Source organism: Candoia aspera, chromosome 4, assembly GCF_035149785.1.
Source record: "Candoia aspera isolate rCanAsp1 chromosome 4, rCanAsp1.hap2, whole genome shotgun sequence".
In the NCBI taxonomy this organism is placed as follows: Eukaryota; Metazoa; Chordata; class Lepidosauria; order Squamata; family Boidae; genus Candoia; species Candoia aspera.
Window position 1 is genome coordinate 27,009,104 of NC_086156.1, and position 288,358 is coordinate 27,297,461.

Below are 288,358 nucleotides of genomic sequence, written 5' to 3' on the forward strand. Positions count from 1 at the left end.
ATAAGGAATACTGAGCAATTAACACAAAATCAGCCATAGCAAATGCATACAATTTTCATTGTATTTGTGTCAACCACATGAAGCAGCATCCTCAAAGCAACTCCTTCTCCTTCTCCTTCTCCTTCTCCTTCTCCTTCTCCTTCTCCTTCTCCTTCTCCTTCTCCTTCTCCTTCTCCTTCTCCTTCTCCTTCTCCTGAAGTGCACAGCAGATACAGAAAAGAAATATATGAGAAAAGTGTTCTGAAACATATAGCCATCAGTTCTGTTCAAGGCAGGCAGCAACCTGCACTGAACTGGCCAAGCAAATGTCAAATAAGGCTTCTCTAATTTGGGGGTGGGGTGTCACCACTAGGAAAGCTCTGTTTCTTATGCTATTGATCCAAGATTTTTTACTTGTGGATAGATTAGTATACAAGCAATTTGATAAGAGACTGTTAATTACTGAAAATGAAAAACCCTTGCTGATTTACTGCAAATCACCTAGAAATCTATCAATAGATCCTCACATAACTTCTGTCCAATACCTTTTTGGTGGCTGTTATGATAAAGTTTTGCCATTTTTTTAAACTGATAAGTTAGTACAACTTTATAAGCCTGGTTTGCTTTCATTATCGAATGCAAACATGAAAGAAGCAAGACTGGGATCTGGAATTCCAGAATCCCTTTTAAGTAATTTCATGGTGACACCAGAGGCTTGGTTTTCTTTCTCTTCTTTTTTTTTTGTAGAAATACACCCCAAACTTAAAGAAATGTTCATTGTGGTTTCTATCATGGTCACATCCAGACTCAAATGCAGTTTATATAAAGGCATTTAATCACCAATCAGCTTTTTATTACAATGTTCTACAGTGAAGCCTCTGAGTTGAAACAATATTTTAGAGATTAGTATCAAAATGTCAGGCAGCAATATTAATCACCCAGTTGTGTTCCAAGAGAGCAGGTACTTGGCAGGACAAATGAAATCCTTTTCTTTTCTGCTAGACTAGAGCATTCCTAGGGTGACTGTCTCTCTTTTCCCCCCTTTGGAAGGTAATAAATCACAGGCTTTGTTAACAAGTCGGGAGAGGGGCTGCTGAGTTCTGTTTGTTAGAATCTGCCCAAGCAAATATCAGGGTCCCACGGATTGGCGGTTGGAGCTCCAGAGGTCCTTTTGGGGGGGGAGAGTTAAAAAATTCTGAAGAGTTCCATTTTGTCAGCCCCTCCATATTCTGGAGCAGTTTGCCATGAAGTCACAGAACCAAAAACATGAGAGAGAGAAAAAATGAAATCTTGGGCAGTTCAGTGTGGAGCATTTTACACATGTGCACATGCACATGCATCCTAGCACAAGGGCTCAGTAATCTTTTTCAGGCCTGTGCAGGTATTTGGAACACTGAGAGTTTTGTGGATATTCTCCCCAAGTCACTGCCATGATGGGTGCCAGCAGTCACAAATGCTGCTCACCTTCTGGCTGAATCCCTCCTTTTGATAATCTCTGCTCCCTTTTTCTCAAGAGGCTGGCACATTTCCAAAACAGTCACTGGACTACAACCACTTACAATTTCCATTTTCTGAGAATGCCTGTGGAGCCTAAAGGTAATACTGGAGGTTACGTTTGAATCTTCACTCCTCCATGCACTGATGATGTTACCTAGCTAGGTAATAAAGCATCTTCAAGCAAGCTCAGAGGACACCAAGAATCCAATAAGAAAATGTTTTAAACAGTTAAGTGGGGTGGTGAACTGGCAAAAGGAGCCTGAAGGCACCTTGGTCTCTGTAAGCACCAAAGAGACTAAGGTAAACTGGCCTAAAGGCACACAGCTCTCAGATGATCGGTTATTGAGCATGATATCAACTCTGAGAGCATTTGCCTTGTTTTCAGGAGACACCCCAGGATTTAAGCTGGGATTTGTTTGTTTAAGTATGTGCTGGATCACTGTTATTCCAGGACATTCCCAAGGTACAAAGTGTACAATCTATAGTGGCTCCATCTGTCTGTGGATTGATGTGGATGAACACAAATTCATGTCTTCATCTCTTGCAAATTCACTTCTTTGTCTCCAGCAAATGCAGTCTAAATTAGGATTGCTTTTAAAACACTAGAAAACTGTTAGCTGAATATAAGAGAGCTGAAATGAAAGCTGTCGGAAAACACTCTAAAAATTAGGTGTCTCACAAGCTTGGTGTAGTGGTCTTCTTTCGGAATAGCATCTGCAAGATGCGTTCAGTATTATTAACTGCTTGGTTAATGTTCTATATGCAGCCTGTTCTAGCACATTTGCATTGCAGTGTCTGCCCAGAAATAAACCTCATTGAATTCAATGGTGTGCAATTCTAGGTAAGTCTGTAAAGGACGGGACTCTAAATTTTATTTCTGCGATGATAAACCAGGACAGCATAAAGGAAAAATTACCTTTTTGGAATGGATCTGTGAAATTCTTAGTCAAGATTATTTACAACAAATTAATGACCCTTTACCGAGTCTCCTCTCCTATAAGCTACTTTTACTTTAGGTCAATTAGCCTTAGAGCCTCAAATTCCCAGGTCACAATCACACATTTCTCAATGTTGCACACTCTAGGATACCAGAAGGGTGTGTCTACAGTTGCTCTTCATAAGCCAATATTGGGGACTGTGGTGAAGGGGTGTTGAAGAGGCAGCTGCCCTGAACACCTTTTTTGCACTGGCAGATGGAGAAGGGAAGGCCTGCATGCTGAGGGCCATGCAGAGAGTGGGCGGATGTTGATTCCAGTTTGCAGCGCCTCTGTTCACGTCCCAAACTAGGCGGCCCAAGGCGATGATTCCGAAGTAACTATTCCGAAGTTGCTGTTCCACCAGGAGTGGGGGAAATGGCCTCGGCTGTCGACCTCCAGCTTCACCCCGCCCCGGAAAGGAGGGCGGGTTTTGCATCCAAGGCGGCTGTCACCACGCCACCCAACTTTTCTCATCTCGGGTGCCAGACTTCACGGCTCATTGCTCGAGCCATCTCCTAGACCCCCGCAGTCAACTTCGGGGAAGCATCGGAAGCTTCCCTTTCTAAATGCTTTATTATTTGTTCGGGAGCCAAGGGCGACATCATTATTCATATTCATGGGATATTAATTGCTGCCGAGAAAGAAGAGGAAGCCAGAAAAGCAGCGAGGCAAGCGTGGCGGGGCGCGCGCGCGAGACAGGGAGAGAGCACGAGCCGAGGCGAAGCCAATCTTCCCTGTCTCCCGGCGCAAAAGGCGAGTTAACGCTTGGCCAGGGCATCCCTTTTCCACGCCCCGCGGTTCACGGCGAGGCGACCACCGTGAGCGCGGGCGGGTGCCCACGCGTGCGAGACAGCGTGAGCCAGCGCGCGAGAGGGAGCCCCCTGGCGGCAGGGCACCGACTGCAGAGCGCCTCGGGAGGGCTCTGATTCGCCGCCAGTTTCCGGCGAGAGAGGCTGGGACGCCGCTGAAGTCTCACAGCTTCTTCCCTTCCTTCTCCTTCCAGCTGGAATGATTCGGACAGCGCGCTGGGGCTCTGCCACCCAGCCACTTGCACTGCCGCGCTTGGCTTCCCCCCCTTCCCCCTTCCCCCTTCCACTCCTCCGCCCCCTTTCTTCCTTTTCTCTCCCTTCCCCCTAAAGAGATGGTCGGCTAAGGTCTTTGCAGATAGATTTTATCGAAACTTAAAGAGCAGCCATCGCCGGGCACTCGCTAGCCAATAAGTCATTTTTAATAGAGACAAATCGCTCGGAACGCCCGGGCGGCGGCGGCGGCGGCGGCGGCGGCTACTGCTAGTGCCTCTGGCTGCTGCAAAGAGACGCGGGCTGGCGAGCAGGCGGGCGGTCCGGACAGCCTCAGGTCTCCTTCCTCTTGCAAGTTTCCTGCCTTCGTGACCGTCCCCCGGGCGCCTCCCTTCCGCAAGCTGGCGGCACCCGTTTCCGCGGGACCCCTCTGTCCAGATCATGGAGCAGCCGCGCCGTGGGGAGCCTTCCCGAGCCCCCGAGCCTGCGTAGCTGGCTTTGATTGCTGCGCTGGTTTGCCTCCTATGGACTATTGCCGGAGATCGACGCCTGCTTTCGGACCCCACATGCAGTAGGTGACGCTCCTCTTTTCCCCCGCGAGCCTTCTCGGGGGCGGGGGGCAGACTAGAACGGCGTGGAGGTTTGGCGCTCGCCAGTGAGGCAAGAGGGCCAGGGCGAGCCGGGGACAGAAGCGCGGCTTCGGAGCGCCGAAGGGGGGACGGATCGGTGGGAGGGCGCGGGTGTGCGCGCGCGCGCACGAGGTTCTTTGGGCGCCCCTCAGGTGCACGCCGCTGTCTCGAAACCTTTGCCTGGAGCTTGAGCTTGGTCTCGGCCATGATCCGGGAGCCCAGGTTAATCGATTGGCTCCTCTCAGCCTCCCCCGCCGCTCTCCTCCTCCTCCTCCTCCACTTTCCGCGCCTGCCTGGCCGGGCGCGTAGCTTTCCTCCTGCCCTACGCGAAGAGTCGGGTGGCGGCGAAAGATCTGATGGATGCCCTCTGTTCCCACCCTCCTGGACAGCAATAGCGCTGGACATTAAAAAAAAAACCTATTAAGCCCCTCGCTCTGGAGTCAGCCCGCAACTGGTTAATTTGGCCCAAGGGAAAGCACTTCTTCTCCCGGCGCCCTCGCTAGACGGACTCATTCTCTTTGAGGCATCCCCTTCTTCCCCCTCGTCGGCCGGGTCTCTCTTCCCCCCTCCCCCCCTTCCCACTCAGCTCGACGGCTAACCTTGTCTCGTGGTCATGGAGTTTATCCTTTCATTTTTGCCTAGGCTGGAGCGAGCTGGCCTGGCTCTCTAAAGTAGATGCCGGGTGGATCTATGGTTCTGGCGGAACAGAGAGGGAGCCCCAGCAGCGCGGAGGAAGTTTGAGCCGCGAGGATGCAGCCCACATACTGGTACGCGGTGCTTCTGCTGCAACCTGCGCTGTACCTGGTAAGTTTCCGCGCCTCTCGTTCCCCCTCTCCCCCCCTCTCTCAGCTGGGGTTGCCAGCGGGATAGCAGCAGAGGAGGCCTCGATCCTGGGGGAGAAGTCTTACGCTCCAAACCAACTTCTTGCGTCCCGGGTGCCTCCGTCAGTCACCGACGTGCCTAGAGGCAGGGAGGAGAGTTCGGGTCCGACAACTTCAAGACGAAGCTCCGGCTTGAGAGGGGCGCGATCTCTCTTTGGGAGTGTTCGCTTGGGGCGGGGGTCACACAGCGGATCCTGGGCAGAGATATTGCAATCTTATTGATCAGGGCTTGTTTTTGTGTGGGAGACTCAGGGTGAGAAGGAAGGAGCCCTCCGCAGCGTCCCTTGGAAAGATTGTGCCGGTGTGTGGTGGTGCTTCGGACGCACGTTCTGTAAAACTTTTTCCTCCCCGCGTTCCTCCAGCTGGGCGTGGAAGGTTCTGTTCGTTCACACGGGGGTGGGGGGGACCACAGGACGGCTGAGGCGACGCATGGGATTGAGTCCCGAGGCCGTTCTGACGACTCCGCTGTCACCCTGATTCCCCGACCCCTCCCTCCGACGCACAGTCGGAAACTTCCCGCTCCGGTGCCTTCGGAATGGGCTATAACTTCCATCGCTCGCAAACAAGTGGCCATTCCCCTCATTAGCTGAGAATGATGGGAGCGGTAGGCTTGCCATCCAAGCTGGGGATGATGGGAGTTGTGGTTTGGCAATTCTGGGCGGGCGTGTTGGGAATTAGAACCCAGTACATGTGACAGGAGCTAGGAATGAGAAGCTGATATTTGGGAGAAAGTATTTCCGTGTGGTCAGCTTCTTTGTCTCCCTGCCCCACCCCTCGGGGTCTTTAATGGTCCTGGGGACCGAGGGGAAGTCTTCGTGGGTGCTCCAAGAAGTCCTGCCAATCGTTCTCCAGTAGCGGGAATTGTGGTCGTGGGAAAATAAAACCCTGTTGGTTATCCTTCCCCCGCCCACCACAGAATAAGATCTACTAATTTAAACCATTCCGCTGTAAACCATCGAGCATCCCCCGTCAGCCTACTCTGAAAGCGCTCGGGAGTAACTCCCCTTTAAGATTGCTACAGCAGCCGAATCCTTCCCTTTCCCGGGGATCCCATTCTCCACCCGGACCGAACGATCAAGCTGCATTACCAGAGCCCCGCCGTTCGGTTTCTTTCGGAAGCCATCGATTTCCAGATCGGATGAACGGCAGTACGAGGATTAGGCCGGACTGAAAAAACAAAACAAAACCTGAGCAACAGGGCCCGAAAGGACTTGAGTGGAATTTCAACCCAACAAGCAGAAACCTAACGAACCATTTTCCAGGGTAAGCCACTCTTCGGATGCCTTACCCCACCCCCCACTGCCTGTAATTGCAGGCTTTGGACGCTTGAGGGCGCTGTGCGCCAGTTTCAGCTTGGCTCGGGACATCTTGGGGGGTAAACAGGTGAACACAGGGGCAACCCCTCCCGATGGAAATCATCGCTCTTGGATGCTATCCACCTGCTCGTGCAACCTTCACTCCCCCTCCCTTCCAAAGAAGGACCGGGTGCCACAGTTTAGAAGTCAAAAAGTCTTGGAAAATGTTTTTCCTTTCCATTTAGTGAAAGACCAATACGCACGCATTCTGGCTACCCCTCTCTACTCGGCGTCAGGTGTGGATCCAAACAGAAGGGGAGAACTGGCCGGAGATTGGGCATTCCTCCAAGATTCCCAAAGTGGCGAGACTCGCGCTAGTGACGTCACTTGGGGCAATGACTCTGGAAGGCTTGACTGACTACGGACTCCTGAAAGGGTCATTTCCCTTTTGCATTTTTTTCTTTTAATTTTTTTCGGGGGAGGGGGGATTTTGTAGAGCCCTTGCTCTTCCTTGTGATTGTTGGAAAATGGGACAAGCAAAACTGCTGGACGTGTAACCAGACTCAAGATTCCTAAACTGCGCGAATCTTCTTCCTTTCGCCCGTTCTGTTTGCTGGAACTTAAAAGAAGTCCTTATTGCAACATCAAGGGCGCAGGATTTATTCTAAATGTGCGGCAGGTTGAAAGCAAGCGCATCAATTCTTTTAATTGTAAAGTGGGAGCATCTGAAAAGCATTCCGTACGCAAATTATGCTGATTCAATTACCGTTTAGTTACCGACTTCATTCCCTGAATGCCTTCACCCCCCTCCCCCAAGCTGTGGAGACGGGAGGGGAGGAAAAAATATCCTGAAAACAATGCAAAATTTAACTTTGAGTTTGAAAATAAGCCAACGCTTAAGCCCTTTCTCAGGGCTTCTTCCTTAGCCCAACTTTATCGTTCGTGTCCCAGTCGCCCGCTTTTCTAATCGCGCTCGAGTTCCTGGCTGGGTTTTCAGGAGGCCTCCTGTAATCAGGCCGGCTGACAGCACTGAGCCACGAAGGTCTGTCGGACATCCCGGCCGACGCGCCCCTGTCTCCGGCCGCGGCTGTTGAGGTCCGAGAGGCGCGGGGCTGTATTCACCCAACCAGTGCAACCGCTCCGCCGCCTTAGCTAGAAACCGGCCGAGCCCCTCACTGAAGTTACTGCGGCTCCCAAGGCCAGGAGCGGTCAGGACGGACGCGGGCACCTTTCTCGCCATCTATGGATTAAAGCCAGGAACGGCTTCCGGGAGTCTCTGTTGGGCTTTCGAAGGGAACTCGGGAAATGACCTTACAAGTTTTCTCTCCGCTTCCCTCGCCCCACTCCTTTCGGCCTAGTCCTCGGGAGTCTCTCAGCGTTGGCTTCTTCCAGATGATATCCTGAGACCTCAGGACCCCTCCTTTCTTTACACCGGGGAGCGATACATTAGGAGAACCCCTGGAGGTTTCAGAATGACTCAGCGGGAGGCTTTCGTTAGAACAAGAACAAAAATCTTCCTTTCGCGGGCAAATCGCCACCCATATTTAAAATGTGTCAAAGAAACAATACAGACAATTGCCGAGGCTCGCTGTAGATGAGCCGGTACACCCCGTTTCCCTTAACATTTCCCACGGGGGAAAACATGAATTATTAGAGGACTTGGAATCATTCCTAACCTGAAACTTGAATCTGATGTCATCTCTGGAGCTTTTCCAGCAGGCTTCCAAGAATGTAGATTACACTTGGTGGTTATATGTAACATTGGGACAAATAGATACAGGACACTGTGAACTAAGTCAATATAAAGTTCTGACAGGCAAAGAGTTTAATATATAAAATCACAGGTTACTTTTAGAGACAGGTGTACAGTGCAGACTCTGCGTTATATATACATTCGCCCATTTACACATGTAAAGACAAGAATATATATATATGTATGTATGTATGTATATATGTAAATATGTAAACATGTGCACGTATATTAACACTACACACACACACACACACACACACATATATAAAAATATAAAATCTCTATTAAACTTAGGCAACCAAAATGCCCGCCCCCCGACACGTATATTACTTAAAACTCAGTAAGGAAAGTTTGTTTAGGGTTGGAATGTGTGGCAACTAGTTACAGTCTATCGGAAGACTGGAACTGACGCAAGTTATCTCGGAGACGAATCTCATTGGTTTCAATAGGATTCATTGCGTTCAAACCCACGACTTTGCGCCTCCGAAGGGGTCAGGGTAGAGACAACGCAGAAGTAGAAATCGCATCTTGCAAACGGGTCTCTCCCCTCCAACATCGGTTTAAAGTTTTCTCCTGAAGGCATGGGGTACCTTCCACTTCGGCGCTGATCACAGTCAAATCTCCTTGCTTTTAAGCGCGGATTACGCCGGCGCGGGGAGTCTGCAGCTTCCGGCCTCGCTAGAGATTCCTTGCGCCCTGCTCCCTCGCAAAACGGGACGCGCGATCGAGGCAGGGGTCCCCTAAGACGCTAAAGTCGCTCAGCCATTCCCAACCTGGCGCCTGGGACCACACCCCCATCACCCAAGTGGGATAGTGATGGGAATTGTCGTCCAGCCAGGCTGGAGGGCGCCAGGGTGGAAAAGCCTCGTCGATATTTGTGCAAGGCTACGTCGAAATATTTTCCCCGGTGGTTGTGGCGACGTGTATTCCCCTGAAGACGTTGGAAGCGCGCGGGGGATCGAGGAGTAGCTTGGTGGATTTGTTTCGACCCGCGTGTCCTGTTTCATAGAGTGAGGCCCCGAGTCAGAAATTTTACTCTTAAGTCGTCAAAACTGCACAGGAATTGAAGAAGGCGACACTTGTCCTTCCTTTCCTCCCTAGATTTATTTTAGGCACTTTTTCTCCTTTTTCTGAACTCTGGATTTGAAACAAATTGCTCTATAGCAGTACACGGAGTTGGTGTGGGAGTGCACGGTCTAGTGTGTTTAGTCACAGCATTGCCCCCTGCACAATGTTCTGGGCTGAATTCCTCCACAGCGCGATGAAGCAGACGTTGACTTCGATGTTTAAATCCTAAGCGTTCGCCCCTGACCTGATTATGCAGTAGCGAGCTTCGCTGTCGTCAATGGGACTGGCATTTTGAGATTAAATCCCACGTTTACTTAGCAGCCAGCTTCTTGGTCTTCAGTAGAAGATGTGCAAAGGCGCTGAGGATCGAAGCTGTAATGTTAGATCGACTTATATTACCATTTGGCCTCCCTAAGTGGTTAACTTCGACGACTTCGGTGCAAGCCAGTTGGCCTTATAAAGCTGGCGACTGGTAATGGTGACGTATCTTAAAAAAAAAATTCGGAGCCGCAGCCAGGAATGGGTGTAAAACGGTGGCTGAATCCCAATCAGTTTTCCTGGAAAAGCTCAGCTAGGTAGGGAGGTTGCATATTCCTTATTTCAAGAGTGAGAGTGTTTTTCTACTTAAAATAGTGTCATGAAGGTGTCCCACTGATTCTGTATTACACAGAAATATGTAGAGGATGACCAGGCTTGCTCGCTCGGTTCCATTGCTTCTGTGGTCCTTCACTAGCGGTCGAAAACCCCACCAGTTCTTGCTATGTTGGTAAAAAAGAACGGCCCCATAAATAGGGATGTCCGGATTCTGGCCTCCATCCTGTGTTCGTAACACCTTGTTAGCTTCATCAGAGGGATGCCGGTCTTTCAAACTAAGGACCCGGCGTGTCCTGGGTGACAACAGGGCTGATATATCCCGAGGCCAATTACCTAAGGGAGGGGGCGTGACCACACCTTCCTACCTGCCCTCCTCAGATCATATCGCCTGACCTGGTGTCCTCTGAAAGGGTCGGCGAGATGTTCCGAGGTCCCCCGCCCCCTGCACACCTTGAGGGCTATCCATTCTAGGGATTTCTAGCATTCTCCCGCATCCGTAGAGCGATGTATCACTAATCCGGATGGGTGACAGCAGGACGTTGCTAGAAATCGCTAGTCTGGATAGCCTGCTAGTGTAACCAAAGAAGGCCGCTGGGACTTGGATGTCATTGCTCCCAGACCGGTGCCTGTTGCTTAACCCAAGGATGAGCTGTAGCGTAAAAGGCTGACCCACGGCTTCAGCTCCCTTTGGGAGATTGGGAAAGGGGGCGATTCGCTTGTTGTTGTTGTTGTTGTTGTTGCGGGGCTTCAGATTCTAAGTTATAGCAGCTTTATATTTTTTCAATCAATCCTCCCCCTCTCCCCCACTACGATTTCGGTGTCGTTGTTTTCTTCTCAGTTAAAGGGCAGAATTAGAGCCTCTAAGCATTTTCCTCAGGCTGCAGGGAAATTATTACCAACCGGGCCTTATTGTCCTCCACTAACCATTCCTTACAAGGCTTTTTCAAAGACTGTGGGTCGGTGGGTGGGTGGGTGGTGCGGGTGGGAGTGCTGAAAGCATTTGGCTATTATTTTACTGCTTTTCCTGTCCTCCTTTCTTTGAAGCGATTTGCTGTACTTTTGTAGATAGCCAGAGAAAGAGCAAAACAGCTGGCCGTGCACCCGCGGTCGTCACAATTGATTTTGTTTGTTTGTTTGTTTGGAAGAATAAATAAACAAAGGAACCCCCCCAGTTGAAATTTTCTGCCTGTAGAAAAATGGTAGCCAATGCAAAGGCTGCGTAGGATTTGAAGGGTGTTGCGAACAAGCGACCTATGGAGATAAATAAAAGCGTCTGCTGCTAGCTGTTGACTGTACGTATTGGGTACAGTCATACGCATCCACACACATATAGTGATGGTTTCTAAAACAGCAATTATTGAGAGGAAAAAGGCATGCTGTATGGAGTAAGCCTGGCGTTTCTGTGCAATCCACAGCGCAGGCTCCGCGTATTCCCAACGTCGTGTTTTTTACCCAAAATAACACAGGTAGATTATTATGGCATATCTGGAGACCTCGCTGACACTCCAGACACAACCCTGGATTAGAGACTGCCGCTCATTCCCCTGGTGAGTCCAGTCAGCTCAGCTAATGAATCGTCTTCCGTCATTCAATTGCTTTTATCCTTCTTCTAATTCCCATAGACATTTTCCTGGGAGCAAGCCCCCTTGAATAGAGTGCGGTTTCCTTTTGAGGAGATATGAATAAGATGACCCGGTTAGCCTAGCTCGATCTTCTCGTTCAATTCATTAGCGCCTTCTTTCTTAGCTCGCTACGGCCGTTTTGAAGCATCCAGTAAGGTCAATGGGGATACCCACCTTTCCTCTGGTGTAGTTCTGCAAGCATTGGAGTTTAAGGAACTGCACTGATCTCATCAAGAATCCAGGGAGCTCAAGGAAAGTTCGCCCTAAGGTAAAGCTCCTTAGGGACTGAACCCAAACTTATATAGGTCTACGCTAAAGGACAACTTGCGGTGTCCAGGTCAATTCAAATGGGATATATTGCAAATTCTGCTCCTTCTCTGCTCATTTGCTTATACTTCTCTATTTTTAAAATGAAAGGGTGTTTTTTTTTGGGGGGGGGGTTCTGTTTGCACTCTTGTTGATGCTCTTTCCCTTTCAAATCAGAAGAAACCCAGATACGCGCAAAGGCATTTAAGTGAAAAGGAAGTAGGCATTTTTTTTCTTGCCCTGTCCAGCTTGCTCGCTGAACTTCTGCTCCCTTCGGCCTTCGGTTGTCTTGAATTTTGGAGGCGCCGGTGGGTGGGGTGGGGTGGAGTGGGAGGGTGTCTCTCCATCCACACAGCGGCTAGATTCTCATCTGGCGATTCTGGCAAATATTTGTCGATCATCTTCATATTATTATAATACGAATTTTATTAGTATAAAATCGCCACTAGACCATAGATGACAAAGCAGGTTATCCTCCCCCCCACCCCCACCCCCACCCCCACCCCCACCCCCACCCCTCGCTCCCTTGCTAGGAAGAGCCCGTTTCTCGAGGGAATCAAGCCCTGTTCATTCCCAGTCCCATCCCTTTCCCCAGAATCGCTCTTCCTGTCCTCTCCGCGCTGCGACTGGGGCGAGCGGCGCCCGGTGATTTCCCTTCTGTAGTTTAACTCAGCCCGGGTTCGCGTAACTCAGCATTTAAAGCACCCCCTCGGGTGCTTGGTAAATAGGAACTTCTAGCTATATTTTATGCTGTAGACTGACATGTTGACGACTCTGCTTGGCGGGTTTCTACTTCTCTCTCTCCTCCCCCGTCTTCCCTCCCCTCCACCCTTTTTGCTAAATCTTGGCAAGCACTTTATCAAGGATAAAAAGGTTCTGCCGTAAGGATGTCACTCAATTGATTGTGAAAGTCGAATGAGTTACTTTTAATGAAAGTGCTCCCGTGATGAATATTGCCAGCCATTTCCTGAGCAGGCTGTGTCAGATGGAAGGGAAAGAAGAAATGCTGGTCCTTCTCCCCCGAAAGACATCCCCAAACTCATTTTCCAGCGGAGCCGACCCGACCTTTCCCAGAGCTGTTGGTGGGACGCGCAGAGCAGATTGGCGCAGGAGGACGCCTTATTACGTGCAAGTAGTGCAGGCGATTTCTGCTAGAGGTGCAGAAGGGGCTGAACCATCATTTGCTACACCTAATGTAGGTGTATGGCTGAGTGCACCCAGCCAACGGTGTCCCATTCAGCTGTGATTAAGCCAGCCATGGCTTGGTATGACGTATACTCCTTGTCTTTGGCTTTTTATGCTCTAATCCTGCCTGTCCATCTCAGGTGGTCGTTGCAACTCCTTTATGACCACTACTGGTAGCAGGACTCCAACATTCAGGGAAGTGAGAGACGCACACAGCAGAAGGTGATGTTTCCAGACATACAGCTGTGCTGGCCTCCAAGCACAGCAAAGCTTAGGAGGGGTTGGTGCATGGGATAGCTGATCTTTACATACAGGCATTCTAAGTAAGGGCGATGGGAATGCCTTTACTGGATAAGGAGGGATGTATTTTAAGTAAATGTAAAGATCTGCTTGCTGCAATTGACCCTTCACTTCAAAATGATGTAGGATCACACTACCCAGTACATGCCTGCACAGAAGCAAATCTTACTGAATTCAGTGGGATTTATTCCCAGGCCACTGAAATATATTATTGTAGCCTATAACATATATGGGTCTGGATTGTATCCACAGCATAAATCTCTTTAGGTTGAAGATAACCTTAGAAGGTTTGTCAACTTCTCTGGGGCCTATAATCTTTTTTTCTTACAATAAGTCTTCAGGGTTTTAGAAAACTACTACATACTTCAGCTTCTCTGAGTTGTGAATTAAACTAAGTAGTTACTCCAAAGCAGTCTTCTCCAACACGGGACCCTCCAAATATTGGCTGGGAGATTCACAAGAGCTGAAATCCAACACATCAGATTAGGATATTTAATAGGATGTAATGTAGATTGTAGGCTGGCATTCTATTGGGTAAAGCAAGCAATAAACTTTAAAGCAAGGGTGTTTAAGGTCACAGACTCTAATGGCATTAGAACTTCAGTTTTAAATAAAAGTAGCCAGAATTGCTGTTGGAACTTTTCCTGAAATCTATGAAACTTGTTTGCAAATATACTGGATCTGTTTCATGGCTTTACAGTGGGGCACTGTTACTTAGGCGGTTTATGGGTCTAGGTGAAAAAGAACCCTATTCAATATTAATACTGTTCACTACAACAATAGTGTGGGCAATGAAATGACCCAGTGATATGGTCCAATATAATAGTAATTTTGCCTTCTCTTATTTAGAGTTCTGAATGAATATCAATGGATTGACTTCCGAGAAGTGCCTGAGAAGCCCAATCATAAAGCAGTTTACTTGGAAGCAAGTGAATAAAAAACAAACAGATGTAGCTGAGTCTATTTCTGATACCCCAAAGCAAGTCCTATTGGCACTCATTAACTGAAGCTGCAAAGAAATGAATATTCCACACATCTCCCCCCACCCCCATCGACTATTGTACTGGTTCCCATCACCCATGAAATAAAAAAAGCGAACAACAATGCAAATGAATTTAATCTGCATTGTGCTGCCTTTTGTTAGTGCAAACCTTAGTGGAGAATGATAGAATGCTCTCTCTCTGATCAATTTTCTGGTTTTTCCAAATCTTCAGGGAGACAGGGATTCTTTTCTCCCTCCAAAGTGACACCTGATCAAACTTTTGGACTGGTTATATTGAGAGTCGTCAGTAGTAAGATTGCCTTCTTCCTGAAGTTTCTCTCTCCCAAAGAAGGTTGATCAATCTCTTATCCACTTAAAAGCAGTAACAATAAATTCAAATCCAAACCAACTAGTCTGTTGTTAGCCACAGGGTGGAGTTCAGAATGTGGGGGCAACCCTGGATGTTGTCTAAGTTGGAACCTGGCAGCCAGTGAATTATACCTACACAGAATAGCACATACTTCACTCTTGTTGTTAAGGAGATCACCTGCTTTTTGTTGGTTTTCTCTGCTTTTCTCTGCCTGTACATCACATAACTGGAAATGAGGAAGAGCCTTTACTATATTGTTTTTTCTATTTATTTTTTCTTTTTTGTTCAGGGGTACTTGAGGTAATTAGCCTAATAAAAGTGATTGCTCATGAAGATAAAACAAGACATAAAAAAGAGAGAGCCCTAATCTGATTTTTAAGAAATTAAAAAGCAAATGTCTAAAGCTGAGCTTGGAGTCCAGGACAAATACCTCTGCTCCCTTCCCAGTGGATTGTAGTTTTAAATAGCATCCAACAACTTTCTGCAGCCTTGAAGCTTCAGATGCATCTGAGTATAAATGTTTGGATCCCTAGTTAGTGTGATCCTCAGAGTTATGTCCATTTAATGTACAGACCCATCTCCATTTATTGTACTAGTGTCAAGGTTGTGGACACAAATTATATGAATTCAAATATAGGTTTATCTTCAACAATATATCTCTGGAAGACCTTTCAATAAAACTCTGAAGCTATTCGACTTACACAGTAAAACCGATATATGCACATTCTTGTTTTGTTTTGTTACCATATAGAGTAAATGCCTCACCCAGCATGTCTTTCTTCTATAGGTAGACTGGGTGAATAGATTTTCAAGGAAAGTTATTTATTTTACCTGGCACCACTTCAAAGATGTGCCAAATATCTCATTTATAGGTAGACAACTTTTCATGCTATCCCATTACAAGGCTTTGTCAGGTCTTATATGCACTTAGAATCATTGGAGAAATTGGCAAGCCTTAAAGTAGTGCCTGCACGCCTGCATGTGTGTTGATCACCAACACTGTTTCAAAGGCCAACTCTTTCTTGTGCATCTGTCTAGCCAGTCAGGAATATTTTAATCAGTCTGACAAGGTTTCAAAGAGAGATAGAGAACCCTCTTAGTCCTTGGGAAAGGAGGAAGAACCTATATTCTATATCAGATTGATTCCTTTGTTTTTATCTTTAGGGCTGCTCTAGTGGAATTTTACTTTTTTCATGCTTCTCTAAAGATAGAGTCTAAAGTAGTTTTTTTAAAAATAAAATCCAACCTGTTCATAGACTGCTTTCCTGTCATCCCAACATAACTGATCCAGTATACCTCGTATCCCATTTACTTTTCTGAAGGACTGAGTAGGAATGTCTTTCAAGTGGTTATTTCAGGACCGCGGACAGCTACAGGGTTAGCTTTCCTCTGAAATTCTGGTACAGTAGGAGCAAGGGCCCTCTTCAAGACCATGGACTGAGTTTTAAGTATGTACTATTCTTGAAGGATCACGAGCAGGTTGCATTCAGCCTCTCTACCTGTAGTACTGGCAACTTCTGTGATAAGGCGTTCTAGCCCCTTGCACAGGAGGCCAGTTAAAATGCGGTGCTCCAGCATGCAATCTCTTTCTTTGGAAACAAAGTCAGCAAATAACTGATATTGATGTCTCCTTCACGATTGGTGGAATTTTAAGTGAAACAGCTGGAATAAAATGTTTCTTTAAGGACAATTTCTTTCAGGCTCCCTCAGTCTCCTTTCCCACACTTTCATTTTAACCTAAACACATTCCTTTAGAATTTGTTTTTAAAGGTACTGGACAGGAGATAAGGGAGATAGCCAAGGTAGACCAAGCCCTTTTAAAAACAGCCTCCACCAAACTTTCTAATGTAAGCCACTTTATTTTCCAGGATCTCATCCTCTCCCTCCAAAGAAGAGAAGAATTTCTGAAATTAAAAAGATCAACCAGAATCCACTCATTTTCCACTTCTTTACCTGACTAACTAGCATGCGTTAAACATGAATAGATGGGATGTTGGATTGATTTTGGATGAAATGCCCAATTAAAAGGATAAAACATGGGAGAAAAGGCTGTGGGGATGCATAATTTTTGGCTTCTTTCTTTGAGTGGATTAAAACAAAGAAACAAACAAACAACAACAAAACTGTAATAGATTGGAAAGATTAACTTGGAAGGTTATTGACAATGAAGTAGCCACAGAAGGCTGAAGGCAGAGAACATTCAATGACCTTCTTCAAAACGAAGTTAATGAGGGAGCTTTCTACTGAGCCTCTCACTAAATCAGCAACTAATAACAATAATTAATTAATTAACCCTGGCCTTTACATAAATAATGGTGACAAATCTCATTTGACTCCAAGCCAAACCTCAGGAATTATGCCACAAAGAAGCTGTTATAATCGACCAGCCATAGTGATGGAAATCAACACCACATTTAAGATGAGTGTTTGTCCAATTAACCTAAACATAAATGACTGTTTATGGGTTGGGTTGGGGGGGGTGGCATTCCAACCAGCATCACCTTCCCCCGCTAAGTAAAACATAATCATTGACTTTGCCCCTCAATCACATAAATCCCCACTTAATATTGATAGAGCTGTTCCCCAAGGGTTTTGCTCACCAAGAAGTGGTTGTCAATAAAATACAAGGAAGTTGACAAGGGGGCGGGTAGCTGGAAGAATGATGGGGATCCATGCAATAAAGAATGCAGATGGCAAGACTGCTTTAACTCAGACTTATTCAAGCCCCCGTGAGGAATATATATGGGGGTTGGAGGCAGTAAAGAGTGGAAGCTAAATCACTTAGAATGTTGTAGGCTTTATATTCATATGACTTAGGGATTGTGAAATAAAGCTACTTGGGAAAGACAAAATTCAAGGCTTATGTTTGCCAGCCACCCTGTGCACTTTGCCATCTGTGAAATGGGTAGAAGAATGGCCTGCAGAGAAGAGGTGTCTGCTGTGCAGTTCAGTGCCTGGAAACTTACCAAACACTTCAAAGATTTAGAAAAATATTTAGTTTAGTTTTTTTTTAAGATAATCCCATCTTCCACCATATAGGTGGCCTATATCCTTGCAAAAACCCTCAGATATCTAGGATAAGATTTGTTCAAGGACACGCAGTGAATCTTAGCATCTCCCAAATACAAGGCTATGTTTTGTTAAGCTCATCTTTCCTAGTGATAAATCCTGTGTAACATTTTAGATATATAATCATTTTTATGATGATTCCAATTATTCATTTTCATACAGAATGAACCTACAGGTACAGTGAACCAAGTTGGACAGGATTTGACTGAGTCTTTCTGCATTCCAGCACTTTTTTCCAAATTTCTCTAATCTTGCATCTTCCACATTTGCTGAACTACTACTTCATCATTTCCCAAACAACATGCTCTTCATGCTGCTGGGGGTGATGTGTGGTGTAGTCCAATACATCTGGAGGCACCAGGTTGGAGAAGGTTGTACTGTTTAATAGACTTTTCTTTTTTATTTCTTTATAGGCTTATATCCTGCCTTCTCTCCAGGGGTCTGTCTTATTTTATCTTCACAAGAATACCCTTGTGATTAGACTGAAAGAGAATTACTGGCCTGAAGTCAACCTGCATGTTTCCATGGTTGAGAGGACAATCTTGAACCTGTGTCTCCCATCACAGTTGCTCTTCAAACTTAATTCCCTAAGTGGGATAGGATCAGAAGTGAGGCTCCTGTGGCATTCTAAACGTTGCCAAGCTATGACTCCTAACAACCTCAAACAGTTTGGCCAATGGCAAAGGATGCCTGGGGGTATAGCCCAGCAATATCGGAAAGGCTCCAGGTTCTTCAGACCTTCTTTACATGATTTCTGTTTCTTTGTTTGGGTAATCCATCCCTACTTTTGGCTCTTTCTAGATGGCACTTCGCATTGCTTTCTGTGGTATCTTGTGTTGGCAGGTTCCTTTTCACATGTAGAGTGTATTTCTCATTGAGCAGGTCTGTCATTTAGCAAGGGAAGCCTTTTCAGCCACTCCAGCTCCAGCTAGTTCCCCATTATGCTCCTTATTAGTGGCAGCAGCAACAGTGAAGAATGCAGCAGCTGCATTGCCTTGCTTTGAATCCACTGCCTTAGCTGGCAAATTGGACTGGCTTCCCCTTTCTAGGCCGAATAAGAGGGAAAGATGATTGAAGAAGGAAATCGTTGGTGACTTGTCTCCCCTTCTTTTTCCTGCTGGATTTTGAATGTCATTTATAATGCCTATACTTCTGCATTATTTTGAGCGGCTGTTTCCTAAAACTCTTCCCACTAGGGGAGGGAATATCTTGGACCTTGGGAATCTTTAGCAACACATCCATTGCGGAAAAAGGATATCCAGGCTACATTGTCAATCGCTGATTTCTGAAGGACAATGGAAATTGTGCAGAGGATCAGTAACTAAGATATGATCTGAAAGGAAGGCTTGTTTGGGGGAAAAAAGAACTTCTACAGCTCCATGGTAAGAGAAAATCTTTAGTTACTGAGTTAGTTTAAAGTGAAACAATTACGGGGTTTTTCAGGATTGAGTTTTGACAATGTGATAACTATATTGTCCTACTTATGAAGTGGTTGCTTTCAGGGTTTGATTTGACGCTTCAAGTCATTTTGTATTGATTTGATATTTCTTGTTGTATTGATATTTCATATAAGGACTTTTGAATACTTATTTAAAAGATAGCATCAAAGCAATGGCTTTGAAGGGAAGGGAAGGCTCCCTCTCAAGAAAATTGTAGGCCTCTTCTCTACATTTTCTCAACATAGACAAAAGAAGAGAAAAGATAAACCTCTTGCCTTTTTACAAGTGCTGTTATAAGCGGGAAGCATGGCGCCTTAGTAAGTAGGAAGCAAGAAAAAAATGGTATACATGTGGATTGTCCCTGATGAGAGGTGCAGTATAGATGCAAGATTTGTTTGCTGAATGGCCTTTGCTAAGTTGGTTCCTTATAGATATGTTGGGGCTGCAGTTCCCAGAATTCCTAGCCAATATGGCCAAGGACCATGTTATAGCTGCAGAACTAGGATCCCTCCCCAGAGGTGTGAAATGGAGTGGTGATGCTAGCACCTAAGTTGTTTAGTTAATGTTATTGTCTTAGAAAATCGTATCACTGAGGGTTAGTCCCAGTGCCTTTTCCCTGCTGCTGTGGAACCTACTGAGATGACAAGAATTACAGAGGTTTTCTCCATCCTCTATTGCCCTCCAAAGCATGTTGTCTCTCCACTCATGCAAATACGTTGGAGGTGATTTTCATGCTGGCTGAGAATTCTGGATATGAAGTTCAACAAATCCGAAGAGCACCAAGTTGAAGAAGTGGGGGTTAAAGCACCTTCACAGTCTCTCCCATCTCTATTTTATTTTAAATTCTTTGATACATTCAGATATCAGGCTGATCACTATTTGGATGATTACAGTGTACTGTGTATGGTCGCTCTTAATTATGAGCTATATATTTTGCTTACTGAAAAACAGAACCCAAAGAGTATGAGATTAGACTTTTCACTGATACTGTGCTGGCATTTATTAGGTACAGTGGCTCCTAGTTTGTTTCCAGATCTAATGAAAAATGCTGGTATAACCCATAAAGATTTCAAGTCTTTGGGATTAAGATGCTAGACAAATCACCTCCCTCAGTATATGCTTATATAAATTTTATGATGTGCTTTCGAAGACTGCTCTGTGTGCTTCTGCCAAGTGAAGTGAGCCAAGTGGTTATTAAGGATTCTTGGTAATGGCACCTTAGTTTTATTAGAAAACTCTCTGGAGAAGTTCACCTGATGCCTTCTTGTGCTTTACGCATTTGATAAAGACTTGGTTATTTCCCCAGACCTTTTAGATACTACCTGAGCTCTCACTGTTTTAGAATGACTTTTAATCAAAGCTGTTCATTGTTCTTGTAGCTTCTTTAGAAAGATATATTTTTAATCCTACATTTTTATTGTTTGTTGCCTGAGTATTAGTTTCTTGGCTTGTTTTTTACATTTTATTTGTTTGCCTTAATATTTAAACTACCCACATATTTATTGATGGGCAGTCAATAACAAATCAAGTCATATCACTTGGGGAAATAGAAGATTGGATTAGATGAACTTTTGGCCTAATCTAGCAGCACAATTTTGATAATGTTATGTTAAATCTAATTATTTCAGTGGTACACAAAAGCACTGGGGAAATAGACAAGCATTTGGAACAGGTTATCAAGTTTTGTGAAAATATTTTTCAAATTCAATGTATTAGTGATGGTATTTAGGCTCTTCTTGTTCTACTATATTGATGATTCCATTCAAAACATCTTAAATAAGCATGGTCCAACTTGGAAGGTCAAGTAACCAAAGTTCTAAAAAAGGATGATCACCTAACTATTTTGATTTTCAAAGTTTAATTGCAAGAATGCCTGCTCAATCTTCTTTGTATGGAACATCTGAATACAAATCAAGCTGCTTTGCATGGGTTTAAGATGGTTTCAAATAGATGTTAAAAGCAGCACAATATGATCAGTAAGCCTTACACAGAGAACTACAGGGCAATACTGTGGTGATGATGTCATTACATGGCATGACATTAAGCTTCTGGCCCAGGACTGGAATATACCAAAGGCTAACCAAAGTTGGAATATTATACTACTTACCTGAAAATAACTATCACTGGGATGGACAATAGGACAATCCCAATGGGACTGATTTCTGAGCAAATATATAGAATTGGGCTTAAATTTAATGCTAGTCCATAAACTTTTCTTTCCCAGCCCAAGGTCTCAAAGTTTGGTCCAAAATCTTGTTTGGAGCATTATTTCCACCTATTTCCCAGTTAACCAAGTGCCATTGAATTAGTTTTCCCCTAGCAAATGTTTGGCCAAATGCCCACCATCTTGACCAGTCCCTGACGATAATCCATAGATCTTCTAAGGACTTTCCAGTGATCTCCTTCATTCTGTCCATCTACTTTGTCTATTTCCCTTTTTCTACTATCTTCAACCTTGCCAAGCACAATGATTTTTCCTAGTTCATCATCTACTCATTCCACATACCCAAAGAAAGTGAATTTCTGCTTGCTAGAATCATCATTCATTGCCTCCAAGGAGCAGTGGTTTTTTGTTTTATTCTGAATCAATTGATTGGTTCTTTTTGCTGTCCTTGGTACTCAGTGTCAGTTTCCAGATTCATAATCTGAAGATGTCTATCCTTTTTCTCTTGCTGTTTCTCAGTGTCCAGTTTTCACAGCTGTGCATTACCATTGCATAGGTAAAAAGACTAAATGGCAAATTTCTCAATTCTGATATGTCAAATTATTGTGACCATTTGATTTTCTAACTAAGGTGAGCAATGAGTTTTTAGAGCTATACAGAAATTTGCAGCAATTTGGTGACATCAATAAACAAGATTCATTTAAAGGCATGCTTTGTTAAAGATGCAATTTAAAATCTTTATTTAATGAATGAATTATCTTGATTTATCTGTTTTTCCTCTTGTTCTAATTTGGACTGTGCTGTACTGTCATGTTTTCAATAGATGCTTAATTAGTAAACATGGGATCCAACCAACAAATCGCTGAAATCCATTTGAATTTTTCAGTGATTTCTGTGGTTCAGCTCATGTTTTATGTTCTATCAATTCAGTTCTGGAAATGGTGTGTACTGAACATGCATGTTGTCATGTGCAACAATGATGTATATGCTATATTTTATATTTAGAGATATTTATATTTTATATTTTAGAGAGCCAGTTTGATCTAGTGGTTAAGGCAGTGGGCTAGAAACCAGGAGTCTGTGAGTTCTAGTCCCGCCTTAGGCCTGAAAGCTGGTTGGCTGATCTTGGGCAAGTCACTCTTTCTCAGCCCAACTCACCTCACAGGGTGGTTGTTGTGGGGAAAATAGGAGGAGGAGGGAGTAGTAGGTATGTTTGCTGCCTTGAGTTATTTATAAAAAAAATAATAAAGGTGGGATAGAAAATAAATAAATAACATGTTTTACCATGTTTACAATAGTAAGAAATTTCCTGCAGTACATATCTATATATCTTGATGGAGAAAAGACAGAAAGCATATGCTTTCCTCCATAGAAATCATAATCCTATGAAACTTATTCCATGCAAAATCTCTTAAATGTGTAAACATATAGATCAGAAAGAAGGTCTATACCAGTGTTTCTCAACCTTGGTAACTTTAAGATATGTGGACCTCAACTCCCAGAATTCCCCAGCCAGCCATGCTGGGAATTGGAGTCCACACATCTTAAAGTTGCTAAGGGTGAGAAACACTGGTCTATATAGTATGCAGATATAGACTTTTTACATATATATATGTAAAATGAAACAAGCAAAGAGATAGCTTGCCAGAAAGATTTCCATTTATATCTGCAACTGGAGTTTTACAATTTTCCCTAAAACAAAATTGATTCTTTACTTTTTTTTATTCTAGTAATATATTCCAGTAAAATCAGCTACAGATCAATGTTCTCTTGCATGCAGCTAACGACTGTGAGAAGGAAGAGTGGGGGCCCAACTACTGGCCTGTTATATCTCCAATTTCTCTTTCCTCCAGCTATCCATGCATTGAAAAGATCTGTCTGTAGAGGGCAGCGTTCTCTATGCATGTGGGCTTCTTCCACTTCATGGAAGCTACATAGCATTCTGTTCTCCATATTTATCAATCCAGTCAGTGCATACATACTGGGAGGTAGGTGAAAGGGAAGTAGGCACATCAAGGTACGTAGGCACAGGGCTGTCAAGTGGGTTGAATTTAATACTATGCTGAAATCAGTATTTCTGAAAAGTTGTTTTCTGCTGTAAAAAAAACATCTGTTTTTCTACCTTAGTCTTAAGATGCTTGAGAATTCCTTGAAATCTCTCCTACAGTTGGTTTTGAACTTTTGGGAGGTGGTGGGAGGTGCTACTGCTGTTGTTTCCTGCTGCACTTCTTTCCTGACTGCCCACCCTAATTTGAGAAAACCCCAGCGAGATGCGTTTCTTCATGTTGCCTTCCCTTGAACTGTCAGAAGCCAGGAAGCCAGGACTACTGGAGATATAATTGCACAGTGAACAACAGGACATTTACACACACTCCACTCCGCCACTTCATAGCTAAATAAGGGGAAGCCCACCCCACCCATAAGGATTTTTTTTCTCAAAATAATCTTCACAGTTGAGAGTAACATTTTAAAAGAAATTTCTGTTTCATCAGATTAAATTAAAATATCTAGAAAATAATGCAGAAGAATTTTTCAATACAGTACAGCAAAGTATAAATTAATCTCTTTTAGCACTGATTTTAGTCAAATTCTTACTAGAAGAACAACACTTTAATGCATGTCTATCTGTGGTTTTAATTATTAAGTAGGAATTACTTTTGATGGAAACCTCTTTGCTCCTGTCACAGTGTTTATGATTACATGTATTTTTTAAAGTCACCGTTGATGGAACTGGTCATAAAACAAGCCTTCTCTTAAGCTATTTTGTGAACCAGGTTATATGCAGTTAATAGTCTACCTTATATATTTATAATCACATATTTACATACATATGTATGTATGTATGTGCCATATCTGTGCATGTATGTGCCATATGTGTGTGTATGTACCATACGTATGTATGTATGTATGTATGTATGTGCAAAGCAAAACCTGTCTATTCAATTTTACATTTAATCAATAGCCATAAACTAAGTTGTGATTAATGATCAGACTTCACAATCAGTCATTTATAGGATCACTAATAGTTGCTTTGGAACATGTTATATATACACACATACTCATACATATACAGTATACTGGCAAACTAGAGCATAATATATATTTTTACAGGCATAATGTTAGTATGTTTCATAGGTTAAAATGAGGAAGTACAAGGGTTGATTTCATAGATTTTACAGAAGTACTAGAAACAGAATAAAAAGAGAGAGTAGGGTTACGCATATGGCAACATTAGTATGCATGTTCTTAAAAGGCATACTCTTTTTAAAGCATGGTTTCAGTTCAGAGAGTCAGATGACTGTTCAATATGTTTCAGAATATTTTAGCAAAGGTTTTCACAGGTATAATGACCTGGGATTAACTGATTCCATAGGATATTTGCTGCAACCCCTAGGATTAAAAAGTCCTCCTGCAGATATTGGGGTGGATAGCAATGCTAACTTCTTCTAGCTACCAAAACACTTAATAAAAATCTCAACTTTATATGTTTGGTAGTGAATGTATATAAACCTTGGGCCAGTCATCTTCTATCCACCTCACAATGTCTCTGTATGGATATAAATTGAGGTGGAACCTCCATATATACTTCCACAAGTAAAGGCAGGTTAAAAATGGTATGTTACAAGAATAGCAATATTAAAAAGTCCTACTGAATCACGTCAGCATTCAGCATCACATAATGGCCAACCAGGGGCTTTGAGGAAGCTAGGAAACATAGTTCAGAGAAGATGACCCTCTTCCATGATTTCTCCCTAGCACTGCTCTGTTAGAGGTATGTTGCCTGTAATTCAGGAAGTAGCCTGCAGTCATTAAGATTACTAGCCATTTAAGGCACATAAATTGATGCCACAAAAGAAATAGATTCATTTCTGGTTGTTAGCTTCCAAGATTGTTATTACCAAGCACTAGAAGACTAATGTGCATCTTCCACTGGATCAGGGAGAGAAATTGTTTTGGCTTTGAAAAGAGCTTTGAAAAACCCTTCAATGAACAATACATTTATTCAAATCTGGCCACACGTTATTAAGTATATTACTGTAACAATGGTTCTCCTAATATATTACCTTTGTCTTTACAACTGTAATTTTGGGTTAGAAATAATGATCATGGGTGTTTAATATATTTCTCCTTAAGGGATTCATCTCTTTCCCCTTCTCTCATTCCATATGCATTTACATGTGTATGTGTATATACACATGCTATTTTTTTTCCTTTTATTTTTTTATTCTAGATTTATTGATCTTTCTACTCTGTTTTTTAAATCTTGGTTTTGGTGTTTGGTTTTTTTTCCCCCCAGTAAGAATTAAAACCAAATAAAAAACAAACTCAGATATAGCAACTGAGAGCTTGATCCTCCATGAATATGATAGCTAAAATATATGAAAACTAGTGGTCCTCACTAGGGGCGATGATTAGTCTAAAGTGGAAGAGATAGATCAGAGAAGTATCTTGAAGTTGTAGTAGGTAATTAAATTTTTCTGACTTGGCATTGGTATTTGCACTGTATCAGCCATGTGTCAATACACTGCATATATCTTACTTGGTGGAATGCAGGAAATATTACATTGGCTTGCAGGGTTGTCTTAGGATTAGAGATCCAGCTTGTATAGTATGGCATAAGCATGCTTGGAGTAAAATTAAGGACTTCCATAGTCCCTGTGGCATATTAGCTAAAATGTGATAAAACTGATATTGTCCTTATGGTTAGCAGGAAATATTGAATGCAGCAGATTATGAATAAGGTTGATAACCAAGTGTATACCTTCTCTATATTTCAGAAAGCATTACATGAAAGCTTTGATTGACCAAATATGATGGGTAATAGAAGTCAGTATCTGTGGCCCATTTGATGACAATGATGACATATAGTTCATTGTGACTTGCAATATAAGGGGAGCAAATGGAAGGAACATTGATTTATCATATTATTTATTTATGGATTTCTAAAGTGCTTTACTCCAAAAGCTTCTAATGAATGAAGTGAAATGAAAGAAAAATAGCTATGTTGTGTGTCCATGAAACTAAGAGAAAGGATGCTTGGTGAAACAAAGAACTGAAAGATGCTGTGGATGAAAAAAAATGCATTTCAGAGAACTTAAAAATAGATAAACATTTATGAATAATAAAAAGATGAACTGGTTGAGGATGACATTAAAGTGAGGGAATGTAGGAAAAAGTACTTTAGAGATGTGTATAGGAAATATGAGAGCCAGTGTGGTGTAGTGGTTGAGGCACAGGGCACTAGAAACCAAGAGACCATGAATTCTAGTCCTGCCTTAGGCATGAAGCCAGCTGGATGGCTTTCGGCTGGTTACTGTCTCTCAGCTCTAGGAAGCAGCCAATGGCAAACAACTTCTGAAAATCTTGGCAAGAAAACTTCAGGGACTAGTCCAGGCAGTCGTGAGGAGTCAAGAGTAACTTGAAAGCACAGACATACACACCCAAAGGGGAATTAGAGTGATATGTTGATGAGTAGAACTGTAATAATGCTTTAAATGTTAGTGTTCAAGAAAAAAATAAGTGAAAAGGAAGTCATAAATGCTGTGAGAATGTTGAAAAACAGTAGGGCTTCAGGAACAGGTAGTAAAACTGTGGAAGTGTTAAAATATGGACGTAGTTTGCTTACAGAGTGGCTGTGGCAGCATCTGAGCTTGATGACTGAAAGAATACAGTTGTTATTCCTCTATACTTGTATACTTTGGAAAGTGTGCCTGAGAAGAGGTCTGGCAGAATTCTGATCAAAAGGTTACAAGAGGGGAAAAGAAGCAAAATTTGGAAAGTGCAGGATAGCTTTTTGCTGGGCTGGTGGTATGAAACACAGATGTCTGTTATTCTGCTGTCACTGAAAATGATTGAATGTGAGAAAGAATGCTTCTTGTATGTGTGTTGATTTAGAAAAAGCATATAATAAAGTGTATAGCCTTGGACTATGGAATGTTTTGCATAAATCTGGAGTTGAAGGAGTGATATTGGATGGAAGTATGATTTATGAGAATAAATGGAATTTTAGCAAATAGTTCAACACTGAGTAGGGATTAAGACTAGAATATGTGATATCCTTGGTTGTTTGATATTTTTATGGATTAATGTACAAGAATACCTATGATGACACTAAAAGTTACAGATGTGAATGTACCATCAACTTCTGTATACAAATGATGCTGGGTTGTTGGTTCTGAACCTGAACACTTTGCAGCAAATGTTAAATCAATTGATGCAGCAAGAAATATGGACCTGAATAGTAATGTATCAAAAATAAAGGCAGTTGGGTTTGACAGGAAAAATGAAATGAATGACTGCAAGTTATACATGAATGACAAAAGACTATAGCAATTAGATGTATTCATATATGTTGGTAAAGTGTTTACGAAAGAAAGGGAAATGGTTGGGCAGATTTTAAGATATCAGATACTTGTAGGAAGTATATGGTGGTCTTTTGCTAGGATGTAATGTTTGACAGAAGAATTGAAAATGGTTATGTATAAGTTTTTTCTGCCCACTTTGCTATATGGAAATGAGAGTTGGGTATGTCAGGAGAGATATAAAAATAGGTGGAGTGCAGCAGGAATGGGAATGGGCGAAGATTTGTATCAAATAAAAAACAGTAATTCTTTACACAGCATCTAGTTAAAATGTGTTTCATTACTATAAGGCAGTGTTACTCTTTTTTTTAATATATAACTTTATTAAAGATTTTTAAAAAGGAAGATAAAAACTAATACAAACTAACACAAAGTAAGAAAAAGAAAAGAAAAATCAAAGGGAAAGCTAAAAGTGTACGAAAGAGAAAAAAAGTAAAAGCAAAACAGAAAAGAAAGAAAAAAGATACAAAGAAGTAGCTTCCGATCTTCTTCATAGCAGTTATAAGTACAGTTATAAATTTACCTCTTATTCTATGGTTACAGCATAACTCTCTTCTTTCTATAATCTGTCCTGTTTATTCATCAAAACCAAAAATCATTTTGGTTCATTTTTTCTGTTTTACACAAAAAGTCCATAAGGGGGTTCCAGTCAGCAATAAATGTAGATATTGTCTTTTATAAAGCAGTGTTCCTCAACCTTAGCAACTTTAAGATGTGTGGACTCAACTCCCAGAATTCCCCAGACAGCATGCTGGCTGGAGAATTCTGGGAATTGAAGTCCACACATCTTAACCTTGTCAAGGTTGAGAAACATTGCTATAAGGTAAAATGATAGCCACCAACTTGGATGACTTTTAGAGGTAATAAGAAAAACATCTTAGGATAAAGTCGTCAACGGCTCTTGGAAACTTCTAGTCCTGTCAATATATAATATCTTCACTGCAAGAGGCACTCTGGGAAACCAGAATAGGACAATGCTATTGCTGTAAGTGGTCCTCTTATGGCTTCTCATATACATTTGGCTGGCTACTACAGAAAGAGAAGGCTGGACTAAATGGAAGGGCTGTGTGAAGTCTCTGTGCATGCTTGGACAAAGCTGTTTCATACCATAAGATTATGTATTCTCATAATTAAGGTCCTTCAATTTTTTGAGGCTTTGTCTGATAGTTCCTGTAGCTGGAAGAGGCTTCTGGGTATGCACAATGTATGCACAGAAGCTTCTTCTATTGCTTCCAATAGCTGACTTCTGGCTAGGGGAGATGCTGCTAGTTGAGATGTTCAGAGCCATGTGTAACAAAGTAATGCAGTAGCTTTGCTGCACTTTTAGAAACAGGGAGTTGTATTGGTTCGTAAAGCAGTTTTAAAATATGTTTCACATAGATCTTTGCCAAGGTTTGAAACTTTCCACCGTCTACTAAATAAGACTATGATTTGATCTATTACATTATCTATTCTTAGGTATGCATGGTTTTACCGTGCAGCAACAAAGGTCAAGAAAGGCTGAGATTAGAAAAATTGCTTCTAAGATGAATTACCACATTTTAAGCTTGATTGGAATTTTTATGATGGAGCAGAGTTGCATAAGTGAGCCTTGTTGCAACATACTCATGCGCTGGTTCAGGTGGCTGGTTGCTCAAATGGAACAGTCTTTGGGAATAGATGCAATCTGCAATCAGCTAAAGTCCTAAATAGGATCACTGTATATAGTAGTTGTATGGAACTAAGTTTTGAGAACCTCCCCCTTCATTTGGCTAGATGGGGAAACTTGCCTGAATATAAAACTTGGGCCTCCTTGTTCACTAATTAGAACATTCTAAGAACATTAATAAGCCTTAATAGGAGCAGTTGGTAACTCGTATGGGTAAGTTTCATAAACTCATTCCGATTATTAATTATTAACAATCAATGGAGATGTGTAAGGTGTTTCCATTTGTTGTAGTCCCAATCAATGCCAGTAACATTTGTAAGAAAAACTTCATTGGATAAACAAAATGACTTCACCCCCTCACCATGCCAGTATTAGCAGAGAGACCCTGGCACACAATTTATCTTGATTGTTCTTTATAGAAACGGAAGTCTGGGCTGCATTGCATCATGATAACATATGATTTTGGTTCTGGAGGCTTGTCAGAGTCCAAGTGATAAATTTACAGATTTATGTATAAATGCCAAAAATGTTTTATTCCTATTCTCTATGTTGACTTTAAAAGAGTGATTTGTAAACTTAATTACTTTGCACGTTACATAATTTATTAGAATGTAATCTAGCAATGTGCACTGTGTAGTTCTCATTTTAAGAATGGCTTGAGGGACATTTAGTTAGTTATTTATAGCATCGTTGCCCAGAGGCCCCCAAAGTAAGTTGTGAATGCTCAGTAATAAGGCATTCTGTATGTTCATATTTATAATCTAAAAGATGTGACATACAAGGAAAAAAGGATGGAGACAGAGGAGGGAAAAGCAAACATTAGTTTTTAATATGGCACTATGTATATCACTGTACCTGTGATATGAAAGTGCAACTGTGATGGGCAAAGAGAATCATTATCCACCAAATAATTTCTTGGCTGGAATTCTGAGAGTTGTGGCCACATCATATATAAAAATACCAAGAGGGAAAAGCATGCACAGGCAATAATTGATTGGGCTTAAAATAGCTTCTATGTCTTATAGTATTTAGCTTGGTTGGTCATAAAAAACATAGCAAGGTAACCACGTCAGTTAAGGTCAAATCAGATAGAAATATGTATTATCCTAAGTGTCCTGTAGAGTAGGTTCAAAATCCTGCTTTATTATCAGAGATTCTGATCATCTGTCTGTTTTAGTTGTTAGAATGTTAGACTTAGCCTGGAAGACCTGGGGTTGAATTCCGGCCCTGCTGACAAAGCTCAGTGGGTGACTGAGACTGTCACTTTCTCTCAGCCCATTCTAACTTACGGGACAAGGCTGCTGTGGAAATAAAAGAGGAGTCACCACATTGGATTCCATGAAGAAAAAGTCTACTCACTGTGAGATCAAATGAACTTAGTCTGGTAAATGCTATCTCAGTAAGAATAATACTGTAAATATAATAAGTTCCAGAGGGCCTTAAAGACCTTGCTTTTCTCTCAAGCTTTGGGCTAGGGTGGTTGGTTGGTGTACAAGATGTTTGTTGTTGGCCAGAATTGCCATCTTGCTTACTGTTATGTGCTTCGTTTTTTGATTTTATATTTGTTTGATTTTATTATGCGGTGAGCCACTCAGAGTTGATTGGAATCAGGCGGCGTCTAAGCTGAATAAAGCAAACTATCAAATAAATAAAGAGAAATCAATAAATAAAACATGGGAGTTCTTCCAGGACCCTCATAACACATAGATCATTTCTTTTTCTTTTCATTCCTTTGACTTTTCCTAACCTGGTTTGAAACTCTTTAAGCTCATACGTTAAATTTTCTTTGTTGAGCAATTGGCAATAGCATGGGGACCATCTGGGCCATGCTAAGAACAGAATGAGCTATGGAACAATGGGGGTACCTGGCTGAATGTTTTTGGGGGGATGTAGATAAAAAATTCAACACCATTCTTGTTTTAAATGTGAACGAGGTAAATTTTGTTGTAAAGAACAAATGCAGCTGTCTAATCGTCTCTTATTATCAAGCTTTTCTAAATTATTCTTCGTAGATATATATCACACCCTATTTGCTTATTTAGCTCGCCTTAGTTTTCTCTGCTGGTGTTCATATCTAAATGGTGTAAGGGACGAGGCTGTGATCTGATCTGTGCAAGTGCTGTTCTGCAACATTTCTGTATGGGGGCATCACCAGAAGATATAAAAAAAGTCAGAATGCAAACATACAATCAAAGCCCATGTGTGACACATGTAAAAAAGAAGTGGGGCTTCAATAGCACAGGCACAGCTCCCAGCTTGACTTTTTTTTCATCCCTTCTGCAGATTTGTCTGTTTCTGGAAACACTGGGTTTAATAGAGGTTTCACAAGCTACCAGAGTTTACTGTAATGCAATGGATGGGATTAATTGCATGAATCTGCCTCACTTCATCAATAAAATATTTCAGTCTACAATAATTCTTATTCAAAATCCTTGTCAGAATTCAAGTAGCATAGCAGTCCTCCTCAACTTGGGTTGCTCTTGGGTTGATTTGATTCTAGTTCCAATTATCATTAGCCATATTAGCTTGGGCCAATGAGAATTTTACCACTAGGAGTTGGACGGCATCTAAATGTAATAAATGATGATGATGATGATGATGATGATGATGATAATTTTTAGTCAGAAACATCTGGAGAAACTTAGACTGGGGAAGGCTAGAAGCGGATTATAGAACAAGAGTGGGATTTGATTATGTCCTATTGCAGGATGGTGGTGGACTATCTACAGATAGCTACTAGAAGCCCAGCCAGGATAACCAATGGTGATAAATGATGGGAGATAGTTTGACAAAATCTTGAAGATCCAAAGTTCATACCCTTGGTATAGGACATAAGAGGATTCTTCTTCAGCTGGAGAATGAAAAGAGATCATTTGCATCACTGTTGAACTCAAGACCAGAGGATAGAAATGATTCTGCTTCATTTCAATTTTGTAACGCACATGACCTTGAAAAAGCCTTGCTATGCTTAGAGAGGGATGTGGGGTGTTTGAAACTTTAAGTATTCCTTTCAGAAGCAGTATAATCTCTCACCTTTATGTGGATGTAAAAACGTAAATAAAACTGCTGGAGGTAAACGATATATTTGAAGGTCACACTGGTATCCTCCATAAAAAGATCCAGATATACCATCTGATTCATCAGTGCCTGAACAGACAATAAGGCAGTCTATTGCTCTCTAGTAATCTTTTTCTAAGCACTTTATGGCCAATATTTATGTCCCTAGTTTCTAGTTTGGGAAATAAGAAATCTGAAATAAACCTTTAAGAACTCCATTGTAGGTATATTTATATCCTGACTTACCAGCATATCAAGCAATGAACTTTATAAAATGCCAAGCCTTCCTGGATTACATTTTCTTAGTTGCAAAATGGCAGTACAGAATATTTGTAGAGATAGGAAGAACAGCTTTTGAAAGCTCTGGAGCAATCTTTCCTAGACTTTAAAAGAAAGAAAAGCTTCAGTATCCTTATCCTTGATTCTCTCTTGCACCATCACCACAGCAAAATAGATCCTTTTACTCTGCTATTCTTTTCTATTACTGAACAAAAGCAGACATGTTTTTACAGGTAACATTTACATTTCTTTTAATTGCTAAGCAAATGCCTCCAGGCTATTTTGGATTAATAATTTATAAAACTTGCATGTTTAATTTTAAGGGAAACCATGTAGATCCATGATTTTGTGTTTCACCTCAGCTTTTAGGAGGCTCTAGGGACGAGTAAACCTGGACTCCACTCATTTCTTCCTTTTACGTTGGCACTAATAGACTAATGGATTCTGTAGACCTCAAATTCATGTCCTCCAGATATATTGGACTGTACTTCCCATCATCCCAAGATAGCACATAATCTATACTAGTTGAGGGTGGTAGGAGGTATAATCAAATATATTTTGAATGTGTCCATGAAGTCACCATGAGTTGAGTTTGTCTTGAAGGAGACTTTCCCTTAGTGAAAAAAAGTTGTCAAAAGCTCTTAATCTAAACAAATAAGTTGAAAACAAGTTTTCTACAAATCACAATAATTTCCAGTTTCATTAACAAGATAAAGTAATAACGCTCATTACTTTATCTCCATTAGCATTTAGGGTATAGCAAAATTCTTGCTCTGTTAATAACATTCTTTGCCATCCTTTATTTTTCCTGCAGATTAGCTGTTTTAGAGCAGAAAGGGCAATTGTTTATGGCTATGGACACTTTAAAGAATTTTTTTGAATGGCTAGGGACCATGGTGGGTGGAGTGCTGATGCAAAGTGAATGGGGCCAGAATTATCTGGATTTGTTTTCTTGGGCTTTGGGAGAAAATATTTTATTTTATTTTATTTTATTATCTATTCTATTCATGTTATTTCTTTTCAGGGCTTATAGGCCACTCCAATCTACTGACTCTGAGCAATATACAACTCTCCAAAGCCTTAATTTAGGATTAAAAATAAAAAATAATCACTTTTAATGCTAAAACCATATGTTATAAATAACCATATAAAACTGGGAACCAACATTCTGTACAATAAACAAGTCTCAACCCAGCACTTTCAATAGTCAGAAATTTGTTCTACAGGGTCAAGGCTGAGAAATGATGCAAATCCAAGCCGTTCTGCATTGGCCTAATTGGTTTGTGCCCCTGAACATCAGTATCAACAGGGAGGATTTAACTTTTGGGTAGAAAGTCAGTTTAACTACTATAGTAATAAGATGGTATGCTTCAGGGAGAATAAAGTGGAGATCAGTAAATGTGCAGCTAATACAGTACAGTAATAAATTTGTGCTTTACTAGCCTAAGCTGTAAAAAACAAGACACCATAATCCAAAACCTTTTAATTTCTTGGATGCACATTGTGGATCAGATTGTGTTCTGTATGCACATCTCACCATCCTCACAAGTTTTTCCGAATGGTCATCCAATCTTGAATCCGGTGCTCCAGAGCTTAGAGACGCATATGCTGTATTTAAGAATCACATGTTTGCATTTCAATGAATTTCACTTGAACTAAAAGCCCAATTTTGTCTAATGAAAGCAAATAGGGACTGTCTTTCATAGAAAAATTGTGTGCTTTCATTTTAAAAACAGAAATGTAGTATGATGGGTTAAGTCTAGGAGTAGGGAGACCCAGATTCAAATCTACTCAGCCATGGAAAATCACTACATGACTTGGGGCCAGTTTCTCTCAGGGATAAAATGAAGGGAGATCAACATGTAAGCTCCCTTGAGCTCTTGGAGGAAAGGCAAGATATCGATCAATTGATCGATCGATCAATCAATCAATCAATCAATCAAACAAATGAATAAATCAACCAATTATTTATCTTCTGTATAGTAAAACCTGTCTGTATTTTTGCCAGATATGTCTACGTAGTTACTCGGAGCTGGGGTTAACTTGAGCTTAACTTGAAAATTTGAATGTATACAAGTGAATATATAAAGACCATAACTTTTAGGCACAATCCAGTCATTATAAGCTGCACTGATTTCAAGCACATTCTTTTATTAAATAAATATGAGATAAAAGTGCTTCACTTTTGCTCACTCACACCTAACTGAGAAACAGATGTAATAAAAATCTTTATGATAGGCCCAGAGGCTGACTGGTGGACCAGTGTATGTACATGAGAACTTGTTTGTGTTGTCATGGAACTATATGTAACAGAAATACATTTTCCAGTTTAAACTATATTCGCTTATGTGCTATTTTTTGGCATGAAGTGATTCCCTTTTCAACATGCATACAGTTACCGGATCTGGCCTGCAAACAACTGGATGACCACAAGATGATGGAAATGAGTTAGAGTTTTTAATCTCTTTGCTGTCATGTAATCATTCTCCAGATTTTGCAGCCCAGATCTGATAGCCCTAAACAAGCATTTCCTCTTGTGTGAGATTATTTGAAGCAGGCTTAGGTTTAAAAGATCATTTTGATAAACAGGTAAACTATACATCACAATGAAGAATGGTGATACGAAATTTATGTTATAAGGACAGTAGAAAGGATGCGTTCATATACCGATAGGAATGTCTCACCCACTGAGAACAATTAACAGGAGGAAAGATCAAAAATGGAAACTTTACATTGGAATTGAAAGGGCCTGTCAGATTCTTGAACAGCATGGGGGTAGAAATAGTATGAAAAAGGTCATTGATTTTGTACTAATGATTTTTTGAAATATGGATTTTATTCTTTTCACTTTCTTTCATTTCACATTGATGCTTTTAAATTCTATTATATGATTTTGCAACTAACTCCTCCAGAATTAAGTAGCTCACAGCAGATAATGTTTTCATTCAGGGAAAGCAGGCTAGTGTTAAAAGGAGCAAGCACATGATGCTATAGGAAAAAGAAAAATATTACTAGGTTAGAGATATCAATATTGATTTTTAGACTTTAATGTTAGGCTGCCTCATTCCTTTTAGCCTAAATCAGTCAAGGCTATAGGCTGTCCCTGGACTATGCTTTATTTCACCTCCCTTGAGCAGCTGGCCCAGAACTGGTTTCAGGAATCTTTAGCCTTGACTCAGCCCCCTTTTGACTCTCCTTACAGTTCAAATACTGAAACACAGCAATTAGGATAGCCCTGTGTGCTGATGCAAAGAAATACAGTTTGGGAGCCACTCTTAATTAATGAACACTGCAAAGGGGTCAGAAAAAAGCCCTTCCTATTCAGCAAAGTTGTAACTGTAAGCCAATGAAGCAAAAATGTAAGAGCCTCAAGAAAATATGCCCCTCTGGGATATATTGCACACTTGTCTTCAATGTTTAGATAGCAACATAGTGGGAGGTCCTACTTGGGAGGCATCTGAGTCTTTTTTTCTTTTTTCCCCTAAATCAGTACTCTTCATTTAAGAGAGTTGATTCTCGATAATAGAGTTATTTTTTTTATATTTTTAGTGCTTATCATATTTATTCCTACCCTTTTTCCAAGGAGCTTGAGTGCAGTATTGATAGCATGTTTGCAGGGGTATACAAATAATAGAAGAAGGGGAGTCAGCTTTCTATTATAAAGCACATCTTTAACAAACTCAACTGCATGGCAAGGAAGGAGTGGCAAGGTGATCTTCCTTCTCCCTTTCTCCCCCAAATAGTCAGCCCCAGCAGGTAGATCAGACCAGAAAGGCTAAAACTACTTTTACTGAGTTTGGCTGTAACAGAATCTTGCAAGTCTGACTGTGCTATGCCTCCACCTCCTCCTCCTCCTCCTCCTCCTCATAGTTTAGTGAAGTAGTGGAGGCATCTGCCTCAGCCACTTCTGAATGTTATCTCATAGTTCTGACTTAAAAAATGCTTCAGTCCCTTTTTCCTAGATAGTGGTTCCTGCTTATCTCCATTAAGGTCATCTTCCATACTATCTACAGCAGTGTTTCTCAACCTTGGGAGCTTGAAGATGTGTGGACTTCAACTCCCAGAATTCCCCAGCCAGCAAGTTGCCAAGGTTGAGAAACACAGATCTACAGCTTTGACAAAGCTGTCATAACATTTTGGTGTTATTGACCATTCTTGTGCATGCCCTTTACCTTCATCACTGTCAGCACTCCCTACTGAAAACCTTCTTGGCACTTAAAAAGGTTTTCTGAGCAAACATTTATTTTTGGAGGTTTTAATTTTTAGGGTTTAATTTGAATATTTTATGATCTCTGGTGTTGTTTTATGAGTGATTGCCCAGAGATCAGGGTGCTCAGTGGTGTAAAAAAATAATAATATAAATTATATTCTTCAGTCCAAATGCAACACTATCACAGGGTCAAGGCATCACACTAAGCTATGTTTTGATTAATTATGGTTTGCTGAATAAGTCATAGCTCCCTGGGTTCAAACAACATATTAAGCTATGACTTATGCTGTAGAAACCACAACTGCCCAGAGTCCCTCTTTTGGGGGAGATGGGCGGTAGCAGAATTTGATAGATAGATAGATAGATAGATAGATAGATAGATAGATAGATAGATAGATAGATAGATAAATAGCTAGCTAGCTAGCTGAGTTCACATAAAATACTAAGTCAAAACCAAACAAATCACATCAAGGCTTAGTACAACATGTGAACTCAAGCCTATGGCTGAATTCACAAATCACACAAAACCAGAAATAAGCAAATAATAAATTATGGTAGTTTGCTTCCACTTTATATTGCTGTAGCATGCTGCTTTTTAAGTTTAGAAGTTTACCGCAGAATCCATGATAAAGCAATCTCTTTAATAAAGTAGAGTGATTGGTTAATTATGGTTTGTTGTCAGACATTACTCCAAGCCATAGTTTATAGTTAGCACATGCTACCATGGCATATAAAATCACTTCTTCAAATATGGTTTCTGATTCTGTTTCTACCAGTAAAAGTAAACCACCATTTTTAATTTAGATATACTGGTCTATGGTGACTAAGCTTCCTTATCCCATAGCTTGCTATGTTGAACAGACTTTCCTAGCCAGCATTATTCATGGAATGATGGGACCTGTAGTCCAACATATCTGAGAAACAAGCATGTTGGGAAATATGGTGCTAAACAGATTGATTCTGACTATACCTCCTTGTTTAAGAATTACAGGACAGAATGCTCTGTGGACTTTCAGGGACAGATCTTCCTGCTATGGTTTTCACAAATGCTTTCAAATTAACTAAATGGTAAAGCAACTCCATTTTTTAAAACCCAAGTCAGGGGTGGAACTTTGAGGTGGAGATTGAAGGATATTTGTCAGTGAATTTTCTCCCTTCTCTTCTCTTTTGAAAGTGCATATTCTGGCAGAGCTACAGAAAGAATGACAAAATTAACTGGCTCAAGGGCATGGTATATCTGATAACCAGGTGGCCTGTTAAAGCAGAGAGATGTGTTTCTTTTCTTTAATGCCAGACTTGTAACTATATTAAAAGTCTATCTGGCAGCAAGAAAGGGGTGTTGCAGTACAAGACCCTTGATGTGGCTTGCTTACAGAAAGTATCATTTGTTAGCATCTATGATGTCTGTCAATCTGAAATCTAGAGGAGTTTACATTTGACAAACTGGAAGATAAATGATTTGGTTTTGAATTTCAGTGCAAGGTGCAGAACACATTGTAACCCTCTCCTTTGCTAGTGCCCACCAGATGTTTAGTTTATAGGTCCCATATTGGTTGGAAATAACGGAGCCTGTAGTCTCAATTATGCTTATGACCATTTCCTCTTTTACAAGAATCAAGAAATAGCCAAGTTGAACAGCCTGAGGCACCCAAAGATCAAGTTCATATGACACGCTTATCCAGGACTACCTGCTCTGTGCTACAAACATCTGGAGAACCACCAGATGGCAGGAAAGAGGTACATAAAAGAACTCTTTTGCTGCCATCTACTGGTTGCCCATACATGATTAAGTTAGCTGTGGTTTACTGTACTTGATTAGCTCAGCTTTCTGAGGTTGTGTGGCATGTTGATGAATAAACTAACTGCATGGACTGAGACCACATAAGAATTAAACATGCTTGCTTAGCTTCCAGGTCTCCTTCCAGTTTAGCATGTCATGCAAACTTAACCAATGCCTTTACTTACCCTGTATAAAAGGGCTTTATCTAAAAGTCTTTTTCTTTTAATGTGTCATCAGCCATTTTAAAGACTATGAAGACATATGAAGACTATGCATTTTTTTATACACAATAGTTACATTGTATTATTTTTGATAGTGGACCTTTTGCTGTACATTGAACAATTTGAGTTATTGGACTCCAAGAAATGTGAATATTTATTGCTGCAAAGAACACTGAGCAGAAACTAAAAGTAAATTAAAAATGTGCTCTCAGCTTCAGTAATATTGTGGTCAATTAATTGTTCTTTTCAAAAAGCAATAACCTTTGTAGATGCTGAAATAAATATGAGTGTAAATTAGTCTTTGCATTTTATGCAGATGCTTTTAAAATCTAAATTTGATTTTAAATCAAATTAGAGTTGATAGAGCCAAACGAGTTCAGAACCTCAGCAGATAAGAAGAGGCATGAAATTTTTCCAGCCCTGCCTCAATCACGTGGAAAATGGTTTCTATGTAACAAGGTTATTTGAACAGGGATAAAATCTTTCTTTGACAAAACAGTGCTGGATCATGGCAAACAGAGGGTGAGTTGTGGGTAATTCTTCCTACTCCTTTCGTAAAAATGAAAAAAAATATATAATTTTGTGCTCTGAAAAAGCTGCCTTTGGCAGCATTGTTGGAACTGTTCCCTTGTTACAAATAACAATGTCAGAGAGAAAGTAATTTCCTAAGGATTGTGATAGGAAAGAAAGAACTAAACTTCTCCTCTTTATCTGCTATGGTCTTAATCCTGCTGGGCCCTTGTTATAAGCATTTGCTTTTTAAAATTAATGCATATTAGTTAATTCCTTTCTTCTTTGGTGATACCCCGGACAACAAAACTTACCTATGGTTAATTGGACCAGATTTTACCCAACCCTCTTTTCTGGGTTTGGGTGACACACTGAGCCATATATTAACCATATGGACTGGGTTTGCACAAGACCCTTGGCTAAAACATATTTGAATAGTTCATGGGTCATTTTGCCATTCAAAATAGGCTCTATGGCTCACAATGGGGCATAAAGCTGGCTAATATTTTCCATCCTTTCCTAGGCAGTTACTTGATTCCCCCAGAAAGCCTTTCTAGAAAATTGGATGGCCCTGAACAGTAGAGATGGGAATATTTACTTTCATCAATATCTTTATGTTAATTTGCCTTAGAATCCAAGCCTAATGTTAGTGATTATCTCTCCCCCAGCAATCCCCCCAGAGGGGCTTTTCAGGGGAAGAAGAGGTTGTAGGGAGAAGCAGCTGAAAGGAAACTTTCTTCCATGATTTTCTTTAAGCTACTTTGTCTTAGGAAACGCACATTTTCATTCAGCAAATTTATTTAATTTTCTGCTTCTGTTACTAGCCTTGCATACCAAATACATCTTGGCTATGCATTTACATTCACTGCCATTTTCTGAGAGAGTGATGGTGATTCTGGAAGCCATATAATTCCATTTTTTTTAAAAGCTCAAGGCTGAAAGTGTTTTGCTATGATTTACCTGGAAATAAATCCCACCGAAGACATTGGACCTACTTCTGAGTAGAAAACTGCACCTAGAAAACTGCACTGTTCATCTCAAATTCATTGAAGGTAATTACATTTTTTTTTTTGTTTAAAAGAAAATCAAGAATTACTTAAATTATATTTTTTTCTTTTTGATGCAATCTATTTATATGTTTTTTTTTAAATTAGCAAATGCAAATATCAACAAGAACAGAGAACTGGCTCAAGACATTTTGCTGTCTGAAGTAAAGACAAGATGGTACCTCCCTATGCATTTTGTGCAGAAGAAAACCAGATAGGTGGTTGAATTTTGCACTGACAATGGATTGTGTCTTTTACTACACCTAAATACAGCAGTTTAGAGAGTGCAGAACAGACCATGTGGCACATAGAGCTCTACTGTTCAAGAGAAGGGAGTGGCCTGGGGGTGGGTGGGTAAAAAAATGAAGTGAAGAGCTGTCACTAAAGCCTTCCAACATCTGCCAACTGAAGTAGTTACATCATTATGCCTAACAGTAGGGCTGGCCCTGCTAGTATATAAGAACCTTACTTCATACTCCATTAACTCATCTTGCATTCTGATAATGGAAAGCACCAAGAAACTTATAAACAAAGCATGGAGCTAACTGCTCTTTCTGTTGATTGTCCTCAGCAGCTTGTTAATCAGAGATAGGCTCTCCTAATCCCTAGGGCAGTGTTTCTCAACCTTAGCAACTTTAAGACGTGTGGACTTCAACTCCCAGAATCATAGCTGGCTGGGGAATTCTGGGACTTGAAGTCCTCACATCTTAAAGTTGCCAAGATTGAGGACAACTGCCCTAGAGGTTCCATAAGATACTATTTTCTTTATTTTCCAAGGGTAGGAATATGTGCTGTTCCTTATATAATAGATGGAGGTAATAGCAAAACATAACTATTTCTTTATTGTGGTAGCTAAGTAAAGTAGGTCTTGCAAAGAAGAGCAAGTGAATCCTAGCAAGCTAATAGGTGGGTTCTCAGTATCTGGAAAACTATTATCTAAATAGTTACATGAGGAGCTTCTTTGTTGGAGCTGCGATACATGCAATATAAATGCCTCTAAAACATTTTTGTCTTAATGAAAAGATGAAAGAAAGAGAATTAGAGATATTTATCTTGCGTACAATTTCAACAATTTTACAAGTGAAAACAAATATCATTTGTGGAAACCATTGAAGATGTTTATATTCCATTAATGTAACTTCCTGAGGGATGCATTGTAGTGACAAAACACAAATATAATTGGATTGTTCAGTAATGTAATTGCCATTTTATCAGGAGGGATGACAGATTATATGCCTTGCATTTATAGGTGGTTAGAAAAATGAGCCTGAACTTTAAGACCTAGGTTGATTAAGTTTCCTATATAGTAATAACCAGATTACTGGAATTGCAGCTTGTAATGCCAAGAGTTTTGGACTGGACTAGAAAAACTCAGCTTCAAATTCCTACTTTGCTCACTCCATAATCTTCAGGCAATCATTATTTGTACCCTAATTTACATCACAAGATCGTTAGGAAGATAAAATTGAGGACACATAGATGACACCTTGAGCTCTTTGGAAGAAAGCATGGAGATAAATATAAGAAATTAAATCAATATCAAGAGTAAATAAAGGCCTTCTACTATGTAGGTTATTGGGCTTTCATAATGGCAAGGACTGTCATCACCATCAGCAGCAGTTCAGTGAGGACAAAGTAGAGAGAAATGGGAGGCTTCAGCTTGGTAGGTCTTGACAGGCTGCTGGTTTCCAGTTTTGGTATGAACATAGAGGGCTCAGCCTTGGTAGTACTGGGCTCAAGATCAAAGATCACTGAACTGGGCTCGAGATCAAAGATCACTGAACAGAATTCTCTGTATCTCAGAGCATCAGGACTGTGCATATATCGACTGCCAAAATTATTTGTTCTAGTTCTATTAAGGGGACAGCATTTCCACTCCTAGGTTCCTTATGCTCCACTAAACTTGTTTGCCACTGCTAGCAGTAGAAGTATGCAGAGGAGATAGAATGCTGGGTAGGCCTGTCTTGGACTACATCTTAGCGGCCCTGGGCATCTAAAATTGTGTGCTTCTGGTTTACAGTATGAGAGATAGTGGTGGGCCATTCTATACAGGGTAAAGTACAGGAAGAAAATACAGTGATCATGAGCTTTCTTTTACAGAAGTCAGCCCTTCAAACTCAGGCATCAAGGGATGGGTGGGTAAGTGACCAAATGTGCATCATGATGCTATAATACAAACTTCCCTCCTCATGTATTTGTGAGCAATTTGCATATGAAAAGGCGGAATTTGCATTGCAATGTCACAGTGCACATTTTGTTGTTTTGGTGTCCTCATAGTTAGGAACAGATGCCTATGAGTCCTTTGTTCCTTTGAACACCCTAAGAATTGACAGGTGGGATGATGAAGTTGCTCATCAATATTCATCATTGGGACAGCCAACTGAATAGGCTAACAGGTCTCCACTATGATTAGATGCACAGTATTTCTATTCAAATCACAAGAATTGTTTCCAGTATTAAATCTATCTGTCTGTCTGTTTATCTATCTATCTAAATGGCCATATAGGAATTTTATGCAATTTTATATGTCCTCTTTTTGCTTTTGAAGATGAAATTCCTGTTTTGGTGATTCTTAAGTAGCATCAACAAGGGGAATCTTTAGCTGCTCCTATCATCCTGGGTATTTAAACCACTGCATACTGGAAAAAAAAACCTGCCTTGTGTAATTGAGCAGTGTCTTTTCTACTGGTGGAGGTCTGTTGGAGAGTGGCATGGCTCTCGGTACATGGGGCACACAGTAGTATCTCATTCTCCAGGTTGCTTGGAAATATGGCCTTTTTCACTAGCTATTGTAGTGATGGGGATCTTGCTAACTCAAAATGGTTACTGTATGTATGTATGTATGTATGTATTTAATCTGTTCAATTGTGTCCAATTCTCAGAGACTGCCTGGACAAGTCCTTGCAGGTTTTTTTGGCAAGGTGTTTTGGAAGTGGTTTTCATTGCCTCCTTCCTAGGGCTGAGAGAGAGTGGCTAGCCCAAGGTCACCTGGCTGTCTTGTGCCCAAGGCAGGACTAGAACTCACGGTCTCCTGGTTTCTAGCTCAGCGACTTAACCACTACACCATACTGGCTCTTGATGAAAATCATTTATTTGTGTGCTTGTTCGTTCATTTGTCATTTTTTTATTACCACCCATCTCCCCCAATCTTACTATTGATGTATTCATAAGAGCTTATTGTCTTCTAACAAGTTGCCTTCCAGGTGTATCACATTTCATACTCACACCTCCCAGCTATGGGGCCTGGGAATCATTGGATCTTTAGTCCAATTTAAGGAAACCTGATTGAATCAGATTTTAAAATGCTATTAAAGCAATTGGATTAATATAAGCTCCTGCTAGATTTCTATTCTAAATGTGGCCCTGTGCCCTAGAATGACAGTAGTTTAGAGTGTTGGTTCCAGAAATACTGTATTTAGCTGTAGCTGTATCAGAGGACATAATTGTTTTCTTTGTTTACTAGGGGAGATAATCTTACAAGCACTCTGTTGAGTTGCATAGTGTCTTATTAACTGAAGGTATTGGATTCTGCCCTGTAAGAAAACCATGTGTTAATCCTGACAAACAACACTCTCTCTGAACAAACTAAATGAGAAAGTCAACTTGGATTGCAACGTTCCAGTAAGAGTGAGATGCTCTCTCCGGTCATATTAATGTCATGCTGATTTTCATTTATTTTTAAAGCTGCGTGGCTCCCCTACCATGTCGAAAACCCTAATAAATAAATAATGAAGCATTAAATGGCTCAGTGTGTGCCGGCAACAGGAATTGCCAGTCTTTTAATTTTGGAACATTTAAAACCTGCCATAGGTGGTTCTGCCCTGAGTTGATGGATAGAGGTTGGCCCTTAACTGCAACCCTTCTGCACACATTTTCTTCCCTCCCCCATCTGGGACCAAGCTCTCCTGGAGAATTAATTACCATAAAGAAGGTCTCTTGCCCCTGAAGGCCTCCTCTCTGGTCACGGTTCAGCTTGTCAGCAAAGCAGGGTGGAAATGCTTGAACCTGGATAGCCTGCAGATCTGTTGACATCTAGATAGATGGAGTCTAATTTCCAGTTTCATAGTATAATATCCCTGAGCTTTGGAATTTTCCACTTTAGCCGAGGGCATAGGTAAATTTTGCTACAGCAGGATGCACTGCATGATCTCCATTGCAATGGCTTCGGTTTGTTCCTCAGTACAATGCATCTTCTTATGACAGACTTAACTAAATGGATACATCATAATAATTCTCTAACAAAATGTGGGCTTTAAAAAACAACCTGACCTTCCATTCTGATTGTTCAGTTATTAGATCTGCTTCCTTTTCAGCATTTGTTGTTGATCTAATGCTTTCAACATTTGATGGATGTCTTTGAGTGTGGAAAGTGATTTCCTTCCATAGGTTATTGCTAAACTGGTTCTCAGTGAGCTGAACTTTCTTCCCTTGAAGGGGAAAACTGCAATTCATTTATAAAGAAGGAAACAAAAGGTTGCTCTTTGGTAGAGATGCCATGTAGCCCCAACAACAAACTCAAGACGATTCCTTTGTAGGACTCCAACTTCACAGCTATCATTTTACAAATGGTACTATATACATTTATGTGGATACAAGGTTATCCACTGCTTCTAAGCTGGATAGTTATGTGCAGGGTCACAGGAATTGTGCTCATTGCTGGAGAATAGGCATGACAGGCATGGGAGCCTTGCAGAACTGCCTAACCAGCCACTCTAAGAAACAAGATGTTGGACTCAGGTGGGCCTCCCATGAGTCATAGTAAGGCTCTTCTTAGGTTCTCACCACCCGTTTCAAAAAAGTGGTCATTCATATGCACGTTCCCATTGCTTTGTGAGCTGCACTGATTGCCGGTTTGCTTCTGGGTGTGATTCAAGGTGTTGGTTGCTACCTATAAAGCCCTACCTGGCATAGAGCCTGGTCACTGTCTGTCATAGTATCTGCCTGGCCAGTTTGATCTGGCAGAGTTGGCTCACTCCGTGTTCCATTGATTAAACAATGTCATCTATTGGGACCCTGGAAGCATGCCTTCTCTGTAGCAGTGCCTGTCCCCTGAAATGAGGTTCCTGCCAAGATTCGAACAGCCCCTACCCTACTGGTGTTTCAAAGGGCCCTGAAGATGTGGCTCTTTGTCCAGGCCTTTGGTGAGGCTGATTGAAGCCCTTTTTCTTCTTTTTCTTTGTTCCCATCTGGGTTTGTTATCTCTGCCATCTTTGTTTCTTTTTCTTTGTATTGTTTTGTTTTTTAAAATGTTTTTAATAATTTGTAAACTGCCCAGAGGTGCTAGGGGTTGGATGGTACATGCATTTAATAAATTATTGTTATTATTATTTGTAATAGTTGCCTATTCTAAAACACCATCAGACTCATGAGCAGGAATTCAAACATATCTGATTTATTAAAGAATAGTGTGCAGGATCACAGAGAAAGCTGAGAATGATGAAAGCGCACCAAATTCAAACTAAAAACCCTCGGTGCAAATGAAGTCCTTCCCCCCCGCAGAGTCTTCTCAAGTTCACAATCCCAGGTGCTCCTAACGGCTTCTGATGGTCTGCGGGAAAAGTCCTTGAGCAGATAAAATAACCCAAACACATTCCATTGTACTGATTTCACAGACAGAGCTTGGTATCAGGTCTCACAGCAGCTTCTTCCCAAACAGAAACGTGCGTCAGCGCCATGGCATGTGAAACATTATGATGTATAAACTACATTGAATCAGTGAACATGACGTTATCATCATCATCATCATCATCATCATCAGCAGCAGCAGCAGCAGCAGCAGCAGCAGCAGCAGCAGCAGCAGCCAGATATTGGACTTCTGGGTGTAGTGATTAATTTTACAGAACTGAGTTTTATATAAGTCACTCTATTGAGTATAGTTCAGAATGAGGGTGTTTTACATTGTATAACATTGAATTAAGCCTTTCATTATACTTTTGGCATTGGCCAAGGGTTTAACAGAGGTATTTGCCGAACTCCTCATCTTGTTCTCTTTCCTAACCTTCATCTCTTTCTATGGTTCTTCTCTCTTTAGGGAGACCATTTAATAGTAAATCCACATCTTGGGGGGTGGGGTGGGGGGAGAAGGATGATTAGGTATTGCTTGAGATTTCATTTTGGTGGGTAGACATGAAGAACTCTGTGTAAAAAATTCACCCCTGAAAGGGATTTACAGTGACCAGCAAGCATATTTATGAGGATGAAAAGAAAAAAAATGATACCCCATATTATTGAAGTGCATTCCTTTGTGCCTTGTCTACTGTTTGAATAATTCTGAAGAAATTTCCTAGGGTAACACACCTCTTAAGATGATGTTGGTTATTAAGATGTCGTAGCTATATCATTAGAAAAAGTTTTTATTTATTTATTTGTTAAATTTATATGAGTGCCCATCTCACTGCCATGACTCTGGCAGCTTACAAAGTTAAAAATACAAAAACAATGCAAAAACAACCAAAAATAATCACAAAAACATTAAAAATAAAACTGTTTAAAACCATTAAAACACAATCTGCAGGAGAGTGCCATTCATTTTCCTTGACATATAGCCATTTAGCAGATTCTCAACCAACACCACCAGATCCCCAGGCCAGATGGCAAAGCCATGTCTTCAGGCTCTTCTGGAAGACCAGTAAGGTTGGAGCCAATCTGATCTCAGGGGGAATGATGTTCCAAAGGGCAGGCGCTGTGGTAGAAAAGGCTCTCCTTGTGGGTCCCACCAGATGACACTCCTTTGTAAACAGGACCTACAACATGCTCTTCCTGATGGATATGATGGGATGATTAGATGTGATTGGGGTGAGACAGTCCCTCAAATACCCTGGCCCCATGCCAGGATATGTTACAATAAGTGAGCTTTCCCCCCTGCACTGATTTTTTTTTTCCTTTTGAGTCCATGCTCTTCATGGAGAAGACACCTTGTTCTTTCAGAAGGGCATGGAAAACAAAACTGGGGAGACTCACCTCAGATAGTGGATAACTGCTATCAGTATAAGAAGTATCTCTGGCTGAATGGATTCTTTATAAAAATTAAAGAACATGTAGCATCAAACCTATGTATTATTCTTTTTAAAATGATGTTTTTAAGCTGGCTGCTTCTGTTTCAAGGGAAAAGCACTCAGGTCCATGCACTGCATTCCTGCTAAAAATTGCCACTCGTACTGCAAACAATAGTGCTAGATGAGCAAACAGCATTTGGGGGATTCTTTGTCAACTCTATCTCTGAAAAAGGATTTGGGGTGGGAAACTGATGCATGGTCATGATCTAGATTGGGTACACCATCTTGGATTGGTGGGCAAGGCCATCTGTTCTTTCCCTTTAACAAAACTATCCAGTTTAAGCATGCTTTTTAAAAATAAAAAATATTTAATGTAATGAGTAATCTGGCCCTACATTCGATTCCTTTGTTGTTTGAAATACAGGGGTAAACACTGCTGGAGGTATTAAAAAAATTAATCAAGTCTGAGTGGAAAGATATAAAGCCCTTTTATATACTTAAACCAAAGTCTCATTCCATATACATATAACCTTAAGAATGGTGAACAGAGGTTTTTCGTTTTAATTCTGAAATTACATTTTTTGTATTTTAGCAAATACATCATTACTTACTCCCTCCAAACAGCCTACATTTTGCATTACTCCCACAAGACAAGGGGAGGCTCCATCTTGTTCTTTGCCTAAAGTACATTTTTGAACTGGCTGCTTGTCTTCCATTTTGGGTTTTTTAAAACCAAACTCATTTTATGCTTTAATAAAGCCATTTTTAAAAACTGTTAACTACTGATAAAAACAGGCGTGTCCACAGGGAGGTAAAAAAGTAAGGATGGTGACTTCAATTGCAGTATTAGAGCCACCATCTTGAATTTTTTGACTGCCCCCTTGTGAACACTCCTGGAAAAAAACATTGAGGAAAAATAAATATTTTGATTATTTCATAAATGGACCTAAACACAGCAAATATTCTGATAAACTGACCTATACCATTGGATGTAGACTTCAACTCATACTAGACATTGTGTACAATCTCTAAACCAGGCTCCTGTATAACCTGATGGTTAGTGCTAAATTGTATTATTCTGTGAGAGATAAATAATTAGATTGAGGCAAAATTTATCCCCTCATTTGTGAATGAAAATTATTCATGATCTTTCCAGGGAGATGATATGTGAGACAACTTTCTGCTTTAATAGCCTTGAAGACTTTAAGAAGTTTGATCCCCATTTTTTTCTGATTGAGATTGGGGTATATTTTCCATACAAAGTGACACCAAGCAGCAACAGGAGGCTCAAGAAGCAGAAAATTAAAGCTAGAAACCAGGAGACCGAGAGTTCTAGTCCCACTTAGGCATGAAAGCCAGCTGGGTAACCTTGGGCCAGTCACTCTCTCTCAGCCCAACCCACCTCACAGGGTTGTTGTTGTGGGGAAAATAGGTGGAGGAAGGAGTATGTGGTATGTTCGCCACCTTGAGTTATTTATAAAAATAATAAAGGTGGGATAAAAAATATTTTAAAAATCAGTAATAGAAAAGAAACGAATGATTTGCTAACCTTTCGCGACATTTGGGGCATATCCACACTTACTATTCAAGCTGCTCCTGTCCTGTGCACTGCCCACTTGACTCTAAGCTGGTTTAAGAAAATTGTGCCTGGACTGAGACCCTTTAGGAACTGTTTTCAGTCCGTACAACATGTCTTCCCACTGGATAATTCTCCTGGTGCTGTGCTCTCCACCTTACTATTCCGGGAAACAATAGCCATGCATTTTGCTTCCTGTGGGTAGTTTCTAGTCCTCTAATTAACTTTTTGCCTTGCGGCCTATTCACTGGATAGCTATGCATGCCAGAGACAAAGCTTTTTATCCTACCCACCCCCCATCTCTAGATGATAGCCTTGCAAGGAAGTCCAGACAAGAAGCACAACCATGAGTACTCACTCTATCTTTATTGTAAGGTTACTTTAACAGAATCTTGCAAGTCTGAAAGTTTCCCTCCCGTCCTTCATTTTTACTCTCCTGAAAACTAGGGAGGGTCCCTTCTGAGATGCTTTTGTCACCCCTCCTTTTTTGGACTCAAATTTTATTGGACCATTGTCTAGGCTGCGGCTTTTCCACCTGTCTCCCAAGGTCATTCCCACATACCTTTATGCTAGCAAGTGCTCAGTTTATTGTATAAGTAATAGATACATAAATAAATACAAGTAAGTGCTCTTAGAAAATATGGAATTAATATGACATCTTAAAAAAGAATTGCCCTTTTTGCCTTAGATAATTCTTTCCATAAAGCTTTCTTTCAGTACTTCTGGATCTCTAGAAAGAGAAGAAGGATGGGACATCTATGTATATAGAGAGCAGAGTGACATATTTTCAGAGAGTAAAACTGTCATGACGATGAACATTTCTCTGATTTTTCCCTCCTCCTTCTGCCATTCTTCAATTCCCAGCTGAAATCAACCTGCCAGAAGCTATAACTATTCTACTAAAAGACAAAAACTGCAATAGCAGTAGCAAAAATTATACAGAACCTAATTTTCCACCTACCAATTTGACTTGTAGCAATTTTTCTGAAATAGGATAGGGTGGGTTGATTAGGGGAAAAAAGTACAAAGAAATGATATTAAAATATCCTTACTCTGTGCCAGTGGACTGATCAAAATCAAAAGTTTCCTTCTTTATAAGCAATCTCTCTTGGTAGATTAATGTAGTTCCTGACATGTCATCAGCAATTATTGAACTTCGAGGAACCTGTGTTTATCAGTTTGGAAGCAAAGTAAAGCTACTTCCCAAATAAGAAATAATTATTTCGGAATACTCAGATGATTTATTGAATACATAAATGTTCATAATCATATATGCTACATATATATGAGGCAGTTTGATGTAGTGGTTAAAGGTACCAGGCTTTATACCTGCTTTTAAGTTAAATAATAAAACCATACACTGTATCTGCTTGACCATCTACCTGGGAAAGAACCTTAGTTACAGCATGTGTGTATCTGGTAATGGACAGCAAAGCTAGTGGATAGTCTCATGGGCTGCTGCATGGTCGTAACTGAGATTTCTCCCATGGAAAGAATACTACAGTACAAATGCTAATGCTGATTTCTTTATTCATAAACAGTACCCGTTTTACAAAACAGTAGCTGATGAAATCTGGTTTCTTCTGAGGTATGGTGCCATCTGAATAATAATATATTCATTGTTAGCTCTCCTCAGTTTCCTCAGACTCTGACCTGCTCAGAGAAGCCTTGGAAGCAAAAAATGAAAAGGACTTAACAATAATCAATGAACTCATACAAGAAATAGGACATCAGTGAGATTATTACTATGTTTTCCCAGATATTTGATTTCTTAAGGGAAATCAAAAAAGCCAAGTTCCTGGAGGGACCTATTTTTTTCATTGACCTAGAACTCAGAGAACAGAAGGGAAAGTATCCTGGGATTAATCTTTGAAACTACTGAAGATGTGATGCAGTGAAGGTTCAGAAGAATTGGACTAGCAATGCATACTTTCTCAGAGGTAACTTCCACTGAGTCCATATTTAACCACAGATAAGTTTAAGCGGTTTATTGGGTTTGGGTGACAACACAAGCTCAGGTGAATCTCACCTGGAAGAGGAAAGTTCCAAATGCTGCTTTGAAGCTGTGTTCCAAGGAGGAAAATAAATCATAAACTGGCAGGGAAGTTAGATTTGTTGCCATCATGGTAAATAGGATTCATTGTAAAATCTTAATGTGGCCATTTTCTTAATGGAGTTCCTAGCATAGATCCTGTTTTGTGGTGATAACACTTCTACAGTATGCTGCCATTGCTTCCCCACATCCTAATGTTTGAATTCCATCAAACTATTTCATTTTTCAGAGGAAAGATATAATTACTGAGGAGAACATGACACATATCTTCTTAAGTACTCAAATACCATGCAATCAGTATTCATAAGCTAGAGCTTGTCTTCAAAACATGGTATTATAAAAGAGGGATATAACTGATACTGTTCTAGATATTGGGACTAGGTTTACAGTGAAACAGATAGTGCAGGTGTCATCTTCTTTTCCCTTAGATAATTTAACTTCTTATTTTGCTTTTCAATTAACATTATATCCCCAAACCTGAGTGGAACTAGATGCACATTTATCTCTCTGTATTTATCTTTCCTTTATTCATTTTGAATCTAAAGTATATTATCTGGATCCAATCTGATATCTGACACTGTAATTGTATATCTTTGTATGTACACGGCCACCCAACTTAATGTGACTCTGGGCAGTGTACAACAGTAAACAGTAAACCAAAAGAACCACATAACATTAAAACATAGACAATATATAACTATGAAATACAACATGGTGACCAAACACAATAATAAAGCAGCCACAGGGGGATTCCACTCAACTGGACCCAAGCAGCATCAGGGCCTGTCATGTATTTAGGGGGAGATTGTTTCAGGCAATGGGGCAGCCTCAGAAAACGCATGCTTCCTCAGTCCCATAAGGTGACAAGAGCAGGCCCTCCCTGTGGGAGTGTGTGGTGTGATCAGCAGCAGCAGCAGCAGCCGCCCCTCTGATTTTAAAGAGGAAAAAAGCCCATTTATTTTGCAGCATTCATCAAACACACAAAGATCTTCCAAAGGGCGATGGTGCTTTAATCAACATTTCTGAAACTTGGTGCAAAACAAACATCAGCAGTCTTTCTGGCAATGTGCTGCACTTTCCAAACTGTGATTATAAAAGTCACAACCAATTCTTGCTTGCCAGCTGATGAGAGAGACAATGAAAGCAGGATTTTGTGTGAACAAGGCCATTAGTCACAATAGAATTTTATTCACTGAAGGAAGACCTGGAATTAAAGAATGGTGCTGAATGAATTGGCCACCATCTGGAGCAAAATCTTGGCGACCTTGTGAGAAAAAGAAAGACGCACCATAATGTGAGCAAGAGAAATTGCTGCTCCCGAGGCACATAAACATTTATCTTGTTCAGTTCACATATTTTCCTCTATAGTTCTACAGTTTTTGGTGAGGGTAGATGGAGTAGTGTTTATACACTTGATGATCACCTACTCATGTAGGAAGCCTTAAGAGAGGGAGGCAGCAGCATGGGAGGGGCAGAAGCTGCTTCATGGGCACCAGGCATGGAGGGTTTCTCATCATAGAGGTGATGGGAAATGAGAATTTCAGAGTCCTAGAGTCCCTCCTTTGGGGGAGATGGGTGGTAATAAAATTTGAATAATAAATAAATAAGAAGGAGAACCTATTGGACCACTGAAAAAACACCATCAGGATAAGGTTCTGGAAGTGTGTGAGATGGAAAAGGTGCTTGGACAAGTTAATGTACAAAACTGCACTTGAAATGCAAGAGAAATTTCTTTTCATACAACCTGGTGCCACCTAGAAGGTTTGGGCCAAAATACTCATAAGTGGTAGCCTGCAGGACAATAAGTTAGCTGTAATCCTAAACAGCTGGAGGACACTAAGATGTCTACTTGTATGATGGCCAAGGGGTATTCATGAGCACCCTGTCTTCTTCTCTCCAGCCGTCTGCATCCTCCCTGGCCTTCCGTTCTTCAGTTAAATTCCAGTAGAAAACTTCATGTGGGAACTCCTCCCATCGGGCATGTCCAGTAGCTATTACTACTAAGGCAAACTTGTGTCTTTGAGAAATAGTTCGGCAGAATTTCTTCGGCTCCTGAAAAAAATTATAGAAAACATCTACCCAATTTCTTTCTCCATCCATTTGATGAAGAATTCCAAAAGACATTTGTGCTCAGCCCTAGTTGAAAAATCCCCAGGCTGTTCTCACATCCATTTTCAACTAAATTTTTTTTGGGTTCTTCTAGATACAATCACATCGCAGGGCAGTGACTTGGGTTTTAAATGTTTACATATGGTGTTCAGATGTTTGATTCAGTTCAAATGTGATCAGTAACAACCTCAGGGTAGAGGGGACAAGGGGCTTCAAAGTGGCATCTGATGTTGTGACACAAGTCCCACTCCTTTTCATGTGCATTGCATACACATCCCAAAGGAGCAGAGCTTATGCTGTGAACTTGCAGTGCTGTTTTCATCATTCTGATGAAGCAGTGAGATCCTGCAAATGCCACTGAATATAATTTTCAGTAATACCTTAATAAATGTGTCAATCAGTGTATACCTATGGGAAAAGTTATAGCCAAAGGGAAGGGCTGCTAAGGCTTCTAGTGAGGTTACTTCTGAGAAGTGTTACATGGTTACCCAATATTCCAACATACAGTATATTTTGCTCTAGGTGGCAGTGAATATGATTAATTTTGGAGAGACTACAGGGGATGCTTTAACTAGGTACCACAAGTATGCAGATTCATAGTGCTTGATCATGCTTGAGTAAATTGTTTGGTCTTGGGGGAGTTTTCTGATGGCATCATCAAAATAATGGGCTCATTTTGGAGCATCTGTCAAAATTTGGAAGCTGTAGCTGGCCCAGAATGTAGCTACACTACAGCTTCTCAGATGTATGCATCTCAGTGTGCTCATATGACACCTCTGCTGTGCAAGCTGCACTGATTACCAGTGGCTTACCAGTGGTTTGTACCAGAGCACGACTATCATCTTGTAATTCAAAGTGCTGGTTGTTATCTATTAGTCTATAAGTCCTGCATAATTTTGGGCCTAGTTATTTATGGGACCACCCCTTTTCAACTGTCTCTGCCCTTCCCAAAGATCAGACAGGATGGGTGTGCTTGAGTTCCTATCAGTTAAACAGGGTCATCTTGTGGAACCGTGGGATCCTGTACAGATAGTCCTTGCTTAATGATGGTAGTTGGGACCGGAATTTCCATTGCTAAGTGATGCAGTCACAAAGCATGACATCACATGACTGCATCGCTTAGCTACAGCAATCCTGGCAGTTCCCATTGCTGTTGTTAACCGATCCCACTGGTTGTTAGGTGAGGACCTACCCTGATCCAAACCATTCCTGGCTTGGTTCCCTCCCAGCCCTGAGCCTTGGTAAGGTAAAGGACTGCCTCCTCTGCCTCCTCTTGACCTCCACCCACCTTCCTATCTCCTCCCATCTGCCCTTTTGGCTGCCCATCCACCCATTGGCGCCATCTGCCCCCACCACCTAGCCCTGCCCACCGCCACTGCATGAGCCACGACTGTACCAGGCAGGACTTGTTTTCACACCACCTTCTTTTGCATCTTGCTCAGGGCCTTTGTTCATGCACCAGCCAGGGCCTCCGTTTGTGCCCTGCCCTTTCACAAAAGAAGCCCGGCGCATGAAAGAAGGCCCTGGTTGCACCAGCATGAAAGAATGACCCAGCTAGAATAATAAATAATAATAAATAATGAATTAAGAATTAAGAAAATATGTATTAAATGCATTGTTCTTTTCAGTCTTAGCCCTGCTATGTGCAAGTTACACATTAATAAATAAATAAATAAATAATATCTATGCATTGCTCACTTGGCAGCCATGTATATTATACAATTATAATTGTTTTAATTGTTTTATGGTTTTATTGTTGTAAGCCACCCAGAGTCGCTTGCTGAGATGGGTGGCTATAGAAATCAAATAAATAAATAAATAATATCTACGCATTGCTCACTTGGCAGCCATGTATATTTATTTTGTATTTATTTGATATTTTAACTGTTTTAATTATAATTGTTTTAATTGTTTTATGGTTTTATTGTTGTAAGCCACCCAGAGTCGCTTGCTGAGATGGGTGGCTATAGAAATCAAATAAATAAATAAATAATATCTACGCATTGCTCACTTGGCAGCCATGTATATTTATTTTGTATTTATTTGATATTTTAACTGTTTTAATTATAATTGTTTTAATTGTTTTATGGTTTTATTGTTGTAAGCCGCCCAGAGTCACTCGCTGAGATGGGCGGCTATAGAAATCAAATCAATCAATTAATGAATTAATTAAACCTGTGCAGGCCTTTGAAGGGTGCTTCACTTCAATTAAGGTTCAAACAATATGGCCTCCTTCTTCTAACAGTGAAGTGAAGTGGTTGTGTTGATTCAGCTGGCTTTCTCTGCAGGCTCTTTCTGTATGGAAGACGAGCCACTTAGGCTGCCGTGCAGAAATGCCCTAAGAGGAGGCCTGGTGGTGATGCAAAATATCTCACTGAGACTAACTGTGTTGCCTCTTCAGCTCAATGAAGCAAATCATATTGTCTTCGCAATGCAAACCACTTCACTGAGCAAAGCAAAGCCCCCTCACTCAGGCCTATTTATTATCTAGACCGCTTGTTTTGTCTTCATGTCAAGGTACTTACTGGGTAGGCTTTTGCTGTACTCAAGTGATTCCTGTGAGCCAGGTGAAGAACTGCAGCACTCCCTTCTTTATGGCTCCCGGGCCACCTCTATTTGCAACTGGTATTAACAGAATGTTAAGAAGGCGTTCCTAACAAGCAGAAAAGTGGGACATAGAAATTGACCAAACCAAACCAAACCAACCAGTGTTTTTTCCCTGATAAACAATAACTGGAATCTTGGGTATAGAAACATTATTTTTAAAATCTATATGCAACTCAATTCTTTGCCCCCACGTCTGTGCAAAGAATTCTGGCCAGGACAAATTACAGTGAGCATGGTCGTAAAAGGGGTTGGGGGAAAGTTGGTTTTGTTTTAGTACGTCCTGGATATAAGAAAGGTATTGTGTCTCTAATGGGTTTGTTCATACAATACCTTAACACTGGTTACATTTCAGTTATACTTGTGTGTTTCAGTTCATATGCTTGACTGTATGCTGTTTCCTAATGTTGTAAGTGAAAGATGTAAACACTTCACAATTATCTAACCAATTCCTGATAGTAAGATATTATTACTAGGGTGAATCAAGTTCTTGGAAAGCAGTTGAGGGTTAAAGAAGTTAACGTTTTGTTAAATTATATTTCTTGTATATAATTTTTATTAAGAATATTGATTACAATATTAAAAACGAATACAAACTAAACTTAAAGAAAAAAGAATAGTAAGAAATAATAGCAAGTGCAAGAAAAAAGAAAAAGAAAGAAAAAAGAAAAAAGAAAGAATATGATAAACAAAAAGAAAAGAAATATATAAAGAAGTGACTTCCAATAAGTATAGACAAATTTAGTAACTCTTCACCCCCCTATAAGGTTATAAGCAGATACTGTATCTTTTCATCCCATATCCCATCCCTTATCTAAAAGCAAATCCATAAAACATCAATTTTTCAATCCTGGTGTCAGCAAAAAGTCCATAAAGGGTTACTAGAATTTGCAAATAAATGTCTTATTTTAACCATGATCAAATAAACCAACTTTATATTCCTTCCTTTTATCTCTAACAGTCTTAATCTTTAGTTCATTCAAATATTGTGATAGGATTTGATTTCAATTCTTCTTTATTCCATTGCACAGACTTCTTCAAGGGTTTAACAAGCCTTACTTTTGTAGATCCAATAAGAAAACATTTTCCAGGTCATTCTCTTGGTTTGTCATTTATATTTCCCCTTTAATTTTTAACACTTCAGCCAGTTTCTTTTCCATATCCAATAATTCATCCTTTTTCAAATAATTTTTTTGGCCTGTCATCTGTCATTTCACTTTTGGTACTTGCTCTGTCTTGTCAGATGAAAATTTGGTCTACATCTGTCATTCCCTCATTGATATCTTTTGGACATGATCTATCCGTAGAATCAGACATCATTACTGACACTGTTGATATTGTAGCTACTAATTTCTGGCTCCATTCTTCAAAGATCTCCTTTAATATTTCAAATGTTATGATGTTTTGTGTCATTTAACCTAAGTCCCAGTTAACCTATACCAAAAGTTGGCTTATATTTTTCCCTTCTACTTAGAATCTTTAGTCCCCTCTAGTGTCCAGTTTCTAAAACCATAAAGGCGCTTATCTTTGTTATGAACCAAGATAGCCAAAATAACTCTGGTTTCCATGAGAAGCTATTTATTTTTTATAGTTAATTTTAGAATCTTATACTAAAAGTCAATATTCCAAATTTAACTGGACCCTTAATCCATTTGTGACTTTCTTAGATCAAAATTATTTATTTAGCTGTTTGATATTTATTTCAAATTCTTTAAATTCTTAAGTGTAAAAATAATTTTTGTTTTGTTCAGAGTTGAAGCTAAACTCACCCAGCAACTTTTCAAACTTGTCGTTTGGAAGGTCTTTAATAGCTTTAAGATGGTTAATAGGCAATTTCTGAAAGTGATTAGAAAGTGAGGCTTGAGAACTTAATGTCCTTTAAAAAGCTCCACCGTGGTTGTGAGCAAGGTAGCTAATCCCTTCATCTCCTGGCACTCAAATTCACGGACGTTTGCTGTCCTGTGGTCTTCTCGTGAGAAGCAGCCATCCAGAGTACATGTGGGTGATCTCCCGCCCTCTCCTTTTCTGGAGAGGTTCTAAAGAACTGGTCTAATCACCCGTTCTTTGGTTTTTGCCGCAATTGTCAGCTCCACTTTCACAAAGACGTTTTCAGTTTGCCATGCCTCCCCCAGAAGTCTCAATATTTTGTTAAACTATCTTTCAAAGATCTGGAATCTTCCAATTTATGAAGAACTTTGGATATTTGAGCTTGGACTGTTGCAAAATACGTACTTTTGATGGAAGAGTGCTTGTGTTCCAGATTCAAAAATTGGCTGAATTAAATCTGTCAACTCTCAGCCTTTGAATTAGCTCTGTTGTGCAAGAGGCAAGACAGGACAATATGATTATATACTGGCTCAGTTTAATTCATTGTTCAAAAATTGAAACATAATGATAAATTTTTTTAAAAGTCATCTGATTGCAATAGCCTCATTTTTTTCTTTCTTTTTTCTTCCTTTTTTTCTTAATTTTAAATGACCATTAGATATTATATTATATATATATATTGTTGTTTATTCGTTCAGCCACTTCCGACTCTTTGTGACTTCATGGACCAGCCCACGCCAGAGCTTCCTGTCAGTCGTCAACACCCCCAGCTCCCCCAGGATGAGTCCGTCACCTCTAGAATATCATCCATCCATCTTGCCCTTGGTCGGCCCCTCTTCCTTTTGCCTTCCACTCTCCCTAGCATCAGCATCTTCTCCAGGGTGTCCTGTCTTCTCATTATGTGGCCAAAGTATTTCAGTTTTGCCTTTAATATCATTCCCTCAAGTGAGCAGTCTGGCTTTATTTCCTGGAGGATGGACTGGTTTGATCTTCTTGCAGTCCAAGGCACTCTCAGAATTTTCCTCCAACACCACAGTTCAAAAGCATCGATCTTCCTTCTCTCAGCCTTCCTTATGGTCCAGCTCTCGCAGCCATATGTTACTACGGGGAACACCATTGCTTTAACTATGCAGACCTTTGTTGTCAGTGTGATGTCTCTGCTCTTAACTATTTTATCGAGATTGGTCAATGCTCTTCTCCCAAGGATTAAGCGTCTTCTGATTTCCTGACTGCAGTCAGCATCTGCAGTAATCTTCGCACCTAGAAATACAAGGTCTTTCACTGCATCTACATTTTCTCCCTCTATCTGCCAGTTATCAATCAAGCTGGTTGCCATAATCTTGGTTTTTTTGAGGTTTAGCTGCTAGCTAGCTTTTGCACTTTCTTCTTTCACCTTCATCATAAGGCTCCTCAGTTCCTCTTTGCTTTTAGCCATCAAAGTGGTATCATCTGCATATCTGAGATTGTTAATGTTTCTTCCAGCCTTGGATTCCTCAAGCCCAGCATGTCGCATGATGTGTTCTGCGTACAAGTTGAATAGATAGGGTGAGAGTATACAGGCCTGCTGTACTCCTTTCCCAATCTTAAACCAGTCTGTTGTTCCGTGGTCTGTTCTTACTGTTGCTACTTGGTCATTATACAGATTCTTCAGGAGGCAGACAAGATGACTTGGTATCCCCATACCACTAAGAACTTGCCACAATTTGTTATGGTCCACACAGTCAAAGGATTTAGAATAGTCAATAAAACAGAAATAGATGTTTTTCTGAAACTCCCTGGCTTTTTCCATTATCCAGCGGATATTGGCAATTTGGTCCCTAGTTCCTCTGCCTTTTCTAAATCCAGCTTGTGCATCTGGCAATTCTCGCTCCATGAATTGCTGAAGTCTACCTTGCAGGATCTTGAGCATTACCTTACTGGCATGTGAAATGAGTGCCACTGTTTGATAGTTTGAACATTCTTTAGTGTTTCCCTTTTTTGGTATGGGGATATAAGTTGATTTTTTCCAGTCTGATGGCCATTTCTGTGTTTTCCAAATTTGCTGGCATATAGCATGCATTACCTTGACAGCATCATCTCGCAAGATTTTGAACAGTTCAGCTGGGATGCCGTCATCTCCTGCTGCCTTATTAGCAATGCTTCTTAAGGCCCATTCAACCTCACTCTTCAGGATGTCTGGCTCTAGCTCACTGACCACACCGTCAAAGCTATCCCCGATATTGTTATCCTTCCTGTACAGGTCTTCCGTATATTCTTGCCACCTTTTCTTGATCTCTTCTTCTTCTGATAGGTCCTTGCCATCTTTGTTTTTGATCATACCCATTTTTGCCTGGAATTTACCTCCGATGTTTCTAATTCTCTGGAAGAGGTCTCTTGTCCTTCCTATTCTATTTTCTTCTTCCACTTCCATGCATTGCTTGTTTAAAAATAATTCCTTATCTCTTCTGACTAACCTCTGGAATTTTGCATTTAATTGGGCATATCTCCCCCTAATCACTGTTGCCTTTTGCTTTCCTTCTTTCTTGGGCTACTTCTAGTGTCTCAGCAGACAGCCCTTTTGCCTTCTTGGTTTTCTCTTTCTTTGGGATGTATTTTGTTGCCGCCTCTTGAACAATGTTGTGGACTTCTGTCCAGAGTTCTTCTGGGACCCTATCTACTAAGTCCAGTCCCTTAAATCTATTCTTCACCTCCACTGCATATTCCTCAGGGATATTAGTGAGCTCATATCTAGCTGATCTGTGGGTCTTCCCTAATCTCTTGAGTCTGATCCTAAATTGTGCAAGAAGTAGTTCGTGATCTGAACTACAGTCAGCTCCAGGTCTTGTTTTTACCGACTGTACAGATGTCTGCCACCTTTGGCTGCAAAGGATGTAGTCAATCTGATTTCGGTGTTGTCCATCTGGTGAAGTCCATGTATAAAGCCGTCTCTTAGGTTGTTGGAAGAGAATGTTTGTTATGCAGAGTGAGTTGTCTTGGCAAAATTCTATCAGCCTATGTCCTGCTTTGTTTTGTTCTCCCAGGCCATACTTACCTGTAATTCCAGGTGTCATTTGACTGCCCACCTTAGCATTCCAGTTTCCTGTGATGAAAATAACGTCTCTTTTAGGCGTGTTGTCCAGTAGGTGCTGCAGATCCTCATAGAACTGCTCTACTTCAGTTTCTTCAGCATCTGTGGTTGGGGCGTATATTTGGATCACTGTGATGTTAGATGGCTTGCCCTGAATTCGAATTGAGATCATTCTATCATTTTTTGGATTGTATCCAAGCACTGCTTTAGCGACTTTACTATTAATTATGAAGGTTACTCCATTTCTTCTGTGGTCCTCTTGTCCACAGTAGTAGATCTGGTGGTCATTTGATGTGAAGTGGCCCATTCCAGTCCATTTTAGTTCACTGATGCCCAGAATGTCTATCTTTAATCTTGACATCTCACCAATAACCACATCCAATTTGCCCTGGCTCATAGATCTTACATTCCAGGTTCCAATGGTGTGTTGATCCTTAGAACATCGGATTTGCCGTTCACCACCAGCACCGTCGGCCGCTAGCCGTCCTTTCGGCTTTGAGCTAGCTGCGTCATCACGTCTGGGGCTAGTTGAACTCATCCTCTGTTCCTCCCCAGTAGCATTTTGACCATCTTCCGACCTGGGGATCTCATCTTCCGATGGTATACCGACATATCTCTGGTTGTACTGATCCATTTAGTTTTCACGGCAAGAATACTGGGGTGGGTTGCCATTACCTTCCCCAGGGATCGCATTTAGTCTGACCTCTCTGTCATGACCTTCCCGTCTTGGGTGGCCGTTCACGGTTTAGCTCATGGCATCATTGAGGTGCTCAAGCTCCAGCACCATGGCAAGGTAACGATCCTTTGCTGAAGATATATATATATAATAATAATAATAAAAATAGGTTAAGTTTCTTCTTTGAAGTATACAGTCTTTTACACAATTATTATATAATTATATTTTTAACTGATTATGTTCCATCAGGTTGGGGCTGACTCTTAACAATCACATAGGTTTTCTCCATGATGATAGCTGGGTCTTTCAGGGCTTCCAAGACTGCACCCATAGCCACTGTAACTGAGTCCATCCACCTTGCTGCAGGTCATCCTCTTCTCTTCGTTCCATCTTTCCAAGCATTAGAGCCTTCTCCAGAGAGCTGGGTCTTTGCATCATGTGTCTAAAGTAGGATAATTTGAGCCTGGCCATTTGTGCCTCAAGTGAGAACTCTGGATTGATTTGTTCAATAATTTGTTTTCTTGGCTCTCCATGGTATTCTTAGGAGTTTTCTCCCACACCAAATTTCAAAAGCATCAATACTCTTTCTATCCTGCTTCTTCAAAGTCCAACTTTCACTTTCATAGAAAGTCACAGGGAATACTATTGCCTGCACTATTCTGATCTTTGTATAGTTATTATAATTTATATATAATGCTATAAACTAATAACCTATGTTTTTGAAGGAATGTTAATTATAATGTTTTTAAAGTTAAATATTTAAAAAAATATCAGAGGTGTTTTTTTTTCTTTCTTATTGGGCACTTCAAGAGGGAGGTGGAAAGTTTGGTAGCAGACTTGATGACAATAAATTATCTATGAGCTGAAAGAGATTCTACTTGGAAAACAGCATTATGACCACCCTCTATCCTGCACCTAGAACATTCATAGTGTTAACAGCATTTGTTTTGAATGCACATTTATTTCCCAGCATTCATTTTATCTCTAAATTAATAATTTACTTCAGGTTTCTAAATAATATTTTTGCTTATTGGTGTATTTATTTTTTATAGTAATTATTATAGTGCCCACTCAGAAGGTGATGATGGGTGATGTACAATATAACCTTGGCATGAAACCATATTGTGTACATAAAACTCTCAGTAAAACCTGACTAAAATAATGGTTACCCAGTCATCATCAGCTAAGTATTCAATGCCCATTTTAAAAGAAAGGTTTTCAGGGTCTTCTTGAACACCGGGAGAGCAGGACAAAACACACCTCACGGGGACAGTGTATTACCTGATATGGGGGCAACCACAGAGAACACCCTGCTTTTTCATCCATGCCCCTCTCATCTCCTGTGGCCTTAAAGAAGACCCTCTCTAGATGTCCTCATAGGAACAGCAGAATCATTGGAAAGGCAATCCCTAGTGTTTAAAAGGGTAAATCATGTTGCTTTCCATTGTTTACAAAATCTTTTGATTTTCTTTGTTTTATAGTTACAGTTTTATTTATAATCATAGCTGTATTGGTGGAAGCAATACAAAACTATAAGAAATGAATATTTGGTCTGCTAACAAGACATTGCTTTGAGTTTAATTGAGGACGGCATCAACGTGATTTCTGCATTTCATCTTCAGTGGAAACATCTGATCAAACCCGAGTTTACAGTTTTGGCAGACACAAGTCTCCATAACCTTAAAGAAGCCAGTAGTTATTGGACATCTCATTAAGCACTTCACCAAGACATGCTATGACTGCTTTGGATCACATATCCCTAGTTCCAAGTGACAGCTGAGTTCCAATTAAAAGTAAATATATTGTCATAAATAGTTGTTATCTGACTTGGGTGTTTTATTCCTTCCTATTGATTTATTTTCTTCTTATTTTAATTAAGCATTTATGAATACGTAAACTGCCTTCCCCACTTTCATTCATGTGTAAAATAAGTCCTTTTGATTTTAATGGAATCTTCTAAGTAAATTATTACAGACTAAAACTACTTTGGGGAACCACCTGGTTAGAATTCAGCCTCAGCTGAACAAGTAACTGATCTCTTGGTATGTTGACTACTTCAGAATGGCTCTTACTATAAAACTTAAATACTTAATTGGTCTTTTGGGAAAGAGCACTTCCATAAGGAAACTGCAGAGAAATTAATAACCTACTATATGCATTTATTATATCCTTGCAAAATGTGGTTACTGAATGAGGCTAACCACTGGCTAAGGAAGTTCTAAAGTCTGTATTTGTAAATTGTTTGCATAAACATTAGGCTATTAGCTATGAATCGTAGCTAATATTTGCTCATACCGCCATTGTATGTAATCAATATCCATGTAAGCTTGTTTTGGAAAATGTATTATGGCCTTAGACAAGGGTCCCCATTATTTTAGGCCTGTGTTCACCCCTGGAAGAGCATCATATAGGTTCTCTTGCAAAAGGGCTGCCATAGCGGGTGCAGCAGTCACGGAACACTGCTAGAAGTGTTACTGGAAGCTTGTATTTTATTTGTTCATTTAATTATAATTTATAATTGATATAAATTTCATTTATATATAATTCCTAGAGCTGCCCAACTTATCGACAACTCTGGACAGCATACAAAATTGAAACAATACATTAAAAAACCTCCTCAAAGTAAAAAAAATAATAAAAGTTGACCGTAACAGGGGAACAAACATACACTATAAATATACAAAGCCTATCCCAGAGTGGACACAACCTGCCCTAGCCCAAAACGTGGAGAAAAAGCCAGGTTGTCAAGGCTTGCTCGAGGGGAAGTAGGGTCAGGATCATTCAAATGTCCAGGGTGATGCTGTTCCAGGGGGCAGGTGCCATGACAGGGAAGGCATACTTCCTGGGTCACATAGCATGGCATTGCTTGATAGATGGGTCCCACAGCATGCCAACTCTGTCAGTTCTTAAAGGCTGAGCAGAATGGATAGAAATCTGCTTTATGGCCATACAACTTGTCCCACTTCCTTAAGACTTTCACAGCCTAGAAGGGATCAGCATTAGGTCTGTATGTAGCTGGTAACACATGGAGTTGACAAGATTTTCCTCTTTAAAGGGAAGGTGAAATTTGCTTTAACATGGCAAATTGTGTAGGCTTGAACCTCAACCAGCAATTGTGCCAGAAGAGGCTCAGAAATGAGGCTGAGCAAAGCAACACAGCCAGTATATTTCACTATTAGAAGTGGAATAGATAGCATTGCTTTAGGAATCACTTTCCAAGGGATGCTTCACTTGAAGGAACTCCCCCATCCCTTTGATGTTTTGCAGAGCTTCAATTGCTGTAGCTTCCTTTGGACTCATAAGCAGGTCATCTGAGGAACTGTGTGAAATGATAAGCTTTTAGCACTAAGTTTATCCTGGAATTGTCTAATGCTTCCATTTTTTGAGGCAAGAAGGTTCTTAACCAGCATCAACTGGATGATGGAGTCTACACATGGAAATATACCTGTGACCAGAGTTTTACAGTCTGTGGCATAGGACTGCATGTGGCTCCCAAAGGCTTAGGGGCAGTCCTGGAGACCTCCAAAAGTTGTTAACCAAATTATAACTTTAATGTGACAGAACAAGATATAAATGTAAAAGTAAATGTAATAAAATTCAGATAATCTATTCCTTTTTGAAATGCAGATCTGATTAAACTTGAAGTGGAACCCCCAGCCCACAAAAAATCGAATACAACTCATTTAGACTGTGTTCTGTGAATTTGGTTGGGATGATGTTTTTGAGGGAACTGTAATATTTGCATAAATGCAGGAAAGTGAAAACATTCCAGCATGGAACTGGTCCTCTGCAAGCACACTATCTGCTCTGCTCACTAGAGCCATAGGAGGAACGTCATTGGAAAAGAAAAGCTAAAAACTGAGCGGGAAATTGAGTGGCTTGCTAAAGCCACTAACAGTTTACAAGAGAGCAATGTATTTGCTTACAAGTGACAATATGCCCCAACTTTTTTGCTGCAGGTGTGACTGCGTACTGATACTATTGGGATAATCCTGCCTCTGAGAGGCAGCACATCTTTGTGGTACTTGATTCAAGGAGCTGGGCAATGAATCTGAGTAGAATAAATTGCAAATTGTAGTGGCTTTCTGTGCACTGCACACTTTGAGCTGCAAAAAGTAGAAGCAAACAATTGCTGCAAAGTGCAGATTCTCGGCAACTATTGCAGTGTTTAATCTACTTTACTTATCTATTGTGTGTCCTTGCAGCTCAACTATTGTAGCTAGCAAAATGATTCAATAGGTTGTATGTGCTTTAGAGAACAATTCTTCGTCAATCAGTACTGGGAAATTATGGTTATTTTTGTCTGAAAATTGCTGGATAGTCTCTTCCCCCCTCCTAGTCCAGATCATTCTGTCTTGATGCTACCAATGTGATGGTCCCCCCATTTTTCTTTTTTTTACACTCCATGGTCAGCTTCTTTTTTTCTGCTATGCCCTTCAATTACTGACAGAAACTTGCACATGAATGCTCTGAGCAGAAATGTACCATTTGTAAATCACCATACAATGATGAAGTGAACACGGATACTGTGACCAAAGCTTAATGAGATATGGAAAGGTAATCCATTGACACTGATGGAGATTTCTAAACCTCCCTCTTAAGTGGCTTTGCATTGTCAAAAAATGCTGCAGTATTATTGATGTATGTGTGCATGGAGATGTTAGAACAAATGTTTTTTTTAAAATATTTTCACTAGGCAGAGAATCTCTGTAGTGGTGAAAGATTTCAACCCATATTGTCATCCAATAATTAAAAAAAATAAATAAAACATTTGCTTTCCGTAAGATGAAGCAGATTCATTTATTCAGTCTGGGTAGCAAATTAATTATCAGGCAGAACCCATAAAATGAATGTAAAAATAGTTCCCTTCCGTTTGACACAGTTTTTGGTTTTAAAGTAGAAAAGAGAGAGGCAAAAAGATATAAAACAGGTCACTGGTAAATTAAGTGCATAAAGATCAGAGGTTAGATAATTAGTTCATTTACATGAGGTGCAGGATTTGTTTTAAACTTTACAACATTAACTAAGAACAAATATACCACATAAAGCAGCAATCTGAATTAATGAGCATAAATCAAAAGGGCACCCCCTCCTTTTCATCAACTAACAGTTAATCTCTAGATAGCAAAACAATCAGGTCAGCAGATGTTTTTATTGTTAGCTCTGGAATTAGTCAAGTAAATGGTGTTTGAAGGCAGCCTGTTAAAACTGGGAAGAGATTTTGGATCTAAAGCAGAACTATTGATGGTTAGCTTGCCAACCAGTTGAGTCTGTGTAAAAAGCATTTTCTTTTTATTGCGGCCCCATGAATCACAGCACAATCTGAGCAGAGTTTGTCTCCCGCAACAGAGGGATAGAATTACAGTGGTAGATTGAGATCTACTGCTCTAAGGTACATACTTTGTTATTTGTTTCCTGCTACATCACTAGTTGGTCCTTCTCGCACAGGATGGTGAGCTGCATTTTTAGTAGTACATAAGTTATGCTTTTGACTGCGACTGCATGTACATGCCACTGCCCAGGATGAAGGGAATGACCGGACTCAGGAGGTTAGACCAGTGTTTTTCAAACTTGGCAACTTTAAGATGTGTGGACTTCAACTCCCAGAATTCCCCAGCCAGCATGAAAAATGTTGAATTAGGCTGTGCTAATAGCTGTTGGTTGCTTCAGATTTAGGATGTTGTGTGAACTCAGCTCTTGTTTTAACAAGATGTACTAACTAGGCCATTACATTAAGTTGGATTTTTGGTTTGTTGGTTGGGCGTAGAGTGTTATGTGAACACAGGATCTGTGTTTTGGTAACCCAGGTTTATATTTTAGTACACTGTGTGAGCTCAACCACAGTGCATTAATTAGTCTCAGATGATGTGTCTCATGCATTTGTTTAGCCAGTTTTACAAGTCCAATGTTATGTTCGTTTGCTTGGTAAACTCATCCTTTCTACTCGGAAACCTTGCATCTGAACTATCTCTGCTTTGGAAAGGCATAGGTTACATCTGAATCATATTGAAGAGACAGGGCTCATTGGATCACTGTTTAAGGGAAGAAGGTAAATATCCTACGCCCTGAGTATCATTTTTAATGTTTGAGTATTCTGTATGTTCAGATGCAAGTGTCCATTTAGCTCTTTAGAAAGTAAAGTAAAGCTGTTGATCTTTAATACAGTGCATGCTTTCATTACACTGCTTAACAACATGAACATGGAAAAAAATCCCCCTTCAACATGTTTATTTCATAAATAGTTATGTCAACATGAAATAATGAGCATTGGAAGGCAAAACATGGAAAACATTATATGAGAAACGTGGGATTTTTACAAGGTTATGTCCCCAACCCTAGTACTTTTGACGACTATTCATTCACAAGAGCACCTTCCCCAACTTAGTGCCCACCAGAGGCCTTGGATTACGATCTTCATGACCACCATCAGCCGCAGGATGGTAACTAGCTGTGAATGAACTGTGGAATGTATTGAAGAACATTCCATGATCGCTTTGGTACTTTTTAGGCACAAATGCAAGGGCTAAAGACAAACATGATCCAATGCAAATCAGGAAAGACATGGGTTCGCCTTTGCAGCTAATCTAGAGGGATCCAAAGAAAGCTCCCCAGAGCCATTGTTTCCTTCCTCTGTCCCTTCCATTTTGCATTGCATTTAACCAGCCAAATAAACAAAGCGTAATCTCCTTTGGTGCATACCTCAGTGCTGGCACTTAAACAGCCTCTAATGTGCCAGCTGCTTCTTTGTTTCTTCTTGCTGTATTAATGGATTACACATCATTCTCCTTACTTAGTGAAAGGACAAAAAGAAAAAAAAGCCAACACTTGGGGTAGAAGAATAAGAAAATGGTGTTGCATGCTAGAGAGCATACTAGATAAGGGTGTTGGGTGGTGCATGTTCTGAGGAGATTGGTTTTCTTTTTTCTTTTAAAAGAAAGGGATATTTTCTTGTGGCTCTGTGTGCCTCTACTCAGGAATATCCACCACTGAGGTTTATATCTGTAGGGCGGTCTTTCCAAATTTTGCCTTCTTCTTGGATTAGTACACTCATCCCAAAGAATGCTAGCCATCCTGGCACTGAGTATCCATCTTCCCAGGTTGATTAATCACCAGCTTGATTGGCAATATTAAAGAACCTGGAAAGGAAAAAAATGTTCCTTTGAATACGGAAGTGTTTTGAACAATATTGTTTTCGATCTTTGCTTCCTTACAACCCGCTTTGATGGTAAGGTAAAACTAAGAAGCGTTTTATCTTTGTTATCAGCTGGCAGACCAGGAGGTTTTAGGATATCTCTGTGGGCCCTGCCCAGCACTCTGAGCTTCAACAGTTCTCATCAGTGCCAGCCCTGATGCTGGGTTTGCTCTTGTCGAAATCATCCACTCTACCAAAAGCCGAATGGTAACCGTCTGCCGGTTGGAAGAGCCTTGCCGGTTCCACGTTGGGATGTTCCACCAGTCTTACCTCTCAGAACTCCATAAAGGAAAGAAAATAACCACCTACCAATTTCTGCTCCTTGTTTCTCCACTGACTGCTGACGCTGCACTTAAGGTAATACGTTTGCCATGCTGGAGCAACAGCAGAGTTACACTTTTAGCTCCGTCTCCTCCATTGCCTGCACATCATCCACCCACGCAGAGGTTGGAGTGCATTGCTCAGCAAAACACCCCTAACTTTTAAGCAACCATTTCTTTAGGGGCTTTGCATGACATCATACAATCAGCTACTACGGACCAACGCAGTCTTGACGCTAATGTTGACGTAGCACAAACGTACGAAGGGGTGGACCTTTGATCATGCTGCCATAACTTGCTTTTTTAAATCTCCCCCTGGAGGCACCGCTATATACCGTTCAGTGAAGATGCATTTGCTCCCTTAGTGATTTTTTGAATGTATTTATTTATATGGCTGCCCATCTCACAACGGCGACTCTGGGCGGCATAGAAGCATTGCAACAACAGCTATCAGATATAAGCCATGACACCCCAGATTAAAAGAATAAACCCAATTACAAAAAGTCACATCAGTGCCAGCGTGAGCGATGCCTTACCGCACCTGACGCAAATGCCTGGAGAAACAGCCAGGTCTTCAGAGCCTTGTAAGAGGCTAACAGGGTGGGGGTCATCTGGACGGCCAAAGGGGTGTGCTCTACAGGACAGGTGCTGCCACAGAGAGGGCACCCCTCCCGGGCCCATCAAGATGCGGTGGTCGATGGGAGGGACTGGAGCAGGCTCTTCTGCTATATCTGCTGAGCTGAGCGGAAGCAACGGGAGAGGTCTGCAAATAGCCTGAAGGCCTTGAAGGGCTTTATAGGTGATAACCAGCACCTGGGACTGCACACTGGAAGCCAGTGCAGTTTGTGGAGCAGTGGTGCTATATCAGCATAAGGCAAAGCACCAAAAACTGCCTTTGGCGCTGCATCCTGGACCAGCTGCAGCTTCCAAATGTTCTTCCAGGCCAGTCCCATGTGGAGCACATTGCAGTAATCCAGACAGGAAATGACTAAGGCATGAGTCACTGTGAGCAAAGCCTCCTGGTCTGGGAATTGGTGCGCCAGATGAACCTGTACAAAGCCCCCCTAGCCACAGCTGCCACCTGCTCGTCAAGCATAAAAAAGAGGATAAAATAAAGTCAAGTTGGCCTCCAAGATTGTGCAACTGAAGCCCCCTCTTCTTTTTACCTGCAATGCCCATAACAAGGACCAGCTGCATCCTGGACCAGCTGCAGCTTCCAAATGTTCTTCCAGGCCAGTCCCATGTGGAGCACATTGCAGTAATCCAGACAGGAAATGACTAAGGCATGAGTCACTGTGAGCAAAGCCTCCTGGTCTGGGAATTGGTGCGCCAGATGAACCTGTACAAAGCCCCCCTAGCCACAGGGCTTCAGCTGCATGGTTGCAGATGCCATCTTGACTTCTGACGTTTAAGGAGTTGAGAAACACTGCCCTAAACGATGCCTTCCTCCTCCTCCTCCTCCTCCATTACTTGCATCAGACATTGTGATGCAATTAATTTAGTGTGTCATTTATGTGACAATATCATGACCTACATGTCATCATTTTGACATCATGTGTCTTGTTAGGGGCACTGCTGACCCTTACCCATACAACTCAATAGCCAAAATCCCCAAAGGGGAGGAAAAAAACCCTCTTAATTGCTAGGAGAGAGCAAAGCATGAGAAAGGGGCACTTTGCAAGTCACTGTGGCATCAGGAAAGCCTGTGTAAAGATGCTATGTTGTCTGGAATAACTACCATTCATTCAGCAACGTCATAATTTGGGCTTCAGTTACCTGGTTACAGATGCCATCTTGGCTTTTTTTTGACCCCTTTGTGGGACCCAGGTACAGCACAACCCTATTGCAATGTGGTCACAGGGTAAGAAATATAGGAGGTTGGTAGAGTCAATCAGGACATTTACTGAAGTGTGGGAGACACTGGGGCAGATAGATCTCCCTATTTATTTATTTATCAAATTTATATGACCGCTCATCCCCACAAGGTGACTCTGGCAGCATACAATAAAACAAACATTTAACACATATTATAAAATCACTTAAAAGACTTAAATAATTAAGCATAACATTAAGTGTTCTCTATGGGGAACATTTTAATATAGTAACGTCACTGACACTGGACATTGGAAATGAAATCTAGGAATTAGGGGTTCTTGTGAGTTGCTATTCACTGAGTTAATAACTTCATATATACCATCCTCCCCCAACCTGGTGCTCTCCAGACGTGTTGGATCATAAATTCCAATAATTATAACTTTTGTAGTAATGGTTTTAGCTAACTACTTCATTATTATTTCAATTGATTTGAAAACTGACAAGGAAGGTATGAATGTGTAAAGAAGACAAAATAAAATATTTCATTCCTTTTCCAGTACCATGTAATAGCACTTCTCATTATTCTTTCTGCTTAGCATTCTGGTGCAATCTCCACCTTCTCAAATTCCTTCCTTGCTGTGTTATTTCATGTTCTTATTTTTTCTCTAATTATATGTAATTTCTTCATGACTTCCATCTAATCATTTTGTTAGATTATATCCCATGTTGGTGAATCTGCATGGATAGCATTTGTTTTCTTTTTAACTCCAATGTTCAATTAAAAAATAAGAAGTTTTATAATTAGGAGGAAATGCTTCTCCAGACTTAACCCCATTTTCCAGTTTGTTGAGTCTCCCCTTCCATGACCCAGAAAGGTTTTCCCAGTGCTTTTGATACTAGTGTGTGCTTTTATTATCACTGCTACTTTTTCACCATTCTGTGAAGCTCTTTTAAAAAAAATGTGATACAAATTTAAAATATTTAGATTTCAGGGGAGCAACAGTATTTAGTGTGTACTTTCCAAAATGTTATTTTAAAATATTAGTGTAGCACAGATGCAGGATTGCAATTTCTTTAAAAAATGTCATTTTTTAAAAATAATAGCAATGAAAAATTACATTTAAAGCCTGGGAGCATTAAGTTTGTTCCTGTGCTTGACAACCAAAGCTATGTAATTTCATCACATGTGCTCTACCTTTGAGTTCTTTAATGTTTAAATGAATAGAACTCATGAATAAATATCAGTCAGTTGTTGATTAAACATTTATGAACTGATTATTTGAAAAAAAAATCTAAGAGGTAGCTGCTACAGTTTGTCCATATGTCATATCTACTCCTTGAAATGCATGAAAACATGTGAATAAATATGCATGGGTGCATGTAATATTTCAATGATACAAGCCCCCCCCCCTTCTTTTTCAAATAAACTATTATGATTTTTTTTATCTCTTGCTTCCTTTCCAATCTGCCTGGTTTACTGCTTATTATAATTTGAAAAGATTATTTTACTAGGGTAATGGACAATAACACATTTCTAATTCATCCTTATAAACATGAACGGTAGCCCACATGCCTTGGTTGTTTCCTGCCAGGCATAATTTATCCCTATCTTTGGCTGTGAAACAGTGTGGATCTCTTAACTGAGTCCCTGACAGATGGTTTAAGCTTTTTTTTTTTTTTTCAGGACTCCATTTCCAATCATTTTGCCCATATTGCAAAATTGGCCTTGAAAAAGGGTAAAGAGTTGTTATGCTGCATTAATATCCCTCCTGAATTGCTTGCTGTGAAGGGCGCGAGAAAAACCAAGGAAATCAAAAAAGGAATGCTTTTTAAAGTGTGCCTTTGAAAGTTACAAATGTTCAACACATTGATGATTGTGGATTATGTCACAAATCTCCATTTACATTTGAATGCAGACACATTAAGGATAATAATAAAAACACAAATACCCTTGGTACCTTAGTTCATAAGCTATTAGGATGACATTCGCAATACAAAAAAGTGTGAGGAAAAAGTGCTATAATTTGGGAAGGCTTCCTATAGTCTTAAAATCCTGCTGTTCAGCTCTACCACTGGTTCTTAGATGAACAGATATTTTCATACACGCTTTCAAGTTTTCTGCTACCAGTTCATCTAATGAAAGCGCTCTGATATCTGCGTTCCTTTTCGGGGGAACATGAATTGATCACATTCACTGTGCCATTTTTTTTCATTTGGTTTTGCAGCTTCAGCTGACTGACTTATTCATATCAAAGTGCTGTTCTTTTCTTCTTATTGCCTTTTAGTTTATGATCAAAATCAATGAGGACTGAAGCTTTCAACAACCATCTATAAAATGCAATTACTGTATACAACACACAGTAAAACTCCTGTGGTGTGTATGTTGGAACATAATTTATGCCACTTACCTCCAGAGTGGTATTGATCTTCTTGGCTGAATGTCTTACAAAAGGGCCCTTGAGTGTAAGCTCAAGGAAATATATGGTTATTTGGATTGATCTATAATTTGATTAATAATGAGCTATCACCTGAACTCTGTTCTTCTCCTTGGTGTGTGTGTGTGTGTGTGTGTAGGTGGGTGACCCTACCTTGTACTTTTGATTTTGTTTTTCAACATGGACATTAAATAGAGGGATGTCTGTCTTCACTGCTTTGTCACTATTGTGCTCCAGTTGGTGGATGTCAATGCACTGCTAATGGAGGATAGAGGTAAGGATGTAAGCAAACTGCAACAGTGATCTTAGATGTAATAGGACTGTGTGTGCTAACAAAAGCATGGACCTTTAATGTGCTCCTAGTGGGGGGAAAAACAGATTGGTGGTACAGTGGATGATAAACCCCACAAGCAACAAGATGAGCCTGTGCATTAAAAGAAAACAAAAACGAAAACAGTCCACTAACACACTCCTGTGCATGCAGTGGTGAAACCTCTGACACTGATTGGCTTATTGTTTAGAGTGTTCGGCTCAGAAAATAAAGCTGAATGCTGCTGAGTTTCTCTGAGGAAAGGAGATGTTGATCAGTCTGGGGTGAAAACCTCACAGAAGATGGTTCAGGGCTATAAAGAGGTCCTGGGATGCAGGGAAGGTAAATAATAGGCAGAGGGAAGGAGTGCTGAAAGGAGGGGGCACGCAAGGACATTTACTGAATGATGAGGTTTGAGAAAAAGAGTGAAAGCACTGGAAATGAAGATGTGGTTTAAATTGTCAATCTGATTTAATGAGATAAATCAATTCAATAACATGTGCGTAACTCCATCAAATCAGCAAACTGATTTGAAGGAACTCGATTCAATTTGACACACTGAATGGATCCACCAAATCAATCCAAAGATTCAATTTGAAGAGGTGAACCTATCGAATTGTCTTCAGACTGAAGCTTTGCAAAACCCTACTAGGAACCAAAGGAGAGCCATGCTACATGACATCGAAGCTCTATAGGTTCCCTTCCACATTGGCCATCCAGATCTCTGCTTGATCATATTGCAGGATTCCTTTGACTTTACGATACCTTTGTGCATGAGTGACGTTCAATATAAAGACAAACTATTTATTTATTACGGAACTGTAGTAGCCTTCCCAGCTAGCATGACCAATGCTTAGAAGTCCACACGTCTGGAGAGTGCTCAGGTTGGGGAAGTCTGACATATAGTAAGGCTGGCAGTATATGGCATTCCAGATGCTGAATTGTAGCTACACCGTTAGCTATTGTTTCCAGCAAAATATGGCAAGTTATATCCCCGGTATATCATTTCATAGAATGATTTTCAAAGTGCTGGGATCCAAATTAAAATACTCTTAACAGAAGGCAATCTAGCTTCCACCTGAATACAACTAGCAGTGTGAAGCCCACTGTCATGTTCTCATTCTAATGTCTGGTTAACATTGTAACGTTTCACATGTCATTCTCTGTTCCCTATCCCTTCACCCGGGGTTTTTCCATTCTGTTGCCCTCCCTTGTTTTGAGGGCTTGGAATGCATGTTTGGGTTTGCGCTCCTGTTCAAGGTTACTTTCCCAGGCGCGTCTAACGGCATTCAGCACCTGGGAGGGGGAGCGTCATGACGGGCGACGGGGCGGGACCTGCCCACAAGCAAGGCTTTTAAGTTTGTATTTGGCGCGCTTTTGCTCATTCTCAGCTTTCTTTGTATTTGCATACTATTCCTTTAATAAATCAGTTATCTTTAAGCCCGAGGTTGTGAGACTGAGTATTTGGGTTTAGGCAATCATTACATAAAGCTGAGAATCATTTTATCCATTTTCCGCTAGCCCCATCCAATCATTGGATAAGAGGGAACGCTAGCGATGACAGAACCTCAACTTCGCGCGAGTGAGGGAAGCGAAGAAGAGCGGGAGGCGGTCAAAAGCCGGCCAGTGCTAACTTCGAGAGCGCAAAGAGCAGCCCGTCGGCAGTTGCGAGATATCCAATTGGACGAGCTGCTGATATCCATGCAGGAGAGTCTCAGGAGTGAACATAGAACTGTCATGGAAAGAGCACAGGGGAGGGGGTCTCCACAATTGACCTGGGAGCACGAAGTCCCCTTGTCACCGAAGGTGGTGGTAACCAACCAACCCTCGGAGGAGCCGGTCACTCCGGCCCGTATGAGGGCATTGGAAGATAAAATGGATTTAATAGTGACGATCCTCAAGGATCTACCCAAAGAGGATCTACCCGAAGAGGCAGAGCCCACCCTGGAGGATTGGGAGGAAGAGCCGTCACGGTACCCCAGGCATAGTACCATGGTGACCCGGGGGAGAAGCAAGACTCGATCAGCCCGTCAAGGGGGGGAGCGAGAGGCAAGACCTCCTAGGGATCGACCACCCATGGGGGCTCGGCGCACGCTGACATTAGCGGCCCCGCCACAGCCAGCTGAGCCGGCAAGATCCTTCCCACCATTTGGAGTGAAGTTCGATGGGGATCCCACCACGCTCTCCTTCTTTATTACTAATGCCAAGCACTACATAGAAGATTGGGGTCGAAATTTTCGGTCTGAACATGGCAAGGTCAATTTCATTGCCAACAAGCTGAGAGGAAAGGCAGCGGATTGGTATGTGCAACTATGCCAAGCTGAGGCCACTGAGTTAGAGGACTTCGATGAATTCTTGTGGGCACTTAAAGAGCATTTCGAAGACCCCCTAGCTCAAGAAACGGCCAAAAATGACCTGCGGAAACTTTACCAAGGGTCCCTCTCAGTTGCCAAATATGCGTTGGAGTTTAAAGCTTTGGCAGGAAAAGTGGAAGACTGGTCTGAGCCAACAATCATCGAATTGTTCAAGCAGGGGCTTGAACCCGAAATCCTTCGATGGGCTCTGGGCAGAGATGATCCCAAAACGCTATATGGGTGGATTCAGTTGGCGGGAAGCGCAGAAAATGCCCTACGAACCTATGCCCATACCAAAGAGCTTAGACAAACCCGTCTCGCTAGAGGAGCGCGCACATCTGGACTTGCCAGCCGCCCCAAACCGAAACCCTGGGAAGAAGAGAGGGAGCAACGGTTCTCCAAGGGTCAGTGCCTCCGATGTGGGAAAGAAGGGCATCGAGCCACGTCGTGCCCGAGACGCCGTCCAGAGGAACGACAGACGAAACCCGCGATAAAGACGCCTGCTCCTGCTCCACCGCGAAAACTGAAGGCAGCCCTCGCGGAACTGGACCCCCCAGACCTACCCTTCGGAGAAGAGGAGGAAGAGTTGCAATTCGAGCAACCGGCGGGAAAAGCCTACCACCTGCCCTGAAGGGCGCCCTAGGGCAGGTGGAAGAAACCGGGCGTAACCATGATTCGGTGAGTGGAAACTTTCCCACACTGACTGTTAAAGTTAAACTGGGCTCGCAAACCAAAACGGTGGAAGTGTGGGCCATGCTAGACTCGGGTTGCTCCCGTTCCCTAATGCACCCTGATGTCGTAGCGGCTCTAGAACTGCCCACGTTCCCTTTGCCAAGACCCATGATTTTCACCCAGTTGGATGGAACTATGGCGGGAGGGAAAGCAGTCAATCTTTCCACGGGACTGGTCGCCTTGCAGATGGGCTCCCATCAGGAAAAGCTGCCATTTGTGGTAGCTCCAGTGGGGGGTCCTCTGGTAATCTTGGGGATGCCTTGGTTTGTGCAACAAAACCCTTTCATCAACTGGCTGCATAGAACTGTGACGTTTGCAGATGGATTTTACAAAGTACCCGAAAAGGACCTATTGGAGGACATGGAGGGTGGAGGGGTAGCGTATACCACTGTGCAAACGCTTCAACCTCTTGAGGGGCTCCCCAATCAGTACCAAGATTTTGCTGAAGTATTTGGGGAAAAGGAAGCAGATCGCTTGCCACCCCACCGAAAAACGGACTGTGCCATTGAGTTTTTACCAAATGTAAAATTGCCTCACCCAAAAATATACCCCATGTCTCCCAAAGAGCTTACCACGCTAAGGGAGTTCATTGACAAAAATCTGGCTAGGGGTTTCATTGAGCCGGCTAATTCCCCGGTAGGAGCCCCTGTCCTATTCAGGCCAAAAAAGGATGGGTCATTAAGGCTTTGTACCGATTTCCGCGGGCTCAATGCGGTCTCAATATTAAATAAATATCCTTTGCCCCTGATCAAAGATATGTTATCACATCTGGCCAGAGGCAAAATTTTCTCAAAACTGGATTTGAGAGAAGCTTACTTTCGCATTCGCATAAGAGAGGGGGATGAATGGAAAACGGCGTTCAACTGTCCTCTTGGGGCTTTCCAATATAAAGTTTTACCATTCGGTTTGTCTGGGGCACCCGGGGTTTTTATGCAGTTAATCAATGAGGTCTTGCATGACCACCTATTTAAGGGGGTACTGGTATATTTGGATGATGTATTGATTTATACTGAAACCATGTCAGAACATATCCACTTGGTGCGTCAGGTATTGGCTAAATTGAAAAAAGCAGAGTTGTACGCAAAACTGTCAAAATGTGCGTTTCATCAGTCGCAAATTGATTACCTAGGCTACCGAATTTCAGCTCAGGGCATTGAAATGGACCCTGCAAAAGTAGAAGCTATTGTGGCATGGGAGCCTCCCCGTACCAGGAGACAATTACAAAGTTTCCTTGGATTCTCTAATTTCTATCGGGCATTCGCCCAAAATTTTGCAGAAATCGCCCTCCCCCTTACTGAACTGTTAAAAACCAAAGGACAGGGGGATACGCGACGTTCTAAGAACCCAGGCGCACTCCTTAAATGGACTCCAGCCTGTCAGCAAGCATTCGAAACGCTCAAACAACTTTTTACCACAGAACCGATTTTACAGCATCCAAACCCCTCTAAACCCTTCGTTGTACAAGTCGATGCTTCTGATTTTTCCATAGGCGCAATTTTGTTACAATCTGACCAATCTGCCGCTTTAAAACCCTGTGCCTACCTCTCTCGCAAATTCACTGAAACAGAGAGACGATGGCACGTTTGGGAAAAGGAGGCTTTTGCTGTAAAAACGGCTTTAGAAACATGGCGACACCTATTGGAAGGTACTTCCAACCCTTTTGAGGTCTGGACTGATCATAAAAACCTGGAAGCTCTAAGCACCAGCCGAAAACTCAGTCCCAAACAGCTCCGCTGGGCTGAGTTCTTCAGCCGCTTTGACTTCACTCTTAAATTTATACCAGGAAAGAAAAACTTTTTGGCGGATGCACTCTCGCGCAGACCCCAAGATGCTGGCCCAGGGCCAACGGTCCAAGGCACCGTCTGGACCGACAAACAATTAAGTCTGGCAGCAGTGACTCGCAGCCAGACCCAAGCACAATCAGCTCCGCCTCCAGCTGCTCAGCCTGCCAGCAGCCCGCCTCCCTTGTCAATTCCCTCCGATTTGCAACAACAGTTGCTCTCCCACCTTAAAACATATACTTGGTTACAAGCCAACAGACACATGTTAACTTTCACTGGTGATCTTGCCTGGCGCAACGATCGTCTCTATGTACCCGAAGCAATGCGAAAAACCATCCTCCAGCGCTGCCACGATGACAAGCTAGCGGGGCATTTCGGCTACGTAAAAACTTTGCACCTCGTTCGCCGCCAATTCTGGTGGCCAACTTTACTCAAAGACTTAAAGGAATATGTCACTGCGTGCCCTGTATGTGCGGCGATAAAGCGCAAACCAGGCAAGCCCCAGGGTCTCCTTCAACCCGTGGCCACGCCGTCTGTCCCTTGGCAGGATATCTCCATGGATTTTATCGTTGATCTACCCCCTAGTCAACGCAAAACTGTCATTTGGGTCGTCAAAGACTTTTTCTCCAAACAAGCCCACTTTATCCCATGCGCATCTATCCCCACCGCACAACAGCTGGCACGCCTCTTCCTCATCCACGTGTACCGCCTCCACGGTATCCCCGCCCGTTTGGTGAGTGACAGAGGCACACAATTTACGTCACAATTTTGGCGGGCATTTTTGAAGCTTTTGGGTACGAAACAATCACTTTCTACTGCTTGGCATCCGGAGACGGACGGATCTACAGAGGCGGTTAATTCTACATTAGAACAATACCTCAGAGCTTTTGTTAACTACCAGCAAGACAACTGGGTCGACCTACTCCCATTTGCTGAGGTCGCTTACAACAATTCCATTCATCAAAGCACTGGTCAAGTTCCCTTTAAAACAGTTTTTGGACGTGAATTCGTTCCGATTCCTGAACTTCCTCATCCTCAACCACTCCCAGCCACCCTCGCTGGCTGGGCAGACTCTCTCAAAGACTCATGGTCTAATATTCTACTCGCTCTCCACCATGCCCAAGCTACCTATAAACGCCATGCTGATGCGAAGCGTTCCCCAGAACCATCTTTTGCAGTTGGGGATAAAGTCTACTTATCAACTAAGTTTATCAAGTCCCCCCAACCCTCTAAAAAACTTGGTCCTAAATTTGTCGGTCCTTTTTCGATTGTTGCTCAGCTCAACCCTGTTACGTTTAAACTTGATTTACCTCACAACCTTAAACGTTTACACCCTGTTTTCCATTGTAGCTTACTCAAACCCTGCCTATCATCGGACCGTTGGCATCCGCAACCCACCCCTCCACCTCCCCTCATGATTGACAACCAGCAGCACTTCGAGGTGGCATCTATTCTCGATTCCAGACGCCAGCGCTCTACTCTTCAATACCTCGTTCGCTGGAAACATTTCCCTCATCCTGAATGGGTTGCTGCTCCAGACGTGCATTCTCCTCGTCTCGTAGCCCGATTTCACTCTGCCTATCCTAACAAACCGGCTCCCTGATTTCTTTTGGGGGGGCAATATGTCATGTTCTCATTCTAATGTCTGGTTAACATTGTAACGTTTCACATGTCATTCTCTGTTCCCTATCCCTTCACCCGGGGTTTTTCCATTCTGTTGCCCTCCCTTGTTTTGAGGGCTTGGAATGCATGTTTGGGTTTGCGCTCCTGTTCAAGGTTACTTTCCCAGGCGCGTCTAACGGCATTCAGCACCTGGGAGGGGGAGCGTCATGACGGGCGACGGGGCGGGACCTGCCCACAAGCAAGGCTTTTAAGTTTGTATTTGGCGCGCTTTTGCTCATTCTCAGCTTTCTTTGTATTTGCATACTATTCCTTTAATAAATCAGTTATCTTTAAGCCCGAGGTTGTGAGACTGAGTATTTGGGTTTAGGCAATCATTACACCCACCATTTCTCTGCATAACTGATTGCACCATTGAATACTCTTCATATTAAGCTTATTTTCCCTGCCATTCAATGAGAATCTGCCATCCTGCAACCTGGGTTCATTCTTTTGTGTCCTGCACTCTGGAATGAGAGAGGACAGGTCTTGACTTTTTTTTTAATTATAGACTGGGAACTCACATTTCCTATGCAAAACTGTCCTGGGCTGGTGTTAATGCCTTCTGCCAATCTTCAACAGAAAAAAATCACTAGGTACAGAATAACAAGCTGAAGAAAACTTTTGACTCTACTACATTAGCCCATATTATGAAAGTGCAAATATTTTAGAATAAATATTTCCAAAGGGTGGATAGCAAATATTCAGTAGGTTAATTATTGCTGTTAGGAAATTGCCTTATGTGATAGAAAATAATGTTCTGTAACAAATGACACTACATTAGTTGAGTCTCACAAATTCCATAGTTCAGGAAAAATGTGCAGCTATCACAGTGAAAGTCATGCATTGCCTCCTTTGCATGGATATTGCCATGTTAGTCTCTATTGTATAAAACAGGTAACAAGAGGATGTTTTAGTAGATACCTTTTGAAATTCCAGTCGCAGACAAATTGCTGAGCAGTGAAACATTTTATTTGCAAAGAACAAACCTCTATTACTTGATCTCTCAGTACCGGGTCTTAGGTAAATTCTTCAGATAAAAGACTGCAGGGCAAAGTCACTAAGCTGACAGTTTCCATTTCAGAGTCCATGTTCCCTGAGATTTTGGACAACTAGTGGTAATTTGCTGTATTCTGTTAGAAAACTGTGTACTGTATTAAAAAAGAGTGAGGGTCCAGTGGAGGCCAGTTCAGCTGAGTGACGGGCTTAGTCTCACTCTTATATACTTATGACTTATACTTCAGTCTTGTGAATTTAAGATTTCTTGGTGGTTAAAAATAATTGCCCATTGCGAACATATTACAACCAATAAACATTGCAATCTGGTAAAGAGTGCAATAAAATAACAGGGGCTGGAGATGAAAAAGTTAGTCTGCTTTCTTTGAAGATAGCAACCACTAATATTAGGATTTAGGTATGCTTCTGGTAGCAAGATAATATTCTTGTAATGATTCTACCATTGATTCCCTAATACTTTTTTTTTCCAAAAGGGTTTGCACAAAATATGAAGAAATGGGTAGAAAACAGGATAGATTGTGATTTCAAAGTTTTATGCTGATAATCAGAGGTTGGACTTAGAGGTCTGGATTGAAAGGACAGTGAAATGTAATTCAATAAATCCAATGGGATGGGAATAAAAGTGGGGAGGTTCAATTTGTTTTCCTTGGACAATAAGCCCTTGACATCACATGGGATGTTACTGTCAAGCAAAGTTTGGTCCGTATAATGTGAGTTAGAATCTGTCAAGAATTGCCAAGCCCATGGTATGAATCTGATTAGTTACTTGCCTTCTGATCATGAGATCCTTATCTGGACTATATGGTGGCTGCATTGCTTATGCAGTTATGTCAATAATGCATATGGGCGGTTACACAGAGGATGGGTTTCCAAAATACACTTAACAAGGTTAATTAAAGAGTGGTCAGTTGCATTTCCTCAACACGCTAAACTTGATTAGGGTTATATGTAGCTTAGCATGATGTCCCAAACTCTCAATTAAGTTTGAGGTAGTCTGGTTTAAGAATACGGGGCTGCAAAAATGGAGGGGACCATTAGATAGTTTTGTAGCTCTTATCCTCTTTCTTTTGGTGCCATCTAGTGGTCATCTTGATATTCTAGAGGTGACAGATTAGACCTTGGGGGAGCTGGGGGTGGTGACGACCGACAGGAAGCTCTGGTGTGGGCTGGTCCATGAAGTCACGAAGAGTCAGAAGCGATTAAACGAATAAACAACAAAAGTGGTCATCTGGTTTTTTGCAGCCCACATATTATATGCCTATTCTGAGTCACTATGTTCATCAAACCAGTCATACCGGTATTCCACAGAGCTAATTAACATACCTAATACAATTTTAAATGGTGTGAACAGGGAACACAACCACAGCAACTCTAGGAGGTGTTGAAAACAAGACTTTCTTAGCAGTGGAACCTAGATTATGAAACTCCCTTTCAATAGAAGATAATATATGTAGTTCAGGGATGAACTGTGGAGTACTTGGTGGTCTCTGAGCTTGGTTGTTTGCTTGCAGACATTTCATTACCCAACTAGGTAACATTATCAGTGTGAGTGAGTGTGGGGTTTGCTCCCTGTTTATATACAGTAGCTTGCCCTGTCAGTTTTGGTGGAGTGTGGCTTTCTTCTTGGTAGTTCCTTGATTATGGTATTGTTTTCTGCTTGATTGTTTGTCTGGTGTTAATCCCTGCTTATCTGGGTGTTGGCTGCTGGAGAGGATGTGTTCTGGTCTTTTTGTTTCCTTCTTAACTTTTTTAATTGTCTCTTTTGAATGGTGTGTAAATATGGTTTATTTCTGTGTTTATTGAGGGCTGATTTCCTAGTGTTTTTCGATTTAGCTTGATCTAGGATGCTTACAGTTTCCCAGTTGAAACTGAGGTTGAGTCTGTCCATGTGTTGTGAGATTAAGGAGTTTTCATCGTGTCTTCTGACTACGAGTTCATGTTCATAGATGCGCTCTGCTAGTCTTCTGCCTGTCTGTCCTACATAGTGGCTGTGGTATATAAACTACTGAATATAAACAGGGAGCAGACCCCACACTCACTAGCACTGATGATGTTACCTAGTTGGGTAATGAAATGTCTGCAAGCAAACAACCGAGCTCAGAGAGCACCAAGGACTTTCAAGTTAAGCTTACCCGGGCCCTCTTAGGAATGGGACAAGTATAGATCCTTCTATTTCAGAATGGCATTTTGCACAGCAGACAACTGCTTGTGCTCTCTATGTCCTCTAATAGCTTAATGTCTTTATTTTTGCTGGTGCTCTGATTGCTTTGTTAAGTTTATTTATGTTTCTGTGGAATTGCCTTATAGATTTTTTTATAGAGTGGGAAGGTTTTAGATTATCAACAGAGAGCTAGGCAAAGACAGGATCTAAAGAGAAAAGTCTCTGCCCCTTATGGCGGTATACCACTAGTTCAATGTTAAGTCTTTTAACACAAAAGGAGTTCAAAGAACAGTGCACTGGAAGGGTAAACAACACCTGCAAAAGAAGGAAACCAAGGAACATGATAGCAAATTCTATTCATGTAAAATCAGAAGAAAAATTAATCCTATCCATTCTTCTCCTTCTGTTGCTCCAGGCGATCTCTCAGTGGTATGCTTTGTATATAGATCTTTTTACTTGGTAAAATGAGTTGGGAGGAGGTGTGGCAAAATAAAAGGGTGAAGAAAAGCAGAGAGTTGGGTTTTACAAATTCCGTACTACTTGGAAATAGCATTTAGGACTAGATGTAAATTTTCGGGTAGGTATGAATTAGGGATAGATTTGCATAAGCAGTAAAACTATCCCTGATAACTATACTTATTGTCTTAAATAACTTGAAATTGGTCTAAAATTATACAGGAGAAAAGAAAAGACAGTTGATTGCCTTTGAAGATGAGAATATGCTGAAGGTGAAAATCATCTGAAATCTTCCAGACATCGAAAGACTATTGGGGAGGACTTCTTCTGAAGACTCTGAGGGCAGTTTTTGACATTTGCTCCTTTCTTATACATACATCTTTGAGTCTAGGTGTATTTTTCATCCAGTCAGCTATGGATAAGACTGCCATATCTGGGCTGGAAAAAAAAATCCAGATAACCACTGGATGGTAGCAAAGAGGCATAGAAAGTCTAACTTTCTGCTGTCTCCTAGTGGTCTTTTGGGTTTTTGCAGTCCAGATAGGGTAGCCTTCGTTAAGGATGTTTATTGCCCTTGAATATCATATTTCACCCTGTTTCTCCAATCTGCCAGTAATGCTCTGTTGAGATTGTATGACATAATTTATGGTTCTCCAGGCCTTTATATGTGGAACATATGTTCAAAATGAACTTGATTCTACTCACTGGCTTGAAAAGGTATAGTACAGATAGATAGGTACAGCATTGCAGGTTGGGCATTTGCTGAGGTCATGTCACAGGACCCTTATTGGAGGTGGTGACAGAAACAGGCAAGAAGCCAAAGAATTCTTTTCACAAAGGATTGTATTACAAAAATATAATCTAAGATAAAAAAATACCTATAATACAAAGAATATGATTTTGGTTTCTTATTTCCAGGAATTGCTCTTGCCCTATGCTGTTCTATCTTTCTTTCCAATTCTACTTTATTTACAATTGTACAATCATCTATTTCAGTTCCCCCTGCTGGCTGGGGAATTCTGGGAGTTGAAGTCCACACATCTTAAATTTGTCAAGGTTGAGAAACACTGATCTATCTACTTAACCTTCTGGATCTGGATTTGTAAGACAAAATACTCTTAACATTCTTTTCTTAATATATACAGTATATTTAAACTGTCTTAATCTATTTTTATTTAACCCTATCTGGACTGCTTCTTTCTGAGCCCTTGAGCTCCTTCCTTTGGATGGTTTTGGGAGACTGAGTCTTTGGTGGAGGTGGGCATCATGTCATCTTGAAATCTTCAGGTATTTAGCTTTCCTGAGAGTTGGTGACTGGGTTTTCCATTCAGGACTCTCTCTTGCTGAATTCTTCATCATGCCCGCAGTTGCCCTCAAGGCCCAAGGTTCCTGAATCTTTCTGCTTTCCACCAGGAAAGGGTTACTTGAGCCTTTTACAGCACCAACATCAATATTGTGGTCATTGGTGTTACTACATCTCCTAGTTGCTCCCTATTAGCATCCATTCGCATCCAGAAGTGCTGCTGCTTCCTTTGCTCAGCTCCAGTGTCTACACTCTTTCCCTTTCCATTCCTTCCTTTGTTTTTCCTCTTCTCCTTGATTATTTGTCTCTTCTGTCTTTCTTTTCCTTTCACTGCCACTATCACACTCCCTTTTCAACTAGACCCTCTTTTAAAGGGCCAGCATGCCAAATATGAGAAAGGCTTGGCCCTTATAAGATAATGGGAGAGAGGCATGTGGGTGATTTCTTTGCTGTGAATCCTTCCTCTTACAGGGCCAATCTCATCAGCCCTTCTTTTACTATCTTGTCAGGTCCATGTTAGTTGGTAGTTGGCAAAAGCAGTTACCTTTTAAATTGCATCATTGTGTCTGTAGGATAGCAGTGGAGGGATGCACTGGGCATCATTTAAGCAGGGCTGCAGAGGCATTGTAGTCTAAGAAATGTGTTTATTTGTTAAGCTATCCTACTTTTTGTTGTGGATAACAAGATGGCGTACATATTGCTTCCTCCTCTCATTTTTGTCCACAATGATAACCCTGTGAGGTAGGTTGGACTGAGAAACAGTGACTGGCCCCAGATCACCCAATCAACTTCTGCAGCTGAGTCTGGACCTGGGACTCCCTGGTGCCAGCCCATCTTAACCACCTGTACATGCTATTTTATATGGATTGGTGTATATTTGGAAATAATAAATATGATTTAAATAGCAGTGTAATATCTTAGTACAACAGAAATCTGTGACCAGGTGACATATAGTCCTCCTCAGTCTACTGTGAGACACTACAGCAGCTAAGAATGGGCAACGTCAAAAGCCTTGCTCTCCCTTTAAATGAATCCTTTATTTTTAAACTTTTAACCTTCAGGAGTTGGACCAGGCAGCTCATCAGATAGAGAATTATTCTCTGTAGAGCAAGCCCCATGGCATCCTTGTTAGTGAATCAGATCAAAAATAGCCCTTGCTAACAGTTCCTTATTTAAGCTCATTTCATTCTAAGATAAGTTCTTTCTCTTCCAGGCTGCATAATCTTAAAGCATTGTATAGAACTGAATTTGTCAGAGGGGCAAGATCCAGCCTTCACCTGGCTCTCCAAGCCAGATACATGATGCTAGCAGGCAGGACTTAACTAATGCCCACATGTGTCAGATGTCCTCCATCTCAAACTTATACAAAAAGGCACAGTACTATATCTTTAAAGAGTATGAGGTTGAAGGATACTGATTGATTAAAGATAACTGAATCTTGGGATTTGAACTTGGACTGCCCAGACCTAACCCAGCATTCAGCTGGACTTTTCCGACTTGAGGACTCTCCAGATGGGAGGACTCAGCTCAGAGGATTCTCTGCAATGACATGCTGGCTAGTAAATTCTAAGAATTAAGTCCACATGTCTAGAAGTTCTGCACTGGGAAGGCTGATCTAACCACAATGCTGCACCATTTAAAAACCAAATAACAAAACAAACAAAAATCAACAATAAACCCCCCCCCAGAAAGTCAGGGATGCCATTTAAGAAAACAGGGTCGCAAGAAAGAGGCTTTTCAATTTCCTACCACACTTAGTTTCAGAAGCCACATGCTTCTTCACAGGAGTACTTGTATTTAGAACAGCTCAGTGATTCTATACTCTGCACTCCTGCATAAACAATTAAGGGAAGCATTCATTCACAGCAAGCCTACAATGCCTTTGCTTAAAAGCAAACTTATTCAGGTTTATTATTCTGTAGGTTTGCATGAAGCTAGGAAACCCATTTGTTAATGGATTTAAGGTCTACTAAGGTTTCTCAAATACCCCCAAAGGACTTGACCTTGTTATAGGCTGCAGGATGTTTTGTAAGTCAGGCACTATTACAAAAGTGGAGCAGAGGCTGGACAAAAGGTCAGGTACTAATGCTATGGCTCAGGAAATCAAATGCTGTGTGATTGGCCTGTCATATTCACTGCTTGACAGCTGCCAAATTGGATCCCATTGTTACAAAATTGACTTCTTTCCAGAGGAGTGGACAGAGACATAGCCCTGGGGGGACTGCTGTGGCAGCCCTCATTTACAGGAGCCTGAAAAAACCAAGTGGCTGTTGAAAGTCTCTTTTAGGAACAGCAGCTGGGTCACCATCTTAATCATGTATCAACAACAGTGTTATCTACATGTGTCATATGGTGCAAAGAATAATCTCTGAGGAACTTCCTCCTTCTTCCTGATCTAGAACAACAGAAGGAAGATTGTAAAAGGTTCTTCCTCTTAGGAATCAGAGAATGATACTGCAACTGCTACCAAAATACCCAGGCTAATGGTATTTTAGCTATATCCTAGCTCTCAAGGATTATGTCTCCATTTTAAATGAGTGATATCAGTGCTACTCATGTGGTTTTAACCAGTTCTCCCTCTCTTCTCTAGAGTACTAAAGGCAAAATGAAGCAACCTATTAAATGAACATGATGAAATGCTTTAGAATTCATCTACGTGACTCACAGCCTCCCTGTGTCACAAGGCACAGGATGAGTAACCTTGCAGGCATTTCAGATACTATACATTTTTATACTATCTGTATCCCTTCTGTCTGGCTAATATGGAGTCAACCTTGATGCCTTTGTTCTCAGGCTGCTGCTTCAGCATGTCCAGATAGCAAAGCACATGGTCTTACTCTAGCCACCCATCCCTGGCATCATCTGTGGAAGGTCTGGACTTGAGCTCTTCAGTGAACATACAGCTATTTATGCATTTATTTATTTTAAATGTTTCCACAATGATTTTGTAAGATCAACTCTTCACGTGATGAGTTCTGTCACATATAACTTACATTACAATAAAAATAAGAATGGCATAAACTTCACAGGGTATAGATACAGTATATGACAGCCATGAGTATAACATATGAAATGCAGGAAGGCAGCTGAATGGCAGGGAAAACTTCCCAACAATATGAATGGTAAAAATTTCCAGGGTAATTGGTCTGTCAGTGGGACCAATTATCTAGGGAGGTGATGGGTTCCCCTTTATTGGATATCTTCAAGTAGAGTCTGGAGAGACATTTGTCAGAGGTGCTTTAATTTGGATTAGTTTGGACTTGATAGTCTGTATGGCTCCTTCCGGGTCTGTGATTCTATTTGATTATAAATAAGAATGAAACAGTAGCAAAGAACAGAAGTAACGAGAAACCTTGCACCACAGTAGAACCGAAATGAAAGGAATAATAATTCAGCACCAGATCAATTTACAGCAGCAAAATATCTTTATAATGAAAAATTAGTTAAAAACCAATTGGTCCTACATGCCAATTTGAAGGCCTGCGATTATGGGACCATATACATCTATATTCAAATAGCATTTCATAAATGAGAAACACTAACGTACATTCAGGAAATCAGTTGTGCTGTAGTCATATGAATTTCTAGGATTAAATTTAGGACCTTCTTTATTTTTGCTAGAGCAGTCCTCCACCTTCAGACTTTTATTTCTATGCTTCCCCCCTCCCCCAATTCCTGTCTACTGTAATTCTACCTAACTGCTGATTTATATGATTTTGAATTAAAAGGGCTGGTTTAGTTGATTATATTTGTCTATTTATATGAACTCAGAGAAAGGCAACGAATATGATAAAGGGATTGGCACATTTCCTGCAAAGAAAAACTAAAGCATTTAGTGTGGAGCATGGGTAAAAAATGTGTGGCATTTAAAATTATTTGGTATTATAGTTCCATTTATTTCTGTCCACTGGCCATTCTATTTAGGATCCAGCAACATTTGGAGAGCCATAGGTTCTCCATATGAATACAGGAAGTGAATACACATCTTTTTCTATCTCCTCTGCCGCCCTTCCCCTTATCACTTGAACCTGGAGTCATTTGATAGAAATGAATTTTAGACAGAAAATTTAAGACAGAAAAAAAGAAAGAAAATCCTTTAGGAAATTTCTAGTTCACTTCTGCAGTTCATTGCCATGAGTCTCAGCAATGGCTATTGGGTTTGGTAGCTTCAAAAGAGAATTAAACAGATCCATGGAGTGTAGAGTCATAAACAGTTATGAGCTATGAAAACTATATGGAGCTCACCTACTAAGTGGCAGTATGCCTGAAGCATGTGTTTGGCCTCTATGTAAAACAGGACCACAGGATAAGATGGTGTAATGGAATTCTTTGAACCTGGGAACAGGAAGAGATTTTTGCAAAACACTGTAGAACAAGAAAAGATGGACATTCTATCTGTATCTTATAAATGGGTAGCCAGATCCCCCTTAAATCACAAAAGACAAAAGATCTTTGGGGAGATGGGTGGTGACAGAAATTTGAAATATAAATAAATAAATAGTTAGTTAGTTAGTTAGTTAGTTAGTAAGAAGGAAGATCAAGGGGAACAGGAAGGATCTGCCATAACATACTTGCTGATAAAAGGGGGGCTAAAGTACAAACATTTCTAGTTTCCAAGATTCTGTAACCTAGTTCCTTTTTTCTGAGAATAAACTTAATGAGACTTTTTTAGAATCTGGCTTTTTTGGTTACTGTTAGGGGGCTTGACAGAGGCCTAGTCCAGTGGGCTATTCTTCTGAATATGTTGATGCAAGAGCAGTTTAAGACAGTCAGCAGAATGGTACTTGAAGCAAGAAAAAGGTGGTGTTCATAAGGGTAGTGCAGTCCATATGAGACAAATATGGACTCTACCAGATCTGAAACAGTAGATAGGCTAAGGAATCCAGAGCAAGTTTTTTTTAATAAGAATTTTATTAAATTTCAAACAAAGATAAAAGCTACAGAAAAATTTTAAAAACCTACAAAAAGAAAAAAAACTAAAAAGGTGTGAAAACACAGAATTTTTTTTAGAAATTACAGAAAAAGATGACTTCTGACTTTTAACAGCAAGAATATATAACAGTTTCCATAATCAGTCTCTTGAAAGGTAAAAGGTCCCCTGTGCAAGCACCAAGTCATGTCTGACCCTTTGTGGGGATGCCATTTTTGTGACGTTTTCTTGGCAGACTATAGCGGGATGGTTTGCCATTGCCTTCCCCAGTTGTCACCTTCCCCAGCAAGCCGGGTACTCATTTTACTGACCTCGGAAGGATGGAAGGCTGAGTTGACCTGAGCCGGCAAAGTCACATTATATCTATAAATCATACCATTGCCACATTATAAAAATCACTAAATACAGTTGCTTCCTCCCCTTATATTAAAAGAAAAAAAGAATATATAGTATATATAAACCTCCTAATCAACTCCCCCCCCAAAGATAACATTTATTTGATTATTTCCTTCCTACTACTATTTTATACATTCCTGTCTACTATAATAAAAATCAGACTAAAAAACATATAAATTGTCTACCATTATACTTAGTAATACAGAAATGTTAACAGTCTTAATCATGTCAGACCCAAAACCAACTGTCATTCTTTGTTGTTGTTGTTATACCTTGATAATCTTAATTCAAATTGTTAAAAGTAAATGAAGTCAGCCAAACTCTTAAAGCAATCCAGATAAATATACTTAAACCCTTATCCCACTTCAAATAAACCAAAGCATTTACATATCTCCACATTAAGCACAGAGCTTTTTTCTTAAAGAAATCAGACAGCCCAACTGCCCCCCTCAAAACCTCTGACTTCTCTTCAGGAGAACGCCCATGCATATTAACCCCTTCTTTTCCGAGACACTCCATCAAAAGATCCATTTCACTTATGGCTTGCAACCCGACCTGTCCCTTTAATTTCTTCAACTCCACTGTCCAGTCTTCCTCCAGCATCTCAGCAGAAGTTGAAGAGACATTCCTGATGCTGTTAAATTCCTCCATTTCATCCACGACATCCCCAAACAGATGAGACATTTTAAAGCTCTTATCTTCCACAATGTCCTGAATGCCTTGCACAAAAAGTTGGTAAGAATCAGAAAGAGTCTGCTTAAGGTCTCAACGGAAATCAGATAAAGTCTGCTTGAATTCCTCCATGTCTCACACAGTAGATTATGGCACCCCCTAGGAGCTTTATCAGCGAAAGTCGAAGATATGAGGATGTTCGAAAGTTGTTTACATGAAGTGAGAGTGAATGGCAGACTGTTCTCAAGAGAAAGTGAACAGGAATCTGAAGGTTCAAATCAGCTGATTCATCGTGTAGGAGAATAATAATTTCTTCAAATCCAGTACAAGAATAATAACAGGGAAACAATTACTTGCTCTCAAACCCTCCTTAGTATTTGGATGGGAAGCAAGACAAAACTTTAAAAATTTTTTAAAAAAATTAACCCCCAAAATAACAATAAGCACCAAGAGAGCCTGCTTCTCCTTGCTATAAAAAGCCTCTCTTAGGGTACATAAATTTCAAAATATATATAAATTGGGTGATTTAGAAATGGGGTGGCTGGACTTAGTGTCTCTTTAAGGCTACAGCGCGGCTTATAAATGGTGATGTCCCAGCCTCCTGGCAGCTCTTACCAGATGAGCGCGAACACTGTTTGCAATCCTCTGGCTGTAAGTCACCATTCTGGAGGACAGATGGGATGATTCCGAGTGTTTTCTTTGTCCATGAAAACACTCTTGGGCTTCAGGAAAATCCTGCCTGAGCCGCATTAAAAGTCCTATGGATTGGAGCTCACCAAGCTGGATTTAATAATCTGGCATACCATAAAGCAGCATACAGTAATTTAGGTAATTATTGTAGCATTGGATGAGTGTTCTTGAAAGTTTGTACCAGTTCATCAACCAGATGTTATTGTTTCAGGACATACAGAGTCTGAAACTGTGGATGGAGGTAGGACTGGCTTGGAAGAAGTCATCTTTATATCAACCTACAGCTCCAAACATCTTTTCATGTTGCTAAACCAAAGCCTTCAGAAACCTCAAGACTTCAGTCAGTGGTGAAGGATGTTAGACATTATAGTTCTGCAACATTTGGAGGGTCATAGCTTTCATGCCCCTGTCGTAGAGCATATTCTTGCTCCTGCTTACATGTCAGTAAGGTTCATTGTGTTCGGTGGGATTTTCTCTGTAAGAAAATTGAGGATTAGTTCTAGGTTTGCCATATCCTGGATGGAAAAATCCAGGCCACCACTAGAAGGCCACAGAGTTTTCTGAACATCTCTGCTGCCATCTTGCAGATGCCCAGCCCAGATATAGCAACTCTAATTTATTGTTGCTTGTTGTTCATTCATTCAGTTGCTTCCGACGTTACTTAATTGTAAATATTATGCCACTAATATGTGCCCATTCAATAAAGCCCTGTTAGGGCAGAGTGAAAGTGGCTCCCCAAAGTTTTCCAGATTATTTATAAGCGATGAAATTAGAAGGAGCAGAGATAGTATCACCTTTGCTTTCTTCCAGGGGGAAGCAGGAAGTGAATTTTTAAACATTTTTTCACCTTAGAAAATTGTCTTCCGAGACACGGCTGCCTGGCCTGACAGTCCCTCCTTTTCTAGTACCTTCCCCATTGCTTTGGCATGAGCACCTGACAGGGGAGAATTCAATACGCACATAAACTGGGAAGATTTTAAAATGACAAAATGCTGAAAGGATTTTTGATGGGGGAGAACTATCTGAGGAAAGGATTAAATTCTTCTGACTCCAAGCTTCTGGCTTGAAAAACTGTCAGTATGTTGGAGGATTTTATGCATGAGGCTCTCAGAACTTGATGGTATTACTGAGGATATGCTGACAGGTGGTGAAGGGGATTCAAGCCAAACAAAGACATCTGCTGTTGATGTCAATAAAGTACAGTAGTCAGTCTATTACCATTAAAGACAGGACAGAAATGGTTGTTCTACCAGAGAAGAGAGGCCGTCAGAATTCAGAGACAAAAAATAATGGCAGATCAGGAGGAGTTTCTAGCAAATGGCTTACAGAAGAGAAGCCAAGTTCTGTGCTTTTTCAGCCATAGTCAACTGGTGCCCTCCCTTTTGTTGCACTACAAACTTGCTTGAGGAATGATGCCAGGCAGAGTGCAATTCACATGGAAGGATCCATTACCGTCTACTGGAAAAAAGAGAACATGGGTTTATTCTGTACTGGAAATGAACATAATATTTTTTGAAATATTAGAATAGCACAAATCAAAGTGAAAACCATAATGTATTTGCATAGTCAGTTCCTGGGCACCACCATCTTTTATGCTCTTGATGGAGAGGGCAGTAGAGTCAGCAGTACCCCAAATTTTTCAGAACTATCAAAAATCTTTGGTACCACCCCTGAAAACATTTAGTGAAACCTGATGGTGGAAAAGGAACACTGGCTGACTGTTGTGGAATGAATGGAAAGATCTGTTGCAGAATGCTGGGAAAGCCTTTAGCCCAGGAGAGATCAGAAAAGTCACACACCAGGCATTTCTATAAAAATAATTTATTTACAAAAAGCAAAACAAAAGCAAAACATATTTAAAGGACTTAGCTCTCATTCAGAGCTACCTAGCTTGGCTACATATCGGCACAGAGAAAAAAAAGGAAGTAAGAAACAAGTCCGGGCAGGTTCCTCCCCCCAGGCGATTTGCATCAAGCACGTGAAAGGAGACAATCAAATACAACCTCTTCACCCGGCCAAAATGATTAGGTACAATAGCAGTCTTAATCGTTAGTAGGAAAACATCAACAAGATCTGCAGGTGGGAAGAGGGTTTGGTCTTCAATAATCTAGGAAAGGGCTGGTTTGCTACATCTAGCTCTTTGGTGGCTAATTTTCAAAATCCTGTGATTATAAAAAGGCTGGCCAAAAATAACATCAGTTGAATAAATACTTATAACTTGGTATCCATGGTCTAGTTGATGAGATCTATGGTTATGTCAAACCAAACCTATCCAGTAAATTTAAAATGTTCTGAAAATAAATGTATTTGTTGCTTTATTCAAGGATAGACTTACCATATATTGTCTTAGTAAGTGGAAGTGCTTGGTTGACCTTATCTGAGCTCAAACATAAGCAGAATTGAACCTGATAAGGATGAGATTCCTCCAGAGAAACTCAAGGCTACAGATTCTATGGAAAAGGTGGAAAACTTCCTGGAAGACAGCAATGGCATTACCTTCCATAGTGCTGCCAAGAACACTACATGGATTTGTGATGAAGTCATTGTGACTTGAGCAAAATCTGAAGGAAACTTTCCTTTTCTATCACAAATTTCTGTCAGATTTGGGGGAAACTACTAATGTTTTCCCCAAACCTGATCCCCCAAGCCTTCTCTGCAGCAGCTCCTGCCCTCTGGAACATTCTTCCCCCAGAGGTGAGACAAGCCCCTTCTCTCCTGGACTTCCGTAAACTGAAGACCTGGTTTTGCCAGCATGTCTGGAGCAGAAAGGGGAATGGTCATTCTTGGGGATGGCTGGCACCCTAGAATGGCCCCTTTATATTTACGGACTGGTGCAGAATCTTCTGCCATCTGGATTTTATTGCATATTATATTTTTATCTTCTATTTATACTTCTATTTATTGTATTATTTATAGTTTGTATTGAATTTTAAATTTTATTTCTATTGTAAACCACCCAGAGTCCCTCCTTAGGGGGGAGATGGGTGGTGATAAAATTTGACAAACAAACAAACAAACAAACAAACAAACAAATGTTCTCAATTCCATATTGCCTAGAATGGCAGTTCTTACTGTAATTGGTTGGAATTTTCACAAGGAAGGATTGATGGTATTGCTCTCCTTTCTTGCCAACATTCTTAGCTGTCTTAGCCTTGGCAAAGAGCAATTTCTGTTGGAAAGGAAATGCCACCTTTCTAAAATCGCAGCCCGTGAACAATGGAACCATGGAAAACTATGGAAATGATTATAACACTCGCTTTTTAAATAGATGGTTGCTGATTTGAAATCCAGCAGAAATTGTCGACATCATCATCATCATCATCATCATCATCATCATCATCATCATCATCATCATCATCCTAAGCTCCTACTTTTGCCTGTTTTTTAAAAATAAGTCCAGCAGTGCACCATTTCATCATTCCTCCAATTGCCTCTGGGCTGAAAGAGGGATGAAACCCTTTTACCTCATATAGATTCAAACAACTGAGAAGCTGAAAAAGTGCATTGCTGGACTTATTTTTAAAAAAGCCCAGGGAAAAATAGTTAGCTCAAGAAAATAAAAATAGTAATTAAAAAAAACCCACACATTTCTGTGGTGGTAGAACCAGCTAGCATCAGTATATAAGGTGAAGTTATAACTATTGAACTATTGTAGCATTATTAGTATAGATAACTGTGGAAGTAGTAAATGACTATGGTAACCACTGACCTAGTTGAGGTGGTGTTCCTAACCTTGTGAGGTAGCCAGGAACAGCTGGGTTAGTCTGTAATGAAGTAAAGCACACCAGATGAACTGGACTGATATACTCAAAGAAGCATTAAAGGGCAAAAACTACTTTAAAACCACAGCAGGAAAAATATCCAGAGGCTGCATTTGTGATGGAATGGGAATAAGTATCAGTTAATGTGGTCTGTTCCTGCCCTCCAAAAATGGTTGCTGGCCCATTCTGGTGACAGAGAAACCAGGCAGTGTGGCTACGTCTCATAGAAAAAATATTTTGAGTTTTGGGGTATGAGCTTAAAAATCATAAAGACAGTTTAAAATTGCTTCATGATCAGAGGCCTACTGAATCAGACACATTTGTTGTTAAATAAACTGCAGGTATAAAACAACATGAATAGGAAATAGCTGGAAATACCTTGGCAGGGGTGGGGCACTACTTGTTGCTGTTCTTACAAAAAAGTAAAATGAGTTCTGTGAACTCCAACCAAAAGTGTATTTGTCTAGCAGTCTGTTCCTACTGAGGCCAACCAAATGCTGGTGGGAATCCCGCATCCCAAGCAAGATATAAAAGCAACAGCACTCTCAAGTCATTGGCAGCCATGTCTACAGCCTTCGCTAGCAAATTTCATAGTTTAATTATGCACTGTGTAAAGAAATACTTGTTTTTTCTGTCATAAGATGGCCCTCCATTGTAGTGGCATCTCTTACCTCCAGCTAAAGATGAAAGAATCAAGTGTGGGTGTGTGCTTGTGGAAAAAGGGCCATCTGCCATTGATATCATCTTATGAAGAGGCTCAGAATAAACTTGAAGCTCTGGAAGACAACCAGAACAGCTGGACTTCATTTCTGAGAGCACTTATTTGGGACAATAATTCATTGCTTTAGAAAGACTGTATTATGTATTCTGACTAAGCTTTACCTCAAATACTTGCAAATATTCTTGACTGCAAAAATTATGATTCCCTAGTGAAGCCTTTTTCCAAACAAAGTCAAATGTAAGTAACTGCTATGCCTAGGATCATTACTGCTTTGGGTAGTGAGAAATTAAATTCTATAACAAGATTTAATTAGGCTTCTGAGTGTGTCAAATATTTAATAATTCTGTTCCTATTATTCCTTTGCAGTTCCTTAGAATAAAGATCAACTGAAATGTGACCTTGAGTAGTACATTTTTAAGTTGTTTTTTTTAAATTTGTGAGTACATGCAAGGATGGTGACACCTTCCAAATCTCATGGAGCAATATTACCACATATCACTACTGCCAGCTCTCTAGATTTATGACAAGCCCACTTCTTTGTTAAATGAGGAAGGATATTGTTAACTAGCTGACATGTAAATTACTGGGTGTTTGAGAACATCTCATTGAGATGAATGGATGCAGCATCCAAGAGTCGTTTCTGTATCAATCACACTCAGTTCACTTTTTTTGAGTTCTCTCTGCAGCCATAACAGCTAGAGATTTGCTGAAAAAAATAAACAAAAGTGGAGACTCTGTGGAACAAGATAGCTGCTTTAGAGAAGTGCCAGCATGTTGTACTTTATGCAAATGTCTGACTTGAAAGGAGAAAACATTTTGCTTTTCCAAAGGAAAGGCAGAGATCAATAGGACAAAAACAACAAAAATAGTTGCTTTGTATATGAGCTAGGTTATCCTTTTAAGGCAATGCAAAAGGAAGATTCATTTTCTGATAGCCTATGAAAAATGCAGCCATCTGCCACTGTCCTGGAAAAAAAAAAGTGAAAAGACCTGAGAAAACTGATTATAAACCTCACTCTGTAGAGAGTATATACGTAATGAGGAAGAGGGAGTGTGAGAAACCTCACACACAGCGTTCAGTTAATATTTAAACTCATATACATCGACAAATACAAAACTTACTTATGGTAAGGTGGTGATGGGCATGCCTTGGTATGCCCAGGTAAGACCTCTGCTTGGTTGCCAGTTTGCTTCCAGGTGCGATTCAAGGTGCTGGTTGCTACCTATAAGGCATAGGGCCTGGTTACTTGAAGGACTGCCTGTATGCCATGATATCTGCCTGGCTAGTTCAATTTGGCAGGGTTTGGCATGCTCTGGGCTCCTTCAATTAAACAATGCCACCTATTGGTACCCTAGAAGGGCAACTTCTTTGTAGCAGTCCCTGCCCCCTGGAATGAAGTTCCCCCTGAGATTTGAATGGCCCCTACCCTACTGGTTTTTCAAAGGGCCCTGAAGACGTGGCTCTTTGCCCAGGCCTCTGGCGAGGGTGATTGAAGCCCCTTCTTCTTTTTCTTTGTTCCCATCTGGGTTTGTTTTCTCTGCCATCTTTGTTTCTTTTTCTTTCTAATGTTTCCTTTTTAAAAAAGGTTCTTAACAATTTTAAACTGCTCAGTCACTGGGAGTCAGGCAGTATATAAATGTAATAGATGATGATGATTATTCTTTGAACAGATTCATTGTGTATATATTTAACTTCTATCTCTATTCAATATCATTTTCTGAATCTGTATCTATCTATAATTTAAAACATTATAGAAATCTCTACTTCTTTTTGCACTGTCTGATATTGACTGTAAAAAATGTCAGTTTATGAAGCCAATATGCTTGCTGTGATTAACAAATAATGTGACTGAAGTGCAAGTGTATGTGTGCGCATGCATACTATAGTTTGTATATATAGTACCATCAAATGTCTTGTTTTTGTTTGTCAATAATGATTTGCTAAAATCTTGTTTTCATATTCAGGGATTGAGAACTAAGGTTTCTGTGAATAAAACACTTATAGGAACACTTATAGGAACTGAGATCTTTACTTCAAATTCTGCTGGTACAAAAAGTATCAGAAGTTACATTGTTTAACTGTTACCACAGAGCAGTGAAATACAAAACAACCTGCAAGACTTTCCCTAACCTTGTACTAAAAGAGGTTGAAAAATATAAATCCTACCATCCTCTTTGGTTTCAGTTAAGTAAAAAACCATCCCCCTGATACTTTATGGCAGTCTTTCTCAACCTTTTGACCCTGGAGGAACCCTTGAAATATTTTTCAGGCCTCGGGGAACCCCTGCACATTCAGGCTGAAATATAGGCCAGAGGTTACAAAATTATTATATTTGTTTCATGTGTAGGCCTGCATATATGCATTAACAGTGTTCTTAAACTAAAAATAAAGAATAAAACTTACCTCTTTAATGTGACGTTGCCTGAATTTGAAATAATTTTTTAAATAAATGGTGATCTCCCAGGGAACCCCTATTGACCTCTAGTGGAACCCTAGTTTCCATGGAACCCTGGCTGAGAAACCCTGCTTTATGGCATAGGGTGATGCAAGAACCTGGTCTCCATGGGGTTGCCTTTAAAATGGGTTCACAGACATTGGTTGCTGCAGAATGTGGTACAGGTTACATCTTTGGAGCACGCTACGATTCTCTGTGGGTTATATTAGCTGGGTCTGGATTTCTGGGCCTAGTTTAAAATGCCTTAAATGAATATACTGCAGCTGTGTTGGGTTAGAATTCTCAGATAATAATAATAATAATAATAATAGCCATAATAATTGCTTCAATTATTCCTTGCACATAATTGTAGCAGCAAATAATAAGGTAGATCTGGAGAATTAGTTATGATGATGACATTTTATTCTTAGAGTACTGGTTTTTATATAGAAAAGTGGTTGTCTCTCTCTCCTCTCCCTATTATTTCTGTCTGAAGGAAAAACGTGCAAAATCATTATAATTACCACCTGAGATGTCACTTTCTTTTGACACTGTTTGAAAAGCAGTGGCAGAAGCCTGCTATATTCGTACCCGGGACGTATTTCATCAGCATATGTTGACATTTTATATGTGGGTTATTGTATTTCTAAATTGTAATGTTTTCCAACACGAGACATCTGTGCAGATAGACAACATTTGTGACAGATAAACATAAATTTAATTAAATCCACAATAAATATAACCATGTAGCAACAGCTTTTCATATTAAAAAAAAGGTTGCAGATATGCTTAGCCACTTTATTCAATTAGTTGTGATTTCTAACACATTGTCTAGTATACATCTGAAGACAACATTTTCAAAATTTCTCCTTTGGGTTCTGTACTTACAGTGCTGTTACAATAGCAATTTTTTCTGAACATAAGTTTTGGGATCCATTAACACTCCCAGAAAATACCAGGTTATGGAGTTAGATGGAAAGAGATCTTTTGGATGTTGTTTTTCTCTTTCTCTCTTTCTCCTTCTCCTTCTCCTTCTCCTTCTCCTCCTCCTCCTCCTCCTCCTCCTCCTCCTCCTCCTCTCTCTTTTTTAAAATTCTTATTCATGACATGGACAAAATAACAAATTCTCATGTTATTCTTTTTTACTATTGAAATATGTTACCTTTTTCTATACACAGTGGTATAGATACTAGAAACTAACTCCATTTTATTCCTATAATCATGATAATGCTATTATTTTAATCCTTAAATAATATTAAATAAGTTTTGCAAATGTGTTTTTCTTTTCTTCTTTAGTCAGTGTTGGCTAACATTTTTAAAAAAAGTTGTTCTAATATATCAGGAATTAAAAATTACCAAAAAACAGGAACTGGTAACATGGGACCTAGTTATTTAGTATTGCCCTGAAACATTGCCTGCAGATTGCTCAACTTAAATTAAAACAATGACAATACTTAAACATCACAAAAATCTTGAAAAACCATCAAATCTCATGAATTTCACTCAAAATCTTCTGATAAAAATGCCAAAGAAATTACAAGTTGTATGAAATTTATGAAATATTGTATGTAATTTAACGATATGTTGGCATTCTTGTACAGTACTTCCTAGTATCTGAGAGATTCCTACCTAAATCTAACAATATTTCACTGATATTTCAATAAAAAAATTCTTTCCATAACCCATCTTTTATCAATAAATTATAAAATCCCATCATTCAATCATGATCAGCAAAAGTTCGTTAAAAGTTACTAGAAATAATAACATATGTATTTCAACCTTAATCAAATAAATCAATATTCTTTTCCTTTCCTTTTAACCCATTGACATCACTTTCTCTGAAAATACAGCAAACAAAAAAGAAAAAAAAACTCCCCATATCTTATCTGTTATCTATAAACATATTTTTAAAGCCTTGTCATTTGCTCCTAGCAAAAAAAAAATCCATTAAGAGCTACCACCAACAACACATATATTTTAACCATGATCAAATAAATCTACTTTCTATGCCTTCTGTTTACTTTTAAGAACCTTGATCTTTAATCCCTTCAAACAGTGTCCCACAAGTTGATTTCTTATCATCTTCTCTTTGTCTCCACTCAGAAACTGCTTCACAAGTTTAAGACAGTCTCTTTTGTAAATCTAAGATAAGAAAGCTACCCAAGTCACTCTTCTGATTTATGTTTTGTATGTCCCCATTAATTATTAAGACATCAGCTGGTTTCATTTGTAAATCCAGTGTAACATTGTTTTCCATATCCTTCTTGTAGCCTGACATTTTAAAATCCATTTTCAGATCCACATTCAAATCAGCCTAAGTCTGTTTATCCATTAAAATCTGCTCCTCTTCCATAACTGCTTTTGAATGCATTTTTATAATAGCAGACATTCTTAAAATTTCTGAGTGTGTTATTGCCAAATATCCTTGAATCCTTCCACAAATACTATTGTTCCATTTTGTATTAATAGGTCTCTTCTCCTTTAATCATAATCTTTAGCTCTCTCTGGCTTCCTCTAGTCAACCTTCAAAGTCCCCTCTTATCATGTTTCTTTTTCCTAATCAACAGCACTTTCCCATGGGAAAATTTCTTGGTTTCAAAGTCTTCATATATATTTTTTATAAAATTTTAAACAACCCATAGGAAGTATTCTTGTAATTAATTTCAAAAACTTTTCAAGTTCACCTGACCCCTTAATTTATAATATTCCAAAATCAATGTTCTAGTCACCTTTTTTGCTGCTTATTCAAAAGTAAAGTTTTTCCTTTTAAAAGCCTTAAACTTGCATAAAGCTTCTTTCATCAGGGATAGAAGGAAACTCACCTGGTGTAGTGAAACTTGCCCTTCTGAAGGTTCTTAACATCCAAAAAGCCATTAACAAGTAATTTCCTAAAGTGGTTAAGAGAGGAAGTGGGTAAACCCAGTGTATGTTTGAAGGCACCAAACCATGGCTTAGGCAAGATGACTTTCCCCCAGCCCCCAGAGCATTAAAACCTGCTGGAGACCACTGTCTTATGGTCTTGGCATGGGGAGCCTCTGTATGGAGCACTTGTGGGCAATCCTGGTCCCCTCCTTACTCCAGAGAGGAATTCTGAGAAGCTGATCCATTTACTGGCTCCTCCAGCTGTTGGCTTTGCTCTCCTTGGAGCTGTCTTCAGTCCATTGGAAGTTGAGAATCAATGTTGCATTCAACAAGTGCCAAAGGGCAAAGCTTGCATTGTCACAATGCATATTTTGTCATTTTAGCATCAGAATGGTTACGTAATGGACACCTATGTCAGGACTCATTTTTTGAGTGATGTTTTAAAGGGATGAGATCTGTGCCTTAAGCCTCTTGCAAAGCTTTAGACAGAGAATGGCCCATTAATACCCCTAATTCCTAAACTCCAGAATGCAAAAGGGGATCTATCCTACTGTGGATGCCACTGGATCCTGCAAAAGGCATATCTGTGACTGAGATGCACCATCTAGCCTTAATACAATGGATCAGTCTCAAGGACATTAGAAATCATTCCTTTTTTGTTTCTGGGATCACATTAGCCCTTCTAGGTAGCCCGGACAAGAAGCACTACCAGGAGTTTCAGCACTTTTATTGTACAGTTAAGTTAAACAGAATCTTGTAAGACTGAAAGTATTTCTCCCCTCCTTTCCTTTTGCTTTCCAGAAAACTAGGGAGGGTCCCTTCTGAAATGCTTCCCATGCTTTTCCCCCACCTGAGAAATGAGCTACTGAGCTGCTTCTTATCAGATCAGTGCCTAGGTCTTCCTCCTGTCGCCCAAGGTCATTCCCACATACCACCATAGATCAGCATAGAAATGGTGACTCCAACTCAACCTTAAAAAATACATGGCTAATTCGACCATGTGGGACTCTAGGAATGAATCAGGTTAAAGTTTATTATTTAATGAAAATGTATTGGGGCTTGGAGTAGGCAGTATCAAAATATGTTCTAATTCATTGTGTTAGCTACTAGAACTGACAACAAATGTGCAAGATCTGTTTCTCGTATCTGTTTCTTTGTATAATGTCACTAAACTATAGAACAGTTTATATGCTTACAGATCTAAATGAATTGTGAATTTATGAGTGAATCATTGTGTAATTGAATGGCTGTTCAAACAGAATATATTTCTCTTGCTCTCTACTCTGATCAATAGGTTAATTAACAGTTTGTTTTGTACAGCTTTCTCCTCACACTCATATCCATTCACAATTCTGTTTTATTGATTACATTTGTAATTAAAGGACAACCAATTGTAAATATCAACAACTTGATATTTGGCAGTTTCAAGCACCTGCAGCAGTGAACTCACACCTATATTTTACATATTATTTCCCTTGTTTAATCCCAACTAGCAAAACAAACTGGTAGTACTTAACATGATTATGTCAACTTCTCACATTAGCTTCCTGCCAAGGGAGCTGACAATAAGAGTCAATACAGCAGGCTAATTATGTTGATGGAGAAAAAGTTATTTTTTTGTGTATGCAAGATACATGTTTCCTGTGGATAAAAGCTCATTTTGTATTCTCCTCCTCTCTCCCCAGCATATTGCACAGAAAGGACAGAAATCTTTGATGCAGTTAAGTTATATTAATATCAAAGTGCTTCTCATTGTTTGGTATTGTTCATGTATGGAACATGGGCACATCTGTGTCTCCTTATTTAATTTACCATTCATAAATGTGCATTTGTCATACCTACTTCTCTGAAGCCCTGTCTGATGCTGAAGGGATCATGCTTCAATATGTGAGCCAGGTAAATTGAAGCAATATTTACTTCTTACAACTGCAATATTCTATGGAGGGAAAGAGATCTTTAAGGACAATAGGACTGACAAGTGAATGGAATACTTTTAAGAGTTCATTTGTGATTCAAATGGTTCCAAGTGGGACCTGTATGTAAGATGGATGAGTCTGTCACTTTTATTTCTGTCAGGTTCACTCAACCTTTTGGTATCCAGAGGCTGCACTGAACTTTTTTGTTTTGTTTTGTTTTGTGTGTGTGTGGGGGGGAGAACAGTGAGTGTGGTGGTGATTGTACATATTAGGCAGGTCTATTTTAGAATTAAACTACAGTTTTTGTGTGCTTCCTCTGTCTCCATGCTGGAGAGTGAAAGCTCTAGTTTTGGCAATTCTGTCATTGACATGTGGAAACAGGATCAGGGGATGCTTTAGGGTAAAGGTAAAGGTTTCCCTTGACGTAAAGTCCAGTCGTGTCCGACTCTAGGGGGCGGTGCTCATCTCCGTTTCAAAGCCTTGGAGCCGGCGTTGTCCATAGGACACTTCCGGGTCATGTGGCCAGCATGACTCACGGAACGCCGTTACCTTCCCGCCGAAGCGGTACCAATTAATCTACTCACATTTGCATGTTTTCGAACTGCTTGGTGTGCAGAAGCTGGGACGAGCAACGGGAGCTCACCCCGCCGCGCGGTTTCGAACCGCCGACCTTCCGATCGACAGCTCAGCGGTTTAACCCGCAGCGCCACCGCGTCCCTATAGGGGATGCTTTAGGAGTTGCCAAAAAGGTGTCAGGGGGTGGAGAGGAAGCGATTGGCAGCAACTTGTAGTTTTGATCTGCCGGTTGCTCATCTCTTACTCTAAATTCACATTTTAAAAAATCTGATTCTTTTATAAAAAAGAATGGCATTTTTTAGCCAGATGAAATTCTAAATTTTAGATACTGTTTTAGGCATGACTTATCCAATTATGAAAAGGACAATGGCATTTATTTGGTTGTTAAAGATGAGGAATAATCTTGCATGACAAAAATAGCACCTGTAATTTAGTATCAGAAGCTAAAGAAGGTCAGCAAACTTGTAGATACAGTAAAGAAGATCTGATAAAATATTGCTTCATTGGACACCACCAATTTCTGAACAAGCATGTCAGTCATTCTGAGTGGAGATAGTCTAAAACACAAAATGTAGAATTAGTAGAAATTAGTGAAAAGGGTATAGACAAGATCCATAAATTATGTTATGACTTTAGCTTTCTTCTCTTTATCATTTTTTAATTTAATTGCACTCTCTTTCTTTCTCTCTTTGTCTCTTTGTGTTATGATAAAGAACATAATTATACAAGAAAAAATGGAGAAAAATCAAAGCTGGCTCTACTATTAGGCAGAGTGACACAACTGTTGGGTGATAGTTGCTAAGCAGCATCCCTGAACTTGATATTCCTTTGATACATACCCAGTATTCCTGTTTGGAACAAGGGATCATAGGAGTTGAAGTCCAATGCACTTAGAGGCCCTAGGTGGATGAAGGTTAATATAGACAATATAAAGCTGATGGACTTTAATGGTTTCACTCATTATGAGTCAGCTTTTAATGTTACATGGCTTGAAAGCTGTGTATCTACTGGAAGTTTGATGAGACAATCACCTGATAGAATAGGAAGAATTTTGTTCCTTACTTCCTCGATGTGGAGTATAAGCAACAGCGGCAGAAACTTGTCTTTTTGTACCAACCTATTAACTGTCAACTGGGTGATTGATATGGGTACTAAAGGATGCAATATCTCTAGGTGGCAAGGAGGAAAAAAAGAATTCTAACAGCAGAAGTTGAAAACTTGGAGTTATTCCACTGTTTCAAAGGCTGATTTCTTAAGCAATGAGAGTTCACAGAGAAATTTCCTTAGGGGAACATAAAAGTCCTGGCATCTGTACTCTGTTTTGGGAACAAAGCTTCTGAAGAGCTATCTGTGTTGCCTAATGAACCAAGAATCAAAACCTTGGATTACATTACTGTTATGATTTCTTATCCCAGTAGAGTCTTCTTATCAAAATGTGGTCTCGTTAAGTTCAAGTGGCCCTCTTCAATAGAGCATTAAAAATGTGTTACACTAACTTAGCAGAAATGAAATATAATTATCTGAAAACTTATTGTTTGCTGGGTTAAATGCATGTTGCATCTGAGATAGATTTACTTAGCACTTTGCATTTTTACATGTATGAAGTATATCTACAGCACTGAGCTGGCCCAGACATTATTTTTGTTGGGTCATGCATGTTTGCTCAGGAGATGTCAGAGGATAGAGTCTCAGAATTCAGTGGTTTCTGAATCAGTAACCCACTGGCTATAAGAACTGATATTCAGAGTTGTACAAGTAGAATCCTTTGAAATTAAGGATAGTTTGATCATGTTAGTCAATTGCACTAAGTGAATAACTTGATCATGCTAGTCAATTGCTCAGAGCTGAGTAAATTCTTGAATTTGAATAGTGAGATTGAACTTCCTCTGCAAATGGCTGGCTTTCACATCTCTCTCTCTCTATTTTAATGTATTATTTTCTTCTTTGGCTGTGTGGAATCTAGGTTAATAGTGCTATTATCACAGTACCACCTGCCGTAGAAATCCAAAATATGATTGTGTATAATTATGCCATTCCTCAACACATACATTTTTATGGGTGACTTAGTCCATGTCTAGCACCAACACGTAGATATGGAAGAAATATCTGAGAATAGCACTTTTTAAGTTTGTGATGGCCCTTCCATCTTTTCCTAATTCTATTCTATACCACTTTGTTCTTCTGATCTGGAGCATGAATGATATGGATCTGATGACCTTCCTCTTTTCTTCTGGTATTTTTTACATGCCTTTTCCATAAGCAATTATACTTTTCCTACAAATAAGGAAATGAGAATAAAAAATTAATAGAAGACAACCTTGCTCATTAATTTGAATCATTCGTCATTGTAAAATCCCAAATGATGTCACTTAAAGAGCAGTAATTGCATATTTACCTTGGGGTTAGAGATGCCAGAAAGTATAATTTGGCCCACTTTTTAATAACAATGACCTAATTTTATTTTCTGACCTAATATGTAGTTTGGTATAGTTACTCTTCAGATTGTGGAATTTTGTGAGGCAGTCTGTCACTTACAAATTGCATACAAAAATGTACAAATGTCATGCTCAAAAGAAAACACATATTAGGAAAAGATGCATACAAAATGTATGTAGTAGGGAAAGTTGTACAAAAATGTAAATTTTCATGGGATCTTTTAATAATACCAAATGATGAATAAATAGGATAGAACTGATCTATTATTGGGAATATTTGAAATTAACATTAATTGAATATTGATTGTTTTGGCATTCCTGCTATTGACAAATAATCAACCTTCCTAGGAGCATGAGGCGATTATAAGCACAGCCTAAATATTTAAGCCTAAATATAATCACAGGATTGAATATTTTGTTGTTTTCATCATTTAGGCTCAAGTTAATACAGGTAGCCCTCGCTTAACGACCACAATTGGGACCAGAATTTTGGTTGCTAAGTGAAGCAGTAATTAAGCGAATTCGACCTGATTTTACTACCTTTTTTGTTGTGGTTGTTAAGCGAATCACTGCGGGTGTTAAGTGAACCATGTGGTTGTTAAACAAATTACCCAGGTCCCCACTGATTTTGCTTGTGAGAAGCCGGTTGGGAAGGTTGAAAATGGTGATCACATGACTGCGGGGACACTGTAATGGTTGTAAGTGTGAGGACTGGTCATAAGTCATTTTCTTCAGCACCATCATTAATCTGAACTATCACTAAATGAATGGTTGTTAAGTGAGGACTGCCTGTAGGGAGAGAGAGCACAGAGCAGTTTTTCACATTTAATTTTTTCTCCATTTTCTCTGTTGAATATCCACAAGTACTCTCCTTAGCACAAAGACAGTGAGGTTGGCACATTTATTTATTTATCAATTTTATTTACTTATCAAATTTATATAGCCACATTTCATAAAAAATTGGAAAATTCCAAACATGCTTTTAATACAGTTTTTTTAAAGGTCCAAAGCTTTTTCAACCCTCACTATGTGTTCTTTGGGCATTCTAAAACTCCTTACATGGGCAACTAGTTTCCTTTCTTTCTCCTAATCTTCTGAGTGCTCCTCAGATGAAAGGTCAGGACAAATTCAAAGCACTGGATAAAATTAACAAGATAACTTAGATCCCGGTGAAATCAGTTCAAAAAATTAATCATTATTTAAATTCTGTTAATTTCATTTGGGAGTTAAGTTCAACCCATAATCTAAATCTTATATGGAAATAATTATTTCAGTATCAAGCCAGGGAAAGCCAGTCAGCAGACTGGATGAATGGATCAAGAAACTTTAGACACTGGAAACAAATCATAACAATCTGACCCACATCCTTGGATGGGTCATCAGATGGAACATCAGACCATAAATGAAAAATTTCCAGTTTATGCTCTGGGTCCCCTGATGATCTATTTGTCACATATTGGAAAAAATGAATTTATCAGAATGTACCTACTAACGCTTTGACATTTTAATGTTCTTATTTATTACCTTAGGTAGTTGGAAGGATCTCTCTCTCTCTTTTCTATCTATATTTAAAAATCAGAATTGCAACCAAAGATTTACCTTTGGCTCACTGAACTTACCTTAACTGTCCAAGGTCTTCTTGAATTGCAATCTCTCATAGGGTGACTTGCTTTGCCCCTGGAGGAAACAGAGGATAAATATTAGAAGCAGAACCATTCAAACATAGCAGCAAACTATGGCTTAGTGTTATGTATGAGCTTGTGATACCTTAAAAATAGCTATTTCTCAAGGGGGATGAAAAGACCCTTGGACCAGAGTTTGTTCCAAGTGTGACTTACTGTTACATCTTAATTCTGAAACCACTGAATATTGTTAGATCATTGCTTTGCTTCAGACAGTTGCTGTTCTCTGGCAGGAAATAGCTGTACTTTGATAGTTCCATCATGGAGATGGCCATCAGTGTATGAACCTCTGATGTAGCTAGCTAAGTAGATGAAAAATGGCAACAGTCAATGTTTGGAAGCCAGAGTGAGTATTCTACAGTAGAAGTGCACATTTCTGGGGTAGGGTGGGGCTAACAATGATATTTGGCTTTTGAATGGAGGATTAGTGGCTGCATTTCATGAAATGGAGTGCAAATTGGATTGACAGGACAAAATTAAATTTGATTAAATGTTATATTAATTATTTATTAATTACATAAAGGTCATGTGGTACATTTTCCATATATTTAATAATGTTCTTCTATTTATTAAAAAGTATAATGTGGCAGCAAATTTTAGAGGGGCTCTGGGCTGTATCTAAGGCTTTTGAGGGCCTCAGCTGTTATACCCTTCTAGGAAAGTATGTTTTAACAAAAATCATGGTTTCATGTGATATTTGAACTGAACTACTGCATGCAAACCATTACAAGAAAGCTCTGTCATTATAAAGTTATTCCTGGTTGAGGACTGAATGATAAAAATGTTATATTTACAGGAGAACTAATCGCTTCATTGTTGATTACATCAACATGATTATGTTCCTCATGTAATAATTTAAATGTTATTCACATGGTAGATTAAGCAGCAAGATTTAGCTTGTTTCTTTTTTTAATGTAATAATTTGGGTCAACCATTGTCAAAGCATGGTTCAGCTATTCTGCTTAAATCTAATGATTTGGAGAGGAATGCCACATATTGGCAAAGTGTACAACTTTACAGGAAGTCTTAATCCAAACTGGAATTGTAACACCATTTGTGATTTCATATATGTTCATGCACATTTATCTGAACAATATCCAACTGTTGGTAACAAGCTAATCAGCCCAACACAGTTGATCCTGAGTGGTTTCTAAGCAAGATAATTTCCAAGTAAAAGGAGTTAGACAAAGTATAATTTCCTCTTATCTGAATGCAGATGGCACTAACTGGACAATCAGGCACTCAATAAAAGATAAACACTTTAAGACATAATTGTGAAATTGTACATGATATCCTACTGAAGTAAAGAAAAAAATCCTTTAAAAATGTCTTGCCATTGAAATCACAGAATTAACTTTGGTGTAGCTGTGGGAAGAAATTTCACTCTTAACTCCTCATTGAAAAGAACAGTAGAGTAACACAGAAATATTTCATTAATGCAGAATGTTTTACAACTGGGCACAGGGTGTAGAATTGGGTTAATTTCTCAATTAATATTTAATTACATTATTGAACTTCTCACTTTGCTATGATAATCCCATAATACTATATTAACTATATTAAACAATCTTGCATGATCTTGATTTCAGGATTGCTTTAAATAAACATTTCAAAGAAAAGAAGCCAAACTATTTCAGGAAGAAGAGTAAATTTAAGACTACTGATCTTTAAACTGCATTTAAAAAACGTGTAGGAAAATTGGTAGTCTTGCAAATATGAAAGGCAGAAATCATACATAACAATGACAGACCCATGTAGTCATTTTCAAGTGCGTAGGAAAGAACCAATTAAATAGAGGCATAAGCCCAACTCTTAGCATTAGCAAACAGCCTGCTTATGTGTACAGTAGTCCTAGAAAAACAAGAAGCTTCAGCAATTACCTGAGTAGAAGGAAGATGCAATGCACAGAAAGAAGCCATGAGGGGCTGATTTCATCAAAACAGTGTGCTGTTTTGATGAGACACTTGTTTCCTTCTGGCAAAGAATGGTAGGTTTTTTAGATGTCATCCATCTAGTTCTTTGAAAGAAAGAACTATTTTCTTTTTCATTAAGGATTTTTTTTTTAATTTGTTCAGTTGTGTCCGATTCTCGGCAACTGCCTGGACAAATCCCTGCAGTTTTCTTGGCAAGGTTTTTCAGAAGTGGTTTGCCATTGCCTCTTTCCTAGGGCTGAGAGAAAGGGACTGGCCCAAGGTCACCTAGCTGGCTTTGTGCCTAAGGCAGGACTAGGACTCACGGTCTCCCAGTTTCTATCATGATGCCTTAACCACTAGACCAAACCGGCTCTCTAAGGCTGGATACACAAGCTGAAATGAACATAAGAATCATGATTTCTGTTTCATCTGGAAATGGATTGCATTGGGGGTGGGGGGGACTTTCATACATGCTGGAAACCAGTTGCATTCCTACAGTGGGACAGGCTCTAGATTTGGAGACTTTGTGTGGAACAGGACCTAGGAGAAGGTTCAGTTAAGTATCTATTAAAGCGTAAACCTTTTCCTCAAAAGGGTGTTTCCATGAGAATATTTATATGTATTAGAATTTCCAGTGACAATGACAATGCAAATATTCAGACAAGTATAAAATATGTATCTAGGTTGGAGCATTGTTGTTGTGTTGTTTTTTGTAAAACAAGGATTTCCATCAGATTTTTGCATGTTTTATCTGATGCACCTATCTTTATTTTCTGTTTTGAAAGAAATAATTGGGTTTGTTTTAACTGAAGTTACCCAGTTATAATTATATATTAACTTTCACAGAACAGTAATAAAATTGATCTGATGGATAAACCAAATCCACATTTTGGCCTGAGAGATGTGAATCAACTTTTGCATAGGAATTAGTAAGGACTGAATTCTTATAGTAAGTAAAGGTAAAGGTAAAGGTTTCCCTTGACGTAAAGTCCAGTCGTGTCCTACTCTAGGGGGCGGTGCTTATCTCCGTTTCTAAGCCTTGGAGCCGGCATTGTCCGTAAGGACCCGTCCGTGGTCATGTGGCCAGCATGATGACACGGAACGCCGTTACCTTCCCGCCGAAGCGGTACCTATTGATCTACTCACATTTGCATGTTTTTGAACTGCTAGGTGAGCAGGAGCTGGGACTAGCAACGGGAGCTCACCCCGCTGCGCGGTTTCGAACTGCCGACCTTCCGATCGGCAGCTCAGCGGTTTAACCCGCAGCGCCACCACGTCCCATAAATTCTTATAGTATCTCTACTTTAATGCATGCCCCATTTACATGGAAGCAGTTCTCTTTGACAGCTTTTTTTCCTCCCCATTTAAAAGTCTCTGCAAGAAATATCTTTCTGCTAACTGCTCCATTGCTAGAGATGTGTTTATAGCCCAAAATGAATTAAATGCCAATGCAGAATTTTGCAAATGGAAAATTTTATCCAGAGGTCTTTCCAACTGTTTGCTATACACTGTAGTGAAGTTATCTGATTCTGCAGATTTAGCATCCCCGCTCCATATTTTGATCAGCTAACCTCTATAGTCTCTTCCCTTTTACATTCTTAGGGGAGACGTGTATTTTCTTTAACTAGAAGTACAGTATATAGGAGGAGATTAATAAAACATTCAAAGGTAAAGATATCAAAGCACAAAAAACTGCAACACAGAGAGGTGAGAATTTGTCAGACATACTTGGAATACACTTTAAAAAGTCTGAAGGCTCCTTGAGAATTATGGATTGCTTAGAGATATGCATCCAATTGCTTTCCGCTGTCCTGCACTGAGAATAAGTTGGAAAGCACAATTTGTTCAAGTAACTGAAAAAAAAAGTCATATTGTTGGAGGACAAAAGGAAAACATTTAGTTCCTTTAAAGATGGGAAATTCAACAGTGTAGTGAAGCTTTTCCCTTTATGCGGTTATGAAAACACAGAGTAGCACAGCACCATATTGAAGGTACCTATTCTGAGGAGAAGTGACAGAGCTGAACTGCCAACCAGGTGGGAAAAGTAAATATTAGAGTTACAGATAAAGGAAGCCACTCTTTTGACTGTCAACGGTAGAGGAAAATATTCAGCTGATAGGCTGGAATGATTTTGTTCTTATTCACTACAGCAGATTCTCTGAAGTTTGTTGTTACATTCTTTTAACCTGGCATACTGAAGCATATATTTACAAGTGACGTGTATGTGAAAAAGCCTGTATCAGAATAATGAGAGATGCAATTGGAACACAGCATGGTAATAAGAATGATATGGAGGACAGGCTATGATAAAAACAGAAGCTTATTGAAATACAGGACAATTCATTGTGGCATGATCTTTTAGACCCCTGGTTTCTCCCTCTTCAGAAAGATGATTAGAAAGAGGATGGCTGGTTAAACCACCCCTGTTCAGCTGTTCACTTTCTAATATGAGAGCTCTTTCCCTTGGAGAGATCCCTCTCTTTTCCAGTAATATTTAACGTCTTCAAAGTATTCAGGAAAGCAACTAATTTAAGTACTAGAATCAACCAAACACTATCACATTATTGCACAGTATACCAATGCTCTTACTGTCAGCCTATGTGATTTTGCTTCTGTGAATTTGGGGAAATACCCATCTGGATATATAACCTGTCATGAGTGCCGTTGAGCTAAAGTCATCAGCGCAATGGCACACATGACAATGACAAGGAAATAAGTGAAGGGGCACAAGTTAAGTAGCCATCAACCCACAACGACTAACGGCTAACAAACAATAGCTAAACGAATCACGGAGCCACCCAAGCCATCAGCGGCAATACAACGGGGATCGCCCAGCTGAAAGCAATCAGCAGAAGAATGGAAACCTGAGGATGGGCGATCCTGGAAACCCTCAACCAATGGCAGGGCAACGCATGGGACAAAGGGGGGTGACGTGACCGTGAGCGAGGGGGCGCTGACCGGCGCGGGGTATTTAAACCCCACACCGGCGCGCTCCTGTCACTCTCAGCTTTTTTCTACCAACGTTGTACCTGCCCTGAAATAAACCAGAACCTGATTTGCAAACCAGCGTCTGAACGTTATTCAGAGGTAGGCAGCGCATGACATAAAGCTGAGAGTCATAAACTCAGCCTCGCCGAGCCCCACCGGACGACAACGAGCTGCGGGAGGAGTAGACGGCGAGAAGACCAGCAAGATGAGGCCGGAACGGCGCGGGCAAGGAGGGCGAGCCGCGCGGCAAGAGACAGAGGAGGACCGACCGAGGCCAGAGGCACCGCGGACTCCCGGAGCCATGGACGCCCACCCCACCCGACCCGAGCCTCAGCTCCAACCCCAAGGGGAGATGGCGACGGAGGCAACCCGACCGCGGGAGGGAGCAGCACGACTTCCGAAACCAGCGGAGGACCCCGCGCCCCACATCGCACCCCAGCAACGGGCGTGGAGCGACAGCCCCACGGTGCTCAACACGGAGGAGGACGACGGAGACACCCATCAGACGGAGGAGGAAGCGGACCCGCGGCGGAGGGACGATGAACCCCACCGGCAACCCACCCCCGAGGACGCGCCAACGGAACCGGCCCCAGCGGCGGCGCGGGCTGTGGACGAGGAGGCACGAGCTGAACTCGCGGCCATGCGGGCTCAGCTGACGGAACTCCGGACCATGCTCCAGGCGCTTATGCCCCCCGCGCCACCCAACGACGTCCCCGCACAAGCCCACACCCCGAGCGAAGCACCGAACCCACACGGGCCAGCGGAGAGCCAGCAGACGGCACAGGCGGCAGACACCACACCCCGGGAAGCGAGAGGCGGGGCCGCACAAAACGCCCGGGCCCCAAAGGACTTCCCCATCTTCTTCGATGGGACCCCCTCAAAACTCTCGTTTTTCGTTACCAACGCTAGGGAGTTCATGGGGAGGCACGGACACTCCTATGACTCCGAGGCCGACAAGATCGCCGCCGTGGCGATCAAACTCCAAGACAGGGCGGCGGACTGGTACGTCCAACTGTACGAGTCCAGCTCCCCCGCCCTCGCCACCTTCCCTGCTTTCATCAAAGAGATGAAAAACTACTTCGAAGACCCCCTAGCTAAAGTACGGGCGAAAAGCGCACTCCAGAGACTTAAACAGGGCACACGCACGGTCCCTGACTACGCCCTGGAGTTCAAAGCCCTCGCGGGAAAGGTCTGCGACTGGTCTGAGACCACCCTGCTGGAAATCTTCAAAAGGGGGCTCAACCGCGACGTTCTCCAATGGGCCCTCTACCGCGACGACCCAGAAACGTTACACGGGTGGATCCACCTCGCGGGGAAAGCCGAACACGCGCACCGCACCTTCCTTATGACAACCACGGAAGACACAAACTATGTCGGGAAAAAGGTACCCGCACCACACGGGGGGATGGCCGGCCCCATATACCCAAAAAAGAAGTTCAACCGGGAGCCCTGCGGGAGGTGTGGCAAATTAGGGCACAAGACGGCGGATTGCTTCGCCAACCGACCGCCGACCAGCGCGCCCAAGCCCGCCCCGAAAATTAGCCCCAAACCACCCAACCCGGGGCCGCCCCCTCACCGCCGAATGACCGTGGCCACAGCGACACCGGAAGAGGGCTGGGACGCTTACTGGGGGGAAGAGGACAATACCGACCCCGACCAGCCGGCGGGAAATGCTCCCCGCTTGCTCTGAGACGCGTGGCGAGGCAGGCGGTGGGACAGCAACGCGGACCACCTCAACGAAACGACAAAAGCTCCGTAATATTGGCAGCAATCCAACTCTCTGCCGGCAACGGAGCCACCACGGCCGCGGCACTAGTGGACTCGGGGTGCTCAAAAAACCTCATCCACCCCGACCTAGTCGCCAAACTCGACCTCCGCTGCTTCCCCCTCCCTACGCCGCTGGCATTCCACCAGCTGGACGGCTCTACAGCGGGAGGGAAACCAGCCACGCTACAAACCGAGCCGGTCACCCTGCAAATGGGCACTCACACCGAGCGCACATCGTTCGTAGTCACGCCCATCGGACGGCCCATTGCAGTCCTGGGGATGCCATGGCTCGCGAAAAACAACCCGCGGATCAACTGGGCGACCCGCACCTTCACATTCGGCGACGGCGAGTATCGAGCACCAGTACCAGCTGGCAAAAGCAACCCCACGGTAGGACGAGCGGAGGCGACCACACAAGACAACGCCGCTACCACAGCAGACCTACCAGAACAATACGCCGACTTCTCCGAGGTCTTCGGAGAGGCAGAGGCAGACCAACTACCCCCCCACCGCAAGACGGATTGCCGGATCGACCTACTGCCCGACGTCCCCCTACCTAGACCAAAGATCTATTCGATGACCCCGAAGGAGATGGCAACCCTCCGGGAGTTCATCGATAAAAACCTAGACAGGGGATTCATAGAGCCAGCATGCTCACCGGTCGGAGCCCCCGTCTTATTCCGGGAGAAGAAAGACGGGACCCTACGGCTCTGCACTGACTACCGGGGCCTAAACGCGGCTTCCCTGTCCAACAAATACCCCTTACCCCTGGTGAAGGACATGCTCGCCCACCTGTCCACGGGCAAAGTCTTTTCCAAATTGGACCTTCGCGAGGCGTACTATCGCATCCGAATCAGGGAGGGGGACGAATGGAAGACGGCGTTTAACTGCCCCCTAGGCGCCTTCCAGTACAAGGTACTGCCCTTCGGACTCGCGGGGGCCCCTGGGGTGTTCATGCAGCTCATCAATGAGGTACTGCATGAACATCTGTTTAAAGGGGTCCTGGTCTACATCGACGACGTCCTCATTTACACAAAAACACACGAGGAACACGTAACCTTAGTCAGGCAAGTCCTCGACAAGCTCAGAAGGGCGCAGCTCTATGCAAAGCCTACAAAGTGCGAGTTTCACAAAGAGCGCCTAGACTATTTGGGGTATCGAATCTCCGGGGACGGCATCGAAATGGACCCCGCAAAAGTCGAAGCGGTGCTAAACTGGGAGCGGCCCCGCAACAGACGGCAACTACAGAGCTTCCTGGGATTCGCGAATTTCTACAGGTCCTTCGCCCGGGGGTTCGCTGAGATAGCCCTTCCCTTAACGGACCTCCTCAAAACCAAAGGGGTGGGGGACACCCGACGCGCCAAGAACCCAGGCACAGTGCTGAATTGGACTCCCGCGTGCCAGACCGCATTCGACAAGCTGAAAGCGCTGTTCACGACGGAGCCAATCCTCGCGCACCCGGACCCAGAACGGCCGTTCGTGGTCCAAGCCGACGCCTCAGACTTCTCCCTGGGAGCCATCCTGCTACAAAAAGACTCCACGGGGCTCCTGAAACCATGCGCCTACCTGTCAAGGAAGTTCTCCGAGACAGAGAGGCGATGGCACGTCTGGGAGAAAGAAGCCTTCGCGGTGAAATCGGCACTAGAGACATGGCGTCACCTACTCGAGGGAGCCACCCAACCATTCGAGGTCTGGACGGACCACCGGAACCTCGAGGCCCTACGAACGCCTAGACGCCTTAGCCCAAAACAGGTCCGATGGGCCCAATTCTTCAGCCGCTTTGATTTCCAGCTGAAGTTCATGCCGGGCAAGAAGAACTTCCTGGCCGACGCCCTCTCCCGGCTGCCCCAAGACGAAGAGCCCGCCCCAGACACCATTGGGACGGTCCTATCCGCCTCGCAACTGGGGATGGCCGTGACCACCCGAAGCGGCGCACGGAGGCAGCTCGACGCTACGGCGCAGCCGACGGCGGGACAACCGGCGACGGAAAGAAGCCAACCGCAACTACCAGGGGGAATGCGCACGGACCTCGCCGCCGCCCTCAAAACCGACCCCTGGTTCCTGGCAAACCCCGACAAGGTAACGATGGCGCAAGACCTGGCATGGGGGGAAGGCAGAATCTACGTCCCGGACTCGCAACGCCAGGCGATCTTGCATAGGTCACACGACGCCAAGCAAGCGGGACACTTTGGGTTCCTCAAGACCCTACACCTAACACGGCGCCAATTCTGGTGGCCCGCGCTCAGGCGAGACGTAAAAACCTACGTGGCGTCCTGCCCAACGTGCGCTAGGGCCAAACGGGCACCAGGCAAACCCGCGGGGCTATTGCAACGGGTGGCAGAACCCTCCCGCCCATGGGAGGAAATCTCTATGGATTTCATAGTGGACCTCCCACCCAGCCAGAAGAAAACGGCCATTTGGGTGGTGAAGGACTACTTCTCAAAGCAGGCCCACTTCATCCCCTGCACGTCGGTCCCATCCTCACAACAACTAGCCAAACTCTTCCTCATCCACGTGTACAGGCTACACGGATGTCCCGCACGTGTGGTGACCGACAGGGGCACACAGTTCACCTCCAAATTCTGGCGGGCCTTCCTGAAGCTGACGGGGACCCAACAGGCCCTATCTACGGCTTGGCATCCGCAGACGGACGGAGCCACTGAGGTTCTTAATGCCACCTTAGAGCAATTTATACGATCATATACGAACTACCACCAAGACGACTGGGCTGAACTGCTCCCGTTCGCCGAAGTCGCATACAACAACGCCGTCCACACGAGCACGGGGAAAACCCCGTTCGAAGTAGTCTCGGGGCGCGACTTCGTCCCCATACCGGAGCTACCTCAACCCCCGGAACCCCAGGTGGACGCCAGCGACTGGGGACGGAAGATCGCGGAAGCATGGCCAGTAATCACGGCGGCGCTGAAGGAGGCACAGGCTGCTTACAAAGAGCAGGCCGACAAGCACCGGCGCCAACAACCGACGTTCCAGGCGGGGGATATGGCCTATCTCTCCACCAAGTTCCTAAAGTCAACCCAACCCTCGAAAAAACTGGGGCCTAAGTACATCGGGCCGTTCCGAGTCACGCAAATAGTGAACCCGGTAGCAATACGCCTGGACCTGCCACACAACCTCCGGAGACTCCACCCGGTGTTCCATACCAGCCTCCTAAAACCGGCAACCACCTCCCGATGGCACCCAAGCACGCCACAGCCCACACCGCTAATGATCGACGGGCAACACCACTTCGAGATCAGGGACATCCTCGACTCCCGCAAGCAACGAGGAACTCTACACTATCTGGTCAGGTGGAAACACTTCCCCCACCCGGAATGGGTGGCGGCGCACAACGTTAACGCGCCTGACCTGACCAGAGCATTTCACCGGGCATACCCCGACAAACCGCAATCAAGGTCAGCAAAACCAACCCCCCCCCGCAGGCCCCCCCCGCCTCCCGTGCCCCAAGGGAAAGGGCCCCCCCCAAGCCCGCGACTTGGGTGGACCTTCCCCCCCCCGGGACTCACTCCCCCCGCCCCGGGCCCACGGGGTGGTGACAAACGATCGCCAGCACCCTCCCCCCGCCCCCCGGCCGCGGGGGAGTGGCAAGCAAGTCAACAGGGCAACCTGGGGGCAACGCCCAGGAGACACAACAAAGGCGACGCACTCTAAATAAGAAAAGAAGGGCCCTACCTGGAGCTGAGCAGCACCCGACCAGCCACGCCTCTCGCCTCGCCGAACTGAGCCAAACAAACAGGGTGTGGTTGGAGCATGCGCAAGCCAGGTCAGAACCCGAGCATGCGCACCATGGACACACCCTGGGAAGGCACGTGGTAGAGGGAGGAGCAAAGGGAGGGGCGACAACTACTCCGGCGGGAACTTTGAAAAAAAAAAAAAAAAAAAATGTGGCGTTTTGACAGCTCCACGGGGAAAACCAAGAAAACCGGGGGAGAACACTATTCGAAAAGGGGGCAGTATGTCATGAGTGCCGTTGAGCTAAAGTCATCAGCGCAATGGCACACATGACAATGACAAGGAAATAAGTGAAGGGGCACAAGTTAAGTAGCCATCAACCCACAACGACTAACGGCTAACAAACAATAGCTAAACGAATCACGGAGCCACCCAAGCCATCAGCGGCAATACAACGGGGATCGCCCAGCTGAAAGCAATCAGCAGAAGAATGGAAACCTGAGGATGGGCGATCCTGGAAACCCTCAACCAATGGCAGGGCAACGCATGGGACAAAGGGGGGTGACGTGACCGTGAGCGAGGGGGCGCTGACCGGCGCGGGGTATTTAAACCCCGCACCGGCGCGCTCCTGTCACTCTCAGCTTTTTTCTACCAACGTTGTACCTGCCCTGAAATAAACCAGAACCTGATTTGCAAACCAGCGTCTGAACGTTATTCAGAGGTAGGCAGCGCATGACATAACCACTAGTGGAGATGCCTAGGATCTTCTGGGTTGTGGATCTTGGTTACAGTTTCCATGTTGATAGAAGTCTTTCCTAAGGTGGAATGATTTTCTTTCATGAGGCATTCTGCATACTTTGCATATTCCACATATATAGAATACTTAATTAGCATGCATTTCTCTATCCACTGTATATCCCTGGGGCAGCAGTTTTATGTATGCGGTATGCCTGCAAAATTGTTCTCTATATTATATTGAATGGGAAACACTAATACATTGAGGGTGTCATGAGCACTGATGGTGAGCAGGAGGGGGCCCCTATCCAGGGGGGGAAACGCATGCGTAGTAGTGAGAATTTGAGCTGTCATTCAAAGAGACACAGAACAGACCCACCTTGACTTTTGGGGTTTATCTGTATTTCTCACGCTTCTTCAGTTTGTTAGGATTTTCTGTCTACTGTAGCAGTAATAAAACACTAGAGACCTATTCCTCATCTCGGCGTGGTTCCTGCTTGTCAGGACAGAGGGCTACAAATGCATCTTGCCAGGGTTGTTGCCAGTAAGGTCCACCAATGCTGTCATCTATCTTGGTCCACTGCCAAAGCCATTGATTCCATTTACCATTATTGTTCCTGGAAGCAATGGCTGCCCACCATTTTAAATTGTCAATATGTTATCACTTCAGGGCACTGCCAGGAAAAGCAAAAGGTCAGGAGCGTTGAGAGATTACTCAGCAAAGGTCAGTCACATTTGAAAGTAGCCCTGAGTTTGTACCTGCAAAGAGCCTTTACTTCCCAGTGGCCATTAATGTACCTAGAGCTGATCCTGATAGACACATTTGCTCCATGAATGTGGAGCAATACGGAGCAGTAATTGGGCTCAAACAAGGACAATGATTGTTTAAAATGGAAGTAGTCATTCATGTCTTTACAAGATGAGATGGAGAAGCTGAGTTGGTCTGTCTCTCCCATCATATTCCTGTTCTTGAACTACACTGTTATATTCTGAAGATCTGCAGTAGGAAGCCTCATGTGCATCCCATGCCATTAAAGTAGTGCATGGTCAGGTTATAAATTACATAGAGGTCCTACTTGTGTTGACCAAACTCAACTCAAGAGTTCAGTCCCATCATGTGAAGCATGGTGGGGCTGGGTGACGAGGAAGCACTGGAATAGGCTGACATTGTTCTCCTCGGCTGATTCCTTATAACAGCCAGGTAAAATTTTAACAGGAACAATAAAATGGAAGGTTTGATAGGATCACTGCTTATCTTCCCCTCTCTCTAGCTGTCAACGCTTGATATTTTAAGAATATAATAAGAATGATACGTCAAGCATTATTTTGCAAACACCTTTCTAAAATTCTTCTTTGTTCCTTTTGAAAATGGAAATGCTTCAAAATATATAGTTTTGATTTACAACTTGGAGAAGATGTATTGGAAGGAAATGGAGAAAATATATTGGGTTTAAACTGAATAATCGTGATAGAGCTATCATTGGAAGTCAATGAAAATTGAATTTTGTAATTTTTTTCCTCCCCAATTTAAGAGAAGAAATTTAAAAAAGCTTTTATTGGTTCCTTTACTATCACCCTCTAATAAATCTATCTGCTGCAGTATCAAGTCAAATCTTTATTCAGGTCAAAGACCAGCATAAGGAGGGTGGGATACAGTCAGTTAAAAGCATAGAAAATGCTTTTCCTATGCTTTTAATCAAAGTCTAAATAATAATATAAAAACCTAAATATATATATATAAAAGACAAAATCATAAAAGAAAAAAATCTAAAAGGAGGGGTAGCATTAGAGGGGTGTAGGGGAGCATAAAGGTTAGTATGTCTATCAGTACAGAACACGCTAGTATGGTGAATTAAATGCTCATTAAAACTATTTATGGCACCGGTCATCATCTGACGAATTTTAAGCGCTGCTATGCAGAACCTGGCAACATTGTATGTTGTAGCAGGGTTGGTATCCGACAACAGCAGGGAGGTGTAAAATCATCCTGAGCACCCTGGGTATTTATACAATAATGGTAAGATGAGGCTAGTATGAATGTATCTATAATACGGGCACTGGAAGAGCACATGCTCTGTTGTTTCTGTGTGACCAGAGTCACAGGGGCATTGTCTCTCTGGGTAAGGAATCTTCTGGTATCAGCCTTCAAGGACAGCTGAGGGGAGAGCATGACATCGTGCCAGAGTAAAGGCCCCCCGATAGTTGGGTACCTCAAGTTTAGTTAAGTACATCTTGGGGGAGGCAGAATACCTTTTGGATTCACTGGCAATAAAGGTTGGGGACCTGGCTAAATCCAATTGGTGCTCTGTGTCTGCCAAAGGCTGTTTAATGAATGCTTTAGCCTGATCATATCCCATGCTGAGTAGAAGACCTGGAGAGAAGCCCAAGGATGAGATTTTAGTTGCTACTATCTGTTTCCATGTGGGCTGAAAATCATCCGTCATAGTTAATGGAGCAAGGCCAAGGGGAAAAAGGGATAATCTGAGACAATAGTTGAGTATTACTACCCACACCCTAACCTCCACTTTCTTGAGGCCCGTCTCTAGTCTCAGAGTGGCATTGGAGACACATTTTGGGACTTGAAGGGCTGAACTGCAGTAATTTAGAAACAGATTCCTCAATAGGAGTGTGACCAGAGTCCTATTGTATCAGTGATTTCTGTTCATATTGCAGGAATAGGGCAATCTGTGGGGTGATGTGGGATTCGGATACTCTTGATTCCTAGTAAGTTCACAAAGTTGATGGGGAAGACCCAAATGCATTAGTTCTCAATACAAGTTTCCCTCAATTTTTGAAAACCTGCTTTATGTGAGATCATTTTGTACAAAAATTCACTTTCCATGAAAAAAAATCACTATCATGCCATTTGTGTCAGCAGAGTTAATTTGTGCCAAAGGTGTAGAAACATGCCAAGACTTCTTCCCACCAAATCCACTTGAAGATTTTCCTGCCAAAACCGCTTTCTGCCTTCACTCATACATTCACCATTGTGTTGTGTGGTTGTTCTAGTTGTACATCCAGTTTCCTACCTACTTCCATATCTGCGATAGCTATAACTGTTACTCTGCGGTCAAAATGGCCATCAACATTTTGTGCAACATCTTTACTCAAAATGAAAAGGAAAAGGACCTCTCTAACACTAGAAACAAAGTTGGACATATTATGTTGCACAGAAACTGTTGAAGGATCCTCAGTCCTAGGACAAGCTTTTAACCTGGGTGAATCTAGTGGGTGCAACAGAATGAAGAATACTGAAAAATTCATAAAGCTGTGATGCATTCAATCTCTTAATTTATTATTTAAAATTTATTTAAAATAAATGTATTCTATTTCTTAAGAAGTTTTGCAGAAAAGAAATAGAAAAATTACAAAACACACACACACACACACAGAGGAAATACATGAAAAACTACAAACACTAAACTAAGAAACCAAACAAAAGAACAGAAAAGGGGAAAACTATTGATATATGTCACATACTAATCAAATGTCAGATTTCTAAATCCATTTGATGGAAAAAATGATTGTCTAACATTATAAAATATCATAAAATCTATGCAACAGAAAAACATATTGAGTCACCATTTGATTAGTAGATAAAATTGCCTTTTCAAATCCAATCTTTAATATTAGGAATATTACTAATGAAGAATCTTCTGTAGGTTGAGTCATGGCAACTGGATTTCTTTCTTTTGGGTAGAAACATTTTGCTGCTTGTCCAAGCAGCGAAACGTTTTTACCAAAAAGAAAGAAATCCAGTTGCCATGACTCAACCTACAGACAATTCCACCTGGATGACTGAGAATCTTCATCGACACTAATGAAGAATGCTAATTAAATTCATAGTGCTATGCTACATTTGATTTCTTTGTCATGATAATCACATGCATTAGAAATGCACCTGTAGAAAAGATGGACACATGCCTTCACTGTGCATAGAACACCAGTTAGGGAAGAAAACATCTTTGAGCTTACAAATAAGGCTCTAAAAATATATGAGCACATTTGTCAATGCATTTGGGTTACAAAATTTGACACCATACCCCTCAACCCCACTTTTTCCCCACTGCTTCAGTATCTTGCTTAACCCAAATTCACTTTAGTGAGGTGTGTCTAGCACAGTGTTTCTCAACCATGGCAACTTTAAGATGTGTGGACTTCAACACCCGTAATTCCCAAGCCAGCTGATATAGGAGTTCCTACTCTTTTAGTTTCTATATGATGATGAATATGGGTCAAATGTAAAAATATATTCTGTGGAACATGACATTTATGTTGGCAGATTGCTAGGAAAGCCTTTGGCCCAGGAGAGATCAGAAAAGTCACACACCAGGCATTTCTATAAAAATAATTTTATTTACAGAAAGCAAACATATTTACAGGCTCTCAGTGAGAGCTGCTTAACTTTCTACATGCCTACACAGAAGGGAAACTGAAACTAAAACAAGTCCAGGCAAGTTCTTCCCCCCAGGTGCAAAAATTAACATCCAAAAAGAGGACAATTAAATTCAACCTCTTCACCCAGCCAAAATGATTAGTTACCATAGTAGCCTTAATCTGCAGTAGAAAACATATTAACACTCCCCTTTTTATACTACAGAATAAGATGCAAACCAATTTGCTTTGTTAACTCTTTGTGTCTTGGTACAGCAAGAGGTTTGGTTAAAATATCAGCAATCATGTCTTTTGATTCACAATATTTTAACATTTCTCCTTTGCTTATCATATCTTTGATATATTGATATCTAATATTGATATGTTTTGTCCTATTTTTGCAGGCTTCAGATTTTGCCATAGCAATGCAAGCTTGATTATCCTCATAAACAGTTATAGGCTGGTTCACTTCCATGCCTATGTCTTTTAACAAATGTTTAAACCATATAACCTCATTACAGGTTTGTGATAGAGAATAAAACTCTGCTTCTGCAGTGGAAAGAACAACAAGTGTTTGCTTTCTAGAATGCCAGCCTAAGCTAGACCCAGCAAATTGAATTAAAATCCCAGAAGTGGATTTCCTGTCACTGACATCTGCTTCCCAGTCAGAATCGGCAAAAGCCTGCAATTTCTCCATTCCAGAGGCATTTAGCTTCAGGCAATAATTCTTTGTTCCTTGCAAATACCTCATTAACCTCTTCAATGCAGCTTTTCCAGTAGATGTAGGCTTCTCTGTCTACTTAAAATGGCCACAGAATTTGAGATATCTGGGCGAGAGTGATTTGCAATGTACAGTAAACTTCCAATTGCAGACCTATATTTCTCTGCCTCAGTTAATTGAGTTTCTCCTATAACTTTCTGAAAATCTGTTATCAGAGTAGAGACTGGTTTACAGTCTTGCATATTAAAATCCTCTAGGAGCTTTTGAATTTTACTACGTTGCTTTAACAGAAAGCTACCATCCTTCTCCCTGTGTATTTCTAAACCTAGGTAATTTGTTACAGTTCCAAGGCTTTTTAATGTGAAATGGCTTTTCATGCAGGCTTCAAAATCAAGCCTTTGTTTTTCTGTTGGTGTGAACAGCAGCAAATCATCAACATAAATGCACAGATACATACAGCCTTGTTTGTCTTTCTTCATATATACACATGGATCTGCTTTTCCTTTTTCAAAACCAAAATTCTGCAGTTTTTCATCTAATTTTTGGTTCCAGGATCTAGCAGCTTGTTTTAACCCATAGATTGACTTCTGCAGTTCACAGACTAGATTCTCCCTTTTTTCATAGCCAGGGGGCTGCTGCATGTATGATTTGTAGTCTAAATCACCATAGAGAAATGCAGTTTGAATGTCATAGTGGTGAACTGACATTCCTTTGAGTGCAGCAATTTTTAACAGTAATCTAATTGATTCACCTTTAGTAACTGGTGCAAAAGTCTTGTCAAAGTCTAAATCTTTCCTTTGAGTGAACCCTCTTGCAACTAACCTTGCTTTATATTTTTGGATTTTGCCATCAGCATCCCTTTTCAGTTTGAAAACCCACCTGCAACCTAAACAGCGTTCATTGGGAGGTAGATTTACCAGTTTCCATGTTTTATTTTCTTTCAAGGATGCTAACTCCTGTTGCATGGCAGAATGCCAATTTTGTGCAATCTCAGGTGGTAAAGCATTCACTTGTTCTAAAGACTCAGGTTCTCTGAATATGTGAAATGCCTTTACTGTTTCAGCCTGAAAACATGATGGAGGAACGCCTTTATTACTTCTCTGAGATCTGCAAGGTAATACAGGGCTTAAATTTTGACTCCTATCACTTTCCTGAGAAGCATCTGTCTCATCAGACAGATCTTCAGTTTGCTTTTCTGGTTTAATGTCCTCATCAGAAAAAAAAAATCATCAGCAAGTCCTTGCTGTTCTCTTGTGGTGGTCAGATCAACTGGAGAGCTAGAGTTTAATCTCCCCCAGTTTTGATCAGCAAAAGAAGCACTTTTGCTAATTATTAATTTCTCTCCCATTATGAACCTGTAGCTCCTTTGGCTTTGTTCATAGCCAACAAAGATGGCTTTCTTTGTTGTGGGGCCTCCTTTCCTTCTGTTGTTTTGGAATATGAACCCAAGCAGTGCTACCAAACACTCTAAGATGGTTTACCTTTGGTTTCACACCATAAAACAAATGGAATGGAGTGTCCTGAATCACAGAGTTATACAATCTGTTTTGTACATAACAGGCAGTAGATATTGCCTCTCCCCAATACTTAAAAGATAAATGTGAATCCAAATTCCATCGCATTTTGCAAGGTTCTGCCCTTTCTTTCAGCAACACCATTTTGCTGAGGGGTGTAAGGGTTAGAAAGAATTTGTTCTATCCCCTTTTCCACTAAGAACCCTTTGAATTTGTGAGAAAGGTACTCTCCTCCTCTATCACATTGGAGTGCAGATAAAGCCTAGGGAATTTTCCATTTGCCCATGTCACAAAACCTTTAAATTTCTCAAATGCCTGATCTTTGTGTTTTAAGATGTAGATAAATGTGTATCTTGAGAAATCATCAATGATGGTCATTGCATACCTTGCTTGTCCAAGACTTGGAGCAAAAGGACCAATAATGTCAGAGTGTACAATTTCCAAAGGTCTAGTTGTAACTCTGTCACTGTGCTTACTCACAGGAGCTTTTAGTGTTTTGCATTCTTTGCAAACTTCACAATCTAAGTATTTGTCACAGGGTTTTATCTTTAGGTCAGCACACAGCTGTGGCATTTGTGCTATATATTTGAAATTAGCATGACCAAATCTCCTGTGCATCAGGTGTACACATTGGTCATGATATGGCATGTTGCCAACTGCAGCCTTGCAGCTTGGCTTCCTTGCATTTTGCACAATGTACAAGGAGTCTTTTAATATACCAGTAGCACACAATTTTCCATTTTTACGTATCTCACAAACATTTTTCTTAAATGTTATGATATACCCTGTTGCAGCCAATTGTGCCACAGATAAAAGGTTTGATTGTAAATTTGGCACATACAACACACCTTTTACAGTTTCTCCCAAGCAGGATAAATACAAGTCACCTTGTCCCATAATTTTGGTCACAGACCCATCAGCCAAAGATACACTTTGTCTTTCAGTTTTAGACAGTGACACAAAAGAGCTTTTACAATTACATAAATGACAACTGGCCCCAGAATCTAACACCCATACATCAGAATTACCCTTCTCAGCAACCTGTGCAATTTGGGTTGTCTGAAGAGCCTTCTTCTGTGTTGCCCTTGTGTTTTTCTCCTCTGTCTTTCTACTCTTGGGTCTCAAGGCACAGTCTTTCTGCAAATGTCCAACTGAACCACAAGTGAAGCATTGCTGGCTTGCTAGTGCTGTGGCCTCAGATTCCCTTCCCTTCTTTTCCCTTGTTTTCTGGTACTGCAGCTTTCCAGAAGAGATGGGGGGGGATCTTTTCTCTCTCTTCTCCCATTCAGCGAGTAAGCGCTGTGTAACATACAATGGGGTGAGGTCTGCTTCAGGCATAGCCTCCAGGGTACAAATCAGTGTGTCCCACGTTTCATTCAGTGAGGACAGGAGGATATAGGATTTTGTGAGAGGTGTAAATTCCATTCCTCTCTCCTGCAACTCAACAAATAGGTGCTGAATATGATGCAGGTGCTCAGGAAGGCTATCTCCTTCTGCAAGGTAGGCTTTGTACAGCTTTTTTGTCAGGGTAACTTTACTCCCTGCTGTTGTCACATACAAGTCCCTCAAAGCATCCCAAAGTTGCTTTGCAGACTGCATGCCTCGCACATGGACTAGCTGATTGTCCTCAACTCCCAGGATAATGGTGGCTCTAGCCCGCTCATCCTGTCTCAGCCATTCAGCACTGGGATTTTGGGGGCATTGCTCACCAATTGGCAGCCAAAGATTCTCTCTGCGAAGATACATCTCCATCTTCAGGCCCCAATTCAAATAGTTGGTCTCTGATAGGCACTCCAGAGGCATCGCTGAGGGCTGGGAGGTAGCCATGGCTTCTTCCTTCTTTTGCAAGTTACCTCAGCTGGCTTCTTTGTCCTGTAGACTGGCAGTTGCTGGAAAATCTCCAGGCAGCTCCAAAGAAAATCTTCACAGGTCTTTGCTACCTGCCTTTAAATTGTGCATGAGGTGTGAAACTGATCTCTCTATTCTCTCTGGGGTTTTACTGGGCTTCTTAGGTTTACTGGGCTGCTTACTGGGCCCATAACCTGTTGGCAGATTGCTAGGAAAGCCTTTGGCCCAGGAGAGATCAGAAAAGTCACACACCAGGCATTTCTATAAAAATAATTTTATTTACAGAAAGCAAACATATTTACAGGCTCTCAGTGAGAGCTGCTTAACTCTCTACATGCCTACACAGAAGGGAAACTGAAACTAAAACAAGTCCAGGCAAGTTCTTCGCCCCAGGTGCAAAAATTAACATCCAAAAAGAGGACAATTAAATTCAACCTCTTCACCCAGCCAAAATGATTAGTTACCATAGTAACCTTAATCTGTAGTAGAAAATGTATTAACAATTTAAGCATGGCTTAGATATTATCAGTTATGCCTTGACTTTTCACACTTTTCTACCACCAGGGTAACTTTTCTAACCTTGGGTAATTCCTGAACCTATTTAAACAGTATCGTTTAAAAGTAGTTGAAATATATTTGAAAGTTTGACAAGGAACTCACATTGATGAGGTAGTGAAAGAGGTGCATTTACATACTAAGAACACCCAGTGTCCATTTCCTCTGTGCATATCATCTGAACAAAATGACTGTAAGGAGAGGATAGAATGGAGCAATTTAATCAGGAGAGTTCTTTTTCATATGGTTTTCATTTCATCATCATGTTTTGATAAATTTTCTGCCTTCTTAGGCTCTGGAAAACACATATTTTACCATCATGTCGTCAAACTGAACACTATATTTAGAGGAAGGATGGGCTATAATTATGCTGGAAGTTATCAAACAAACTGCATATGTTTAAATGCAAAAAAGAGATAAGATACCTTGTTTTGGAAGAGAACCTTCACATAAAACAAATGTGCTCTTGGGAGACAGTATGGATGCAAAGCACAGGAACCAAATGTATCTCAATAATTTTTTCCACAGTAAGAAAACATTGTGGATTTTAAAGAACTTTTTGTCATGATCACTTTTTAAAACTGTAACTACCTAAATTACTCTGCTTCTTATGTTGCTGCTAAAGATTTTCTATCTTCCGCTTTATAGCACAGAAGAAAAAATTAGGAAGAAGACAGAAATGTTGCTGTCAATATTATTACAATCAGTAAAAGTTTCTGGATGATTTCTTGGATATTCTTCTTCCACAATAGTGAAAGGCAGTAAGAAGAGATAGGAAAGGTGGGAAAAAGACTTCAGGGTCCCCATCTATTTGTGGGTGCCTGTAGGAGCTAAACACTTCTTTAAGTCTGATGGGAATACCCAGGCATGATGGAAGTAAACTATTTGCCAGGGTAGCCATTCTGGTTGGAACTGATGAAGGTTTTAGAACACCATATTTGGAAGGCTCCTGACTGATGAAAACTACCCCAGAGCAGGATGATCAACTTGGCTTGGCTAGAGGGGTTGCAACCTTCTCTTCCAGTCAGCTGGAGGGCTGCAGGTGATATTACTGAGAGGGGCAGGACCATTTTTCATTATGGGGTGGTTAAAGGTGAGGATTTTTTAAAAATCCATTCAGTCATGTCTGATTCTTGGAAACTGCCTGAACAAGTCCCTGCAGTTTTCTTGGCAAGGTTTTTCAGAAGTGGTTTGCCATTGTCTGTTTCCTAGGGCTGAGAGAAAGGTCACCCAGCTGGCTTTGTGCGTAGGAAAGGACTAGAACTCACAGTCTCCCTGTATCTAGCCTGGTGCCTTAACCCCTACACCAAACTTGCTCTCATTAAAGGTGAGCATGGTGGAAGGTGAGTGAGTGGAAAAGCTCTGGGGAGCAAAGGACTTCCATTTCTATGCTTAACTTCCCCCAAACACTTCCCCAATGGCTGAGAATTATGTCATCAGAATTTGGCTGCAAAATGGGCAGATTTCAGAAGTGTATTTGGAGCCATTGAGGCTTCTTTTGGTGAGGAGATTAAGTATGGAAATGGAGGGCGGGGGTGGCAAAAATCACGCCACTAAAATTAATCAATTTTGCTGGAAAATTTCAGCAGTGCAATCTCAGACCCTTGGATGGGAATAAATAGGAGGCTGGAGAACCAGAAGCAGTCTGCGTTGATCTACCCCACCTGAAGGAATGTGAAAGAAAATTGGCAGAAAAGAAGTTCTACACTTCTGAGCTTTATTCACAAAAATGAGTTTTATACTCTGTGGCTTTATTTTGATGATTAACAAGAACTACAAGTCTAATCAGTTATTTGCCAGTTTAGTCATTCGAGATTATTTGGGAATAATAATATTAATTGTAAATGATAAATTAAGGTGGTAAGGACACATTTGAATGAGTGGGGCCATAAACTAAGAAGGTATTTATTAAATTTAATTTGAGAGTCTTTACTTACCCTCTTATAGGGATGCAGTGGCGCTGCGGGTTAAACCGCTGAGCTGCTGAGCTTGCCGATCGGAAGGTCGGCAGTTCGAATCCGCATGATTCGGGGTGAGCTCCCGTTGCTAGTCCCAGCTCCTGCCAACCTAGCAGTTCGAAAACATGCAGATGTGAGTAGATTAATAGGTACTGCTTCGGCGGGCAGGTAATGGCATTCCGTGTAGTCATGCCGGCCACATGACCACAGAAGTGTCTACGGACAAACGCCGGCTCTTCGGCTTTGAAACGGAGATGAGCACCGCCTCCTAGAGTCGGACACGACTGGTCTTAATGTCAAGGGAAACCTTTACCTACTTACCCTCTTACTGCCAGCCTCTGCTGGACAAAGCTACAGATACAAAATCTAGAAGTAGCGATGCAGGAAGAGAAACAGCAATGCATGTGGTTGGGAGACAAACTCCCTGGAAAGGAAATTTTATCTTGATATTTTATCAGAACAAGAATGGAAAATATTTTCTAACCTTTATAAGGCATTTGAAGTGTTCTAAGCATTTCATGGGCATTAGCTAGCTGTATTCCTTACAGCAGTGTTTCTCAACCTTGGCAACTTTAAGACGTGTGGACTTCAACTCCCAGAATTCCCTAGCCAGCTGAATTCCCCTCTGGGAGTTGAAGTCCACACATCTTAAAGTTGCCAAGGTTGAGAAACATGGCCTTACGGTCATCTTGCAAGGTACATTAGTATTATTAACACAAATACGGTGAGGGAGGAATGGAGATTGAGTGAGGAAGCTTTTGTATATTAAATAATAACACCTTACATTTTTTCTAGTATTTCATGAAGGTACCTGTTTTGAGAGTTTAGTGATAGAAACATTTATCTACATTTCACCAATTTATTGGTAAAATCTCATTGTTTAGTAAGAGCAATAGCTAAATACTTATTAAAAACATAAATTCATTTGCTGAAAGTAAGGCAGCTTGAGTGAAAAAACTGGAAATGGATTGTTTGCTTAGAGCAGCTGTGAGCTCAGTTTTGATATTAAAAACAAGCTCCTTTGCAGAGCACATGCTCCAAGACACCACATTTTTAAATAATGGCCCCGAGACAATTTATGATTTTAAGCAACAACAAAATTGTCTTTCAGACAGAAGTCTTTCCAGACCTTACCTGGTTGAGGTGCCTAGGAGTTAAACCTGGGCAATTTGAGATACAACATGTAGTGGATGGTTGTTCTGGCTTGCCATGCCAGGAAGCGCCTGAGCCAGCAATCAGATCTTAAGCTTTCATTTTACATTTCTACTGATCAAATCTGTACACATTTGTCCTGATCAGTGACAAAGTGATGGTCTGCTGGATAGCATTTTCCCCCAGACTCCCACATTATTATATTTTCTTGTTGAGTATGTGCCCTGTGCAATATAAAGTAGTTTCTTGTAAACTAGGGAACACAATTCTATTTAAGACTGGATTTTAAGCTTTCATCTCAAATGTTGTAGGATATAAAACATCCTCAGGCAGCATGCATATCATACCGAATATGGCTTCTCAGTAACGGCATGTGGAAGAATGTAAACAGATGCTCCAAGAAGTGGAATATTTAGGCAGGCCGGCAGGCTACAGTGAGACTTGGCAGCCAATAATGTTGCAGTGATGTGCTGTACTCAGCGTAAGGTGAGGCAGACTTCTTGAATTATTCCAGCCCTTCCTTGCACTAATACGAGTTACTGGTACTCTGTATCAGGACACTGAAGGGGCCTTGAGTGGGCTTCCTTGCAAATAATATGACAGTCTCATTCTCACAATACTTGTAACCAGAAAGGTCAGTGTGGTACCCAAAGACTGTGCTCCTCCACTGAGTTAAGGCCCCAACTTAAGCCCTCTCTCTGTCTCTCTCTCCTGACCTACCTCAGAAAATGTTGGAAAAATGCTGTTTAATATGCCTCTCATAAAAGCAACATTTAACTTAATCAAATAATTGTGTCTAATATGCAGTGCTGCGTTAGTAGATGTTATTACTAATTGTCCATTGCTGTTGTACTTCTGTAAGTTGTTGAAGGTGTCGGTATTAGCACTTTTGTCTTCTTTTCAATTGTGCAAAGTCATCCCTCATGTCATCATTCTCTTTTCTATGTCTTGCTGTATTGTTTTTACTGTGGTCTTAGCCAGCTCTAATCTTATCCATTGCTTTTGCTGATCAGAAAGTTATTAACTTTAATAACCAGTCCAGTAGTCCAAGTTGTATATGCTATAATACAGCAATTTGTCACCAGATGTCCTTATTTATAGTTAGTGGTTTATTTTGGAATGACCGCAGGTTTAATTTCCTAATTACAAAATAAAATCTCCTTTGAGTCCAGTTTCTGATTTGATTCAAACTTGAGTCAAGCTTCTGGTGGGTTTATGTCTATGTCCGTATAGTTTCCTTGGCAACAATAAAGACATTGTTTTCTGTTGCCTTCTTTTGGGATGTTTCTTCTATTTTCTAGTCTAGCCTACAGTCCTGGTATCTCCTATTGGGCTCCCATCTCAATATTTACCGGTAGGCCTTTGTAGTGTTTCAGATTTGAAGGCGAAAGTGTGCTTTGGAATGCACAGTGATGTGCATGTTGCACCTGTCTACAACTCCCTGAATCAAATGTTTTGTTTAACTTAGGATCACATTGCAGCTGTACAATCCCAGGAAAAATGCAGCTGCTTGAAGGAGCTGCAGGTGGGAGCTATATGAGCGCACACACTTGCTCTGAAGGACCTGTTTTACTTTTGAATCCAAAGTGCTGCACAGATTTATAAATCAAGTCTGACCTTGCTTGGGTTTTTCAAAATTAGCTGAAGTTAGCTAGGTGCTACCTCTTAGCTGGCCTATCAAGTTCTAGTTGATATACACTTATGTTTAGGACTAAATTAATTTCCCTGTTTGGAAAAAAATATTATCAAAGAAATGCAACAAATGATGTAATTAGTTCCCAATCCTATGCTAAAGTAGATTTTAAAGCAGCACTGTAGTTTACCCCAACATTTTAAATCTTCAAAATTCAAGGAAAATTGGAGGATTTGTATTAGATTAAACCACTATGGGTTCCATGCGGCCATACATACAGGGTTGTTGTGGGGAAAATAGAAGGAGGAAGGAGTATTAGGTATGTTTGCCACCTTGAGTTATTTATAAAAATAATAAAGGCAGGATATAAAATAAATAAATAAAATAAAAAATAAAATACATGTATAATTCCTGGTCCATAATGTTACTCTGGATACTCTATCACAGTGTGTGAAGCTGTCCTGCTGTTCCTTTCACTTATGTGTGAACCACAGATAAACAAACACTAAAACACACAGTGCTTATCTACATTCATCTAAACAGATGGCACTATATGTCTTCAATGTCCCCCAGATTTCAGAAGTTAGGGCAGGGCATAAAAAGCTTATTTTGTGTTCTGACTTCCTTGTTTTGGGTGTCTGGAGTTGAAAATTCAGCATTCAGCTTACCAATGTCTTGGTATAATGCAAAAAAACAAAATGTCTTTCTGTAAAAAAGAAAAAATACATTTGTATTATTTATTTACTTATTTATACTTATCTCTTTATTTAAACAGTTTATATGGCTGCCCATTTCACAGCAGTGACTATGGGCAGTGTACAAGGTTAAGATACCATTTTAAGCAGTCAGATTCTATGCTTGGAAATATGCCCATCCTGAAATCAAGTCACTTATTCTCGGGTACGTCCATAGGTTGGCATTTTTCTTTGAGCAGGTGTTTTCTGCCCTTAGAAAAGTCTTTTGCTCTTAATGGCCCTTTTATTGCCATTTCTGACTAATAGGATTTCAGATGGACATGTACAGCTGATACTGATAGTGGCAAGTGTAGAATTGTGCAAAAGTAGTATAGAATCCACTGGGGAATCAAGAAAGGAGACAGTGATTGGAAGGACAGAGATAATAGAAAGCCTTAGGCCAGTTGTAACTCACATTGCTGGGTGGGAAGAGTTACTCAAAAGGGGGGGTGGGAAGGGAGTAGGAAGCGGAGGCAGAGTGCAAAATGAAACAAGTCTCGCTTGAGGTATTTTTGCCATTTGTTTTCTGAAACAGTATGACCTTTCCTATGAAATCACCAGCCAGCCTGCTGTGGAATCAGAATCCCTGAATTGGCTTGGTCTAAAACACCCTGGATATTTCATGCTGGATCAGGCACTTAATGCATTATCTAATACATAACATAAGGCATGCAAACTGTCACTATAGCCATTTGGCATTCTTTGCTAAGGTTAATGCCTTATAAAGGAATGTCACAGTTCTGATGAATCCCTACCTGGGCAAACATTTCTGATAAGCTCCTTTATTATCGTGCTATGATTTAATTCTCTTCTGACATATACAGTACCTCTGCATGAAGCAACTTCATATTTGCTTCCTTTTCATAACAGGTGATCAAAGATAAATTGATGGAATGGTTAAGCAAAGCACACAGCTTATACTTGTACTTGTTGTTTAAAAAAGCATATACCTAAAGGGTGTCACAACAAAGGCATATTCTTGAAAGAGCATATTTGTTGCAACGGACATAATATTTAGTACGTGTCTTTATTCTGAAAGCATTCTTATGACACTTTGCTGCTTTAATGTTAGTGCAGATGATTTGATTATATAGCATTCCTCGCTGTGATATTTGGTTCTAGAACCTATGAGTAGAATGAAACCCTGTTCGTTTTCATGGAGCTCCTGGAAGTACTTGTTCATTGTATCATGGTTTTCAGAAGATGCTCTTGATAGATTATTGTTTAGCACAACTGTTGGCTTGTGCCAGCTGTGCACCACCTGTGGTTCTCCATGAAATCTTGCAAGCCCTTGAATGTTTTCAAAAATTGTCACCAACTGCCATTTTAACATGACAGAAGAGAAAAATATATATGGTCTTATGGATAATGGGTTATCCTTGTGGTTTATTGGTGAAATATATTCCTTTTGCAAAATTTTCTTATGTCACAGGGAAAGTTCAAAAACTAGTCAGGAGACCTGGCAAGTTTTTTTTAAAAACAACCTATTCTTTAATTGGAAGGCTTATGAGCCACATAAGAGAACATGCCCTCAATAAGGAGACCAAAACCGTCTTTACATTATTTTCCTAGTCCTTTGGATGAAAAAACCCAATTGCAAATCAGAAACCTCAAAGTCAAGAAATTATTTCACATTTGACACACCATTTCTTCCAGCAGTTGCATAATTTTTTTTTCACATCTCTCTCTCTCCCTTTTTCTCTCTCTTACATGTACACACAAACACAGAGATATAGATCCAACCTTTCTTAAAGGCCATGATGATCAGATTGCCCCAGGAGAAATAACCAAATAGCAGTCTCCTGCAATTACAGCTGCCATGAGGGAAAGACAGAGCAAGGCAGAGTTAATATAATGAGAAGAACCAAGTTCCTCCTTATCTTATAGAGCAACTTCAAGAAACAAAGTGACAGCCACAGTGGAATTCAGAGTGTAGGAGCACATAATCATGTTATTTGACCAGAGTAATGTAAATTTTGCTATGCAGATGCTCTGCATGTGGAAAAAATGGGTACACAATTCATGATCTTGTCAGGTTCCAATTTTTGATGTTTTTATTTTAAAAAGATTTACTCCTCTTGAAAAAATATAGTATCAACACAATATCAAAACAAAATCTACAAGGATAAATAAAAAGGAAAGAACAAATAAAAAGAATAGGGAAAAAAGAAACACGTTGAAATAAATATGTATCAAACAAAAAGATTCAGGTCTTAAAATGCAGATTATTTTATTTATTTATTTATTTATCAAATTTGTCACCGCCCATCTCCTCCGACCGGAGGGACTCTGTGCGGTTTACAACACAGAATAAATATACAATAAAAACTCAAATAAAAACACAGTAAAATTCCAATAAAATCCCATTAAAAACCAAAACAATTTCTTAACTACCCCAGCTCATAAAATCCAGATGGCTATGATCTCTTCAACCATCATGTAGGAGGGGCACTTCAAGGCACCAGCCAACCCCAAGTATGTCGATTCTCCTCCCTGCCCCATTAATCCTTGCACACACTGAGAAATATTGATCAGACATGCCAACTATTGATAAAAGGACAATTCATATCTAGAAAGTATATACTGTAGGCAATAAGCACCAGATCCACAGAAGCAAGGGTTTATCACACTAGACAGGACCCAAGGTGCACACTGTGCAGAGAGGCCTCAGAGACAGTCCAACACATAGTGGCAGGGTGTAAGATGCAGGCAGGAACAGCATACACTGAATGGTACAACCAAGTAGCTGGCATTGTGTACAGGAACATCTGCACAGCGTATGGGCTAGACCCTCCCAAGATGGGAGATTCCTCAGAAGGCTGTGAAGAATAACAGGGCTAAGATCATGTGGGACTTCCAGATTCAGATGGACAGGCAGGTACTGGCCAATCAATCAGGTATGGTAGTAGACGACCAGAAGACAGCAGTGGTGATAAATGTAGTGGTGCCAAGTGACAGCAACATCAGGAAGGAGTATGAGAAGCTGGAGAAGTACCAGGGCCTGAAGGAGGAACTAGAGAGGATGTGGAAAGTGAAGGCCAAAGTGGTCCCAGCAGTGGTAGGAACGTTCAGGGCTGTGACTCCTAAGCTGGGAGAGTGGCTCCAACAGATCCCAGGTACAACATCAGAGCTCTCTATCCAGAAGAGTGCAGTGCTAGGAACAGCTAAGATACTGCACAGAACCTTCAAACTCTCAGGCCTCTGGTAGGGGACCTGAGGTTGAGGAAGACACATACCACCCATAGGAGTGAGAAGGGAAATTTATATATACTACTATAATATTATGATAGAATGCTTTTAGGGAATTCAATTGCACTGCAGACAACTATAATGCCAAAGAAATAGATCCATCCCAGACTCAGGTACTTCTGTGCATCCTTTCCTCTGTCCCAAAGTCTACATTGAAAAAGTCATGTTTTTAAAAGCTTCTTGAATGTTAGAAGTGAGGGTATGGTACTATTATTTGATGGGAGGGTCTTCCACAGGAGAGGAGCTCCAGCAGATAATGCTTGCTTCAGAATTGCCTCTCATTGTACCATGTGAGGAGGGGCACCTCTCAGGAAGCCCGCTTTACAGCTATATCTTGGGCAGGCAGATTCTATTTGGAGGAATCAATCTCTAGATCAGTGTTTCTCTATCTCAGCAACTTTAAGAGGTATGGACTTCAACTCCCAGAATTCTCTAGCCAGAATTCTGGGAGTTGAAGTCCACACCTCATAAAGTTACCAAGGTTGAGAAACACTGCTCTAGGTAGCCATGCCCCAAACATGTAGGACTTTAAAGATGATTACCAGCACTTTGAAGTGCACCAAACCAGCAACCAGTGCAGCCCTTGCAATATTGGTATTACATGGCTATCTTGGGTTGCTCCAGTTAACATGAGAAGCATGTTGCCCTAGTTGCTGTTTCCTGGTGGACTTCAAGTGCAGCTCAAAGTAGAGTGCATTACAGTAGTTCACCCATAATGTAACATGGGCATGAGTGGCTGTAGCCAGCACTCTCTGCAAGTGACAGTCTACATGGGGCTTCTAACTGGAAGCCTCAACTGATCCAGAATGCAGTGACGAGGGCAGCTTTGTGAGCTGCAGTGGTTGCCAGTTTATTTCCAGCTGCAATTCAAAGTGCTAGTTGCTGCCTATAGAGCCCTACACAGCATAGAGCCTGGTTACTTGAGGGATTGCCTGTTTCTCATACTATATTCCTGGCCGGTTCGATCTGGCAGGGTTGACGTACTCCGAGTTCCATTGGTTGAACAATGTCATCTATTGGGACCCTGGAAGTGTGCCATCTCTGTAGTAGCGCCTGCCCACTGGAATGAGGTTCCCCTGGGATTTGAACAGCCCCCACCCTATTGGTATTTTGAAGGGTCTTGAAGACCTGGCTCTTTGCCCAGGCCTTTAGCAAGGGTGATTGAAACCTTTTCTTGATTTTCTTTGTTCCTATCCAAGTTTGTTATCTCTGTCATCTTTGTTTCTTTTCTTTTCTTTTGTGTTGTTTCCTTGTTTTTAAATGTCTTTAATAATGTATAAACCACCCAGAGTTGCTGGAAGTTGGGCAGCATATAAATTTAATAAATGATCATTGTTGCTGTTGTTGTTATCCTAAGCTTAGCAAAGCTTGCACTTGTTGTTCTAGCAGGAGCTGAGGGTCCAGGAGCACACTCTGCCCCAATTTTTTTCCAGGGGAGCACAATCCTATCCATGCAAGGGATGTAAAAAAGGGGCCATCATGACTGCCATCTTGAATATTTTTGATCCTCTTCCTTCTCTAGAATGTACCCTTCTCTGCACTACGTGGTGTGTTCTTGAAATGAAAGTTATGTAGAATTAAAAAAAAGGAATATTAGGAGATACAAGCATGCATATATTTTGGGATAACTACAAAAATTAATGCGAATGTTTGTGCTGTTTCCATGCAGTTGCAGAAACTCTGTGGAACAAACTCAAAATTGTGTAAAATTAACACATCCCAAAACAGAATGTGGACACGTATGAAATCCAGACCTGAGGGATTCTTAACAGGGGAAGTGGGGATTTCCAGCATGTTCTAAATGACCAGATAGATTTAGGGTTGTGGAAAGATCACGGGTCCAACTGCAGTTTAGTTGAGGGGAGCATGAGCATGGTGTTTTCAGTATGTACAGTATGTATCCATCAGGAATCTCCATCTACTGCTGCCTTCACCGAGCAATATTGTTAAAAGTATACACAATAGCATACGTTTGTACATATATATTGATATTGAGAAATAAGAAATGAAATATTAAATTATCTTACACTTAATAGCTGTTTAAATACAACAAAGCCTTGATTTAATGGACCAAATGAAGGGAGGGTATGTCTGTTATTTCCAACTGTCCATTCAGCTGGAAAGTCAGTCGTAGCTGCAGTTGACATCATTTGGGTGATGATATAATCACACACTTAATGTAAATTACCATGGAAATTTGATCAGTGGAATGCAAAGTCCTTTGTGTCAAGGTCTACTAAACTGAGGTTTCATTGCATTTTGGACAGCAGGAGCGATGTTTCATCCTGAAGCAATTATACACAGCTTTTCCTAGCAGGTTTAAGATGGGGCTTTTGACTTCTAGTGTTTGATAGGAGCACAGTTGAAGCTAAAATTTGTAATAACAAATAAATACACAGAGAATATTTAATCCATGGATATGGATTAAAAGCTTCCAATTTTTTCTTGCAGTAGGAGAACGATGTGAGAATCTTGGCTGTTTTTGGAGCAAACTGCAGTTTTATCATGATGTCTGCATAAAGTTTTGAAGATCTGGAAAACCCACTGTAAAGTTCTTGTGAAACCATTTTTTACTCTGATGCTTTAGTTTTTTTCCCCATTTTTTTAAGCATAAAGAAAAATGATTATGAAATATTACTTCCATTTTTGTTTTTAATGTTATATAACATAGCTAAGATGTGAAAAAAATTGGTTTGAGTTTGGAAAGCAAAGCAGGAAATAAACTTGCTTTGTGAAAAAAATAGCATTTTTAAACTTTTATTTTAGTCTTTATAAAGGTCTTACAGCCAGAAAACATAATGTACTGTACATCAAATATACATATACATATACAGAGACACATATACCTAAAATTTATAGATATAAATAAAAAGTAAGCATAAAATATAATAAAATAGCCTAAAAATAATAATGCAAATAAGAGTGATGATCACTTAGTACAGGCAAACCTTTAGCTTTCAGAAGTCCATGAAAATGAGGAAACAAGGAAATAATATAAATAAATGGTCACAAGAAGTTTTTAGGGTCCTTCTTGTATATTGTGCACATCTTTAGTGGCATTATAAAATAAACTCCAGCTAATACTTTTAAGGAAATAGGTGTCTTGCCCTCTCAAACCCAACCTATTGTTGTTAACGAAAAATGCATCTGCTGTCTCCCTTCTTAATGATCTGTAGCATATTAATATGTAACTCTGCTGGGCTGCATTTTTAATAAATATTCTCAGTGAGCAAGTATAATATATATTTGCAATCTGAGCATTTTAAATTTCACTCTAACTAGATAGGCTAACATTGATGTCTTTATAAGAATATATTAAATCTGATATTTTCAAAATGTAAACAATATATGGGTATCTTCATCCCTTGCATTTTTCAAAAAATTAGAATAATATAGGACAGGTGGACATTGAGTTGCTCATAGTCCACATACAACTCAACTCCTTTTTTTCCTGCCATCAGAGCCCCCCAACCTGCAGAATTACAGGCCTGTGCTTTTAATTCTTTCCTACAAAGTCAGAAGTACAACAGTTGTGTTACTCTTCTAATAAGCTTAATGCATTTTATTGAAAAGAATCTTGACCTCTCCTGAAGTCCACAAAAAGGTCCAGCGTTCCTTCTGGTGACAGCATCTACCATCATACCCCAAAGAGGCTGAAAAAATAAATAAATTAAAAAGAAAAAGGCTTTGCTGCTTAGCTTATAGGAGATAACACATTTTTGAATGATTTGCTTCACACGCACAGACACAAAGCAACCAACACCACTCAAAGCACATTTTAGTGTTTACAGCTATTTTTAGTGTACATCATTCCTTCAGAGCTTTAGGCAATGCAGGCAAAATGCCAGGCTTGGAGATCTTTTGGGATTTTCTAATATACCAAGATCTGTCAGTAGTTTTTAAAATCAGACTTGTTTCCCCACTTTTAGGATTTGATCCAGATTTGAGCCTGACTGATATCTCAAAGGACCTATGAAATCATTACTGAAAAATTGCAATGCACAATTTTGATACGTTGATATCAAAATGTTGATTTCATTTCTTTCATCAGTGACTCACTTATCTCATGGCTGTGAATGAATATTAATACCCCTTTTGCTTTTGTTGCTCTTTATTTTCCATAAGAATGTGGTATTAAATACCTACCAGTTAATGTATTTACTGGAGTTATATTATACTAGTACAAATATAGTAAATGTGGTAGAAATTCCAAGATAGATGACTGAGATTTTACATGCAGTCATTTTCTCCTTTCACATGCATAGAATTTCTTATGGCATTGGTAATTACTTTTAAATCTATAAGTAGAGAAGAATTTTGGAGTATAGTGGAAACTATAACTTTTAATGCCCTTGGTTTGAAGCTTGTAAATTCTCAGCCATAATGCTGTATATTCTTTTTTAAAGCATAACATAACAACATAAATAAGAATAAAAAAGAGAAACCTTGAAGTAGCCAATGACAGCTGGATGTAAAAAGATTGGTGACTGATACTATATCTTTTTCAGAGGCTCTTAATCTTCTAGCCAAATCCAAAACTCAGGTGTAACTGGAAATAGAAGGTAGTGTTGTTGGTCCACTGGGGGAAAAAAAGTCAAGTAATAACCTTACTAGCCATAAGTAAAACTTAGGAAGCAAGAGAGTTCATAAGAATAAACAAAAAACCTTGGAAGTGTGGTATGTATTATATTATTGTGCTAATATGTATTATATATTTATATATATAATACATATTAGTATTATACATTTTATATATATAGTATTATAAAAATTGTGCATTATGAAAACCTTAAATTGATACAGTTTACCATAATCTTAAAATGGAGTTCTCAACTGGTTTTGCTCAAATTCTTAATGAAGGAGAGTTCTGAGACCAAAGTGAAAACTCCCAATATCTTTCACTAGCTCAGATTGGAATCAGAGACCAGTACATTCTTCTGTCTTCCCACCCTCTGGCCCAATCTCACTAAATGACATTTGATAATGGCTTAAGCATTTTCCTGCCCCTTTTTTACTTACGGGTTTGCTGGTCTTGGGAATTGTCACAGAGTAGGACTGGCTCTCCTACCCCAGTCCCATGTCATCAGGGAAGTACTAGAGTGGGGATGGGGAAGTCAAAGCACCCAACAGAGACAAATTGACCCATTTTAAATAAATGCATTGAGGTTGAAAACTTGTTTTTTAAAAATCAAAATAACTTTATTTGAAGTGCTAACTAAAATAAGACTCCATAAAAAAAATTAAATTGTGCAATGTCATGTATTAGAAAGTCCCTCATACCATTGGTATGGCTGTATGGAAGAACACACTGATGATTTCTAAGATACGGTGAATCAGAACTGAAAAATAAATCAGTGAGAAAAATCACATTGTGGATGCTTTGTAGATGCAGTCTGATGAACATTGATGGCTAAGTGGCATTCCCCAGAGTTAATGCCAACTGATTTATTTTACAGCATGCTCATTTCATGTTGCCTATACACAAGTACTAACACATTAATACTTGCAGTTGGAGAAATCTTATATTTAAAAATAAATTCTCCCTCTGTGTGTGTGTCCCTTTGTGCATGTGTTGAGATAATGTAATAATTGAGATTTTTTTCATTTAAACATGGCCTGTGGAGTCAATTAGAGGCAAATTGAAAATAAACCACATAGGCTTAAATATGTATGAGGTTTCAATTCAGTAAGGATTGAAACAGCTTAGAAATACTGAACGCATAGGTTTTTGGTAGAATTGTTCATTATATTTGAAAGATGGAGAAGAACTTTCATCTGTCAGCAAGGATTAAGGACAGTTTCATACAAAGAAGCAAATACCTACTAAAGCAAGAATGGTTAATGTATGGCCTTCTAAAACTTGTTAGACTTCAGTTTCCATCACCTATCAATATTCGCTGTTCTGGGGAGGGGTTCCTTACCGTTTGGAGGGCATCATGCTGACCCCATATTTTCAAGAGTTTATTGTGCTGTCTTTTGTGCAACCCCTGGATTAAGATTCTAAACCATGGATTAAGGGGCCTGATGACAATTTTCAAATAACTGAACAGCTGTCTCGCAGAAGATGATGCAATCTTATTCCCTGTAGCTCCAGAAGGCAGAAGCAGAACAAATGAATAGAAAGTCTGAGAAAACATACTTTGCAAAACATTAGGGCTGTCAGTGCAACCTGCCAAATAGTGGAACAGATAACCTAGTGAGATAATAAGTTCTCCTTCATTTTCAGGAATGTTGTGGTTGCATCCTGCTTTGGGAAGTGGTTTGAATATGATGCCCTCCAATGCCCTTTCCAAATCTATCATGATATGCAAATGTATACCCAAATTATTAAAAAAAAGCAAATTGGCTAAATTTCATATCAAGGTTTTCTTAAATCCACAGCCCTCAAATGTTTAAATCCTTTAAAATCCTGCGGGAAAAATCCAATATTAAACAAACAACATTTCTGGTAGTACTTCCAGTAGAGCAAAGCAGCTTTGCATTTAGATACATGCTCAAAAAATCAGGGAAAACATTTGAAAGAGCTCTGCTGTTCCAGATGATATAGCATCTTTACACAGTAAGGAGAAGCACTTTCCTGATGCCACAGTGACTTGCAAAGTGCCCCTTTCTCATGCTTTGCTCTCTCCTAGCAATTATGAGGGGTTTTTTCCTCCCCTTTGGGGATTTTGGCTATTGAGTTGTATGGGTAGGGGTCAGCAGTGCCCCTAACAAGACACATGATGTCAAAATGATGACATGTAGGTCATGATGTTGTCACATAAATGACACACTAAATTAATTGCATCACAATGTCTGATGCAAGTAATGGAGGAGGAGGAGGAGGAGGAGGAGGAGGAAGGCATCGTTTAGGGCAGTGCTTCTCAACTCCTTAAACGTCAGAAGTCAAGATGGCATCTGCAACCATGCAGCTGAAGCCCTGCTCCTTGTTATGGGCATTGCAGGTAAAAAGAAGAGGGGGCTTCAGTCGCACAATCTTGGAGGCCATCTTGACTTTATTTTATCCTCTTTTTTTATGCTTGACGAGCAGGTGGCAGCTGTGGCTAGGGGGGCTTTGTACAGGTTCATCTGGTGCACCAATTCCCAGGCCAGGAGGCTTTGCTCACAGTGACTTATGCCTTAGTCATTTCCTGTCTGGATTACTGCAATGTGCTCCACATGGGACTGGCCTTGAAGAACATTTGGAAGCTGCAGCTGCTCCAGGATGCAGCGCCAAAGGCAGTTTTTGGTGCTTTGCCTTATGCTGATATAGCACCGCTGCTCCACACACTGCACTGGCTTCCAGTGTGCAATCCCAGGTGCTGTTATCACCTATAAAGCCCTTCAAGGCCTTCAGGCTATTTGCAGACCTCTCCCGTTGCTTCCGCTCAGCTCAGCAGATATAGCAAAAGAGCATGCTCCAGTCCCTTCCATCGAACCGCCGCATCTTGATGGGCCCGGGAGGGGTGCCCTCTCTGTGGCAGCACCTGTCCTGTAGACCACACCCCTTTGGCCGTCCAGATGACCCCAACCCTGTTAGCCTCTTACAAGGCTTTGAAGATCTGGCTGTGTCTCCAGGCATTTGCGTCAGGTGCGGTAAGGCATCGCTCACGCTGGCACTGGTGTGACTTTTTGTAATTGGGTTTATTCTTTTAATCTGGGGTGTCATGGCTTATATCTGATAGCTGTTGTTGCAATGCTTGTACGCCGCCCAGAGTCGCCGTTGTGAGATGGGCAGCCATATAAATAAATACATTCAAAAAATCACTAAGGGAGCAAATGCATCTTCACTGAACGGTATATAGCGGTGCCTCCAGGGGGAGATTTAAAAAAGCAAGTTATGGCAGCATGATCAAAGGTCCACCCCTTCGTACGTTTGTGCTACGTCAACATTAGCGTCAAGACTGCGTTGGTCCATAGTAGCTGATTGTATGATGTCATGCAAAGCCCCTAAAGAAATGGTTGCTTAAAAGTCAGGGGTGTTTTGCTGAGCAATGCACTCCAACCTCTGCGTGGGTGGATGATGTGCAGGCAATGGAGGAGACGGAGCTAAAAGTATAACTCTGCTGTTGCTCCAGCATGGCAAACGTATTACCTTAAGTGCAGCGTCAGCAGTCAGTGGAGAAACAAGGAGCAGAAATTGGTAGGTGGTTATTTTCTTTCCTTTATGGAGTTCTGAGAGGTAAGACTGGTGGAACATCCCAACGTGGAACCGGCAAGGCTCTTCCAACCGGCAGACGGTTACCATTCGGCTTTTGGTAGAGTGGATGATTTCGACAAGAGCAAACCCAGCATCAGGGCTGGCACTGATGAGAACTGTTGAAGCTCAGAGTGCTGGGCAGGGCCCACAGAGATATCCTAAAACCTCCTGGTCTGCCAGCTGATAACAAAGATAAAACGCTTCTTAGTTTTACCTTACCATCAAAGCGGGTTGTAAGGAAGCAAAGATCGAAAACAATATTGTTCAAAACACTTCTGTATTCAAAGGAACATTTTTTTCCTTTCCAGGTTCTTTAATATTGCCAATCAAGCTGGTGATTAATCAACCTGGGAAGATGGATACTCAGTGCCAGGATGGCTAGCATTCTTTGGGATGAGTGTACTAATCCAAGAAGAAGGCAAAATTTGGAAAGACCGCCCTACAGATATAAACCTCAGTGGTGGATATTCCTGAGTAGAGGCACACAGGGCCGCAAGAAAATATCCCTTTCTTTTAAAAGAAAAAAGAAAACCAATCTCCTCAGAACATGCACCACCCAACACCCTTATCTAGTATGCTCTCTAGCATGCAACACCATTTTCTTATTCTTCTACCCCAAGTGTTGGCTTTTTTTTCTTTTTGTCCTTTCACTAAGTAAGGAGAATGATGTGTAATCCATTAATACAGCAAGAAGAAACAAAGAAGCAGCTGGCACATTAGAGGCTGTTTAAGTGCCAGCACTGAGGTATGCACCAAAGGAGATTACGCTTTGTTTATCTGGCTGGTTAAATGCAATGCAAAATGGAAGGGACAGAGGAAGGGAACAATGGCTCTGGGGAGCTTTCTTTGGATCCCTCTAGATTAGCTGCAAAGGCGAACCCACGTCTTTCCTGATTTGCATTGGATCATGTTTGTCTTTAGCCCTTGCATTTGTGCCTAAAAAGTACCAAAGCGATCGTGGAATGTTCTTCAATATGTTCCACAGTTCATTCACAGCTAGTTACCATCCTGCGGCTGATGGTGGTCATGAAGGTCGTAATCCAAGGCCTCTGGCGGGCACTAAGTTGGGGAAGGTGCTCTTGTGAATGAATAGTCGTCAGAAGTACTAGGGTTGGGGACATAACCTTGTAAAAATCCCACGTTTCTCATATAATGTTTTCCATGTTTTGCCTTCCAATGCTCATTATTTCATGTTGACATAACTATTTATGAAATAAACATGTTGAAGGGGGATTTTTTTCCATGTTCATGTTGTTAAGCAGTGTAATGAAAGCATGCACTGTATTAAAGATCAACAGCTTTACTTTACTTTCTAAAGAGCTAAATGGACACTTGCATCTGAACATACAGAATACTCAAACATTAAAAATGATACTCAGGGCGTAGGATATTTACCTTCTTCCCTTAAACAGTGATCCAATGAGCCCTGTCTCTTCAATATGATTCAGATGTAACCTATGCCTTTCCAAAGCAGAGATAGTTCAGATGCAAGGTTTCCGAGTAGAAAGGATGAGTTTACCAAGCAAACGATCATAACATTAGACTTGTAAAACTGGCTAAACAAATGCATGAGACACATCATCTGAGACTAATTAATACACTGTGGTTGAGCTCACACAGTGTACTAAAATATAAACCTGGGTTACCAAAACACAGATCCTGTGTTCACATAAAACTCTACGCCCAACCAACAAACCAAAAATCCAACTTAATGTAATGGATTTTTGTACACCTTGTTAAACAAGAGCTGAGTTCACACAACATCTTAAATCTAAAGCTACCCAACCAGCTATTAGCACAGTCTAACCCAGTGTTTTTCATGAGTCCACACATCTTAAAGTTGCAAAGGTTGAAAAACACTGTTTTAGAGCATGGTTAGACTACCTTGGTGTCTATGACATGATATGACTATTGCTTTGATCCTCTCTTCTAATGATAAAATATCTGCTTTTTCAACTGGTATTCATAAGAATTATTTATAACTTCCTTACTATCCAGATTTCAGTAAAATACAGGTAGTCCTCGAGTTATATCCATTTGTTCAGTGACCAAAGTTACAATGTTGCTGAATGAATGGTTATGACCAGTCCTTGAAGTTCTGGACATTGCAGCGCCCACACAGTCACATGTTCAAAATTTGGGTGACTGGTCCACATTTATGACCATTGCAGCATCCCACAGTCACATTCTCCTGTCCTGTGCGAACTGTTTCTGACTCAACACCTCCCACCTGCCCATCTGTCCCCCATCTCTGCCCTTTTGGCCACCCTGCCCTCTGCTGCCTACCCCTGCCACTCCCCGCTGCTGCTGTCCCCCCCAGCTGACCTTGGCCATCTTCCTCCTATTGCTGGCCCCGGATCCAGGCGCTGGGTGAGAACACGGCCCTGGGACACATGTCAGGACAGTGGAGACTCATCTTCTGAAGGGGGCTCACTGGGCCCAGCTTGGGAGGAGGCAGCAGGATGATCTGGCAAGGCACGGCACGCTCTCTCACTGGGTGAGGCAGGAGAGGTGGTGGCAGTGGCTCCCCAGACAAAGGTGGCAGTTGTGCAGGAGGCACTGTTCAGGGGGCAGCAGAACCGGAGGAAGGAGAGGGACGAGGATTTCCCAGAGGCCCAGCGTGTGCTCTGCAGCTTGTGTTGGAAGTGCTCCTGGAGAACTGGCCCGCAGGTTTCCATAAGGGGTGAGGCAAGCCCAGCACTGACAGTGTACCTGTAGGCCCTCGGCTTGCTCAGCCCAGCCTTTCCCCTGCAAGACCTCGTGAAGGGCTTTCAACGCAAGCTGCTGAATGTGCATCATGCCTCTGGGAAGCCCTCGTCCAATTCTGCTGCAACCTGGAGCAGCACCTCCCACACAGATATCACCTTCACCTGGGGAGCCGTTGCTGCCTTTCCTGCCTTTCCTGGCAATGGAGCTGCTGTGCCTTGCTGGCCTGACACCCGTTACACTCTCCATGGTCTGCAGGCAATTGCTCCTCATGCCAGCAGCAGAAGATGGGGCTCCTCCATCTGCCCTGCCACCCTGCCTTCTCTGCTGGCTGCATCCTGCTGTCTCATCCCTGGCCGGGCCTGGCAAGCTCACTTTGGCAGACGAGGCTCTGCCTCCCTTCCATGCTTGCCACATATCCTGGGGCTGGATCCTGGCCCAGCACCTGGATCACAAGCCAGCATCAGGAGGAAGAAGATGGTGAAGGTCAGCTGGGGGTGGCAGCAGGGGTAGGCGGTCGAGTGCAGGGCAGCCAGAAGGGCAGAGATTGGGTGGGGGGATAGGTGGATGGGGGGAGTTGAAGCAGAGGCAGTTCACGCCGGGAAGGGAAAGCATGTGGTCTTCACCTAACGATTGCAAGCGGGACTGCCGGAACTGCCATTGCTAAGTGGCTTAGTGATGGAAATTCCTGTTAACCAGGAAGGGTTGTAATGCGAGGACTACCTGTACTTCTAGATGGTACATATGTGTTTTATAACAAGACATAATCTTAGAAAAGAAATTTCCATTAGTATGGATGCCTTTTTGAAAATAGCACTTTGTATTTGCATTTTTAAAAAATAATTCAAACTAAATGTAAATGAGATTTATTTTTTAAATCTGCTTCCTATTTAACAATAATTAAACATTAATTAAGACTGCAGTTCTAAAGTACTTACGTGGAAATATGTTCCATCAAATTCAGCGGCCTTATTTCTGAATAGACATTTATTCAAACTGCACAGTAATTAAACATTGAAGCTTTAAAAACCTCAGTTGACAACCTTTCCTGCTGATATTATCACGAGTAGGAGCCCAATCTTCAATTGACTTCATGAGCATATCAGTCTTAAGGTAAAAGTGCAACTGTTTAGTTGCTAGTTACTTTTTCCCCCCCAAGTATTCCAAGTTTTTTAAAAAAAAAAATCAAAGAAATCTCTCAGACACATTGCTTATATGTATCCTATCCACTTGATCTCTGGGCTGTATGTCGCTGTTTTGCTTTTGATTTGATTTTACAAAATGCAGTGAATGACTAACATATTCCATAGGCATTCAGTGATTATCCAGATGTTCCATTTATCTTGCCAAGATTCCTTGGACTTATATTCACCAGCAGTGTTAAAAACATGGTGCCTGTGTACCTTTTCTTCCATTAGCTTGGTTGCTGAAGGTTATATAAGTCAGTTGCATTTTCTGTTACCAGAAAAATGGATGAAGTTTCATTTTGGGTTTCTTTTGTGACTTGACCCAAGCAGTTCAGATACATAAATAGATATAGAAGGACAGGTATATCAGATTTTAATTTTATACATATACATTGTAAAATAACTTCATTAGTGCAGAACATTCTTCTTAGAAGTAGTTGGCAGAGTTATGGGAATATCTGACTAACCTATGCTGCGTAGCAGATAGTGCTTAGGAGCAGCAAAAAAGTTACTCATAGCCAGGGAGACACACAGAAAAGTAATTGGAAAGTCTATCCAGAAGTCAAAAGCCAAACCAATCTGAATCCTAGTAAGGATCCAGAAGACAGAGACCAGACAGCAAAGGTGGAATGAGGGCAGTGAACAACAGATATACCATGTTGTCTATACAAGACAGCTACCCTGCTGTTACTTAGCCTGGTGCTTATTAAAGCTGATCTAGCTACAAGGTCATCCAGGCATTACTCTGAAAGCAATTTTCTTCCAGGCGTGTCTCTGGATTCTGCTATTCAAACCTCCCAGATGCACTGGTGAGTCTAAGGCAGAGGGGACTGATTCTAGTTCAAGTCCTGTATTAGAGCTGTGCTCAGTTGGCTCAGAAAATTGGTGGGATTGTCTGATCTGTCTTCTTTCTCTGAAGACCTGACCTTAGTTGATACTGACTTAGCATATTCAGAACTGGATTCCCTATTCAGCTGTGAAGTTACTGGGCAACCTAATGCCAGTCACTATCTCTCAGGGCTCTTTCACAAAGCAGCCTTAATTTGCTTCTCCTCCATGCTGGAACTGGCTAGAAATGATACTGGCTTAAGAAATTGCTGCGTGTGCTTAGATCCATTTTTCTGCTTTAGCAAAGACTCTGGCCATGTGTTCTTTCTGGTGGGCAGTTGCTGGGACCCTTGATTGGTGGACTCTCTTGTTTCTTTCCCATTTCTCCCTGTGCCAGGAAAGGAAGCACCAACTGCTGTCCTTTCCGTGGGTGGGACTTTGAGGACATTTAGTTTCCACTGACAGACCTTTGGTATGAACCCTCCTTCCCCTCATACTTGGTGACTTCCTGTCCAGTGCATCCATAGGTGGATCAGTGGAAAATAATCCAACATCAGAGTTTTACTATTCAGTTCAGTTACAAGGGGAAATTTTAAGGAGTGTTGCCAATTTTACTAGGTAAAAAAAAGAAAGAAATGAGAAGGGTGAACCAGTTAAGAAAAGTTCAGTGGTTCACTATAGGGGGGAAAAAAAACTCTAGTGGTTCACCAGTCCTCTCTGACTGCTATTGCCTGCCTTAACAGTTGGTATGCTGGCTACTATGCTGTTAGGAACCAGTGAACCAGTGCTCTAGAACACTGCTTAATCGAGATACAGAAGGAATACTGTACCTACGGTGTCTGAGATCTACCTTACAAAGCACAGCAGGCTTCAGTCTTTACATTAGTATGTTCCTCTCCTTGGGCACAGACATCCCCAAAATGGCCATCGATGGCAGTGACCAGAGGGTAGTGGGCAAGCTAGCAGCTCTGTGTAGTTAGTAGGAGTGCAGAGCTTGTCTAGAACAAGTTAAACTACAGCAGGGAAACTGGATGTCCGGTCTTATGCTGGCACAAATTGTTAAACACCACTTCTGAAGTAGAGCAGGAAAACACCGTAGCAGGTTGCTTCCATGCTGGGATAGGGGAGAGCTGAAGGTGACGGGTTTGTTCAAGCCCACTCAGTATGGCTAATGAAGCATTGCTTACCTGAGATTAACAAGTTGTGCAGAAGATACTTCAGCATTAGGGTTGCGATGAAGATGACCAAGCTATTAATTTCTTTTCTGTCCTCCTGTTTTACCTTTCCTGATCTATAAGAAAGCTCATTGACCCTCATGTCCTGCAGGTTTTCCTAGCTGAAGTGCCCTCCAGGTATGTGGACTTCAACTCTTAAGTTTTCCATCAATTTCCTGGTAATACGTGAGAATTCTGTGCATTCTTAATGAATTAACACAATGTAGGGCCAAAATACTTTCAGAGAATGTTGACCAATAGGCCGATCTGAAGCATCTTGAATTTTCAATGGTGAAATATTGCGTTCTCCTCTCAGGTGAAAAGGTGATGTGATTTACTTCAAGTGAGACACTTAGCATCACAGATAGAACTTGCAGTGATTGGAAGAGGTTTCTGCATACATGTGAATGTGCAGAAGTCTCTTTCAGTACTGGAAACATCAGAAGAGTATGTGCAGTTGTGTTTGTGCAGTATAGGAGTGGTGACAGAGAAAACATGTCTCTAGGGTCCCACAAGATGGCACTATTTAATCAACCGAACCTGGAGCATCCTGTTTGATGTTATAGAGACAATCAGAGAAAGACAGTCCTGTAAATAACCAGGCTCTGAGCCATGGGAACTAGGACCTTGAATTGTACCTGGAAACCAACGGATAACCAGCACAGCTTCCAAAGTAGAGGTGTCACATGGGCATTCCAAGAAGTGCCCATAACTATTTGTGCAGCCACATTCTGGACTGGCTGCAGTTTCTGAGTGATATCCAAGGGTGGCCCCATGTAGAGTATATTACAGTAGTCCACAGATATACTATCGCCACTACTAATATTAATAATTATAAGAAGGAAAATGTCTCATTGGGATATATTTAAAGAACAGATCTATAGCTAATACTGAAACATGCAAAAAGAATCAATTTAATTTGTTGTGGAAAAAATAGGGTTTTGAGCCTATAATCCAACACAAACCTTCCAAGTATATAGGCTGAATATCTATGCATTGTTGCATAGCACTGCATGGGCAGCAGGATTGGGCTATTGTTTCCTGCCTTCTGTAAATTCATGTATTCTTTGTGAATGTACTTTTCTAGAAGTTTCTGCATGAAATGAGAAATATAATTTCCTTGGAATGTAAAACAAACACATTATTTATTTATTTATTAAATTTTGCCACCGCCCATCTCCCCCCAAAGGGGGGGACACTGGGCGGTTTACAATAAAGATAAAAGCATTAAAATACCACAATACCCCTGATGGGAGGAGTTGGGGGGGGACAAATTTAATAAATAAATAAATAAATAATAAACATAAATAGATATCAAATACAAATATAATATTAAGCATAAATACAGTATAAAATCCAGATGACAATGATAGTTGTAATATTGCTCATGTATATCTAAAGGGCCATTTTAGGGCACTAACCACTTCCAGGGGTGATTACTTCCCTTCCCTCCCCAAGCGAGGTGGCAAAACCAGGTCTTCAGTTGTTTTTGGAAGGCCGCAAGAGATGGAACCTGTCTTATCTCTGGGGGAAGGATGTTCCAGGGGGCAGAAGCCACCGCAGAGAAGGCCTGGACCCCACCAGATAGAATTCTCTTGTAGACGAGGTCTGCAACATGCCCTCTCTGCATGATCAGGTGGGATGGGTTGATGCGATGGGGATGAGACGGTCCCTCAGGTACCATTGACCCATGCCATGAAGGGCTTTAAAGGTGATAACCAACACCTTGAATTGCACCTGGAAACAGACTGGTATCCAATGTAGCTTGTGAGGCAACGGTGTAACATGTGCCGAAATAGGGGCACCAAGAATTGCCGCGCAGCCGCATTGTGGACCAGCTGTAGATTCCGGATACTCTTCAAGGGTAGCCCCATGTAGAGCGCATTGCAGTAGTCTATATGGGAGATGACCAGGGCATGAGTGACTGTGCGAATTATTTTATGTTTTATGAATTATGTTTCAAAAGTTCTGCCACACTGTTCTGGATAGGCTGCAATTTCAGCAAAACTGAAATCTGGAATATTTGGATTGTTCCAGGCTTTATAAGTAGACAGCCAGTTTGGTGTAGTGGTTAAGGCATCAGGCTAGAAACCATGAGGCTGTGGGTTCTAGTGCTGCCTTAGGCACAAAGCCAGCTGGTGACCTTGGGCCAGTCACTCTCTCTCAGCCCTAGGAAGCAGGCAATGGCAAACCAGTTCCGAAACCTTGCCAGGAAGACTGCAGGGGCTTGTCCAGGTAGTCACCAAGAGTCAACACTGACTCCAAGGCACAAATAAAGGCTTTATACAGAAAAGAGACTGGAGGGGTAGGGCAAGGATGGTATACTCACTATACTCTTCCATCCTCCTCTGCATGTCTTGATCTGTCTGTTCATCTTCCTAGAGACTTTGCTCCCCTATCTTTGCTCATCTGCTGCTGGAGATGTTTCTGGTTTTAAGTGCAGAATATCCCTCCCCTCAATGTTCCCAGCATCTTCCTTTCCCTACAATTCTCTAGCTACCAATATCCTTGGTTTCAAGTACAGCATATACAACTGGACTACCTGCCCCCCCAACCCCGAATCTTCCTCAAGCTTTCCTTACCTCCCCTTGGGTGTTGTATGATGCTGCCAGTGTCCCTGGATTTTCCTATTCTACCCCAAACCAGTTTTGCTCAGAACCCACATTTCAGTCTGGGCCAGGACATGAATTGTCCAACACTGTTAGTTCTTCCATGCATAGGAAGGTTGATCCACAAAATGTTTCGCACAATCCCTGTTCTACATCATGTGATTTCTGATGTATCTAGAACACGATAGTCTATCAAACCTTAGCAAAAATGCCAAAGGTTTGAAGAGATTTTGGATGTGGTGACACTGGCTGATATAAACTCTGTGTCCTCTGTGTGAGGACACATTTTGCAAGTCTGAATGTTGCTAAACTGGAAACCACATTGACAGAGATCCATATTTTAATGTTTCTGCCTTTAAATAGTTAGGATATTAAAAAGTAAAATAAAATGCTTATAATCGATTGTCCATGAATCTTCAGACTGAGCCTCACTACAGACCTGCAAAGAAGGTGCTAATTCCCATCTGGTTTCTATTAAGTGAAAACAGCATGCCTATTTTCAGATTTGGCGGGCGCTGCCGATAGTTAACATTTTGACTTTTGAAGAGATCTCTTTAATTATTTTAACTTAGCTTTTTAAATCTCTCTCTCTTAGTCTCTCTCTCTCTCTCTCTCCAATGTGCTGCTAATTTGAACTGAAATCTTAAATGGCTGTATGTAGAGTTGGGCTTACAGTATAATAAATGTTAGTTTAATCTTACATTTGGTCTAGTGGTTAAGGCACCAGGCTAGAAACCAGGAGGCTGTGAGTTCTAGTCCCACCTTAGGCATGAAAGCCAGCTGGGTGACCTTGGGCCAGTCTCTCTCTCTCAGCCCAACTTACCTCACAGGGTTGTTGTTGTGGGGAAAAGAGGAGGAGGAAGGAGTATTAGGTCTGTTCACCGCCCTGAGTTATTTATAAAAATAATAAAGGCAGGATAAAATAAAGGTGAAAGGTGAAAGGTGAAAGGTCCCCTGCGCAAGCACCAAGTCATTTTCTGACCCTTTGGGGGGAAGCTGCTTTCGTGACATTTTCTTGGCAGACTATAGAGCGGGGTGGTTTGCCATTGCCTTCCCCAGTCGTCACCTTCCCCAGCAAGCTGGGTACTCATTTTACTGACCTTGGAAGGATGGAAGGCTGAGTCGACCTGAGCCGGCTACCCGAGAGAGAATCCAGCTTCCGCTGGGATTGAACTCGGGTCGCGGGGAGAGTTTTCGGTTGCAATAGTGCCGCCTACCACTCTGCGCCAAACAAACAAACAAAGTGACTTTTGCAGCATTTAGCCTGATTGCAGCTTTAATCTCTTCTATGCGCAGCTGTGGCAAAGTGCATGCCATTTTTCTGTTTGCCTCAGTTTGGGGGATTGTTTCTACATGTATCAACCTCCTCGTATTGGACTTTGCTACACAGTGCATGAGAGATTGACCACTGTAGAACATTCCTGAACATTTTCTTCTGATTGAGGAGCTACAGTCCCATCCTATCAGCTGTGTGATCAGCAGTTAGTGCCAGGGAGAGACAACCATGCCCAAGTAATGTAATACCATTAAGCCTATAATTGCTATGGATTTTCTCCAGAGAATAGAGCCTTTTTTGATTCAGGGCTATATGACTTGAAGTGGGTTATTATGTTGCTGATGAACAGAGGTAAAGGTTGCGCTGTCTGGGTCCTAAGGCTAACCTCTCAGAAGCCCTCCCCCCTCTACCTGATGAGAAAACTTAGGGCACCAGGCTCCCTCCCCAGGCTCCAGAAATTGGGGGAAAGGCAGGAATAAAAGGAGACCAATTCTTCTATACTACTACCACCATCCCACCTGAGTCCTGAGAATGTCTCCCCTCTCCTCCTCAGTGACTGCAAAATATCCCTTCCCTGAGTGAAGAGAGGAGGAAGAAGAGGCTGTCAGTGGTGCTGCTGCTGGCTGAAGTGACGGGAGCAGCAGTAGAGGAGGAAATGGCAGCTTTGCAGCAGTGTCCAGCCATTCCTCCCTACTTGTAGCTCTACTCCCCGGTCAGCATGTGAGTGCTGTGCTCACCTTGCTCAAGCTCCTTGTTAAATCCCCTCTGTGGCAACCAGATGTCAATCAGAATGGCTTACTGTGGCCACTTTCACCCTCCTTGTGTAACTGTCACCATTTGCATCCTTTTCTGCATGGCCCTTGCTTTGAGGAAAGTTCTCAAGCCCTGCTGGCTGGAGGAAGCCCACCATGGCCTCCTCTCCAGCAGAAGCCTCTCAAGGTTGCTACTCCATGCCTCCCTAGGCCAAAAAAAGGAGCTGCAGTCAAGCAAAAGGCCAGGAGTTGCTTGGGGTGCCCTGTGCCCTTGGGCCTCAAATCAGCTGCCTTTCTTGTCCTGATGGCTTGCGTGTTCCTGCCACTGAGTAAAGATTTCTGAGCCTTTATTCAACCTACTTGTCACTGGAAAAGGATAAAATCATGATTCCTAATACACAAAAGAAGGGACTTTTCTAGGCAGGCCTTTTTTAAAAGAAGGTATTTCACAGACAGGTTCCGTCAGAAATACTCAGGACATTATGATACTCTGTATTTGACTTCATACTGATGGCTAATTTAGTGGCTAATTAGTAATAAATTTAGACTGAACACCACTGAATGAAAATGGACCAATGTCTTGCTCTTATCTGAACTGCATTTATATATGTTTAATATTACAGGAAAAAATCACTGATATATTGTTAATCTTTAAAAAACTAATTCTACAGTCAGCTTCAGAGAAGTCCAGATAGGATTGGAAAGATTCCTTATATCACTTCTTGGTAACAATACTGTGGTCCTTTGTTGCATTTGATCATAAAGCCAGTGTCACATATTTAGCTTTACCTACTGCTGACTCTGAAAACTACATTTAGTTTTAAGTTCAATGAGATCAACAGCATTTACTGTGGAAATTTTGAAGAATCCATTGGCACTTAAACATTATACTTTGCTTTGACTTGTAAAAAAATTGGTGAAAATAGATTAAGGATCTAAAAAAACAAGTAAAAAACATTGTTCAAACTTTTGTAATTCTACTGTTATGATATCAGTGTTTCATACAGTAGTGTGACTCTCCACCAGTATAAGAAATGCCAGTGGAGCAAATTTTTCAGCATCATTCCATACCTGCAGATCTGCTCTGGAGTGTTTGATGACCCATCAGATTAGAGCTGGAAAGGAGAAGGAGAGGGGCAGAAGGGCAAATTCTGTTGTACAAGTGGAAATGTGACATTAGATAAAGACCATAGGGTTTTCTGCATCACCATACTTTTATTTTAACACAGTTTATTTTATTGATGTAGACATTATTCCCAAACAGTGAAATTCAATTGGAAGGAATTAAGCATGAAACAAATGCATAGTTCAATAAATAAAACAAGGTTAATTTAATAGTGTAATCAAACAATCTTCAGTATAAAAGGTACTCGGTTTAAACTATTTTAAATTAGTGTCTTCAGTGCCACTGATAGAATTGTAAGTATCATGCTATCAATTTTGTTCTAAATTAATGATAACAATACTGATGAATAGATTTTATATTCTGAAGCAGTTTAGTTTATGGAGTGCACTCAAAAACTTCTGAGTGTTTGAGACTTTAAGAGCTTTGCTTACATTCTCTTTTATTACCTCTGCTTGTACATTACTGCTGATATTTATGATCCACGCAATTTCTCTAGAATATATAGGAATAAATGCTCTTGAGATTATAAATATCACAAGAATATCCTTCACACCTGGTTGTGCTCATTCTTCAATCACTTTGAGTGCTGTAATTCCTTTGCTTAAGATGGCTTCCTTAGATGAGGACAGTATATTGAATTATTGTCTTCTTTCCAAATTGCTTCTGCAGAGATGAAAGTAAAACTGCAGTGTTCCGGTCTTTTATTAACCTCCCAAAGTAAACACAAACTGGAAGACACATATTGGCAGAATTTGGTGTAGTGACAGGACCAAGTGGTCCTTGGAATCATCTTTTCAAAACTTTTGTCACTGACAACATTAGAAACTTCCTTAAACTTCATATTTGATACATTGAATCAGATGCCTTTTGCATTGGGTGTCCTGTTTCCCCAAATATGAATTTAGTCATAGGAAATTGGATCTACAGTTGAATCCTTAGCATAATGCTTACTCAGTGACTGGATTCACACATCATTCCTAAGCCATGTTTTGCTTAATTATAGTTTATAGACTAAACTGCCTGGGTTCACAGAATACACCAAACCAAACCAAACCAAACCAAACCAAACCAAAATTATGGCTTAGAATTACATGAGAGCGAATGAGACCCAAGATGTTGGAGAGCTACCAAATGATTAGTGCTGCTGTTCTTACTTGCTACCTAAGTAAACAGCTTATCTTGTGAATGGTGCTGTTTTTAGTCAGGAAGATAATCACTGATAAGGACTATATAGGAACCCCAAAACTTCTAAAAATAGTTGATTTGGACTGATTTCAAAGTGCAAAGAGGAATGGCAGAATTCTTTGGAAAATGAATCTAAAAAGTAAAGCTATTAGTTATAGCACACTCAAAAAATGTTCCAGCTGCGTTGGACACAAAGCTATTTATGACAGTTCCAGAGGTTTGGAGCATCTGACATAGATTTCCAGGATGTTCCCTCTGGGATACAGCATTTCATAATCTAACTGTATACTGCATAGCTGAAAGGTAGTTTAAAAATGTTAAATATACCAAAAGTTTGGAATTTATTAAAAACAAAAAATCCTCAGGAAATCAATGGGCTTTTCCAGACCTCATATTTGGTGGGGAATTACAAAATTGCCATTCCTGAGATTCATACTAAAATTATGGTTGAGATGAATGCATCTCCGGATGTCTTGGAACACAACAATATGCTTCTGCTTATCTCTTGACACAGATGTGATATTTGGTTCTCCTCTTTGAGAGTAGATTCATTTTATAGCTTTCCTATGCAATGATGCTTAAAATCTTGGCCACATGATGGATCTGCAGAATCATAATCTGTAGCCACCTTTTTACAACAGCTTTATAACACTTTTTGCTTTGCTGACTAGTAGCACAAGGACGGCGTGTTGGTGTATAGTGGGGTGAGTAATGTTCCAATGGGAAGGGTCTTTCTTACAGCCTTCAAAGTCTTCTTTGACAACAATAATAGAAAACTGGCTTGGTCTCCTGGCATATGAGGTGGAAAACACATAAAATAGGTAATGTAAGGTGTAAAATACTCCTAACAGGGTTTGAAAAGAAAAAGAAATGAAGAAAACTATCAATCTGAATCTCCCCAAAGTAGCCTCACCTATATTTCATAAATATTTCACCCACTGTGGCTTTGATCTCTCAAAAAACATTATACACACTGGCCACAACAAGGTTGCCTGTCTCTGGATTATGATTCGGTAGGAATCTATGGATTGTCTCCTCTTACAAAAACAATAATTATTTAGTTATTATTAATTATGTGCTATATTTATAACACATCTTTATTTCAGGAGCTCAAGGTGGCATACGTAGTATGTTCTCCCCCAATTTTATTTCCTCAGTAACAACCCTATCAGATGAGTTAAGGTGAAAGATAGCGATGGGCCGAAAGCAACTCAATGTACTACAGGTTTAAGTTGCTGTTGTATGGTAACACAATCCTCAAATAAATTGAAGAGAAGAAAGAAATCTACTGCAACAGAATATTTAACACAGAATACGTCTGTATATAATGTCCTATGGGTTAATTTATTGGCAGATGTTCAGCAATCAAAATGCATATATTGAACAGAAAGCCTGGGTGGGGGAGAAGAAAGGAGAAAGGAATCTTTTTCTGGATCCACAATAAATGGCTTTGAAACTAGAGTGTAGTTTTATCAGTTTTAAAAACATTAAACAAATATTTACTTCATTGTTGAACTGTTTGTTACTTTTTTAGTCTTTGCTGTTTGCTCCAGAACTCTAAAATGTTGTTTCTAGTGTATTCCCTATTTTTGAAGGATAAATATATAATAATCCATGTACTGGCAGAAAGTTTTTCAGAAAATCAGTTAGATCCTATGTGAATATTGATATCATACTGTTGCATCTAGCAATAAAAATGCATCTCACTGATTGCCTGGGGACTTGGGATGACTGATCATGGTTCAGGTTTATTTTTTTTTTTTATATTTAGACAACAAATCAGACCATTTACGTTTCATTTAATCTTTATAGAACCTATCATTATTAAATGCTGATGGGATTTTATTTCAATATGTAATAGAAGAGTAATACTGTAAGTTTGGCTTAGACATTTTAACTATATCTCTTCCTTTCTCTCAAACATGCATATATACAAATGCTTATAAACCTCATTATTAATTGCAGTACTGTAGTTCTAGTTGTTCTTTATAAAATTCACAATTTTATATAGCCAATAAATAAAGGCAAGTATAAGCTACCTAATCTTGTAATTAAACCCTTCCCCCCCCCAAACACACACATATTTCTGCCGGGTTTCAAACTGGCAACCTTATCTCTGCTAAGGAAAAATGTTAACCATTGTGCTACTTCCTGTGAGAATCAAGCCTGCCTCTGACTGGGAAAATGAAACTTCTTCTGAGTCAGAGGAGGAAATAGAAACTTACAGGCTGAAACCAGAAACACCAAATCTGAGGATGAGTCAGCAGTGCAGGAAGAGTCCAAGGTGCTGATTGGCCAGGATTCGGGGGAGGATTCAAATCCTTCAATCAGCATGCACCAGCAATGGGCAGAAAAGTGTGCGAAAGAGAAGGCAGTCTGATTGACTGCAGAAGGGTCCAGGGGCATGAAGGATCGGCATAAAAGGCGGATGCACGAAGAGCAAGCTGCTGGAGACAACCGATCCTACAAGCCTGCAGCTTCAGCGGAAGAGTCCCTACCTGCATCGGAGACAGCATCCATTGCCAAAGAGGAATCAGCGCCTTTGCCCTCCACTGAAGAGGACTTGAATCCTGCTACTGCTGCCACTGAGGATCCTCTATTCGCTGAGCCCAGTAATCTCAGTCTTGCATCCAGCCTTGGATGTCCATGGTCATCCTGTGTGCATTCCAGATGCACTTCTTATCCTGCTTCAAGTTTCCAGCCGAGTCCAGCAAACTTAGTCCAGCCTTGCCGTGTCCCTGTTCTACAGTTTCGCCCCAGGTTCTTGGTGCAGCCTTGCAACACTTCTAGGTCCCTGATTAGCTCCCATTCTTCCATGCAGCTTCAGTGCACCTTCGATCCCCAGTCTGGTAGTGTATCTCTGGTCTGGTCTAACTGTGCTTCGAGTGCTCAACATTGCTCAGGAGTTTCACACCTATCTTGTAGTTAAACCATATCACAGTCTAGCCTTGCTCTGAGTTTCCAGTTCTGCTCCGAGTTGCCAGTCCAGAGAATCCAGCCTAGTCCAGGGCTTCCAACTAAGTCTAGCCTTGCTCTGAGTTCCCAGTCTTGCTCCAAGTCTCCATTCCAGAGAATCCAGCCTAGTCCAGAGCTTCTAGTCAAGTCCAGCCTTGTTTCCAGTTCTCAGTCTTGCTTTGAGACTCCAGTTACCGGCTTCCAGTCCAGCACAAGTTTCATCCAGTTTGGTCCTTAGTCCCCAGGAGAGTCCAGGGGGCTCTGATCAGCCCCATCCAGTGTTCCAGTGTCACTGTAACACAAGTACTGTTCCAGTTCGAGACCTGTTGTCTTCAGCTTCAGCAATACCTTGCGTTCCAGTCTCTTCCAGCCGTCCAGTTCCTGTCACGGAGTCCTGTTCTGCTGCCTTGTCACCAGCTCCTCGGGCAATCCTGCCGGTGGTCTTGCCGTTGCCCAGTTGGGCTTGACTGAATCCAGTTCTTCTTTCTTCAAGGACCTAATTATTGTAAATAGTTATTTAATAAAGAATATTTTGATATTACTCTGCCTGGTTGCATAGTCTGAACAGGACACTTCCTTGGTGTTACTAAGGGGTGGTATAGAATCTATTAGAGTGCAACTGGAAAGGATTTTTTTTTAAGCTGTTTGTTCTTCCTGCATATGCCTGCATTTTAATGTTTTAAGTTGGTAAATATAAATTTAACTTAATTGGTCTGTCTGTCTGTCTGTCTGTCTATCTATCACATGTATATGTATGTGACACAAGTATATATGTCTAGGAAGACCTGTCTCCCGGAAGGAAAGGGATTGGTCATTGCTTTCATGGAACAGAAAAGTGGGAGGACGCTGCAGCAGGGAAATGGTTCAATAGGAGGATGTAGTGGCCTGCAGGTTGGACAGAATAAATTGCAAGCTGCTGTCCGGGTGTCTTGGTCTGGACAGGATTTTCTTAAACCAGCTTAGAGTCAAGCCAAAGTGAGCAAAGGGCAAGAGCAGTTTAAATGGTAAGGGCGGCTATACCTTGAATGTAGGATGGCAGGGTGTCATGAGTGCCGTTGAGCTGAAGTCATCAGCGCAATGGCACACAGGACAATAGCAAGAAAATAGGTGAAGGGGCTCAAGATAAGTAGCCATCAACTCACAACGACTAACGGCCAACAAACAATAACTAAACGGATCACGGAGCACACCCAAGCCATCAGCGCCAATACAACGGAGATCGCCCAGCTGACAGCAATCACCGGATGAATAGGAAACCCGATGATGGGCGATCCCGGAACGCCAGCGGGGCCTCACAACCCCTCACCCACCGGCAGGGCAATGTATTGGACAAAGGGGGGTGACGTGACCGCGAGTGAGGGGGCGCTGACCGGCGCGGGGTATTTAAACCCCGCACCGGCGCGCTCCTGTCACTCTCAGCTTTTTTCTTCCGACGCTGTAACTGCGCTGTGAATAAACCAGAGCCTGATCCATCGAACCAGTGTCTGAGTATTATTCAGAGGCAGGCAGCGCATGACACAGGGGCAGTGAGAAAGAGTTCTGACAGAGCTAGGTTTTGATTCCTCAGGATTGGCCTTGTGGCCAGACCTTTTATCTCATCCAGCAGCTCTTCCACCTTGGTGTTTAATGGTATTAACAGCTGCTGCTAAGCTGAACAGAAAGTTTGACTTTCCATGTCAATTCCTCCCTTCCCCTCTCAAATCAGGCTGACCAAGGCAGTCTCAAACCTGTAGCCTGCTTTGAAACAAGTAAAACGCTTTCTCTAGGATTGCCAGCAACTGGGAAACTATCATTCCTTTGACCACTTTATCTAACCATGGAAAGTCAGAGGCTGGCTTAAAATTGATCACCTTGAAGAAATCCACTGAAGCGTCTTTAGAAGACAGCTAATACTTGCCTCCCTTAAACAGGAGGAGAGGTATTCTGCCCCGTCAGGGAAAAAAATAAATTATAATATAACTAAGGCATTTCTAACGTAGTCCTGGCTAGTGATTACAAATTACATCAGGCAAGACTAGGAGGACAAGTAGCGAAGTGCACCATTCTAGTAAGTTTTCAATGAGGTGAAAGGCTGAGGCAACTTGTTGAAAAATCAATTTCAGCAAGTCAAATCAATTTTTGGTTGGGAAGAAGGGTGGAAGGGGGATAGAAATGCAAATCCAACCATACTTGTAATACTTATGAAGTGGGCAGTGGAGTAGAAGCAATGTGGTTCTGATTAGATCCAGAATTAGTTACACCTGCAGTCTTACTCCAAACTCAGAATTAGGTGGATTGATATCCCTCCATCCCTCTCACCCTTCTAGTGTTTTTGCATCAATTGCAGTGTTTAAAGTGTGTATTTTATCCTCCCTTTATTATTTTTATAAATAACGCAAGGCAGGGAACATACCTTATACTCCTTCCTCCTATTTTTCCCAGAGCAACAACCCTGTGAGGTGATTTGGGCTGAGAGAGAGTGACTGGCTCAAAGTCACCCAACTGGCTTTCATGGCTAAGGTGGGACTAGAACTCACAGTCTCCTGCATGCTAGCATGGTGCTTTAATCACCAGACCAAACCGGCTCTCTTTGGAAGAAATATGAATATTCTCCCTTTAGAAGAAATATGAAAAAACAACAGCCATTATAAAGAAGAAAAGAGGCAGATATTTAGCCTATACATTGATATTATGCATTTGTTTTGTTGTACTTCTCTGTTTATATCAGGGATCTTACATCATGATGAGTGCTGCGACAGAATTAGTTCATTAGTCTGAGGGCTGCACCTCTAACAACCTTTTCATACCTTGACTCAATAGTCTCTAGTAAGTTAAAAAGTGAAGAAGAGGAGTATCATGGTAAGCCATTAAACATGTCATTTGTTAAATTAACCCTCCACTCCACCCATTTAGAAATCCAGATGTGAACTAGACAGGGATCCTGCCAATCAATTTAAATTTAGTCTTTTAGTCAACTTCTTAGTCAGAAACAGTACATTTCAGCGTATTAGATTACCCTGGAAGAAGCTGTGGTTTTCAAATTGGAGGAAGAAACATCTAGAACTTCCACTACGCTGATGACATTATTTTGATACAATACAAAGCATCTGCAAGCTCAAGTAAAAAAAGTCAAGGAGCATAGTGAAAAAATGGGACTAAAATTAAATAGAAAGAAGTTATGATGCCAAACTAATGACACCAGGTACAACAACCAACCTTAGAGCTGACAACAAAGAGACTGCAGTGGTAGATGGCTTCTGCCCTTTCGTATTAACCACCAACAGGAAAGGAACAAGCAGTCAAGAAATACACCATGGACTAGCATTTGGTGGAGTAACTGGGAAGGCCTTGGAAAAGTTATTCAGATGCCTTGCTGTGTCTACACCTACAAAGATAAGAACACTGCAAGCAGTGGTATTCCCTGGGATAGTCTATGGAAGCAAAAGTTGGACATTGAAGAAGCAGGATTAAAAGATGATAATAATTGTGTGCTATACTTGATGGTACATAATCAAAAAACAACACCCACTTTCTGACTGGATATATAAGCAAACATGAGCTTAGGTAAATTAGGAAGCAGCTGAATTTTGCTATGCTTTTATGCACTTCTACTTTGATTTTCATCACTCTATTTTTCATCATCAATTTTAAGTCAGGTTGCTTGGAAGTGATGCCCTTTATTTCTTTGTACTTTTTTGCATGGAGAGAAATAAGCCCCATTCCCAATCAGTGCCTTTTCTGTACAGTGACATCCATAGAAGCATTTTCATTTGTTCTTTCTGAAAAAATAGCTAGTTCTTCTGGGATGGTATCAATGGAAAGCTTAAAGGAAGAAGGAATAAACTACATCCCAGAGAAGAAACATGTCCTTTCCAAGTCCAGTTGCCTTTATACTGCATTTTGCAATGCCCATTGAGTGTAAAAGAGGCATGACAGGTGGGCAGAATTGCAGTAGTTTAGGTGCGTTTGAGAACTTGAAGCTCACTTAGTCATGTGGCACACACTACTCAAGGGCTCCATGGTGCTGTGGAGCAGTAACAGCAGACTGATTAAGTTGCCATGTACTGATGCTGAAGGAGCAGGCCCAACAGAAGATGACAGTTGGATATACCTTGACATTTTAAGACTAAGGAAAAAAAACTGCTAGTTTTATGGGCAAGGGACCATTGATGAATGGGAAACCAGTGATATGTTCGTGTGTGTGTGTGTGTGTGTGTGATGGAGAGATCTAGTCTTCTCCAATTCTCTACTTTTCCAAACAAAATGTTTGGATAACCAGACTAAACCAATTAGATAACTAGTCAGCAAAAGCAAGGGCATTTATTATTGTTGTGGGTCATGAATTTGGCATTCCTAATTTAAATGGTAATACTTGTTTCCAAATGTTGTACATAGAAATATTCTATAGAGTGATTTAGAAGTATTAAAAATAAGAAAATTGGTAAACATTCTGTGCTAACATTCAGCACAGTAATTAGAATTGCCAACCGATATGGTTACATTAAAGGCTGATTTTCTTCTTTTTCTTAAGTAACTTCCTGTGCTTCAAGTTAGTATTTGGCCAACAACCGTGGAAGCAATTTTTAATTATGAAAGTCAATTAATGTTTTCATTTCAGCTACAGCAGGTGTACAAACAGCTTAATGTCAGATTTTTCATCAACTCCATGGTGCTGCATACAGAGGGAGTAGAAACTCAAAACTCTTTGAAACAAATTGACACAGGTTCTATTTATTTAGTGCAGCTTAGTTCTTTGGTGTTGGAATCAGTAGTGAGAGTTCTTGTTTTGCTTACTTGAGAGAAATAAGGAGCATCTCTACATTTTAATTTTAGTAACTTCCATACTGATATTTCAACTTTACTAGCACTTGATGCAATTTATATAAGCTGAAACATTTTGCATTTTCAAGATTTTCTTCCTACTAGCTTTCTTTGCCTATTTTTTTTCTTTCCAACCCAGCAGGATGTTGGAAAGAGATAATGTAAATGTCTGTCAGCAAGATAACTCTCTGTAAACCAAACTGGGCCAGACTTGGTGTGGGGGAAGAAACTGGCAAAAGAAAGATTAGCTTCATAAATGTTCCAGATTCAGCTGGAGGCTTTGGAAAAAATAAATACCCCACCAGCAATCCCCCGACGCATCCCTGTTATCGGTCAGTAGCTCCGAGGAGTGATGACTGCTTCATTCGAAGCCTCCTCCTCCTGATCATATGACGTAGCGCCAGGCGACTTTTAATGGGTTGGAAAGAATGTCAGAAACAATGCTTTGCATCCTTCCTTAACTTGTTAAATATGAAGCAGGGATTTTAGTTTATAGCGAATTTGAAAATGACCTCAAAAAGCATAGGAAAGATAGGCTGAAGCTTTCCCATTGCTATCAGTAGGCCCTGGATCAAGTCCTTTGTGAACCCATGGAACAGAACGATGTATTTTGTGAGTCACACATATCTAAGCTAATAATGGCAGATATACTTGAATTATGTGCCATGAAATTAATGTCAACTTTTAGTGATCATATAGATGTTTTCCAGGACAAATACTTGAATATATTATACAAATGTTAGTAAATCACTAACATTGTTATAATTGATTTTAGCAGTAGCATTCAGTGCTATGATGCAATGTTATGGTGGAAATTGGCATAATTTTTATATGTGGACACAAACACAAAATTTTTTCGCATACAGTATTAGAACTTGGGTTTTTCCCCCGCTGGCACCACATCTGGGGAGGTGTGGCAGGGGGAAATTCAAGACTGATAAAAGGAAGGAGTTCTTTATAGACTATATTGTTAAATTATGGAGTTTGCTACTATCTACTGTAGTGATGGCTACTAATTCAGATGATTTTGCAAATGACTTGATGGATTCAGAGAGGACAAGACTATCAGTAGCTACTACTCTTGATGACTGTATTTAACCTCCTGGAGCAGAGAGAAACACCAGTTGCTAAGGAAGCACCAGTGGAAGAGGACTATCACTCTTATCCCTGCTTATAGTTTCTAAGAAGCAGCTGCCCAGCTGTTGTGTGATGCAGATTGCTGGATAGATAGGCAGATGCAGCTGGGTTTGGCTAACGTTCTTAGCGTTTACTGCAGTTAGATACATTATCCTAGTGTTCCAAGTATTTGAAGCAATACTGTAGCAATCTTGTACATTTCCATTTAGAAGTAAATCCCACTGAAGCCAATCAGAATTATTCTCAGGTCCAGTATGTATAGTAGTGCAGCCCAGATATTCCATGGCATAAACTGTATTTATCATACTACAGGGATGCCTGATCACATGCCGAAATCAGCGCCAGTAGTATGAACACTAAAGCCTAAAACTTGGACCTAACCAATATCTGGTTAACTAGTCTTAGACCGTACAGTTAGTGGTCATGAAGACAACTTCTGGCCAGCTAGGGAACAAGCAACTAACTTGGGTATAAAACCCATATTCTTGGGTGCTGCTCCTTATCTGTCTTTGTCTGATCATTAGGTGAGAGGATCCCCTCTGCTGGGTCCAATATCCAGAATTAGCTGTACCACCCCTGCTCCCTGTGATATTCCTGTTACAACTCTGGATAAAAGAAATACATCACTATATCTAAGCATAAGTAAAACCATGCATTCTAGGACATTTTTTTTTTTTGAAATTTAGAACACCTATTGTCTAATTTCTGTATGGAATCAGAATGTTGTTGGTTAATGCATTCTGCTTTAAAAGCTCTAAAGTAGATCCCAAAAGGTTGATAAAAATGCTATATAGAACTATGCTGCAAACTGAGAAAAAACAGTATTACATGAACATCTCTACTATTGTCAGCAATTTTGTGGGTCAAGTTTTACAACACAAAGCAGAAGTTGTTATTTATCTCCCACAGTATCATGCCTGGGATATTAAGATGAAGATTGGTATCTATTTCTTTTGCCTGCCATCAGGCTTGAACTGAGGATTCCCAATATGTTCTGTGCTGTATCAGCTAAAATATTTTTTTTTCTTTGAGAGCCTGTATTGTTGAGTTACTTTAAGATAAATAATAGATGAAAGTAACTAGTGGAAAAATGAATCAGAAGAGGAGTGAGATGAGAGGCAAAACTCAAGGTAAAGCTAAATAGATGTCTGGTCCTCATTCTTTTCATTTCCTAAAGCTTAATCTCTCATTTGTCTTTACAGTGTGAGAGAGAAACTCTGAAGACAATGGCATTTTAGTATTCAGGTAGTCCTCACTAAACGACCACAACTTGGACTGGAATTTTGGTTGCTAAGTGAAATGGTCATTAAGCGAATCTGACCTGATTTTACGACCTTTTTTGCAATGGTCATTAAGTGAATCACACAGTTCCCCATTGATTTTGCTTTCCAGAAGCTGGCTGGGAAGGTAACACAGTGACCACGTGACACTGTGACAGTCAGAAATGCGAACTGGTTGCCAAGTGCCCAAATTGTGATCATGTGACTGCGGGGACACTGTAACAGTCATAAGTGTGAGGACTGGCCATAAGTTGTTTTTTTAGCACTGTCAGAGTTCTGAACCATCACTAAACGAATGGTTGTTAAGCGAGGACTACCTGTAATTACAAATGACTTGCCCAATCAGTATAGGATGAAGGAATCATATCAATATCTGATCATTTGGGGCATATACTAGAATTGTGTTTATAATTTGATGCAGAATAATGAGAACTAAAAATTCTGTTAAAATCTTCATCCTAGCAAAATATGAAAATTACAATAACATATGCAAAAGTGGAAGAACTTCTAGGGTTCTACATATCATTTGTATTAATTATAACTCATACAATCCCAATTTCTGTACCTTTTTCCTCTGTAGTATAGCATCTTCTTGTCCTCACCTATTCTCAGTAGTGTTGTCCATCTCTGACTTTGATTCCTTTGAAAACCAGATTTGTGATACCTCGACCTAATGGAAATATGCATTTCTTTCAGTTGTCTAAATGCATGTTAATTCACTCCTCATCCCACCACCAAAGTGAAAAACAAAAGCAATGAATTAGGCTAAAATAGATGGAAAAAGAAAGCCATGACTTCATTGGTGGAACTGCAATAGAAAAAGTGTATACTGGAGGCCTAAATTTTAGCTTAGCTCCTTGTAGAATTTAGCCCTGGTCTCCAAAGATGTAATCTGGGAGTGCTAAAAAGTGTCCTCAGAGGAATAGAGGTGTTTGGCTAGCCAGCCTAATAAAATAAAGCACCTTCTGGCCACTGGCCCAAAGCAGGTGTTTAGGTCTTGGCCCCTGACCTGCATATCATCTGTTCTGCTGGCATAGTGCTACACCAGCTTTTGAAATCAGGCAGTCAATCTTAATGAAGACTGAGATGAACTATTGTTAATTCCCAATAGTAGTTATTTAATGGTTACAATCCAATTAAATGGCTAATTAATCCAATTAATATCTCCCCCCCCCCATTACTTACCTCAAGACAACATGGAAACAGTGAAAACACAATTTCAGGCTAGGTTCAATCAACTAGAAGAAAATCTCTACTTGGCAACACTACCAGTGTGTACCCATGCTACATTAATGGGGCTAAAGGGAGAGAACACCCAGGAGTATTGGGTACCTCTACTCCTCTCAACAGATACAAAGCAGCATGTGCTGGCCTTGGGGTAGACTCCAAGAAGTTAATGTAGAACCCAGTTTTAATTGCCCAATAGGGCATTTACATAGGCCTCTATTCCCTGCGCGGATTGGAAGCAAACTTGGATCAGGAAGCTCCATGAAAGAACTAAAACCTTTAGCACCCAGGAGTGGATAGTAGGAACAGGGCTCTACACTTCACAGTCACATTTTCCTCCTTTTTGGATCCTCATGGGGAATGGGGAATACAACATTCAACAAATATGTGAAGTGGCAACCCATTCTCCCAAAGAGATTCTTTAAAGCTCTTTATAACTATACTGTATGTAGACTAAATTTATTCAGAAAAAAAATCAAGGGAATGGAGAGCTGAGAGATGTATGGAGAAACTGGTGACAGAATGTGGTTAAATCTTATCATACCAGTTCTGTTTCCCATTGACAATGTTACACTGCTTCCAAGTTATCACTGCTTGGAGTCATCAGCTTGGAGCATCAAAGGACTTTGACTGTTCTAGGTACTTTAACTCACAGTTGAGGTGAATAACCTAACATACAGACATCCATTGTGATACCTGTTTATTGGTCTATAGTCTGACTTGCCAGGAATATCAAGTGGGTTGCCACTTCACATATTTGTTGGATGTTGTATTCCCCATTCCCCATGAGGATCAAAAAAGGAGGAAAATGTGACTGGTGCTGATGAATCAGAATACTTTTTTTGCTTTTTTTTTTTTGTATTTTAACCTTTATTTATTCTAGTTTTATTGTAAACTGCCCAGAGTTACTCTTTGAGATGGGCAGTGACTAAATTCAAAACATTAAATGTATGTATGTATGTATGTATGTATGTATGTATGTATGTATGTGTCTAAATTTGAAAATAATTAAATTAAGAATGCTAGGGTCCCCAGTGTAGCACCTGAAGTACCAATGGGTTCAGGAATTGCTTCCTTGCCATACTGCCTTCCTCACTTGAGATGCTGCAAAGCGTAGCCTAATCTTTAAATGGATACTATACAGTTTCTTTTAAAAGAAGACAAAGGATGGATAGTTGCAGCTACATACTTCATTTTAAAAAGTGCCTACCTACCCATTTCCTTTCTAGGAAAATAGTGACTATTTTGAAAACAGTCTTTGCTATAGATATCTCTTGCTTCATACAGCAGCTGTTTTAGCCACTAGAGTTTCTGATGGATTTGCAACAATTATTTAATCACTTTCCCAAATCTATCATGCAAATTATCTTTCTTATTGAAACAAATTATTATGGACAGTTACAGTGGCATCTTCTATTTAACTGTTATGATGAACAAATGATAAAACGTGCATTGTGACATCATGATGAAAACCCTATCCTTTTCCACTTATGTCCCAACAAGGGACACAAGTAAGTCAGGGGCTTTGTGTTGTGACATTATAACTCATGTTTCATCAATCCCTCCCCCACCCATCAGTTTCCTTACAACCCTATACTTGATAAGTTTGTACAATAGACCTATTGCAAGGAAAAAGGAGACAATGGGCAGAGGTGAAACGTGACTAATTTAAAATGGTGAGTGGTATAACCAGTTCTCATGTAGTGATTTTTAGCATGGAAATAAGGCTGTGCAAGAGAAAGCTTCTTCAACATGGGTGCTATTCATATATGTGAACTTCATAACCCAGAATTTCCAATTCATCCAGGTTAAGTAAAGCTGCCCACGAGGCCCTGTTTTTCAAATGAAAATGGTCAGAAGGTAAGCAATCAACAGATCCATTTATATTAGAAGTGGCTATTAGAAATCCTTTTTCCCCCTAGCTTTAAAAAGTTATTTACGGTGTATATTTGTGAGGGTACCTCAGGCAAAACAAAGAGTAAAATTTGGAAATGAGGGTAAAGATCCTAATTCCATTAACTTGCTAAAATATGGATACACAGGATATTCCCTGGCACTTGAAAATGATTGAATGGAACTGTTAAAGTATCCATCCCTTTTTTGAAATTAGTGGAATAAATTTAACAGTGGTGTTTTCCTAATTGTGTCTTCTGTGCCATGCGAGAGCCTTTGCAACACTCTGTTGGTGGTTAGCAGGGACCCAGTGATAGTCTTTTCTTCCCTGTCAGTCAGCTAATTCTAAAATATAACCATCAACAGGCAGTAACAAGAACAGAAGCTAATGAAAAGAAAGCACAGCTGTTTTGTGGTCCAGCGCAGTGTGGTGCTGCCTGATGGAAGTGGCTTCCCCATGAATATTAAAGCACAATGGATGTTTTGATGCTGAAAAGATGTTAAGATTCACTGCCCCCTTTCCCTTTATGAGTTAGTCAGACTTTTTCCAAAATAACTTCTGTATTGTAAGACATTGTGATTTTGTTGCTTATGGCAACCCATATCCAGCAGGAAAGAAGATGGTCCTCAGTGGAGTAACACAAGTCTTGCAAACTTAGGGTTCCAGGTTCAGCCTAGGTGTTTCTGAGCAGAGTTCAGGAAGTTATCTCAAAAACTGAGAAAGCCTTTGCCTGTTAGTACAGATTAGAGGTAGACAGCATGGTACCCTTCAGATGTTTTGGGCTCCAATTCCCATAACCGCTTGCCATTGGCTAGTCCACCTGGGACTGACAGTCCAAAACATGGCGGATACCAAATTGACATATCCTGTTGTAGGCAATACAAAGCTAGATAGGTCAGTAACTTGTCATCAAATAAGGCAACTTCCAATATTGTTCCAATAGTGTATAAGAAATTCCAAACAGAAGAAATATAAACACAGAGGAAATGTTATTTTATTATTTTAAGTTGCCAGAAAATATTACTCTTCTACATTTTGTTTTAGCTGTGGCACATAACAATTGTAAAATTGTAGATATTTGGGTTTGATAACCGTTGCGGATGCATTGTTGAGAACGTTGGATCTACATGCTGAAGTTCTCACTCTGGTTACTGCTTGGTTAATTAAACGTTTTAGATGAATCTGACTTTCTGGTAACTGGTTTCACATAATAAGCTCAGCAACGGATTGTTTAATTATGATTTATGAAACAAATCACAATGGGTTGGATTTAAAAAAAACATGTGAAAGCATCAGCCATGGCTTATAAACCACAGGGACTAAATTCAAACCCCAACTTAGCCAAAACCAAACCTATTTTGGCTTTGTATACTGCGCAAACCATATGGCCCTCTCTCAGTTTAACGTAACTGCTTGTTAATGCACTTGTTAATGTTTTCCAGTGAGAAACAATTCTGTCCTGCATGTGTTTTATGGCTGCACATTTTGAAAGCATTTTACGTATATTCTTAGTCTTTTCATTTCAACTCCGGCTTACCCTTAACCAATAAACTTGTGCCCTTCTCAAGTTTGATCTCTTACTGGGTTCTCAGCTGAGATGCTTTTGCAGATGAGTGTCCAGGATTTTGGGCATTTTAAAGCAGTGTATGACTCCTCAAGATTAAGAGAATGACCCTGTGTTTACTGCATAAGCTGCCTTCTCCCCTCCCCAAAAGTGACAGGAACCTATTTACAATTGATTTACAGCAATGCACCATCTGTGAATTGAGCCAATGCATCTTGCCAGAATAAAAATATTCAGAAGCTGACAAAGAATGAATATCCAAGGCAATCTTCTTATTCCCAGGGACTGTTGGGAAGCAAACGATCAGGACAAAAGTAGCAAAAAAATCGTGGAAACAAGCAAAGGAAGCTAATTGAAATGATTAACCAATTTCTTGGTTTCTACACTCCAACCACTGTTACTTAATTTGACAGGAAAGAAATCATTGTCTAACTTTCTTTTAAGGAATAGAAAAATGTGATGGTATTCCCATAAGTGGGTTGTGGGATTTGTCCTTTCTTTAGTTAAGTGCAAGACCAATAATAAAGCGTCCCTCCTTTGGGGGAGATGGGCGGTAGCAAAATCTGAATAATAAATAAATAATAAATAATGTTCTGTCCTGAATTATATAGTCATCTCACCAGAACTCTGCAGTCTCTCTTCCTCTTACATTTGAAGTAAATCTCAAAAATGAAATCCATGAAGGAACTATGGTACAGTACCTTCTGAGATCTGGAAGAGTGAGTCGACAGGGAGGCTTCAGAGTGACAGTGTAACCAAGGTCAAAACCAGCACCCACTACTCCTTCTCACTTATAAAGGGAACTGACCAAAAAACCATTGAAAGAAATAGAAAAGACACTCCAAAACACTTTGAGAAAGCGGTAGGAAAATAGAAGCTTCTTCAGACAATTTTTGGTAAATGGAAAGTCAAATCTGGGAACACTATTTAAAGAACCTTTTGTGCCCAGATTTGAGGCAAATCAGAATGCCACTCTGATTTCCCTTGAGTTTTATATTGAATTCTGAGTGTTTTCCTTACCTGCTTTGGATGGGTAAATAACTAATTATTGGTACCTGCTAGTTACTACTGCTGTGGTGCTGGGACTGAGCCTATTTTAAATCACACCCCCAAACCTGCCACTACTGAGTTAAAAAGCAGTTGGGTGCTTGAGTACTGCACGGAATAAATCACCATTTTGACATAGAGTAGTGGACTTCTCTGGCAACAGTCAGGAGCTCATCGTCTCTTAAGGCAGAGTTGGCTACATATCCACTTCTCTAGCAACCTATTTGCTGCTCCCGAAGGTCACTCAGAATGAGTATGTCTGAAATATCTACTCCTTTTTTTTAATTGGAAAGCCAGGGCTATTTAAAGGACAAAATGGATATCTTTCCCCCCACAGTGATCCCTAAAATGGGCCATTGTCAAATCAGGTTCATTTTCTTCATTTTGGGAGGAGGGCTAAAGGGCAAAGTTTTTTGTTTTTTGATGCCTTCAAGTCAGCCTTCTCTCCTGTCAGCTACATGGATAAGTCCATGCAGTTTTCTAGCCAATATTGTCATAAGTGGTTTGACATCTTCCTAGGTTGAGAAAGAGTAACTACCCAGATTTACACGGCTGGGTTAGAACTCATGGTCTTGTGGTTTCTAGTCCAGTGCACACCTCTCAGAAGGCTCTCATGGGGCAAAATAGGATCCTTAAATCTCTGGAAGACTGAAAGAATCCATTTTGCTTCTTAACCCTCAGTTTTCAAGAAAGTGCCAAAATATAGCCAAAAGGTTGATCACTTCCATTCATGTGACATAATGCACCCTACAGCCCCTAGGCAGAAAGAAAGGTCCTTGAACAGCTAAAATGTTGCCACCACCATCATAAAGAAGAGAATGCACTTTCTCAGGACATGACTGAGAAAATATCAAGAAGGCATTAATAAGGCATTAATGTAAGATGAGATTAAATTAATTAGAATCCCCATAGATGATTGTATGCACATTTATTTAATCAAGAATGGTTTATTAACAAACATGACTAGAATTACAGTCAAGGAAATCAAAAGAGTGAAATTATTATAGTATCCTGGGGTAGCATTGATACCTTAGGTGTTGTATCTTATATAACTATCAAAGGTCTAGAGCAGGGTTTCTCAACCGCCACAATTTTAAGGTGTGTGGACTTCAACTGGCTGGGGAATTCTGGGAGTTGAAGTCCACACATCTTAAAGTTGCTGAGGTTGAGAAACCCTGCTCTAGAGGAAAAGGCAATAGTCAAAAATCAAGGTCTTCCTTAGTGAAAACATGTAGTATGGACTCAGGGAGCATAGCTTCTCATTAATTTAAGGCTGAGGACCTACAATCAATTATGTGGCTTCCCCTTGCCAAGATGCAGTCAGTATCAAGAACAAAAGGTTTTGTTTATTTCTTTGATATGAGAATGGGATGCAACACAAATAAGGAAGTTGGGTTTTTTTGGTGGAGGGGGAAATTAAAATATAGTCATGCTGTGTATCTAATGCTGAAAGCGATTCCAAAGGTGTATTTTTTTTTCCCAATGGGAGGCACTTATGATAATTAAAGCACTGTTCTTATGCTCACTTTACATGATCATTGAAATATTTGTGGCTGGAGTTTCAGAACATTGGAGTTATACTGCTGGTGTTACAAATTCTGCCAAAATCTATTCTGCCTGTGAGGCCAGAAGAGGATGGTTAAAAAAGAAGTAGCATATGATTGTGGTGTAGCTATGTCTGGTGATTGTGATAATGATTTACATTTGTGTTTGTCACACACAGCAGTTTTCAAGATTTTTCTTCCTGGAATAAATAAGAAACAGCTGTGTTCTCTGATACCATTGTGTGGTAACTGTTGGAAGATACTGATTTTCTAATGACAGCCAGTGTTGATGTCTTTCATCCCTTTTATCCATTTAAAACCTTACCAGCTCTCATTTATTAACACACACACACAGCCCAGGCCCTGGTAGTTTTAGCCTCAGTCTTTTGACTTTTAAAAAAAAATCCCGTAGTTGACTTTGAAAAATAAACTGCAAATATTTCATCTCAAAAGTATCTTAACAGCCTTCAGTTTAATTATCTGGAATCTAGATTAAAACAGCAGTATTTTTCACTTTGCAACATGTCAATAGGTCTGAGTTTTTATACTTTTTAAGAGTGTTGTTATTCCTAGTTGAAAATTATAGATCGGTATGGAAACTTTCTTAAAGTTTGGCCTAAATCTGTTTCATTGCATTTTGCCAGTATAGGTTGCCCTCACTTTATGTGAATTCACTTTATGTAAATTCATTATTATGTATCCAAGAATTTCACTCTCTCTATAAAACAAAGTCTCCACGTGATTTAGGCCAGCATGCTCAACTTGCACCAAAGGTGTAAAAACATGACAAAACTTTATCTTAACAAAATCACACAAACATTTACCCCCAAAACCCTTTCAGCCCTTACACACAGATTTACCATTGTGTTGTGCAATTATTCTAGTTGTGAGTCCTGTCTCCCACTTACTTCCCTACTTGTAATAGTTACTACTGTTACTCTGGGGTGAAAACAGTCATCAACATCTTATCCAACCTCCTTAGCCAAAATGAACAAGAGAAGGACCTCTCTAATAGAAAAAGAGTTGGACATATGACATTATACTAAAACCGGTGTAGGATTCTTAGCCCTAGGATGAGCTTTTAACTTGGGTGAATCTAATGGGTGCAACATAAAAAGGATGCTAATAAAATTCATAGTGCTGTGATGCATTTGATCCTTTTGTCTCCCATGATAACCATGTGCGTTAGAAATGCAACTGTACAAAAGATGGACAAAATGCTTTCACTGTACATACAGTAGAAGATGAGACAAGAAGGTATGTTTGAGTAATGTAATACTTAATAAGGCTCTAAAACGTATGAGCACATTTGTCAATGCATTTGGGTTACAAAATTTGACAACTTACCCTGCAACCCCCTTTTTCCTACTGGTTCAGTATTTCACTTAATGCGAACTTTGTTTAGGTTTTTGGGGAAATGTAACCTTAGCATAATGTGAGGGAGGCCTGTATTCTGAATTTCCCCTCTAATCGTTTGAAGCCTACAAGCTGAATTATATCTTTGCTTTGTTGTCTGTCTATCTGCTCTTTTATAAGCTGAGCAACTGTATACAAGTTTGTGCATGTGCCTTCAAGTCATTGTTGACTCCTGGTGACTGCCTAGACAAGGCTTTTCAGAAATGGTTTGCCATTGCCTTCTTCCTAGGGCTGAGAGAGAGACTGGCCCAAGGTCACTCAACTGGGTTCACGCCTAAGGCAGAACTAGTACTCACTGTCTCCTGGTTTCTTGCCTGATACCTTAATCACTAGGCCAAGCTGGCTCTCATACAAGTTTTAGGAGGTTTATAAGACCCAGGCAAAAAAAAGGTTATGGTCTCATTGCTACCTGTATCCTACGAGTGGGGACTAATTTAAATATTTGTGCTGTTTGACTGAAATCACTCTGTTTTTAGGTGTAAATCAGACATTACCATAACCAGATTCTAACTCATACATACTGAGAGCAGAGTGTTGACTGCTGCAACAATTCTTACCCATTTCAGTTTTAAAAAAGAGGGTTATTTATTTAATATAAATAACCAAAAGGAGGTTTTTTTAAATGTAACATGTTACAGAAAAACTATTTAATTTTGCTGTCCTATAAATAACTAATTTACTCATTTGACATTCCATTAGTTGTTCCCACAAAATCAAAAATAATTCAAAAGAGCTTTTATGGTATGAAGTCACACTTTTACTAGCTAAGTTGATGTTCATGGTATGAAATAGGGCTGTGCAGGGATCTGGATTTCAAAAGGAAACATGAAAGCATGTATGAGCACATGTATAGCATCTGTCAGGAGCACCTTAAACCAAATGTGTCTTTTTCCAGCATCACCTATTAGTTATGAAGGAAATCTATGCAAGCCACAGAAAATACACAACTTTTCCATGTGTTGCTCACAGTGCTACATGCAAGGCCACAAATGCTCCAAATCACATTTTGACTTTTGTATCCAGATCTCTGCATAGCCTTGGTATGATGTCAGAAGCTTCTGTGAGCACTACTAGACCTTGGCTGCAAAATCCAGACAAATACTAGATAGCAACAAAGAAGCATAAAAATCCCAAACTCTTTCCTGCCATCTAGTGATCATCTGGATTTCTGCTGCCCAACCTGGTAGCCCTTAGTCCATCATAAATCCCCCACTTCCTTTCCTTTAATTAATTTTTATTGAGAATTTTACATAAAGTAAAAGACAAATCTAAAGAAAAAGATAGAAGAAAAGGTGCAAGGAAAAAAAAGAAAAAAGAAAAAAGAAAACTAAAGTTATGAAAAATGACTTCTGACCTTCTCTTTAAAAGATATTGACAAACTCATCATCTAGAATAGAATAAATGTAGCTCATGGTTGAACTGTTGAGTCCTTGATGCTCTCTGAGGTTGTTTGTTTGCTTGCAGATGTTTCATTACCCGACTAGGTAACATCATGATTGATGTTATCTAGATGGGTAATGAAACTGTTAATGTTTTCTACTACAGATTAAGGTTACTATGGTAACTAACCATTTTGGCTGGGTGAAGAGGTTGAATTTAATTGTCTCTTTTTCGGATGTTAGTTTTTGCACCTGGGGGGGAAGAACTTGCCTGGACTTGTTTTAGTTTCAGTTTCCCTTCTGTGTAGGCATGTAGAGAGTTAAGCAGCTCTCACTGAGAGCCTATAAGAATGCAGAAGCTTTTAAATATGTTTTTCTTTCTGTAAATAAAATTATTTTTATAGAAATGCCTGGTGTGTGACTTTTCTGATCTCTCCTGGGCCAAAGGCTTTCCTAGCAATCTGCCAACAGAAACGTCTGCAAGCAAACAACCAACCTCAGAGAGCACCATGGACTCCACAAACCCATCATCTCCTCTCCCTCTTATCTCTTCCAGAAATTCCTTCAACGCCTTATTAAATTCTCATGCTTTTCAATCATTAATTCTGTAAACCATCATTTCACCTTTTTCTTCTTTCAGCAAAAAGTCCGTAAAAGGTTGCCAGTCTTTTAGAAAAGCACTTATTTTCTTTAGAAGAGCATTTGTTGTTTTCCATAACAAATCTCTCTTTCAAGGAGAAAAAAAAATTAAGAAGTAGCCTTAAGTAGTCAAAATTTGGGATTGTGAGTCCTCGCTGCTTGTAGTGGCCACTCCCCCACTTTCATGCACCGATCAAAAGGCAGCAAGGGTGCCATTTTTCCCCAGACAGCACTGTTGCCTTTTTGGTCCTGCAATTATTGGTTCCTGTCAAACTATTCTTGTCCCTGACCTGTTCTGAAATGTCCAGGTTGGGAGGCTCCAATTCTAGGCATATTAGGATTTTCCTTCATGGCCAAATGGAGCACAGCAAGGGCAAAACCAGGATGTTTCTGGGAAAATCTGGATATATGATAACCCTAACTTCTGCTGTTCCCAGATTTATGTACAAAGGCATAATATTTAGTTAACTCTGTCCCATCAATACTTCAGATTAAAGCCCAGAAGAATCTGTGTGATTATTTGATTCTATACAAAATGTAATATCCACTCATTGTTAGCAGAGGTGAAAAGATGGAGAAGGATTCACACTCAATCCTCTCCATTCACAGAACCGTATGAGGATGTTGCCTGAGCTAGTCCTTGATGGCAGTTTTCTTTCATTACAGGTGTCTTAAGATACCTCTTTCCCTTCTGATATTTGCAGTATTTTCTCTGAGCAGTAACAGTCAAGCTGAGCAGAGAATTTCTCTCTCTCTCTCTCTCTCTGTGTGTGTGTGTGTGTTTGTGTGTGTGTGTGTGTGTGTGAGAGAGAGAGAGAGAGAGAATAGGATTTAGGATAATAGTTTTAGCTTTGTTTCACCTTAAGGACTTAATAAATAAGAGGAATAAGACTTCAAAAAGAACTCATGAAAAATTATACTAATAATTACCTTACCTGCCAGTTTTAAAATAATAATATTCTGCAGACGAAAACTAGATATAAAAAAGGGTCTTGGCCTACTCTGATTTTACATCTGCCTTGAGCTACAGTATTAGATAAAGTGAAGGATATGAAATAGTCATTGATAGCGACAGGAAAGATACAACACTGACCCAAATGTACAGTTTTGCTTAAATTAAAAAAAATGCATACAGACAAATAACAATTAACATTGCCCACATGAATAGTCAATTTTCCCACCAGTGATTGTAAGAACACAATTGTAAAAAATAAAGAAAAGAATAGGAAATCAAGTCAGACAGTAATTAACAGAAATGCTTCAGAGAAGGTATGGCCCTGGGAGAAGTGATGTAGATAACTGTAACAACAACAACAACAAAAGATAAATATTTTTTAAAATCTAACTGAAAACTTCCAAAGTTTTTTGTAAACTGTTTACCATTCTTACAACATTCAGTGTTCAGAAAGGTTTGTTTGAATGTATTGGTGCTGTCAGAGGGCTGGGGGTGTCGAGGGTTTTGTATTTGGAGTTTTATTTTTATAAGCCGCCCGGAGTCACCATGAGTGAGTTGGGCGGCTATATAAATCTCTTTAATAAATAAATAAATAAATAAATCTTTATTATTCATATATTTGTCATTTCCTCAGTTGCCCTGTGAAGGACCTTTATAAAACTCCCTTTTAGGACTGAAAATAACAAACTTCCCTGAGTTCTAAAGTAATGGTTGTTTAGAGATATGAGCACAGTTGTTTCAAATCAAATGTTGTGTTTTTTCTTTTCGATTACACTGTAAATAGACATGTTTATAATGGAAAGAGACCTGTGTTCACCAATAGAATTAAAATTGGTCAGTCAACAAGTTTGTGCATATAACTTCTGCTTCTTCATGTCTCTGTGTGCCTAGCTGTCTTTGCAGTTCTTTGCATACTGAGCATGAAGATTTATGAAGGGTTCTGCGAGCCTGTTTGAATCATCTACGAAATCCTTTATATAACTTTGTGTTGATCATGCAGAATTTTAGAATAAGGGGGACATTGGGGCTTTTATATACTCCAAATCCATTGTGGTAGTACCCAAGAGTCACATACAGGTAGTCCTTGTTTAGCGACCACAATTTGGACCAGCAACTCGGCTGTTAAGTGAAGCAACTGCGCTTATGATCTTGTTTCAGCTTTACTTTACAGACCTGTGAAGGTTGTAAATGTGAGGATTGGTCGCAGAGTTACTTTTTCATCACCACTGTAACTGTGAACAGTCACTAAACAAGTCAGTTGCTAAATGAGGACTACCTGTATTTTGTTCCAAGCCCAAATGTTCCCATATTCTAAATTTTTGCATGATCAAATGTGTGTATCTTCATAAATACATAAATATATACACATGTTGTAGAAACAGAGTGCTTTCTTCCCATACTCATAATATGTGGCCATGCAGTAAAACTGACTGATGAGATTTTAGATATTAAATGAAGTGATTAGTCAAATTTATGGAGGATAAGAGTATTATTGATATTATTAGCCTTTTGTGTTTATATAAAATCTCCAGGATTGGATGTAGCATGCCTCTGAATCCTACTTAGTGGGCAATAACAGTGGGAAAAATGCCTAATTTTCTTGTGGGATATTGAAAAAGCCAGGATGCCGGATTAGACAGATTTTATGCTAGCCTTGCATTTTATAGATTTTTTTTCATGATAAATGCTAGGAATGTTATTAATATGTTAAGTAACACATCATGAGAGGCAGTAAATAAATGATAATTAGTGTACAGTAATTCAAGTTTTATTTGATTTTAAACACAATAATCAACATCAGGTGATTGCTAGCGACCTCTGTGGCAAGAGTTTGACATGTCTGCATGTAATGTCCCTAACCTAGAACACCATGCATATTTTAGTTTTCAAATCTTACTGCAAGCAAGATTTTACATTCATTAATAGAGAGATACAGTCAATGTGCACATTCATTTCTCCCTTGCTTGCAGGAAACCATGACCGGTATGATAATATACAAAACTATCATGAGAAACTGTGCATCTCTTCACCCCAAGACTCCATCAGTAAGTTGAGTGGTATGTCTTTTCTGTGTCAGTGAAGTCTACCACAAAGACAGCATATGGTAGGGATATACAGTACTGTGGAGTCCTTGGTGCTCTCCGAGGGCCTTGCTCTCAGTTTATATACCGTGGGCCTTGCTCTCAGTTTATATACCGTGGCTTGCCCTGCTTGCCACTCCCTCTTTGGACTGAAGATGTTGCCTAGTCTGGCAATGAAACGTCTGCAAGAAAACAACAAGGCTCGGAGAGCACCAAGGACTCCACAGTTCAACCCTGAGCTACAATCGATTGATACACAGTACTGTTGTGAAAAAGGTACCCAACTGCCCAAGAAAATACACAGAATAGTAGATCCAATTTTTAAAAAATGCCTGTAGCTTGAATTTTATTCCAGACCTCATTTAAGACATTGCAGTTATTTCTGGATAAAATTTAGGAAGGAAATCAAACATAATTTTAAAGGAAGAGTCGGACTTATATCTCTATTAGAAGGCATTTTCTGTTATTTTTTTTTCAACATTGAACTTTGCATTGGTATTATTTCTTATGACATACTTGGTTGGATTTTTATCTTGCTTACATTTAAAAGGCTTGATAATACTCTAAATAAGACTGACACAGTTTATGGCTCTTTATTGGAATTTAATACTATATTCAAGTGACCTGACATTTTACAGCTTCACTTTTATGTCTCTCCCTCATAAAATGAACTCTGTTGATGCATGCATGCATTTTGTAGCTAGAACAGGTCATGCCCCTTTCTGTCACAGTCCTGCTTGTGACCATGCACCCTTGGCTGCCTGGCCATCATGGGCATTTAGAGGCAGGACTTAAATGAAGTGTGAAATGTTGTACTTTAAATGAATTGTTTTTCCCTCTTGTGAGCAAATGTCAGAATCCCATGTAAATAAAGCATAACTTTAAACCTGGTCTCTATAAGGGGTTATCAGCTTCATGTACTTATTGGTTGCCACACTGCTATTTTCAGTGTTATTTTCAACCAAATGCTTAAAGCAAATGAATATATATTAGAGTTAATGCTTATGATACCTTAGTGTCAGTTGACTTCAGCATTCTTCAGGGGCTTAAATTATCCTTCATGCTGGTTCAGGAGGTCATTTCCCCCAGGCTGGATCCAGCAAAGAGCAAGGCAGCATCAGGAGAAAGACTGAAATTGAGATGATATGAAACACATTGAAAATGATCATAGTGTAGTGATAAAGTAAAAAAAGAAAAAAAGAAATACACAAAAAAGAGAGAAAGTGCCTTGTAGGTTTGGGATTACATCTTGTAAAGATGAAGCTTTTCCCCTCCCAACACTGTATGATGCGTGGCCAAGAATAGTGACTTTTCGGTTGTCTGGGATTTAATTTGGTCCCTGTGTTTTGTAAACCATTCTGATGTGTATTTTTCTGGCTAATGCATGATTCCAAATGCAATGACCCTTCAGTCTGTTACACTTTTCCTAATGTTGTAGTATGATGTGGAGATTAACCCCCCTAATATTTATTAAAATACTTTAAATTAAATCCATTCTAAAAGTGCATATTGTAGAACAGGGCAGCCTGAATATATTTCTGGTGGGTTTTTTTTTTCCAGCCTCCATTGGTTGTGGGATGCAGTGCATTATCCCTGAAGAGACTAATTAAATCACATCATTATAATATTTTTTTCACCAATTTGCCAATAAACTTTGGTGACGGTATCTGAGGGACTCTTGGGACCTCAAAAACGAGATGATGTGCCCAGACCTGTTGTGGAAACAAGTGTGGAGTCTGAAATGGCATGCATTTACAAACACACATACATGAATAGTACAAAGTGGAGGAGAGCAGGTTGGAGAAAGTTTAATCTTCTGCACAACTGAAAGTCCAAAAGGTCAGTAGGAAACTTACCAATGTTTCCTTAGGGAAAGACTGTTCCTACAGTGGCAAACACTGCTTCAGCTCTAGTTATCTTTCATTATTACTTTTTTTTAAAAATAAGCTTAGGGGAAGACTACTCCTATAGTAGCAAACATTGCTTTAGCCCTAACTATTCTATGGTAATATTGTCAATGTAAGAAACAAATGGTTGTGAGTGACCACACTGGGGCCTTATAAAGACAGCTGCTTCAAAATCCCCCAAACAATATGAGAAGATGACTTGCCTTCTGTATTGGTTGGATCTGGCTTGGAGATACACATGTGACAGACTGGGGTAGCCTATAATTTCCATACACAAACAAACATGAGTACCTTTAGAAAAGGCACAAAACTGCAACAGCAAAAGTACAAAATTTGCTGGGAGGCAGGCAGTGTAAACATTTAATAAAATAAATACTGTTCTGGGATAGACTTGGAGAAGCAGTAGCTTTCGGGAAAACGGGATAGCTGTTACCAGAGGCAGCTTCTAGGGAAGGTATTCTTTGCAAAAAGAAGTGTTGGGGAGATGACCTGCTTGCAATGGGGAGTAATGGAGAGCAGTCATGACTACAGAATGCAGCTCATAGCGTTCAGGATATATAACTTTGTACTTAGGAAAAAAAGTAGTATTCAACTATTGAATTGGACAGATAGGAACAAAACTTTACAGGGTGGAGATGCCCTGTTCAGAATCCCATCCGTACACTTATGCTATCTTTCAGATATTGTCCATCCCTCCTCCCTCTGCCTGTTTTTCTGTTCTCTCTCCCTCTAACCATTAATCATCTTTAGGGTTTCCCCATTTTAAGGAGGACTTTTTTCACCTGAAAAATGTTTTTCAGATGTTGACAGTTGCCTTCCCTTATACATGACTTATGCTATTATGGTTGCATACTTGGAGAGTAGTATTTCTCAACCTTGGTAGCTTGAAGATATGTGGCTTCAACCCCCAGAATTCCCAAGCCAGCCATGCTGGCTGGGGAATTCTGGGGGTTGAAGTCCACACATTTTCAAGTTGCCAAGGTTGAGAAACACTGGCATATAGTATTGATGCTGTATGGTTTGTGGGGTCCATTTGTTTGTTTTACTGGAACTCCAACTTCCCCTGGAGTCAGACACACTCTTAAAATTAAAGAATTCTGAGTCCAGGAATATATTTAGTATTGAAACTGAATGATGCTTCTGTTCTTCATTCTTCAGTATAATTTATGGCATAGAGTGAGTAATTTTGCAGCTGCTATTTTCCCACCTATCAGTGGAGCTCAGTAGGGGAAGACTGTTCCCATAGTGGCAAATGATGCTTCAGCCCAAGTTAGCTCTTTCTCCTATCAACTGCAGCTCATCCAGAGGCCTATCAGTAGATCTAGATCTTCATATATTCTGAATGAACTAGGGTATAATAGTGTTTTTTTGGAATGCTGTTAATCGTATCATACTGGTTTTAAATATCCAAGGGGCCAAACTGGCTTGAACTGAGGTTTGTCAGCTTCATTGGATTTTGGATCAGGCTGAAAGCATTCTCAGCACCATAGCAACCAGTAATCCATAATAGAGAATACTATGGTAATTTATTGACAGGCACTCTAGACATTAATTTAATGATTTACCTCTGTGTTCATAAAAGAAGATATGGGACAGATGCTGGAAACAGACAGAAATTTCCCCTGAGAGGAAAAAGAAATACTGAGGGAAATCAGGATCATGCCAGAACAGATGATCAGGATATTAGATTGTCTCAAGCTCCAGGGCCAGATGGAATCCATCCCGGAATTCTGAAGTAGAAAAGTAAATAGGAGATATGCAGAACCATCCAGGAGAAAGGGAGAAAAGGACATATGGAACAATATGGGAAGATATTTTAAAATAATAAGCTTGAAAATACTGAGTATAACAAATCAAAACAAAAATACTGAATATAACAAAGATTTTTAACCTTCCTTCCTATAACCAAACCTTTCTTTTTTTAAATAGGCAGATATGATCCTTATTGTTTTACTTTAAATAAGAAAAAATCTTTGCATTTTATATTGTGTGCATCAACAATCTATTTGACTTTGCTCCTCTTCCTAGTTGATTTCTCATATGCTTTTTTTTTTGGTTCTTTTATTCTGTTCCAGCCAGTACATTTTTTCTTATTTCTCCCCCAGTCCACATTCTTTTTCTTATATTTAAAAGAACAAGAATCACTTGTTCTTTCAAATATTATACAACAACTAGACCGATGCATAATATTTATATGTGTTTGCTAAGAAATAAATCCTGCGGTGTTCAGAAGAATTTTCATTTAACATAGAGAGCACTAAATAGACCTTCGGTGACTTGTTAAATAATTCAGTTGTAATGTTGGTGATCTGTTCTGCAGGGAAAATGCATAATGTATCATATTTTGGTCCACCAGTTAAAACCACCTTCTCCAAGCTGATATTCTCTTCTCTAGATGTATTGGATTCCAAAGCTCTATTCAAGTTTTACAAATAGAGAGTTACGTACCATGCTAAAAGTGCATCAGTCATGTTTAATCACTAGAAAGCTGTGAGGATTAAAGCCTTGAAGGAAGCCTTTGCATTTACCTACCTACCTACCTACCTACCTACCTACCTACCTACCTACCTATTTATTTATTTATTACTCATATTTAGCCACCGCCCATCTCCCCCAGAAGAGGGACTCTGGGCGGTTTACAATAAAATCCCACATAAAACATAAACATTAAAATCACATAAAACAATTATAATAAAACACAATAAATAAATAAAATCCAAGAGAAATGTAAAATCCAGGCTGGTGGGAGGGACTCTAGGGTGCGAGCCATCCCCAAGAATGGCTATTCACTTTCCCGCCCCAGGCGAGACGGCAAAACCAGGTCTTCAGGGCCTTCCGGAAGGTCAGGAGAGAAGGGGCCTGCCTTACCTCCGGGGGCAAGATATTCCAGAGAGCGGGGGCCACCACAGAGAAGGCCCACTTCCTGGACCCCGCCAGATGAAATTCTCTTATGGACAGGGTCCGTAACATGCCCTCTCTGGATGATCGGGTGGGGCAGGCCGATGTAATGGGGATGAGACGGTCCCTCAGGTAACTTGGCCCCATGCCATGTAGGGCTTTAAAGGCAATAACCAACACCTTGAATTGGACCTGGAAGCAAACTGGCACCCAGTGCAGCTCGAGCAGCAACGGTGTTATATGCGCCCACCTAGGTGCATCAAAAATAGCCCGTGCAGCTGCATTTTGGACCAGCTGAAGCTTCCAGATACTCTTCAGGGGTAGCCCCATGTAGAGCACATTGCAGTAGTCTATATGGGAGATAACCAGGGTGTGAGTGACTGTTCGGAGGGCTTCATGATCCAGGAACAGGCGTAACTGGCGCACAACCCGAAGTTGCACAAAGGCCCTCCTGGCCACTACTGCCACCTGCTCTTTGAGCAGGAGTCGTGAGTCCAGGAGAACCCCCAGATTACGCACTGAGTCTGTCTGGGGCAGTGCCACCCCATCCAGAACTAAAAATGACAGTTTCTCGGAAGATGAAGCACCATCAACCCACAGCCACTCCGTCTTACCAGGGTTCAGTTGAAGCCTGTTGTTCCCCATCCAGACCCCCACAGCCCTCAGGCACCGAGAAAGGGCAGTCACTGCATCACTTACCTCACCCGGGATAGAAATGTATAATTGGGTATCATCAGCATGCTGATGATACCGTGGTGATGGATGATCTCACTCAGTGGTTTCATGTAGATGTTAAACAAGAGAGGAACTGAACCCTGTGGCACTGAACCCTGTGGCACCCCACAATGGAGGGTTTGAGAGTCGGATCTCTCCTCTCCTATCACCACCGACTGGGACTGGCCCTGGAGGAAGGAGGTGAACCAACACAGAACTATGCCACCCACCCCCAACTCCCTGAGCCATCCCAAAAGGATACCATGGTCGATGGTATTGAAAGCCGCTGAGAGGTCAAGGAGAGCAAGGATGGATGCACTGACTCCATCCCGCTCCTGCCAGAGATCATCCATAAGTGCAACCAATGCAGTTTCTGTCCCACATCCTGGCCTGAAACCTGACTGAAAGGGGTCCAGATAATTCGTTTCCTCCAGGATCCTCTGGAACTGCAGCGCCACCACCTTCTCAACCACCTTCCCTAAAAAGGGGAGGTGGGAGACTGGACGAAAATTGTCTAGCACAGTTGGGTCCAGAGATGGCTTCTTGAGGTGGGGGTGCACCAGTGCCTCCTTAAAGGTGACCGGGAACACCCCCTCACTCAAGGATGTATTTACCATCACTTGGACCCAACCACACGTCACCTCCCGAGATGCCTTCACCAGCCAGGAGGGGCATGGATCTAAATAACAGGTGGTGGCATTCACAATCCGGAGGATACTGTCCACTTCCTCGGGTCCAACCGGATCAAACTGCTCCCAGATAACAAGGCTAAAATGTTCCCTCGGTATCTCCACAGACCCTGCTTCATGCATGGAGTCCAACTTAGACCAGATCTGAGTGATTTTATCCTGCAGATGCTCAGAAAACTCTTCCTCACAGCCCTGTAGGTGGGGCACTGGGCCCACCTTCCCCAAAAGGGTACGTGTGATCTTAAACAGGACCGTTGGACGGCAATCTGCGGATGCAATAAGAGCGGAGAAATACTGCCATTTCGCCGCTCTTACTGCCACAAGGTAGGCCTTAATAGCGGCCCTAGCTTGTGTTCGGTTGGATTTGGTCTTTGTCTTCCTCCAGCGGCGCTCTAGGCCTCTCTTAAGCCTCTTCAAAACTCTCAGGTCCTCTGTGAACAACAGGGAGTGTCGGGTTGGATGAGGCAAGAGAGGCCGATCAGGTGCGATCCTGTCCAAGGCCCCGGCCACTTTCCTGTTCCAGGCAACAGCCAGGGCCTCTGCTGGACCGTGCAGCAGATCCCTGGGCACCTCCCCCAGCTCCCTCTGAAAACTTACTGGGTCCATCAGTCGCCGGGGGCGGACCAATCGAATGGGTCCTGCCTCCCCGCGGAGGGGAGCGGCATAAGAGAATCTCAGGGCCGCCAGGGCGTGATCTGACCATGACAATGGGGATAGATGCAGCTCTCCCCGCAGATCACGTTGCCACTGCTCCAACAAGAAGACCAAGTCCGGAGTGAGACCACTGTCTCGAGTCGGGTCCCAAATGATCTGGGACAGGCCCATGGCTGCCATGGTAGCCATGAACTCCCGAGCTGCCTCCGAGGCACGCCCCAGGGAAGGCAGATTGAAGTCCCCCAGAACCATAAGTTTGGGGAACTCCACTGCCAGCCCCAAGACGGCCTCCAGCAGCTCAGGCAGAGAGGTTGCTACGCAGCAGGGGGGCTGGTACAGTAGCAATACTCCTAGCTGTTCTCGGGAACCCAACTTGAAGAACAGGGTCTCACACCCGGCAACTTGTGGGGCAGGGCCCCTGAAGGCCACAAGAGACTCTTGGATGACAACAGCCACCCCTCCTCCCCTACCCTGGTATCTCGGCTGGTGCCACACCCAAAACCCAGCTGTGCACATTTCCGAGAGGGCTACCCCACCTTCTGAGCCCAGCCAGGTTTCAGTGATACATGCCAGGTCTGCCCCCTCCTCTGCGATCAAATCGCATATGAGGGGGCCTTTGTTGTTAACTGACCTGGCGTTAAGCAGCAGCAGCCGGAGACCAGGGTCCTCAAGGATCCGCTGTCCAGGGCCCGGGTCTGAACTTGGAGGGCTGGAACACGCCACCGGTAACAAACACCGGGGGGGTCTTCCCCAAAGATGGCCTGCCTTCTGGTTCCCATCACAGCATCCCCGACCCGTCACCACCTTGATGATATACCCTGCTCTATAGCCCCCAGAATTTCCAGGCCCAGTTGCCTCCACTCCCAGACCTCCAGAAACCCTGGGTGGAAATAAGGGTCTCCCCCCCATTCACCCATTCTCTAGAATCAATCAACAGCCAGGCAATGGCCAGCCCCACAGCGCAACAGCTCATGCTCTCGGTGCTGCAGGAGTCTAGCCAGAGCTCCACACATCTACCCTGTGCCCCCCTCATCCTCTCTCACTGGTTGATAGGGGAGCACCCACCCATTCCTGTCCCCCCCCCCCGTCTCTCACACAGGGGGTAGACATTCTCTCACACTCTTGTGCACAAACACCCAACTCTGCCCCCCCCAAATCTCTCACCCTCGGGGGGGAGTACCACACCCACACAGGAGGGACCCTCTTAACTGCCTGCCATCTCTGGGAAGGTTAGGGGATGACTTGCACCCACACCCTAGCCTCCCCCCAAAGTCTTCCACCAGGAGGCTCTGGTGCAGAATCCACTATCCTGGAGACTGTTGTTCCATCCAGGCCTGGCTGTCCCATCCGGGTCTTGTCACTCTGCCGGTCCACCACTCTACCAGCCACTGCCGGGGCCCAGCCTCGCTGCCCGGGACCAGGGCCCAAAAAAGCCCCAGGCCCACTGGTCCTCACCACATGCTGCAGAGTCGCCACGACCACCAAGGCCTGGCCCGGCCGTCCCATCCAGGGCTCGTTGTTCTACCGGCTCACCACTCCGCCAACCGCTGCCAGGCCAGCCTTGCTGCCGAGGCCCAGGGGCCAGAAAAACACCAGGCCCGCCGCTCCTCACTGCAAGCCGCAATCATCGTGAGCCCCCCAAGCCTCGTTGCTGAGCCACTGAGCCTTGTCCGGAACTGCGGAGACGCTCAGGCCACACCTCCCCACCGTCGAGGCCGTCGTGTCGCCCAGCTCCGGCCCGCTCAGCTCGCTGCACCAGCCCACAGGCCGCAGAGTCCACCGGGACCTCCCAACGCCCGCCGAGGCCCACCGGGATCTCCCAACGCCCGCTGCAGCCCCCCGCTCACCCCCAGTCCAGGTATTGAAGTCCAGGCTGGGAAGACTGACGAATCTAAGCCCGGGCTATTTAAATTAAGCCCAGGCGATTCTTGTCCACCTCAGCCCCATCAGTAGCAAGGCAGGGGGTTGGTCAAATGGACCAAAAGCGCAGAAAGCCCCCGAAATTCTGCAGCGCTAAGAGGGAAGGAGCGTCAGCTTCAGAATCTCCTCCCGGCCGCCATCTTGGGAATATATGTGTTACATATACGTGTTAATTACAATATATGTAAGTGAGGATCCTGATAATGCAGGGTCCTAGTGCACATAGGAACCAAGGTGCACGTAGTTGTGCATCTAAAGCCTTTTTTTCCTGTAGACACCAGCACTGAATGAGTTGATGATGGAGGAAGAGGATGTCATTTAAATGACATTGGTTTATGCGTGTGGTGGTTGATGGATGGGTTTATGAGGAGTGTGAACTCCTGTCTTGAGTACACCTGGATTGATAATGTCCAAGTAAGGCTCAACTCTCCCTACCTCTTGGAATGGCTGTTGGGTGCTACTAAATCAACCCTAATATCTGCCTGCATGAATGGGGAACAAATGGCCACGCTGGCTGCTAATCCCCTGCTCTACTGATGTTTATGCCATGATCCCCCACTCAGTGATGAGGTCAGGAAGCAGAGCTTGGCATGCAATCACCCTGAGGAAGGGCAGAGGGAGAGGCATGTTTTCAATGGATGCAGAGGAGGCTACTTTCTACAGAGGGCTGTACTCAGTGAGAGTTCTGTACATGACGGCAAGAACATAGCTGCAAAAAGAATATGGGTCTCTGTGTAATAAGGACTGTGTTTGCAAAATGAATCAATTTTAAGATAAAAAGTTTGTTCAGTTAATAGAACAGACTAGAACAATTTATGTACTGGATTTATACTGTAAGTTTGAAGGTCATACATATATTTTGCATGTAAGGCTATTCTTATTGTCAGTGGCTCCGTGGCTCTGGAATGACCTTCTTTTTGTACACCTTCAGAAAGGCTCTGGAGATCTTGTTACATCTTTCCATTACTCTTGAAAAGGGGCACTATTGGCTTGTAGCTGTAATTTTAAATTCCATGGACTGGCTTTTGAATGTTTATCACTGTTACTTAGTCATGTTTTATAGTTGTATGTTTATTATGTATGCTGACTTGAGAGGGATACATAAATTTAAGCAAGGAAACAAGTATTATTTATATATTTTAATAAGGTAAATGGAACTTTCCTGAGTTTATAAAGACAGGTTGTAACACCAAGGAGTTTATAATCTGAATTCGAACAGAAGAGTAACCACATTTTTTCTCAGAGTGAAAGGTCTATCCCTTTCTTAGTTTTGCTTCCTGACAGGTCTGCTGCTTCTCAAACAGATAACTTCTAACCTTCCTTTGCCTATTCACTTTTCAACTATAAGCATTGCCCCACAGTAGGTATACAGGTAGTCCTCAACTTACAACCGTTTGTTTAACAACGGTCCGAAGTTATGACAGCCTCAGAATGGGTGCTTTATGGCCTGTAAAGCACTTCTGAGCATTGCAAAGCATTGCATCCCCCATGGTCACATAATCTCATTTCGGGCACTTGGCAATCAGCTCGCATTTATGACTGGTTGCAGTGTTCCGCAGTAACGTGATCGTGTTTTGCAAAGTTTTTTGCTGTTTTCTGGCAAAATACGCCCATCAGGGAAGTTGGATATGCTTAACGACTGCAGTGATTTGCTTAATGACCCATAATTCACTCAACAGCCATTGTAAAAATAGTCGTAAAATTGGGTCCAGTCACATGGTGACTTGACTTATGACTGCAATGACTTATGATGGGAATTCTGGTCCAAACTGTGGTTGTAAGTCGAGGATTACCTGTAATGACTTAACTGCTGACTTAAACTCAACATAGTATAGCCACAATAGGCATACATGTAGTTCACTTAAAGAATATAAACCCCGGGCTCCTACAGCAAGAGTGTGACACCCAGACATTCTGAACTGATGTAAATATGAATAGGATAGCACTGTGCATTGAAGAGGTGTGACAATAAAAACAAGTAATCTGGGTGGGCAAAGCTTATGGAGTTTGGGGAAGTGGACTTAAACATTAATACTTATGTTCTACAACTGCAAAACTTCAGCCCAGCATATTGCTTTTTCAGGTAGTTCACAACAGACAAGGAGATAATTTTAAAATCTGAACTAGACAACCCATGACTCACTAGGTCATCATTTCAGAGATACTTCCTTACCAGATTCCTCAATACCTTCAACAATGGCAGAGCTTCTAACGTAATGCCTTCATTAGAAAAGTTCTTAAAAATTCAGGGAGATATATCTGCCTTGAAAATACCTCATGTCATCCATACTGAACTGTATGGCACAGCCAAACATCGGGAGTTGACCACAGGAAATGCTTTATGACATTTTGAATTATGCCATAAAATGTTTTATGATAACGTTTGTGTTATAACATGTTTTATACAATTTGCCAAATTTCAGTTCCACGGGAGTCATGAGTCCCAGATTTTGGGCACATTCTGTAACTTAGCCCATTTGGGGTACCTTGGTTCAAAAATTGTTAGCCGATGATGCACCATTTTGCCCACTTGAAGGATACAAACAAACAGAAACAAGAGTTTTAGTAGTGTATAGATAAAGGTCTCATTGAGTGAGCAGCTACCTTGACACTAGTTAGGATCCTGAGAGGAAGTTAGAACTGGGTGGATTAAACCTTATCTGTTAGTATAATTTTCTGAATTCCAACCAGATAATATTACTCAAACTTTATATGAACAATCAAAGCCAATCTGGGTCAAGGCATTATCTGTGTCACCACTGAATTTAATATGCTTATTTTTATGGAGAAGGGCATTGTTGTAAAATATGCACAGCCATTTAATATTATAGAAGAAAGGGAGAGGAAGTATAAAAATCAACATATTTAATGGAAAGTCAAGTCTAAAATCATTAATTCCAAATATATGTTTCAAACATGTCTGTAAACACACACCCATTTTTTTTAATTCATAGATTTGTTAGAGAAGAAAAACGAAAGAGTAAGATTCAATTTAACCATCCATTCTCCATCTTTATATTCCCCTGAAAATATCCTTTTAAGATTGTTCTTAATGTTAATTGCTCAAAATATTTTGCTGCCTCTGACTGAACAGCAAATGGTGCTCCCACCTCCAAGTCCTGAAAGAAAGCCAAGATCGTTGGGCTTGTGTTGCCACAATTCCCACCCATCTCTTTTTCTCTCAATACTACAATAGCACATTAAATAATGGACCATTTTCTGCCCTTCCATGAAATCCAAAACAGCTCCCTGCTGTGATTGCCTCACTCTGCATAATGCCTTAATAAAGCCTTTGCCAAACTATTGCCTTCTAACTGGGTCTGTCTCCAGTGACCATTCTCCCCAGCCAGAATGGCCATTGTAGTGTACCTGGTTGGGAAAGGCTTCTTTAGCACATTACTTTTTCCTTCATGTTCTAATTTTCAAAACTTTCACATTTTAACTTTTCCAATTCATTTTAGCAGGTGATTGATATTTATTGTAAATCTGTTTGCTTTTAAAACCTTTAGGACAGTGTTTCTCAACTTTGGCAATTTTAAGATGTGTGGACTTCAACTCCCAGAATTCCCCAGTCAACATGGCTGGCTGAGGAATTCTGGGAGTTGAAGTCCACACATCTTAAAGTTGCCAAGGTTGAGAAACCCTGCTTTAGGATATTTATTTTGTTCAAATGGATGCTGTCAAAGAACCCACCCAGATGATGAATTTCATGTGCACTCCATCACATGTTTTCACACACCTGGCAAAATCTTGTTAACTTTTCTCTGGATAACAGAAAGCAACAACTTGTATTTGTGTTATAGGAAGAATAACAATGTTGGGATAATCTGGACAGGCTCAAAAGCCAATCAAGAATTGAAATGTTATACCTAGTACCTGTAAATTATCTGTCTTGTTGATCAACTCCCCTCACTGGCCCAAAAACCTTACCACTAATATTCACTTTTCAACATTTCATAATGCTGGAGAGTTAATGGCATACAGAGAATGACAAGGTGCATTCTACTGTTTCAACATCAGCGGAAGCAATAATGCTTTCATGCCAGGAATAATATTGTAGCTATTGGCTGATGTTCAAAAAAAAAAAAAATACCATTTAATTTGTAGATCTTAATTTGCCCAGCTAGCAGGTGGGAAGATCTTATTTCGATTTGTGAATGGATAAAAGCTGACATAAAGGCACTTATGAGAAATTTGGAATATGGGCATACTTACTATTTGTACAGTGAATTTGCTCTTCAAAACATCCTTGCTATTTCCTTGTCAGGTTTTATTGACTTCCTATGTTCATTTAGAAGGCTTTGTTTTCCCCAAATACATTTTTTCCTCTTAATCTTTCTTATAAATTGTTATTCAACTTTCCTATCAATGAGTCCAAGTGAAAAGTAGCTCTTTTCGAATGATGAAATAGTGGCATAAATCTTGATCTTCAGATAGCAAGAATCCATTGCTAAGAGATTCCTATTCTATTTCTTACTCTCATTTGATACTGTATAGCCAGTGGGAGAGATCTAGCCCAAGGCCTCCGTTTATAATAAGTGTTCTTATTATTGCTGATCACTTAATCAGATTTTTTTTCTTTCTAATATGCACACTATTCATTACATTCAGTCCTGACTGGTGTTTAAATAACAAATCAAGGAGGAAAAACCTATTTTCAAGAAACATCACATTATAGAAATAGTTCTCAAATTGTTAATTTCCCCAGTGTTCTATATGAATAAGAGTTTATATGGCATGAGTTTCTTCTATGTGTTCAGAAGTGAATGTGAATCTAATTAATATATAGTCAAGGAATACAGTAAAGCAAAAAGAGGTCTTTTCTTAACATATCAGCTCTTCATGTAACAAACTGGCTGATAACATGGCAGCAATTGACCACATGAAGGGTCTTGCCAAAATTAGGCAACATCAGGTTCTGACAACAATTCACCATGCTAGCCGTTCAAAATGATAAATCTCAAAGTAATTAATAATCAGCATGTATCAACAAGTCCTTCAGAAAGCTATCTTTTTTAACCAAGATTTTTCTAATAAGCAATTCACAGCACCACCATTAAGACAGGTGTTTTCAAACTGGAATGCTGTGACCCCTTAAGTTTCAAATTGGACTGACCTTTCTCATTACCCTGATATCACAAATTCAAGAATCTGCTCTAAATAGGCAGTTCAACTAAAGTTAAATTGAAATCCTTGAGAAATATAGCCATTTTGGAATAGAACAAATCTTCTATTTAAATAATTCCCTTTGAACATTCTTTGGCAATGGCAGGTTATTAATTTGGTCCTGGTTGCCTTACTCAGATATCTGAAGACATAAGGGCAAGTATCTTGATATTCCTCTTAAGTGTGGATGGTGAAAGCATGGGTGCTGAGAGAGATTCCCCCTCCCCTCTTATTTCCCTCTCTGCCCCCTTTTTAATATTGCTGATATTATACACAGATAATTAAGATGATTTAAAGGCTTTACTAGTTAAGAGGCATCAGCTACAATCCTAAACTCACTGGCCAAACTTCTGCTTAGAACTGGGATGAAGTGATACAATTCTGTGTCTAGAATCTCACTGAACTAAATATCTATACCACATGCAAAATTCTGGGGAAAAAGTTCATCTATAAACCTCACTAATGCATATCAAATTCTATTCAAAAGGAATCAAGAGCAGTTAAATTCACCATTAGGTGCATAAGTCCCAGTATTTTCAACACAAGTAAAGCTAAAATATAAACTCAGATTATCCTCCAGCGGTTCCCAAGGGTGAGTATGCAAGTGTCTGTCAAAAAAGGTAAGATGGTGATCCTGGCAGCATGGTTGAAGTCCTGCCCTTCTGTGTGCACACATGTATGAAGGTGTGGGACTTTCATCACATAAGTGAGACTACCATCACACCTTTTTTTGACATCCCCTCCCCATTCTTCTCATATGAGCCTCCAGAGAAATTCAACTAGAAATTGGTATGCCAGATGAAAAAGATTGCTTGTAGGATCACTAAGGTCTTAATGACTTAATGAAAAGTGGTCAAAATCTCCAAATTTACAAAAGATGCAACAGCACCTGCAGTAAACTGTGATGATGCCCAAATGACATGTGTACAGATGCCTTGATGTGCTCGTGTCCCATGTTCTGATCCAAGTATTTATATTGCAAAATTTGTATGATGATGTCGTCATGCATGCTTTGTCGCTTGCTTTCCTTTCCCCTCCCATGGATGCTCATGGTGATTCATGAGAAAAGTCTTATGCAAAGTAAAGCAACAGCCCTTAGAAAATATAGAATGCAATAATTTTTTTAAAAAAAATCTCCTGTAGGTGTTTTCAGTCTGCTCATTCCATATTCCTTATGCCTCTCTTGTGTTAAGGATGTTAAAATACCTGTAGTTATAGTGGACCAGGTCAGATAGCTACAATGGAATCTGCCAGCACTGGAATCCAGTTCCAATATACTTCACTGGATTGTTATTGTGGGGGACTCGCCATGTAAGCCATTTTGAAAAGGAAGGATATAAATGTAATGCTGTAATCTTGAAGATGATGGTGATGATGATGAGATGGTGATGATGAAGGGCTTTGTGATTAGGGAAGATCCAAGAAATGGAGATCACTGCACATTGCTGAAATGGTTGAAGAGAATCTGTTCCCACTTGCATCCGCATATTTATAAAGGTTTATTTTTACGGAACATTTATAATAGCTATTCTTTATAACTGATAGTATGATAATGGTTATTCTCAAATGATAACTTAATTTTTTTTCTTTCTCCTGTTGGCCAGATCATGGTTATAAAATAGATTGTAGAGGTCCACAGAAATGAGCTGTGATGAAGCAAATCTCAAACTATTTTCCTCCCTCCCTTCCTCTCTCTTGCACTATTTTTAAAAACAATGCACATCTTTTGTTGTTTTATCCTTATCTATATTAGTTTAGCGTTTTTGTTTTAGACTTCACATTTTCCTTTTTCATCCTTTCAAGTTTAGTTTATAGTCTCTGACAGCATTCTCCCTATGCTATCTGCCCAAACATCTGTTCCTTTACTGAATCAAAAGCTTCCTTTTCCAGAAAGTGGAATGCAGGTTTACAAAAACTATAAACCTATCTTTTTTTTAAACATGGTTTTGCCAATGTTAGGCTCCTGCTCAGAGGTTTTACAACTTTTTCCTGTCATGTCTCATTTTTATGCCTAATTCAATTCACTTAATTTATTTGGGGTGTGTGGTGGAGAGAGGAGAATGCTTTTGCCAGCATTTGCAACTGCAACTCTTCCATTTTAATGCTTAAGCTTTATTATTCTTACTCATGGTTTTTTATTTTTATATTGGACCAGTGTTATAGATGATCAAATTGGATTTTTTAATTGCTATTTTAAGAGTTCGTTTCATCATGAACTAGCTTTCAATGCCACACTTCTTCTGAGAAGCATACAAGTTGTCAAAAAAATAGAACACACATGTATCACACACATGCAAGTGTACACAACAAAGCAAATGATCATTCACATACAGAACCCATACACATACTGAAACACAAACATATACACACACATTCTTGCACACACAGAGTAGCAGGGAATACAGTGGGGCACAGAAGAGTGATGTGATATGATGTGGAGTGGGGCTGTCCACAGGTTAGGTTCAAAAAAGCCCAGATGGTGGCCATGAAGGTGCGATAAAAGCTCCATCAATTTTTTATGTACAGCACACTTAAAAATGAGTAGAGCTTCATTCTCATCATTGTGCCACCGACTTCACTTTTTTTACCACATCCTGTGGACACTTCTGACATGGAACAATGGGAGAGGATGAGAAATACAGCAGGATGGCCCAAAATGAAGGGATTGGTGGACCGCAATGAGTAGTGGTGAGGAGCATGCCAGAATGAGAGTGGAGGAAGAGATCAGAGTATGGCAGGCTAGGGAATTATGGGAGTTGAAGTCCACATATCTTAAAGTTGCTGAGGTTGAGAAACAATCAGCTAGTTGAGTGCAATGTATAAACACAAAACTGGGGATTGTTGTTACCAAGAATGAAGTAAACTGTCAGGACCTTGGCTATAACGATAGAGAGAGTTCTGGATCAATGTATCTCAACCTTAGCAACATTAAGATATGTGGACTTCAACGCCGAGAATTCCCCAGTCAGCATCCAGAAGTGTCCTTATTCTTTGGACACTTGTTTCTCTAACATCTTGTTACTTTCCTGTTACCATCACTCACTGAGAGAAACTGGCTGCAAGAAATGTATTGCTCCACAGAAGCCTTTTTCTAAACTGATACCTCCAAATGTGCTGGCCCTACAACTTCCAAAATTCCCACAGAGCTTGGCTAAGGGCCAGATGGCTGGGTATTCTAGGTTTTGTAATCCCCATGTATCTGGCAACTAGTTTAAGGAAGTCTGTTTATAGCAAAAATGATAGACCTAGTCCAAGATTCTCAAATTAAGAGAAGAATCATGGGTAGGAATACAGATATTGTACAGTTAGGCATGAGAACAGAAATTGGTATTGGGTGCCTTATGAAACAACCTAAAAAAATGGCATTGTTTTTTTAAAGTCATGTTTCTAGCCCTTATGAATATAAAGACAGACGTAAAAATATAAAGTGTGTGTGTATGAGGGAGGGAGGGAGAATTGGGCTGGAGCTAGGAAAGTCAAGAAAATGTACCATCATATCTCCTTACTTCCTCCCATTATTAAGAAAAAATAAATAAACTAATCTATTTTGGTTAGCATCATTTTTCCTACAGTGTCTAATTAGATGATTCTAGGAAACTCATCAGCAAGACTTGGTGGTAGTAATTATCTTCTGTTCCTTTTCTCTAGCAACTGTTGTTTGGTGACATACTGCATTGAAACTTCAGCTTGTTTATCTCCATCATAGCCAGCAGCCATGATTAGGAGCATCAACATCTAAAGTGTTTTTCATTTTTTCTACTACCAGGGAATTTTTCCACACTGAAAACTCATATAGTTCTCTGTGTTGGATACATCACTCTTCCACCCAAGTGTATCTTTAATGGAAGGGAAAGATCACCTGGTGTGATACTTTCCATCTCTAGTCTGCTGCTGTGATGTACATAAAAGGGTTAAAGGTGGAACAACCAAAGGCCACTCCTTTTGGGATTGCCCATGCTAATTACTCACATTATAACTTTCAGGGCTATGTGTGCTGTTGATGGGTAAACCTTTGCTTGTTCATGTTCTCCCTGCTTTTACCTGCCTTTTCTATTTTTTGCCAGACAGTGGTTTTGATGTTTTGCTAATGTTTAATAAATAAACATCAAGCTATATTTTTGCCAGCTGAACCAAGTGGTGTGTGTGCTTGCTCTGATCTGGATATTGCGATTGATTGGGAGTGTGTTAGGTGCAAATTAAACTGGAAATGACCCACAGTAATTTTCAATACTATGTGGATGGAAATGCCAGATGGTACCTGTAACATGGAATGGAAGTTTCATTTGCATACATTTCCTGGGCCTCTTCCAGACAAATTTCAAGCATTGGTCCACAACTGCAAGGGAACGCCATCCATCTCCAGTAATGGCGAAGCTGAACTTAATCACAGTGTAAGACACCGTGCTGCATCCTCAATAACCAAATAATATTTATTGATGTCTTTAGGATTACGTTTATATTCTGCCTTCCTCTAGGAGTTTGCTTTCCAATAACCCCAATTTCCTGACATTTTGGAGTCTGAGCTAGTTTGTGCTAGCGTGGCAAACTCTCAGCACTAAAGCTTGATGAAGGCATTACAAAGGTGGAGCCCTCAATGTGCGAGCACTCTGTAAGCTCACATCTACTGACACCTCTTCAGCAGCGCCTTTTCTCATCAGGGGTTCATGCTTTCAGCCGGAACATTAGCAGCAGAGAAGCATTGGCAGAAAAAACTACACCACGCAATCCAGCAAACTGATAAAGTTGAGTAGTTCCCTATTTGCAATATCTGAATAAAGCTGCTCTGTTAAACAGAAAGATTATTTGTCAGTGGCGTTGACATAAACTTTATAGAATTACTGTATGTTACTGTTCAAATTTTGAAACCTTAACTCTTGTGGCAGCCAGCATACTATATATATTGTTTCATCTATGAATCAGGCTGTGGCAGGCTTTGTTTAGTGGCAGTGTACACCATAAGTTTTTGTTAATTTAGAGGAATAGTGCTCTCACACTAATCTTAGAGCATTCAGCCTTAGTGTAGTACGAAGTTATAGGTTTATGCTGTTAAAATGTATTCTTTCTCTTTTGAATTCCCCTTGTTTTCTGACTGGTTTTTTAAAATGATCTGTCACAGATCACAGAATGAATCTTTTTCCTGCAAGCAGGAATTAAATTGAGGATTTTGATTTCGGTATCAGTGACATTGGCTAGAGAATTACCAGTCCATTTATTGAATTTCTGTTTCTTGGTTTTGCACTCTATAGCTAAAGGAACTCCAGTGAAATCAGGCAAACTGCATTTATAAATCTTTCAAGCAAAATGCGTTTATAAATCTTTTCTAATGAGACAGGGCTCTGAATAGCAATGCCATCCCTCTGGTGACCAATGCTATAAACTAAGTATTTATACTATAAAGCTTCTGTGTGGGGCACTGCAGAAATGTAATTTCAGGCAGCAAATCCATAGATAAAAGGCAGGCATGATATATCTGGGTGCTAGCTGTCAAACTAGCTAGCATGAATGTCTGCATGGGTGTGTGTGCATGAATGTGTATGTGTATATATACGTATGTATGTATATTTATATGTCTATGTGTATATATGAATGAAAATAGTCTTTGAGATACATCAAATTGGTATTCTTAAAAGTATAGACCAGGGATGTGCTGCTGCTGCTGATTTCAGGGCTGCACTAGTACCCCAGGAGCTGCACTGCCCAAAACTAGAATCAGTAGAAGAACTGAATGCAATGTAACATTATTGTTTATATTATTTTTTCCAAGTATTTATTCTTTTTCTCTTTTAGAGAACATTAAAAATCACAGAATCTATTTAAGTATCTTTCTTTGGAGTGGCATTGGGATCACATCCAAGAGGACTAAATCTGGTCATAGGATGTGCAGATAGAAAGTATCTCTCTCTTTTAATATGGCAATCAGAGATGAATGCAACTCAGCTGTGAAAGCTTCTGGCTTCCTCACTGCCAACCTGGGAAATGTGGAGGAGAGTACTAATCTGAAGCTCATCAAGGCTTGTAACGTCTTTAGCAAACTCCAGATGTGATAGAACTACAATTCCCCAAATTCCCGTCTGGAGGAAACCAAGTTAAAGCTGATTTAATGTCTCTTGGAACTAGCCCATACAGATCGTTCAAAAGGATGTCATGTACTGTATACAATCCACCAGTGAATATCCTTGAAAAGAAAAGTTCTTCTTACTATACTAAAATAATTTTCTTTGAAGAATGCTGATAATACTGAGCCAGTGTGGGATATTTTCTTTCCTGCTTCTCTGAATTCAAGCTGCTTTATCATGCTTTCCAATACCAAGGATAACGTGTGTGATAGGTAATTATTCAGTGCTGAAGGTTTTATAGAGACCTAAGCTTTTGGAGAAAAATGAAGCAAGGCATGAATGAAGCAAAATGAGCAAAGATGAATGAACTTAAAGCCCCTTGGTTCTGAGGAGTCTTAGGCTAATTTTGTGTGAGTATAATCTGAATTGTCGCCATTATCAATTGCCTATTACTTTTTAAACATGAACAATTAATTGAGTTACTTTGGGAGTAACAGAAGTCCAGGTAGACTGCAAGTGAAACAATAAAGTCTGATTGTTAATTGCATTTTTCCTGATTCTTTACTTCCTTTTTAAGTGAGCTGCAAACCAAGACAACATTGCATATATAGATCGATCAATTGATAAATAGATAAATAGATAGGACATATCAATCTATTTGATGAAAAGAGAGAAAGACATGGTAAATGAATTTTCAAGAGAGACAAGAAACTGTAGTCCTCTCCCAAATGGTTTAACATTTACATTTTAATGTGCCTAAATGTATGAACATATTGGATGTTATTTAGCAAGCAGTACATTACTGTGGCGTGTCATTCTGCATTGCATGATAATGTAATTTTATTACTTCCTTTCAGATCTATGGTTTGCACTATTTACTAGGCCAAAAAAAATAATGCTTATTGGCTAAAGTTTATTATTATTATTATTCATAAAATCTATTGACCATTTCAGTTCCAAAGGACTAGGTGGTTTAAGAAATATAAAACACCACCACAACCACTAATAATAAATTAATAATAGTGCAAAGCAATAACACCCATTCCGGCACTGATGACTCTACACAATCAGTGTTGAAAGAGTTTCTGAAAGAACCAGTTTTTACTAGTTTTTGGAAGACCATGAAAGTGGAAGCAACATTTATCTCAGGGCTTAAGCTGTTTCAGAGGTGGGGAGTCCTCAGGGAGAATGAGTCCCGCTGACTCCTCTTCTGCTACACTCATCAGAGGTGGGGCACCATCAGATGCTCTTGATCATCAAGACTGAGCATACAGAATCTATTTGTGAAAGGCAGTTTCTACTTGTTCTTATTAGGGTAAAGGTATATATTATCTTCTTTGTGTGACACACGTGTGCCAGAGAAGTATATGCGTTGTCTTGAAGAAACTAATCCAGAATGGGAAATACGTTTGTGTGTGAAAGGGTGTATGTGTGTGTATATTCATTCATCCTCATGGACTTACAAACCAACCAACCAAGATATGCCCAAATCAATAGTATTAGGAAAATGGTTGAGTACAGAGTTGCATATATTATCTTTCTTATTTGTTTAAAGTGATTCAGGATCAGGGATTTAGCAGATTCTCAAAAATTTGCGTTGGTCTTATTTCTATTTTATAGGTTGGTGTTTGAAGTCAGTACTTTCTAAAAACAAATTTAAAAACACTGAAAAAGGTTTTTGCTAGATCAGATGGGGAATCATACAATTTTATTTATTTAATAAAGCATGAGATGGTTGAGGGTTTTTCCCCACAACTTTTGAAAATCTAACCAGACCTCGCTTATGGCTAGCCCACATCACTCCATGGATTTTTGTGGTGATGAAACAGCTGCAGACAGTTCATAGCTGCTACCTAGCTAGGCACATTTGCCTAGGGGATAGGTAATTCTGTTCCTTTCATTAATTCTTTTCATTTCATTTTCAACAAACATATTCTCTTGCTTCTTGTAAATTCTGCTCAGACATTTGTTTATAAACTTGGCAGCAAATATACAGTATATCTACTTTTAGAGAGACACTTTTCCCCTGCATTTTATATATACTTTCCGTAGAGTTTGTGTTTCTTGCAAGACACTCCCACCTCGGAAAATACAGGTTTGGGCACAACTGTCTGTAACATATATGGGTATGTGCATATTTCTCTCTAATGTATACAATTGTATACACTTTTTAAAATGTCAGTCTCATGTTGGTTAAGTCATACATATCATTAGGATCCTCTATATAGTCATCAAATCCCAAACTGGTATATTGATCAAAGCATTCTGATGGACCAGATTTCTCATACCTACTTGCATATAGCATATTTTATTTATTTATTTGTTTGTTTGTTTGTTTATATTTTTTTATCCCGCCTTTATTATTTTTTATAAATAACTCAAGACGGCGAACATAACTAATACTCCTTCCTCCTCCTATTTTCCCCACAACAGCAACCCTGTGAGGTGATTTGGGCTAAGAGAGAGTGACTGGCCCAAGGTCACCCAGCTGTCTTTCATGTAGAATTGAACAGATTCTTATATTTTGGTTCTAACTGGTATCTAGGTGCTGATGAGTTTCCTCTAGAGTTATTTGCTTTGCAAGCATCCATCCATCCAGTCTATGTGTCTATTTGTTTTATTAAAGTCATAGTCCAATATCTGCAGGCACTTAGTAAATAACTGTTAAATAAACTTTATTAAAATAAAGATACCTGCAAGTTTAGCTCAGCTTCTGGTGATTATATGGACCACATAACAGACTTGGCTGGTTTCAGGGAGCCCAATAGTATCAGATCTGTGTAATATTTGAATGGGAGTTCACTAGGGAATTCCATGACTACAAATTAAGCTGGGAAGTAAAAACAATGCTGGAAGGAGGCACTGGCAAACCATTTTTATATAAAGTAAAAAAAAATCCTTGGACATGTTCAGTGAAGTCACTAGCAGTTGAGCTTGACTCAACTGTGCTGTTTCATGTACAAAGACAGCAGGGATTCCTAGTCATAAAACTGCGATCAACCTCTATGGTCACCATAAATAAAACTTGACAACTGAGTATTTGAACACTCTCTCTCAACTCCTGGGTTAATGCCCCAAGGCCCTTCTATTCATCTAGCTTAAATTAATGATCTCACTTATGCACTAGGAAATGAATCAGAGCTCTCCTGAGCCAAGCATTTCCATACTAAATTTGATTAATTTTGATGACTATCAATTCACACTGTTAATTAAGTAAGGTACAGCGATTAAAAAAAGCTATGGCATGTTGTCTAAAAGCAATGGACACTTAAACTGCTGGGTCATTTCTAGATGAATATAAGCAGGGCTTCCAAATATTTAAATGTTTAGTTTCAAAGTTTGAAGATAATATAAATGCAGAATTAATCTTCCTGAAACTTGTAGCTAGTTGGCTGATGTCTCCCTTCTTTCTCAGAATGGCATGGATGGAAAAGCATTCACTGTGTTTACAGGAAAGAGAGGCATATATTGCCTTGACTAACCATTTGGCATTTTCTTTTGGACATAACATTCCATCTGGGCATATTTTAACAATATGAGAGAATTGGGACTTGAATGGTTTATTTTATTCTTCCATTCCAATCCTTTTCTCTGGAGTATAAGTAATTATTTTAACTCAGGGTTGGTCAGCCTGTGGCCATGCAGATACATGTATTTCTTTTTTTATTTATTTAAAAGATTCATATTACCATGCAACTCACAAAAAAATATAACTCCAGGTGACATACTACAATAAAAAAATATATGATAAGCCCCATAAAACTGCCAAAAATCGTAACAACAAAACACACAATTGGGGTGCTTATTATTCCATATAAATCTTGCTATGGTGCAGGCCTACCTATTTGAAACACCTTCCTTCCTATGTTGTTACACAGGAGCTGTACTCTATAGATAAGGGCCTTTTCAGCATGCTGAAGAATGGAATTATAAATGGAAAGAAGTCCATTTAGGATTGACTGTTTCTGGAAAAAAATTAGAACATAGTTTTATTCTTTACTTTCTTTCCATTGTAGCTATGACAATTTTGCAGCTGGATTTTAATTGCTGACGCCTTGTATTTTTAATGTAATTTTTATTGGTTTGTGGTTTCTTGTCATTTTCTAGGGCATTCATGATTGAACATAGTTGTCTGATGTTTGTATTATTTGTTTGGTTATTTTATTATTGATCTTGATTGCTCAGAGTCTTGTTGGCTTGGAGCAGCATATAACCCCCACAAGCAAGTAAGTATATAAACAGGAACAGTGACGAGATTACATGATATATCTCCCTGACACCTAATAGGGTCTTTCATCTTTTGGTTCTTATATGAAAAAGTTTTTAAAAGTTCAAGTTTTTACACGAGGATAAATATACTATTGTTTCTGAAGAAGCTCATACCACCTGCAAAATAATTTTTTGACATAGTACATCTTGCAGTTCTGTGTTGTTCCATAAAACTGAATGCGTTATTGTCTTAATGTACCAATAAGCAACTTTGTCTTGGATTCTGAAAAATAGGTCCAGATATCAGTTTCAGAGGTTCTGTTCGCTGAAATTGTTTGAATAGCTCAAACATCCAATGCCATTGTGATAATTTCTATTCTGTTAGTGGCATGAGATCTAGGCTGCTCTTCCTTCTCAAAACAGAAGCATTCTCTCCCCTGCATCAAAAGAGCATGAGAAAGAAAGTGAAACTATAGCTGCATTGAATTGCCTATACATAGATTTCTCATTTGGATGGTAAAGGATTCACCAGCACACTTGTGTTGTCACTCTAACCCTTTTCCTAATAAGTCTGAGTAATCTAAGTTCAGAGAGACTCGTTCCTTGGATTGTTTCCAGTCCTGATGGTTAGAGAAATTTGATACTGGTCTCTTGGTCATCCTCACTGCCCTTCTCTAAACCTGCTCCACATAATTTGAAGCCACCTTAATGTCAAGCCCAGAATCAGATATGAGACTCCAGATTGGATCTGACAATTTAGAATAGAGAGGAACAATTATTTCCCATGATTTAGACATTATATTTCTTTTAATGCAATCAAAAATAGCATTTGTCTTTTGCACAGTCTTGTTATACTGCAGGGTCATATCAACAAACTGGGATCTGTCCAGAGCCATGTGATAAAAACGGAGTCCTAGAGTTCTGGAATCATTAATAAAAGTGCATTTGAAAAGCACACTTGTATTGCCTCTTTATTTAAGCAGAATTAATATTTTGCTTGGAGCTATATTATTTCACAGGTTGCTGCTGAGTATTTGGTTTGACTCTTATATAAGAAAGGGCACTGTCTTCAACAAGAGGCATATATGAAGTTGAAGGTGGTATGCATTTTGATTAAAATATTGCTCAGTGGCCTTTCAGGCAAATTCTAAAATTATTTAATATTCCTTCTGGCACATAGATGAGAAATGGCAATGACAATATTAATAAAAGAGGGCTTATAGGAGTGTAGAATCAGAGTACCGGGTCATCACAAAAGTTATTTACCTAGCTAGAGTTTCATTTCAAAGTGAACAGAAATGCTATGATGCCTGTATTATGCAAAAGCCTTAAAACTCTGTTAGACATTCTTAACCCACTCTAATTTATTCTGGGAGACTTTAATCTTCTGCAGAATGGAACTGCTGTGAATTTTTCAAAAGCCATCATAATCTACTAATATGAGGAAGAAGAAGATGAAGAAGAAAAAGAAAAAGAGAAGACGACTTGTAATGATGACATTGGCATTGGGCTTCAAGAGTTTAGCTTAAATTTATTCTGAAAGTGTAAAAGAGAGAACAAGAGTAAGCAGGCTATGTTATACAGTCCACATTTCAATCCCTCTCCAATTCTTTACAAGTGCCTTGCATCTTTGCCATTAAGACACTCTAATGAAGTGGTCTAAGCTTAAAGAAAAAGAATGATCAGAAAAGCTGCTTTGGCTCTTGAAATTCACAGAGTATTTGATCACTTTGTAAGTGGTATCTAAGGTGTTGAAAAGAAAGTGGCTTATCAAGCATCATAAAACTATGTTACCTGTTAAGTGATGGTAACAGACTTGGAGAAAAAAAGATGAAATAAAAACAAACTACAATAATCTGTACATTTGGGACAAAAAACAACCATGGAAAAAGTGCAATACCACGGGGGGGGGGGGGGATTTACTACAACATGTTGCTTCTACTGAAACACTTAGGATTTCCCATTTAACTTATTATGGCTAATATGTTAACAAGCAGGACTCCAGTTAAAAATTACAGTGTAGAGTGCTTGTCTTCAGCCATCCAACTATGTTCTCATTCATGGAACTCCATTCCATTCTCCACATTCTGGTTTTTAATGTATTCCCCTCAAGGTTTTCATCATTTTATGGACACCGAGCATGCCTTAATGGTCTGTTTTACTTTTCGGTGTTCTTGGTTTTTGTGGAACTTGGTAGTTTTTCCTCAGGTTTTGTTTTACTGTTGCTTGAGGTTGATGCCACTTTCATGTGTGGCTTGTGATGCCTTGGTGTTTCCCCAGTAATTTGTCAATGAATAAAAACATCTGTTTAACCTAGCTTTCAATAAAAAAATTGTTCAGATGGGGGTCTGTAATGTCATCTTTAAAAATGTGCTTGTTTATTTATTTTTCCTGCCTCTCCACTGTGGTGGCTATCAGTATACAGTAATACTTATAAAATATAAGCTAAGATAGTAATGCTCATCAGTTTAAAACCTCAGTTAAGCAAAGCACACGAGTGAGAACTAAAGGCAATACCAACTAGATTTCAGCTATTTCAGTAGCAAGTCAATCTCTCTGAATAAAAATGCATTTGTTTTCCAGCAGAAAGAGAACAAAGATGGCTTCCCTTGAAGAGAGTGCCAATAGTGCCTGGGAGCAACTATTGAAAAAGCCCTCTTTAATGTGTGGGCTATGGTAATAGCAGGAGAGAGTGAGGCACCACTCCTGAGGATCTTAGAAGCTGGGCAGTCTTATATAGGAGAATGTCATTTTTTTCAGATAGCCTGGTCTCAAGAACATAGGGCTTTGCTGCTCTGGATCAGCACTTTCCATTGTGTCCAAAAGCAGACTCTGAGCCAGTGAATTTGTAACAAGGGAACCACATGCACGCTTGTTACGCCCAGTTGGTTATCTTGCCACATCATTCTGGAGCAGCTGAGGCTTTCACGGTTTCGTGTAAAGTGCATTTTATGTAGGTTGCATGCCATCTTGGCTATATCCAGCATTTCTAGGACAACACATAGGCAATCTATGAGCTTAGCTCATGGAAACTTGGATTAAACATTAATTCTTAACTTCCAATCCATTGGTGACACCAATTTATAATTTGAACAACTTCTTTGGATTGTGGTGGGGAAAAAGATGGAAAGTTGGGTATCAACAGCATACCAGTTGCAGTAAATCCCCAAACAAGCTTTGCCAGCATTTTCATAACTGGAAACTTGAAGGCCCATCCAAGTGACAATGCTCCCCTCCTTACTACCTCTCTAACAGGAGTGGAGGGAGGGGAAGATGCCTTTATTTATGCAGGCAAACATGCTTGCATAAAAAGTAAGTTTCATGAATTCCATTTGCCATTTTCTCTGAATTACATGATACAGACAATGAGGTTTACTGTTGATTATACTTTCTTGGTTGCAGTATTTTTCTTCACTAATTTATCTTTAAATTAAACTACAAGCCCACCCTTAGCTTTAACAACCATTGCAAGTGCAAGATTAGCTTTTGAAAAGCAATTGAGCACAACCTTTAGCAGGCACAATAGAAACATCAGCAATATTAGATATGAGAATAGGTGTGTCACAAGTTTCTATTTATTTTAATGGAGAAAACATTGAAGGTTTGTATAATATGGCAAATCAGTTGGCATGACTTCATAGCACTGCCTTTCTAGGCCCGCCATGTGGTAGCCAGTGAAGGGGAGAGGAGGGATCAGAAAAGCACACAATTCAAAGCCTTCACATTTCACATAATTAAATGTTATGAGAAAGCATTGTGAAAGGCTTCTGTTAGCACAGTGTTTCTCAATCTTGGCAACTTTAAGGTGTGTGGACTTCAACTCCCAGAATTCCCCAGCCAGCATGGGATTCTAGGAGTTGAAGTCCACACATCTTAAAGTTGCCAAGGTTGAGAAACACTAGCCAGTCTTTTTTTTTAAATTTCATTTTGGATTTCATAAAGGCTAGAATGAGCCAGTGCTTCTATTTCAAATGAACTTTTGAGTGCCACATCAAATTACAGAGGCAATTTGTGGCTTAATCCTGTGGTGTGTAGCACATATATATAGGCAAATTTTAAAGTAAGATGGAAGGCAAAGACAGAGCAGGCATTTTTGAAGGTGCCTGAATGCAGCATATCTTCTCCTTCCTGCAGTTGAGGAGAGGGACATGAGTGAATACACTTGGCTCAGCTCTTGTTCCATGCCAAACTGGCATATTTTCCTTTTTAAGCCCCATTCCTCCTCATTTGCTCCTGCTCCCAATATGCTGCTTAAAAATTATATTCTATGTCTGTCTCTCCCTTCCTGTGCCATCTTTGTTGCTGCCTCATTAACTGGCACAGCATCAGTGTGTTTCATTACAACCTCCCTCCTCACTGACTGTGCTGATCTCAGGTACAATACAAACCAGCTCTCAAACACTAGGCAGTATTTATCATCCTTGCTATTCAGAAGAAGGGGAAATTGGCTAAATCATCCCAGGGGAAACATGCCCATATTCGTCTCTCTCCATCTTTCCTGCTCCTTCCAGCAGCTGGAAATATGCTTCATTAGGAATAGCTGTCGGCCTGTAGTTGCATTTTATTTGTATTGAGACAGTGTAATGACTGCCTATTCAAAATAGTAATCAGACTCACACAGGTATTCTATGGATATCTAATAATGAATAGTATGCAGAAACACAGGCACAGCTGAGAATACGAAAAGCGCAGGATTTCTCCCAATTAATTCCCAAGCAATCCTAAGCCCCTCCCGCCAAAGTCAGTACAATTCCATCTCCTTGCAGGTGTTCCTAACGGTTACTGCCAGTCTCTGGGTAATGTCCTTGACCAGTCAAGATAACCCGAACATGCATGCCTCTGTACTCTCATCATCCAGCTCACTGCCTGGCACCAAGGAACAGTAGCAGCCCCCTCCTGTGCAATAACACGTGTCAACACCAGCATGGCATGGGAACTGGTTATGATGTTTCAGGAACATTGGAACAGGAACCATGACATTCTGCCCCCCTAAAATAAAGACAGAACTCGCAACAGAGAAAGTTAATGGAGAAAACACAGCTTAATCATGTGGTTTATCAGGATAAGCAAGGTGAAAGTGATTAATGAAAACAGGAGCATTGACATGACGAGCAGGCATCCACTCAGGATGAGGAAAATGCTTCCAACAGACAAGATATTGGAGAGAATCCTGATGCCTCCGCGAATCCAGAATGTCCTTTATCTTAAAGTGTTGATGTCCATCAATCGTGATGGGAGGTGGCTGTGGAAGTTCAGGAATGGGAACAAATTCTTGTCCATTAACTACCTGAAATGGTGTTTTGCCGGTGCTCTGGTGAACAGCATTGTTATATGCAAGCTCTGCGAAGGGCAACAAATCTACCCAATCATCTTGGTGGTAGTTAATGTATGCTCTGAGGAACTGTTCTAACGTAGCATTAAGAACCTCAGTCGATCCATCCGTCTGAGGATGCGAACTAGTTGATAAACCTTGTTTGGTAGGTAAAGGTAAAGGTTTCCCTTGACGTAAAGTCCAGTCGTGTCCGACTCTAGGGGGCGGTGCTCATCTCCGTTTCAAAGCCTTGGAGCCGACGTTGTCATAGACACTTCCGGGTCATGTGGCCAGCACGACTCACGGAACGCCGTTACCTTCCCGCCGAAGCGGTACCAATTAATCTACTCACATTTGCATGTTTTCGAACTGCTTGGTGTGCAGGAGCTGGGACGAGCAACGGGCGCTCACCCCGCCGCGCGGTTTCGAACCGCCGACCTTCCGATCGACAGCTCAGCGGTTTAACCCGCAGCGCCACCGCGTCCCTTGTTTGGTACCCAGCAATTTAAAAAACATTTTCCAAAACTTAGAGGTAAACTGGACCCCTCTGTCTGAAATTATGTGGATGTTTTTGGGGTCCAGGAACATTGGAACAGGAACCATGACAGCCCATCCAATTTCCTTTTGAGAACAAGGACTCTGATTTTGGAGGAGCAGCCAGGACATAAGCTGAGTGGCTGCCAGGAAAGAAAATATCTCCTTGGTTTATACAAGATATTTAGGTAGGAATCTTTGAAATTATTGTTGGCCAAGAGGCTTTGGGGCCAAGCAAGGTAATGGGGAAGGGTGACAAATCAGAACCACTGATTTCTAGATTCTTAGGTGCAACAGATGAGGAAAGTCCCTTTTTGTCTGTCCCCAAATGTTTTTGTGAGGTCAGCTAGTAGATACAGGATTTAAATGCTAAGGTAGACTTGCATCATCCCTTTTTGTCTAGTTCTGGAAAGGGAATGTATGTGACATTCCAGTCTACTTCTGCTCACTTTCCCTTAGGTAAAATGAGAAAAATAGAGTAGATCTTTCTGAACTGTCTAGGCCAGTATTTCTCAACCTTGGCAAGTTTAAGATGTGCGGACTTCAATTCTCAGAATTCCCCAGCCAGCATCCTAACCTTGCCAAGGTTGAGAAACACTGATCTAGCCATATAAGTGACAGAATCCCTTAAAGATGTAAAGAAATCACATTAGTAAACATTTAATGAAGAAAAAGGTAAAAAGGGAATGGCAAAAAACATTGTGTAGTGCACAGTTATATATTTTTAAAAAGTAAGTGTTTTTGAAATCTGATCTAACTAGAACAATATCGTGGGATTAACTATTCTAGCTCAGTAGGCTAACTCAAGATCCCTGATTCAACAGCATCTGATCTTTGGTGACATTTGGTTCTGTGAATTATCTGGGAATGGCCAGGAACAATAAGGACTGCATGGACAAGAATAAGGGATTTTTCTAGTTTTTGCAGTTCCAGGGGGATGAACTTGCTTGACAGCTATCCTTTTGGGCAATAGGCAATAATACAGTAAGCAGTAAAAGGGCTATCACAGGGACATTAATGTCATTAGCTTGCAAATAAACAGGGAACGGTCAAATAGAGCTAGGCACAAATGAGCTGTTTATTTTGGCCAGTAAGGACACAATGGAGTGACATGAGTTAATGCTGTCTGAATAATGAGATACCACATGTCAGATCTATATTGTCACTAAGTCAGAATAGGAGGAGTTTCCAAATGATGTCTGCCCTTGAGATTTAATTGAAGTGTAATGTAACTAACACCATAACCTCATAACTAAATAAGTACAAGAATACTTTATTCCACTCATGAGAATTTCCCTCAAATGCTCTTCTCCTCAAAACCAGAATCTCTTTCATCAAACCAAATAAATATGGATGGAGGGGGGAGGCAAAAGATTTTTGCTGTCCAGCACTACTACCACTTGTCTGTTGCTGTCTTAAAATTTTTAATTACTCTTACACTGGGCCACTTTGAAATTAGGAAAAGTCAGCTGAGTTTTAGTAGCATGGCTTGCTTAGGTATATTATTCTCAACAGTACATAACTGGAATGAGATAGATCAGGTTTCATAAATAAATAATATTGCTCTTATGTGACCAGTTGCCAGACTGTCATCTCCTTCAACTGTGACAATATTCTGATTCTGTATGAAAAAGGGGAAAACGTCTTACTAATTATAGATGGAAGAAACAATTTGGTAAATAATGCTAGCAAAGATTGCATAGCATGAGTTCATGCTAAGACTACAGTTTGGCTCACACATCATGCTAAGACATAGCTTGTATAAGCCACTGGTTACAAACACGGGAGCTGGACTCACACAAAAGCAAATAGCTCATATTACAGTTCAGCATGATGTATGAATTTATTAGCACAAGCAATGGGCTCATTTTTGATATGTTGTAGAACTTTGTAGTCCCTGAACAAAAAAGATTTCGGTCTTTGCTGTATGGACAAATGAGCCAGATACAGATGATCATACTGAGGCCAACTTTTTCTAATCTGGTGTCCTCCAGATGTTGGGGACTACAACACACAGCATTCTCAGCCATAATGGAGAAGGTTGGTTAAGATGATTGTGAATGAACTTTGGACTTGTGGCTTCCTTCCTCTCCTCAAGGAAGAAGGTTGAATGTTTCTGTTTTGACTTTAGGTTATTATCGATCTGCCAAATTCTGTAAGTTCCAACAGTGAAGATGCTGGTCCAAGTCCTCAAAGATGAACTATTGTGACTGGCTGCTAGGAGGACACGTTGCTCGAGAGCTTTACTTGCATTAGTTTTAACCATTTTTTTTAAAAAAATGTTTTCATTCTCAGCATAAGTAAAACCAAAATTAATATTGTATCTCTCTTTTTTTAAAATCATAGATTTGTTTAGCTCTCAAGTTTTTAGCTATTATGAAATAACTCCATTTTTATTATAGTGATTAATTTTTATCATACTAGATTTTATTGTCTATGCTGTTTTGGATTTTACTGATTTCTTTTTTATTGTGTTATTTGGATTTTATGGTTTTAAGATTTGTTTTAAAATAGGTATGTCACACAAACAACTATTTTATGGGGCTATTAGAAGATAAAACAAGTAATTGCCCTGATCGGCTTTTATTAGCTTTGCTTAGAAGAAATCACATACCACCAAATGAGAACTGCAATTTGTTCTAAAATGAAAAAGAACCCTTCCTTTCCTCGTATATAAAGGACAAGAACAGGGAAAGGAGGGTATCTGAGCACAAGATTTACAAAAGCACATTCTTGATAATCTAAGCTATGATTGTCTGAACTGAGGACATGAAGTCAGTGGCTGAGAAGGAGGAAGGGTGAAGCAAAAATAATTCTCAAAAAACTTTGCTAAAGAAATAAGGTTTCAGTGAAGTATTCAAAAATGGTTAGAGAGAGAGACTGACTTCATAATGTGCAAGCTTATGTTTTAGAAAAATGCAGGTTTCTTTAAGAAGGATGTGTCCTATGTAAAACAAGACAAATGGGAAGACTATATCTATATCTATATCTATATCTATATCTATATCTATATCTATATCTATATCTATATATCTATATCTATATATTCCTTAATTGCTTTTTATATATCAATTGTATGCTATGCAGGCCTTTGAATATTGATAATATGTTTTATAACTGCATTTGAGCTACATTTAGACCTGCAGTTCAATACATTTGGAGGGGAACCGAATATGTTCCAATGCATCTAAGTGCATCTTTTTCCTTGATTTTTCAGGTCACGTGTGCAAATTTAACCAGTGGTGGCAAATCAGAACTTCTAAAAGCAGGCAGTTCCAAATCCACACTAAAGCATATATGGACAGAAAGCAGCAAAGACTTATCAATCAGCCGGCTGCTATCACAGACTTTTCGCAGAAAAGAAAATGAAACAGATTTGAGTGTGCGGTATGATGCCCCTGAAACCTATTCGGAGCAAGATCTCTGGGACTGGCTGAGGAACTCCACGGATCTTCAAGAGCCTCGACCCAGAGCAAAGAGACGGCCCATTGTCAAGACTGGGAAGTTTAAGAAAATGTTTGGCTGGGGCGATTTTCATTCCAATATTAAGACAGTCAAGCTAAACCTATTGATAACTGGGAAAATAGTTGATCATGGCAACGGGACGTTCAGTGTTTACTTTAGGCATAATTCAACTGGCCAAGGAAATGTATCTGTGAGCTTGGTGCCCCCAACCAAAATAGTAGAATTTGACTTGGCACAACAAACAGTGATTGATGCCAAAGATTCCAAGTCCTTCAACTGCCGCATTGAGTATGAAAAGGTTGACAAAGCCACCAAGAACACGCTCTGCAACTATGACCCTTCTAAAACATGTTACCAGGAGCAAACCCAAAGTCACGTCTCATGGCTCTGCTCCAAGCCTTTTAAAGTAATCTGTATTTACATTTCCTTTTATAGTACAGATTATAAACTAGTACAGAAAGTATGTCCAGATTACAACTACCATAGTGACACGCCATACTTCCCTTCGGGTTGAAGCAGAATGTACATCTAAGACTGAGGATCCCAAGGAATAAATAAAATAAAATAAAATAAAAGAGGTCATATGACAGGGCTATTACCTCAAAGAAGAAGGCCACAACTTTTGCCCGGAATGTGTCTACACTTTGCTGCTGATATCAACTGGCTGCAAATATGTTAACGGAAGCCAATCTAATATCATTTCTGCCCAGTCAGCTCCATTACATATCAGTCCAGTGGTAAATCACTATTTAAATAATTCCACATATGGTTTCTCTTTCTCTCTCTCTTTCCTTCTCCCTCTTTGCATCTACAGAGATACCTCTTAAGAGGGCTTTCATTGTCTGATATATGTTGCAGGATCACCTGTCATCAAGCAAAAAGGATTAATTAGCTAAAGAATGGTTTCTTACACAGACTGTTACGGAAATCTAAGTCTTAAATACATGATAATCAATAATCCCCATTCATGCATTCCTTCACTTGAAGTAGCTGTACTGGTAAATATTACTGTGTAGGAGTAAATGCTTGTTCAATCTGGGATGGGGGTGGGTGTCAGGGGATATGTGTGTGTTTAGAGTTCAGTAGTTCTCTTTATATGAACACAATTGAGGATAGTGACTTTTCTCCAGCACATCGTGGGCACATTCAAGGTGATGTTAGGTGGCTCTCATTCTGCAGAGGGAGCCTGGCTGATCAAATAAAGATGAGCAAACATTTGGAATTTACATGTCAACAGACCTGATGATTTTTGTATCCTGATAGTCATCACTTCAGACAGATAGGATCAACTTGAGAGCCATCCCCAACTGAGATGTCCTACAGTCACCATGTAGGAAGGAAAATGCCTGAAAGGCAACCTGTAAGTTGTAAATGTCTGTCTTATCTTTATTACACAATATTGTAACAAATTCAATATCCTAGTCTTCATTTGTATGAATGGTTTGTATTGTACATAGTTTAACCAGTGTTATTTCAGCTGCTAATTAATATTAACTTGTAATTGTCTCCTCCTCTCTCTCTTCCTCTCTCCTCCTTTTCTTCTGCTTGTTATTGGTTAAAAACAAAACAAGGAAATGAGAAATCCATTTTATCAATGTAGCTGTAAACTCCATTTAAGAAGACAGCATTCTGTACAAAGCATATATTCAGCTAAATTATTGTTGAGAGCTATACACTTACAACATTTACAGTCTGTCTGTATTTAGACCTTTTTCTTTCCAGGTGAAAAATATTGAAATGTACATAAAAATAAAATACTGAAATTCAAGTTTCAAATATGCATTCTGTAGCTGGTGGTTTAAATAGCACGAACAGACTGATTATTCAATGGGAGTATCTTCTTTTACCAGTCAATATATATGCTGGAGACTTTGATGTTTGTTGTTCCACACCTCTGACCCACAAAAGCTGGGGCCTACAGATCAGGTTTCTTATCTTTGTATGCAACTTTTCAGTGGACAAAGAAGTTACCAACTCTCAGTGTTTTCCGTAAGAACCGCAAGGATCCAAGGGCAAATTTAAAACAATGGCAAGAGGCCACTGTGTCGGACTAAGGTCGTACCAATTTCCTATAAAAAAAGGAGTGAGATGCAGTGCAGCGTTGGAAAATACTGACTTCTGTCTTTCACTCCTTTTTCCCCTCCTCCTAACTTTTTTGCTGCTAGGAGAACCTTGCTGGGGAAAAAAAGTTTCAAGCAGAAAAATAGGTAGGGAAGAGATCAGCATCATTACAGAGATGCTGCTCCATACCATCTACCTGCCATTATGACACTAGTTTCATCCTTCTGATTTGGTCATGAGCCACAGATGCAATCAGTAGCATTACTTCATGCAGATTGCTTCATATTGTAACTCATTACCTAAACTTAGTCATTTAATTCAAGAACAGGTGTGATGAACATAGTTTCAATTACCAATATACAGTACACAATCCAGTCCATTTATTCTAAAACTTTTTTTTTCAGTGTACATGCTTTATTTTCTATCTTCATGGCATCCCTCTAAGATGGGATGGGCTGAGGCCCAAAGTCTGTGGATCAAAATCACAGAAGTTAAGTACAGTCCTAAGTGTTTAATGCGTCCATCACAAACACTATTGGCAGACGGTAGATTGGGATCTTCTGATACATCTATAGGAGATCTGCACTACAACAACAAGGTTTTCATCATTCCTGTTGTCTTAACAATATCTTCCTCTAAGTAAATTTGGCAATGAAAGAATGCCTACAGAACAAAGGAGAACCCAGGAGTAAATGTATGTGAAATGGCTTCTAAGCTTGGTTCAGCTACTACTGGCCATTTTCTTAATGCTTCAAATATGCCAGGAGTATCCACAGGAGGGTTGAAAAAAGTCAAGATGATGCCTTTTGTCATACAGTTATGGTCCCCAATGTTTATTTACAGTCAAAGACCAATAATTAAAAATACATCAAACACACACACACAGACACACATATAGCATAGGACAGTCCTGAAACAATTAGTAATATGAAGAGGGCTAAGATGGCTCCTATAAGCCATACTAAAGGTAAAGGTTTCCCTTGACATTAAGTCCAGTCATGTCCGACTGTAGGGGGCAGTGCTCATCTCCGTTTCAAAGCCGAAGAGCCGGCGTTTGTCCGTAGACACTTCCTCCGTGGTCATGTGGCCAGCATGACTAAACGGAACGCCGTTACCTGCCCGCCGAAGCGGTACCTATTAATCTACTCACATTGGCATGTTTTCGAACTGCTAGGTTGGCAGGAGCTGGGACTAGCAGCGGGAGCTCACCCTGTCACGCAGATTCGAACCGCCGACCTCCCAATTGGCAAGCTCAGCAGCTCAGCAGTTTAACCCACAGCACCACCGCATCCCTATTAGTCCTATAAGCCATAGCTATTGATAAAAATTGTGCAACATTCTTAGAGGTACCTGAAAACTGATTGCAAAGAAAGAGAATAGTCACCTCGTGGTCATAAAAGAAACCACGTTTTCTAACAATAGGTAGTATAAGATCCGTTCACCATCGTATATAAATTGGGCATTTTAGTAATACATGTGATGCAGTTTCAACCTCCGTATCTAAGCATAGATGAGTGCATGCTCATAAGGGAGGCTGGTATATCTGTCTGTTGACACCCAAATAGGAAATGCATCAGTTCATGCCAGAGAGAAAAATCTCCTGTATGTGGCTTGTAAAATGTAAAAAAATATCTAGTCATAATCCAAAAGGGAGAGATTGTGCTATATTGGTGAGAAACACTGACTTTGTCAGCATGGAAGTCCTGGTTCTAAATCTTACTTTAGCCACAGTATTATCAGGGCCAAGAGTAGATAGAGCCAGAATGAAAAAGCCACAAATCAATTTATGGCCACCATCTTGACTTTTTTTTAACACCCACCCCCCTCCCCGGTTACCCCTGATATATGCTTGAGTCATTACTTTGGTCCTGATTGCTAGATCTCTATTTTTTCTGTGTTAAAATTCCACAAGCTAGAAGTCTGTACTCCCTGGATGACTCCACGTTCCTCTTTTTTGTGTTTATATATGTGTATTACGTATATGCTTTACTGAGTGAAAGATTGGTCCATCTATCAATAATTGTTCTGTTATCCAGAAGTTTCTTCCCCTTAATGTTATTGCCTGAGTTCCATTCAACTGCAAGTAATACCAGATATGGAACTTATAAATTCCATGTGCAAAGAATGTGCTCTGTTCAAGAACAGAAGGCTAGATTCCTTGTATATCACACACTGAATGGCCAGTGGTTGATAGCAATAAACTGAATTTGAAAATACTGTGTGTAGAATGTGATGTATAGTAATTCTTAAATTTATATCCTGATTTCAATACTAGAAAAATAACACTAAGTTCCAGTTTAAATAAAGAAGAGCTGGGGTTGCACCACTCACTCAACCACAGACTGGTATGTTGTATGAGCCCAGTATCTGAGGTTAATTTAAGGTTCAGTGAGTCATGGGAACATAGACAATTGAGTTGATTCAACCATGATTCAGCATCCCATGGGTAAGTGTTTCATGTGAACACCCTGATGCTTTGACTATGGTCCTTAGAGTTTTCTACAAATTAAAAATGTTAATGCTGTAGAAAGAGGGAATAATTAAATACATAGATTTTGTACTGGCCTTATCCACTCCCATGTTCTGTTTTTGGGAAGTACAACCACTGGCATGCCACTCAAAGAACAGTTTAGCCCTTGGCCTTAGAAAAGTTGCACTCTCTGTAGCCTTCATTCAAGTTGGCTGTTCCCTGCTGATATCACTAGTGCATGGGAGGGCTATAGGGCAATTGAATGATGGCTTGTGCCTTGAACCTTTAAGGTGCTGTGTCGAATGCTTCTGCTTGGAGCACTATGCAGCATGCCTTCCTCACTCCTCTACCACTTGATTTGACATTCAGTGATCCATCCACTGTTGCCAACTGAACAAGGCTTCTTGCCTGTGTCCAGAATAGAAAGAGAAGGAGGGCTTTTAAATATGGGAAGTCTGGCTTACTGCATATTGAAATCAGAGGAATAGTGTGTAATAGCATCTGAAAAAAATGGGTATATATCAGTAAGTAAACTAAGATTCATGCACTAATTTTCACCTAGAAAAAAAATGGCCAGAATATATTGGAAGATTAGGAGATGGTGTTGCCAGAAATCATGTGCAAAGTCATTTGGATCTTTAATAGATACCCTGTTTCCAACTTCTTTTAGTTTAACTTACCTAGGGCCTTCCAGACAGAATGAACTGCAGTCACACAACTGTCACTCCTTGTATCTGGAGCAGTGTTTCTCAACCTTGGCAACTTTAAGAGGGGTGGACTTCAACTCCCAGAATTGCTGGCTGGGGAATTGTGGGAGTTGAAGTCCACCCCTCTTAAAGTTGCCAAGGTTGAGAAACACTGATTTGGAGGGTAGTAAGACTGGAGAAGCTGTTTCAGCTTGACCCATTCTCATAAACCAAGCATTTTCAACATATGTGTACAACCAAGCCTTTGGGTGGTTGCTAGAGCACCTCCAAAAGGATTAGTGATTTATAGTTGTTAAAACTTACAAAGAAATAGCCAGGGTATCTGCAGGAGAGGTCAAAAAGTCAAGAGAGCAGCTGCAACTGTGCAATGGAAGCCCTGCCCTTTTAAACATGCATTGCAACACATGTGAAAAGGGGTAGGATTTTGCTTGAATTTTTGACCGCCTGGATGTGCCTGATTATAAAATATCTGGAGAGTAAGCATCTTAACTGTATTTAATTAGTGTAATTACATTTAATTCAGTTAACATTAACTTTTGCTTTGGTTCCATCCCTTTCTTTGTCGTGCCCTTGCCTCTTTTTTGGAGTGCAATCTTTGGCATGCTGCTCAGAAGCCAAGGGTGACTCTCCTGCCTGAAAATGGCTGAGCATCCTTTCTTTGCACATTATCAAGTTAAGTCAATAAAATGATGTTTCTAACAAAAGTCATTCTAACCTTCATGGAGTCTTATCTTAAGTGTTTGCTGGCTTTCTTGTTTTATTGTTTTTCCATTTTATCTCTAAAGTGTCCCCCCGCCCCCCCAGTATTGGTGGATTTCACAGCAAGCATTATAGACACTACCTATAACTGAAAGCCTTTTTTCAGATTTGGAAAAAAATGCTTAAGAATAAGACCATAGGTCACAGTGATGTAGACAATATAGCAGATAAGCTACATTGTCTTATGCTCAGCTGGAATTCAAAATTCAAAGCAGAGCAATAATTAAGTTTTCTGTATTTTTTAAAAAGAATATGTTGTTCATTTTTGCAGAGGTTTGATCTTTCTTTTTTAAATACATTATCCTCTTGTGGTCTTTATTTATAGATTCATTCTGCTTGTTAGAATAACTAGCCTGCAGTTTCGAAAACAAAACTAGCTTGGTGCAATATTGTCTGAGTTAAAAGTGCTAGCCTGAGATCTGAGAGTATATCTTTGTCTGATTTCAGATTATATTTAAAAGAACTCTGCCTTGTGTACAGTGGATGCTTTTCAAGTTAAATATACAGTAATAGAAGCTTGGCATATTTAGAAGTACAGGTAGTCTCATCATACCCTGGTATTATCCAACCTTCACTGTCAAACTTAAGTGTCTATGTATATTTTAAAATTTGTAACACGGATTTTAATTTTCAAATCTGTAGACTTTTGGGGGTGGTACGGTCCTGTTTCGAACTGAACTGTTTCTTTAAAGAAAGGGCAGAATGGGATTTTGTACTGAATTGCTTGTTGATCTTGGCTCTGGTTTGCCAGTTTTAAATTCCTCTTACAGCTTATCCTAATGTTTTTTCTCTGAAAATAAATTGTTCTGAGTTCCAGTACGATTTATCTCCTAGTCAGTACTTTTGAGATTGCAACTTCATCTCTTTCAGAACAGAGAAAGAGATCTTAACATCACTAGCATGACAGTTTTTCAGCATAGCTTAAACCAAGTTTATGGTTTTGTAGTACCTTGCAGCCAAGATTAGACATTCATGTTTTGGATAGCCATATTTGTGAAAAAAAAAGTGTTTTAAACAAATAGAAGTAGAGGTATAATGCAATGTGTTGTCACCTTCATATCTTGGATGTGTTCTTCCTTTCCCATAATGTTCTCTGTATTTATCTCTCTCAGTCAAATAGTTAAAGTTCTTCACTGGGTCATATTATAGCCATGTACTATGTGTTAAATTTCTTAAATGTTTATTGTAAACCTGATGGGTGACCTGGCTTCTGCCTCAGTATGGATATGTAGATCTGTGTTACAAGCAGATACCCATGTTACCACTGTAGCATCATCATAGTAAATGAAAAAAAAATACTATGAATTTTTTTTGCCGGGAAACTGATATAGCTGGAGCAGTATTGTAATAAAGAATTAGGAATTTGAAAGAATGTTCAGTTCAGTTTGAACTGAATTTTAGACCCTAACCCTAACCCTAGACTAAAGGGTTTCAATTAACACTCTTCATTCATTGTACAGTATGAAGGCAATTAAGCTGTGAACATAACTTGTCTTTCCAGAATAAATAAAGCAATGATGTTTTACAGAAGGCTCACTACTTCTGTTCCATTTTTATTTAGATGTTCCTAAAATATCTACAGCCAACTCTCCTTACACATTTAGCAACAGTTACTGGATTTGTTGCACGCACTCACACAACATCAACACATTCTGTATTCTGGTGTTGAGTTTCATTTGAAGATTAAACGAGTCCTTCTTTTTAAGTCATTATTTAGCATTAGAACTGGCTGCATAGATATACTAGTACGACTGTTTAATTCCTGGTTCCCTAAGAGACTATTGCAACTTTCCCTGTTTCAGTTTTCTGATGCATTAGAATCACCATTATTTGTTATACTTGAAGCAATAGCTAAAAATACATTTATTACTCTCAGAAGACTAATAACTCTTGCAGGCAAATGTGACTACCAAGAAGCAAGCATTATTTTCAAGAAAAAAAAAATCTCTCCACTTAAAATATATTTTTCTATTGGGTAAAGAGTCTAGGAAGAGAAAATTATGATTTCCATGGTCCAGTGCCATCCCTACCATTAGACAGAATGTGACGACTGTTTAGGCATCCATTATGGAAAACAGTGGCAGCTGCAAGGGGGTCAAAAAGGTCAAGATGGCAGTTGGAGCAGTGCACTTGAACCTTCACTCCTTTGTAGGTCCATGCAACATTGACATGTACAAAAGAGGTGGGGCTTTGCTCAGGCAACTACGATCACCATCTTGATTTCTTTGTCTCTCCCTGCAGACATCAGTAATGTCTGTTTGACAGCAAGTTGTTGTTATAATTATTTGGGTCTTTTTTTTTTACTGCTGAAGAGGAGAAGAGATGTATTTGGGATTTTTTGCTGGAATGACTTGTTCTGATTTTGGTGTTACACATATTAACTTGGGCAAATTGAGGAGGAAGGATACTCTTTGCTGCTATTCTTCAACCAGCAGAATATCTTGGGCCAACCCTGTGCCTGGTTTCAGATGGGTAGGTATCCAATTCATAAAACTGGGTTGAAGATAGTAAAAAATATTCATATGAAGAATATACAGATAAAAAGAAAAGGGGGCGTTCCCCAGTCTGGTGCTCACTAGCTATGATGGACTATATGTCCCATAATTCCCTTCTAGCACAGGGAGGTGGCCTATGATAGCTGGGAATATATTGCCTTCCAACACATGTGGAGGTGCCAGATGGAGGAAGACTAGAGGAAGATAGCGTATAGTATATGAAAATCTGTTGTGCCATATTCTCAAGGAAATCTGCAATGCATGCTAATATTTCTAGCATTATAGTAGGAAGAGAGGAAATGTGCAACTTGGTCCAGTTCTTCTGGATTTGGGGACTGTAAAAGTCACCCATGTGCAGAAAATCAAGATCCATCAATTCCAGTTTCATCTGTTATCAGAAAAATAGCTTAACAGCAACAACAACCAAAAGGGACACCCACACCTCAGCCTAATATAATACTCCGCAAGCATCAGAAACCCACAGAAGAAAGCAGGGAAATAGCAGTGAGACAGCCTGTGCCCCTTGTGGCCTGTTTAATATCAATCTGGAAGAGAAAGATGAAACCAGTGTTTCTCTGAATACTTCATGCTGGAAGCAGACTACTGGGAAAAAAAAACTATTGCTAACTTGATCCTCTTCAGTGCAGGAGAGACCGCCCTATACCTCAAGGGCTTTGTAGGAAATTTAAACATTACCATATAGTGCTCAATGCTCTGGCCAAGCCTGCAAAGTTCATAGAACCTCACTACATTGGAATGGGACAAAAATGTCACATCAAGGACCACCTCTGTTCTGCAATCAGCCCTTTATTTGGTGGGTTGCTTAATAATAGCCCTTTTCATTTGTTCATAAAACATAGTGCTTTTTATCCATAAGACAGGGGAGCAGTTTCTGTACCCCACACTCTATGTTCTCATGTCCCTTCCATGTACGAAGTACAAATGGCAGTTTCCTTAGAACATTTGTTGAGGAAGCTCAAATCAAGTAGCAAGTTAGCAATCACAATAAACCATGCACTGAGCCAAGCTCTAACATGAATCCTGCACACATACACCTTTCTTCTACACACACATTTTCCTGTGGTTTTTTTTTTAAAATTTTGGAAGGTAACAATCTTATTATCTTTCCATGACATATCTTATATCTCCATGAAGTGTAGGAGTGATTTTGTTGCCAGCATTTAAAACTGCTGGCTTTCTACAAGATTTAATACATCTAATTTCCTGCTTAAACTTTTCTAAACAACACTAAGTCCAAACATTTAAAAAAAAAAATGGAGGGAAAAATGTTCAATCTTGCCATTGGTGCTGCCACTAAGTCACTGGCCATAGCCCTTGAAGTCCTTAGCCTAAAATGTTGCTCATTCCTGATTTATCTGGAGCACACCAGTCTTAAGTATGCTAATATTTATATTATATTATATTATTTATTTATTTAAATTTATCGGTCATCCAACTCCAGTGGGCTCTGGGTGGTGTACAAAACTAGGAAAAACATAAAAACAGCTAAAAATATTGAATCATACAGGCAGCCCAGGCTAAAATAATAGACAGCAAAAACAACATAAAACAGAGGCCATTGAACAAATAATAAACATCCCCAGGCCTGGGACCAAAGCTTAAAGAAATGTCTATTACTTTAAATAGAAAAATTTAATTTAGTAATACTGTAGTACTGTTCATATCTTCTACTGTGAAGGACGTTTCACTGAGTACAATGGGTCTTATTTCCAGGAAACTATGCATGAAACAAAGTCTGCATTTTCCTTTCTCCCTTTCCTAGGTATATTGATATGGCTTATCTTCTGGACATTACTTAACAAGAGGTGTTCATGAGAAAACATGGTGCTAAAACAGGAAGCCATGAAACTGGGTGTTTGCTCAGTATACATCTCATTTCCCAAAATTTAGCTAGTTTTCATCAATTGCAGAATTATATTCCCAGTATCTGATGGCAATAAGGAAGCTCAGCTGAGGTTCTGCAAGGCTGTACTTATCCAGTGGATGTGATATACGACAAAATGCCAGGTCATTGGTTTTGCTGGCCAATAGTTATGGACTTTCCCATTTCTATAACATCAATGAATATGTATTATGTACGTATCTGTGTTTGTCCCTTTCTTCCCTCTCTCCCACCCTCCCTCCTTCCTTCTCTCTCTTATCCCCTTTTTCTTTTAGTGATCATGAGATTTTTAATATTTGTACACTGCTGGTCATTATCTGAGTCAATATTATGTGGATGTTTCAAAGATGTGGTGTCAGATTCAGTCTTTTGCTTTATGTAAGAAACATGTAGAATTTCTCTCAAGACTTGTGCAATGAGAAAGACTGAAAATGTCTCAAATCACTTTTGAGACATAAAGCAGACATAAAAAAGCATATCTCTCCATTTAATGAGAAAGCTTAGAAACAAAGTTTATTTCACTTGCTGATGGAAACTGTTCAAGTCTATAGCAAGACTAGGCTTCTCATGCAGGGAATTTCACAGTAAGACTGTCACTACTGACAACACCTTGCCTTGTTTATATACAATGTTCATCACTAAGAATGTAAAAGTTGGAATGTATAATGAAAGTCTGGGACGTGGTGGCGCTGCGGGTTAAACCACTGAGCTGAGCTTGCCGATCGGAAGGTCGGCGGTTCGAATCCGCGTGACGGGGTGAGCTCCCGTTGCTAGTCCCAGCTCCTGCCAACCTAGCAGTTTGAAAACATGCCAATGTGAGTAGATTAATAGGTACCACTTTGGCGGGCAGGTAACAGCGTTCTGTGTAGTCATGCTGGCCACATGACCACGGAAGTGTCTACAGACAAACTCTGGCTCTTCGGCTTTGAAACGGAGATGAGCACCGCCCCCTAGAGTCGGACACGACTGGACTTAATGTCAAGGGAAACCTTTACCTTTACTTATAATGAAAGTCTAATGTGTAATGAAACCTGAGGCTCTCCCGTTTAATTAACTGGATAATTTCAGAAAGAAAAGGGGTTCCCAAAACATGCATTTTTAAATGGTTGAAATCCTGCAAGATCATGAAGTCATGTAAAATTGTCACATTTGAGCAACCTTGTCCCCAACAATCTTATACAATCTGGGCCATTTTTAAAAGATACTTTAAAAAAATAAACATTTGTCATACAGAGGTCCATGGCCACTAAGTTGTCATCTATTGACATAGGTAATGTGTAATGATTTACTTATAGAAGGAATAGAGAAACTGTAGCTAAAAGGCAGCAGCAGGCTTTGCGTGTATCTTCAGTTAAGGATCAAAGATAGCAGAACGTCCTTCTTCCTTGAGAGATCTGCTGCCAATCAAGAGAGGACCATGCCATACTAAAATGTCTGATTGTCTGATTCAGTAGCTGTTTTTGCCCAACATGCTAAACCATAAACTATAATGTAAAACTAAAGTCAAAGCCACATTATGTCTTAGAACTTCATGTGAACCAAGTCATTATAAGTTACAATGTTTGTTTATTTTGGTTGATGTTACAAACATAGCCACTGTGACTTGTTAAACATGACTTATAGGCAGAATATTATCTAAACTCAGTATGAAGCAAACTCTAGGCTTTATGCTGTAGGATATTAGAGGACTGTCTTCTCTTGATGGTGTCTTCCAGTCTAAGGCTTATTTCAGCTTATACAAAGTAGAGGAGAGCAGAAGTCTTGAGATTTCCCATCAGTCATTACTGCAGACTGATCAGAGATACAGAACTCCTGGATTAAGCTGATCTTGACTCCTGATGACTTCATGAGCATATCCCCATAGTTTTCCTGGTAACAATATGGTTTGCTTGCCATTGCCCTCTTCTAGAATATTTTGTTGACCTCTTAGTCTATCCTCAGGATCTCCCATTCTAATAAAATTAGGTCTGACCCTGCGCAGTTTTTCAAGATTAGGTACTCTATTGTAATAAATCATCTTTCAATCCCAATGGTGATTATTTCCAAATGTACAGCTAGTCTGTGATGTATATTTTTAAGTCCTTTGGGAGTGGAGAGAGGTAATGCATACCCTCCTTTCTGATGATGTGACCCCAGCAGTTTCTTTATAAGGAGATTCTGGGCTATTCATCCAGGCAAGATATTTATTAATTAGCATTAGTCATATTATTTATGTTGTTTTCATTTTTGCTGGAAAGAGGCCATAACTCAGTGATAACAGGACAGTTGATATGGGCGAAGGCTTTGGAATGGTCTGACAGCAAAAGTAAATGCACATATCCAGTGCCTTTTTGATGTCCAACTAGTTTTCGTCTACTTATGCATTTATATTGAGGATTTCAAGCAGAACATAACACAGCAATGGCAATTTATGACCCTAAATTGGGGACTGCAGCTCCCAAAATAACCACTTGGGTTAGGAATGCTAGGTCCAATAGTTCCAGCAAATCTGGAAAGGATCCCTTTGAAAAGGATGATCTGTATAAATATCAGGCAATAGCAAACGCTGATGCAGGAATCAACATCTTTCTTACAAAGTAAATGCGTTTAGTTAGTTATGGGACGCTATACTGCTTTGGTCATGATAGACCAAGATGTGGTGATATCCAAATTAGTAGGAGAGAATCAAAACTGAGCCTTTTCTTCCTGATCATCCAGCTGGTATCTAAAACATAATGCAGATCTGCTGTATAGGACTGAGGCTTGGGACTGGGGTACATCATCTCACTTTCTCATTTCCTCTTGAATAGCCAAGAATAGCAGGCAATAATGTTTGCTCAACAGCAGAATGTTTGTTCTCAGCTAATAGTTAGCTGAAGGAAAGGGTAAGATTGAAGCTACATATGCTGGAGAGAGCTGTGCTTGCCAAGGAAAATAATTCTGCCTGTTCTAGGAAATTAGTGGAAGGATTATATAGGCATTTGATAGTCCCAGGAATAGAATTCTGATGAACAGCTATTAAAAACCCAACATGTAAATATATTGTAGAAAAATTAAAGGATACACTGATTAGATTCTCATATTGAACCAAACTATGGTTTTCTGAACTTTTTTGTTAAATAAGGAACACTTGTCTTGATCTACACAACATACCAAATCCAAACTGAATAAGCCACAGTGTGGGTTAGCATAACATGTGAACCCAGCCATTATTTCAGAGGGAAGACTATTGAGGAGGATCTAATACTTTGGAGTCCTTGGTGCTCTCTGAGCCTTGTTTTCTTGCAGACATTTCATTGCCAGACTAGGCAACATCTTCAGTGCAAAGAGGGAGTGGGCCCTGCTCTCAGCTTATATACTGTGGCTTGCCCTGCTTGAGTTGGTAGGGGTGTTGTTCTCTCCTTGGGAGTTCTTTGATCAGGCTGTTGTTTGCTGCTTGGTTGGTTGCCTGAGTTAATAGTTCCTTGATTAGGGTGTATGGTGCTGTTTGATGGTTCATCTAATCCTAGTGTTGATTTTTGCATATCTGGGTGTTGATTGCTGGCAAGGGAGTGTCCTGGTCTTTTGGCTTTTCTATCCTCTCTTTTGAATGGTATGTAAATGTTGTTTACTTCTATGTGTCTGTTGATGGCTGCTTTGTTTGAGTGCCAGGCTTCCAGGAATTCTCTGGCGTTTTTGGATTTGGCTTGGTTTAGGATGCTCACCATTTCCCAGTTGAAACTATGGTTGAGTCTGTCCATGTGTTGTGAGATTAAGGAGTTCTCATTGTGTCTCCTGACTGCTAGCTGGTGTTCGTGGATGTGCTCTGCTAGTCTTCTGCCTGTCTGTCCTACATAGTGGCTGTTACAGTCTTTGCACTGTATGTTGTAAGTAACTCCTGTTTTTTCTTCTTGGGCTATTGGGTCTTTTGGGTTGCTTAATATGTTTAGAAGAGTTTTAGTTGATTTATGTGCTATGGTGATGCCATTTGGTTGTAACAGTCTGTTGGCGGTTTCTGAGATGTTTCTGATGTATGGCTGTGTTATCCTTTTCACAGTTTCTATTGGTTGGGTTGTAGTGGGTTGGGTGGTGAGGCACTTTTTGATAAAGTTGAGCAGGTATCCATTTTGTTGGAAGATGCTGTACAGAAGATCTTTTTTCTGGTGTTCTGGGTTGCTGCAGTGTGTAAGTGCACGGCTGAATAATGTTCTTACACAGCTTCTCTTGTGAGAGGTTGGATTGTTACTTTGGTAATGGAGCACTTGGTTGGTGTGGGTAGTTTTCCTGTAGACTTGTGTTTCTAACTTACTGTCATTTCCTCTACCAATGAGGATGTCTAGGAATGGTAGTGAGTTGTTGTTTTCTTCCTCCCTTGTGAATTTTATTCCATTAAAGATGTTATTGATGGTTTTGTGGGTTTCTTCCAGTTGTTTCTTTTGTATTATGACAAAAGTGTCATCTCCATACCGGATCCATACTTTGGGTTGTATGTGTGGGAGTGCTATCCTTTCCAGATGCTGCATTACAATCTCTGCTATAAGTCCTGAAATTGATGCTCCCATGGGTGTTCCTTTGATCTGTTGGTATATTTCTCCATCAAACTGAAAGTAGGTTGTAAGGCAGAGGTTGATAAGGTCCATTATCCTGGGTATTTCTCTTTTGGTGTATTTGGTTAGGTCAGGTGTGTTGTGCAGAACTGCAGCAATGGATTCTTTCACTAGTGCCGGGTCTAACCCTGAGCTACAAATATTCGCTTTGATTGGTATCTAATACTTTACTGTGAAGCCAGCCATTGTCTGACTTATTCATCCCCAACATGAAATAGATGCTACTCCAGTTATTTCAAGCTCTATCTTATTCTCTTGTGTTTCTGATGTCACCAGAAATTGAATGGGTACATTTCCTCACATGTAGGTAACCCTCCAGCTGCCTCCCACTTACCTATGCTCCTTATTTGTTCTATCCCACCACCAACCTACCCACTTCACTTGTTCATTAACTTAATTCATGTATTTTTACGTGCTTGCCAATCAGATGATGTTAGTAATGGAAAAGAAGATCTCATCTCCCGCTGGGATACCTAACAAGCTGCTACAGCTATAAAGCAGGTGACAAGAACACTGGAAGTCAATATATCCCCACAGTCAGAGCTTATCTCACAGGTGCAGCAGCTTGTTTAGTATGAAAGAGAAGACATGAGACCTCCTTCTCTTTCTTCACTGCTGGATCAATATAGATAGGAAGAAGTGAAAAAAATCACAGAATCATAGAATACAAGGATTGGAAGGGATTTGGAGATCATCAAGCCTAACCTCTGCCTATTATGGGAATCCAGAACTACAGCATCACTAACAGAGCCATCCAGTCTCTGCTTAAACACCTCCTACAAGGAAATCCTACCAGCCTGCTTAGCAGTCTGTTTCACTGTTGAAGAACTCTTACCATTAGGATTTCTTTTTCTTGATGTCCAAATGGGAACAGAGCTTAATAGCAGTGCTGATGTGTTGAGTATTCCCAGCTTACTAACTCTTCAGCAGGACTTTAAGGTAAATCAAGATATATCTCAATCTCACCAAAGAAAAATCTGAGCTCTGTATAAGTTGGTTCTGCTTCTTTGCGTCATTACCCTGTCCTTGAAAACCTAAGCCCACTGCCACTAATCGTAGCTAATAAAAAGTACCCACTCTGGTTGAAAGTATTGAGCCAACTGTCACTTATTCTACAAACTATGACTTTGCATGATATGCGAACCCAGTCAGTGACTACCTTTATGGCTTAAAATGTAATATTTATTTATTTATTTTTCAAATTTCTATCACCGCCCATCTCTCCCAGAAAGGGAACTCTATATTAATATTACATAATATTAATAATATGAATGATTCAAGGGGCTGACTTAGTACATCTGAAGAAAAACCAATATGGCAGAGGTCAGGCTGCCAGAGCCATGTATCAGCCCAGCAAAGGAGACATGAATTATTTGTCACCTTGCCCCAAGTATCAGCTTCAGCTACAGCTCTGTGAATGGAGAGTTAAGTAAGCCTCAAGAAGTTTTCAAACTAGCTATTATTTATAACAAAAGAAAACACGACCAACATCAAGCACAGCCTTCTCCGAGCTGAATATTTTCCATATATGTGGACTTCAAGTCCCTGAGTTCTCACAGTGGTCCTGCTGGTTAGGGATTCTGTGAGCTAGAAGTCCACATATCTGGAAATAGCTCACATTGGGGAAGGCTAGTCAAAGGCATGGATTTGGGGAAAAATGTTCTATGTGTCTGGGGGCACTGATCTGAATTTTGTTTGTTGACTTGGAATCTGGGAAAAACTACAGTTCATCTATTTGAGTTTTCTAGTACAATTACTCTGCAAGCATCCCTTTTCATCTTATTTATTCTCTGGTGATGCCACAAGTGGGTCGTTGTTGCTTGCTATCTGTTGGTTTAGTGGATAGATCAGTTCATTTCTAACTTTTGAATAACATGGTTTGTCTTTTTTTCCCCTAATGAAATCAAGGTTTATTTATATATTTGTAATATATTCATAATCACTCTGCACCTAAGTGTAAAGCTTCCATATGAGTACAACTGCCAATATTAACTGCATTTCTCACAGAAAAGATTAAAACAGAACAAAATTTATTGGTGATGTGCTTAGCAATTAATAAGAGGAACCCCACAGCTGACAATACATATTCATTTCAACAGCTTATTTAGTAATCTACTACAGTGAAATAGCCAGTTCTGTCTCAGTGCCATCTGGTGACTTTGAGCACATTTTTTTTACATTAACAAGGGATGGAGAAAATATATGCCTTTGTAGTTCTGTCATACCCCTCTTCCCTGCTCCTTACATTTAGCCCATAGGTGCTGAAATATTCTATAACTACACAAAGGACTAAAAGGGTTAATGTTAAGGATTGCATGCCTGTTTTCAGACTGACTACCTTTCTTTATGAAGAGAGATAGAAGTTGCATGATTGGATAAGCAAGTCCTATTTCTATGAAGCACCACTGGATGGTTATACTTCACTGACTGACTTATATTTGGCCCATTTGACACATATCATGTAGAAAACACAGCAACTACTCACTCATGATTCTTCTGAGGGTTTCTATTTTGCAGAATTCAGCCTTAAAAAAAAAAACTTTTGCCATCCATTTCTGAATTACTATGTCTCACCCATGGTATTTGTTTCCCCTCTGCCTCTGAATTTCTAGATGGACAACTGTGGGCAACCCCAAATGCAAGCAACTGCCTAAAAACCTGATATTTTCTTGGTAAGTCTAATGAAGACAGGAACTTGTCTAGCATGGGTTTGACAATATTTTCATTTTTAATAGGATTTGAGCAGACTACAAACAAATACAGTTCCCACTGAGGAAAGTGTTGCTAGCTTTTCAATAGATTACTAATAATGACAGCTTTTTGGGGGTAGGGGTGGGGTGGGGGTATCCTAGCTTTCCTTTTTGTACTGGAAATCATCTTTACAAAACATACTGCAGTTCATTTCACACTGTGTTAATTGTGTAACACACTGTAACTATTACATTCTACCAGCCACAATTGCTTGTCTAATGGAAAATGATAAATTTAACAAGGAATTATGAGATCTGTTTGATCCTGGAATGAACATGTGGCTAATGATGCCTTTTGGCTGAAAGACACTACTCCTAGAGATCATTTTTCTTCTTTCTTCTTCTTCTCCTTTCTTTTCAAGGGCTCATACAGTAGAACTATAAAATAAATAAGAACAGCAACTGCATGTTTCAATTTTTTTATGAGTATTTGCTAAGCACGGTCAGTTAAAACCAATCCAAACTTGCTGAAAAAGAATATAGAATTGTCATCATTCAAATGGACCCGCTCAGAAGGCAGGGGAGATATTCCCATCTCCCAGAAATATCTTTCCTTATAAGTCTAAATTTATTGCCCTGTCAAACATTTCTTCTGAATTTCTTTGCCACTTGCCTTTGAACTGATGGAAAAGACATTGATCCCCTTTTTGTTTTTTTTCCACAGCAGAAGGGAAAAAAAATGGTCAAGTTACCATGGCAAGGTGGGGGTTTTGTTCAGTTACTCTGGTTATGAGATGGTTCAGTGGTGTGTGAGTATCCTGTCTTTTTCTGCTCCCTTTCCCAATGGTCTGCAGCATCCCAGGATTGCCATCCCATCATTAAATCTCAAGTGAAGATATCATGAAGAGATTCCTCTCATTTTCAGTTCAGGAATCATGGACTGCAGAGGGATGAAAAGATGTGTAATAGAAAGAAGCACCTTTCACCATCTTGCAACAATAATATTAGCTCCAAAGTACCATCAGTAGACATTCAAATGAAATTCTAGAATATGTGGTAGAAAGCCAGATGCTTCTTTTGCAAGGGAACAAAACATTTTTGGGAAATTGGAGGAGATATTTCACCTCAGTATTATTTGAATATGACAGAGATGGACTGTTGATATTGGAGTTAGAATGTTAAGATCTCCCTCAAAGATCTACAGCAGAGCTTCCCAGAGTGGTCAATATTGACCCCAAACATTGATGGGACTATTTATTATTATTATTATTAATATTCATAGTACTATTAGTTAAAGTAGTATTTATTAAATAATTTTCATGTAATAAATATTTGGGGGTTGATGAACTATGATGAGCTGAAGAGTTTGGGGACCCCAGTCTACAGAATTGATTTTAGTATTTGAGCTATCTCAACTGCCAGAAAAATTGTGCCAAAACTACTAGGACCTCATATTAACCAAATGCTGTGAAACAATGGAAGGAGAGATAACAGCACAATGGTAGCAGTTTCACACATACAGCAGATCCCAAGTGTAGTTGGTAATTATATTTGTCCCCAACTTTTGAATTGTTTTCATTAGTACTGCTTTAAAATTTAAGAGAAAAGATACAAACAAAAAATAAAGAAAATACAGGAATTATATATATTTTTAAAAATATAATTCCTATAAAAGCTCAGTTGCAGTTACACTGCATTAAAACTTGACCACCTGGAAGGATATTGATCATTCTTTTGGTTATGTGGACAAAAGGCCAGTTTGTAAGAAGAAAATGTACCCAGGTCATTAGTCCAAGGTCATAATCCAACCTGGTGTCTTCCAGACATATTGTGACTACAAGCCCAAGATTCCTAGCCAAACAGCAGGAGGAAGGAGAGGAAGGAAAGGAAGCAAAGTGAGACAAAATCATCTGTCTGGTGCAGTGGTTAAGGACTTGAACTAGGTCTGAAGAACCCATATTCAAGTCTGCCTTCAGCCACAGAAGCCCAGTGGGTGATAGTATACCCATCACTCTGTCTTAGCCCAACCTCCATCACAGGATTGTTCTTGTGAGGAAAAAATAGTATGTATGCCTCCTAGAGCTCCTAAATGAAAGATAGGATATAAATCTAATCCATCCATCCATCCATCAATCACTGGATATATGAAGCTTCACAAGCAGTCACAGCTCTAACTGTGCTATTATTCCAACATGGGGATACATGACTCATGACAGGAAGAGAAGTGGGAGCTGCTGGAAAAGTTATATAATTTTAATGCTGTTGGGTAATGGAATTCCCTACCACTTCTTCAGTTTAAGGAAAGAGGAATTGCTTTTGAATATTTTTTTTCAAAGGAGAAGAGAATTTCAGTGGGTAGATTGGAGTGTCGTGCATTTCTTTACTTACGAGGTAGCCAAGTAGTTGTGTGAATATCCCAGCTTTCATTGCACAATCACCTCCTTGGTGATCTTCCTGTGTTTCAGTTAGATCCCAAAGGAAGATAAGGATTTCCTTTAATGCAGTTGTGTTACTGCTAAGGAGGATTTGTACCTCTGAGACATTGTTGGAAAATTTCTGTTTTGGAAAGCTTCTTTGTGAATTGTGTGTGTGTGTGTGTTTGTGTGTAGAATGTAACTAAGGCATCCATTTTGACCCTTAAGACCTGAAAAAGCCAGAGAAGTAGGCGTTCCATTAGGGGATTGGGAGAGTTAATCCCCCATATAACTATAACCGTTCACTAGTCCCACCCACTCCAGGGCTAACACAAAAGGGGTGTTGGGGGCTGCTAGGGACCATGGGAATACCTACTTCTGGTTTATAAGGAGGAGGAGAATGGAGAAAAACATCTACGTAAATTGGAAGAAGCATGGAGAGGTTCTTGGGTTTGATTGTGTTGTTAAGAAGCTTGACCCTACAACAAAGATGAGGTGAGATTTCTTTTTCAGTGTGATATATCTAGTATGGATTGGCAATGGAATTCACTCATCTTTCTAAGGCACATAAAGTGACATCATGTTGAAGAACATTCTTCATTCACAGTACTACTAATACTACTGTATTTTCTTTAATTTTCTGGTGCATCTTCAGTAACTATTCTGTACAAAATTAGATGATCAATGGTTGCAAGCAAATGTCTCATCAAGTAAATATATAAAGCAGTGCAAAAGCAGAGCTTAATCCATCAAAGGGAAGTTTCTCTTTCTATCTGAAATTTATATTATTGTGGAATTTGAATTTCTTTGACTGCATTGGTCCTGGGATTCATTACTTCAAAGAGAATGCTGAAAAAATATGTTATTGCTTAATAGATTTTTTTGGGGGGGTAGTTTTGCTTTTCCCTCCCTCTACTCTTCATGACATTGTTATTTATTTAGTTTATGTGATGGAACACTGATAAATTGGACCCAGCTTGTATTCTTTATTAAGTTGTGTTGAATTACAATGTTTGAACCTCACAGCAAGTGCAAGCAAAACTGAAGAGATTACATTTTTTGATAAGATTAGAAGCTACTCATGTAAGTTAATATTAAAATTGACTCTGAATATAATCAAGGATTTGTCCAGCTATCTTTAATTGATCTGCTATGGAAGGCTAGAGCAAATGCAGATGGCATGATAGTATAAATGAAAGGAGTGATGTAAAATGAAGCAATAAAACAAAATGACATTTGTGCCTATCTCAGACCCAAGTATTAAAGTTGGTTTACCTGGAGGGAAGAGATAGCCTGGTATTACTGAACACCAACCACAAACAATATGTCTCCAAGTAATCTATCCCAGGCTTAAAGGCAGATGAGCCAGTCAATCTGCTGCCATGAAACTAAAGAATAGGATTGCAGGGCAGGATTGGGAGCTCAAGCTTTAATCACAGAGGTGGAGAGGGAACTTTGGCCATCTACCCACTTCCATTCATCATTCCATTAATCCATTATCTATATACTAAATCTAGGCCTCTACGTAGTTCCCCAAAATATAGTTTTCCAATGATTGCATGGAGATCCTTAGATAGGAAGAATCCATTACACTTCAGAGTAATTTATTTCATTTTCAAGACACTTGGACTCTTCAGAAAAACTTCTTTCTGTTCAACCACAGTCTAACATTCCACCAAGTACTAGACCAGCCTTCTTGTTCTGTATCATCATTTGGGTGCTAATAAAGGAGACAGGCAAAGAAAGTAACAGAATGGCCATAGTTTGGGGCCAGTTTATGTAAGAACCATTCAGAGAGCCAGGCATGGACTTGCTTTAATATCTCACTTATTAACACATCCAAGGAGGGAATTAGGGATTTAAGTGAGCTGCAAAAAACAGCCAAACCTTTAGAGGATCATGATTTACATAAATTTTATCTTGGGATGGCTGAACAAGTGCATTATTATAGATATGTTATCTCTGTTGGGTAAAAAAAAATGCAGAGAAACAGAAATACCTGCAAGATCTAAAAGGCCCTGGAAATACCTTGGAAATTTGTATTTCTAGGTACCAGGTTTGTTATTTCTATATAATATTGAGGTTTCAAGCACTGAATCCCTGTTAGCCCCACTAGGTAGACCAGACTAAGAAATCAGCTCCATGGGAAGGCTAAAACTCCTTTTATTGAGGTTGACTATAATACTAGAATCTTTCATGCCTGATTGCATTGTATCTCCTCTTCCTTCTTATAGTTCAGTGAATTAGAGAATTGCCTGTCTGAGTCGCTTCCAAATGTTATCTGGATGTGCTGGACTTAAAAAAAATTGTTTTATCCCTTGTTGCCTTGGCAACAGAGCTTCATACTTTCATCAAGGTCATCTCCCTTGTCCTCTACAAGGCTCTTCAGTTCTTCTTGTGTGTAAACTGGTGAGAAGGGGACCAAGAATGATTGTGCAAACTCTGCTTCCCTCCATCCTCTGATTTAATAATCATCTGTTTCAACAGTTAAAGTTGAGTGCTCTATATAATCTAGATTTGCAGGGTGGGAGGATGAAGGTCAGTCCCACTATCAGGCAGAATGAGTCAAGTGCCCCCAGCTTCAGAAGTTATGGGGCAGTCTCACAGCTCCACAAACTTTCCTTCCAAGATCCTGATCATACCTGTCACTTTTTTTTAATGGTGGTAGTGGTGATGAGGAACTCTGAGTGACACACAGCCTGTCCTGTACTGTATAAATTAGCCTGCTACATTCCCATGTGTTGTGAGATCTGTTTTCATTGTTCGTATGGAAGTATGTTTCTATTGCCAGTTTGGCTTGCTGTAACTTAAAAAATGCAGGGAAGTCAAGCAAGAGGAATAAGCTCTAGGATAAATACTGCATATATTAGGATAAATAGGAATAAGCATACAGAGACATAAAATGTATAATAAATGAGAGCACACTATTTTTAGTTAAATAAAGTTTATTTTTCTAGTGCACCTTGATAATAAATACTATTTTTCCCCACAGGAGTTAGCCTGTGTCCTGCCTGAGTTCGTCACCATCCCTGAACATACAACATGAGAATTGCTTGGAAACAGTCAGCCACAAAGACTGGGAGGGAAGTACGGGAGAGGATCCAATCAGAGGCATCCATAGGAAGGAGGGTGGGTAAGTCAAAAAAGTCAAGATGGTGCCTGCAACTGTGTGACCAAAGTCCTGCCTCTTTTTAATGTGTGGCATGCAACACATGTAAAAAAGAAAGGCATGGCTGTGATTGTGTGGTAATGTCTGCCATTTTGAGCTTTTTGTAACTGCTTGTGGATGGCCCTGGATCTGATGTTGGGGCTCACTTCTGAGGCTGAATTCCTATTTTCACAATCAAATGGAAATCCAACTAATACTCTTATTTCAGGGATCAGAGTATTGCAGCTGAAATTTCCTTGGAATTTCTCAGAAAACCTCCTGTGGAAGTGGCTCCTGTTTTTCTATCTTGTTTTCAGAGTGCTTGTGAATTTCTCTTGTAATTTTCTTAGTGACACTTTTGGGTGACAGAGAAGACCACCTGTTATACTCTATTACACCTTTTTCCATTATGCGAAGCCTTCCTGGCTGCCCTACTTCTGTATCTGGAGAAGTCCAATGGGATGAGTTCCCTCCTAAGGTCTCCCCTTAAGATTTAATTGCAGCATAGTTTATAACATGAAAGACAGGATATTCACACATGTTCCCTGGTTCCTTTGTAACCAGGGCACCACATTCCACTCATAAGTGTTTCTCTAAAGTTCTCTTTTCTTTTAAAATGAACATTGAAACCAATTTTTCTTTCATCAGATGGAAGGATGTAGGAGGTGTTTTCCCCTGAAGACTAGTTCTGGTTGCTTTTTCTATAAGGTGTATTTAAATCCCATGTATTAAAACCCAAATTATTTCAATTTACTCCAGCCTCTTGATGCAGCACCAATCATGCTCATTCCAACTAGTGATTATCAAAATATTGTGGCTATCCGGCTATCACTTAGATTAATGTGCGTCTGCCATAACTTATCCGTTACTATGGTCATTAACATCACATCTGACTATGAATTTCATTACCATTTTTGCTTAAATGGGATCCATTCATCTTCTTTGTGTAAATTTTGTACTTTCCCATTGTTCCCTGAGATGCAACAACACAGAACTTGCCATTTTGAATTTTCGTATCAATGCCAGATGTCATTTCACTTTTGTTTTATTATTGAAAGGGTGCAATGAACAGTCCTTTAAACCAAGCTATAATTATTGGTTTGTTTGGAAATGTCAGTCAGAATAATCTCTCTTCCCCCTCCCCAATCCCTTTGCTCTACCACTGTTTCTGGAAAGATTCCATTCACTGTCAGAACGAAACTTCATCCTGAGAGTTTAAAAGAAAGAAAAATGTGTAAAGGTTTAAACAATAACAAATAGGTGGTTAAGAATGATGCAGGCAGAGAATTCCTAGCACCAGCAGCGGGAAGAAAAAAAGCCACAGAAAATACTAGAGAAAAGAACAAGACTGCAAATGCAGGATGCTGATGTCTGGACCCTTCACAGAATTCTGCAAATAATGCAGGTCAGTTGTACAATGAACCTTCATCGGCAAAATTAAGCAGAGACCCATGATTGATTTTCCTCCATTTTAAAATCCGAGGCCACCTGGGATGAAGAACATGAAACAAGAGTGGGTGGAGAAACTTCAAATATCCTATGCTTTTAAAGCAATCTATAGCATAGCCATACCTGAGAGCCGGTGTAGTGTAATAGTTAAGGTGTTAGAGTAGAACCCTTAGTTGCAGAGGCTCACTGGGTGACTTTGGGCCATTTATCTCATAGACCTTTTTCTTTTTCCTGTGAGGGGGAGGGTAATAAAGGGGAGAATGCTATGTACATCACTTTGAGCTCTCAGAGGAACAGTGGGACAAAAATCTAATTAAAATAATAATAAATAGCATTGTGTTTAGTTTTGTTCTCCACATCTCAGAAAGATACTGCAGAACAGAAACCAGCAAATGAAAGGATCAGTTGGTTAGGAAAAACTGGGTCTGGTTAGTTTAGAAAAATGTTGAGTAAGGGTGAGAAAATGACAAATACATTTTTTCTTTCTTGGTAAGTGGGGGTATCCAATTAAAATGAACGGCGAGGAGATTTAGGGTAGACAAAGGAAGTAATTCTCTACAGAGCATAGAATTAAACTGTGGAATTAATTGGCACATGTGACTGGGCCTAATTTAAATGGTATTAAAGGAGATCAGAGGTTATTTGATGCCTTACATTCATAAGCAAAAGTTAGGAGGCAAGAAGGTAGCCTGGGATCATTATGGGTATGGAAACTCGTATGATCACAGATGTTGCTGAGCTATGACTCCCAAATTTCTCATTGCTGAACATGTCAGCTGAGTCTGCTTGGAGTCATAGTGCAGCAACTCCTGGACAGCGAAATATGGTCCGCCACAGATTACTATGTTTTTAAAAAAAAACACCTGTGACAAATCCACAAGTGAAATCTTTTGTGTTCTCTTATTCTGGAAACATATGTTCCAGTTCTCTTCATTCCTAAGTTTTCTATTTACCTTCAGTGACCACAAATTTCACTAGCACATTATCTCTCCCCCTCCACTCTAGCAGACACGGCCCTGCTGTTCCCATAGTGTTTCCTTTCACTCCTTTATCAGCAATCATTTTGCTAATCTGCATTGTTCTTCTTCTATGTCTATTCGAAACAACCTAATGGTCTATATAATAAGGAAGTTGATGTTCTCTTGTGTAAGGTAGGTGCTGTACGTGCATTAAAGGTTAAGCCTGCAGGTTTTAACTTGAATGATCACTTGAACCAATTAATCTCCATTTACAATCAGTTTGTTGTAACTGAATGACTACATCTGCTGTGTGTGCAGCAGTTTCCCTGTTCTAGCATCCATTTATTCACATGTAAACTTACAAGGTGACATGTACATATAAATGGAAAACTCAGATTCATCCCACTTGCAGAGGTGCATTTAAGTGAAATATTGAACATGTAAGAGTAGCATAGTAAATTTGATAAGGCTGGTCAGATACAGATCACTTTTGTTTGGTTTAGTTAGCATGGCATTCCACTTTTTTCTTAAATTCTGATTTGCTTGGATGTTTTATAAAGGTTACTCTCAATGTGTTACATAATTTGCTTCAGCTATTGCGTTCTCCAGTTGATTTGTATCCCTTTTCCTTTCTGCATTGTTTGTTATAGCATCAAAAGTAGTTGTTTGCATTTTTTTTTAATCATATGCGCAAATATATCACATTTCCTTTTGTGTAGTCCACTGAGCACTCATGCAATCCAGTATATTAGTAAAATACAATACATGAAAATCATGGAAACTGAGCTGGAACAACCTTTGTAGGCTAACTAATCCAACCTTATACTACATGCAGGAAATCCAGAACTAGATCTTCTCCACCAGACACACACACACACACAATTTAATATCTGAAAATAAATTATGAAACAACATGTGGTTCCGTTTACACAAAATCAGGAAATTCAGATCTCTGGAGTCCATGAGAAATTAAAACATGGAAGCCATTCTAGCAAATGCATAATAGTAGAATGATAGTTCTGGTTTTATATGAAGGTATAGCGCCTAAGGCTTTTCCTGTGAAGCATCTCTCTCTCTCTCTCTCTGCATATATTTCTCCCACATTTTTCCTATAAATTGCTATTTCATTTGATGAAAGAGAATCTGTTTTCAAAATTATTTCCATTTTGAATTTTATTTCAATAAGAAATGTTTAGAGAATTTTTCATAACGGAGTGTGATATATTGCACTTACTTAGTTAGAAGACAGCTAAGCAGTTTATGAAAATGCTCTGAGCTTGATGGAACAATCACCTCTCTAAAATAGGCATCTGCAGCTAACCATGATGAGACCCAAATGACAACAAGTGGTTCTTGATATTAGACACAAGATCTAGTCTTTTGTACTCAACTCATGATGTGACACATCAGTATGTAAGGGGTGGGGTTTGCATTGGGACATCACAACATCACTTGGCCTCCTGCCTCCTTCTGCAGAGATCTATGCCTCACGTGGTCAACTGTCTCCCTGGCTTCTCTCATTTGAATTAAATTCCAAGGAAGGGAGTCATAAACAACTCTTCCCATTGGATGTTGCCAGTAGCAGTGTTTTTTCTTTTATCACCTAAGGGATAGTCTTGCCTCTGAAACATTATTGGAGACTTTCTCTTGTCTATGGAGGATTGTGTTATTCTATAGTAGCAAAAAACCAGAAGAAGTCTGGTATCACCAAATTTCTCTGCTCAGATGTTTGGTGAAAAATTTCTAAAGGCCATTCACTGCAAGATCTACCTTATGTAAAAGAATTCTAATATAATGCAATCCAAGAAGTAACAGTACATATAATTTATTCCAGGTAAGAATGCATAGGAGTTCATTTCAATCCTACTGAAAGTGTGGCCTTGATAATTTTAGGCTCCGTAAAGAGCACTCGAGATTATTATTAGTCATGTGTCCAAAATTAAGTTTCAGCGTATCTTCAACCTTTGTACTGAGAGGCAGGAAATAAATGTTGCAATAAATAAAATAATAAAATCTTCCTCCTCTGCTGATAAGCTTATTAATTTTGTTATAGAATAACTAGTGAGAGAGGTTTTGGTCTTAAAAATTAAGTTGCTCTGGGCAAAATGTGATTAAAATATTTGAAGCAATCATACAACGTCTAACAATATCTTCTTCTCTCCCCCCTCCCCGCTGCCCCAAGATTTCCAGTCTTTTTGCTGTAGTATCTTATCACATTGATACCATCTGAAATGATAGTGATGGCAGGTAGTGTTAAACCAATTACAGCATTTCTCAAGTATATGAATTCTTATGAAAGCTCTTTGAAACTGATATGGTGAAAGACAATTTGTTTTCCAATGCTCCATCTATTGCAATTAGGTGGATCTCATCTGCTAAAAGGTTTATCATTTTAGGTTCTGGACTTCTTGGGGGGCAAATAGTTGTATGAAGAATTGATTCCCTACCCCATCCCACCCTGGTCCACCAAGCTGGAGGGAAGTCTCTCTTGGATTATGAGATGTAATTGGTGCTATAAACTGATTAAACTGCATAAAATATAACCTATAAACATGCTGTCCCTCTTATCACTTGTAGATCTGCCTCACATTTGTCTTTGAACATTAACCTTTGGTACTTTGCCTCAAGAATGGTTTTTGTCCTGAAAAAATGGCAAAACCAGAGGTATGGGTGATTGTTAAAACAAGAACACTCCTAATAACTACAATAGACTCTGACCTTTGTTGTTGATTTGATTCTTCATTTGTTTAATTTGCAGATAGTTATATTTCTATAGTTGTTTAGACTGAAAGGAGGGTCTTCTGGGAAACTGTTGATATATGCAAATGTGTACCTGATTGACAAGTCACCATCTAGCTAACCATATACAGTTCATAATCATAAATAGTGAGGGGGCTTGTACAGGGCCAAGTTTAATCCTGCCATCCCAGCATCACTATAAAACTGCCCTGGTTTTCCTTGTATGCATAAAGCAGAATTCTAATATTTCAGATCTTTAAATGATTTTTTAAAAATTGACTTCACTAATTGGCTTGACTTTTGGATACTCTTTGGAAAGTTGATTTGATTGAATTGCTTTCTAACTGAATCTCTGATTTGATGCTTTACACAGTGTGTGCATGTGTATGTATGTGTGAGTACACAGACATAGAAAGTTAGGGGTAGGGGTGATGGATACTAACACAATCTACTCAGTGCTGCTTCCATTTGTGCCTTGGCGGAGGTCACAAATCCACTTCTGAGAAAAATTTGGTGTACTGTACGTATGTTCATACATAAAGTCTACATATCATTGTGGACCAACATCTGAACATTTCATGTACCCAACTGCAACTTGAATTGTTGTTATGCATGCTTCCAGGCAGGGGCATCCCTCTGGGTGGGTATCAAAAGAATCAAGATGGTGCCCCTGACCATGTGTTCAAAGCTGCCATCTTGAATTTTTTGCTAGTCCTGTGGATACCCCTGCTTTTATTCCACAAATAGTTCTAAATAAAGAAGCGTACTGCTTTGCAGCATAATGCCCTTTTCTCATATAAAAAATGCACGTACCACTCCTAGCTACCTGTTACAGTATTGGTTCCACTGTATAATATGAATTCACTAAACTGTCAGGGAAAAGGAAATACATTTACACGAGAAGATACATTCCTTTCTCCCCTTGTTACTAAGAAAATGGAGGACTTAGCTTTAAACTGAACAAGAAATAAAACCAAAGTGGAGATAAAAGAATGAGATCGTTAGGTCAAGTTCTTCAATCAGCTAAGATGTTTTTCAGGTCCATGCTAACTCAGTGACAAAAGTACATTATAACTCTTCAATCACACTGCAAATCTTCAAACCTCTTGATCTCTAAAAACTTGAAATAACTTTGCATAATTTATGCAGTTATCCTGTGACATTTCACTTTACATAAGGTATAAGGCAAAACATATATGGGAGATTTTCTTACTGCATAATTTTATTTTTTAAGATAAAATGCTCTAAGACCTAGAAGCTCTTTTAATCAATCACTATTGCTTAAAATATATCACATAATTGATCTGTCTATTTCCTTTGAAAAATTCCAGAACTGTTCAGTTGATTTGAACCCCCAGTAAATTTGCTGTAGAAAACTTAGATGGAGTGCTAGATCTTGCCTTCTTTGACTTTGCTTTGGAGGCCTCCTGTGCCAAGGCCAAGAGCTGGAAAAGATGACATGAAGTCAATCAGCTTGCCTCTTGCCTCAGAGAGACGAATCATGCTGTCTCCACTAAAAAAAGTGTCCTATCAGATTGAAGTCATTTTGCACAGATCTACATTGATTGTCCATGACATCTGGGTAAGGTTTTGATTTTATTTAACAGATTTTAGTTAATTGTAGTTTTATTTATCTGAGGTTATTCACAGACTTCAGTTTTAAATATTAGGCTCACCTAAACTTTAAAATGTAAAGGGGTATCTCTGTAGTGTTGGAATTATCAGGGATCAACTCAGCATTGTCTCATAAGCATAAGGGGGTCTTGCTAGCAAACACATCTCTATTGTGCTTGTGGGATGTCACATGGGTCACCTGATTTCCACTTCCTCCTCCTCCTTGGGCTTGGGGGATTAACAATCTCCATTACCCTTCTGCAAGCAGGAGGTGCTGCATGCAGCTCCTCCCCCTACCATCTCGCCTGCATGCAGACATTTCTATTCCACATAGAAATGTGTCTACAAAGAACCAGTGACGATTAAGTGCTTTCTACTGTGAATCTACCTGTATCCAGATCTACTGAATAGAAGTAAGCTATCTCTATTTTCTTCATCTAACTACAGTGTGAGGACTGAATTTATTTCTGAATGTAATTAAGCTTAATGTGCAAGTTCTCTTTTGGTTCACGCTTCTACTCTGCAAGATTGCTGTTAGCTGCTTGGAGTTCTTTTACTAACCTTTAAAAACTCCATCATGTAGGGAAGCACAGAGATGACCTTGGAGAAAGAATGTGACAATTAACACGTTTTAAGCCCTGGAAATGAAGAGAATATTAGAAAGAAACACAAACTGACTTTGCTCTAACTCCCTGGGGTTATAAAAGAGAGGGAAGGGAAAACACAGTCAGACTTTCAAGATTCTGTTACTATAGCCTGGATGAATAAAGTAGCATTCCACTATTTCTTGTGGAGTCTATTTCCTGACCTGAAGTATTTCAAGGGGCTGACAATAACTCAACCTAAAATATTGGAGTATCTAAACCAATCATGTCATTCATTCATTCATCCATTCATTCATCCATTCATTCATTCATTCATTCATTCATTCATTCATTCATTCATTCATTCATATATAAATTCCCTTCTCACCCCTATGGGTGGTATGTTTCTTCTTCAATCTCAGGTCCTCTACCAGAGGCCTGGGAGTTTGAGGGTTCTGTGCAGTATCTTAGCTGTTCCTAGCACTGAACTCTTCTGGACAGAGAGCTCTGATGTTGCTTCTGGGATCTGTTGGAGCCACTCTCCCAGCTTAGGAGTCACAGCACTGAGGGCTCCTGCCACCACTGGGACCACTTTGGCCTTCACTTTCCACTTTCTCCCCAGTTCTTCTTTCAGGCCCTGGTACTTCTCCAGTTTCTCATACTCCTTCTTCCTGATGTTGATGTCTACATCTATCACCACTGCTGTCTTCTGGTTCTTGTCTACTACTATGATGTCTGGTTGATTGGCCAGTACCTGCCTGTCCAACTGGATCTGGAAGTCCCACAGGATCTTAGCCCTTCTGTGGAATCTCCCATCTGGACTTGGGTGGGTCTAACCCATACACTGTTCAGATGTTCCTGTATACAATGCCAGCTACTTGGTTGTGCTATTCAGTGTATGCTGTTCCTGCCTGCATCTTACACCCTGCCTGCATCTTACACCACTAAGTGTTGGACTGTCTCTGAGGTCTCTCGGCACAGACTGCACCTCAGGTCCTGTCTAGTGTGGTAGACCCCTGCTTCTATGGATCTGGTGCTTAGTGCCTGTTCTTGTGCTGCTATGTTTTTTGGCCCAGCCCTTTCCAGCCACCACTGGTAGGATTTCCCATAATATTGGAGTATCTAAACCAATCATGTCATTCATTCATTCATTCATTCATTCATACACACACAAACACACACACACACATACATACATACGCCATAAGATGTATCTTACCGATAATTGTTCCAAGTACAACATCAGTGTAATTAGGATCTATGTCCCCTTAATATAATCTGTCCATAATTATTTAATGTGGTAATATATGAATAATAGAACTGAAAATAATCTAATCACTTACCTGGTCTTATAATCAACCCCCTGATCAGTGGATTATTTGCAAAGCAAGATGTATCTAAAACATCTTTAATTAAAGATGGCCACCTTGACCTTGGATAAATACCCACTGTGAAGGACAGTCTAATATTTCCTGAAGGATATTGTTCTACTGTGGAAGACCTTTTACTGTCTGGACGTTTCTCTTAATGTTTAGTCATAAAGTATTTCCATCACACAGTATGCATGCATTAGTTCTAGCTGTGACTCTGTGATTAGAGTTCCATGTACCTACTTATTTAATTCTTATAGATTCATATAGATTTGTTTGACCCTTTTATTGTTATATTAGATAATCTGCTACTCAGACCAATCATACCTTCTACCTATCATGTAACCAAAGAGGTATTTCGGTAATATCAAATCTATAGTAGAAATATAATAAGTCTACTGATACAATTTGGTCTAGTTAGCAGACACTTCAGAGTAGGGTTGAATCACTTTTTAGTAAATGTTTAACAGGTTCAGTTTCTCAACAAGGAAAAAGTAAGGATTGTAACATGGTTTCTATATAAAACAAAAGTTTGGAAACAAAAAAAGCAAATTTAAAGAGGAAAGCATTAATTATTTTTAAAATCACATCATCTATAAGCCAATCTCATGATTAGACTTGTCTGACTTGATCATTCTTGAACAATTTAGGGTTGGCGACTCTGCACCAGGGACTATTTCAGTGCTAGATTTTAATTTGAAAGAAATCTGTTTAGCCATTTGTTTTAATTAGAAAACCATTAAGGAAAAGTAGATAGGAGTTTAAAATGCATTTACTACCAGGCTAGTGATCTGTGAACTAAAAATTCTCTTTCCAGCATTGATATGATAAATTGTAATGACTCCCATAAGGCTATTCGAAGATTAGGTTCTAATTCTGTCCATTTCAACTCTTGGGGAGAAAAGCAAGTGCTATGATGCTGAAGGCCTAAATCAATTACTATCTTATCTCTGTATCTATATCTCTCTCTGTGTTTGTGTATAGGTTTTTCAAGGTGAATATAGATTAATATAAGGGGAAGGATTATAACATAGTGATAAAACATCATGTATCCGTGACATCTCCAACAACAGCTGATGGAAACTATATCTGATGCAGAGGAGAAAACAGACAGGGAATGCCACTGGAAGAAGAGAAGGCAGACGAAAGGTGGTGTCTCCCAACTTCTCTGGGACTTTCTCAGACCTGATGGCACCTTTGCAAGCTGTGAAGAGCTATAGAGGTCAATGCCAATGTCACGTCATCCACAGCAGCTTCCTTCTTTTGTCAAAATGATGAAAGTAGCATCATGCCATTGTGCTATGAGCTCCCCTCCTTTTAGGCATGTGTGTGGTATCAAAAGATGTCAAGCTTACATTGTAATGGCATGATGCTGTTTTTGTCAGTTTGACACCCCTTCCCCACACTCTCTGCAGCTCCAGCTGCAGCTGCACAGAATGGAGTGCAGCCCATTGGTTAGATAGCTTTTAAGAAAGATTTTATAAATTGAAGGAAAGTAGTATTGACATTCTTTTTTCCTATGAAGATTTAGTAAACTTCATTGTTGAAAGAAGTATGCCACTGAATATTGATTATTGGTCTATTGTTATCATGGCTTGTAGGCATTTGGTTATGTGGGCATTTATTGTGAAAAACTGGAAGTTGGACTAGACACTGACAATGTTCCAGTCCACCAAAGATCTTATACTGTTACACAGGAAAAACAAGATAATACATAATTTGTCATATTAGCAAACTGAGAACAAAGGTCCGCATAGTTAAAGCAATGGTGTTCCCCGTAGTAACATATGGCTGCGAGAGCTGGACCATAAGGAAGGCTGAGAGAAGGAAGATAGATGCTTTTGAACTGTGGTGTTGGAGGAAAATTCTGAGAGTGCCTTGGACTGCAAGAAGATCCAACCAGTCCATCCTCCAGGAAATAAAGCCAGACTGCTCACTTGAGGGAATGATATTAAAGGCAAAACTGAAATACTTTGGCCACATAATGAGAAGACAGGACTCCCTGGAGAAGATGCTGATGCTAGGGAAAGTGGAGGGCAAAAGGAAGAGGGGCCGACCAAGGGCAAGGTGGATGGATGATATTCTAGAGGTGACGGACTCGTCCCTGGGGGAGCTGGGGGTGTTGATGACCAACAGGAAGCTCTGGTGTGGGCTGGTCCATGAAGTCACGAAGAGTCGGAAGTGACTAAATGAACAAACAACAACACATATTAGCAAATTGTCAGACTCCACAATCAAATGACTGCTGAATTGTCTGATCATGTTTGTCTGCCATGAAGAGTCAACGCATGTCAAAACACAGATGGGGGGGGGAATTGCAAAGAGTGTGAATCTCTGTGTCGTTTGGGCTGGAAGGGTGGGAGTCAAGGTCATCCTGCCAGAGACATCTGCGGCTGGTATGGCTGACCGTTAGAGGTTGGATGAGAAATAGATCAGAGGGGGAAGTGAGGTGTCAGAAAGTATTAATGAGTGAGTTAGGTGGGAATCTTTTAATCACAGCTTTCTTTTGTTCTGTATACTGGTTCTCAATAAACCTGAATTCTGCATATTCCAACTGTGCATGAGTTGGGTCAATACTGGGATTAATGGTGTCAGCTCTTACACAAATATCCAATATGGCACTGTCTACCCCGCCCCCCAAGCTTAAGTTAAAAAAAAAAAGAGGATCAGGAACTATACTGTAGTAGCTAGCAAAACACCAGTATAGTAAGCTCATAATGCCTGCTGTTAGTTACCAGTCTAAGCAGTTACATTGTCAACTCCCAGGAGTTTCCAAATCATTGTCAGTGGCAGCTCTGCCACTATTATGCAGTAGTCCATTCTGGAGTTTAAAAAATTAAATAGTTAGATTGGTTTAGTGCAATTTGCATTGGATAATTATATTAATGCCTGGCAGAAAAATTCTCCTGTATGTATTTTTCTAGCAGTTCTCATTCAGTCTGGTGAAAGAGAAGGTGTTTGTGAAATTCTTTCAAAAGAGAAGAGCATATGGAGAAACGTTCATAGTTATAAAACAGTATTTTAGCACTTATTTAATTACAAGCTAGCCAAGGGGTATTGATCAAGACCTCTTTTCCACTGGTCTGCAATCTATGTAGCTTTCTATAGTTCAGCTGAATTATGATTGAATTTCTTCCCTGGGATTTTTCAATAACGTCGCTATTGTGACCTTGAAGAGGGAGAATTTCTCCTTACTTTGAAGAATTTAGAGAAATCATCCATCCAGTTTGTTTGCCCGCAAGCTTAAGGAAGAATTTCAAATGGCCTTTAACCCCTAGCTCTTAAGTTACGCTATGTTCAAAATGGCCAATGCCCATACATTTTTTTTCTACATTTTCCTGAGCTGGTCTCTGATGAATGAGATGCATTATTATCTCCCATGATAGTTTTATATTTCCCAATGAAAGCCACCAGTTAAACAATTTACAGTATCTTAAGAGCATTCCTGACCTCTCAGGCCGATGCTGCCATTCTGCCATCAACCTATTGTTATTTAGATGCAGTCAGGGACAATCCATTGGGCTTACATGGTTGGCCACTGCCGGTTCCTTGTTTTTCAACTGACAACTTGACAGCAGGAGGGCAAATCAAACCATTGGCAAGCTCTTTCCTCTTCACAACTACTGCTGTGCTCAACTAACTGAGAGTAGCAGTCAAGCAAGGTGGTGCCTGGCAGACAACATTTAAAGCACCTTAGCGTATCAGTGATTCTGTTGCTCTCATTTCCCCCTCCCTTGCCAAATCCCCCAAGCGTTAGGTCAGAAAAAACTCTGCTGCCTGACTGGGAAAAAAGAGAGGTTGCCTTTCCAGTTTGCTGAAAACCCTACAGAGAAATCAGGGGCTCTGCTCAATAGAGGAGGGTGTTGTGTCCAGTAAACAATAATTATTGTTGTTATGGATGCCCAAGGAAATTCGTGAAGTTGATTCAGCTACTCTACGATGGAGTGACAGGACAGGTCCTTTACAGTGGTGATATGAACAACAACAATAATAATCATAATTTATTAAACTCGTATGCCGCCTGACTCCCAATGACTCTGGGCTGACATGAAGGGATCTCAGAAATGGTATGGGGGAGGCACCTCTGTCTGATTTTCAGAGGTTCTCCCCCTCTTCCAGCATCATAGTATGTCCCTCCAGCAGTGTCTCCTGATCTGTATGTAGCACTTCTAGAGTCGGTGGGGGAAGTTTGGAGCCCTGTTGTGGGAAGCGAAGGACGGAAAAGTCCATTCCATCAGCTCAGTTGCTAAATGCCAGATCACGGCCTCTTTTTCAACTAAATGAAGCATGCTTATCACTATAAAATATATAGGCTATAAATAGAACGGCAGCATGCATGTTGCCTACCATTAGCCATTAGCAGAGAAGATTGCTTTTCTTCTATTTAGTTAATTAAGTGAAGGATTAGTCACGTTAATGAGATGCTACATGTCTAAAAATATTCAGTGGAAGTGTTTTGATTTTCTATTATACCTTTTAATTTCTTGGAGCTTCTTTAGCTAATTTGATCCTGATTTTAGCAAAGGGTTTTTTTTTTTCTTTTTCATTTGGTGATGGTAAATTAAATGGAGCGCTTTATATTCAAGTGCTCATATACGTAATGCAGGAATTTCATTGTGAATTTCTTCTGATAGCCATAAAAGAGACAATTTAACACGTTTTTCACAAACATTAATAGATGTGATTTAGATATGGAACTAAATAAGCATCAGCCTATACATTGTTGAATATGGATATGTGTTTAATATCACAGTCATTTGACATTTAACTGTGTATGTTGATTTACTGTTGATATGATTTTAAACTGATAGCAGCTTCAGCTGACTTTAGATAATAAAAAAAAGTTAACTGTTTCATAGGATTTTAGAAATTCAGGATCAATAAATTTGGTTGAGGTCACTATGTCCAACCACTTACAACACTGCTTCAGGTAAATGAGTATTTCTACGTATGTTATGGGATATGGATCCAAAGGCAGTTTTTACATATATAATAAGCTATGATTATTGAACATGGAACATGGAACGTTGATTTACTAGAAATGGCTAGGACCCCATGACCTTTATTTTCATATCTGAATTTGGAAGTTTGGAAGAGGGAAGATCAGGACTCCTAGAGTTGCTGACTTGAAATTAAGTGCTGTGGCCAGGCTAAGAACCAAAACTTTTTTGTATGGCGCTGTCAGATCCCAAGCAAGGCTACAGGTATCTGTTCCTAAGCACAATGATACCAAAATGACAAAATGATGCAAGTATGTAAGGGGCAGAGTTTGCATTACAATGTCCTGACACACATTTCATCACTTGCCTGCCCTTCCCAGTCCATCAGTACCTATGGGGCAGGTTTCTCCTATTGCTTCTACAACTTGCTGATACCCGTCTGTTCGGTTTCAGCAGACTAAGTGGAGAAGTACTGTATATCCTAGTTCTCATGTCTATTTTCTGAGAGATTATTGACAATTTGTAAGGAAACTGTCATTCCATTTTTTTTTGTATCCGGTTCACCAGATGTTTACTTCCTTTCAAATCTGTGTGATATTAGGTTGGAAATTGGAAAGAAATTATTGAGTTTCCTGACAATATTTTAGAACAGGGGAAGAAAATATTTGGAAATTGTTTAGTTGATATTACTAGAGCATTAGTTTTAGCCAATGAAAGGAAGTTTCAGGTGATAGAACCAACCTGCTTTATCCTAGCACCCTCTAGATGGCATATATTTAGTATTGTTAGGTAGAACCACATTTAACCTAGTCCATTCATATCATATTGAAATCAGCATGAAATATTAATAAGAGAAGTGCCACTGATTTCAGCTAAGCCTAACTAGTTTAGCCTGAATTCAACCTATAATGTTCTTTAGCTTAACTTTTGCCACTGAATATTGCTTAATTTATTATTTTTGTTTCATTATAAGTGCTAGTAATTACTGAATTATCTGAGTTATCACACAAGGATTCTACACTGAATGACTATATATATAATAACATATATGAGACTATAAAATACATATTTTATGCTTGAAGAGAACAGAATAATGCAATATGAATCACCCTCAAACTATGCTCTAACCCATAAATGCTGCCTGTAAGGATTTTCCTTTGTTTATATATACTCATAATATGTATAAGTGAGTTTAGAAACTCGTCCACTATGGAATCTCTAGCCAAATCTTGGAATGATATTGATAGTTCTCTTATGTTTTAAAATATTTCTTTTAGCCAATGAAGTTGGTTTTTCCATGCTCTATTTGAAAGTTTGGGCTATAGGATACCTGCACTTTCCATTACTAATTACATTGTTGGCTAATCCTCAAAGAGAGTGGAAAATTATCTAAAAATTAGTGGCCTTAAAAGTGCGCCATCAATTGCATTCTGGATGACATTTTAGTCCAGCACTATATTTATACCCCCATCTGAATTTAAGTTTTCTGCTATATAGTATTTTAAGTTTAATCAAAAGTCAACTTAGAAAGGCCATTCTGCCTAAGGGATATTTTTCCATTAAGTATTTTGACATATTGGTGGCCTTGAGGGATTATTGGTTTTTGAAAAAATATTAACAGCTGGAAATTTGCATTTTAATACAGTTCTCCTCAACTACTCAAGCAATTTTATTTTTAAGACCTGTGACAGGCTTCAAAGCCTTAGTTCTAAAGTAATCTCATCAAGTAGCTACCATAATTTTATTACAAATGACTAAATTTCCTAATCGCTTTCCATTTTTTAGTTCTGTTATGGTGTTGTCTGTGAAATCAAGACAAAAACTTTGCAACCTTTAAAAAAACATTAACATTACTAATTAGGCTACCCCAGTAGGTAGGTAGATCCCTATAGAAATGGGGTTCTTGAAAAGAAAAGTATCTTAAGCAGGTTTTTTTTAATGTATTGAATCTGACCGTGTCTTATTTGTACATCTCGGTGAACTCACTGTAGTTTGATTTGAATATTTGTCCTGCTGCTGCTGGAAAATCATTTGGTTTTGTTGAAATCCAGTTCTGCGGGTTCAAAAGTATTCCATTCTGAACAATATAATTTGTAGTAAGTGCACTAGGGAATTCCTCCCTCACCTTCCTCATCTATCTCTTTGCAAAGCCTTGGTTCCTAGGCAAGTATCGGTTCAAGTATACAGGTTTGGGGTACCAGTTGCTAGAAGCCCTCTTTCCTTCTTTTGCAAGTGGTAGTGTATGGAAAGGAAGGAATTAGTTGGAAGGAATCCATGACATGCAAATACACTCAGCCAGGCACCTTATCAAAGGAATCACTCAACTCCTAATGTGACTTAGCTCTGAGTTGAGATACCCTATGTGTGGTGTGGGTACAAGGGAAAATATATGTAGGCAGATATAGAAAATATATTTCTGAATGATCCACAGATTCCTCCCTCTGATATATGGGTAATAGGTTGTCCACTGCAGATGAGATTTTCCAGAGACTTCAGATTGGCTCATTTCTCTAGTGCACTGATCTATAGGTAGTCCTTGGCTTATGACCATTTGTTTAGCGACTGTTTGAAGTTATGATGGCACTGAAAAAAGTGACTTACTCTCAGGAACACTGGTAAAGAACCATGCTGAGTCAGAGTTACAACTCTGATTTCTTTATTGTTCTTGCCATATACAGAATCTTGCCATACTAAAGGTACCCTAACTGATCTAAGGGGAAAAATACTCCTGGGACTCTAGGGTGGGGCATCCCAGGGTCACATGATCGCCATTTGCAACCTTCCTAACTGGCTTCCGACAAGCAAAGTCAATCGGGGAAGCTGGATTCACTTAATGACCACATGATTCACTTAATGACCATGGCAAAACAGGTTGTAAAATCAGGCATGACTCCCTTAACAACTGCCTCACTTAGCAATGGATGTTCTGGTCCCAGTTGTGGGCGTAAGTCGAGGACTATCTGTATAGTTTGGAGACATTGTTTTTTTTTACAGCTCATTTAACTTGTGATCACCTTCTGATTTTGAAAATAGCTTTTGGACTAGAAATAAATACATATCAGGAAGCAAAACATAAATATGCAGCCCTCTCCAATTTTGGCATTTCCTCTCAATGTGTGTTGGGGAGTGCGAGGTCCCCGTAGCATGGAACTCATGGTTTGATGATGATCCAGGGAAGGAACTTGTGTGAACACTTCTAATGTGCAGAAACACTCAGGTGTTGGAGTAAGATTCAACTGAATTTTGTGTTTATCCAAAGGGAGGAAAATATTTTCTATTTGTTATGCTGGGTGTACACAGTTTTGATAAAGTCTGCAGCACTGTTGCTTTTGTCTAATAGTTACAAGCAAAACATAGAAAAAGGAAGTTCCTCCTGGATTAGGAGAGAGTAAGAGAGAGATGAAGGAACCATGACATTAAGAAGGTCTTAGGAGCTATGACTTAATTATTTGTGAAGTGCAAAGAGGGATGGTAGTTTTCTATGCGGATAACATGATTAAGTTCCAGTTTGTATTGATTAGATAGATTTATACTAAGAATAAGATTACAGCATCACATTGGAGGAAGCTTTTGTAATACTACATTGAGTGAAGATTGGTTGGTGATAAGAAGCAATGTTTCAAAAGGTAATTGGATCAAATTAATCCCTAGTGCAACATGAGCATATTTAATAAGGGGATAAGCAGTACAATAGTTCAGGCAACAACAGCCTTAAAAAAAGGGAAAAGCAGCAAAGACTGATTTCTTCAAGCCTTTTCAGTCAAACACTATAAATATTTAAGTCAAGCTGAGCCATGGGCTTTCAACTGCAATAGAAAGATTTCATTACAATTGCATGTTTAGCTTGAGTGGCAGTTTATGTCTGTGAATGTTGTAGGCTAGTTGGGAATTTGCTAACATTAAGTTTAGACTGAGATTACAAATGGGAGAAACTATTCTCAGTTGGTGTTCCTTTCACATGTTTTCTGCCCTTAATTCAATCCAATTCTGTTTCACAAAACACATATTTTAAATACATTTAAATGTTATTCTTTTCTCAAAATACATGCTTCAAAAGCATATGTTGATACTTCTAAATTGCCCCCCTTCAGAAAAAAGCATTAGAGTATTTGGAAAAGGTTGAAATCTGTTGGATTCCTGGAGAAAAATCTATCCCTGGTCATTAAGAGTCAAACTGACTTGATGGTACATAATCAGTCAATTAAAAAATCTGGTGGACAGCTAAATTCCAATTGTTCCTCAAACAGAGACTGCCAAGCCCAAAGTCAAGAGCAAAGTTTATCGACAATCCTTCTATCTGAATAAGACAGGGATGGAAGATACACAACACGCACACAGAGTAAACAGTTGGCTTTCATTATATGAACAATCTAGTTCCAGTTAAGTATAACCACTGGTTGATTACAGGATCACCATTTTCATTAGTGAAGTTGGGAATAGTTGTTGGAATATACCTATTCTGCATTGCAAGTAGATTTATTGGCATTTAATTGAATAGTATGTCTAATGGAAGGTCAGGTGGAAGGTGGTAAATGACTGTAATAAAGAGGTGTCCTACCTGACATCCCAGGAATGCATGTAGCCCTGAAACCTTGGGTAGAGCTAAAAATTGCCATAGAATTGTAATTTTAGTTAATTCATATCTGTTTTATTTATGTTTTTTAACATGCATATTGTTAAAAACAGGTCCAAAATAGGATAAAAAGGGCAAATAAATACATATTAATAAATGCAGTGATTTTTGCCCTGGACAGCAATGGCATCTGTAGCTAGCCACTATGAGGTCAAAATAACAAAACATACTTTGTGACATTATGATGCAAGCTCTACCTTTCATCCATGCATCACTTTGTTGTCATTGTTTATTCGTTCAGTCACTTCCGACTCTTCGTGACTTCATGGACCAGCCTACACCAGAGCTTCCTGTTGGTCATCAACACCCCCAGCTACCCCAGGGACGAATCCATCACCTCTAGAATATCATCCATCCATCTTGCCCTTGGTTGGCCCCTCTCCCTTTTGCCTTCCACTCTCCCTAGCATCACCATCTTCTCCAGGGTGTCCTGTCTTCTCATTATGTGGCCAAAGTATTTCAGTTTTGCCTTTAATATCATTCCCTCAAGTGAGCAGTCTGGCTTTATTTCCTGGAGGATGGACTGGTTTGATCTTCTTGCAGTCCAAGGCACTCTCAGAATTTTCCTCCAACACCACAGTTCAAAAGCATCGATCTTCCTTCTCTCAGCCTTCCTTATGGTCCAGCTCTCGCAGCCATATGTTACTACGGGGAACACCATTGCTTTAACTATGCGGACCTTTGTTGTCAGTGTGATGTCTCTGCTCTCAACTATTTTATCGAGATTGGTCATTGCTCTTCTCCCAAGGATTAAGCGTCTTCTGATTTCCTGACTGCAGTCAGCATCTGCAGTAATCTTCGCACCTAGAAATACAAGGTCTTTCACTGCATCTACATTTTCTCCCTCTATCTGCCAGTTATCAATCAAGCTGGTTGCCATAATCTTGGTTTTTTTGAGGTTTAGCTGCTAGCTAGCTTTTGCACTTTCTTCTTTCACCTTCATCATAAGGCTCCTCAGTTCCTCTTTGCTTTTAGCCATCAAAGTGGTATCATCTGCATATCTGAGATTGTTAATGTTTCTTCCAGCCTTGGATTCCTCAAGCCCAGCATGTCTCATGATGTGTTCTGTGTACAAGTTGAATAGGTAGGGTGAGAGTATACAGCCCTGCCGTACTCCTTTCCCAATCTTAAACCAGTCCGTTGTTCCGTGGTCTGTTCTTACTGTTGCTACTTGGTCGTTATACAGATTCTTCAGGAGGCAGACAAGATGACTTGGTATCCCCATACCGCTAAGAACTTGCCACAATTTGTTATGGTCCACACAGTCAAAGGTTTTAGAATAGTCAATAAAAGAGAAATAGATGTTTTTCTGAAACTCCCTGGCTTTTTCCATTATCCAGCGGATATTGGCAATTTGGTCCCTAGTTCCTCTGCCTTTTCTAAACCCAGCTTATACATCTGGCAATTCTTGCTCCATGAATTGCTGAAGTCTACCTTGCAGGATCTTGAGCATTACCTTACTGGCATGTGAAATGAGTGCCACTGTTCGATAGTTTGAACATTCTTTAGTGTTTCCCTTTTTTGGTATGGGGATATAAGTTGATTTTTTCCAATCGGATGGCCATTCCTGTGTTTTCCAAATTTGCTGGCATATAGCATGCATTACCTTGACAGCATCATCTCGCAAGATTTTGAACAGTTCAACTGGGATGCCGTCGTCTCCTGCTGCCTTGTTATTAGCAATGCTTCTTAAGGCCCACTCAACCTCACTCTTCAGGATGTCTGGCTCTAGCTCACTGACCACACCATCAAAGCTATCCCCGATATTTTTATCCTTCCTATACAAGTCTTCTGTATATTCTTGCCACCTTTTCTTGATCTCTTCTTCTTCTGTTAGGTCCTTGCCATCTTTGTTTTTGATCATATCCATTTTGGCCTGGAATTTACCTCCGATGTTTCTAATTTTCTGGAAGAGGTCTCTTGTCCTTCCTATTCTATTGTCTTCTTCCACTTCCGTGCATTGCTTGTTTAAAAATAATTCCTTATCTCTTCTGGCTAACCTCTGGAATTTTGCATTTAATTGGGCATATCTCCCCCTATCACTGTTGCCTTTTGCTTTCCTTCTTTCTTGGGCTACTTCTAGTGTCTCAGCAGACAGCCATTTTGCCTTCTTGGTTTTCTCTTTCTTTGGGATGTATTTTGTTGCCGCCTCCTGAACAATGTTGCGAACTTCTGTCCATAGTTCTTCCAGGACCCTATCTACTAAGTCCAGTCCCTTAAATCGATTCTTCACCTCCACTGCATATTCCTTAGGAATATTAGTGAGCTCATATCGAGCTGGTCTGTGAGTCTTCCCTAATCTCTTTAGTCTGATCCTAAATTGTGCAAGAAGAAGTTCATGATCTGAACTACAGTCAGCTCCAGGTCTTGTTTTTACCGACTGTATAGATGTCCGCCACCTTTGGCTGCAAAGGATGTAGTCAATCTGATTTCGGTGTTGTCCATCTGGTGAAGTCCATGTATAAAGCCGTCTCTTAGGTTGTTGGAAGAGAATGTTTGTTATGCAGAGTGAGTTGTCTTGGCAAAATTCTATCAGCCTTTGTCCTGCTTCATTTTGTTCTCCCAGGCCATGCTTACCTGTAATTCCAGGTGTCATTTGACTGCCCACCTTAGCCTTCCAGTTTCCTGTGATGAAAATAACATCTCTTTTAGGTGTGTTGTCCAGTAGGTGCTGCAGATCCTCATAGAACTGCTCTACTTCAGCTTCTTCAGCATCTGTGGTTGGGGCATATATTTGGATCACTGTGATGTTAGATGGCTTGCCCTGAATTCGAATTGAGATCATTCTGTTGTTTTTTGGATTGTATCCAAGCACTGCTTTAGCCACTTTACTATTAATTATGAAGGCTACTCCATTTCTTCTGTGGTCCTCTTGTCCACAGTAGTAGATCTGGTGGTCATTTGATGTGAAGTGGCCCATTCCAGTCCATTTCAGTTCACCGATGCCCAAAATGTCTATCTTTAATCTTGACATCTCACCAATAACCACATCCAATTTGCCCTGGCTCATAGATCTTACATTCCAGGTTCCAATGGTGTGTTGATCCTTAGAACATTGGATTCGCTGTTCACCACCAGCACCGTCGGCCGCTAGCTGTCCTTTCGGCTTTGAGCTAGCTGCGTCATCACGTCTGGGGCTAGTTGAACTCATCCTCTGTTCCTCCCCAGTAGCATTTTGACCATCTTCCAACCTGGGGGTCTCATCTTCCGATGGTATACCGACATATCTCTGGTTGTACTGATCCATTTAGTTTTCACGGCAAGAATACTGGGGTGGGTTGCCATTACCTTCCCCAGGGAGCGCATTTAGTCTGACCTCTCTGTCATGACCTTCCTGTCTTGGGTGGCCCTTCACGGTTTAGCTCATGGCACCATTGAGGTGCTCAAGCTCCAGCACCACGGCAAGGTAATGATCCTTTGCTGAAGCCATGTATCACTAAATTATACTTAAGTATGTTCTGGGCAGACTTTGTGTCACAATGTGTTTAATCACTAGATACCTATGGACGCCTATGCTGGCTTGGTTTAATCAGTTTTGGAACACAGCCTCTAGGATTCCACTAAAAATCATGGGTGGTTGAGCTGGAAGATAATGGGCATAACTTCATTAATCTACAGTATAACTATGACTACTAAAGGTAAAGGTAAAGATTCCCAGTTAGTTGTGTCTTATGACACACTAGGGGGCGGTGCTCATCTCCGTTTCCACGGCTGAAGAGCCAGCATTATCTAAGGACATTTCCATGTCATGTGGCCAGCATGACAATCACCAAAACGCTGTTACCTTCCCACTGAAGCTGTACCTATTTATCTACTCGCATTTGCATGCTTTCAAATTGCTAGGTTGGCAATAGCTGGGGCAAGTGCAAAAGCTCACTCTGCTGCACAGCACTTGGGTCTTGAACCACCAAACTTTCAACCTTCCAGTTGACAAGCCTGGTGTCTTAACCACTGAGCCACCACACCCCCTCTATGACTAGAGTATGTTTAAAAATCCTTGTGCCTACACAAACTACATGCAGCTTTCTAATCAAAAGGGGATGGGGGTTATAATAGTCTTGATAGAAATTGGTCCTCAACCTTTTGGTCTAGAGAAAGTAAAAATGAGTAATGGTGCCACATGGTATTTTTAAAATTATGTATTATAATTTTATGAGTCATATTTTGGATCTCATCTCTAAAGGAGATTCTTTGAATGTCTGAAGTCAGAACCAACACTTAATACATACTCCTGATTTTTTGCCACCAGAGACTAACATAGTTCTCCTCCTACAATGTCTTTGAATGGTTGAATTAGTATTAATATTGGCAGAAAAGTTTGTACTGTAAGACAGGCAAAAATAAGTTCACTAAGACTGATAGAATTATAGCAGTTCAACAGTTTGTTGAATTTCAGTAAACTCAAAAGGGTAGCCCATTTCACAGAGCTGAAACAAGACCACTTTCTTGATTCTGTTTTTAGCACAGTGCCATTTGAAGTATTTCTTAAACATGAATAACGTGATGTATCTCTACTTCCCCTCCTTGCCATATAAAATATCTTTTTAATATAACAAATACACAGTACTTCTTTTCAAGTATATATGATGTGTGAATTTTGACATCATTGGAAAAAGCACAGTGTTCTGCTATAGGAACTAAGTTGGAGGCTGCAATGCTATTAGCTATATTAGCTTTATGATTATCATATTAGCATTATGATAATCAGTGAAAGGCAAAACAGCTACTCCAACCAAGCCAAAGTTTGTCATGTAATAGGATTCACTTTAGCTCTGTACATCAAAAGAGTAAAGAGTAAAGAATTATTTAAGAATCACTGTAAGTAAATAAAGAAGTTGGATACTCCAAAAAGAAAAGCTTATATCCACAAAAAAGTTCTTAAAGGCTAGGCAAAGATGCTGAAGCTTTCCCCTACAATGTTATTGTAAACAGTGATTGTTGAGATTTTAAAGATTCTACCATTAATTTACAGGGCATTTATTCATTTCCTAATTCAAGAGTCCCAGGATGATACTGAACCATAAAGTTAGAAGGATCCATTCAGACCACTTAGCTCAATGCAGGAATCCAAATAAAGCATCTCAGACAGATGGTTGTCTTGCTTCCACTTAACATCATCTAAGATGAGGAGTCCACCATCTTCTTGGGTAACTGGCTTCATTGCTGAACTTTTCTACTGTTACGAAGTTTTTTTTTCTAATAGTCAAAAACCTGCCTTCTTGTAACTTAAATCCATTATTATGTGTCCTGAACTTTAGATGATAGAGACCCAATATTGCTCCCTTTCTCATTTTTAACCTGCATATTAAGTGTTAAAAGCTCTTGTTATACCTCCTCTCAATCTTCTTTTCTCAAAGCTGAACTTTCTTCAATCTCTTTTCCTAGGATTTAGCTTCTAGTCCCATGATCATCCTTTTCTGAATGCCTCCTAGTTGGCCTGAATGCCTTCTTGGAGTGTGGCACCCGGGATGACCCAGACTTGAGATGGAGTCTGACAAAAAGGAGTAAAGTGAATAATCAATTTTTGCTTCTCCTGATTTGAAATGATATTTCTGCTGAAGCACCTGAACATTTCATGTGCCCTTTCTACAGCCAAATCATACTGGGTCTCCCATATTTAGTCTGCAATCAGCTACTCTTCCAAGATCTTTTTCACAAGTACTGTTACCAATCCAGATATCCCATTTCCTATGCCTGGGCTTTTGATTTCTGTTAAGTGAAGAATTTTGCACTTGTTTCTATTAAATTTCATTCAGTTATTTTCAACTTTCATTTCAAGTTAACAATATGAACTGTATTCTTCTTACAGATCTGCCATTCTGTTTTCTGTCTCTTTCTTTCACTTGGTGACACAGCAGCTTTATTCTGTAAGGGCCTGAAAGCTGTTTTTGATTTCCATTGTGTACAATATGTTCTATACCTTTTGCTTCTGTATCTTATCCTCATCCACTGGATTTGCCTTTGGTTTGATTTTCTTCCTTGTGGAGAGTTACTTCCTCCATTCCCATTGCACCTCAATTCTTCAATCTGATTAATCTCCATTTTCTTATTGGAGAAACTGTGGCCACTCTTTGCTCCAATCCTTTAATTTTTTTTCAAGGTCCACTACAAATGTGTGCTTGATACAAATATATGCCAGGATGTGCTATGAACATGGTTTGTTTTTTGAGTCAGCATTGACTCCTGGTGACTGCTTGGACAACTCCCTACAGTTTTCTTGGCAAGATTTGGGAGTGGTTTGTCATTGCCTCCTTCCTAGGGATGAGAGACAGTGACTGGCTCAAGGTCACCCAGCTGGCTTCATGCCTAAGGCAGGACTAGAGTTCACAGTCTCTTGGTTTCTAGCCTGGTGCCTTAACCACTGTACCAAACTGGCTCTCACTATAAATGTTAGAGGCTGCAAACTCCAGTCTGTTCTTTGTCACTTTTGTTTCTAAGGTTCCCTCTTTTGTTTCTTCTTCTCAAGTTCTCAGGATAACAAAGTAAATACATGCAGTCCTTGTTTAGTGACTGCCTTGTTTAGCGACCGTTTGTAGTTATGACAGTGATGAAAAAGTAACTTTACAACCAATCCTCCCATTTACAACCTTCACAGGTCTGTAATGCAAAGGAAAGCTGAACTAAGATTATAAACGTGTCACAGTTTCACTTAGTGATCGCCTTGCTTAACGACCAAGCTGCCAGTCCTAAGTGTGGTTGCTAAATGAGGACTCTCTGTACTATTCACTTAGAAGGAAAAAAGAAAAATCATGCCTCAGTGCTCAGTGAACTTGTTCTCGGGGACCTGGTTGCCTTATATTCTTTCTCTGTTAGCATATGCAACAGAAACTCATATTCCCAAGACACACTCCTTACAATTAGCAGCTACTTGGGAGGTGACATCTTTCATGCCTTGCAGATGAGCCCACAATCTCTCAGAACATGTATTTCTTCTGCTCCCTCTTCTCTCTTCTTGTCTCATCCCTCTGTTGAATCCAGGGGCACAATGCCTATTTTGGAATGATGCCTTTGTAGCTGGATAGCTTCCCCTGAGAACAGCTGCTCAGATTTTTTTTGCAAATGGCACATAATGGCTATTAAAAATGTGGATGAAAGCGTGCTAACAATTAACATTATTTCCCTCTTGTCTGGAGTGAAGGTAAGAGAATGTTGTTACTATAGAAGCTGTAGCAGCCCAGAGAACAGGGGATGGACTGAATGCCATTTTCTGTACCCTCCCATTGTTAACTGATTGGAGCAATGACTGGTTTGTACTGCCTGTTCTCAGTGTTTTGAGGTCAGCAGAAGTGAACATGACAGAAATCAGTTTTAAACCACTCTGAGGCCTTGAGGAACAAAAATATCTTCAGACTGGGGGAAAAAAATGGCACAGAGAACAAGAATCATGTTCCCTTAGCCCTGATTTGAATCAGCTTTTCCCTAGCTGGTCATGAAAACTGAAGACAAAAATATGAATCCAGGTGAATGTATTATTTTCAAATGTTGAATGGGATTCAGAAGAAAACAAAACACCAGTGCCCACTGCTTTCAAATTCCATAATGTGCTGTTTCAAGATTCGTAGCTGTACATCATACTGCAGGTTAACCAAAAAGTGTTTAAAGAATGAGTCAGTGAAGTGCTAGAGAGCAGCTGCTTTTAAGGCAGAAGGTGCCGTCGGCTCAACTGCCCGTTAGGAGCATTTCATTCCACAAGATTGAGAAGGACCTCTGCTTCAGTCTCTGGAGAGTCAGTATGAATAAGAAAAATTCTGGAACTGAGTACAGGTAGTCCTCACTTAATCACCACAATTGGGACCAGAATTTCAGTTGCTAAGCAAATTGGTCATTAAGTGAATCTGACCTGATTTTACAACCTTTTTTGTGGCAGCCATTAAGCGAATCATCACAGGGTTAAGCAAACCACGTGGCTGTTAAGTGAATATGTGGTTCCCCTTGATTTTGCTTGCCAGAAGCTGGACAGGAAGGTTGAAAATGGTGATCACATGACTGTGAGGATGCTGCAACAGTCATAATAGTGCACCAGTTGCCAAGCACGCGAATTGTGATCACATGACTGTGGGGATGATGCGACAGTCATAAGTGTGAGGACCAGTCATAAGTTGTTTTTTCCAGCACTGTTGTAAATCCAAACCATCACTAAACCAATGGTTGTTAACCAAGGACTATCTGTAATCTACTTTGAGTCATAATATAAGCCCCATATTCCTCTATGTTCAATTTATTCAAATAAATGCATGCCTTAATATATACAGAATCCATACTCCACTATTTCTTAATCGCCCACCTGCTCTGTGTCAGGAGTCCTATCCCTAATTTGACACTGCTCCTAATCTCCCCTAGTCCTTTATCTGTTGTCAGGACTAAGCATGAGAGGGACTGATACCCACAGATTTTTGGTCCAGTTATATTTACTTTTGATGGCATAAGAAGTACCCCACATTTATGGCCCGATTCTAAATGAATATGTCTCTTTCAGCTATTGTTGCTATATTCATAGTGTAGGGATTCCTGCCTGTGCTCACTTTGGCTTTAGGAAATGATTGGTTCTTCAGATATTGCTAACCTTTTCATTTGCTCTTTGAGGTCAGCATGTCTGTCTTCTGCATTTTGCCAACTTCAGAAGACCTACCTGGCTGTCCTTTTACGGCAATTTCCTGTTAATGCTGTGTAATTGAGCAGAAATGAAAATAAATCCCAGCTTTGTAGAATGTCCTTTGCCATTCAAAGAGCCATCTTAGTTTTGCCATTACCTCGAGGACAACATAGCCTGCAGCTGCTATGTAGTGAAAGGGATAATTGTCTGCAAATGACAAATTCTTTGATCTCCTAAAAGGCACTTGAATGCAGAGAGACTTTATAGGCATTTTTACTGGTTATTTCTGAACTTCCATTTCTTCAGGCAATAGAATGTGTTCACTCTTCAGGAGAGTTTGTTCCATTTGTTTTGTTTCTGTTTCTCCCAGAAAACCTGGCTTGGCTTTGTAGTCTTACACGCATGAGTGTTCTCAGTGATTAGATGGGGGATGATCTCTGTTTTTTAAGATGAGGCCTGTTAAAGTATATTGCTACTCTGAGATTCCAGCTGTGCAATGATTTTGCAACTTGGATAAATCTTAGGTGTTGCTACTATGTCCTGTCATTTGTAGAGTGATGGCCCAGACGAATTCCATCAGCATGAAGAATTATTATTTCATTTAGAAATCTGTTTTGGAACCACTGTTTGTCAAAAAGTTTCTGAAAGTTGGGCTCTGAAGTGGCCTTAAGGTGTCACTAAGTGAGGGAAATGGGGATCAGAAGCAAGGAATCACAGTTTGGAGTTAGTTCACAGGCCTCATAAATGGGATATTAAGACATGGCAGATAGTCTGATTCAAACCATACTTTCAGCTAAAAGCTTTATGTTCCTTTCAGATCAGAAGGGGTTCCATTATTTAGGACAGGGAGAAGAGTGGAAATTTATAGAGTGCAGCAAGAATGTGAAATTTTATCTGATTCAAAGTGTAGTAAAGAAGAAAGATAAGTGACCAACACATGGGGAATCTTGGTTACTGTAACATCCTAAGCCACAGATTTTTATGTCAATGTTTATGCTTGACAAATTCAAAAACCAAGAATAGAGGGATGAGATAATATTATTTCATCTCATGATACTGTAGTTCTGGGAAAGTGTTCATAATCAGGATCTGTTTACCAGAATATAACACATTCAGAGGGAAAACCCATACAATTTGTTGTAAAACTTAGTAAATTGATCAGTTAATTTTTAATAGTTAATTATTTTAAGACTCCAAAGAACCTTGAAAACTTGATAGTTTAGGATTTAGGGAGTGGCTTCATCACCAGGTTAGATGGCTCTCATATATGTCTCCAAAGGAGGCCGGCAGTAGCAAAGGAAAATGTAGCAGAACAGATATAATAAGCCATAGCTCATCTTTGCACACAGAAAGTTCTAGATTCAGTCTCTGGAGACTTGTTGTCATTATTCACAACATTTGAGTAGATAAGCTAAGAGTCTGAAGATATATTAAACCATATTCCTCAGGCTCCCTCATATAATGTCAAGCAAAGAATTTTTTCCCATTTTTTTCCCTACTGATTTAATTTAATATGAGGAAAGAGAACTTTTATTCACATACTTTTGAGGAAAAGTAGAGTATGGATACCTACCCTGGCCAAGGGGTGTGGATGAAGGTCCTCTCCATCATTCATTGTACAAACATCCATTCAGTCTGGAGTCTCCTGGGTTTCTACTTGTTCTTAAATTTCAAGGGAAGAGATCATGAGGGAAGTTCTTCCTCTGACCCTTTTCAACAGTGGTTCTATTGTTACTGCTAAGGGAGAGTCTGCCCTTGAGAAATTATTACTCTTTCCTAACAATTTTGAAAGGCTATTTGTGCCCAATCTGGGCATTTGGTTCTAGTCTTCCTGACTGAAACCACCTAGTTTTGAGAAATACCTCCTGTTTGAACTGAATTGTGCCAGGGAAACATCTCAGGCACCACTTCATGCTAATTGCTCTGGGCACGTCTAAGGAAAGCTTTACAGTTACTCCTTCCACATTGATAATACATTGCTAGATGAATCAACTTCAGCAAAGGATCGTTACCTTGTCGTGGTGCTGGAGCTTGAGCACCTCAGTGATGCCATGAGCTAAACCGTGAAGGGCCACCCAAGTTGGGAAGGTCATGACAGAGAGGTCAGACTAAATGCGATCCCTGGGGAAGGTAATGGCAACCCACCCCAGTATTCTTGCCGTGAAAACTAAATGGATCAGTACAACCAGAGATATGTCGGTATACCATCGGAAGGTGAGACCCCCAGGTCGGAAGATGGTCAAAATGCTACTGGGGAGGAACAGAGGATGAGCTCAACTAGCCCCAGACGTGATGACGCAGCTAGCTCAAAGCCGAAAGGACGGCTAGCGGCTGACGGTGCTGGTGGTGAACGGCGAATCCGATGTTCTAAGGATCAACACACCATTGGAACCTGGAATGTAAGATCTATGAGCCAGGGCAAATTGGATGTGGTTATTGGTGAGATGTCAAGATTAAAGATAGACATTCTGGGTGTCAGTGAACTGAAATGGACTGGAATGGGCCACTTCACATCAAATGACCACCAGATCTACTACTGTGGACAAGAGGACCACAGAAGAAATGGAGTAGCCTTCATAATTAACAGTAAAGTGGCTAAAGCAGTGCTTGGATACAACCCCAAAAACGACAGAATGATCTCAATTCGAATTCAGGGCAAGCCATCTAACATCACAGTGATCCAAATATACGCCCCAACCACAAATGCTGAAGAAGCTGAAGTAGAGCAGTTCTATGAGGATCTGCAGCACCTACTGGACAACACGCCTAAAAGAGATGTTATTTTCATCACAGGAGACTGGAATGCTAAGGTGGGCAGTCAAATGACACCTCGAATTACAGGTAAGTATGGCCTGGGAGAACAAAATGAAGCAGGACATAGGCTGATAGAATTTTGCCAAGACAATTCACTCTGCATAACAAACACTCTCTTCCAACAACCTAAGAGACGGCTTTATACATGGACTTCACCAGATGGACAACACCGAAATCAGATTGATTACATCCTTTGCAGCCAAAGGTGGCAGACATCTGTACAGTCGGTAAAAACAAGGCCTGGAGCTGACTGTAGTTCAGATCACGAACTTCTTCTTGCACAATTTAGGATCAGACTAAAGAAATTAGGGAAGACCCACAGATCAGCTAGATATGAGCTCACTAATATTCCTAAGGAATATGCAGTGGAGGTGAAGAATCGATTTAAGGGACTGGACTTAGTAGATAGGGTCCCGGAAGAACTCTGGACAGAAGTTGGCAGCATTGTTCAGGAGGCAGCAACAAAATACATCCCAAAGAAAGAGAAAACCAAGAAGGCAAAATGGCTGTCTGCTGAGACACTAGAAGTAGCCCAAGAAAGAAGGAAAGCAAAAGGCAACAGTGATAGGGGGAGATATGCCCAATTAAATGCAAAATTCCAGAGGTTAGCCAGAAGAGATAAGGAATTATTTTTAAACAAGCAATGCGCGGAAGTGGAAGAAGACAATAGAATAGGAAGGACAAGAGACCTCTTCCAGAAAATTAGAAACATCGGAGGTAAATTCCAGGCAAAAATGGTATGATCAAAAACAAAGATGGCAAGGACCTATCAGAAGAAGAAGAGATCAAGAAAAGGTGGCAAGAATATACAGAAGACCTGTATAGGAAGGATAACAATATCGGGGATAGCTTTGACGGTGTGGTCAGTGAGCTAGAGCCAGACATCCTGAAGAGTGAGGATGAGTGGGCCTTAAGAAGCATTGCTAATAACAAGGCAGCAGGAGATGACGGCATCCCAGCTGAACTGTTCAAAATCTTGCAAGATGATGCTGTCAAGGTAATGCATGCTATATGCCAGCAAATTTGGAAAACACAAGAATGGCCATCAGACTGGAAAAAATCAACTTATATCCCCATACCAAAAAAGGGAAACACTAAAGAATGTTCAAACTATCGAACAGTGGCACTCATTTCACATGCCAGTAAGGTAATGCTCAAGATCCTGCAAGGTAGACTTCAGCAGTTCATGGAGCGAGAATTGCCAGATATACAAGCTGGGTTTAGAAAAGGCAGAGGAACTAGAGACCAAATTGCCAATATCCGCTGGATAATGGAAAAAGCCAGGGAGTTTCAGAAAAACATCTATTTCTCTTTTATTGACTATTCTAAAGCCTTTGACTGTGTGGACCATAACAAATTGTGGCAAGTTCTTAGCGGTATGGGGATACCAAGTCATCTTGTCTGCCTCCTGAAGAATCTGTATAACGACCAAGTAGCAACAGTAAGAACAGACCACGGAACAACGGACTGGTTTAAGATTGGGAAAGGAGTACGGCAGGGCTGTATACTCTCACCCTACCTATTCAACTTGTACACAGAACACATCATGCAACAAGCTGGCCTTGAGGAATCCAAGGCTGGAGTTAAAATTGCGGGAAGAAACATTAACAATCTCAGATATGCAGATGATACCACTTTGATGGCTGAAAGCGAAGAGGAACTGAGGAGCCTTATGATGAAGGTGAAAGAAGAAAGTGCAAAAGCTGGTTTGCAGCTAAACCTCAAAAAAACCAAGATTATGGCAACCAGCTTGATTGATAACTGGCAAATAGAGGGAGAAAATGTAGAAGCAGTGAAAGACTTTGTATTCCTAGGTGCAAAGATTACTGCAGATGCTGACTGCAGTCAGGAAATCAGAAGACGCTTAATCCTTGGAAGAAGAGCAATGACAAATCTCGATAAAATAGTTAAGAGCAGAGACATCACACTGACAACAAAGGCCCGCATAGTTAAAGCAATGGTGTTCCCCATAGTAACATATGGCTGCGAGAGCTGGACCATAAGGCAGGCTGAGCGAAGGAAGATCAATGCTTTTGAACTGTGGTGTTGGAGGAAAATTCTGAGAGTGCCTTGGACTGCAAGAAGATCAAACCAGTCCATCCTCCAGGAAATAAAGCCAGACTGCTCACTTGAGGGAATGATATTAAAGGCAAAACTGAAATACTTTGGCCACATAATGAGAAGACAGGACACCCTGGAGAAGATGCTGATGCTAGGGAGAGTGGAAGGCAAAAGGAAGAGGTGCCGACCAAGGGCAAGATGGATGGATGATATTCTAGAGGTGACGGACTCGTCCCTGGGGGAGCTGGGGGTGTCGACGACCGACAGGAAGCTCTGGCGTGGGCTGGTCCATGAAGTCACGAAGAGTCGGAAGCGACTAAACGAATAAACAACAAGATGAATCAAGCTTTAGAAAAGCCATGGACAGCTTTTCTTTATTTCCTTTTCTCTCTTTTTCTGTACGAGCATATATGCTGTTGTCTATGTGTATGTAGGAAAATTTTATTGAAAAGGTACCTGTAGATGATTCCAGCAAGAGAAATTTAAAGACAGAGCAACAAGTGTGCACAACATTTCAGGGCTGGGAGGCCCATCTGACCTTTGCAGATGACCATGAGACCATGAGAAACCCCAAATTTAATTTCCTTTATTTACAATTAAATATAATTAATGTGGTTTCTCTCCAATTGTGTATTAATTGCAATTTACTGACACAGAACAAATAACAAATCAACTGCAAAACAAATATATGAAGGAAGAGTGAATGGGCCAAGAAGAATGGGAAAGCTGAAAAAGCCATAATTTGGAGAGAGCTGATGAGATACTCAAGAAAAGAGAGGTTAGAATTTTAAAGAACAAGGGGCAATGTATGACTTGTTGTAAGGATATTATTGAAGCAAGAATGGTATGTAAGGATAGAACAGTATGTAGATGTATAATGTATACTGTTGTTTAGAACAGCTGTGAAGACTTGGCTCTTCACCCAGGCCTTTGGTGAGGAAAAGTGAAACCCCTCGCTTCATTGCACTTGCCATTTTTTATCTTTACCTTTTATAGATTTTATTGTAATTTGTTTGTTTGATAGTTCTGAGCCACCCAAAGTCATTAAGAGTCAGGCAGCATACAGGTTTAATAAATTACTATTAGTATTTAGTTAAGTTTCCTTTTTGTTTAGCTCCTGCCTATAACCTGTTCTGTTCATTCTTCTTCACTCCTCTTCTGTGCTTTGCATAATGTTGCTTACCTTGAAAGGGAATAGAATGATAGCATGTATGCACACAGTTAAGATTTTCCCCTTTCTATTGCATTAAAAATTACAATTTGATCATCACTTCAGGAATCTTTGAGGGCTGCACCCAAAGCTCCTGGGTTACAGGTGTCAATGAAACTTCCACGTGTGCGTTTCTACTCTAGGGAGATGTTTACAAATAATTAAACCTCTCAAAGTCTTCTATTTTTATTAGCCTTATTAACGGCTTCTCAGAATAACCCAACAGAAAATTATAAAAATCTAGAAGGTCTGTCCTTCTTACCTAGAGGGCATCCAATCCAGTCTCAGTTGACAAGGGGGCATTATGCCTTTTGCATTCTATGCAGCAATGAATAATTCATAATGCTTCTCACTCTGTGACAATTTCATTATAAAAAAGTTTATTCAGTTATCAATAGCGTGCCCTACTCCATTATAAAAGTCGTATTTTGATATTGACTATTACTCATGAATGAAGTTGTCAGTGTCAGACAATCCTGTCAGAATCCACAACTGTTTTATCAAGCGGATAGACTTAGTTATTGGCATATCTAATACAACCTTTATTCCCCAGGGGTATATTGCCACTCTCTTTTCCATCCATCTAAAATATCTGGCATTATTGGTACATACAGATATATATTCTTGCCTCCTGTTTTATATGCATGTCATGTGCTTTATCTAGCAGTGTTGATTAATTAGAATGGGGAGGGTCCCAGTGCAAAGAACAGGATTAATTCACCTCAAAGCCATTTTCCATTATGCATGGTAAGAAACAACAGTGGCCATGATATGCAAATTATATCTGGACATCCCAGTAATGATATTTATCATCTTCTGTTAATGTTGGTTGCTTGCAGTTTGCCTAGGCACATTAAAAACATATTAGGGTAGCATACAAACTCTTACCGTTAACAGATTTTACACCACACACACACACACACACACACACACATTCACAAACACAAACACATACTCATACGAATGAATTCCATTTCAGATTAAAAACCATTATGTGTATTAATGCTTTGTTCTCTTTGACTACAAACTGATTTCTGCAATATAAGGTTGATAAGAATATTCAAAAAAGAAAACTAGAAATGTTCAGGAATATAAAAGCTACTGTTTCTATATAAGTGCATTGTTATGTTAATCAAATATTTATTGCTTCTATTATCTTCAGTTGCTAAATTATGGGGGGAGTGTCTAATATAATCTGGAAATACAGAATATTAGAAAACTCTGCCAGCAAGACTGCCTAGGGGAAAAAAACAAAGGACGAAGAGCCCATCATTTCAGGTGTTAGTATGCCAGAAGGGAACAGCAAGCATGAGCAAATTTAGCACAAGCAAACAAACAAACAAATCAAGATGGCTCAAGGGAAAAAGCCAAGCCATATCTTTTAGGAAAAATGCATCATCATTAAGCATGAACAAACTTAATTTTTTCCCCTATAATATGTATCTCAGTATTCCAACAGGAATTTCCACAATCACACAGCAACATCTTTTGGATCTTTAATACTTCAAGAACCAGTTCTAAAGCATCACTGTAGCAGAAGTGGGCAACCCATGACCCAATCTTTGCAGTTTTCAGAGTAAATTTTGCATTACCAAAATTTACTGGAAGAAATGTTGATTTGGGAAGGCACTTTTCATTTATTTAAATTCTATATGTCCCAAATAGGTACTGTATATTTAAACTTCACATACTTGTTTTAACAGAGAATAGGTACAGTATATGCTTCAAAACATTGTGCCCCAATACATGATGTTACTATATAGCTACTACAACCCTCCAAAGCCAAGCTTTTCCTTTTTCGTTTTCTGGCCCATGACTGGGGAAAGAGGAACCCTTTTCTTACACAAATATTTTTTCCTATGCCTTCTGTATACCTCTACTCCAGGCACAGATATGTAAAGTGATTCTCCAATTCACAGATTCTCCATTGCTGTCACTCTCTGCATGTAATTAGGGATGATGCATACAAAGCATGTGTTTGGGATTTAAGAGAAAATAGGTTTAGAAATTATGCGTATAAAGAAAGCTTATATTATGTGAAGGTGCTTTTTCAAAATTAGCCTACCTTACTGAATAGTTGGGCTATGTTATGGGACAATACAAGGGTAGAGGAAATGGCCTGGATTCAGATGAAGTTGTGATGGACCTTTGAAGGGAGAATGTCCAAATTTTTTTTTTTTTTGGTCTGGGTAAGTTTTGGATGCAACTTACTTCATTTACTTTTTTTTTTTAAAAGCTAGTATTTTCAAACATATTCTTAGAACTTAAAAGAAGGCTGTACAACATGCAACCACAAAGCCATGTGTGACTCCCAGTGTCATGCTCAAAGTTGCCACAGTGTGGTAATTTTTAATGTGACACATAGGGAAAGTTAAACATGGGTGTAATCATGTAAGATTTCTTTAATTATTTTAATTTAATGATGATTAATAGAAAATTATAATTAAATCAGGTGCATTTTACATTCCATTTTCACTTCTTTCTCTTGTTTCCTCCCACCTTTTAGAATGCAATTCCTGGCTCTTGTTCCAAAATAGGCTACAAGCCCTTGATTTTAAAGCAACGGGTTGCTTATTTTGTGATACATTTTGGGTTAAATTGATGTTTTCCCTTAGCACATCCATCCTTATTAAATTCTTACTTAATTCAATGACTGCTTTATTGATTAATGCTGCTGCTTCTGTCTGATATTTTACCTCAAGGTTATAACATTATAACTTAAATATAATGCCATTTCACTATATCAGATAAATTCACTGCTTGAAAACAAAAAAGATAAATTATTATCAAAAAGTAGACCTCTTAGGAAATATTTCTGAAAGTGGTGGAATAAACCCCCTGTTCATTATGTTGCTGTTTAATGGCTTTAGGATCGTACATTATTTTTTATAAGGAATGAGAAGCTAGCATATTTGGAGATGTTTCTGCAACAGCTCCTAGGTCAGAATAAATATTTTATTAGCTTCAGAAATCTGCATGCCTGAAGAATTAAAAAATTGATTCCTGAAGAGCAACAGGAAATCTAGAAGGACTCGCTTTACAAAATACAGAAGTGAAAACTGAGGAACATCAACAGCAAGCGACTTAGCTGAAGGAAGGTAAGGATACATGAGAGGGCTGGGCAGTGCTTCACATGCAGAGGCAAAAATGTGCTGCAGGAAATTTGGGAGTGCAAATGTAGTATCAATCTGTAACTCCTTAAAGCAGCCATGTTAGCAATTTTGCAGACAGGTGCTCTGTTTCTTAACCCATGTGCTCTGAAGTACCTTTTCCTTTCAAATCTGCTCAGCTTGGATATAGTAGAGTTTGAAGATATTGATATTTAAATGTCCATTTTCTTTTGTATTTATATTTAATCAAGCTTTGGTATTGCTGCATTTGCTAATAGCATAACAAAAATAAAAACAAAGCTCTTTGTAATTCACAATGTATCAGTCTCTATACTCAGTAAAGTGTAAATGTTTCCATTAAAGCAGATTCCCATGGTATTGTGTATTTGTTTCCCATGATCTTCTCAGCTGCTCTGAGCCTCAAGAGTCTGCTTCAAGCTTGTTAGAAGTCTGGTATTGCCTATTCTCTTATTTTCCCTGTTAAAAATGGTCCATACGTTTTCATGATGAATGCTTGTGTTCCTACTGCTGTATTATAGGATTCATTTGAGTGGAAGCAAGTGGATGCTATGCAAATGAGCGACAGCTTGAAGACAGAGCTGTATATGTCATGCAGCCTAACCTGAATCCTGTAACCTAGCCTGCTATCTTTAAGAACAGTGAAAGATGCTAACCTGTCACCAGGATTAAAAAAAAAGTAAGATTCATCTGGCTGGAGTTTATGAGGTCCATATGAAGCAGTGTGCTTCACTTTGATGTGACTTTTGCGATTGACCCTGGAGAGGCTTTTGTCCATTCCAAAAACTCTTCATGTATATACAGAATCATGTTTGGCTTCGTGACATGGTGGGACATAACTCAGAAGCAACTCAACAAGAAACAGTGTATCTTCTGTCACAGTGGACTGAGTACATTGCTTTGAAAAGCAGCTTTGAAAGAATGCTTTACTTGAAGCAGCTGTGAAGTGAAGCATCCATTTGAAACTTTGGATAGCCCCAGTATTTCATCCATGGAGCAGTGGTGGCTTACTGCAGGCAGCTTGATAGAAAGGGACAGCTCTAATTTTGTAGTCAGAGCCAGTTTGGTGTAGTGGTTAAGGCACGGGGCTAGAAACGGGGAACCATGAGTTCTAGTCTCACCTTAGGCATGAAGCCAGCTGGGTGACATTGGGCCAGTCACTCTCTCTCAGCCCTAGGAAGGAGGCAATTTCAAGCCACCTCTGAAAAACCTTGCCTAGAAAACTGCAGTCGCCAGGAGTCAAAAACTGACTTGAAGGCACACACATACACACAGACATTGCCTTTTGTTCTTGAAATTCCTCACAATTCTCTTCCTGAGGATACCATAAATACTATCCAACCATGACTTTCTCAGTGTTTCCCTTCTTCTCAATCCATTCACTCTTCCTTCATATATCTGTTCTGCCATTGCTGGTTATCACTTTTAAAGCCCTACATGGCTTGGGGCCAGGTTATTTGTAGGGCCGCCTTTCCCCAGTTACATCCATCTGGTCCACCAGAGCGGGGAGGCAGGGTATGTTGCAGGTCCCTTCAGTTAGGGAAGTACATCTAGTGAGGCCAGGGAAAAGGGCGTTCTCCGTGGTGGCTCCCTCCCTTTGGAACATCATTCCCCCAGATATAAGATTGGCACCCTCCTTGCTCCTTTTCCTGAAGGCACTGAAGACATTGGTTTGGAGCCAATCAAGCGGCTAGTATGAATGGGTTTGCTGCTGCTGGGCGGTGGGGGGTGTCTATTGTGTTTTTACGTTTTTTAATTTTGTAAGCTGCCTGGAGTCACTGTGTGTGAGTTGAGTGGCCTTATAAATTTGTTTAATGAATAAATAATAAATAAATTCAATCCTCATGAGTTCTTTCTGTAAGACCAAACCCCCTTAAAATACTTCTTCTGTATGTGTCCCTTGCTTTTGTATTCAGTCTACATTCATTCTGATCCTAACTCCTATTATTTTATCACACACTTCTTAAGTACCGCATTGAGAGAGGCCATTCTCACATAGTGAAAGAGAAACTATCTGCTTTCAAGACTAGCCATTACATAAAGAAAGGACAGATAGAAACAGAACTTCCATCTCAAAAGAGGGGGACGGTATGCTAAAGCTGGCAGAAGAACAGAGCTAAAAAGGATGAGTAAAGGATCAGTTAATACACTTGTAATGCTTTCCTAAAAATTTCACAGTTGCTTCTACAATCAACCAATTAACCGTAGTTCCTGAGTTGAAGTATCCTTGTTTAATTGGTTCCTGAAAGCTTATTCCCACTGTATTCAACTTACTTTATGCTTTTCCTGATATACCCAACTCTCACAAATATGGCGGACACCAACACTCTCTTTTACAGATGTCCCTTTTCACTTGTTTTGACATCCATTCCTTGCAACAGTTTTCTACCCACTATCTTTCTACCAGCATTTGCATACCTTAACAGTTTTCTATTTTCCCATCTTTAGTGAACATTCTAGCAACATGCAGAGAATTATTTATTTGCTGTGTTTTTTTACCATTTATGTGTAACATCCACATGCTCACTCTGTTTACTCTGTCAAGCATAATTACTTTGGTCTTTGATATATTAATTTTCAGATCTATACTTCTCACTGCATCATACAGTTTATCTGCCACTTCAAATCATTTGGGTTCTGAAATAGCAACACAGAATCATCTGCATACAAAAGTATGCATACATTCATGTCCCCAATTAACGCACCTCTAACATTACCACACACACCACCACCACACATGTATGCCTTATATATTTATCCATAAATTCAAGGGGACATCAGTCATCCTTGTCCAAAGTGAATCATTCATTAAGCACCCCATTTATTGAGTGCTTTGTTTCCCTCACAGACCCTTATGACATCAGCAATCAACTCTGTATCCACGCAAAATACTCAGTATGTTCAAACACCGATGCAAATAATTCAGGCTTATTTGCTTTATCATACGCTTTCTCTGGATCAACAAATGTACAATAAACTTATTTTCTCACACCTATATACTTCTCAATGACCTGCAGAAAAGCAGAAATCTAGTCTGAAGACCCTCTGCCTGTCATAAAACCACACTGCATTTCCCTGATTTACCTCACTGTACTCTTTCAGTCTGAATTCTGCCAAACACCTTCCCAGGCCCTCTTAACAAACTAATCCTCCTTTAGGTTTTACATTCCTGCCTGCTATCTGTCCCTTTGAAAGATGGCATCCTTCCAATCATCAAGCAGTCTTCACACAGACCTGAAACAAGTCACACAGCTCCTCATAAGTGAACCACATCTGTATTTTCAGATTTCTCCAGTTATCCCCCATCTACACCTTACCACTTTTCAACATTCTCACAGAATGTATGACTTACTTTTCATACATAGTTTTTCTTGCATATGAACATTCATATGATTTGTTTTAATTGCACTCTTTGACAGATCATCATCACTATCATATACATTTTAAAAACACTCCTTCCAACGTTATCTCCCTTCCCAAATAATTTCATTACATTTATCTTTGGGTTCCATTCAATCTCTGGAGGCTAATGGCACAATCACAACTGAATCCCAGTTTTATTCCAAATACACTAATGCTATTTTATTCAAGCTAGGGTATCTAATTAGAGACTAGCTTGCAAGATACCTTTTCTCATTAGGTAAGATGTACATGCAGTGTAGATGACACACAATAAGGATGCAAATGTGTCAGGGGCAATAAAGGGAATGATTTTTATTTAATTAATTTATTTAAAACATTTATATAGCCACCTATCTTGTACCAAACTCTGGGCAGCTCACAACCAAAAATGATACTTGATGCAGTGAATGATACTTGGAGTACCTCCCCTTAGCTGAAAGGGGTTTATTTGGAGTATCCCCCTTTAGCTGAAAGACAATTTCCAAGCTATTTTAGGCAATTACTTATTCATTAAATAGTATGTAGATTCCAGTTTATGAATGTGTGTGTACAGAAGTGTATGAATACACACTTAGGAAGACAGAGAAAAGAATGCCAATGCTCTAGTCCCAGGTTTTGATAATTCAGAATCTTTAGGAATGGATAATGACACTGCTGGCAGCTTGCTGTTTAGCAACAGTATGGAGGAGTGTATGTCCTGGGGCAAGATCTTTCCTCTGTGCCATGCCAGGCTTCAAAACTGAGATGTTTAAGGCTCCCTCTGGCATGGAATATTGGTCTTTTCTTAATCCAGGAATGGAATATTCTGAACTTTGCTGAACAGCCTTTTAATTCTGGGAGTAGTTCAACAGTTTCCAGAAGGAAAATCTCCAGGCTGGAAGTGGTTTGAGGTATCTCAGTACTACTCCGGCTCCAAAGCAGCCTGATTTGTTTATAGCACCATGTCCCAAACCTTGGACTGCTTTCAGTTGGGAGGATTTCCTTCAGGAACCATGAAACCACATTTTGAGGATCACTTCTGTTCACATTATTGTCATCTGAGGATGTGGGCTGAGGTGCCATAAATTTGTGGACGATACCCAATTCTACCTCTTGTTTTGGTCTAACATAGGTCAGGGGGGTGGCATCCTGAATCAGTGCTTGGGCAGGATAATGGATAATGGACAAGATGAGGACCCATAAACTAAAACTCAATCCAGACAAGACAGGGATATTGTTTGTGGGTGGTGATCTGTCCAGCTAAGTGGTGCCCTGTGGTTCATGGAGAGATCCAAATTCACTCTAAAAGAGCAGATTTACAGCTTGGGGGTTGGTCCTAGATGGCATGGAGCACCTTTCATAAGTTTTGGCTAATTTACAACTGTGATTTTACCAGGGAAGAGACAGACTCACAATGGTTATTCATGAACTGGTGATTTCCCACTTGGATTATTGCAATGCGTTGCATATGGGTCTGCCTTTGCAAATGGTCCAGAAACTTCAGTTGGTTCAGAATAGAGTGGCTAGTCTGGTCACTAGGACTGACTGATCTGAACATATTATGCTAGTACTTTACCAGCTACACTGGCTGCTGGTTCCAGGCCCAGTTTTGACCTTTAAAGACCTAAATGACTTAGGACCAGGTTATCTGAAGGAGCACTTTCTCCTGTATGTACCTACCTGGACTTTAAGATCTTCTAATGAGGCCTTCCTCCAAGTCCTGCCACCAAAAAAAGTGAGGTGGGCCTCCAAAAGGAAGAGGGCCTTTTCCGTAGTGGTACCTCATTTATGGAATGCCCTCCCCAGAGAGGATCAACTGGAACCCACATTATCATCATTTTGAAGCCAGGTGGAGAACTTTTAATTTTCCCAGGCTTTTTAATTGCATTTTAAAGTACATTGTTTTAGATTCTGACAATTGCCTTGCTTCTGTCTAATTTATATGGTGACTTTTTTGTATTTTTAAAAAAATCATCATATATGTTTTGACTGTGTTTTATTTTAAACCACCCAGACAGCTTCAGCTATTGGGCAGGTTAATTTTTTAAAGGCAGGCAAACAAACAAACAAACAAACAAACAAATGGAAGCATGATAATCGGATCCTTTACTTTAGGTAAGGATGCAGATACTGGAATTTTGAATAACATTTCTTTGGCTTACATTATATAATGTCCTGGAATATCCTGTTTTTAAAATCACATAATCTTGAGAAATTTCATTAATGTACTTGACACACTTATAAAGTGAACTGATGTCCCTCAGTGAACTTATAAAGACAGCCCAATTTTATAAATCCCACTTAAACTTTTATAATGGGATTGCACTGCAGAATCCTAGGTCTAGGATTCAAGTAAAAAGAGAAAGAAAAGAAAAGAAAAAAAAGAAAAAAGAAAAGTTCAACTGAAGTGGAAAATTAATTATCTCATATATATCAGCCAAAACAAATATGGATTTTGCTGTCATTAAAGGAACGTGTTGGATCATTCCACATGGCACTCATGTTAAGACTAAGATTGTAAAATTAGAACATAAAAAAATGTTTTTTTTTTAAATGGTCTTTAAAGTGTGGCATTTTATGAGCTTCTAAGTCAGTAGACCACCTACTGCATGCAAAACCACTCCTTAGAAAAATTATGTTTTTTATAGAACTGTATCTAGGTTTAATATAAACAGCTGGTAATTAATATGGACATATAGTGAAGAAAAAGAAAAGCAGCTGGCTCAAAGCCAATTTCCTAAACCTGGTCTTGGGAGCCTTTAAGAACCTTTAAATTTATGTAACTGGTCTTTACTCGTGCCATACTTCAGTCATTTCTCTCTTTGGTAACTCCAAGAAATCTTTAATAAGTGAAAATATCTGTAAGGATGAATAATATGTTGTACAGTATGTTCCTTTTGATACATTGTAGATATTATGTTCAAATAAGAACCTTGAAACCTTATTTACTGTCATGCTAGTGTATCTGGCATGGAGGTTTTAACCTGAAGTTAAAACCTAACTTCAGCTAGTGTATCTGGCAAATCCTTAATGTGGGGTTCTGGAAGGGAGGCGGGAGGGGAGAATATGATATTGCTTTTATGGTATAACCTTAATGTCATGTTCATCGTTCCAATGGTTTGAATACATTGTAACGTTTCACATGTCACTCTCCTGTTCCGTGTCTGTCATTTGCGGGGAGGGGAATTTCAGCCGTGCCAGGCTGTAATCTCCTTGCTGTTCTGCAGGAATGTATGTTTGGGTTATGACATGACTTCAAGGTTACTTTCCCAGGCCGATGTGTGACGGTTGCCAACACCTGGGAGGGGGTGGTTGCTATGGTGGGGCGAGGGGCGGGATTGGGTTTGAAGCGAGGGTATTTAGTTTGTATTTGGCGCGCTTTTGCTCATTCCCAGCTTTCTTCGTACTTTGCATACTATTCATTCAATAAATTAGTTTTCTCTAGTAACTACTGATGAGACTCCTTTTATTGGAATAGGCAATCATTACATAAAGCTGAGAATCATAATGAAATTTTCCGCTAGCCCCCATCCAAGCCTTTGGTGAAGGGGAGAGCTAGCGATGACTTTAACAATGGATGGAGGAATCGGGGCCCAACAGCGCTCCAGCGGGGACGGCGTGGCGGAAGCTCGGTCGGGGCTAGCTCATGCCACCTGGAGACCCCAATACCCCACGTTTCCGGAGGTGGAATTCGCTGATCGGCGGGTCAGGCCGCAACGGGCAGAGTCGCGGGGGAGCAACCTCAGCGCGGTGGCCGGTAGCGATGTTCTGGAGTCGGGGATGGGTTTGGAGGTGGAGAGCGGCGCCCCGGTGTGGTCCCCAGAGTGGCTGGCATCCTTGATGGCCCGGGCTGGGACGCGGCGTGGCTGCATGGTTCCGGCGAAGGAGGGCGGCACGTCGGCATTTTCGTTGGAGTGGTGGGTGTTCCTGCTGACCGAAGCCGAGCTGCGGTGCGAGCGCTCGGAGGCGCAGCGGGACTGGATGAGGAACTTCCTGTGGCTGGAGATGGCGCTGCTCCACGGGATGCAAGCGCAGCGGGAGAGAGCCATCGTTCATGCCTGCATCAGCGCCAAGAAGGGTGCGGCCTCGAGGGGCCTGGGCTGCATGGAGAGTAGCGGCGGTCGGGCGGGATGCAGCGGAGAGGCCGAGGTGAGACAGCCCTCCTTGGGGCCCGAGGAAGAAGGCGACGCATTCATCGCACTGAGGGCGGAGGAGGTGGACCCACCGAGCGAGGCTGGCGATCAGCGAGAAATCCTGGATTTCGGGCGAGATAGGGGTGGGTTTCAGGGCTTTGTTTGCTGGAAGCATGTCCCTCCGGACTGAGTGGAGGGGCGGGGCTCTGTGGTTTGCTTTAGCATTCTCATGCTGTTTAGCCTTTTGCATTTATATGCTGTTTAACCACTGTAACCTGTTCCTTGCGTTTTGTCATGATCGCAATGTTCAATGCTAATATCTGCATCGCTAAAATTTTCATGCCAATGCTTAGATCTTGTGTAGAGATGAATGGGAGCGTTTCACATGTGGATTCTTTGATGCGTGTCTTCCTATGTATAGGTGCTGATGCGTGTCCCACACTGTAAAATCACTTCGCCCGTCTTTATTCTGCCTAGCCGCATGAACTTGCTGCTTAGTTTAGTTTCTTTAAGGGGGGCGATATGTCATGTTCATCGTTCCAATGGTTTGAATACATCGTAACGTTTCACATGTCACTCTCCTGTTCCGTGTCTGTCATTTGCGGGGAGGGGAATTTCAGCCGTGCCAGGCTGTAATCTCCTTGCTGTTCTGCAGGAATGTATGTTTGGGTTATGACATGTCTTCAAGGTTACTTTCCCAGGCCGATGTGTGACGGTTGCCAACACCTGGGAGGGGGTGGTTGCTATGGTGGGGCGAGGGGCGGGATTGGGTTTGAAGCGAGGGTATTTAGTTTGTATTTGGCGCGCTTTTGCTCATTCTCAGCTTTCTTCGTACTTTGCATACTATTCATTCAATAAATTAGTTTTCTCTAGTAACTACTGATGAGACTCCTTTTATTGGAATAGGCAATCATTACACTTAATTCTGTTTCCATGGTAGTTTAAGTATCACAAAATCATCCAAACAGCTGTCATCAGAATTTTAGTAATCATGAACAGGAAATAAGTACACCACATTCTCTCAAACAGAGGCATGTAACCTTTCTTAGGCTGAAGACCACTCTTCACCCTTGAGTGGCCTGTCAGTTTATGCTTCAAAAACCGAAGAGATCAGGATAAAGACATGAATTTATTGAATGTGAGGGTCAATCTCACTACAAATAATTAAATGCATGTTATTGAACATATTCAATCTTTCTTCCCTCACCCATTAAAAGGGAAGATTAGGCAGCAATTTTGACAAGAGCCATTAGGGATTGCACCCAAAGCTCTGAGGGCCACATGAAGATTGCAAAGCTTTGCTCTAGAACAATGTAGAGAGCTGAGGCTGGATAGAAAGATAGGAAAGGTGCAAGCCGATGTCCTACATCAAGCATATGACTTTGATGTGCTTCCTTTGTGTGGTACCTCAAAGGAAGAGACGCGAAATCAAATTCTACAAAGCATCATGCTAGAAAGGGTTTGCCCATTAAAATGGCCCTCTACTGAAAATGCATTATACAGAAGAGCTTTTATGTGGACTACTGTACCACTTGAAGCCCTTTATTGGAATGAGTGTGACACTTCTTCAGTTTCTCCCCAATGGGCAGAGAACTTAAATCATGTCTAAGCTAATGAAGCTTCCCTGATTTACAATTAAACATGCTTCCATTAAAATTGGCCTTTTGATTTCCATGGATGAAAAATAAGATGCACTGGAAATGAATTACATCCTTTAATTTACTGTCATGCTTCTTCTGTATTACAAAAGATACTTTGGATTCTGTACATCTTTATTAGCTTTATTACAAAATGAGGGTTACCAGATCTGGGTTGCAAAAATCCAGAGGACCATGTTTCTGTATCTCTTCGTGGCTGGCTTGTGGTCTTCCAGAGTTCTGCCCAGAACTGGTAGCTGTAATAAGCTAAAGCCAGTTCCACAAAAGGGTGGGTAAGAGTATTTGGTGAAGTTGTTTGGACACAAGATAAATTAGGTCATAGTAGAATAAGTAAATTTCCATCATTAGGCAAACAAAGGAATGCTGTATAATTAGGTGTGACACAATGGAAGTGTAACCATCTTTCATACTTGCAGAGTTCATGCAAGCCTTTCAGCCTTCATTAAACCAAGTATCATTGGAACATGTGAATAATAGGATTAATATAGCTTTAGCACTGCTAGGTCAGCTGGCAATAGATCAATCTCAAAATGTGAAGCATATTAAAAGGCTTATAGATTAGCAATTAAGTGGCTTTTTCATGAGCAAGGAATAGTTCCTCAAGCTTTGCCAAAGGTTAACAGAGACAGGTTGCCGATTTTTCCAGTTCATAATCCAGAAAGAGTCTTAAGGTGAGTTGAGTTAGATGACTTTCAGTGTGATATGATGGGAACAAAATGATACCTGCAACATTATTTCCGAGTTCACTGTCCTGGTTTCAGGGGAGAATCCACATGTGATATATTAGAGAATGCAGTTGCTAAGATCTTTACAACATAAATAATTGGTACTTGAGTAGCCCTGTTTTCCTTTTCTTGCTCTGATTGTCAGGGTCCCTTTGCTTGCCTGCCATAAAGCACTGCAAACACGTGTCAGCTTTCACGTGCCAGCTTTGCAGCTTCTCAAACAGACAGAATGCTTCAGCACATTCCTTGAGCCATTACAGCCAAACCAAGCGCTGCTGATAAGACACTTGGAAGGACTCTAAATCACTCTAACAAACTAACAAGCTGGGAGAGGGGAATTCAGGAGTGAGAAAGAGCTTGGTTGTAAGATAGGGAAGAGGGATGAGATCACTTTGAATGCTTTGGCGCCAAAACCTTAGTCAGAGCTTTGCAGCTGTCCTGTGTTAGTCGGATTTTAATGAAGAATTCTTTAAGCTTCCTAATGGACTGTCTTGAGAATTTCTAAGGTTAAGATCCTGGTACTGGTACTGTCACAGATTGTTGTTCCTTTTGTGTTATACCTTCTAGTCTGTATGCCTGAGGGTAGGGCCTATCTTTCTTACTGAAGTGTAGGTGCACTGGGAGTTCATGGGCTGAAGTACAGGTTATAAATAAGACTGTACAGAGGGAATAAAGGTGGGACGTTGCACTGGTAGAACTCCTTTGTCCTCCCAGTACTTATTGAGATTAGCATGAGGCCAGGAGAGGCACGCTGCAAAAATCTGGACAGCAGCAAAGACTTTATGTGTGATATTTGTGGCTCAGCTCTGTCAGCCCTAGATTAGCACACCATATGGAATACAACCTCTGTACATCAAAGAGGAATGTTCAGTAGCATTGAACTCTTCAGGATGAGGAGGATAATGTTCTACCTTACAAATAGTTAACCTTTGCTATTGTTAGGAATGGAAGTATGCTGCCTAATTGTTTCAGCAAAAAAACAAAACAAAACAAAACAAAAACCAGGAATCTGGAATTTGCATTTTGTGTTTTAAGACTTTCCCTTAAAACACAGAGTGAGGAAAAACTGCACAAAAGTAAATAGTCTTAAAAAATGATAATTTATTTTAGTTAAAAGGCCAATGCTTCCAAGGAAGTATGCCAATGATGCATATACTGTAAGGTGTAAGGCAGGGATCAAAAAAGTCAAGATGGTAGCTGCTATCATGCAATTGAAGGCCAACATTTTTTAATCTGCTTTGATGCACATAAAAAGGGGCAGACTTTGACTGAGTGTCATGACCATCTTGACTTTTTTGACTGCCCCCCCAAATGCCCCTGGAGGGAACAATGTTAAATCTTGACATTTTATGAAAAGGATTACAAACTGTGTGTGGGAAAAATATACTTAATTTTTCAAATCATAGAATTTGGTACAGCATGTTTATCTTGCTTATATCTTCCATTTAAAATTGTTGTTTTTTCCTCCTTAAAATGAATAGAATGGAGAAAATAATATTCAGCAAGGAACCAAAGGAGAATATAAGGTAAGTATACCAATATTAGCAAAATATTGTGTAATATAAAATATCAATCTGCCATTCAGCAGCTATGTTCCAAACACTTTATGCTCCTCTTGCTTTGGCATCTCCGTTCCAACTCTCTATTTTATTTTTGAGGTTCTGGGAGTAAATATTATACCACCGTGATGGATTTACTGCCAGAAAGAGAATCTTCTGCATTTTTTCCCACCTGTTCTTATTCAAGGTGATAAAAGAGAATTTGTTCTAGAGCAAAGAGAGTTTCATAGAAAATCTCATGGTGCAGTGTGGTGTTCTCACAGTTACTTAGTGACTAAGTAGACAAGATCAGTGCAAATATCCCGTCTTTCATTGTACAATTATTTTTCCAGAGGTCCACAGAAATATTGGCTTCCAGTGTTCAAATTAAATCCTTCGGAAAAAGATCTTATCTTTGGGCTTTCTCAGTAGTGGTGCTATGAGGAAATTCTGTCCCTGAGAAAGAGTTGCAGACTTTTGGAGAATTTCTTCTTTACCTATATAATCCTTCACCCAATATCATTCTCCTGTACATTTGGTGTGTGACTGGTGTGCTGGTTTGTCAGCACTGTGCATAATAATCTGTGCTCAGAGTAACCTAACTGTTTAGGGAAGGAGGGGTAGGATACCTGCAGGTGTAGTGGCAACACAGAAGACCATTGTTATTTCGAGGAGTTTAAGTGACATATTTTGATTTTTCTCCTTCACACAAAGAAGCTGAGAGTTTATTTTGAGTTATACTAATGATTAGCTGGATTATTTTTTATTTCTGTTTGAAATGGGGAGGGGTGGGAGAAGAGAATACCCCAAGATTGTTCTTGTTAAACACTAGCTTATCTGTATAGTTTCCCAGGCTCTTGGACTAAACAGGTGTCCAGACCCTGAGAAGTCGAGGGTTGGAAACTGCAGCCTCTGTACCATGGAAGCAGGGTCATGAGGTTTTAGGACCAGACTTTGATAAAAATCTTAGGATTGCCTTTTGAGTTTGGGCGCTTCTGCACAGACCTGAACACTGGGTGCTGTGGAAGTTGAGCCACCCTGGGGTACCTCCGCTGTCCTTATTAAGGGGCTCCTGACAGCCTATGGGAGATTGGGTATCAACTTGCTTGGTATGTTATGATTTTTCTTTCTTTATGCTATGCTTTTTATGCTTCTGGTTAATCAGCCTAAATTATGTTTCTATTTTAATCTGTTTGCTTAAGTTGATAATAAAGCTTAAAATCTCTTTATTCACTTGTGTGAATAAAGCTTGAAATCTCTTTATTCACTGGTGTGAATAAAGCTTAAAATCTCTTTACTCACTGGTGCACTTATTGTCTCTGGTTCTAAAAGAACCAGTTGTCTGGGCACCTGATCACTGCTTGGACACTTGGCAGAACAGCAGGCCAACTAAATGAGTTCTCAGGTCTCCTTGCAAGTAAAGTTCCCTCTGGCTTAGATGTCAACTGGGTAGAGCCAATTGAGATGAGCAGAGCAGCAATTTACATTTCAATCTCAGATTCTTTTCAACTTATGGAACTGGAAGAAATGGTTCTCTGTCATCTGAGCTCTGACATCTGTGGGTTACTGAAACCTCACAATGCTTGTTGTTGTTGTTGTTGTTGTTGTGCCTTTGAGTCAATTTTGATTCTGGGTGACTGCTTGGACTAGTCCCTAGTTTTCTTGGCAAGGTTTTTTGGAAGTGGTTTGCCATTGCCTCACTCATAGAGCTGAGAGAGGGTGACTGGCCTAAGGTCACCCAGCTGGCTTTGTGCCTAAGGTGGGACTAGAACTCACGGCCTCCCAGTTTCTAGCCTGGTGCCTTAACCACTACACCAAACTGGATCTCTCACAATGCTTATGTCATGGGTCCTGTTCCAGTGTTCCTGAAACATCATAACCAGTTCCCATGCCATGCTGGTGCTGACACGTGTTGTTGTCCAGGAGGGGGCTGCTACTGTACCCGTGAGCTGGATGACATGAGTATGAAGGAATGCATGTTTGGGCTAACTTGGCTGATCAAGGACATTACCCGAAGACTTGCAGCAACCGTGACGAACACCTGCAAGGGAATGGAATTGTACTGACTTTAGTGGGAGGGGTTTGGGATTGCTTGTGGGTTAACTGGGAGAAATCCTGTGCTTTTGGTATTCTCAGCTTTGCCTGTCATCCTGCATACTATTCATCATTAAAGTAGATTTCCATAGGAGTCCTGTGTGAGTCTGATTGTTGTTTTGGATAGGCAGTCATTACAGCTTACCTAATAGTAAATGCTTCAGTTTTAGGGGCAGAGGGAAGGCAGTTCTGTTTTTTCTAACTCAGATACCCAGATTTCTGGTTATTTCTGTAGTTATTAGACTGATTTTAATAAGTGATTTTTAATAAAAAATAGAGTCTGACATCTGCTTTCATTTGACTGACAAGATGTGAAGGTTTTTAGATGCAATATAACAGCAGCAGGCATGGCATTCATTAAACCATTTATTAGAAAATAGCATATATTTCAAATAGGATCATTCACTTAAATGTATAAGAGTACTTTGC

General features: G+C 40.4%; 1 protein-coding gene across 1 annotated transcript; it reads left to right on the top strand.

Annotated features, from left to right (window-relative positions):
* Positions 1 to 4,749: 4,749 nt before the first annotated feature.
* On the top strand, positions 4,750 to 216,051 carry NXPH1 (neurexophilin 1). Its single transcript, XM_063301933.1, has 2 exons — positions 4,750 to 4,905; positions 214,847 to 216,051. The coding sequence occupies exons 1-2, from the start codon at positions 4,852 to 4,854 to the stop codon at positions 215,606 to 215,608; spliced, it is 816 nt and encodes a 271-aa protein (XP_063158003.1). The 5' UTR covers positions 4,750 to 4,851; the 3' UTR covers positions 215,609 to 216,051.
* The last annotated feature ends 72,307 nt before the right edge of the window (positions 216,052 to 288,358 follow it).

Bases quoted from the DNA above. Each gene is read 5' to 3' on its own strand.
- NXPH1 (XM_063301933.1), top strand. From the start codon at position 4,852: ATGCAGCCCACATACTGGTACGCGGTGCTTCTGCTGCAACCTGCGCTG. The intron at 4,906-214,846 runs GTAAGTTTCCGC...TTGATTTTTCAG, and splicing joins TGCAACCTGCGCTGTACCTG to GTCACGTGTGCAAATTTAAC.